Below are 279,040 nucleotides of genomic sequence, written 5' to 3'. Positions count from 1 at the left end.
GTGCCTGGCTGCTGCTCAGCAGCCACAGACATCATCAGGCAGCGGCAAAGCATCTGGTTTGCTACTAAGAGGGAAGCCCAGGCTGTCCCTCAGATGATCTGGAGGAGCTGGGGTCTCGGGGTGTGGGGGGGGAACTGTCTTGCTCTCAATGCCGTGTTGCAGCCCCCATCCCAGCTGGGAATCTTGGGGTTACCTGCCAGAACTAGCTCTGCATCACTCCGGGCAGCACTGTGCCACCCCATCCCTACATGGACGGAGCTGAGGATGTGGGGTGTCCAGAGCCTGCCCGCAGGGCTGGGGCACAGAGGTGCCCGGGGCTGGGCATCTGAAGCTGGTCCATCACCTGCTGCGAGGCAGGAGAGATGCAGAGCTCTGGGCTCTGCTGAGCCCAACCAGACATCCTTGTGGCTGCAGGAACAGCACCCCCTGAGCCAGCTGCTGCTCTGCAGCCTGGCAGAACTGCACACCCATCCCTGTTGCAGGAGTGCTAAAGACCCCTGCCCTGCCACCCATAGGCGCTGCCTTTCAGCCAGCAGCACAGATGAACCCAGTGAGGCTTTCAGGTGAAGCTCCTGCCCACCCCGCGCAGCGCACGGGGGGAACCAGGGGGCTCAGCCCACCCCGAGCCCCGCACCGGGGTCTCTTCGCACCGCTGTCCGTGCTCGGTGGGGCTCAGGACCGGGAGTGGGCAGCACAGCGGAGCCAGGAGCGAGTTGCCACAAGAGGGAACCCCTGGGCTGGAGAAGTGCTCCGTGAGAGGCTGTCCAGCCTTGCACCCACAGCTCTGCTCCCAGAGACCGGCTGGCCGGGGATCGCAGGACCACAGAGAATGCCTCGGCTGGGAAAGGACCCTCGCAGCTCATCTTGTCCAAACCCCTGCAGGCAGCAGGGACATCTCCAACCAGAGCAGGTTGCTCAGAGCCACATCAAGTTTGAATGACTGCAGGGATGGAGCCTCAACCACTTCTCTGGGCAACCTGTTCCAGGATTTCACCACCCTCATTGTGAAGAACTTTCTCCTGATGTCCAACTTAAATCTCCCCTGCTCCAGTTTCAAACCACTGCCCCTCATCCTATCCCCACAGGCCCTTCTGAACAGTCCCTCCCCAGCCTTCCTCCAGGTCCCCTTCAGATATTGAAATGCTGCTCTAAGGTCTCCCTGGAGCCTTCTCTTCTCCAGGCTGAACAGCCCCAACTCTCTCAGCCTGTCCCCATAGGAGAGATGCTCCAGCCCTCTGATCATCTTTTTTTTTTTTTTGCCTCCTTCTTGTGTTGAGGACTCCAGAGCTGGACACAGCACTGTAGGTGAGGTCTTACCAGACCAGAGTGGCTGAATCATCTCTCTCATCCTGCTTCTTTTGATGCAGCCCAGGCTGCCATTGGCCTTCTGAGCTGCAAGAGCACACTGGATGCTCTTCTCTCTCTCTCAGCTGATTAGCAAAGTCCCTGGACCCTTTCTCTTGCCCCAACCTACCTGCAAGCACCTCCTGTTGTTCCATAACTCACCCTGCCCCAAAGAAGGTGCAGCCCCATGCCCTGACATGGTTTTTGTTCTATTGGCTTCCCATCCCCAACCTCTTTCTCCCTTGGACCTGAGAGTTGAGGGTCAGGCAGGACACAGCTCCCACTCAGGTTGTGGGGGAGTGCAGGACAAGGTTCTGCACCACAAGGAAAAGCCACACATTCTGTGTAGGTGGATCACTCAGGCAAGGACAGCTGGGACACTCAGATCATCATGTGAAGGAAAGCCAACAGGATTTCCAGGGAAATGTGACTCCAGCTGCCATCCTGTAGCACCCAAACAGGCAGATCAGGAGCAGCCTTTGCATCCCAGCAGGACTTGCAGCACTCAGGGAGGAGCCCAAGTTCTTCAGTGGGGCAGAGATAAGAGCTACCAGAGCTGAGCATGGGTATCCAGTCCTATCATACAGCTTTATACCCCCAATGGCTCTTGGAAGCCAGGTCAAGCTTTGTGACCATTGAAACACTTCCACCTCCCCAACAGCTCTTGGAAGCCAGGTCAAGTTTTGTGACCATCGAAACATCTTCCCTTCCACCTCCCCAATGACTCTTGGAAGCCAGGCCAACCTTTGTGACCATCGAAACATCTTCCCTTCCACCTCCCCAATGGCTCTTGGAAGCCAGGCCAACCTTTGTGACCATTGAAACACTTCCCTTCCACCTCCCCAATGACTCTTGGAAGCCAGGCCAACCTTTGTGACCATTGAAACATCTTCCCTTCCACCTCCCCAATGGCTCTTGGAAGTCAGGCCAAGCTTTGTGACCATTGAAACACTTCCCTTCCACCTCCCCAATGATTCTTGGAAGGCAGGCCAAGCTTTGTGACCATTGAAACACTTCCCTTCCACCTCCCCAATGGCTCTTGGAAGCCAGGCCAACCTTTGTGACCATTGAAACATCTTCCCTTCCACCTCCCCAATGACTCTTGGAAGCCAGGCCAACCTTTGTGACCATTGAAACATCTTCCCTTCCACCTCCCCAATGGCTCTTGGAAGGCAGGCCAAGCTTTGTGGCCATTCCACTCCCCAGAGGCTCCAAGCCCCCACAGAAGGTATTTAGGTTGGCTGAGTGGCTCCCCAAACAGTGGGGTGGTTCCAGGCTAAAGCTCCCCATGGTGCTGTTAGGAAGAAGTCCATGGGAGTGTCTGTTTAGGTAAAAATACCAAAATAAACTCCAGGCTGGGCAGGCTCCAACACTGAGCTCAGCTAAGCAGAACCTGGGCCAGCAGCTCAGCACCTGAAAAGTCCTTCGACTTGTCTGACTCCCCAAGCCTACACCTGGCAGGAGGATCACTGGACACTGGTGACAGGGATCTAAGCACACCAGGCAATGCTGCATCAAATGGAGCAGGAGTACCAAGGGGTGCAGACAAACAACAAGAGCTACAACGGGGTTGGGAAGTTGTCTATCCTGGGATCACAAGATTTCCATGGGGCTTTTAGGGGCTTTTAGGAGCTCTTCCAGCTCAAAGCCATTGCTCCCCATCCTGTCATCATAAGCCCTTGGAAAAAGTCCCTCCCCAGCTCTCCTGTAGCCCCCTACAGGTACAGAAAGGCTGCTCTAAGGTCTCCCTGGAGCCTTCTCTTCTCCAGGCTGAACAGCCCCAACTCTCATCCTGTCCAAATAGGAGAGAGGCTCCAGCCCTCTGATCATCTTTGTGGCCTCCTCTGGACCCTCTCCAGAAGTTCCAGGCCCTTTTTGTCTTGGAGACTCCAGAACTGGATGCAGTGCTCCAGGTGGGGTCTCAGCAGAGCAGAGCAGAGCAGAGCAGAGGGGCAGAATCACCTCCCTCATCCTACCAGGCCCAGAGTGAGGGAGAGAAAGGCAGAGCAGGGAAAGGGGGAGAAAGATGCCAGGAGGATGGAGAAGAGAGGCAGGGAGCAGCAGGATTAGCATTGATAAACTCACAGCTAAAGTGGGCTTATGTCAGCACACATTACCCAGGAGTGACAGGAGTGATGGCCTTGCTCATCTGCCATTTATAAGTGGCAAATTCTCCCTCCATCCTGTTTACTCTGAATTAGCTGGCATATGTCTAATCGTCTTTGCCAGCACAACTCAACTGGCAGAGATTAAAGCCTTGCTCCTCCTCCTCCTCCTCCAAACCAAGCACTGCACTGTGCTGCAAGGCAGGACAGTGCCTTCACCTGGCTGCTCCAGGGCAGTAGGGAGGGAGGGGATGAAGGGTGGCACTCAGCTACTGGCAGCAAGTCCCCCCTGTCCCCACTGGCATCCAGAAGCCCAAAGCTCCAATGCAGCCAAGGCTCAGACCAAGAATAAATCTGATGAAGAGCAACTGAAGGAGCTGGGGATGGTTAGGTTGGAAAAGAGGAGGCTGAGGGGAGACCTCATTGCTGTCTGCAACTACCTGAAAGGAGGTTGTGGAGAGGTTGGTGCTGGTCTCTTCTCCCAGGTAATTAGTGACAGAACAAGAGGGAATGGACTCAAGCTGTGACTGGGTAGGTTTAGACTGGACAGTAGGAAACATTTTTTTCCCATCAAGAGCGGTCAGGGATTGGGATGTGCTGCCCAGGGAGGTTGGTGGAGTCACCAAGCCTGGATGTGTTTCAAGGTGGTTTGGCTGTGGTGCTTGGGGATCTGGTTTAGGGGTGAACTTTGTAGAGCAGGGTTCTGGGTTGGACTTGGTGGTCCTGAGGCTCATTTCCAACCTGAATATTTCTGTTGTTCTGTGAAATCCCTGTTCTGACCAAACTCCAAGGGACCCTGGGCAGCTCACAGCATAGAATCATAGAATCATGGAATAGTTTTGGTTGGAAAAAGTCTTTAAGATCACCACAGAGTGATAGAATCAAAGACTCATTCAAAGAATCAATCTTTTCAGCTGGAAAAGACTTTTAAGATCAAGTCCAACCATCATAAAATGATAGGAATCATGGAAGTCATAGAGGTTACAGAATCATAGAACCATTTTGGTTGGAAAAGACCTTTAAGATCACCAGAGAATCATTTCACTTGGAAAAGGCCTCTAAGATCATCACATTCAACTGTTGATCTAACACCACCATGGCCACTAAACTATGTCCCAAAGTGCCATGGCTACAAGTTTCTTGGACACCTCCAGGGATGAAGACTACCACCACCAACCTGAGCAGCCTTGGCTTGGTAAAGAAATTCTCCCTAACAGCCAATCTAAGAGAAGCCCTCTTCTCTGACTGCTTTAGATCTCACACCACAGGATGCCCACCACCTGACTGACTCATCAAGCAGGGAAGGATAAGTAAACAACACCAAGAGGCACCTGAGAGATCCAGAAGAACCAAATTCTTGACTCCGTTCCAAGCAACCTGATGTCCTTGAGCACAGCTGCCAGCCCTGAGCCCAACACAGTGCTGATTCCCATGGGAGCCATCCAGAACCATTAATACCTTCCACATGAGGAAAGGTTGAGAGAGCTGGGGTTGTCCAGCCTTGAGAAGGCTGAGGGAAGACCTTATCACCATGGACCAGGACAGAAAGGGTGGCTAGCAGGAGGATGGAGACTCCCTTTGTACAAGGAGTCCCAGGGAAAAGGCAAGGGGTGATGGGGACAGGTTACTGCTGGGGAGATTCCCATTGGACTCCAGAAGAAGATTTTCCCCATGAGAGCAGTCAGACATTGGAATCATCTCCCAAGGGGAGCAGTGGATTCCCCTACACTGAATAGAAATAAGCCTCAGCTTGCCAGGGTGCTGGGCCAGCTCATTTCAACTCTACTGTCACCTAGAAAGGTGGCAACAGATGATCCTTGGGGTCCCTTCCAGCCTGGCATGCTGTGAACTGGATTTAACTGGGCAGCCTGGTGCTGTCTGCTGGAGGCACATGGAGCAGAGCCAGGCTGGTGAAACCCAAGGCTCTCACTAAACACTCCCAGAGCATGGGGGCTGTTTGCATGGCTAACTGCTCACCCCACAGGGCATGTGTTGTTTGGAGAGCAGCAAGGTGCTGCCTGGGTGGTGGGAGACCCTTGGCTGACACCTTCACTGCTAGTCAAGTGTGTCAAAACAATCCTGGAGAGGCTGGAAAAGTCAGCTCCTGGACAAGGCTGCTCCACCACAGCAGCAGCAAGAGCACTCAGAGCCAGAATCAACAGTGGCTCAGGAAGAGATGGAGCAAAGATGGTAAGAGGGACATAGGTTTGCTGGGAGGCACTGCAAAAGGGATTCTTCTGACCTGCTCAGTGAGGATTCTTCACAGTGAGGGTGTTGAGGCACTGCAACATTGTGGATGCCTCCTCCCTGGAGGTGTTCAAGGCCAGGTTGGATGAGGCCTTGAGCAACCTGGGCTGGTGGGAGGTGTCCCTGCCCATGGCAGGGGGATGGAACTGGATGAGCTTTAAGGTGACTTCCAACCCAATCCAATCAATGAATCTACAGTTTGAAGACCTGACTGCCTTCCTGCTATGACATTGAGGAACCAGAATAGGTCCTTCAGCCCCAGGGCATCAGCAGCCCAAGTGTAAGATCAGGGCCATGGGAGTTCCAAGCTTTGCAAGACATCCAAACTCTCCTTAAGCAAACATTTTCCCCTCTCTACCCCTTGTCTTCTTTCCAAACCAGAGCTAAATTCAACAGAGCATTGGCTCCAGCATTTAGTATGATTGTGAACCAGTGCTAGGCGGGATCAGAAGGGAGAGGAAGCATCAGGCAGGAGGAATTGCAGGCACTGGAACAGGCTGCCCAGGGAGGTGGTGCAGTCCCCATCCCTGGAGGTGTTCATAAAACATGTGGCCATGGCACTCTTGTGGCCATGGTGGTCTCAATTTGATGGCTGGACTCAATGAGGTCTTTCCAACCACAACAATTCTATGTTCCTATGAATCTATGACTCTATGATCTCCTTCCCACTGAGGGTCAGACCTCACTCCCCCACCCCAGGCAGGGGATAAAGGAGCAGTATCCATCCCCTCCACTCAGCCCCATCCCAGGGAAAGTGCCACTTGCCACTGTCAGCATCCAGTAGCATCAAGTCCTGAGCAGGGTCAGCAGCCTGAGCGCCCAACCTGCTGCTCTGCGAGTTGGTGCCATCTCCCAGGCTTCCCTTGGCACGGGAGGAGGGCAGTGTAACGTGCTAATGACCAGCTGGCCTCGTAATCTGCAGCTCTGCTTTGCCGGGGGATGGGGGCAGGAGGGAGAGGAGTTGGCTGTGAACCGAGCGAGAGCAAATCTGCAGCACGGCGGCGGCAGCCCGAGGGGTGCTCACTGCCTGATGGGGCAGCCAGATGCTGCTTGTTCAGCGAGGGGAGAAAAGGATGGTGAGCACCAGCCCCACGCAACAGCTCCCTCACACCTCCGTGCTGCACCGGGGCTGCTGGCAGGATCCCAGCTTCTCTCCCAGCTGCAGCTCAGGGGGGATGCTGAGAGCCAGGTAGGCAGCGTGGTGCTGGGAAGCCAGGGAGCCCAGGTTCCCGATCTCTAATTAGTATCACTCTCTTCTCCACCCCCTGGACCAGCGCAGGGTGAGTGAGCTCGACTCAGGGCTCCCCAGGGATGCAGACTCCTCCAGGTCATGAGCAGCTTGGAGACAGCTGCAGGCAGCCCGGAGCAGCCATCAGCAGTGGCTGCAGGAGCAGAAGGCAGCTGTGCCCAGATCTCAGGGGGGGAGCTGTTACCCCAGCACGCTGCTGCAGACAGTCCCCCGAGGAATGAAAACTTTCCCCCACCCCGCTCCCTCTGCAAACCTGCTGCTGGGAGCTGAAGGGCAGGGTATTTATTTAGCAGGGAAGGTTTTGTGCAGGGCCTGCTGACCACAGGCCTGAGAGCCCTGGTGCAGAAAACATCCCCAGAAAAACTGCCTCTAATTAGAGGGTGGAGTTAAAAATATCCCTGGTCCATAAACAGAGGGAGGCAGACAGGGAAAAGGCAGATGCCAGTGTGACTGACGCCCCGGGAGGGAACTGAGATTAGGAGAGACTCAGCCTCACACATAGAGATGACTCAAAATAGCCCAGCATATGCCTGAGCAATGAACTGGGAAGAAGGATGGGACTGGAGGAGGAGTAGGGTCATGGAATCAACAACTTGTCTAGACTCCAGCAGACAAAAAAAGAGATGCTAAGCTAGGCGTGAGAGGCACTGCAGCAGGAGTGCAGCTGTGGAAAGCTGCCCCAGCAGCAGCCATAGAATGGTAGGGGTTGGAAGGGAGCTATGGAGCAGCACTCAGGAGAGAGGGAAGCAGGCCAGGTACCTGTGTCTGTTCCCAGAGCTGCTGAGAATGGCCTGGGGTGAGTGGCCTCTCTGCAGAGTGCTTTGAGATCCTCAGATCAGAAGTGATGTGGATAAATCAGAGTCTTTCCATCTACAAAGCCTAAAGTCACTCTAGAAATTCTGCAAGGCAAGGCAGGTCTTTGCTTCCAAATGGTCCTGTCCAGCCCCTGCAAAGGGACTTCTTACAAGGGCTTATAGTGATAGGATGAAGGGGAATGAACTGAAGCTGGAAGAGGAGAGATTTAGACTGGAGATTAGGAAGACATTCTTTACAGTGAGAGTGGGGAGACACTGGAAGAGGTTGCCCAGGGAGGCTGTGGATGTTCCCTCCCTGGAGGTGTTCAAGGCCAGGTTGGATGAGGCTTTAAGCAAGCTGTGCTGGTGGGAGGTGTCCCTGCCCATGGCAGGGGGGTTGGAACTGGCTGATCTTTAAGGTTCATTCCAATCCAAACCATTCTGTGTTATCTATGAATTTATGAAACAGCCTGGTTCAGCCAGGGCTGGGCTACAGCTCCTCCTGAATGTGTTGGCTTCCTGCTCACCTGAGGGAGTTTCTCTCTAACATTAACCAAAGCAGGTTACCTCCAGGTCTGCTGTCCTCTCAACAGGGCTGCACAACCACCTCCTACCCCTGACAGCAGCCAAACTCTTGGCACTGGTGTCTGCCAGGACCTCCTTCTTCACAGGAGAGGGGACCAGCTTGCCACAATCACAGCTTCAAAGTGAAAAGAGGTCTGGAGCAAAGCTCCTGGCTGGGGAAGGTCCAGATGGACAGCCCTGAGGACTCAGACAGGCTGCTCCTCCACACGCAAGGTATGTCACAGCTCATTGGAGAGCCCTTGGATAATAACAGCTCTGTCTGCCATGTGTGCTGCTGCTGAAAGCTCATCGTGACAGGCACAGCCTGCTAATACAGGTTTGAGCAGCTTCTTCCCAGCAGGGCTTCAACCTCAGGTTGGTCCTCCAGGCAATACAAGCATCAAAAAGAGATCCTTTTCTTCCTGAGTTGCCTTCGTCTGCTTTCAGATCCCAAGCACTCAGTGTACGACATGCTCCATGCAACCTTGAGAAATCCCTAAGGTGACTTTTGTTTCCAGTTTAGTCCTTGGTCACTTTCCTTCTGTTCTTACAAGAGCCAGGAGTGAGGCCCCACTGCCGTCTCTCCACTGCCACCACCCCTGCTTGTGCTTGGGTCGACTCATCCATACTGGGCACCATACTGGTGAGGCTACACCTTGGATCCTGGGTTCAGTTTTGGGCCCCTCACTGCAAGAAGGACATTGAGGGGCTGGAGAAGGGCAGCAAAGCTAGGGAAGGGTCTGGAGAACAGGGCTGGTGAGGAGCAGCTGAGGGAACTGGGGGTGTTCAGTCTGAGGAAGAGGAGGCTGAGGAGAGACCTCATTGCTCTCTACAGCTCCCTGCAAGTGAGGTGGGGGTTGGTCTCTTATCCCTAGTATCAGGTGATAGGATGAAAGGAAATGGCCTGAAATTGTGCCAGGAGAGGTTTAGATTGGAGATGAGGAAGAATTTATTTGCTGCAAGAGTGGTCAGGGGTTGGAACAGACTGCCCAGGGAGGTGGTGGAGTCACTGTCCCTGGAAGTGTTCAAGAAATGTGTGGCTATGGCACTGTGGGACATGGTTTCATGGCCATGGTGGTCGTAGGTTGATGGTTGGACTGGATGATCTCAGAGATCTGTTCCAGCTGAAACAATTCTATGACTCTATGATGCTGTGATACTGTGATGTCCATGGTTGTTATCCTCCACTCCTTACCACAGGCCTTCACTGGAGCTCAGGAGGGCTGCTTGGGGCAGGATGAGTGCTGCATCCCTCTCAGCTTTCAGATTCCTCTTCTCCGCTTGAGCACAGATGGGAAGCTCTTCAGAGAAGGAAGAAATGATAGGAAGAGGCAGGTTTATGCTGCTCCTCCTTCATGCCTGCGCTGCACAGGGCTGCTCTAAGCTCATCTCTTATTCTGGCTGCTTGTTTCAACATTAAATAATGAAATGGGAGCTCCATTTGTGTGTGAAAATCAATGTTCAACACCACAGCACTCTGCCGTCCGGCTTTGATGGGCGCTAGGCTGCTCGTAGAATATTTATCGTGACTCCTTTTGCTTGGTGGGCTTCACATCTCAGATGGCTCCTCAGTGGCAATGGCAGATTAAAAAGCAGAACCCTTGGTGTAATAAAATCAGCATAAAGAGAAGAGCTGGCTCTGGTCCTCTCTGCCCCAGGTAGGTGGTTGGCAGGCACGTCCCGTGCGGGGATGCGCACCCAAGGTGCATCCTCAAGGATTCCTCTCCTGGTGCGATCTGCTCAGGTCAGAGCTGCTTTGCCAGCTGACTTCAAACCCAGCCTCTGTCTGCATTGATTATTCACAAACACACTCTCCATGCACACCTAGGCTAAGCTCCAGCAGCCTGGAGAGGCAAATCTAATGCTTAGAGGAGCTTCTCAACACAGCTCCAGCTCCCCATTGCGTGGCCCAGATGGCCGGGGGGAGCTGGTGCACTGCAGGGCTGTCCACCTCCCACTCTCCCAGCATGGCTCTTCCCCAGTCCAGCATGGACAGGCTGAGCTTGCTTGTTAGTGGGGTTGATGAGCAGCAGTAGATGGAAAGTCCCACAGTGGAGGGTGCTGCAGAGCATTTGCAGGTCCATGTGCAATACAGGTTAGGAGGCCAGAATCATAGAATTGTTTAGATTAGAAAACACCTCCAAGGCCACCAAGTCCAACCATCAGCCTGGAGATATTCAAAGTGAGGCTCGACAGGGCTCTGGGCAACCTGATCTAGTTGAGGATGCCCCTGCTGACTGCAGAGAGAGTTGAACTGGATGACCTTTGGAGGTCCCTTCTGTGGTTCTATGATTCTAACCTAACACCACCAGGGCCACCAAATCATGTCCCAAAGTGCCATGGCCATGTATTTCTTGAACACCCCCAGGGATGGGGACTCTACCACCTCCCTGGGCAGCCTGTTTCAATCCCTGACCACCCTTGCAAACTAAACCTCCCCTGGCACAATTTCAGGCCATTTCACCTTCTTCTGTTACCTGATTCTAGGGAGAAAAGACCAACTCCCAGTTGGTTCCCACTTCCTTTCAGGGAGCTGTAGAGAGCAATGAGGTTTCTCCCTCTCTGGAGATGTTCAGGACCTGTCTGAATGTGTTCCAGTGTGATCTGCTCTAGGTGATTCTGCTCTGGCATGGGGCTGGACTGGATGATCTTTTGAGGTCCCTTCTAGCCCCTAACATTCTGTGCTCTGTGATTCTGTGATGATTCTCCTCATTGGAGAGGTCTTCCTCAGAAGGAGTGCAGGTGCTAGAAACCCTCCCATCCTTTGTTTCCTCCTTTCTCAGTTCTCCTCTGCCCTGATCACGCTGCTGTGGGAAGCAAAAGGCAGCTGACACCTCAGTGATCACATTTTATCACTGACTACACTCTGTGTTATCATATTTTATACCTCCTGTCACTTCAGCCCGGATAGACTGCACTAAAACGACTCCTTCCTCAACAGGGACCGAGCCCCAGAGATTGATGGAGTCAGCTTTTAAGCCGCCCAGACTTATTAGGCGATTCCTTCCCCTTCATCCTCAGGGAGTTGTCCCATCTGGCCATTTGCATTGATGAGAATCTCTGTATTCATTTCATCCAGGCTCAGATCAGCCCTTTAAATCTACTCATTAGAGTCCTGAGGTAGATTTGCTGCATTATCAAGTTAAAGACCTTTATTTATTTATTTATCTATCTATTTATTTCTCCATCCCTTAATTTCTAGCAGCCCTGCCGAGCTGGTTTGTGGAGCTGAGGGGAGCTTGGCTTTCGTTCCAGCTGCTTGATCTTCAGCAGCATCTTAATTACATCCCCATCCCAGGCTGGTGACAAGTGGTGACGCAGGATCCAGCATTAACCCAGCCTGACTCGCTGGCCCCCCAGCCCATTGGACACTGCTGATTAATTTGGTTTCTTTCTGCTAATCAAAGCCAAAAAAAAGAAAAAAATAGTTAGTTCTAGGAACACCTCTGAGGAGCAAACAGCAGCCCCGAGGATGCTGTGTTCCAGAGCAGAATCATAGAATCATAGAATCAGTCAGGGTTGGAAGGGACCACAAGGATCATCTAGTTCCAACCTCCCTGCCCTGGGCAGGGACACCAGGGACATCCCTGAATTAGGATCACAGAATGCCAGGTTGGAAGGGACCCCAAGGATCACCTGGTCCAACCTTTCTAGGTGATGGTGGAGTTGAAATGAGCTGGCCCAGGACCCTGGCAATCAAGCCAAAGCAGGTACAGAGCAAAGGTTGAGGGAAGCTCCTCCAGAGCAGAACTTTCTCCACAGTTTGAGTTTCTTGCTTCCTTTGAGTTGGTGAAAAGTCGATGGTGAAGTGCACAGGTAGCTGTTTTCAGGGAAAGTTCTCACCAAGAAATCGTTGTTTTTAGCAGTTTCTCACCAAACACAAGGGAAACAAACGCCCGTTCTAGAGCCAACCTTGGATGTGTTTTGACAACCAAAAGGCTGCCTTCAAGATAACTTCCAGCTTTTCCTGGCTCAAAACCGTTTAAAGTCTTCCCAGCCCCTCACCTCGGGCGAATTTCCACTTTGCGGCGCCGGAGCGTTTCGGGAGCGTCTCCTCCCACCCGCGGGGCGAACTTTCCCCGGCCAGGACCCGCGGGATGTGCACGGTTTGGGGGGCTGCGGGTGGGTATCCCCCGCCCCTCTCCCTCCCCCTCCCCGAGGACTATCCGCACTTTGGGCCAGCCCCGCTGCCGGCCCCCTCCTCCCTCCCTCCCCGCGGTGCCAGGCTCCGCGCTCCGCGCCTCCCCGCCCGGTTTCCGCGGCAACGGGAGCGCGGCACCCCCCGCCCCCGGGCCGCCCCCGCACCGCTGCCGCCGCCGCCGCCCGGGAGTGCGCAGGCTCGGCGCGGCGGGCTCGGCTCCGCACACCCCATCATGGCGCTGCGGCGGCCGGCGCTGCTCCTGCTGCTCCTGCCCCTGCTCGGTGAGTCCCGCACACCGGAGCCGGCCCGCTGCTAAAGCGCCGGCGGGGCCGCTTCTCCTCATCCCACCCGCACTCGCGTCCCGGAGCGGCGGAACCCGCCGGGCACCGGGGAAAAGGGGGGGATGCGCTGTCCCGATTCGCGATCCCGGGGAACGGGGGGGATGCGCTGCCCCGGTCGCCGTCCCGGAGAAGAAGGGGATGCGCTGCTCCGGCTCCGTACCGAGAAGGATGCGCGGCCCCGAGCCGCGGTCCCGGGGAGAGTAGGGATGCGCTGCCCCGGGGGGATGCAGGGACGGGACACCGGGCGGGACGGGGGGACCGGGACCAGCTCTGCTGCCCGCAGAGAGGATCCGCCGGCTCCCCGGGCAGGAGCGCGGTGCTGCAGGGAGTGTTTTGGGGGGGGGGTGGGGGGGGTGGGGGGAACGGACGGAAACAAGAGTGGGGGGAAACAGCCCAAACCCAGCTGAGCAAGGAGCGGGTCCAGGGCTGGGGGTGCCAGGAATGTGCAGGCTCGGCAGCAGGACACTGGTGCCTATTCAGGAGCAGGCACAGGCACCCATTGTTCCGGGGGCCCCGCATGAGTGTTTGCAGTTTTAATTGCAAAAACATTTGCTAATTCCGCTCGGGAATGAATTTGGGCTCATTTGTTGTCTGGCTATTAATAGTGGGAGGGGGGAATGAGGAGGGGGGACAGCAGCCGGTGGGCTTGCAACCACCCTCCCCCCTGCTGCCTCGGCCAGGTGGCAGGAGGAGAGCTGGGATGGAGTGGGGTTGAGGGGGACAGCAGCGACTGATGGCCGCAATACACAGGGCTGCAGACACCTTCACAGCAGGACAGGCACACACCTGACTGCTGTGAGTCAACCCAAGACTTTCAGTACGCTTCAAACAGTTTATTTAAGGACACAGCAAATTCTCTAAGGACTCCCAAATAACTTGCAGAGCCTCTTGGGCCTCAAATAAAGCGAGATTTGGGCACTTTTTACCCAAAGAAGTGAGCGGAGGGGTGAGAAGATGACTCTGATGCTCAGCTGCAAGGAGGAGGTGGCTGTCACGCGCTCTGGGGTCTGTTGTTCACTTGCTGCTTGCTGTGGTTTGTAGCAGAAACAGTTTCAGCAGGAGAAATGGGTGGGGAGTGCTTGATCTGGAGCATCCCAGAGGCTTCTTTCAGGTGCTAACTCTGGATTGGGATGCTCGCTTTGAAGGAAGAACAGACTTAGCACAACTTTTCCCCACAGCCGGGCTGCCAGGTGGAAAGGTGTCCCATTTCCTTCCCCATTTCCTTCCCCGTTTCCTTCCCCGTTTCCTTCCCCATTTCCTTCCCCATTTCCTTCCCCTGTGGCGTGAGCAGTGCTGAAGTGTCCTGCTGAATCTGGCCACAAAGGTAGCAAGACTGGGAGTGAGCTGCAGACACTTCTGCACTTCCTTAAGCAGACAAAAGTTGCCAAACACCACTGGTTGCACACCTCTGCCTGAGAACATTTATCTGGTGAGTAAACCCAAGTGGTACAGGGTTTGCTCTCCATTTAAACACAAAGGGTGATGGGCAACTCCAAGTGCCTTATCCTGTACTGATTTCCAGCTGTTCTCAGATTTGGGGTCATAAGCCCAGAAGAGTGAGCAGAGGTGAGGTTGAGACTACAAAAGGTTGCTCCAACACACTTGGACTTTACATCCTGAGAGGCATCCCACTCCATTGGGGGTACATGAAATTAAACATGTACTGAAGTATTCTTCAGGCTTGGTGCTGGATAGTGAGATAGGAGTGAGACTATGAGAGTGTGTTTGATGACAGCTGACTGCTTGGAAAAAAAAAAGCGAGGCACAAAACTGGAGCTGGCAAAGCCAATGAGATGCTGGGATCTCAAGCTGCAAAATTAGAATCAGAATGGTAGGGGTTGGAGGGGACCTCTGGAGATTCATAAAATGGTTTGGGTTGGAAGGGACCTTAAAGCTCAGCCAGTTCCAACCCTCTGCCATGGGCAGGGACACCTCCCACCAGCCCAGGTTGCTCAAGGCCTCATCCAGCCTGGCCTTGAACACCTCCAGGGAGGGAACATCCTCCCTGGGCAACCTGTTCCAGTGTCTCTCCACCCTCACTCTAAAGAATTTCTTCCTCATCTCCAGTCTCAGTCTCCCCTCATCCAGCTCAAAGCCATTCTCCATTGTCCTTTCAGTGCAAACCCTTGTAAAAAGTTCCTCCCCAGCTTTCTTGTAGCTCCCTTCAGGTGCTGGAAGCCTGCTCTAAGGTCTCTGCAGACCCTTCTCCAGATCATCCAGTCCAGCCCCCCTGCCAAAGCAGGGTCACCCAGGGCAGCTCACACAAGAACACAGCCAGATGTGTCTTGAAAGTCTCCAGAGAAGGAGGCTTCACAACCTCTCTGGGTAGCCAGCTCCAGGGCTCCAGCACCTTCACACCAAAGAAGTTTCTGCTCGTGTTGGACTCTAAGCATGCTTTGAACTAAGATGCTGTTGAGAATGTAAGTCTAAGGGATTGCCTCCTCCTGCAGTGTTACTGCCAGGATGGACCCTGCTCTGGGTCACAGCCTTAAAACATTGCCACAGAGCAAGAGGCAGTGAAGCATGGAGCACTCTGCATGCCCTGCTCTAGGCACTAGAAGCATCTGAAGATTCTGCACATCAGGGAAATGCCATGGCCATAATTATACCACTGGAAGCTGTTGGCATCAGGGATGGATAGAGGGGCTTGCAACTGGCATCAGTGTTAGGTCCTGCTTTGAGGTCTCTGCTAAATTCCTGCTGTGGAAAGAGACATTTGGATGTTGAGGGCTTCACATGCAGAGCTGTGGAGACCTTCCCAAAACTCTCAAGTATTTCCTGTTGGGAGTGAAAATGTTGATGTGGGGAGATAGGGCAAGCTGCTGGCAGGTCCCAGTTTTAGAGCTGAGTATCAAATCTCCCTTTGATTTCATCCTGAGGTTTTGCTAATGTGCTGGATTTTGCAAAAAAGGCTTTTTCAGCTCTTCAGAGCAGAAGTTCTCATTTCCCCCCTTTTTTTCTCTTTTTTTTTCCTCAATTGTTTCTTTTCTTTTCTCTTTTGTTTTCTCTCTTCTCTCTTCTCTTCTCTTCTCTTCTCTTCTCTTCTCTTCTCTTCTCTTCTCTTCTCTTCTCTTCTCTTCTCTTCTCTTCTCTTCTCTTCTCTCCTCTCTTTTCGCCCCTCTTTTCTCTTTTCTCTTCTCTTTTCTCTTCTCTTTTCTCTTCTCTTTTCTCTTCTCTTTTCTCTTCTCTTTTCTCTCTTCTCTTCTCTTTTCTCTCTTCTCTTCTCTTTTCTCTTTTCTCCTCTCCTTTCTCCTCTCTTTTCTCCTCTCCTTTCTCCTCTCTTTTCTCCTCTCCTTTCTCCTCTCTTTTCTCCTCTCTTTTCTCTTTTCTCTTTTTTCTCTTCTCTTTTCTCTTCTCTTTTCTCTCTTCTCTTCTCTTTTCTCTTTTCTCCTCTCCTTTCTCCTCTCTTTTCTCCTCTCTTTTCTCCTCTCTTTTCTCCTCTCTTTTCTCCTCTCTTTTCTCCTCTCTTTTCTCCTCTCTTTTCTCCTCTCCTTTCTCCTCTCCTTTCTCCTCTCCTTTCTCCTCTCCTTTCTCCTCTCTTTTCTCTTCTCTTTTCTCTTCTCTTTTCTCTTCTCTTTTCTCTTCTCTTTTCTCTTCTCTTTTCTCTTCTCTTTTCTCTTCTCTTTTCTCTTCTCTTTTCTCTTCTCTTTTCTCTTCTCTTTTCTCTTCTCTCTTCTCTTCTCTCTTCTCTTTTCTCCTCTCTTTTTTCTTCTCTTTTCTCTTTTCTTGTTATTTTCTTTTTTTTTTTTTTTTAATTATTTCATATGTGAAGTCCATCTGTCCCAGCCACCAACAACTGTTCTGAGGCAGCTGCCAGTGCCAAAAATCACTGGGTGGAAATGTTGTCAGCCTAGCTCCACTTATGATGAGTTGCTTGTTGAGATTTTCTGAGGGGAAGTATTTGCAGGATTGCTTTTCTTTTCAGCAGGCAAGGTGGGGGGAAGGAAAAAAAAATATAAACGAAATGAAAGTGGGATAAACAGCTTTGAGAGCTTTGCCAAACAACAAATTCTTAGGAAGGGCTTGGTGTTCCTATTTGGGTCAGCAAGATCTGGCATCACCACCAAAGCGTGGTTGGATGCACATCTACTTTACAGCTGTTGACAAAGAAAGTGACACCAGCACATTCCCTCTTGCTCTGAGTGCTTCTGAGGGTGACTTGGGCACTGGAGCAGGAGCAGAGTCCAAGAGGAAAATGTGTTTTGTTTTAGTGAGGAGAGGGAGCTGTGGGTTGAGGTGTTGCTTAGCTGCTTTCACTGACCTGTTTGTTTTCCTCTACAAGTTGAATCCTGGGTCTCTTGGTCCCCTGCAGCTGTTGTTCAGTTATCTGTCCTCACACTGAGGACTCACAGTCACAGATTGCATTGGGTTGGAAGGGACCCACAGAGGTCATGTTCAACCCCCCTGCAGCCAGCAGGATGCCTCCAACTAGATCAGGCTGCCCAGGGCCACATCGAGGCTGATCTTGAATGTCTCCAGGGATGGGGCCTCAACCACATACATCCCTGGGCAACCTGTTCCAGCATCTCACCACCCTCACTGGAAAGAATTTCTTCCTCATCTCCAGTCTAAATCTCCCTTCTTCCAGCTCAAAGCCAGTGTCCCTCATTTTATCACTCCCAGCCCTTGTCAAAAGTTGCTGTCCAGCTCTCCTTTAGCCCTCTTCAGGTACTGGAAGGCTGCTCTAAGGTCTCCCTCAAGTCTTCTCTTCACCAGGCTGAACAGCCTCAGCTCTCTCAGCCTGTCCCCATAGGGCAGGTTCTCCAACCCTCTGATCATCTTCATGGCAGATTCTTCTTGTATTGGGACCCCCAGGGCTGGACACAGAACTGCAGGTGAGGTCCCACCAGAGCAGAGGGGCAGAATCCCCTCTCTCCCATGGGGAGTTGCTAAAAATCACCTGAACAAGTAGATAAAGTGGAGTGAGCTTCTGCACTTAGCTTCACAAAGTAGGACCAAAGCTGCTCTGCTGTGGCTGGGTCTGGCTTCTGTCCTCCCAGGCAGTCTGCCCCTAGCTTGAGGGTCTCCAACACTGCTCAGCCCTGACTCACTTTCCTTGCAGCTCACTTGGGTTATTATTTCAGTTCCTCTTGCAAATTGGTGCTGGCTGCTTTATCAGCCCCAGTGATGAGTGTTTGTGTGCTGGAGCAGAACTGGCCTCCCAGTTGTATATTTAGAGCTAATGCTTCACAGTTGATTGCTCCAAGCCCTGATGATCCGGAGAAGGTTCGTGAACTCCTTGCAGAGCAGGCCTGGAGTGGTGGAAGGGAGTTAAAGCAAAGCAAGGGGAAAAGATTTCAAAGGACCAAGGGGCTCCTCAAGAGTCCTGTCCTGCAAACCCAGGAGCCTGTCTTGCTGACCTGCCCCTCAACCAGATGAAACAACAGCTCTGTGCCTACAAGCTGGTGGCCTGCTGGGAGGCTGCTGTTTACAGCAAAAGAGATGAATTCAAGATAGAAAATTAATTAGGATAATTACATTCTCAATCTGGCTTCTCCATCAGCTGGGGTGTGAGCTCCACCATCTTTTTCCAATTGATAAGGGCTGTTTGCCTTCCCTCTGAACCCCCCAGGGAGTATCATGTGTTCAGGAGACACAGGATCAAAACCCAACCCAACCTCTAAAATTCAGCTCCTTGTGGAGGAGGAGTAAAGGGTGTGTGCCCTGCAACAAAACCCATCCCTGGGCTGAGTCAGGACATGGCCTAAGAACCACTTAATGGCTTTAATTGCATTAATGAACGTTCTGGACACAGGCTTAGTTTTCACCCAGAGGGGCTGGATGCTGCTTGGGTGTAGTTGTGTCAATAGCTGTGCCTGGGGCAGAGGAAATAATCTGCTGGGTTGCAGTTCTCCAGCTCTCATGCTGGAAACCAGAGTGTTCAGTTTCAGAACAAATAAACAATCACAGCAAATCTGGACTCTTTTTTTTTTTTTTTTTTTTTTTTTTTGGCTGGAAAGCTCAGGTCTCTGTTTGCTCGTGGCTCTTCAGAGTGCTGACACCCTCACTATTGACTCCAGAGGGATTGTTTGGAGAGTGGAATTCTTCTTCTAGAGCCATACCAGCAAAACTGTGCATCTGGGGGGAACAGCACAGCAAGGCACCCTGTGGACTTCCCCAGAGCACTGGTCTGAAGGATTACCAACTCCTCATGAACCTCTGCTTTAGACAAGCAGAGGCCATGCAGGCTTCCCCTGGGGAGGAGCACTGAGGGAGGTGTATGTTAAAGATCATAGCACCCTGGGACGTGGTTTAATGGCCACAGTGCTGTTAGGTCAATGGTTGGACTTGATCACAGAATCACAGAAGCATTCAGGTTGGAAAAGAGCCTCAGGATCACCAAGTCCAACCCAGAACCCTACTCTACAAGGTTCATCCCTGAACCATACCCCCAAGCACCACATCCAAACCACCTTTAAACACAGCCAGGCTTGGTGACTCCACCACCTCCCTAGGCAGCACATCCCAATCCCTGACTGCTCTTGCTAAGAAAAAATTCTTCCTAATGTCCAGTCTGAGCCTACCCAGTGGCAGCTTGAGTCCATTCCCTCCTGTTCTATCACTAATTACCTGGGAGAAGAGACCAGCACCAACCTCTCCACAACCTCCTTTCAGGTAGCTGTAGAGAGCTATGAGGTCTCCCCTCAGCCTCCTCTTTTCCAACCTAACCATCCCCAGCTCCTTCAGTTACTCTTAATCAGATTTATTCTCCAGGCCTTTCACAGCTTCCTTGCCCTCCTCTGCACTTGCTTGATCTTGGAGGTCTTCTCCAACCACAACAGCTCTGTGTGACTCTCTGGTGTTTCCTGCACAGCAATGGCCAGCTCAGGATCTGTCATCCCTCCTTCCTCAGCACCCCTTGCTGCACTTGTAAGGAAGCTTTTGTGTGGCTCCTGTGCCCCAGCTCAGCTGTCTAACACACAGCTTGGAAGTGCAAAACCAGGACAGCTGCAGCACTGAGCTGGAGCCCAGTTCTCATTAGAGCAGCATCCTAAGCCTGGCCTTCAAATTTCCTTTCAAACCCACTAATATGCAAGAGGAGAGGTAAAGAGAGAGAGAGTTCCCCTGCAGCTCTTTAAGTGTCTTGTCAAAGCTCCTTCTCTGCTGCCTTGGGTATTGAAGGATATTGCTTTTGGTGTCTGCTCCAAACCAGACAAGTGGCAGAGAGAGAAAATAAGGAAAAAAAGAAAAAGAGGAGCAGATGCAGAAGCAAAATTTATAAATGAGAGCTGGCAAAAAAAAAAAAAAAGGCAAAAAATAAAAATCAAAATCATCTCTGCAATTTCCCCTGGCTCCTGAGAGCACAGCTGGGGAGGATTCCCAGGGACTCACCTGCAAACTGCTGAGTGCTGTCAAATGGAGTCCAGGCAACACTGGGCTGGCATAGGCCAATTAAAAAGAGCAAGCAGCCATGGACATGCTGTAACCTGACAGCCCACAGGTACCTGAGATAGGCTCCAAAAAGTTCCTGGGAATTGTTCTGTCATGCAAGAATCAGTTGTCAGTACCAATAAACAGAAAGTGATTGGGTTATGGAGTGCTCCTGGTGGGATGGAGCACAGGGCTCAGCACAGAGTCAGACACAAGGGGAAATGAAGGATTCAGCCCAGCAGTAGATGAAGGAGATGAAATTAAATTGTGTTCAGATAATGCTCAAGGTTTTTTCTTTTTTTGTTGTTTGTTTATTTTAAAGTCATAAATCCCAGGGATTTGAGAGTTAAAGCCAGAACAGGCTCAAACCTCCTCCCATCAATGTACCTGATTATCATGCCACAAATGTAAGACCAGGGGGGGTTTGAGGAGTCCTCTTGGTTCATCTGGGCACAGCTGGCTCATCTGAAGGCACTGAGCTTGAACCCTGCAGCGTGCTGGGGCTGGGGCACGTGGCTAGGAGGAAGCAGTTGACAATGCTCAGCAGCATTGCAAGGGTTTAGCTGAGGGAGTTGGGGTTGTTCAGCATGGAGAAGACTCCAGGGGGACCTTAGGGCTGCCTGCAGGGATCCTACAGGAAGGCTGCAGAGGGACTTTTCATGAGGGTGTCTAGAGACAGGCCAAGGGGGAATGGTTTGAAGCTGAGGGAGAGCAGGGTTAGACTGGATGTGAGGATGAAGCTCTTCAGTATGAAGGTGGTGAGACTCTAGAACAGGTTGCCCAGGGAAGTTGTGGATGCCTGCTCCCTGGAGGTGTTTAAGGTCAGGCTGGATGAGGCCTTGAGCAGCCAGGTCTAGCTGAGAGGTGTCCCTGCTCATGGCAGGGGCATCAACCCAACACCACCATGGACACCAAAGTGCCATGGCCACACATTCCTTGAACACCACCAGGGATGGGGACTCCACCACCTGCCTGGACAGCCTGTTCCAGTGTCTGACCACTCCTGCAGCAAAGAATTTGTTCCTAATCTCCAACCTAATGGTTCCTAATCTCCTAACCCTCCCCTGGCACAATTTCAGGCCATTTCTTCTTATTCTTCTATCACCTGATTCTAGGGAGCCAGTTCCCATCTGGCTCCTTGCAGGGAGCTGTAGGGAGCAATGAGGTCTCCCCTCAGCCTCCTCTTCTCCAGGCTGAACACCCCCAGCTCCCTCAGCTGCTCCTCCCCAGCCCTCTTCTCCAGACCCTTCCCCAGCTCTGTTGCTCTTCTCTGGAGAGGCTCCAGCCCCTCATGATGAGAATGAACCTGAATTGCAGCACTGGAAGGAACCAAATGCATCCATGGGCAAGACAGCTTCTACCCTGGACCTTGAGGGTCCATTAAGGAGATTGCTGCCTGCTAATGGACTTCCTCCTGAGGGCTCTGGCTGCTAACACTCCCCTGAATGATTTCCGGGAGCTTCCACCGTTGCCAGCAGGGAAGGTGTTGCAAAGTCCTGCAGTTCCTGCTGCTTCTGCAAAAGAGCTTTTATCCCCCTCAAAGGATCTTATCAACAGCTATTTTTAATGCACACTTAAATCCTTGCTTTAATCTTGTCCTTTTTTTTTTTTTCTTTTTTTTAAATTTTTTTTCCTCCCTTCTGCATTGATCCCTGCAAAAGCCCAAAGAGAAACATTTCTTTAGACCCACCACAGGGTTTGGAGTTTGGCTATTTTTAGAAGCCTGCAAAACATCCGCCAGGTCCTCTGCATCCCTCAGGAAGGGAAGTCCCAGCCCTGTGGACAGCAGTGACTTGCACCTCCACACCAGCCCTGACTTCCAGGGTTCACAGAATCACAGAATGTCAGGGGCTAGAAGGGATCTCAAGAGATCATCCAGTCCAAACCCCCCCTGCCAGAGTAGGATCACTTATACCACATCACACAGGAACTCATCCAGATGGGTCTTGAATATCACCAGAGAGGGAGACTCCACAACCCCCCTGGGCAGCCTGTTGCAATGTTCTGGGTTGGAATCTAGACACTTCAAGATGGAATGCTTCTCCATGGAACAGCAATGTGCTCTTGTGGCCAAGAGAGCCAATGGGATCCTGGGGTGCAGCAAGAAAGGTTTGTCCAGCAGGGCTGGAGAAGTTCTTTTACCTCTCTGCTCTGCCCTGCTGAGACCACAGCTGCAATCCTGTGTCCAGTTTGGGGCTCCCCAGTTCAAGAGAGACAGAGACCTGCTGGAGAGAGTCCAAGGGAGAGCCAGGAGGATGATTTGGGGACTTGAGCATCTCCCCTGTGAAGAGAGACTGAGAGCCCTGGGGCTGTTTAGTCTGGAGAAGAGAAGGCTGAGAGGGATCTGATCAATGTCTATCAATAGCTGAGGGGTGGGGGGGCAAGGGGAGGGGGCCAGGCTCTTTTGGGTGGTTCCCAGTGATAGGACAAGGAACAAGAGGTTCAAGCTTGAACATAGAAGATTTCAGCTCAACATGAGGAGAAACTTCTTTACAGTGAGGAGCACTGGAACAGGCTGCCTGGGAGGGTTGTGGAGTCTCCTTCTCTGGAGACTTTCAAACCCCACCTGGATGCCTTCCTGTGTGCACTACCCTAAGTGATGCTGCTCTGGCAGGGGGGTTGGACCTGATGATCTCTGGAGGTCCCTTCCAACCTCTGAGATACTGTGAGACTGTGATACTGTGAACAAAAAAACCACAAACAAACCAAACACTTTTCCAGGACAGAGGTGTCCCACCAACCCTAAAGGGCATAGTACAGAGTCAGTTAAAAGCTCCTAGGGGCTGGTGGGACACCCCTGTCCTCCAAAAGTGGCTTGTTTTCTTGCTGACATGTTTGGAGTCCAACAACCAAGGTGGAAAGAGTAACATACCATCCCCTATCAGTGTGAATGGTCTGTGCTTTGCTCTCAGGGCTGGATGCACATCACAGGCTCACAGGATGTTAGGGGTTGGAAGAGACCTCAGGAGATCTTCAAGTCCAACCCCCTGCCAGAGCAGGACCAGAGAACCCAGCACAGGTCACACAGGAACACATCCAGATGGGGCTGGAAAGGCTCCAGAGCAGGAGACTCCACAACCTCTCTGGGCAGCCTGCTCCAGGGCTCTGGCACCCTCCCAGTGCAGAAGTTCCTCCTCCTGTTGAGGTGGAACCTCGTGGGCTGTATCCACTGCCCCTTGGCCTATCCCAGGGTGCAACTGAGCAGAGCCTGTCCCTGTCCCCTCCCTCCTGACCCCCAGCCCTCACATATTTGTAAACATGTACTAAATCCCCTCTCAGCCTTCTCCTCTCCAGACTGAACAGCCCCAGAGCTCTCAGCTTCTCCTCCCCAAGCAGTGCTCCAGTCCCTTCAGCATCCTGGTAGCCCTCCCTTGGACTCTCTTGAGTAGATCTCTGAAACATGCCATGAAACAGGCTAGCTTCAGCCACTGTGGTTGTCCTTGATCTAGAAGCTCCTGCAGCAGAGGAGGTGCTGGTTTGTCCCAGAATCATAGACTTGTTTGGGTTGGAACAGACCTCTAAGATCATCAAGTCCAACCATCAACCTTAGACCACCCTAGCCATGAAACCATGTCCCAGAATGCCATGGCCAGCTGTTCCTTGGACACCTCCAGGGATGGCTTGTCCCCCTCTTTGCTGAGGCTGTAGTGTCCACATAGAATCATAGAATGGTCTGGGCTGGAAGGGACCTCCAAAGGTCACCCAGTCTGACCTCCATGCAGTCAGCAGGGACATCCCCAACTAGATCAGGCTGCCCAGAGCCTTGCTGAGCCTCACCTTGAATATCTCCTCAACCACCTCCCTGGGCAACCTGTTCCAGTGTTCCAGCACCCTCATAGTGAAGAGCTTGGCTAGGGCAGGTCTGATTTGTCAGGCAGCAAGGAGCCGAAGGCTTAGCTCATTTCTTCTGCATGAGCAAATAGCTCTTAGCTGGTCAGCGCTGATGGAGTCATCTTTGAACTGGTGATCTGGAGATGAAAGGCCTTGGAAGTGCCTGCTGAGTCTCATGGGCTCTCCCTGAAGCAGAACTGGCTGTTTGAGGTGGGAACATCCCTCAGTATCTGGTGTTTTCCCTTTGTTTTGGCCGGATCTCAGCATCCCATAAATCACAGGGCAGCACGGAGCTCTGCCTGCCAAAGCTGCCTCGTGCGTGCTGGATGGGAGGTTAAACCAGGTACTAACTCCTCTCTTCTTCCATCAAAAATCCTCTGGTGGGCCTGGCCAACACACAGCTGTCCTCACCCCCAGGCCCTGCGTGCTCTCCCACACAACAGGGCAAGAGAAGCCCTTTGAAGTCTGCCTTTGGGCTGGCAGCAGCTTCTAAGGCGCTCCAGTGCCCTCCCTCTCCCAGTTGCCGACCATGCCTTGAGTTCTCCAAGTCAACAGCTGATCAAGGCTGATAAATCTGCAGGGCTGGCTGGCTGGGGCTCTGCCAGCAGACAGAGGAGACTCCAGATTCCTGTCATTTGTGGTGCTCTGTGAGCATGGGAGGACTCGGGGGCTCTGTCCCTGGCATTGTGCTGAGGCTCGCTGGTCACCCACAGCAGCTTGCTGTCGGCCAACAATAGAGGTTGTTCTCCTGGCCTGGGGAGGCTCCTGGTCTTCTGCTGCAGGCTCCATGGTCCTCCTCTTGCTGCAAATATTTGGAACAGATCCTGTTTGGCTGTTCTGACAGTTTGACTCAGCTATTAAATGACAAAGGCAAGCTGGCCCCAGGTTCATCGTGATAACAAGTTGCTCTACAAAGAGGGGAGACCAGGGTCAGGCTCAGAGGTGAGGCAGCAGGGGCTGTGGGAGAGGCTCAGGAGATGAGGGTCAGGCTCAGAGGTGAGGCAGCAGGGGCTGTGGGAGAGGCTCAGATGAGGGTCAGGCTCAGAAGTGAGGCAGCAGGGGCTGTGGGAGAGGCTCAGGAGATGAGGGAGAGGCTCAGGAGATGAGGGTCAGGCTCAGAAGTGAGGCAGCAGGGGCTGTGGGAGAGGCTCAGGAGATGAGGGAGAGGCTCAGGAGATGAGGGTCAGGCTCAGAAGTGAGGCAGCAGGGGCTGTGGGAGAGGCTCAGGAGATGAGGCAGTGACCTGGCCTCACTCTTCGAGCTGGAGCTGGGTTGCCTGGAGCATGTAAGGGGATCCCTGACCTTCCTGGCTGTGACACTGAGCAGCCTCCAGAAGAGCACATTTTGGAGCTCCATTCTGGCATCGTTCTGGCTGCTTAGATGCTTCCCAAGAGCTTTTCAATTCCTGGCTCCTCCTGGGTCACTCCTGAGACACACATCTCACATCTGTCACTCAGCTTCACGTTCTGGATGCGAGGCAAAGTGTTTCTTCACTACAAAGGCTTCCCCCTTCTCCTCCCTCTCTCCCTCCCTCGTTTCTGTGTCCCTCATTGAGAAGCAGGAGCTCCTTCAAAAGAAATGTGAGGGAACCCATTTGCAGAATTTACAGCTGCTTCCCCAGGCTCCAGTGGCCTCCTCTTTAGCAGCAAGCTGTTAAGCATGTTCTTAAGTGGGAAGATAAGTGGTGTTAGGATCCTTTCATCTTCTGGCACAGAGCAGGCTGGAGATAACTGATAAAGGGATGACAGCAAGGAAGATGCATAGGCACCTTTGGATTTAATTCCTGCTTTGCAAGGCAGTCTTGAAAGCACATCTCTGGTGGGAACACAGCCTGGTAAAATAAAGCTGGTCCTTCCTTTCTCAGCATATGTCTTTTCCTCATGTCTCTGAGGCAGATCCTCTGTCTGTGCCAGCAGAGCTGGTGCAGACTGAGCTGGGTTCTGCATTTCAGAGCCCTCCTTCTGGTGCTGACATTCGAGGGACTTGGCTGCAGTTGTCTCTAGACACTGTTTGGGCTGCTGATTTCATTTCCACATTGCTTTTTGATTTTGATTTCTTTTCTTTTCTTTTTTTTTGGTTTTTTTTTTTCCCCCCCCTCTTCTCCCCAGCAGTCCTTTGTGGGCTGGAGCTGTGCTTTGAACAGGAATGCATGTGCAGCATGGGAGGAGCAGCCTGGCACTTGGTGGGCAGGGATGCATTCCTCTGCAGGGCTCTGGGAGCACAGGTTGGCAACAGCTTCACGTGGCTGGGAATCTTCAGGCCACTCTTCAACAGAGTCTCCATTCAGTTCCAGAATTCCTGCTTTAGCCCCTGGGCTGCTGGCTGAAACAGGTGGCAAGCACATGCCTGTGAGGGTCTTTATTGGGGGTGGTCTTCAAGGTCAGCTGTATCCACAGCCCACATTCCAGCAATCCCACTACCTCATCTTCTGGCCTAGCTGGCTCTGGGCCATCCAGCCCAGGGGTTCCTAACTGTGATGCTCACACTGCTTGTGGAAAGCAAACCACTTGAAAGCTGTGTCTCCCTGGGCACAGCCTCCTGCATTTTTTCCTTCCTCCAAAGAAATGGGGAAGAGTAGTTGGGGCAGAATGTCTCAAAAGCTCAACATCACCTCGGGCCATGCACACTGAGAGGGGAGGCAGCACCTGCAGGGTTCCAGGATGTGGCAGGAGGGGCTGCCTGCAGGAGACATGCCCCAGTCTGGGTTGGGGGCAGATGAAGCTGGGCAGCTGCTGGGCATGCTGGGCCTGGGAACATAAGGAAGAACTTAGTCAGGGAGATAAAGCCTTTGGCAAAGTTTTGGCACAGTTTCCATGTGCATCATAGAACCACTAAGGCTGGAAAAGACCTCTAAGATCAAGTCCAACCTTCAGCCCAACACCACTAAACCATGTTCCACAGTGCCATGGCCACACATTTCTTCAACACCTCCAGGGATGGGGACTCCACCACCTCCCTGGGCAGCCTGTTCCAATCCCTGACCACTCTTGCAGCAAAGAAATTGTGCCTGATCTCCAACACAAACCTCCCCTGGCATAATTTCAGGCCATTTCCTCTTGTCCTGTTGTTAGCTCCTTGGGAGAAGAGGCCAACACCAGCCTCACTCCAACCTCCTTGCAGGGAGCTGTAGAGAGCAATGAGGTCTCCCCTCAGCCTCCTCTTCTCCAGACTGAACAACCCCAGCTCCCTCAGCCTCTCCTCATCAGACATGATCCAGAGGGGACAGTGCCTACAGCACTGAGAAGCCCACATCCAGCTGCTGCTCTTGAGGGGGCTTCAAAGGAGCCCTGGCTAGTGCCAGGCTGCTCCCAAGTGCCTACTCCTGTCTCTACTGCTCTGTTAAACACAGACTCTTGCTCCCAGCCCTTGGCATGCTCTGTGTGGTGGCAACTCTTTGACAGATGAGGCTAAACCCTCCCCAGAGCACACCTCTGTTTGATGTGCCTGGCAAGCCTCCCCCCAGCTTTGTCTGGGGAGCTGCTGCACAGCTAACAGCCCTGCTTGGCTTTTCCACCCTCCAGCTCTTGCATCCCAGCCTGCAGTGTGAACAGAGCCTGCATCCCCCCTCTCAAATCAGTCCCCAGAGCCTCTGCACCTCGCTGTTACTCAGCACTTTTCACTGACAGGGAATTAAGGAGGATTTCTAGGTCATTGTGGGCCTGTCAGGAGGGATCGTCTCCTGCAGACCTCATTATCAAGGCTCTTTCTGCAATGCCAGACTTCAGAACAATTGCAGCCTGGTTCCCTAAACACTGCCTAATGAGACAGAGCTGTTAGCAGCAGTTTGCTAAATAAAGGCTGCTTCTGCCCCAGACAGAACAAAGCCAGACTGGATTTCCTTAGCTGTCTCTTCACACAGAAGGTATTTCAAAGGACCCTTATTAAAATAATGAGCTGGATGCTGCCCTCGTGGTGGCTGCAGAGGGTCAGTGCTTGGTGCTAGTGCCAGGTGCTTCCCCAAGGCACTGGCTTCAAGTAACTTGTGCTCAAGTCACCTAAAAACCTCCCCAGCTCCCTGGGTTTGAAGGGACCTTGAGCATTTACCTGAGCTGCTCTGGCTTTGCCCTGCTCTGATAGCCACTTGCTGCCTCGTGGTGAACAAGCTGCTTGTAGCTCTTGGTGACCTCCATTGCCTTGGGTGCCACAAGGAAGATAATCTTTCATCTCTGGGTTGTAGTGAAGCTTGCCCAGCATCCACACAGATGGCTGTGGAAAGGTGAGGGCTCCAGCATCTGAGCAGGTGGGACAAGCTGCTTTGGAAAGGAGCTGGAGATCTGCAGGTTCGTAGAGTCACAGAATGGGTTGGGTTGGAAGGGACCTCAAAGCTCCTCCAGTTCCAACCCCCTGCTATGGGCAGGGATGCCTCCTATCAGCCCAGCTTGCTCAAGGTCTCATCCAGCCTGGCCTTGAACACCTCCAATAACATCCATAACAACAGGGGACATCCATAACCTCCCTGGGCAACCTGTTCCAGTGTCTCACCAAAGATTTCTGCTTGTACCTGGATGCTGAGCAGAAAGGACACAGCCCCCACTTGAGTAGTCTGAGGCCAGGTCACCTGCTGATGTTCCTGGGATGAGATTTTTCATCCCCTCCTGCTGCCAGAAGGGCCTGGATTGCAGATGAACTCTGAAGCATGGTGGGATGGGTCTGAATGCCTCAGGCTGGAGCAGGCACAGGAGAGCTGGGGATTATTACCTGGCCAGTTAGTAGGCTTGTTTGAAATGGTGCTTTGATGTGGCAATGGGAGTCCATGGAAGGTAAATGGTGTCTAGACAGGTTTTCCTCACTCTCTGTTGTTGTCTCTGAGGCAGCAGAAACAGTGCCAAACAGGCTGAGTGGCTCCAGGATGTGAGAAGCAGAGCTGTTCCTAGAGAGATGGGACAAGGGCTCTGCAGGAGAACCCAAGCCAGATCTTGCTGAACCCTTGTCAAACCTCCTTGTGGTGGGTTGAAAATCCCACCCTCCCCATCCCCCCCCCCCAGCATGAGCTTTGCCAGAGCAGCTCAGTTTGGAAGCAAATGAGAGCTGTATTTACAAGCCCAACAACTACAATCTACAGTGGCGTGCAATGAACAGGTACAAATAGACAGCATTTACAATATCCACAGGGATTTACAATTAAAACAGCACAAGGACCCCTTTCCCTGGCCAAAAGACCAAGGAAAGCTGCCTCCTGCCTCCCTCCACCCCCTGCACAGAAAAGGGAAGAAAGAAAAGCAGAGAAGGTTAATACCAGACCAAATGCAAAGCCTGCTACTATCTTCCCAAGAAGAGAAGAACAGAACAGAACTAAAGATTGTTTTGGGAACCAAATCTTATGGGAGATATCCCTCCAATGAAATGGTTTAGAATAATCATTCTTCCCCTTTTTACACCCAGTGGTGATTTATTTACATTTTTGCTACTTTCTGCTCGAAATCTGTGAAATATCTTAAAGGCAGAGCCCTACACTGCCACACTGCTGCAGGTGGAACTGCTCCTCTGTGCCCCAGGCACTGCCTGGATTGGTTAACTGCAGCTAGAGGCTATTAAGAGTGAGTCCAAGAGGTGGCTGTGGTGTTCCCAGGTGAGCTGGCATGGTGGAGAGGTCTGGGAGAGGTCCAGGAACCAGTGCTCTGTTCAGTGGGGTTGGGAGTCCAGGGTGGCAGAATGTTGGCAGCACTGGCAGAGGGATCAGGCTGGCTGCAGCAGTAGTGTGCTGAGAGGATTCCTCCTCCTTACTCTGTTCTTGTGAGACCCCACCTGGAGCACTGCATCCAATTCTGATGTCCCTCAGACCCCACCTGGAGCACTGCATCCAATTCTGATGTCCCTTAGACCCCACCTGGAGCACTGCATCCAATTCTGATGTCCCTCAGACCCCACCTGGAGCACTGTGTCCAATTCTGATGTCCCTCAGACCCCACCTGGAGCACTGTGTCTAATTCTGATGTCCCTCAGACCCCACCTGGAGCACTGTGTCCAGTTCTGATGTTCCTGTCATAAGAAGCACATAGAACTGTTGGAGCAGGTCCAGAGGAGGATCACAAAGATGATCCAAGGGCTGGAGCACCTCTGCTGTGAGGATAGGCTGAGAGAGCTTGGGGTGTTCAGCCTGCAGAAGATTGGAGGGACCCTAGAACCGCTTTCCAATGCCTGCAGGAACCTACAGGAAGGCTGCAGGGGGATGGAAGAGTGTCTAGAGACAGGACAAGGAGGAATGGTTTGAAGCTGAGCAGGGTTAGACTGGAGCTGAGGAAGAAGCTCTTCAGTATGAGGGTGATGAGACACTGGAACAGGTTGCCCAGGGAGGTTGTGGATGCCTCCTCCCTGGAGGTGTTCAAGGCCAGGCTGGATGAAGCCTTGAGCAAGCTGTGCTGGTGGGAGGTGTCCCTGCCCATGGCAGGGGGGGTTGGAACCAGATGATCTCTAAGGTCCCTTCCAACTGAAGCCATTCTATAGTTCCTCATCCTGGCTAGCTGGATGCTGCCAGGGCTTGCCCAGCAGAGCTGGCCTGTGTGCCCAGTGACAACTGCAGCCAGTGGCTCAGCCACACTGGGAAGGAGAGAAAAGGCAGGGCAGGGTCTGGAGAGACTTGTCGCTGGCTGGCAAGCTGTGCTGTCAGCGCTGCCTTGGCTCTGATCTGCCATCTCCCCCAGGCTGCTGGGGAGGGGAAGTGGAGCCTGGATTCAAATGCCTATTGTCTGTCCTTCAGCTGGGAGCTGAGCCAGGAGAGAGAGAGAGAGGCTCTGGCAGCATCTGGTCCAGGAGGCAGATGTTAGGGGAAGCAGCCGCAGCCGTGGAGCGCCGGCGTTCCAGAGGAGCCCCAAAGGTTAAGTGCCCATGTGTTGGATTGTGTACATGGGGGTCAAGAGAGGAATCCTGGGCTCCTGGGATTCCTGCTGGGCTTGGGGAAGCTTTTGGAAGGTAGCTCTTGCCGCTGGGACGAGCCCCTGTGCAGCATCTGTGGGTTGGCCAGGTGAGTGCTGTTCCAGGCCCCATGTGTTAGAGCCTAGCTGGGGAGGAGGTGAAGCCACAGGGTGCCAGAGCTGATCTCCTGGGGGGACCTTCAGAGGTGTGCAGTTGAGCTCAGCCTGGCTCTGCTCTCCTCCAGCCAGCTGCCAGCTGCTGCAAGCAGGAGCTGAAGGCAGAGTATTCCCTGACCCTCCTGTGCTCTCCCTTCACCCCTGCCAGAGCAGGGCTTGGCCACAGGTTTGGAGCAGAGCTGGAAACTTGGCACTGAGGCGAGGAGCAGCAGAGAGCCCAGCTTGCTCCTCTGTGTCTGGGTTGGCTTCTGTACTGCTGTGGGGAGTGCAAATATGTTCCCAATCTGTTTGCTTCACTGACACGACTCCAAGGCACACAGACAACAGCTACCCTGCCCAAGAAGGGGCCATTGTTAGAGGGACCTTCTCTGCTGGACCCAGCCTTGTCTGTGCTCCATTCACTGCATCCAGAGCTTCATCCTCCTGCATCCCCCAGCTGCAGCTGCACAGCAGCACAGAGGAGCCAGGGCTTCATTCCTGGTTTACTCAATTTGTCCATCCCTGTGCCCTGCTCTGGCCTTTTGATTGCCATGCCCATCTCTGGGAACTTCTGCACTGGGAGGGTGACAGAGCCCTGGAGCAGGCTGCCCAGAGAGGTTGTGGAGTCTCCTGCTCTGGAGCCTTTCCAGCCCCATCTGGATGTGTTCCTGTGTGACCTGTGCTGGATTCTATGTTCCTGCTCTGGCAGGGGGGTTGGACTTGAAGATCTCCTGAGGTCCCTTCCAACCCCTAACATCCTAGGATCCTGTGATCTCTCCAGGAAGACACTTAAGGAAGCTGTAGATAGAAGTGAGGAGAGCCTGGCTTCCCTGAGCAGCATCCCAGAGCTTCAGTGACACATGGCTGGAGGCTGAGCAGTGAGGAGCCAGGGGAGGGGAGTGATGGACTGACAGACAGGTGACCCATTTGGGCTAAGGAGGAATGAGGGCCCCAAGAAAAGCAAAGGAGAGGAAGGGAGTTAGCTCATTCAGTTCCAGCAGCCAAGGCAGGGTTGTCCTCTCAGAGGTATTTCCTCAAGCTTTATCCAAGCTGATTTTAGTTGCAACTCTTATGAACAATAAAGGCTTCCATGGTTTCCCTTGGAGGAACTGGAATGGATCCAAGCAGATTTTAGTGCTGAGAAGCAGACCTTGTTATTAATGTCAGCTTCATCTATCTCCTGCCCACCTCTTTTGCCATTCACACTCCTAAAACCCCACAGGCAGCTATCAAGACCAGTCCATTCCCCTTCTTCAGCTCCTCCTTGCAGCCTCCCCTGCCTTTTAGGGTCTGTGAGAGCATTCAGTATGGTAGGAGGGCTCCTGTGGTAGGAGACTCCCCCATGCCTGAGGAGAAGCATGGCAGTGTGACATGTACAGCCCAAAGCCAGCAGTGAAACAGAGCTAAGCAGAACTGGGGACCAGGACATGCTGCTGTGTCACTCTGGGAAAAGGGCCTCTGACCAGGACTCAACTGGGAGCATTCAGCTGAGAAAATTCTCTGCTAAAAATAGCAGCAGGAGATGTTTGAGGAGAAAAACAAGTCAGGGGCTGGGAGAAGTTAGTTCCCAGATACTCATCTAATTCAAATCCCCCAGGACAAGTCATCTTTTAACCCCTCCAATGCCAAGGCTCCTTTCTGCCCTATGAAACAAGTTTGCCTTGGTTAGGAATCCAGGTTGGGATTAGGCACAGTGGCTTTGTCCCCACTTCTTCCTCTGGCATGGCATGGTGAGAACTCACCTGCAGTGCTGTGTCCACCTAAGGGGTCCCCAACATAAGAGGGATATGGACCTGCTGGAGAGGGTCCAGAGGAGACCACAAAGGTGGTCAGAGGCTGGAGAACCTCTGCTATGGGGACAGGCTGAGAGAGTTGGGGCTGTTCAGCCTGGAGAAGAGAAGGCTCCAGGGAGACCTTAGAGCTACATTTCAGTATCTGAAGGGGGCCCACAGGAAGGCTAGAGAGGGGCTGTTTAGAAGGGCTTGGAGTGATAGGACAAGGGCCAATGGTTTGGAACTGGAGCAGGGCAGATTTAGGTTGGGCATTAGGAAGAAGCTCTTCACAATGAGGGTGGTGAAATCCTGGAACAAGTTGCCCAGAGATGTGGTTGAGGCTCCATCCCTGGAGACATTCAAGATCAGACTTGATGTGGCCTGATCGAGTTGGAGATGTCCCTGCTGACTTTTGAGGATCCCTTCCAACCTGATGCAATCTGTGAATTACTTTCCCTCTTCCTGCTCCTTTATGCCAGCATCTTCCTAAGATGCTCTGTGTCAGGCTTTCCATCTTTATCTGACTGGAACTTCATTTGGGCTCCCTTTAATTCCCCATCTACTTCCTAAGAAAATGATTTCCCTTGCAGCCTGCAGCACAGCTGCCTCTGCAGGCTGTGCTCAGCCTGATGCTAACCAGGTAAGTCTCAGATCTGGCTGTGCTGTGTCAGGGCTGCCCCTGGAACAACCTTCCCCCAGCTCACATCTTCAGCACATGGCTCCCACAGCTTCCTGCTGAAAGCCTTTTTCTCCCTTGTAGATCCTCATCCTTTGTTCTGCCAGAGTCACTGCAAGGCTTCAAAGCTGCCTTCCAAGAGGATGGCCTCAGCTCCCCAGCCTGGAGTGACAGCAGTGGTTCCACAGGCTCTGGGTCTCAGGCTCAGGGGCAGATGGGAAGCTTCCCCTGGTGCCTGCAGCGTTCATTGGTACATGTTTTGTACAACACATTAGCCAGACAATTGTGCTCCAGACCCCAGGCTAGGATTAAACACAGAAGAAAAGGACAAAAATGATACTGTGCAATTGGGGAAAAAAAAAAAAACACAAAAAACAACAAACCAAAAAAGGTTCTTAAAAGGCAAGCTGCTTCCAGTCTTGTCAGAAATGATTTCTCTGTCTGCTTGCTCACGCCCTCTCCTGTTCCCTTCTCTAGCTTGCTCTTAGCTCTGATTCATAGAATCACAGAATGAGTTGGGTTGGAAGGGACCTTAAGGATCATCCAGTGCCAACCCCTTCAGGGACACCTCAGAGGCAGGGACACCTCCCACCAGCCCAAATTGCTCAAAGCCTCATCCAGCCTGGCCTTGAACACCTCCAGGCACAGGGAGTCCACAACCTCCCTGGGCAATCTGTTCCAGTGTCTCCCCTCCCTCACTGGAAGGAATTTCTTCCTCATCTCCAGTCTCAGTCTCCCCTCTCCCAGCTCAAAGCCATTGTCCCTCATCCTGTCACTTTCAGCCCATGCCAAAAGTCCCTCCCCAGCTCTCTTTTAGTCCTCTTCAGGTACTGGAAGGCTGCTCTAAGCTCTCCCTGGAGCCTTCTCTTCTCAGGCTGAACAACCCCAGCTCTCCCAGCCTGTCCCCATAGGGGAGGTCCTCCACTGCTGCCTCCTGCCTTCCCAACTGCCATTTTCCACAGGAAGATGACATGGCTGTTCTCTGATAAGCAGAACTTTGGCTCTGTGTTTTGTCGGTCAAGCTAGAGGCTGGGGGAGAAGGGAGGATCAAGTGATTAGAGTCACAGACAGAGGAATAGAGGATTATAGGCTCAAACCCTGTGAGTCTCTGTATTGATGGTTGGGACCCAGCCAGACTCTAAGGAGCACTGCAAAGCCTGGTGCTGATAGCATATCCTCTTATTTCCTGTCTTTGCAGTTCAGGCAGCTTTTGATATGTGTGTCCTCATCAGAAAGCAGGGTCAGGCAGGTACCAAGCATCCTAGCTCCTGCAGAAGTCAAATACCTGCTGAGATCAAGTCTGTGCCTTGGCTGGCGCTCAGCCTGGAAAATGTCACTTTGGCTTATGAGCTCCTCAGCAATCCTTGAGTCAAATTCCCACACAAGACAAAAATAAAGGAACTTGCCCCCTTTTCCCATTGCTGTTCAGTCTGTCTCCCTGATCCTGGCCAGAGATGCCTGCCATGTCTCACCAACCTGGCTCTGCCCTGGAGACTTCCCTTAGCATCTGCCTGCTGCAATGAGAGCCCTGCCAAGAGGAAGGGAGAGGGCAGGAGGAAGACCATTGCCCCCAGCTCTTATCACAGTTATCTTCTGCTTCCCTCCTACTTGGCACTAATTTGGTATCAGCATCTGCCACTTTGGGGAGGAAAGGGACTTGCTGAAGTGAGAAGTAATGTGGGATGTGCCTGTGTGGCAGTTCTTTGGGGGAACAATGGAAGGCAAGTGGGAATAGGCAGGAAGGGTTGGTGTCAAACCTACCCTGTGCAAATATTCCCACTTCTCTGCAGTGCTCACCATTTCTGTTCCTGGCCTTTCCTTTTGCTGTTGGAAGGCAAAGAGGTCACAGAGTGCTCCATCTCCTGCCAGCTGAGTGTGGTCTTTACCCTTCCTGTGACTTCCCATGCCTCAGTTTGTTTGGTTGTTTTTTTTTTTTTTCCTTCAATGAACTGGAACTGTGCATCCTGACTGAACTGGAGGAGACACTGAATTCAAAGGGCCTGAGGCTTCTCTACAGCACTTTAACACAGATGAAAATGATCATGGGGAAACACTGCCTGGAAGAACCTCAGCAGTTGTATTCCTTGGGGTTTCAGCTGACCACCTGAGATCCCCTCCTGCCCCACTGTGAGTGCAGTGATTTTCGTGGTCCCTTTTGGCTGTGAGCCAGACCAGTCTGAAGCTATAATTCCCCCGTCCATTTTTTAGGGAAAATGGCAAGCCCAGCACTCAGTACAGGCTGCATCCCTAGCCAAGGGATCTGTGACTGTTTCCTTCTTGCCTTACTTCTGGCTCCTGCCAAAGACTTGGTGCAGATGTCAGTAGAAGCTCTCCTGCTTCATGGCCTCCCCTCAGAGCCAAGCAGCACAGCCACCTGCCCCTGTTTTTCCCTCCTGGAGAGTCCAGGTCTCAGTGCAAGCCCAGAGCATCTGTGCAAGGGGCTTGACCTCACAGGCCAGAAGCAAGGCAAAATAAATGTTCTGGGCAGGACTTAATCCCCTGGTCAGTGGGATCTAATGCAATGCAGAACCCTCAGGTCCTATTCCCTGATGCTTACCCAAGTTAAAATGAGACTTTCAGTTCAGTCTCACTTTTTTTTTGGGGGGGGAAAGGGAGAAGCAATTCAGGAGTGCAGGGGCTGGCCATAACAGCCTCTTCCATGCACAGCTTTCCTATTCCTGTTCCCTCCCCATTCCTCTTCATCCCAGATTCTGAGGGGCTAATTCTAACTCTTGCCATGTTTTCTTGGAGCTGAAATGTATTAGAGAAAGAGTTGCAGTCTGACAAGCTGGAAGCTCTCTAGCCCCTAATCTCTCTCAAATATTAGGTATTAGTCATCCACCCAAGTATTGCTTCCTTCCCATCCTGCATGTACAGGCAGTCTTTTCCAGGAGGAGAGCCAGGGCCTGAGCCTGGCAAAACAGGAGAGCTGGGAGGAGATGATGCACAGATTAAGGGGCTGGGCAAGGCATGGACAGCCACATCTGCAAAGCATTATCTGCCCATCTTCCCCTTGATGGCAGCAGCAGTTAGATACCTCTGCAGAGCTGGCTCCTGGGCTCCTGAGCTATGTCTGTCTGACAGATTCACAGATTATATTGGGTTGGAAGGGATCCTCAGAGGTTATCTTTGCAGTCAGCAGGGACACCTCCAACTAGATCAGGTTACTCAGGGCCCCAGCAAGTCTGATCTTGAATGTTTCCAGGGACAGGACCTCAACTACATCCCTGTTGCAGTATTTCACTACCCTCACTGTGCAGAACTTCTTTCTGACGTCCAACCTAAATCTCCCCTGCTCCAATTTCAAACCATTGCCCCTCAGCCTATCACTACAAGCTCTTGGAAACAGTCCCTCCCCAGCTCTCCTGTAGATCCCCTTCACATCTTGAAATGATACTCCCAGGGGTCTTCTCCATGCTGAACAGCCCCAGCTCTCTCAGCCTGTCCCCACAGGAGAGGTTCTCCAGCCCTCTGATCATCTTTGTGGCCTCCTCTGGACCCAGTCCAGCACGTCCATGTCCCTTTTGTGTTGGGGGGTCCCATAGGTGGGCTGCAGGTGAGGGCTCACCAGAGCAGAGTAGAAGGCCTGTCATGCATCTCACCAAGATGGGCTAAGGGTGCTAAGTTCTTCAACCTGGGAGCTTTCTCTCCAGGTTGCCAGCCATCAGCTCAGCTCTGGCTCTCTCTGTGCCCCCTTAGGGAGAGCAGAGCATGAGAACCTGCTAGTGGACTAGGTTCAAGCTCAACATGTCCAGCCAAGAGCTCAGACTTATGCTAAGACCATGTGTAATCTTGAACTCTTCCTGTTCAGACAGCTCTGCAGCATGGCTCATGATGCCTCCTCCTCACATGAACCTGAGTGGGTGGTGGTGCAGATCTGATCCTGCCTTGGTTTTGTGAAGGTGCAGATAGGCAGAGCCTTAACATCTCATCTCTAAACACCCTGCAATGCCATGAGCAAAACAGCAACGAATGGTTGTGAAATTCTGACCTGCAGAGCCCTTGTCAGATGGGTGTTTGGGGCAGTGTGTCTGCAGCTGCAGCTCCCAAGTGATGAAACCAAGCTTTGGGAACCCATCAGAGAGCACTGTGTGGTCTTCACCAGGCAACTCCCTGCATGGGAGAGAGGAGGAACATCTGTCTGCAGGAGGCTGCTCTGCAGAAAGGCTTTTGGCTTCAGAGGGCTCCAGGTCTCCTTGATAGCAACCTGTTCCACTGCTGAGTGGGGCTGTGCAGGCTCTGTGTGCTGTGCTGGCTGGCGAGGAGGTGGAACAGTAAATCCTCCTGTCCAAAATGGAGAGGAAAAAGGAGACGGAAAAGAAAAAAAAAGAATGTAAAAAAGACTTTGTGCATGGCCTGGATGCTAATGGCCTTCTCTGCAGCAAGCACAGGCTAGGTCTTCAAGGTGCCAGTTTAAATCAGGAGATTTAAGCAGGTTAAGATTTCGTTCCAGAGCTGTACGTGCTCTGCTCACAGACAGGCATCTCCTTGCCTTCTCTGGTGGGGAGCAGGAAGAGAGGGAAGGAAGAGCCAAATCCCAAATTCTTACATCTTCACATGAACACAAAGAGAATCTGAGAATTGTTTTGGTTGGAAAAGACCTCCAAGATCATTGAGACCAACCATTGACCCCACCATGGCCATTAAACCATGGCCACAGGTTCCTTGAACACCTCCAGGCATGGGGACTTCACTACCTCCCTGGGCAGCCTCTTCCATTCCCTGACCACTCTTGCAGCAAAGAAATTGTTCCTCATCTCCAAACTAAGACTCTCCTAGCACAACTTGAGGCCATTTCCTCTCTTTCTATCACCTGAGACTAGGGAGAAGACACCAACCCCCACCTCCCTGCAACCTCTTTTCAGGGAGCTGTGGAGAGCAGTGAGGTTTGCCCTCAGCCTCCTCTCCAGACTGAACACCCCCAGTTCCCTCAGCTGCTCCTCCCTAGCTTTGTTCTCCAGGCTCTTCACCAGCTTGGTTGCCCTGCTCTGAACAAATACTCAATGGTTTTCCACAAGGCTTGGTCCTGTGGGGTCCTGGTCCTGCAGAGAGCTCCAGAAACTCCCTTACTCCCAGCATTTCAGAAGAAACCAATGCCATCAGCCAGCTGCCTAAAAGAGAAGCCAAAGCCAGCACCTTGTGGGCTGCCAACCACTGCTCTGTAATGTTGGGTTTGCCTTCTCTAGGTTAATTCTGCTTCCTGTTCCCTGCCCAGGCAGGCACCTCTCCTCTGTTTGTAGGTGTCTACCAGAGAGCTGGCACCCTGCTCACTGAGCAGTGCAAGCCATGCATCTAAAATAAGTCCTGCTGGTTTAGAAGAGCTGGTAAAAATAAAGCCTCACTAGCACAAGCAGCTATAACAGCCCAGAGGATTTATGACTGAGTGTTTTTTTTTTTTTCCAGGGTGGGCTGGTCACAGTCTGGTGATGGCCTTTTTATAACCCTTATCAGCTCCCACACAGACCAGGTCCATCTGTTCCTTAATTTGAGCAGAGGCACTCCTCAGCTTTTGTTCACTAATCTCTGGCTGCACATCTACATTGTTCTCCAGGAGGGCAGCCCACCCCTGAGTCAGCCTTGGCTTGCTGGTCTCTGGGGAGGGGCCATGGAAAACTGGAATGAAAGCAAAGCACACAGCTCCCTCTGGTTCCTTGACCAGTGTGGTCCTCCTGCCTGCTCCCTTCTGTCAGCCCAAAGGGGCATCTCACCTGCAGCTTGGATGCCAGAGCAAACATGCAGCCAGCCCCTTGGACTGGAGGCAAGGGTTGGAAGTTTTGCTCTCTTCAGCTCCCTGAAGGGAGGTTGGAACCAACTGGGAGTTGGTCTTTTCTCCCTAGAATCAGGTAACAGAAGAAGAGGAAATGGCCTGAAATTGCACCAGGGGAGGGTTAGGTTGGAGATGAGGAACAATTTCTTTGCTCCAAGAGTGGTCAGGCATTGGAACAGGCTGCCCAGGGAGGTGGTGGAATCCCCATCCCAAGAAACCTGCGGCCATAGCACTCTGGGACATGGTTTCATGGCCATGGTGGTGTTGGGTTGGAGGTTGAACTCAATGACCTTAGAGGTCTTTTCCAGCTAAAACAATTCTATGATTCTATTTATGCACCCTTTATAAATCCAGTCTTTATATATCACAGGTACACTTAAGTCCCCAAAACTATCCCCAAAACTCCAGGCAAAAGACAGTTGGACAAAACAAACCCAAAAAAAACCTTAGCAGTGGGTTAGGCATTTTCTGGCACCTGATTCCTATGCCATGTTGCCTGTCCTCCACCACCTTGCCTACACTGGCACCAGTTGCATCATGGATTTGCAGTGGGGATAGAGAGGAGGGAGGGTAGAGAGGCTGAAGCACAGAGAGACAACAGGCTGGGTATTGGGAGGTGCAGATGGTCAGATGCTTCTGGAAGTTAGGGCTTATGGTGATTTCCTCTGAGTAAGCCAAGGGCAGAAACCTGGCCTCCCTTTTCCTTGTCTGACCCAGTCCCCAGCACTGAGTGGCTTCCTCTGGAGGCTTCTCACACGTTTAGCAGTCAGCTTCCTCCCTGCTGCATACACAACACTTCTAAGGCAGGGAGGCAGTGCTGGGGTCAGCCAAGCTGCCCTTCAAACAAAGCTCCTCTCCTGCCTGCCGCTGTGATCCTCTCAGCTGCACTGTCCTTGTCACCAAGTCCTTTAGCTGCCACTCGCAGTCCTGAGGAGGGATGCTCTTGGGAGCCTCTCCCAAATGGGCAGCCAGGGACGTGCTGGCATGCAGAGGGTTCAGCTGGTGTGCTTCCAACACCCAACAGCAGCTCCCTCTCTGCACAGAGCAACCACCCAGCGAGCCGAGGCGCCCAACAAGGCGTGCGGGTTCCAGCAGCAGTCCCACGTGCCTTGGAGGCTTGCTTTTTTTTTTCTGTTGGGGTTTGGGTTTTGTTTTTTGTTTTTTTTTTTTGAATTGCAAATCAAGCAAAGGCTTAGTGCTGATGGACACCTCGAGCAAGGCACATTTTGGTTGCTTTAGTGGGCAGGTGTTTAAATACAGCTGCATGTTTCTGTACTGCTTGTGCCTGACAGTGCATTAATTACGATCAGCGTGCCGGGGAACCGCCGGAGCGGCAGCGCTGAAGGCACTGCAGCAGAGTGCTGGCACCAGCTCAACTTGCCCTGTTTCCTGCTGACCCTTTTTACCTTACCCTTACAACCCCAGGGTGATGTAGAGACCATACAGAATCACGGAATGGTAGCGGGGGGTTGGAAGGGATCCTGCAGTCCAAGCCCCATGCCAAAGCAGGAGCACCCAGGGCAGGTGGCACAGGAATGCATCCAGGCAGGAAGAACTTCACCTCCTCTTCAAATTTCTGCTTAGAGGTTTTAAAGAGAGCCTGGGAAAGAAGGAGATGGAAGGTCAGGCTTGGCTTTAAACCCAGCACAGAGAGGAGGTTTAGCACAGTAGAGTTGTCTATAAAGCTGCAAATTTCTTTCTGAAGCTACAGTTGGGAGTGTAGCATTTGAAAATGATTCAGCTAACCATGAGTCACAGTGACAAGCATGGGCTGGAGCTCTTTAGCTAAAAGAAGTGCCATAAGAAGCATGCTTGAGACTTCACTGCCTTGTCCTGGATTCTATTTTGGAGAACTGATGGCATTTGGGATTCAACCATATGTCTGGCTGAGCCTGCAGCACATACAGAGCTGGTAGGAGCCTCTGTGGTGGCATGGGGGACATGGCATGGTGACATCTCTCTGGTGAGGGAAGACTGAAAATTGGGGCTTTGGGGTTTTTGTTAGAGGAGGGGATCTCAGCAATGCTGATCAATACTTCAAGGGTGGGTGTCAGGAGGATGGGACCAGGCTTTTGGCAGTAGTGCCCAGTGGCAGCACAAACAGGTAGTGGGCACAAACTTGGGCATAAGAAGTTCCATCTGGGCACAAACTTGGGCATAAGAAGGAGGAGGAGGAGGAACTTCTTTAATTTAAGGGTGATGGAGACTTGGAGCAGGCTTCCCAGAGAGGTGGTAGAGTCTCCATCTCTGGAGTCATTCAAACCTCCCTTGGATTTGTTCATAGATTCATAGAACGGTTTGAATTGGAAGGGACCTTAAAGGTCATCCAGATCCAACCCCCTGCCATGGGCAGGGACACCTCCCACCAGCCCAGGCTGCTCAAGACCTCATCCAGCCTGGTTCCTGTGTGACCTTCTCTAAGTAATCCTTTCTTGGCAGGGGCAGGTTGAGCTCAATGATCTGCAGAGGTCCCTTCCAACCCCTAGGAACATGCTGTGATGGGTGCTGCTCTGGGAAGGAATCCATGTCTGTGCCAGGCAGCTCTCCAGCTCCTGGGTGCTGAGACCTTTGAAGTGGGATTTACTTCATCACACAAAACCTTTTGCTGCTTATTTGTACAGGGCTGAAGCCTAAAGGAACATCTTTGCAATACTCATTTTAGAAAGTGGTTGTGGTTGCCACTAATGATGATTTAGGAGGCAAAACAAAGCCACCCCTAAGTGTGGTCACCAAAGAAACAACACTTGCCAAGAGCAGAGAAATGTCTCATAGCAGGGCTGCCCTGGCTCCTGGAACAGGAGAATGCTAACAGCAGGGGCTGGGTGCTGATTCCCCCAGCCCCAGGCAGAATGATGAACAAAGGAAGCCCCAAAGTAATGTTAACAAGGCTGGAAAGGTGTCCTGCTCCTGCTCTACACCCTCCATGGTCACTTGAGGTTCTTGGTTTGGTTTGCTCCCTCCAGAGCTTTAACCTTCTTGTAATTTAGAACATGGTACTTGCAGCATCCTTCTGCCACAGACAGCATACATCTGGCACAGCAGTGAGTCAAGCAGCCACATTGATCTCTGCCCACACTCAATAGATGGAGTAATGTCAGAACCTCTCACACAGTCTCCAAGGACTTGGCTTCTGCCTCAGATTTTATTGACATTCTGCTTTGTGCCTGAGGGACAGAGCTAAACCTCTTGTGTTTAGTGGCTGGGGAAGAGCCTGCTGTGAGAAATGAGTTGGGGCTGGGGTGAGATGGAGCCCCAGTGCCCTGGGGTGAGTGCTCCTGCAGTCATAACTCCTTCACAGCAACACAGTGCTGGGGGATCACTACCTCCTCCTTCAGCTGAATTGATCCTGCAGCTGCAGTAGATGTACTTCAGAAGAGCCATATCAGCATGCTGGCTCCTTGAGGGGACAACCATTTTTCTGAAGAAAGATCTTCTGTAAGCACAACAAAATGCACAACAAAACCCAAACTGCTGCAGCAAGCCTCATGTAAGGAACAAGGAACCCTTGCCCTCCCCATCTTCCTCTAAGTTTTCCAAAAGGAACATTTCTAGGGTAGTACAGACCAGGTAGATGCTCTTCCAGCTGCCTTCTGTGGCTCTTCTGGTGCTGTACAGCTCTCCAGAGTCATCTGCTAGTTAAGGGCTTAGAAGAAAGCTCTCATTTGTAGAAGTGTCTGTGAGGCAGGTCCCTGCTGGAGGAGGGTGCTCTCTGAAGAAGGCAGAGCCTACAACTTCCCCCTTCATGAGATCTCCTTATCAGAGCCACCTGTCCCAAGCAGAAAGCCAATCAGGGTCTCCATAGTTAGCTGAGTGGTCAGAGCTGAGCTCTCAAGAGAAGTCCTCTTAGTTCCAGAAGCAGGGACCTCACAGCACAGGCAGTTAAATGCCTTCTCTGTATGAAGTCTGCATTGAACTGCTGGTCCAGAGGAGGCCAAAAAGATGATCAGATAGCTGGAGAACCTCTGAGAGAGTTGGGGTTGTTCAGCCTGGAGAAGAGAAGGCTCCAGAGAGACCTTAGAGCAGCCTTCCAGTACCTGAAAGGTGCTGCAGGAGAGCTGGGGAGGGAGTTTTGACAAGGGCTTGGAGTGACAGGATGAGAAGCAATGACTTTGAGCTGGGAGAGGGGAGATTGAGACTGGAGATTGGGAAGAAATTGTTTAGAGTGAGGGTGGGGAGACACTGGAACAGGTTGCCCAGGGAGGCTGTGGATGTCCCCTCCCTGGAGGTGTTCAAGACCAAGCTGGATGAGACCTTGAGCAACCTGGGCTGGTGGGAGGTGTCCCTGCCCAGGGCAGAGGGCTTGGAACTGGATGATCCTTAAGGTCCCTTCCAACCCAAAGCATTCTATGAAGCTGTGAATCTGAAGTGTCCAGCGTTGGTACTGAAAACATGTCCAGAGATGTCAAGAGGATTTCCCCAAGGCTGTTTCTTGCCTCTGCTGAGTGGCTCCTTCTAATGCCCTGGGGTTGTGCTAGGATCAGTGAAATCTCTGCTCAGCAAGGATCACAACCCCAGACAGATGACCTGAGAGGATCAAAGAGGATGGGCAGAGGAAGAGGAACATGTCAGTGTCTCATGGCATAATTACCTTTTTTCTTAGGTCTGGAGGCACCAGGCCTGTTTCATAGCTGACTACAACAAGTTATTTGTGGGGACTGGAGGATCTCTTTGAGGAGGGAAGTCTGAGAGACCTGAGGCTGTTCAGCCTGGAGAAGAGCAGCCTGGGAAGGGTCTTCTCAGTGCTGAGCAAGAGCTAAAGGTGTAGGGCAAAAGGATGGGGCTGGGCTTTTTTCAGTGACAGGTCCAGGGGCAGTGGGTACAAAATGGGACCCAGGAGGTTTCACTTGAACTTAAGAAGAATCTTCTTTACTGTGAGGGTGCTGGAGCCTGTGAGGCTGCCCAGAGAGGTTGTGGAGTCTTCTTCTCTGGGGACTTTCAAAACCCATCTGGATGCTTTCCTGTGCAACCTGCTCTGGGTGAACCTTTCTTGGCAAGGGGTTGGACTGGATGATCTCCAGAGGTCCCTTCCAACCCCTCCCATTCTGTGTTTCTGTGGATGCTTACACCACCTCCTGACTGAAACAAACCAAGATTAAAGCACCTGCCTCCACCAGCTCTGGAAATGGCATTCTCCTGCCTCTCCAAAGTAAAGCAGAAGCAGGGTGAGCTCACTGCTCTGCCCCATTACTCCTTTCAGCTCAGGACTTCTCCCAGACAGCTCCATTCTAGGCCAGTTCAGTGTTGGATCCCTCCCAAATGCTGCATGAATATCTCCCGTGCAGAAGGGGAAGGGTGGAAAGGTCCTGCTAAGCAGTTGTAGCTGGGCCAACTATTAGTTTGCATCAGCTGGTGGCTTTTTTTGGTGAGCAGCAATTGTTTTGTACACAAAAGGCAGCTTCTGAACCTTGCCAGACTCCAGCTCTCTCCTCTCTCTCTTCTGCTCTCTTTGGGGCAGAAGCGCTGGGAGCCGAGGCGCTGAGGCAGACCTCAGCATTCAGCAAACAATGAGGGGTAAGAGTTGGCAGGGAACATTTCCTAAGTGCTGAAAGGATTTTAGGTGGTCCAGGCCCTTCAGCTTTCAGTGGGAGAAGCTTTGCAGCTCTTGGGTAGTTCTCAGACTGCTGCCCTGCAGTCTGATCCACTCCACCAGAGGCATTTCTGCCCCTGCGTTGTCAGATTCTCTCTGTCCAAAAGCTTCCCAGCCTGAAGGGCAGCAGAGAGGAATTTCCAGCTGTCTCTCAGGATGCTGGAGAGCCTTTCCTTCCCCATAGCTCCCTTCAGCTGCCTTCTCTGCTTTTAATTCATAGAATCATAGAATTGTTTCAGTTGGAAAAGCTCTCTAAGATCATCCAGTCCAACCAGCAACCCAACACCACCAGGGACATTAAACCATGTCCCAAAGTGCCGTGGCCATGGGGACAGTGACTCCACCACCTCCCTAGGCAGCCTGTTCCAATGCCTGACCACTCTTGCAGCAGAGAAATTGTTCCTCATATCCAACCTGACCCTCCCCTGGCACAATTTCAGGCCATTCAGGTTTGTTAGGAGTTTTTTTTTTTTGCTCTGAGTAAGACAGTCTGAACCTCCAGATACATCTCTGCTCAAGCCTCTAAGGCACTGCTTTCCATCAGCTTTACCTTGCTGTTTGATGGGATGCCCAAGGAAATCAGTGGGCATCCTCCCTTGGATTTGAGCAAACTTCTGTTTGCACAGCAGAAGAGACAGAGATTTTTCAAACCAAACTAATATGTGACAGAGAGAATCATAGAATGGTCCAGGCTGGAAGGGTCTTCCAAAGGTCATCCAGTCCAAGCCCCCTGCAGTCAGCAGGGACATCCTCTACTGGATCAGGTTGCCCAGAGCCTTGTTGAACCTCACCTTGAATATCTCCAGGGATGGAGCCTCAACCACCTCCCTGGGCAACTTGTTCCAGTGTTCCACCACCCTCATAGTGAAGAACTTCTTCCTGATATCCAATCCAAATCTGCCCTTCTCCAGCTTGAAGAAAATGCAACATTTTGGTGCTCAGAGCAAGGAGGACAGTGAAGGGACATAGCTTGTCATGTAAGGATGTTTTGCAGCACTGCATGGCTGAGCTTTTGTTTCCAATCTCCATCTCTGGAGACAGTCCAAACCCACCTGGATGTGTTCCTGTGTGACTTTCTCTAGGTGACCCTGCCTTGGCAGGGGGGTTGGTCTTGATGATCTCCAGAGGTCCTTCCCAGCTCCTGCCATTGATTCTGTGTGATTCTGTGCCAGTGTCAGTCTGGCTGGGACTCTACCCAAAGAACTGAACTCCAGGTTCCTCCTGAATCACAGTCCTCTCCAGATTTACTACCTCCCATTTTACATTACCATGCTGAGTCTTAAAATACTTGAGGATGTAGTCAGCATGGCACATTTCATCTGGGAAGGGACTGGAACTCTGGAGGCTGCTCTGCTTCCTGTCTTCTCCTGACCATCAAATTAATTTACAAAATAACACATTCACTCCTGCACTGTCAGGGGTCACAGATTGACAGATTGCATCAGGTTGGGAGGGATCCTCAAAAGCCATCTTGTCCAACCCCCCCCCTGCAGTCAGCAGGGACACTTCCAACTAGATCAAGCTGCCCATGGCCACATTGAGTCTTGAATATCTCCAGGGATGGAGCCTCAACCTCCTCTCTGGGCAATCTGTTCCAGGGTTCCACCACCTTCATTGTGCAGAACTTCCTCCTGATGTCCAACTTAAATCTCCCCTGCTCCAGTTTCAAACCACTGCTCCTCACCCTATCCCCACAGGCCCTTCTGAATAGTCCCTCCCCAGCCTGCCTGTAGGTCCCCTTCAGATATTGAAATGCAGCTCTAAGGTCTCCCAGGAGTCTTCTCCAGGCTGAACATCCCCAACTCTCTCAGCCTGTCCTCACAGGAGAGGTTCAGCTCTCTGATCATCTTGGTGGCTTTCTCTGGACTCTCTCCATCAGGTCCCTGTCTCTCTTGTGTTGGGACTCCAGAGCTGGACACAGCCCTGCAGGTGAGTTCTCACCAGAGCTGTTCCTTTACCATGAGCACAAGGCACACACAGGCAGCTCCTGCTGGCACTGGGCTTTGTGTTAAGCTCCCTCTTTAATTGCCACTTCTAACAACTCTGTTTTCCTGTATTTCCACCAGAACTCCTAAATAAACTCAGGGCTGCTGGACTGGGTGCATTAGGGAGAGGTTTTTATCTGGGGAAGGCAATTCCTGGTGGCTGACTGAGAAGATTTCTCAGCAGGCAGCATGTTCCTAGCTGGGTGACTTATGAGCTGTGCTATTTCTTATTACCTTCTGTTTGTTTTTGCAGGCTGCAGACTCTTGGCTGTGGAGCTGACATCCAGCAACACCAAACCCGTGGTGCAGGAATTCCAGAGTGAGTGCTGTGGGAGCTTGCTGGCTGCACTGCCCTCTGCCTGGGGAAAAAAATGAAAAAAGGAAAAAAAAAAAAGAGAAGTTTTTTGTGCCCAAGCTGGGAAAAAAAATCATGTTTATTGTGCCCCAAGTGGGAAAAATCTTGCTTATTGTGCCCTAACTGGGAAAAAATCATGCTTATTGGACCAAAAGTGGGAAAAAAATCATGCTTATTGTGCCCTAACTGGGAAAAAAATCATGCTTATTGTACCCTAACTGGGAAAAAAACATGCTTATTGTGCCCAAAGTGGGAAAAAAATCATGCTTATTGTACCCAAAGTGGGAAAAGATCAGGCTCATTGTGCCCTAACTGGGAAAAAAATCATGCTTATTGTACCCAAAGTGGGAAAAAATTATGTTTATTATGCCCTAACTGGGAAAAACCCATGCTTATTGTGCCCTAACTGGGAAAAAAATCATGCTTATTGTTCCCAGAGTGGGAAAAAAATCCTGATTATTGTACCCAAAGTGGGAAAAAAATGATGTTTCTTATGCCCTAACTGTGAAAAAATCATGCTTATTGTACCCTAACTGGGAAAAAAATCATGTTTATTGTGCCCAAAGTGGGAAAAATCTTGCTCATTGTGCCCTAACTGGGAAAAAAAAAATCATGCTTATTTGTACCCAGAGTGGGAAAATTCATGCTTCTTGTGCCCTAGCTGGGAAAAGCCATGCTTCTTGTGCATGCTGTCTGGTTTCTTGGAAGAGGCAGGGCTACCCAGAGCCCACAATCTGGAAAAGCACTTAGGAACGTGCCTGTGTGTCTCCCTGTTTAGCACAGCACTGGATGGAAATGGTTTATTGAAGTCCCCTGCAAGCCCCTGGCACTGCAGAGTGTCTGCCTAAGTGCTTTTTTGAACTGGATCCCAAAAGGAGGAAAAGCAGTGGCCTTGCAGTTAATACCCTGAAAAGGGAGTTGGGCTGTTTCTGCTTTCTCTTGGCCTCACTGCAGAGCTGCAGTGTGATGCTGGGAAGGCCACTTCTCAGCCCTGCTGGGATGCCCTCTTCTGTGGAGGAGGTGGAAGATGCCACACTTCAAAGGGGGAGTGGGTTTGCTGCATTTAGCCCCAGGCAGCCCAGTCCTCAGTCCATTACCAGACGCCACCCAGGGAGATTCTGCATCCCTGACTCACGTTGCAGGCTGTGATTAGCAGCAAGACAGTGCTGTGGACTCACCCTGTCAGAAGGTCTTGTTTGTCATAAGTTAGAGCCTGTAGAGAACAGTGTGTTCATTTCTCTTCATGGTTGATATCTGCTGGGCCATTATTTTTGCTGGCCCAAATCCATCTTTCCCCTTCCCTCCCCCCCCCCCCCGCCTAGCTCCTAGAACCCAGCAGTGTTTCTGGTTTTGAGGCAGATGAAAGAGAAGGTTTGGCTCTGTGGGCAGCATCTCCTCATAAAACACTGTGCAAAGCAGCTTAAAGCAGAGCAAAAGTACAGCTGCTTCCTATTGACCTGGACCTCCTTGGTTTCTCCTGCTAGGTGTTGAGCTGTCCTGCATCATTAAATCCACTGTAACACCAGATCCCAGGATTGAGTGGAAGAAGATCCAAGATGGAGAAACCTCTTATGTGTTCTTTGACAATAAAATGCAGGGTATGAAGATTTCTTGTTCTCAAACTCCCAAAACAGCCTCAGAGAAAATACAGCAGAGGGCAGACAAGTCTGTAGGAGGCAGGACCTCCTGCTGCCTTGCTGCTTTGTTGATCATAGTCATGGAATGGGTTGGGTTGGAAGGGACCTTAAAGATCATCCAGTTCCACCCCCCGTGCTATGGGGCAGGGACACCTCCCACCAGCCCAGGTTGCTCAAGGCCTCATCCAGCCTGACCTTGAACACCTCCAGGGAGGGGACATCCACAGCCTCCCTGGGCAACCTGTTCCAGTGTCTCCCCACCCTCACTCTAAAGAATTTCTTCCCAATCTTCAGTCTCAACCTCCCCTCTCCCAGCTCAAAGTCATTGCCTCTCATCCTGTCACTCCAACCTGGTCTTGAACACCTCCAAGGAGAGGACATCCACAAACCCCCAGGGCAACCTGTTCCAGTGTCTCCCCACCCTCACTGTCAAAATTTTCTTCCTCCTCTCCACTCTCAATCTCCCCTCTCCCAGCTCATTTTATCACTCCAAGCCCTTGCCAAAAGTCCCTCCCTTGTTCTCCTGTAGCCCCCCTGGCCTTGATCCATGATCAGCTGCTTAATTCAGATGCCTAAAATTAACCTGACTACCCTGATTTTTTTTTTTTTCCTCTCTCTTTCTCTCTCTCTCCCCTCTCAGGAGACTTTGCAACTCGTGCAGAAATCCTGAGCAGGACCTCGCTGGTGATTAAGAACACCACCAGGATGGACACTGCCACTTACCGCTGCGAGGTGGCTGCCCCTGCAGATACGAAAACCATCGATGAGATAAACATCCAGCTGACAGTCCAAGGTACTGCTGGAAAGCCAGAGAGCTCTGCAAGCACTGCTAGCTAACAGGAGAATCTCTAGGGCTCTCCACAGTTGGCCACAAACTGGTGAAGGAGCTGGAGAACAGGGCTGGGGAGGAGCAGCTGAGGGAGCTGGGAGCGTTTAGTGGGGAAAAGAGGCTGAAGGGAGACCTCATTGCTCTCTATAGCTCCCTGAAAGGAGGTTGCAGTGAGGTGGGGGTTGGTGTCTTCTCCCTAGTCTCAGGTGATAGAAGGAGAGGAAATGGCCTGAAGAGTTAGGTTGGAGATGAGGAACAATTTCTATGCTGCAAGAGCAGTCAGGGATTGGAACAGGCTGCCCAGGGAGATGGTGGAGTCCCCATCCCTGGAGGTATTCAAGAAACCTGTGGGCATGGCACATGGTTTAATGGCCATGGTGGTGCTAGGTTGATGGTTGGACTGGGTGATCCTGGGGGTCTTTTCCAACCAAAACAATTCTGTGGTCCTGTGAGACAGTGGCACTCTTGGAAATTGTTTAAAACCAGCTAGAAACAGGGGGAGGTTCTGCCACCTCAGAAAGCACATCAGGAATGGTTTAGCTCTGCTCAGCAGTGTCACTTACATGGTTTGCCTCTTCCCCACAGTGAAGCCAATGACTCCTAGATGCACTGTGCCTAAAGCTGTACCTGTTGGCAAGACAGCCTCTCTTCACTGCCATGAGAATGAAGGATACCCCAAGTCCACTTACAGCTGGTACCGCAACAGTGAACCTTTGTCCCCGGACACCAAAGCCAACGCCAAACACCACAACTCCTCCTACACCTTGAACCCCACCACAGGCACTCTGGTAATGCCCTGGCAGGCATAAGCAAGACTTGTTGAAAAGGTTGTTTATGAGGTTGCTTTAGAAAGACAAAAGTCATTGCATGGCCTTCAAGGAAGGTGTAGGTGTGGTAGGATCCAGGTGAGTTGGGAAAGGGAAGGTTCAAGATGGAAGATCTACCACAGGCACTCTGGTAATGCCCTGGCAGGCATAAGCAAGACTTGTTTTGTTGAAAAGGTTGTTTCTGAGGTTGCTTTAAAAGGACAAAAAAGTCATTGCATGGCCTTCAAGGAAGGTGTAGGTGTGGTAAGATCCAGGTGAGTTGGGAAAGGGAAGGTTCAAGATGGAAGATCCTAGCTGGTGGGGTTTGATCACTGCTAATACCACTTGGCTTTTTAGGAGGGAAGGAAGATATCTCACAGCCCACTGTGAAGCTTATTAGAGTTGGAAATGCATGGTGATAGGCTCCCAGAGTGCCTCCTTTCTCTCATGCCCTGCTGCCCTCCCTTTTCTCCTGCCCAGGTGTTCCATGCTGTGCACAAAGGGGACACAGGTCGGTACTCCTGCATAGCCACCAACGATGCTGGCTTTGCCAAGTGTGAGGAGCAGGAGATGGAAGTCTGTGAGTACCTCTACATGCTTCTGTTTGTCAACCCTGATGAATAGATTCAGAGAATCACAGAATGGTTTGGGTTGGAAGGGACCTGAAAGCTCAGCCAGTTCCAACCCCCTGCCATGGGCAGGGACACCTCCCACCAGCAAAGGTTGCTCAAGGCCTCATCCAACCTGGCCTTGAACACCTCCAGGGAGGGGACATCCACAGCCTCCCTGGGCAACCTGTTCCAGTGTCTCCCCACTCTCACTGTAAAGAATTTCTTCCAGTCTAAATCTCTCCTCTTCCAGCTTCAATTCATTCCCCTTCACCCTATCAGTACAAGCCCCTGTAAAAAGTCCCTTTGCAGGGGCTGGACAGGAACATTTGGAAGCAAAGACCTGCCTTGCCTTGCAGAATTTCTAGAGTGACTTTAGGCTTTGTAGATGGAAAGACTCTGATTTATCCACATCACTTCTGATCTGAGGATCTCAAAGCACTCTGCAGAGAGGCCACTCACCCCAGGCCATTCTCAGCAGGTCCAAGACCATTGAGACCAACCATTGACCTAACCATGGCCTCAAGTGCCATGGCCACAGGTTCCTTGAACACCTGCAGGGATGGGGACTCCACCACCTCCTTGGGCAGCCTGTGCCAATCCCTGACCACTTTTGCTGCAAAGAAATTGTTCCTAATCTCCAACCTACACTTCCCCTGGCACAATTTCAGGCCTTTTATTGCTACTTCCTTAAAAGAAATATGGGATGATGTTTTCTCTCTTTGCCAGATGACCTCAATATTGGTGGGATAATTGGTGGAGTCCTGGTGGTTCTAGCAGTTTTGGTGCTCATCACTCTTGGGATCTGCTGTGCCTACAGGAGAGGATACTTTGCAAACAGCAAAGAGAGTGGGGAAAGGTAAGCTGGGATTGAAAGTGTTCTTGCACAAGCTCCTGAAGAAGCTGGTGGCTAAAATACCTTCCAGTGCCTGGCTTGGACATTCCTTGTTAGTTCCCTACCAAAGACTACAGGCAAACCCAGTACCTGAAGTATCCAATTCACCACTCTCAACCCTGCACCACGGCCAAGGTTGATTTGCTTAAGGGAGAACGTGGTGGTAGCTACCCAGAGCAGTCAGAGGGGTGAAAGCTGTGCTCTAATGTAGAGTCCTAGAATAGTTTTGGTTGGAAGGGACCTCCAAAGGTCATCCAGTCCAAACCCCCTGCAATCAGCAGGGATATCCTCTGCTGGAGCAGGCTGCTCAGAGCCTTGTTGAGCCTGACCTTGAATATCACCAGGGATGGGGTCTCAACTACCTCCCTGGGCAACCTGTTGCAGTGTTCCACCACCCTCATGGTGCAGAACTTGTTCCTCACATCCAATCTAAATCTATTCTCTTGTCCCTCATCCTGTCACTCCAAGCCCTTGTCAAAAGTCCCTCCCCAGCTCTGCTGGAGCCCCCTTCAGGTAGTGGAAGGCTGCTTTAAGGTCTGCCTGGAGCCTTCTCTTCTCCAGGCTGCACAACTGCAGCTCCTTCATCCTGTCCTTATAGGAGAGGTGATCCAGTCCCCTGATCATTTTTGTGTCCCTCCTCTGGACTTGTTCCATCAGGTCCCTGACCTTCCTGTATTGAGGGCTCCAAAGCTGGATGCAGTGTTCCAGGTGAGGTCTCACCAGAGCAGAGGGGCTCCTAGGATCCCCTCTCTCCATCTCTGGCCCCACTGCGTTGGATGCAGCTCAGGCTGCCACTGGCTGCCAGTGCCCATTGCTGGCTCACATCCAGCTTCTTCCCCACCAGGACCTCCAAAGTCCTTTTTCACAGGGCTGCTTTCTATCCTCATTCCCCAGCCTGCATTAATAATGAGGATTGTTCTGACTCAGGACCCTATACTTGGTCTTGTTGAACGTTCACCTTGAACCTTCACCTGGGCCCACCACTCCAGCTTGGCTAGGTCCTTCTGGATGACATCACATCCTTCTAGCACATCAACATATCCTCCTATTTGCATGGAAAGAGGGGAGCAGCCCAAGTAAAAGCCTGCAGGTGTTTCTCCAGCAGCTGATGTGCTGCTGGCATGATGAGATCTACGCTGAACAGAGCTCACTGCTCAATTAGTGGAAAGCATCAGGACATGCATCGAAAATATATGCAGAAGATTTGGCTCTCTGCAGGAAATCTCATGAGCTGTGAGAACCTAAATTTGGGATTCAATGCAGCCAGTGCAGAATGCACAGGAAAACATTAAACCCAGCAGCATTAGCATTAGAAACAGGCCCTGATGTCCTTACAGAACCTGGAGAAGAGATAATGTATGGAAGCCCAAGCTGCTCGCCAGAGAGATTTGTTCTATAGCAAATGTTGTTTGTCAGAAGCCCTTTTCTGTGTTTTTTGGTTGGTTGTTTTTTTTTTTTTAAGTTTTGTTTTGGTTTTTTTTTAATTTTATTTTAGCTTTGGTTTGGTTTTCAACAAGAGCTCCAAATGTCCTATTGAAATGCAGCTGAGGGTTGGCACACGCTGGACTCGACAGCAGTATATAAATTCTGCATCCCAATGGGACTGCAAACAGAGTGGTGCTTCCTTGGAGCCAAAGGGAAACACAGTGAAGGTTTCAAATGAACTTTCTAAGGGCCACAGGAACCTGTGCTCACAGGGAGCAGGGCAGGAGAGTCCAGAAAAGAATCCCTATGCAGAGCTGGGCTTGTGGAAGCATCCAGCAAGCTTTCTACCTTCTGCTGGATGCTGGAATAAGCACAGCTCTATCCTTTGAGAAAGGAGCTGCTTTTCAATCTGCTTTCTTTTCAACTGTTCCTCCTCCTTGTCATCTTTTGAGCACCTCCCCTCCAAAATCCTGCAGTCTCTTTTGTCCCAGAAATGAAATCTTTTCCTTTATTTCAGCTACAAGACTCCAGCAAAGCCTGATGGTGTTAACTATATCCGGACAGATGATGAGGTAACAAATGATTTGCATTTAACATCTCTCTGCTTAGGAGAAGAAGAGGGTGGGCAGAGGACTTCCAGCTTTTTTAGGGCCTGCAGACTTTCTTAGAGTGGGCATCACTCAGAAGGATGTAGAAGAGAGAGAAGAAAACAGAAGGGAGAAAGCTGAATCATTTCCTTAGAAATGATAAAGAGTTTAAGTTGCCTTAAGTGACTGATGCCAAGAGCTATCAAAGACAGCTCTGCTCTGTCTGTTAGCTGATGGCTTGACCCCCTTAGGATGAGTTTCATTGGATTAAGTGGGCAGGCCATGATGCTTTTACAAGAGAATTTGCATTTTGGGATTTGAGAAGGATCACTAAGCTGAAGATCAGAAAAAAAAAAAAAAAAGCCTCTCCCTCTTAGCAGAGCTACTGAAGAGGGAATGAGAAAGTCCCCTGCTAGGCTTTGGTAAGAAAGGACAGTGGCAGAAAGAGCATCTGACCAGTCTGACTGGTGGCTCCCAGTCCTTACCAGCTGGAAGAGGGTGCTACATAGAGTGCTGGAAGTCATGCAGAAGGGACCTACCTTTGGGGATAGCAGGAATACAGAGGTGCCTGAGAGACACTGGCACAGGTTGCCCAGGGAGGCTGTGGCTGCCCCCTCTCTGGAGGTGTTCCAGGCCAGGCTGGATGAGCCCTTGAGCAAGCTGTGCTGGTGGGAGGTGTCCCTGCCCATGGCAGGGGGGTTGGAACTGGCTGAGCTTTAAGATCCCTTCCAACCCAAAGCACTCTGAATCTGTGAACTCTTTTGTTGCAGGGTGACTTCAGACACAAGTCTTCGTTTGTCATCTAAGACTCCGAAAGAATCCTGCAAACCAGCAAAAGCAAGTGTGAAAATACCTCCTCCAGGAACTCAAAGCAAGAGCAAAGGATGATTTAAGTGCGCTTGGAAGAGTTTGGGACACACCAGAACTCGATAGCTCTCTGTATCTCTCTTTATTTTTCTTTGCCAAAGTTTCAAGTAACTCCTCACTGCCCGACTTGCGTCTCCCCTGCCTCCAGAGGTACCAACAGGATCACCTAAACCTCTCCCTTGGACTAAAGAAGCATTTTAATACTTCCCAAGAGGCTGGGCTGTGGAAGTTTGTGGATTTGCCTTCTATTTGTGCTGCAGGGACACAGCCACAAGGTGCAAAGCAACCAGGGGAACAGCGTTAGGTAAAGGTGTAGCAGACAGGACTGGCAGATGTTACAAAGTAGAGAAAAAAAAAAAAAACAAACCCAAAAGGTGCTGATAGAGCAATAGATGGACTGCAAAGAATGAGATTGATCTGTGCAAGGGGGGGAGGGAGTCTTCCTCTCAGCACCTTGTTGCCCAGGCCTGGCTGGTGACTTTCACCCATTTGTGATTGTCTTGCTCTTTTGACTCCGCTCCTGTGCAGAGAAAGGGGGATCTGGGTGGCCTCCAGAAGGGGTAAACACAACTAACCCTTCTCAGCCCCTTTTTGTTAGCTCCCTGAAACCTGGCTGCTGCTGCTGCTCCAACTAACCTGAGGCATGGGCAGCAGCAGGCCAGAAGGATGGCTCCTGGCCACTGCTTTCTTGCACGCAGGTAACCCCACTCTAATCTGCACAAAGCATCACTCAGGCTTTGAAAGAGGCTTAGAGGGGGGAGGCAGAGAACCTAGTGCTGAGACATCCTCTGCAGGAAAATTCAAGCCAAATACTTTCCTGGGCTGAGATTGCCAGAAAAGGTACTGAGATAGCTTCAAGTTTGTTTGTTTGTTTGTTAACCTTCTCCATTTATTTTATAAAAACCTCTCCTCCCCCGCCCCCCCCCTTCTAAATTTTTTGCAAAGATCTATTTTGATTACTTCAGAAAAAAAAAAAAAGTTACATTTCTATTTAAAGTGTAAATAGGTGATGCCAGCAGGGTTTGAAGTAATGTAGGTATTTTTTTACTGTTTTTTTTCTTTCCTTCTTCTCTCCCCTCTCTCAAGCTACAGGGAGGAGCTCAAAATGTTGTTATAGAATGGCACTGCCAGAGCATATCAGTATTATTGCCAAGTGGCATAGAAAACTGCAGGTGGAACAGCATCTCTTGCCTCTGAAGCTAGCTTCAGCCATCTCCTTGTCACAAGAGGTCTTACCAGACACAGAACAGAGTCACTCAGGGATAGTTTTTGTAAATTTATGGCAGGAGCTATCAACTGTTTTTTATATATACATAAAAAAAAAATTGTACTTTTCTTGCCAGTGACCAACACTTTGTATTTTGTTGTTGCAAGAAACATCCAGGAATGGTTTTCTTTTTTTTGGATTCAGTTCCAACAAGGTTGACAGAGTGACTTTAATGTGTGCTAGCCCTCTGCAAGTTCCCTAAAGCACTAACAGGGTGTGAGAGCTATGGCAACCTTAACAGGTTTAAACTGCATAGCCAAGGCAACTGCTTCTGGAGCTGGGGAAGCAAAAGCTCAATACAAAAAGCACTTTTGTAGTGTCAGCTGCAACTTCTTCTCTAGCTGGTAAAAGGAAAAAAAAAAAAAAAAAAAAGAGAAACCAAATCTCTTGTCTTTAATCATTGCCCAGAGGGGTTGTGGAGTCTCCTACTCTGGTGAGATTCCAAACCCACCTGGACACTGTGCTCTTGTGCAACCTGATCTAGGTGACTAGATGACCTCCAGAGGTTTCTTCCAAGCCCTTACCATGCTGGGATTCTATGATTGGAAAGCCTTGTTTCCCAGGAACAGACAAGCTGGTAGTGTTGAACAGCATTGGGTGATCTCAGACTGCAAGCTGTGGATGCAACACTAGGACTGTGCTGTGGTTTAAGAAATGTTTTTTAATGTAGCAGAAGTTAGTGTTCTTGTATTTCCAATATGAATTGAGTTGTCTTAACTTTTCCTGTATACAGTATTTTGGATACTTGATGATTTGGACTGTCAGTGGTGGTTTTTTTTCCTCCCCCCTCTTTCTAGTGGTCTGCATTAATCTGCTTCCTTCCCTCGGGGCCTCGCTGGACCTGCCAGTGCTGCATTTCTTTTGCCTAAACAAAGTGTTACCCCTTCTCCTTTTGCTAATCAAAGTAAAAACCAAGGATGGGGCAGCAATAACCATATGTTCTCTGTGTAACTTGGACATCACCACTGCTACATGATGGTTACCTCTTTAAGACATGCTCCCCAAGCAAGCCACCCAAGTGCTGCTCGCTGGCTGCACGCTGCCTCTGCTCATCCTGGCAGGAGGGAGCTAATATTCCTCTGCACCTTCTCTGTAGCCACTACTCCTTTTCTATGCTGCTGTGGGATACCTGTAAGAAGGGAGAGAAAGGGTTTGAACCAGGGTAGCTCTGGGCACTATGGGGTCACAATCTACAGTCTCACCATGAGCACCAAAGGCAACCTTCCTGTGGGAAACCAGCAGGCTAAGAATCCACTTCATTTGGAGGGCTAAAAACGTGACAGTGGCATCCCTAAGGAGAGGAGGGGAGATGAGCCCCCTGACACAGCTCATGAGCTCTGATGGATGAATTCATTGTATCATAGCATCCAGGTTTGTATTAAGGTCTGATGTTTTAACTTTTGCCAAGAATGTTTTCCAATAACACCAAGCTCCAAAGGCATTCTTGCCAGGGCTTGGTGTTTGGTTTGGGGTTTTTAAACAGCCCTCACGTTGGAGGCTTCTCTTCTCACTTCAGTGAAATAAGGGAAAGCCTTTTGTGGCAGAGCACTCACTCACCTGCTTTGTGCTGAAGGTAACAGGAAGTCCATGTGGCTGTTAATCAGTTCATTCTTGGACATCAGTCTACCCCTGGTTCTTCTCTAGAGGAGACAGATTAATGTTCACAGGGCTCATCTCAGTGCTGCTGGAGGACAGAAGGAAAACTAGAAAGGCACAAGTTAGGAAATAAACTATTCCAGTGTACCATTCCAAGTGGTTAAGCCAAGTCTGTTTCCTCTGGGCTTCATTGGAATTGCTCAGGCATTGGAAGAGGCTGCCCAGGGAGGTGGTGGAGTCCCCATCCCTGGAGCATTCCAGAAATGGGTGGCCATGGCACTGTGGCACATGGTTTGATGGCCATGGTGATGGTGGCTTTTAGGCTAGACTCAGTCTTAGAGGTATTTTCCAACCAAAACTATGATTTTAAGGCAGGAGATTAGGTACATAACAAATGGATGTGGCCACAGTCAGCCATGGTTGAAACCAAAGCCATTCCATACATCCCCTGTGCCCCAGGTTTTGCCTTTGATTTGGAGAATAAAGCTTAATCTCACTTGAAGCTTTCTCCAGTCTTCAAACAGTAGAGGCAAAGTGAGGGCAGCTTTGAGATTCCAGTGCAGGAGGTAAGTGCCTCTGGGAGGGCTGTGGCAAAAAGCACATTCAGCCCCTTTGTTCTCACTTGTGCAAAAAAAAAAAAAAAAAACCAACCAAAAAAAAACCCCAAAAAACTGCTCAGGCCAGAGTAGGACAAACCAGCACGGAAAAAAAAAAACTAAACCCAGATCCCAGTTTCAATGAAATCTAGGACAAGAGCTCTGTAATAGAAGCTAACAATGGGAAAACTTCAGTGAGGTTCACATGGCATCAGAGACACCCAGGAATGGTCACATTCCACCCCTTACACAGCCCATTAGGTGTTCAAGGAATGTGTGGGCATTTGGGGACATGGTTTAATGGCCATGGGGGTGTTGGGTTGAAGGTTGGACTCAATGCTCTTAGAGGCCTTTTCCAACCCAAACAATTCTGTGATTTGTGCTAAAGAAGTTAGCTGCAGAGCACAAAGCTGTGATATGACTTACCAACCTTGATTTTAGTGAGTTAATCACATCCTCCTTGCAGTCAAATAAGAGTTTAGATTTAAAAGCTGCTGTGCCCAACATAAAGTGAACTTAGTGCCCAAGTGACCAGTGACCTAGCAGAAGAAACCTCAGAGGCTGCAGAATCATAGAATCAACCAGATTGAAAGAGACCTCCAAGATCATCCAGTCCAACCTATCACCCAGTCCTATCCAATCAACCAGACCATGGCAGTCTCCTCTTGAACATCTCCAGGGATGGTGTCTCCACCACCTCCCTGGGCAGCACATTCCAATGGCAAATCTCTCTGGGAATAACTTCCTCCTAATCTCCAGCCCATACCTCCTCTGGCACAACTTGAGACTGTGTCCCCTCATTCTGATGCTGGTTGCCTGGGAGGAGACTGACCCCCACCTGGCTACAATCTCCCTTCAGGTAGCTGTAAACAGCAATGAGGTCATCCCTGACCCTCCTCTTCTCCAGGCTAAACAACCCCAGAAATCCACAGAGGACAAAATAAATAAATAAATAAAAAGAAATAATTGCTCTGTCAGATCAAGAAAAAAAAAAAAAAAGGATGGGGGGAGGAAGAAGCTGTAGGTGGAATTAATTCTGTAACCATTTATTTTCATAAAATGTTAATAGTTGGAAATAACACAGCTGAAGAAGGGAAATATCCCATATAAAAGAACCTGAAGGCTGCTCACACACACAGGAGCCTGCACAACAAATAAGAGGTGATGTAGTGTGCAATTAGCAGATTTAGGGGTGTGGCAGTGCCAAGCTGCTTTACCTTTGTTGAAATGAAAGCAACTCCAGAATATAACCAAGAGGGACAATGAGGGATGGAGTGAATAAGTGAAACCACTCACTCCCCTGCCAAGCTAAGTTGCATTTATTGCTGAGCTCGTGGCAACATTCTGCTCTTTCCTTTTCCAAATGGACAAATTATACATCCTGGGAGTGAAGTGCAAGGCTCCCTTTCTATTGCAGCTTTATACTCCAGAGAGCTTGGCCAGCAGCAGCAGTAGCAATTCATAATTCACACACGTGCTAATACAGGCTTTGTGTGGCCAGATTCTGGACACTCTCAGCTGAGAACTAACTTCAGAATAGATAAGGAGGGAAGGATGTGTGGCTGCAGTGATTTCTGATTACAGAGGCAAAGATTTCAGGCAGCATGATGGTTCTGTACAGAAGTCCAACAAAAGGATCAGTTCTCTGGTTTCAGTGGAGTCCTCCTCTGGGACCGTCTCAAAGGGCCACGGTGGTTGCTGCTTTTCCTCACTGAGGATTCCACCTTCCACTCCCGGAGCTGGGCCAGGCTAAAAGAAAGAAGAACCATTTGTTTTGAAGCACTTCACCAGTCTTCCATAGAATGGTTTGGGTTGGAAAGGACCTTAAAGAGCATCCAGTTCCAAACCCTCTGCCATGAGCCAGGACACCTCCCACCAGCCCAGGTAGCTCAAGGCCTCATCCAACCTGGCCTCAAACATCTCTTTGAGCAACCTGTTCCAGTGTCTCCCTACCCTCACTCTAAAGAACTTCTTCCTCATCTCCAGTCTCAATCTCCCCTCTTCCAGCTCAAAGCCATTTCCTCTCATCCTGTCACTCCAAGCCCTTGCCAAAAGTCCCTCCCCAGCTTTCTTGTAGGGCTTCCCAGGTGCTGTGAGGGCAGCTGCAGACCCACGTTGAACTCACGGTTTCTCTGGTGACATGAAACAGATAATGTCTCTCTGCTCATCCTCCTTATTCCCTGCAAATAATGCAGATATTTTCATATTTAAAAAATGCTAGACATGATCATTTGGGAATTTTTTTCCTTTTCTTTGCCCCCTTCCTCCTCTCAAATTAGAACCACAAAAATAACTTGCCTGGAGGAGCTGAACCCGGTGTGTGCGTCAAGCTGATGTAACTGACCCCAGCACCAAAAGTCAAGTCATGAACGGTCTCTGAAAGAACAAGCACATATTAGCAGTCAGCTTGTGACATGGCCAGAGGGCAAGGCATGCTGTCTTAGAGCACTTCAGTGTCACAGAGGAAGAACATCCAGTTAATTGCAAGCACACACACAGCTCTCTTTTTCAGCACAGCAAGCCACAGATTCATAGAATGGGTTGGGTTGGAAGGGTCCTTAAATGCCATCAATTTCCAACCCTCACCCCTGCCATGGGCAGGGACACCTCCCACTAGCCCAGGTTGCTCAAGGCCTCATCCAACCTGGCCTTGAACACCTCCAGGGAGGTGTCAGCCACAACATCCCTGGACAACCTGTTCCGACGTTTCCCCATCCTCACTTCCTCATCTCCAGTCTCAGTCTCTCCTCTTCCAGCTCAAAGCCATTGCCCCTCATCCTGGCACTCCCAGCTCTTGTCAAAAGTCCCTCCCCAGCTCTCCTGTAGCTCCCTTCAGGTACAGGAAGGATGCTCTAAGGTCTCTCAGAGCCTTCCCTCCAGCAGTTTGAGCAGACCCAACTCTTTCAGCCTCTCCCCATAGGGGAGATCCTCAGTGTGTCCCACCCAGCCTCAACACTCTGCTGAACTTGCTGTGCCCATCAGCTTCCTACTCCAGATTTACAACCTGCTCTGTATATGACCTCAGTCAGGCAGCTCCTTGTGCTGCCTAGGTGGGAGAACCACAGCTTCTACTGATGCTTTGCCATCTTGAGGCTCTGGCCAGCCTGATCTAGTGTGAGGTGTCCCTGCCCACAGCAGGGGGGTTGGAACTAGATGATCCTTGTGGTCCCTTCCAATCCTGACTGATTCTATGATTCTATGATCTTTCCCAACAGCAGGTTAGTCTCAGACCAGTTGCTTTGCCCAGTCAGAACTGGGGGCCCCTGCAGACTGACACAGGACCTGAGCAGCCTTTCTGTGAGGAGCTGCTTGCAGCCAGACAAGAGGCATCACTTGACAAGGAAGCCTGATAAAATTTAGCTTGCCTGAATAGGCCATAGTTGTCAGCTGTCTCTTCCCTGTCATTTATCTCAGGAAAGATGTCACAATATTCAGATTTTACTTTATTCAAAGCTCTGTTTTATGCTCATGTTTCCCAGAAGCTTTCAGAAGGAATTAAGGTAAAAAGTGCTTTATAGGGCAGGAGTTGGAAACTCTGCTGAAAGGACTTCTCTCTACAGACTAACTGGGTCTGCTTTTTAATTGCTTCCCTGTGCTGGAAAGGAATCACTGAAGCTTGTAGTGGAAATCCAACTTGATCTATCTCCTTAGTTGGCTTCTGCCATCTCTTAGGACTGTCCTGTAGGTGTCCTGGCTTTGTGCAGGGTGCATGAAGAAGCACCAGACCCACCCAGCCCTTCTCAAAGGAAGCAGCAGGAGCTGAGAAGGAGACCCAAAGACAGCAGGGGAGGGAGTGACAGCCAGAAGAGTCAAGATAGAGGAGAGACAGCTGTTCTTAACTCCTCGAGTACAAAGTGGTTTACAAAGAACTGCATCTGTGATAGCTTTGGAATGCTGGAGCAGAGGAGTCAGGATGGTTTATTTTGATTGCCTGTCAGCCTGCAAGGCCCAGCACCACCACGCAGATGGCTCAACACACGCTCGCTCAAGTGATGGAGCTGCTCTGTACAGTTTGTCTCCCTGCTGAAGGACACATGCTGCCTCCAAGAGAAGCAGCAATTCAGCCCTAGTAGCACTGCAGATTAACGTTCCTCTGCCTCCTTCTCCACCATATGGTGCTTAAGAGAAACAGCCGTGCAAGCTTCCAGCCAGAGATGTGGTGCTTCAAGATTCCTGCTCTCAAAAACCAAAAAACCATGACACACCCCCCCCACTTATTTTTTTTTTTTTTTGGCACAGAGATCACAAAATCATAGCATTGTTTTGGTTGGAAGAGACTTTTAAGATCCAACCATCAACCCAGCACCACCATGGCCCCTAAACCCTGTCCCAGACTGCCATGGCCACAAGTTTCTTCAACACCTCCAGGTATGGGCACTCCACCACCTCCTTGGGCAGCCTCACACTTGCAGCAAAAAAAATTGTTCCTGATGTCCAACTTAAACCTTCCCTGGCACAATTTCAGACCTGATACTAGGGAGAAGAAACTGAGTCCCACCTCACTGCAACCTCCTTTCAGGGAGCTGTAGAGAGCAATGAGGTCTCCCTCAGCCTCCTCTTCTCCACACTAAACACACCCAGCTCCCTCAGCTGCTCCTCATCAGCTTTGTTCTCCAGACCCTTCAGCACTGCTTGTTGCTCAGGCAGCAAAGAGAAACACTGAGCAGACAAATCTGGCTGAACAGCAGAGCAGAGAGAAGAGCAGGGTCAGATTTTCCAGTGGATGCACACCACTGCCGCTGGTTTGCTGCTGCCTGCCCGCCGCTGTCAGGTCTTTGCAGAGCGCTGCACAGCTGACTGCCTTATCTCTGCCTGTTTGCACAGGCAGCCCCAGAGCACAGGCAGGCAGCCCTGCTTCTGCAACACCCACCCCTCCCCAAACATCTCACCCCTGCCTTAAGGACAGCTGGCCCCTCAGACACTGACCTGTGCTCCCAGCTTAGCTAGCTGGAGCTTTCTCCAGAGTGTGCGAGGGAGACCTTAGGGCTGCGTTTCAGTATCTGAAGGGGACCTAAAGGAAGGCTGGGGAGGGACTGTTTGGAAGGCTGGGAGTGTTAGGACAAGGGCAATGATATGAAACCAGAGCAGGGCAGTTTTAGGTTGGACATCAGAAGGAAGTTCAGCACAATGAGAGGGGTGGAACAGGTTGCCCAGAGATGTGGTTGAGTCCCAGTCCCTGGAAACACTGATGATCACACTTGATGTGGCCCTAGGCACCCGGAGATGTTCCTGATGACTGCAGGGGGGTTGGACAAGATGACCTCTGAGGGTCCCTTCCAACCCAATGCAATCTGTGAATCTGTGTTCATCACTCTCACAATTCACATTACAACAGAGATGCCCTAAAGGAGCTGAGCAACAAACTGATGTAAAGGACAGGAATCTACTCCTGAACTCAGCTCCACTTGTGTTTGACTATATCTGCCTCTTGCACCTCAGAAAGGGACACTGCAGAGTGCTGCAGGTCTGTCATAGAATCAAGCAGGTTGGAAGAGACCTCCAAGCTCATCCAGTCCAACCTATCAGCCAGCCCTATCCAATCAACCAGACCATGGCACTAAGTGCCTCATCCAGGCTTCTCTTGAACATCTCCAGGGACAGCAACTCCACCACCTCCCTGGGCAGCACATTCCAATGGCAAATCTCTCTCTCTGTGAAGAACTTCCTCCTAATCTCCAGCCTATACTTCCCCTGGCACAGCTTGAGACTGTGTCCCCTTGTTCTGCTGCTGGGTGCCTGGGAGAAGAGACTGACCCCCACCTGGCTACAACCATGGGTCAGAAAGCACCCATGGAATCAAAGAGTGGTGGAGGAGTGGTGGAGTTGGAAGGGACCTCTAACGATCACCAAGTTCAACCCCCCTGCCAAAGCAGGATCACCTAGGGCAGGTCACACAGGAACACATCCAGATGGGTCTTGAAAGTCTCCAGAGAAGGAGACTCCACAACCTCTCCAGGCAGCCTGCTCCAGCACCCTCACACCAAAGAAATATCTCCTCATGTTGAGGCAGAACTTCCTGTTTCCCAACTTACATCCATTGCTCCTTGTCCTATCACTGAGCACCACCAAAAAGAGCCTGGCACCTTCCTGACACACACCCCTCAGATATTGATAGACACCAATAAGATCCCCTCTCAGTTCTATGGTTCTGCCACAGCCATTTAGAGAGATCAAGAATCCACAGCAATCAATGACTGACTTTCTCTGCTCTTCAGCAGAGCCACGCAGTGCTGCCTCTCTGAGGGAACAAGTGCTCAGCCCAGTGTGGCCAGGCAGGGCTGCTCTGGGGGACACTTACGTTCTGGTGTGCTGACTGCTCTGCCCGTCACCAGCACATTTCCTCCAGAAGACTGCTGGCTTTGAAAGGATGCTAGGAATGACAAGGAAATGATTAGGAACAGGACTGTACTCACTTAGAGACCTCAAGGGTCTAACAATCAGGCTGTGACAAATGGACTGAAGTCAAGCTCTTACCTTGCTTGCTGCCAGCTGTGCTGGATGGAAGGGATGCGGCCAATAAACGTCCTCCAATGCTCTTGCTGCGCTGCCTGTTTTGGGATTCCATGACTTTCCTGGCAGAGTTCAGGATAGCAAAGGTGCTCAAGGATACTGGCCTGCAAGGCAAAGAAGGGGACAGAAACAATCAGGTGACTTCCTTCTGCAAAGCCAGATGAGATGCAGATCAAGAGAGAGCTGTCCCCTCTCAATCCCTTATGATCTTAAACATCAGAGGGAGAAGGTTATGCTGCAACTCCGCTGACTTTCATGTCAATAAATAAGGACTTGCATCAAAAAGAGGGTGGCCAGTGGCTCAAGGGAGGTTCTTCTCCCCTTCTGCTCTGCCCTGGTGAGGCCTCATCTGGAATACTGAGTCCAGTTCAAGGAGGACAAAGACTTGTCAGAGAGAGGACAGAAAAGGGCTCCAAAGATACTGAGGGGACTGAAACATCTCTGTGAGAAGGAAAGGCTGAGAGAGTTGGGGCTGTTTAGTCTGGAGAGGAGTGGCCTGAGGGGGATCTGATCAATGCTTCAAGGGTGGGTATCAGGAGGATGGGAGCAGGCTTTGTTCAGTGGTGCCCAGTGGCAGGAGAAAGGGTAATGGACACAAACTTGAAAATAAGAAATTCCATTTAAATATGAGGAGGAACTCCTTTCATTGAAGGGTGAGGGAGCCCTGGAACAGGCTGCCCAGACAGAGGGTGGAGTCTCATCTCTGGTGACATTCCAAACCCACCTGGATGAGTTCCTGTGTGACATTTAGGTATACCTACCTTAGCAGGGGGGTTGGACTGGATGATCTTCAGAGGTACCTTCTAACTCCTACCACTCTGTGAGGGGATAAGCAGAGCAACAGCCCTGCAGGAGATCCCAACTGGTAATACAAAGAGAAACCCATACCTGTGTCTGAGCAATGGCTGCTTCGGAGAGTTAGGTGTAGCAAACTCCAAAGGCACAGAGGAAGGCCTGGATCCAGCTGGCAGGGACTGCCTCCCACTTACAGGAGACTGAGCATTGTCACTGCAGCCACCAGAAGGTACAGCTGCCTCCAAAGATGGGGGTTGCTACAGAAAACAGGAGAAGAGATGGTGTGACTAACAATGGGTACAAGATGCTGCGTGCTGGAGAAGTGGCCTTTGTGTGATGGATGTAAAGGGGTGCTAGGGAGAAAGGAGTTGCTGGACAAAATGTTAACAAGGAGGGAACAGGGAGCCTTGATGGGGTACAAATGTCCTAGTTTAGAGGTTTATATATAGGTGCTCTTTTAAAAAAAGAGTCAGCAGAGAGAAAAAGGTACTTCCAGGGTAGAAGTCATCTCATCTTAAGGTAGGTACCTAAAATAGCTCAGGACAATTGCCCCAAGCACATAACTCATTTCTTTACACTGCCTTCAAAAGAGGATCTGCCTGACTAAGAGAGATGCAAGTTTCCACTCAGTATACCCCTAAAATCAGGCAAAATAAACAGGTCAAGAAGAAAGAGTTCATCTTCTTTACCTCTCTGGGAACAGAGAGCAACACAACATGCAAGCACAGCTTGTGGTGATTTTGACTTAGCTTTCCCTCTAAATTCAATCCTCCTCCCATTAATTGTTTGCTGCTCCTCTTAACATGTGGTGTTTGTTGTCATTCTAGAGCATATTAAATGACTCTGGAAAGCAAAGCTTCTGTCAGCAAACACCAAGAGGAATGAGAACATTACACAAGCACTCTGTTCACAGTGCTATAACAGACACACAAGGGTCTGGCTGTGACATGCACACCAACTTCAGCAGAGACAGGACATGGAGGGAGTTAATGGCACCACCACCACCAACCTCTGCCTGAGCTGCTGAGACCTGCTCCTGCTCTGACTCCTTCTCACTGGCCAGCTGCTCTTCATACCTCTTCATGTCATACTCCAGCTCGGCTGCCAGCTGCTTGTCCACAGCAAAGAAGTCTTTGATTTCATTTCTGTAATCTTGCATCATTTCCTGGAGCAAGAAGGAATGGTGAAACTCTTTCAGACACCTCTCCTGTCTACTGCTTCAATATCTCCATTCAGATCACAGCTGCTTAAGTGCAAAAGGAAATACCAGTTGGTAGAGCAGAGGTGTTTTTAACAGACTAAGAGTTTGGATTCCAATTGGTACTTCAGAACATGGAGAAAGCTTTCCAGCTTTCCTTCTGCCCACATTCCACTGAGGAGGTTCACACCTAACACACTGTGAGATCCTTATCTAAAATCCCCTCCACCTCCTACATTATTTAACACAGTGGCAGTATCACAACATCATATGCCTTCTCAATTTCCTTCTAAGAAGGCTGCTTGTTCCATTGCTGCTTGCACATCTAACATTAGCTGGAGAGAGGGAAGGAAAAAACCAAGTCCCAACAAGGAAACACCTCCCCTTACCCGGAGGTAGTTCATAAGGTCCTTAAGAGCTGGGATCCTCTTCTGCTCCATCAAAGACTTCAGGGATGTGATTATTGGGATGACATTCTCCACAAAGTTCTTCTTTTGAACCTTAGTTTGAAGAAGGCATGAGCAGTTAGAAGATGAAGCCAAGGAGAAGGCACTCTGTGGTCAGCTGAATGGCTTAAAGTGAGCAGAGCTCCCACAGCACAGAAGGGGAATTACTGCAATTAAGCTGCTCTTAGGCTGCACCCAGAGCTGGGCTTTTAACATAAGTGGAGACTTTTAAGATCCATCACTAATTCACTGCCTTCTTACACCCAAGGCAAACAGCCAAAAGATGCACCAAAAGAAAAAAAAAAACACGCAACATTGTTCCACTCAAATGCTTCACAACTGAGAAAGCTGCAGAACAAATGGAGCCTGGCACAGCTTCAGAGCCTGCAGAGGAAATGCATCTCTGATCAGACTGACCCCAATCTAGCCAGAAGGTTGTGTTTGGACAACACCCAGAGCTTCCACAGGTGCCCTTGGATCAGGGTGGACCTACAGACTCTGAGTAACAGCCTACAGGCACAGCAGGTCACTGGCATTCCTGTGTATGCTACCTGGGCCATTTTCATAGAATCATTATGGTTGGACAAGAACTCTAAGATCAAGTCCAATCTTCTACCCAACACCTCCATGACCATGAGTGAACTGCCATGTTTACTTGCTTCCCAAACACCTGCAGGGACAGTGACTCCACCACATCCCTGGGCAGCCTGTTCCAAAGCCTGACCACTCTTGCAGCAAAGAAATTGTTCCATATTCCCAACCCAAACCTCCCCTGGTGCAGCTTGAGGTCAACTCTTGTCCTGTCATTAATTACTTTGGAGAAGAGTCCAACACTGCTTTCACTCCAACCTCCTTGCAGGCAGCTGTAGAGAGCAATGAGTTCTCCTCTCAGCCTCTTCTTCTTCAGGCTAAACAACCCCAGCTCCCTCAGACCTCTCCTCACAAGCCATGCTCTCCAAACCCCTCACCACCTTCACTGCCTTTCTCTGTAGCCACTCCAGCCCCTCAATGTCTTCCTTAGACTGCAGTGCCCCAAACTGGACACTGTACTCAAGGCATGGCCTCACCAGTGCTGGTCACTACCTTACTCCTGCTGGCTGGCTTGCTCAAGCTTCTCTGTCACAGAAAGCCTCCCAAGTATGGTGGCCAGCCCTCTTCCCACACCAGATCAAGCGCCACTCACCTGTGAGATGAGCTTCTTTTGTGCCACCTGCATGACAGCATTGGCCATTGCCATCTCATCTTCATCAGGCTGCACATCTTCATCAGGCTTTGATCTCATAGTTGATAGCTTAATTTCTTTGCAGCTAAGGACTTCAAATGTGTCTGAAAGCAGCTCACTGGCTTCCAAGTCCAATGGAAGGACCATATCCACAAAGCATGCTGGAACACACAGGGAAGAAGGAAGTCTTTTACTGGGATGAGCAGTGCCAGGAAAAGCAGGATGATAACAGAGCTGGATCGAGAGCCTAATGACACAGAGTCCATTTGGAGATCTGAAACCAAAGAAATTCCACCTCAACATGAGGAGAAACTTCTTTGGTATGAGAGTGGTGGAGCCCTGGAGCAGGCTGCCCAGAGAAGTTGTGAAGTCTCCTTCTCTAGAGATTTTCAAGACCCATCTGGATGCATTCCTGTGTGACCTGCCCTGGGTGAGCCTGCTTTGGCAGGGGGGTTAGACTCGATCTCTAGAGGTCCCTCCCAACCCCTGCCATTCTGTGATCCTGTGATGTATAGACACCAATTCTTTGTTTGCCAGAGTTTCAGTGCCAGACCCTTACCTAGGATGCTGTGGCTGATATTTGTTGTAATGTTGAACCTCTGCTCATCTGTGAAGTGCTCTAGCAGGAACCTGTAGATGTGCATCCTCTTCTCTCTATTATCTTTTCCCTTCAGAGAGAAGAGATTCTTCGCCCTGTAGCAGAGCAAGAACATTTCACAAGGGCTAAGTCACATTATGACAGCTCACAGAAATAATAAGACTTGAAAAAAAAAAAAAAGAAAGAAAAATCAGCAAGGAATAGTTGAATGTCACTTTCAACACCCAGAAACCTTTTAAGGCACAGCAAGTGCCCAGAGATCGTGTACCCCTCCTGTGCCAGGGGAGGTTTAGGTTGGAGATGAGGAACAATTTCTTTGCTGCAAGAGTGGTCAGGCATTGGAACAGGCTGCCCAGGGAGGTGGTGGAGTCCCAGTCCCTGGAGGTGTTCAAGAAATGTGTGGCCATGGCACTTGGGGACATGGTTTAGTGACCATGGTGGTGCTGGGCTGATGGTTGGACTCAGTGATCTTAAAGGTCTCTTCCAACCAAAACAATCCTGTGTGTGATAGAATCACAGAAGTCCTCCCAGCAGTGTCACAGTCTCACAGTATATCAGAGGTTGGAACCAGAGATCATCAGGTCCAACCCCCCTGCCAGAGCAGGATCACTTAGGGTAGTCTGCACAGGAATGCATCCAGGTGGGGTTTGAAAGTCTCCAGAGAAGGAGACTCCACAACCCCCCTGGGCAGCCTGCTCCAGGGCTCTGTCACCCTCACTGTAAAGAAGTTTCTCCTCATGGGGAAGGCAGCAGCCAACTGAACCCTGTTTCTCCCCCACTGCATACCACCAGCACTTTCTGCATGGCCAGACAGCCCATCAGGTGGCACTGAGGAGATACAAACCTTGCACTCTGGGGGAACCTGTTGTACTTCTCATGCTTCTCATAGCTATTGAAATGGAAGATGCACTCAATGAAGTGTTGGGAGAACATGGCTGGATTCCTCTTCAGCAAGAGATGCACCAAGCAGAACTCTGCAAACCTGGAAAGGAGGGAAAGGAAGAACTCATCAGCTGGTAGCTTCCAAAAGCCACCCCTGAGATACAGTGCAGGGTCAGGAGCTGTAAAGCCAGGGGATGGGCTGTCCTCTGCTACATCTCCCTCACCACATTTAATTCTTGCCTAGCTCCATCTGGGCTTGAGCAAGGATCTCAGCTTATTGACATGAAGACTTTTTTCTCCATCCAGAAGGAGAGAGATGTTTTCAGCAGCCACAACACTGCTTTAACTTTTTGCCATTGAACAGAGAGAGAGAAATCAATTTGAACTCGAATTCAGGCACCAAACTTTCATTATTTGAATAAGTTAAGTTGCACTGTGGCCAAGACACTTCAAGTACTTTGCACAAAGTTAATCAGCAAAACCCTGCAAGAGGTGGAAGTCAATCCCAGACCTGAAGAATGTGTTCTCCTGTGGAAGCAGGCACTGAATGCAGATGCAAAAGAAAAAAGGCTCCCAAAGAAACAGCACCATGTTCCTTAGCTAAAGCCCTAGGAACATGATGCTGCAATGTCACCATCTACTGGAAAGACATTTTTAGATGTTTGAAAACTCCCTGAAGAGCAAAGAGTGGGACTCTGCCTAGGAAGCAATGACAGGATGGTGGCTTTGGAAACACCAATCTTCAGATGAACTGTTCCAGGTAGGAACAAGTAGCAAGGGGTCCAAGCCTGCCCTACATCCAGGCTGGGGGATGATGAGATTGAGAGCAGAAGGATTTGGGGGTGCTGGTGGATGAAAAGCTGGACAGGAGCCAGCAATGAGCACTTGCAGCCCAGAAGGCCAATGGCAGCCTGGGCTGCATCCAAAGCAGCATGGACAGAGATGGAGAGAGGGATCCTGCCCCTCTGCTCTACTCTGGGGAGACCTCACCTGGAGCCCTGCAGCCACCCCTGGAGCCCTGCAGCCACCCCTGGAGCCCTGCAGCCACCCCAAGCATGGACCTGATGGAGGGGATTCCACCCTTTGGGCTGCAAGTGCCCACTGCTGGCTCATGTCCAGCTTCTCATCTACCAGTACCCCCAAGTCTTTTTCTGCAGGGCTGCTCTTGATCTCATCATCCCCCAGCCTGGATTGATATCTAGGATCACCTAGGTCCAGGCACAATCTGCTCTGTCACTGCAATTTTTTCTTTGCATGCTGAAGGTGGAAGATAGAGTGGTTTGAGTACTTCTCTGATCTTCAATTCCTTGGTTGTTTCACAGGTGAGTATCTTACCTAGCAATATCTGGATCTGGATCCACCAAGACACTGACAAAACGGAAGAAGAGAGAATCTTTCCATTTCACAAACTCCTCCTGTAAGAAATGGTAGACAAGATTCAACCTGAAGCAGGCAAAACCCAGCATGTGAGCCTTCAGACTAGAGTCAGGATCTGACAACTGCAGCTGGAGATACACAAAATAAACCCTCAGCAGCCAGACTTCTGGAGGATGCTTTAAACACCACGAATGCCACAGCAGCAAGCAGTTAGGTTTACCACAGATATGAATTAAAAAGAAAATAGAAACATGAAAAATCTGTTCTCCCATCTTGAGACACATGTGCTCTTCAACACCCTTCTCAGAGCAAAATGCACTCCAAATCTGCCTTGGTTAGCTTCACGTGAACATCAGGAGGGTAAACATCTTGGGCAGGTTGCCCAGGGAGGTGGCAAAGTCACCATCCCTGAAGGTGTTCAAGAAAGGTATGGCCATGGCACCTGGGGACATGGTTAATGACCATGGTAGTGTTGGGTTGATGCTTGGTCTGGATGATCTTAGAGGCCTTTTCCAACCTAAACAATTCTGTGATTCTATCATTTACATCTTCACAACAATAAGCAGAGAGAGTGGGAGAAAAAGGTGCTGTGATGCTCATTATCTTCATTCATACAGGAGTGAAATTGAAGAGAATTCAAAGAAACAAAGAAAAGACAGAAGAGAGGTGAGGGAGTCTCCATCTCTGGAGTAATTCAAAACCTGCCTGGATGCTGTTCAGTGCACCCTGCTCTAGAAGAACCTGATTTTGGAGTAGATGAACTGGTACCTGAAGGGGGACTAGAAGAAAGCCAGGAGGGAACTTTTGACAAAGGCTTGTAGTAACAGGACAAGGGGCAGTGGCTTTCAGCTAGAATAGGGAAGATGGAGACTGGAGATGGGAAGAAATTCTTTCCAGTGAGGGTGGGGAGACACTGGAACAGGTTGCCCAGGGAGGCTGTGGATGTCCCCTCCCTGGAGGTGTTCAAGGCCAGGCTGGATGAGGCCTTCAGCAATCTGGGCTGGTGGGAGGTATCCCTGCCCATGGCAGGGGGGTTGGAACTGGATGCTCTTTAAGGTCCCTTCCAACCCAAATCATTCTATGAACCTATGGATCTCCAGAGGTTCCCTCCAACCCCTTCCACTCTGTGTGAGATGAAGGATCACCCTCACTGCTCAGGCTGCCAGTACTCAGCACAGGCTGTCAGATACATGCCTGAGGCCTCCATTACCCACTTGCAGCCCTTAAGTCAATCACATCCTGGGCTGCATCAAGACAAGCATAGCCAGCAACGCCAGGGAGGTGATTCTGCCCCTCTGCTCTTCTCTGGTGAGACCCCACCTGGGGCACTGTGTCCAGTTCTGGAGCCTCTATTACAAGAAGGATCTGGAGGTGCTAGAAGGTGTCCAGAGAAGGGCCATGAGAATGAGCAGAGGGCTGGAGCTGCTCTCCTATGAGGACAGACTGAGAGAGTTGGGGTTGTTCAGTCTGGAGAAGAACAGGCTCCAAGGAGACCTTATTCCAGTATCATAAGGGGGGTACAAGAAAGCTGGGGAGGGACATTTTAGGGTGTCAGGGAATGACAGGACTGGGGGGAATGGAACAAAAATAGAAATGGGTAGATTGAGATTGGATGTTAGAGAGAAATTCTTCCCCATGAGGGTGGTGAGAGACTGGCACAGGTTGCTCAGGGAGGTGGTGGAAGCCTCATCCCTGGAGGGTTTTGCAGCCAGGCTGAATGTGGCTGTGAGCAACCTGCTGTGGTGTGAGGTGTCCCTGCCCATGGCAGGGGGGTTAGGACTGGCTGAGCCTTGAGGTCCCTTCCCACCCTGACTGATTCTACGATTACCTGCAGAAGGTTGGTGAGCAGGATCAGAGTCTGCTTGCGGATGAAGGGCTCGGGGTCCTTGAGGCAGAGGGAGACGTTGGGGATGTACCTGTCCCCCATGGAGGTGTAGCGGATGCAGAGGTCGCAGAGGACGATGACGACGTTGTTGCGGACGGCCACCTCCTGGGACACCTCCAGCTCCCGAGCCAGAGCTGCGATGCATTTCTTTGCCAGGTCCTCGTGCTGCAAACACAATTTACCTGCGAAGCACAGCCCAGGCTGTCAGTGCTGGGAACAGGAATAAATCATACAAGCAATCGAGCCCCACGTTGGGCGCCAAAAATAAAAATGTGTCAGTGTGAGCTGAAATTCCCCCCCTCCACTGACAATAACCAGGCTAGCTCAGTCTGGAAGCAAATGAAAGCTGCATTTACAAGCAGAATCTACAATCTACGATGAAATGCAATGAATATGTACAAATATACAAAATTCACAACATTTACAAATATATACAATCAACAGAAAAGCACAACCAAGCTCCCCCTTTGCTTCCCCCCAAAGGGGACCCTTCCCAAAGGGGCCTCTCTCTCTCCCAGGAGCTTCCCCCCCCAGGCCTCCCTGGACAGAAAGCAGAGTTAGTTAAAGCAGAAAGTTGTTAACTTAGCTGCCAAGGTCAGTGTGTGTTATCTTCAGCCAGAAGAGAAGAAGAAACAGCAGCCAGACAGCCCAGCAACTGCCCCCACTGCAGAATGTGCAGGGTGCCCACTTTGTTTTGGGTAATAGTTCTTAAACATTTCTATCTATCCAATGGAAGTGTTTAGAACAATCAGTATTTTGCTTTCTTACACCCAATAGTGACTTATTTACACTCTTTCATTTTCTCTGTTTGAACTTTGCAAGGAAAAAATTAAAAAGACAGCTTCAAACCATCACACCTAAGCACCACAGCCCAGCTTCCTGCCTCCCCTGAGGCCAACACGAGGCAGGAAAGGAAGTGGGACACAAGCAGGGGAATAAGCAAGAAACAAATGCTGAAGCTTGATGAGCAATCTGCAGCATCCCTCAAAGAAATGATTCTTCAAGGAGTTCTTCCAAACTCCTCTCAGACCTATAGTGTGGGTCTCTATGTCAAATTCCCTCCCTCACAGGGAACTATTTCTGTGCACAGGGTATTATTCAAGGCAGCTAAAAAGAACAGCCCCAGCTGTCATAAGCATAGCAGGGAGACACCCACCTTGAGGAGCATCACTAACCCAGCTCTATATAAAACAGCCTCCCTTCTAACATCACTGCTCCAGCACTATTGCTAAGCTCTCAACAGCAGCATTCAGCTCCCCAAAGCAGTTAAGGAAAGAATGATGCTGTCTATCTGCAAGAGATTTGTTCCTAACCACAGAGGCACCACAAAACCAGAACTTTCAGTGCTTTCCCTAAAACTGGAGATGGAGATCTGACCAGGCTCCTATCACAAAGGAGCTCTTAGCTCATGCTGGGAACAAGGAACTGCTGGCAGTCAATCTGCTCTAAACTGCACCAAAAAGCAGAAAGTTTTCCTCATCCTCTGTGGAGCACATGTGAGGTGATAGATTTGGTGATAGAAGGCCAGGAAATGGCCTGAAATTGTAAAAGGGGAGGTTTAAGTAGGATGAGGAACAATTTCTTTGCTGCAAGAGCGGTCAGGGATTGGAAGAGGCTGCCCAGGGAGGTAGTGGAGTCCCCATCCCTGGAGGTGTTCAAGAAACCTGTGGCCACGGCACTGTGGGACATGGTTTAGTGACCATGGTGGTGCTGGGCTGATGGTTGGACTCAGTGATCTTAAAGGTCTCTTCCAACCAAAACAATTCCATGACTATGATCCTTCAGCCAGACACCAACCAGCCCCAAATACAAGGAGAGCACAGTTGTGAAGGACATTGCTAAAAACATTGATCACCATTAGTGCAGTACCCACCCAGAGCAGCAGGGACATAGGTGGCAGAGTTCCTGTGGTGTGTGCAACTTGTTACCATGGATATTTGCACTGCTGGAAGCTGTGAGCTGAGGCAGTGCAAGCTCTAAGCACTGTGGCTGCTGCAGCTGCCACTGATACTAGGAAAAAATTCTTTCCAGCAAGGGTGGGGAGACACTGAAACAGGTTGTCCAGGGAGGCTGTGGATGTCCCCTCCCTGGAGGTGTTCAAGGCCAGGCTGTATGAGGCCTTGAGCAAGCTGTGCTGGTGGGAGGTGTCTCTGCCAACAGCAGGGGGTTGGAACTGGATGCTCTTTAAGGTCCCTTCCAACCCAAACCACTCTGTGAATCTAAGACAGCTTTCCAGCAGAACCTCCACCAGAAGGGCTGAGAATTGGATCCTCCAGGGCAGGCTTCTGCTGCAGCATGGCACTTACCTAGAGTCATGAAGGCATGAGCTCTGATCACTGGAGGCATGGCTGATCCTCTGAACTGAGACAGGGGCTGAGAAGCTGGAATTTCCTCCCCATCTGCACAACTAGAAGCTAGCAAAGAACAGGTGAGGAATGAAATCATGCTGTTCTGCTAAAGAGTGTTGCCTGCAAATGCAAAACTGAAGGCAGGAAGGGGAGAGCCTCACCTTGGTCCTCACTGCCAGCAGCCAGGATGGACTGAATTAAAAGGAAGACTCTTTTCTCCACTTTGGCTGGACACAGCTGTGCAGCTTCACCCAAGATGAAGAGGTGTTTCACCTACAGAGAAAGAACAACACTGCAGTCAAAAGGCAATGGCTGAGCTGCAAATTAAGTCAGCAGGAGTTGGTGAGGTGCTCCTCCAATAGCAACCTGAAATTCCCTCAGTCCTTTCAAGGTGGCAGTGGTTAAGGAACAGAAGGTGAAACTTTGAAAGAGAAATGGAGGGGGGGAGGGGGGATATGTGTGTGTTTAACAGGCTAGAACCTGCCCCCAGCAACTAACAGCATTGAAACAGACCTCAAAGCACTCCATGAGTTTCACAGGATGATTTCCCCAACAGCTCCTCTAAGAAGTGTTAGAAAAGCAAAGGAAAAAAAAGCCATTTTGCTAGAAATACAGAGGGTATCACATCCTCAAAGCCACTGTTGTGTGGAACGACAGCAGCCTGGCCTGGATCAGCAACAGTGTGGCCAGCAGGAGGGGGAATGTGATGGTGCCCCTGTACTGGGCACTGCTGAGGCCTCACCTCAATCTTGGGTTCAGTTTTGGGCCTCTCAGGACACTGAGGGGCTGAAGCAGGTCCAGAGAATGAAAACAAAGATGGGGAAGGTCTGGAGAACAGGAATGGTAAAGAGCACCTGAAGGAACTGGAGGTGTTCAGCCTGGGGCAAAGGAGGCTGAGGGGAGACCTCATTGCTCTCTAAGCTCCCTGAGAGGAGGTTGCAGGGAGGTGGGGGCTGGTCTCTTCTCCTTAGTCTCAGGTGACAGGAAGAGAGGAAATGGCCTAAAATTGTGTCAGGGGAGGGTTAGGTTGGAGATTAGGAACAATTTCTTCGCTGAAGGAGTGGTCAGGGATTGGCAGAGGCTGCCCAGGGAGGTGGTGGAGTCCCCATCCCTGGAGGTGTTCAAGAAACCTGTGGCCATGGCACTGGGGGCCATGGTTTGGTGGCCTTGGTGGGGTTGGGTTGCTGGTTGTACTCAACGATCTTAGAGGTCTTTTCCAACCAATTCTATGGTTCTGGAAAGCTGGTTTATTGCTCCCCCATATAGCAGCTTCCATCAGGAGCTGACACACAAGGTGTTCACATCAGCTGCTGCTGTGAACTTTCAGAAACACCAACTTCCAGTACCCCTACAGCAAGCAGTGCAGGGGGAACCACACTTACCAAGAGACCTTCCTGCAGCTGCTCTGCTCCATCCTCTTTGAGGACTATATTGGAAATGTAGCTTGCACAGGTGGATACCAAATCTCCACACACCTGATTGAGCAGCTCCTGTTCCATAATTAAACAAAATTAAGTCGGCACTCTATTAATTAAACAAAATGTAGCTTTAAAAACCTATCCACACATAACTGCCTAATCTCAAAGTCCTTTTCATAATCTGGGGCCCATTGAAATCAATCAGACAGTGCCTCAGAGCTTGAAAGTTCTTTCTGCACATCAAAGCATGCATGCAAGTGTCAAAACACCTTGGAGAAGCTGGCTTTTTAATGAGCCACAGCCCAAAGTTTACTCCATTACAAGAAATCACAGACTCCAACAAAAAGGATCTAGGTGACTGTTTCATGTCTGTCCAACACATTTGAGGCTGGCTGTGTGAATTTTTAAGTGTCGGGGTGGAAAATGTACTTCCATCCTGATGAAAAGAAATTCTAAAGGGTGGAGAGGAATCAAACAAACAAACAAAAGCTAATTCTCTACCAGCTCATGATGACAATAAAACATCATTTCTCTTGTGCTACCATCTAAAGCACTGTGGCTACCTGTTGGAACTGACACAGCTTTCCAGCAGAACCACCACCAGCAGGTCAAGAGAGGTTCTCCTCTACTCCTGCTCTGGTGAGGCCACATTTGGAGTACTCTGTCCAGTTCTAAGCTCCCCAGTTCAAGAAGCACAGGGACTTGCTGGAGATGGGACAGCAAAGGGCTACAAAGATGCTGAAGGGGCTGGAACATATCTGTGAGGAGGAAAGGCTGAGAGAGTTAGGGCTGTTCAGTGTGGAGAAGAGCAGCCTGAGGGGGATCTCATCAATGCTGATCAATACTTCAGGCATGGGTGTCAGGAGGATGGGACCAGGCTTTGCTCAGTGGTGCCCAGAGACAGGACAAGGGGCAATGGGCACAGACTTGAAAATAAGTTCCATTTAAAGATGAGAAGGAATTCCTTTAATTGAAGGGTGATAACGCCCTGGAACAGGTCTCCATCTCTGGAAACATTCCAAACCCACCTGGATGTGTTCCTGTGTGACCTTCTCTAGGTGAACCTGCCTTGGCAGGTAGGCAGGCTGGACTTGATCTCCAGAGGTCTTTTCCAATCCCCAACATTCTGTGATATGGCAGCTAAGGTGTCAGAACTGCTGAGGTGCCCAATGTACAGGCACACCTACATCCTGGCTGTAAGCCAACACACTGTGGTGATCATACCTGACTAATTAAAGCACCCAGAAACCACCAATCCATCCTGCCTTCCAAGGCACAAGGTGACTCAAGTTGCCAGGGTCAAATCTTTTTCTTCTTGGGGCCTCATCCCTGGAGATATTCAAGGTGAGGCTATCATAGGGCTCTGGGCAACCTGGTCTAGCTGAGAATGCCCCTGCTGACTGCAGAGGAGGTTGGACTGGATGACCTTTGGAGGTCCCTTCCAACCCAGACCATTCTGTGATTCTTTGTTTAGAGTGTTAACCAAGCTGCAGACTGGAGACAGAAGCTGCCTTCAAGACACAGCTCTCCTAAGTGTGAAAGAACCCATATTTGTGCTTTAAAAAAGTGCTTTAAAACCCATATTTGAAGTCCTACCTGTGCCTCCTCAGGTACCTCTGCACATGCATGGCACAGCTTCTGCAGAGTCTCCACAGCTGGGCTGATCACCTCCAAGGGACACCCAGACCCCTTCAGCCACCACTTGATACTACCTGAAAATGAGACCACATAAATCAAGTGAGAATTTTCAGAGCTGGTCAACTTCTTAGAGAGAAGAAATAACTGTGAAGGGGTTGTTTGTCTTGCAACCTACTGCTGGAGCAGTGCCCTAAGGGAAACCCAGCTTGTGCCAAGAGGGTTTGATCTGAATTGGCAAAGGCTGAAGAGGGCTGGAGTCAATGGGATGGATGTCTCTGGGATTATTCAAAGCCAGGTTGGACCCGGGCTGGTAGAGGTGTCCCTGCCCATGGCAGGGGGTTGGAACTAGATGATCTTCAATGTCCCTTCCAACCCAACCCATTCCATGACTCTATGATTCTCTAAAGATGGGAGGCATGAACCCTGCCTTCCCCTCTGCAGTTTCTCAGGGCCACTCACCAATCAGCCTCTCAGAGGTGCTTTTAGGAAGGTGCTTTGCAACATGACCAATGACAGAGAGTATGTGTCCTGTAGTATCAGTGCTGGTGTTCTGCTGCCTGGAAAACAGCAGAGCAGACAAACATTAACACAGAGGAACACCACCAAATTACAGGAGAAAAATTCCTTCCAGCTGGGGTATGCATTTTTAAGGCAGAGCTGTCCAAGCAAATGAGAACTCAAAAAGCTTAAGGCAAGAGTTGGTTACTGCACAAAAAAATAAAATCTGTGGGCCATTCATTGTTTGCCTCCTAGCTGCAGAGCTGCCTGCCTGAATCAAGAGCCCTGATCCAAGCAGCTGCACAGCAATCTGCCTGTGGAAGGACAGAAAGTGCTCACTTGCTTTGTTCCTCCTCTTCACCCCCACCTCCTCCCTGCAGAAGGCAGGATGGAGCTCCAAGCACACACACGTACCTGCTGATGTCATCCCAGCACTCAATGACCTTGGAATAATCCAGCTTGGGTGAAGAACCTGCCACCTTAGCTAGTAACATCCAAGCTGGTGCAGCATGCTCTGTTGCCACATGAGACATGACATTGCTGATGAAAGTGGAGGTGAACTTCTTCTGACTGGACCACAACTGAAAAGCTTTGTTCAAGAAACGGCTGCGAGGAAGGAAAAAAAAAAAAACAACAAACCACCAAACAAACAAAAATAAAGGAAGTTCAAGGAGGAGCAAGCAAAACACTTGGTCTTGAGGCTGGTATCACAGTCTCACAGTATATCAGAGGTTGGAAGGGACCTCAAGAGATCATCAGGTCCAACTCCCCTGCCAGAGCAGCATCACTTAGGGTAGTCTGCACAGGAATGCATCCAGGTGGGGTTGGAAAGTCTCCAGAGAAGGAAACTCCACAACCCCCCTGGGTTCCATCATCCCCACTGTAAATAAGTTTCTCCTCATGTTGAGGTGAAATCTTCTATGTTCAAGTTTGAACCTCTTGTTCCTTGTCTTATCACTGTGCACCACCCAAAAGAGCCTGGCCCCCTCCCCTTGCCCCCTACCCCTCAGCTATTGATAGACATTGATCAGATCCCCTCTCAGTCTTCTCTTCTCAAGACTAAACAGCCCCAGGGATTTCAGCCTCTCTGGTAGTAAAATCCACCCTTGCTGTCCAGGGTTAACTGGGCAACAGCACAAAGCTGCCCTTGCTTGGCACTGCCACTACTCAGAGCATAAGATGGGTTTTACCAGCAGCACTTTCAATCTTTCAGTTCATAATCCTGACACAAATTGCATCGGGTTGGAAGGGACCCTCAAAGGTCATCTTGTCCAACCCCCCTGCAGTCAGCAGGGACACCCCCAACTAGATCAGATTGCTCAGGGCCACATCAAGTTGGACCATGAATGTGTCCAGGGATGGAACCTCAACCACCTCCCTGGGCAACCTGTTCCAGGATTTCCCCACCCTCACTGTGCAGGACTTCCTCCTGATGTCCAACCTCAATCTGCCCTGCTCCAGTTTCAAACCACTGCTCCTCATCCTATCACTGCCAGCTCTTGCAAACAGCTCCTCCCCAGCCTTCCTGCAGGTCCCCTTCAGATATTGGAATGCAGCTCTAAGGTCTCCCTGGAGCCTTCTCTTCTCCAGAGCACTACACCACAGACCTGCCACAGAAGCCATGGCTTGGTGCTGTGTGTCAGGTTAAGGCAGAAGGTCCAACTGCCACCATGACACAGCAAGAAAAGAGCATTTCAGCAACCTGCAGCAAAGCCTCTCCAGCAGCTGCCACTGAATCTCCTGATGGCAGAGGACACAGCAACATTAAGGCACCAGAAACTGCTCATTTTTCCCCCCATTTAGCCCTGAAAGAGTGGTGAGGTTCATCGAGCTGCAAGGCACTCTGAGGTCAAAAAGAAGGTGTCATGAAGCTGCAAACTGTTATAGGATAGCCCAAATTAGAACACTGACAGCTTCCCAGATTGGTGAGGCAGCACAACCAGTAGCTCATTTTCTATTCCTGAGCAATTATGCCCTGTTGACTAATAAACATACAGCTGTCTTTAATCAATGTTGTGTCCTTGTCATACTGTGTGTCATCTCACTGCTTCTGCTCCTTCCCACAGCATTCTGCAAAAGGCAGAATAATTCTATTTGTCATAAGACAAGGAACATATTGTAGAGCAGAATTAATCAAAGGTGATGTTCTCCTTTCTTTAGATATCTTCTCTTACTCCTGCCATTAGAACACCTCCAGTTGACTTAAATATTCCTGCTGCTATCAACACCTCAAGAACAGCATGCCAAACACTCCTGAATAGAATCAGAGAATCATGAAAGTTGGAAGAGGCCTCTGGGATCATGTTCAACCTTCCACCCAACACCTCCATGACCATTAGACCACGTCCCAAAGTGCCACATTTACTCATTTGTTGAACACCTCCAGAGATGATGACTCTACCACCTCCATGGACAACCTGTTCCAACACAGGAACACTCCAGCTCAGGCAGAGAGCTGGAAGTGAAAGTACTTCACACCAAGGAAAACTGCACTCTTCTCACCACAGTATGATAGAAGGGTAGGGATTGGAAGAGACCTCCAGAGACTGAGTCCAATTCAGCCTGCCAGAGAGCAGGTCACACAGGAACACATCCAGATGGATCTTGAAAGTCTCCAGAGGAGACTCCACAACCTCTCTGGACAGCCTGCTCCTGGGCTTCAGCACCCTCACGCTGAAGAAGTTTCTCCTCATGTTGAGATAGAGCTTCCTGGGTTCCTGTTTGTGTCCATTGCCCCTTGTCCTATCACAGGACACCACTGAGAAGATCCTGGCCCCTGCTTCTTGACACTCACCCTTCAGATATTTATAAACATTCCTAAGATCTCCTCTCAGCCTTTTCTTCTCCAGGCTAAACAGCCCCAGGGCTCTCAGCCTTTCCTCATCACTCAGAAGTTCAAGTCCCTTCATCACCCCCATAGCCTCTGTTGGACACTCCCCAGCATTTCCCTGTCCCTCCTGAACTGGGGAGCCCAGAACTGGACAAAATACTCCAGATGTGGTCTCAGCAGGGCAGAGTAGAGGGAGAGAAGAACTACTCTTGACCAGCTGACCACACTCTTCTCAATGTACCCCAGGAGACCCTTGGCCTTCTTAGCCACAAGAGCACACTGCTGTCCACCAGGACTCCAAGGTCCTTCTCCATGGAGCTGCTTTCCAGCAGGTCAATCCCTAACCTGTACTGCTGCATGGTGTTGTTCCTCCCCAGGTGCAAGACTCTACACTTATCCTTGTTGAACCTCACAAGCTTCCTCTCCATCAACAACCCAGCCTGTCCAGGTTTGGCTGACTGGCAGCAGAGCCTTCCAGTGTATCAGCCACTTCTCCCAGTTTCAGCTCATCAGCAAACTGCCTGAGTTTGCTGCACCCTCACATCCAGATTGTTGATGACAATATTGAATAAGACTGGACCCAGCACTGCCAGCTTGTCCATGCTCAACAGCTCCTCTGTCCTAGGACCTGGCAGAGCCACAGAAGCCCCTCACAGCATGAGAGCTCCCACCTCCAGCAGTGATGTGCATTTATTAGTGATGGTTTCAAGCAGGGAACTGAAAGAGCTGAAAACCCCAACCCAGCAAGTGCAGTCTGCTGCCCTTGCACAGTGGGCAGCACGTGCATTGCACCAGGGTGTAAACTCTGATAGCTAATGGCCTGTGGCCACAGAGGGAATGAGAGCACTCCAAGTACCAACTCACAGCCTTATCTTACTCCTCCAGTCAAGAGGCAATTTCCTTCTGCAAACCGTAACTTGCATATTCTAACAGGACTAAAAGTGACAGAAATGGAAGGATTTTGTCCCTGCATACTAACATGGCAAAGGTGAGAAAGCATGGGAGGCAGGGGACAAAGGGTTGCTACAGAAGAGCCAGCAGAGCCCCAAGAAAAGAAGGAAGAAATGCACTTACTTCAGCTCCTGCTCTTCTGAAACCAAGAGGGTAAGGAGATCCCATGCTAGAGTCTGCTCCTTGTCCTCACTCCTGAATTTATTATAGCTTTTTATGTGCTGCAACAGGAGCTGATCAAGGCACTCCAAGGCCTTTTCTTGGACAGAGGTTTCACAGTCCATCACAACAGGCACCACTCCATTCAACCAGGCCTTCTGCACTAGGACGTTATAGTGCTGAGCCTGAGGGAAACACAGCTTGGGTTAGAAACCTCTGTAAAGCATTGGAGAATCCCAGAGGCACAGAGGGAGACCAGCAAAGGACTGCAGACAAAGAATCACAGAATGCATTGGGTTGGAAGGGACCCTCCAAGGCTGTCATCCCCAAACCCCCTGCACTGGGCAGAGAGATCTCCCAAACAGAGCAGGTTGCTCAGGGCCACATCCAGTTTGACCTTGAACATCTCCAGGGATGGAACATCCACTACCACTTTGGGCAACCTGTTCCAGGATTTCACCAGCCTCTTTATGCAGAACTTCCTCCTGATGTCCAACTTAAATCTCCCCTGCTCCAGTTTCAAACCATTGCCTCTCATCCTATCCCCACAGCCCTTTTGAACAGTCCCTCCCCAGCCTGCCTGTAGGTCCCCTTCAGATATTGAAATGCTGCTCTAAGGTCTCCCTGGAGCCTTCTCTTCTCCAGGCTGAACAGCCCCAACTCTCTCAGCCTGTCTTCATATCAGAGATGCTCCAGCCCTCTGATCATCTTTGTGGCCTCCTCTGGCTGCTGGCTGCTCCAGCAGCTCCATATCCTTCTTGTGTTGAGGACTCCAGAGCAGGACACAGTACTGCAGGTGAGTTCCTACCAGAGCAGATCAGAGTGGCACAATCCCCTCTCTTCAGCTACAGAAACATCCAGGTTCAGCTGCTAAGTTTGAAACCCTGTTTTAACAAATCCCAGCATGCTGCTCAAGCAGCACTGCAAGGTGGAAGCACAATGGAACAAGACAACTTTGCATCTCCTTGACACCAGAAGGGGATTTGATCATATGTGTGATCAAGATACCTGCTGCTTCTGCTAAAGCCCTGCTAATACTTTGGGTTGAAACCCTATAAATAGTTACAACAGACCCTGGGGGTGCTGGTTGACAGCAGCTAACCAGGAGCCAGCAGTGTGCCCAGGTGGCCAAGAAGGCCAATGGCATCCTGGCCTGCATCAGCAAGAGTGTGGCCAGCAGGAGCAGGGAAGTCATCCTGCCCTGTGCTCAGCACTGGTTAGGCCACACCTTGAGTCCTGTTCTGGGCTCCTCAGTTTAAGAAGGATGTTGAGATGCTGGAATGTGTCCAGAGAAGGGCAAGGAGGCTGGGGAGGGGTCTGGAGCACAGCCCTGTGAGGAGAGGCTGAGGGAGCTGGGGGTGTTCAGCCTGGAGAAGAGGAGGCTCAGGGCAGACCTCATTGCTCTCTACAACTACCTGCAGGGAGGTTGGAGCCAGGTGGGGGTTGGTCTCCTCTCCCACGCAAGCAGTGACAGAACAAGAAGACAGAGTCTCAAGCTGTGCCAGGGGAGGTTGAGGCTGGAAGTTAGGAAGAAATTCTTCACAGAAGGAGAGATTGGCCATTGGAATGTGCTGCCCTGGGAAGTGGTGGAGTCACCATCCCTGGAAATGTTTAAAATAAGCCTGGATGAGGCACTTGGTGCCATGGTTTGGTTGATCAGATGGTGTTGGGTGATAGGCTGGACTTGATGATCTCGAAGGTCTTTTCCAGCCTGGTTAATTCTGTGATCTGTGATCCTGTGATTTGTAAACAGTACTGCAATAAAGCTGTAGAGCAGATGATTTAACAGCAAAAAAAAAAAAAAAAAAATCCAGAAAGGAAAAAAAAAAAAAAAAGAAAGAGTTTTGCTTAATATAAACCTCATGCTCCAAGCCTCAGTTCCTCACCCTTTGTGAATAAATAGGAAAAAAAAAAAAAAAGGAAAAATATTACAGTGCTATCATCTCCACATTACATCTTACTGAAGTGATTCAGAGGGATTTGGGTTTTTTTTTTTTTTTTTTTTAGGCTCAAGAAGGCCAGCAACATAAACATTTTCTCCATGACACATAAATCAAGAGTCAGTAAAAGGAAACGTTTCCAACAGTTGGAAGCATTTGACATAAATCACAAGTCTGGAGAAGGATGACTCATGGCTTCCAAGTCAAAAGGTAATAAAGAAATAAAAAAAAAAAAGAAAGAAAGGACAACCCAAATTTAAACACAGCCATAAAATGCAATTCCCTGAATGAGCAGCTGACATGGACCAGATCTCTCTGTTTCCTCCCTCCTTTAACCCACAGCTCACTCATCTCAGGTCTGTAGAAGATCTCAAGATGCAGTCTCAAGATTGCAGCACACAAGACTGCATCCAAAGCAGGGAGGAGCAGCAGGAAAGGGAAGGGATTCTGCTCCTCTGCTCTGCTGAGAGCCCACCTGCAGCACTGCATCCAGCTCTGGGGCCCCCAGCACAAGAGGGACATGGAACTGTTGGAGGTGGTCCAGAGGAGGCCACAGACAATCAGAGAGCTGCAGAACTGCCCTTGGGGGGACAGGCTGAGAGAGTTGGGGCTGCTCAGCCTTAACAAGAGAAGGCTCCAGTGACACCTTAGAGCAGCCTTCCAGTACCTGTAGGGGCTACAGGAGAGCTGGGAAGGGACTTTTGACAAGGGCTTGGAGTGACAGGATGAGAGACAATGGCTTTGAGCTGGGAGAGGGGAGATTGAGACTGGAGATTTGGAAGAAAATCTTCAGAGTGAGGGCTGGGAGACATTGGCACAGGTTGCCCGGGGAGGCTGTGGATGCTCCCTCCCTGGAGGTGTTCAAGGCCAGGTTGGTTGAGCAACCTGGGCTGGTGGGAGGTGCTCCTGCCCATGGCAGGGGGCTTAGAACTAGGTGATTTTCAAAGTCCTTTCCAACCAAAGCATTCTATGGATCTGTGGTTTTGCTCACCAGGAGGAGCTCTGTCAGAGACTGCAAGGCCTGCTTCCTGACAGAGACAGCTGGGTCCCGGCAGTGATCCTGAAGAGCAGACAAGTCTTCTGCAGTGCAGAGGATCACTTTGTGCTTCAGGATGCTCGTAAAGACCTGCAAGTGAAACAGCAGCACAATTCTGATGGGAATATAGGCAGTGGGTAGCAAATCAGAAATACAATCTACCCCCTACCAACTTTAACTAGAGATTAATTTATCTTGCTGAGAGCAAAACATCACATTAACAATTTATGAGCACTGGGCACAGCCAAGGGATGCAGAATGAAACAGAAAACATCTCTGCAGTTGTTCTGATCTTATAACAGCATTTAGACAGGGTGAATGTCACAATTTCCCCTTGAAAACAAGGTGTATCTTGCATTACAGAAGGTTTGGAGAACACTTTTCATGAGGAGGAGCTGAGGGAACTGGGGGTGTTTAGTCTGGAGAAGAGGAGGCTGAAGGGAGACCTCATTGCTCTCTACAACTCCCTGAAAGGAGGTTGCAGTGAGGTGGGGGTTGGGCTCTCCTCCCTAGAATCAGGTGATAGAAGGAGAGGAAATGGTCTCAAGCTGTGCCAGGGGAGGGTTAGGTTGGAGCTTAGGAACAATTTCTTTGCTGAAAGAGTGGTCTGGCATTGGCACAGGCTGCCCAGGGAGGTGGAGCCTCCATCCCTGGAGCTGATCAAGAAACCTGTGGCCATGGCACTTGGGGACAGGGTTTAATGCCTGTGGAGGGGTGGACTCAATGGTCTTAAGGGTCTTTTCCAACCAAAACAGTTCTATTATTAAAACAACTGTAAAGCCTTAACTGGGAAGCTCAAATCAATGTGTGAACTGAGGAGGAAGAGCTGGGCTGAAGAGGACTGGCTGGTAAGAGGGTGAAATTTCTCCTGTAGTTGTGTCTCTTGAAAAGCTAATGGCTTCCTTTAGAAGAACTGAGCAAGGAGCAAAGCCAAGCATACCTCCAAAAAGAGGCTGGAGAGATCCTACTCTCTTTGTTAACAAGGTCAAAACAAACTGAGCAGCTAATATGCTTCAGTTTATAAGGAAGTCACTTAATTGAAATGCCTATTGACATTTGAAAAGAGCCTCTCCTCCAAATGACAGAATAAGAGAATGCCAGCAAGAGTACTAGAAAAATTTTCCATCATCATGCTTGCATTATTGCCCCTGTAGGCACTCTGCAGGGATAGCAGGAAGCTACAACACAGCTCCCTGCAGGACTGTGGCCTCTGTATTTGTGATCTGAGTACCTGAAGGGTACAAGACAGCTGGGGAGGGACTTTGTAGAAGGGCTTGTGGTGAAAAGTTGAGGGGCAATGGATTGAAGCTGGAAGAGGGGAGATTGAGAAATTCTTGGGAGACACTGGCATAGACTGCCCAGGGAGGTTGTGAATGCTCCCTCCCTGGAGGTGTTCAAGGCCAGGCTGGATGAGGCCTTGAGCAACCTGGGCTGGTGGGAGGTGTCCCTGCCCATGACAGGGGGTTGGCACTGGATGATCTTGAAGGTCCCTTCCAACCCAACCCATTCTGTGAATCTCTGATGAGGGAAACATGCAGAAAACAACCTACCTGGAGAGCAGACCTCCTCACACTGGTTTTCTCATCCCCAGCTCTCAACCTCAGCATGGCCAGAAGTTCTTTTCCTATCCAAAACCATGAGAAAAAGGAATCAGCCTCACCACCACCTAGCAGCACTATCACCCAAGGAGGTAAACAGCTCTGAACTCCCCTGAGCAACAATCTGTTGCCTGAGCCTTTCAAGAGTGTGAATCAAACACAGCATAAAAAAACCCACCCCAAAAAAATTCAGAATGAGATATCAGCCAGGAAAGAAAAACAACAAACCAACCCCATTTTTCCAAGTTCTTTCATTTGACAATAGATCTTAGACCATATCACAAAAGCAAGTGAGACACCAAATCATTTTGATCCACGCAGCAAAAAGCAAAAGCCATCTGTAGTTGCTGCTGTATTTATTTGTCTTCAGAAAAGATGTGAAGCTACCTTCCTGGTTTGAAAGCTTATCAGATAGATCCTGCTCTCTAACAAAAGCCTGCAGCACAGCCAGCTGTGGGAAAAGCATCTTGAGGGCAGAGCACAGGCAGATCTCTCAGTTCAAGAACAACCTCAGGGGACTGCTTGAAAGAGTCCAGTGCAGAGCCATAAAGCTGCTGCAGGCAGTGGAACATCTCCCTGGGAGGCCAGGCTGAGGGAGCTGGGGCTTGGAGCTGAGAGCAGAGGAGCCTGAGGGCTGCCCTCACTGCTGGGGATAAAGCTGTGCAGGGCAGTGTGGGGAGGATGGAGCCAGGATCTGCACAGGGATGTCCACTGACAGGACAAGGGGCAGTGAGGGCAAGCTGAGGGAGGTTTAGGTTGGAGATTAGGAACAATTTCTTTGCTGCAAGAGTGGTCAGGCAATGGAACAGGCTGCCCAGGGAGGTGGTGGAGTCCCCATCCCTGGAGGTGTTGAAGAAATGTGTGGCCATGGCACTTGGGGACATGGTTTAGTGACCAAGGTGGTGTTGGGTTGATGGCTGGACTTGAGGGCTTTTCCAACCCAAACAATTCCACAATCCTACAGCTTGTCCTGCAGGTTATCCCCACCCTTCTCACCTTTGCCCTTGTGCACTTAGCACCTTCTCACTACCCTCAGCTAAGATGGATTTTGCTTCTAAAACACAAGCTGTTCAGTCTTCAGAGAAGTGCAGAATTAGCACAGGCTTAAGCCAAACACAAGTGTGTGCCAGGCAGCATTGCTAATGCACCCTGAGTGACTCTGAGAGCCCTGCATTCCAGCTATCCTCCTGAGCTCCAGACAGTCCTTTTTCATCCAACCCTTTTCTTCATTTATTTTGCCCAGCGCCAAGTGTATGCTCAGCTGGGTATCGGATATAAACCCAGGCATCCTCTGCCACAAGCAGCCTGCAACTAAACAGGGAATACACAATAGCTCAAGTGGCCTGGAGGACTTCTCTATCTGAGAGAGCAGATTAAGGAAATTTATCAGTGAAATGTTTTAAAAGCAAGCTTTCAATGGAGGAGATTGGAGCCTGGCTCATGGAGATAGGAAGAGAGATCCCATGTGAAGAGCAGCATGAGCTGTGGAACAAAGACACAACTGCAGGATGTGAACCAAGCAGTGAATGGAATTGTCAGCAGTTCAAGAGAGGTGAACAGCAACAACCGAGAGCAAAGATACTGGCAGAGGCCTAAAGGTTAGGAAGAAAAGCTTTCACATGCAAAAGAAAGGAAGAGACTCAGAGAAGGAGCATCATGGCCACAAAAGCCAATGTAGGTGCTGAGTTCAGGTTGTCAACAAGTCAGCTGCTTGTCATTCCCCAGCAGTCCATTGAACCTCACACTTGGCTTTTAACTCCAGCCAATCCTTGATGCTGCAGAGAAGGGAAATCCTTCCCCCCACCACAGTGGCAGCCTGCTGGGGGAAGGGAAATCCTTCCCCCCACCACAGTGGCAGCCTGCTGGGGGAAGGGAAATCCTTCCCCCCACCACAGTGGCAGCCTGCTGGGGGAAGGGAAATCCTTCCCCCCACCACAGTGGCAGCCTGCTGGGGGAAGGGAAATCCTTCCCCCCACCACAGTGGCAGCCTGCTGGGGGAAGGGAAATCCTTCCCCCCACCACAGTGGCAGCCTGCTGGGGGAAGGGAAATCCTTCCCCCCACCACAGTGGCAGCCTGCTGGGGGAAGGGAAATCCTTCCCCCCACCACAGTGGCAGGCAATGGTGCTGTGTTTTATGTAGCAAAACTACATTAGTTCTCTGTGCACTGGAGCAAGAGATTTAATTACCCTGAAATTTATGGAGTTACAAGTATTATATCCCACATCAATTACCATCCTTTTTTTTTGGAGGGAATAAGTTACCTGCTTCTCAACAAGTGTTGCCACCATATTAATAGAGATGAACATGGGTATTTTAAGATTAAATGTATTTATCAGACTCAAGGAGGTAGAGTTTTTCTTTATGCCTGGCACTTCCACCCCCTTCATCATTCCCTAAGTGGTTTTTTTTTTGTTTGTCTTTTTTTTTTTAACAGCTCTACAGAAAGCTCCCTCTGCTTTCTTTGAAGAATGGACACTGAGTACAGTTCAGAAAAATCTAGAAAGCCTCTATTACAAGAAGGATGTGGAGGTGCTGGAAGGTGTCCAGAGAAGGGCCATGAGGATGAGCAGAGGGCTGCAGCTCCTCTGCTATGAGGACAGACAGAGTTGGGACTGTTCACTCTGGAGAAGAGAAGGCTCCAAGGAGACCTTCTTGTGGCCTCACAATATCATTTTGGGACTACAAGAAAGCTGTGGAGGGATGTTTTAGGGTGTCAGGGAATGACAGGACTGGGGAGAATGGAACAAAAATAGAAATGGGTAGATTCAGATTGGATGTTAGAGAGAAATTCTTCACCATGAGGGTGGTGAGATACTGGCACAGGTTGCCCAGGGAGGTGATGGAAGCCTCATCCCTGGAGGTTTTTGCATCCAGGCTGGATGTGGCTGTGAGCAACCTGCTGTGGTGTGAGGTGTCCCTGCCCACGGCAGGGGGGTTGGAACTGGATGGTCCTTGAGGTCCCTTCCAACCCTAATGATTCTAAGATTTCAATTAAGGGTTGGAAAAGTGATCTGAAAAAGCCTGGTGTCACCTTGCCATACCATTGTGCACAGTGGTGTCACTGCTGTCAGTCAGCTCCACGGTTTTGAAAGTCGGTAAAGTCTTCAGGGGATGGTCGGACGCAGCTGAAAAGGAAAAGTGAAAAGCTTCAGAATGAAAAGGATCAAAAAAAAGGCAAATGTTCATTTGGTTCACTGTTAAACAGAGAGCCTCCTGCATGCCCCAGGTTTTACAGGGAGGTGTATTTTTAGAAGTGGCATGCCAAGAACAGCCTGAGACTTGCTACAAGGGAAAAACTCTGTACCTTCTGCACCGACTATCGTGCTGGCAGTGTTTGTGTTTGCATCCGAGGCTGTGTGGTCAGAGGCTGCCAAAAAAAGAAATTAAAAAAAAAAAGATATTAAATGAAGTATTTTAATCCTGGATATTTTGTCATTCCTGTGTTTTGTTTTGTTTTTTTTCTCTCCAGGCAAGCAAGCTATGTGCAGGCTCCTGAATTGTGCCATCTGGCCCTTAGCACACCTGAGGGAGTTCTGAATGCCAATCACGAACAGAACAACTTAGCAGAAGCAAAAGGCAACTCAAGATTTAATCAACTGTCAGGCAAGAATCCACCTTTTTTTTTTTTTTTTCTCTCCTCTCTTCAATGAGCAATTTCAGTCATCTGTAAATATCCTTCAAAGGTATCTCACGGAGGAATCTCTATTTAGAACTTCTAGACCAGAATAAATTCCTTCCAAAAATAAGACTTCATAAGTAACAAGACTCATCTATTACTTTCTTAAACTGCAAGAAGGGAGATTGAGACTGGAGATTAGGAAGAAATTCTTTCCAGTGAGGGTGGGGAGACACTGGAACCTGGAACAGGTTGCCCAGGGAGGTCATGGATGCCCCTTCCCTGGAGGTGTTCAAGGTCAAGGTGGATGAGGCCTTGAGCAACCTGGGCTAGTGGCAGGGGGGTTGGAACTGGATGATCTTTAAGGTCCCTTCCAACCCAAACCATTTTAGGATTCTCATCACGATACAGCACACAAGGACAGATTCTCATGTTCCTGCCAACTAACTCTCCTGTCTCCCAGCACTTATTCTCAAGAAGGTTCAAGAAATACTTTCCCTCTTTAATTTGTCCCCAACACTTACAGCTTTGCAACAAGACCTGTATGCTCTCCAAGGCAGGAGCACCTTTCATTTCCAGGCAGTGAGCAAAGCTGCTCAAAGCCTTGCTACGGACCACAGGTGCTCTGTCTGAACAGCGCCCAAACACCATGGCCTGCACCAAAAACTGATGCTTCAGAAGCTTCTGCTGATCCAGGGACAAGGAGCTGTCCATATTCCTTTCAGGCACCTCCAACAAAGCCAACACTACATCAAGAGCAAATACTCTGTAGGCAATCTATTGGAAGAAAAAGCACATGAGGTACTCTGTTAGGAAGAGGTTCTTTCCAATGAGGGTGGTCGAGCACAGGAACAGGTTGCCCAGGGAGGTGGTCAAGGTTCCATCCCTGGAGATGGAGGTGAGGCTTGACAGGGCTCTGGGCAACCTGATCTAGTTGAGGATGTCCCTGCTGACTGCAGGGGGGTTGGACTAGATAACTTTTAGAGGTCCCTTCCAACCCAGGTGATTGTATGATTGTGTTAATGCAAGCAAAGGCACAGGCACTGCCTGCTCCTGTTCCCCATTTTCTGGTACCAGCAGTAACAACACTATTCAATAGTGCTGCTGAACCCTTCCTCTTCACCACATTGCTGTCTCTGAGCCCTGGAAGCCCCAGGAGATGCACTTACTTTAGTGTGCCTTGAGTATTTATACAGCCAGGAGATGAAGTCAGCAAACTCAGCAGAAGGCAGTTGGGTCAGCAAAGTCACCAAGGCCTGTGCAGCATATGTGCGATAATCAGCCTTGTCTGGGACCTGAAAAGCAAGGGCAGGTGCAGGGTAGGATATTTCCATGCTCTGCTCCAGATTCAGAAAGGCTTTTCAGGGCTTAAAAGAAGTATTTTTTTTATTTAATGAGTGAGAGGGTCCCATTCAACATGGACTTGGGCCTAGGGCACAAGTCCTATAAGGAGCAGCTGAGGGATCTGAGGTTGTTCAGTCTGGAGAAAAGGAGGCTGAGGAGAGACCTCATTGCTCTCTACAGCTCCCTGAAAGGAGGTTGGAGTGAGAGAAGCACAACAACTTCTCCCTGGTGGCAAGGAAACTTTTTTTTTCCACTGCAACAGCAGTCAGGCACTGGAACAGGCTGCCCAAGGAGGTGGTGGAGTCACCTCTGGAGGTGTTTCAAGGTCATTTAGATGTGGCACTTAACATATGGTGAACTTGGTAGAGTTAGTGGTTGGACCTGATGATCTCAAGGGTCTTTTCCAACCTGAATGATTCTATGACAAGAGGAAATGACACAAGCTGTGTAGGGGAGGTTTAGGCTGGATATTAGAAATCCTTCTCTGAAAGAATTCCGAAACATTGGAAAAAGCTACCCAGGGCAGTGGTGGAATTGCCATCCCTGGAGGTATTTAAATGGTGTGTGGACCCAGCACTTGGGGACATGGCTTAGGGGTGACCTTGCAGTGCTGAGTCAAAGGTTGGACCAGATGATCTAAAAGGTCTCTTCCAACCAAAGATATTCTGTGATTCTGTGACTGGGAGGAACAATCACAGCTTCCTTGGTCACCACTTCACCCTTGTTCACATAGCAGGTTCCCCAAGGCAAAGCTGCAGCTTGGATTAAATCCAGAGGCAGTATTTCCACATGGCTACTATTTCAGGTAGTTAGTCAGGGAAAGAGCTCTCAGAATTCCCATTTTCCTCTACCAAATCAGTGGTAAAAGCAACAGCAGATTTAGGAGGGGTCACAAGCAGGGCACAATCAGCTGTGAATGAGGAAATGTTCACCCACAGTGTTCTCTGACAAAGATCAAAACACAATCAGGCTGTCGAGAAATTTGCCAAGGATGAAAAACCTTTTCACTCCTTACAAAATATTGTGAAAATGGATTTCCTAACTGCTCCAGACACTGCAAATGTACCCACACATGAGTTCTTCAGCTCAAGGTGCCACAAAGCTCAGCATACCTTGGTGCAGATGTACTGCAGGAAGATTCGGAGAACAGGAAAAACAGCTTCCTTCAGCTCATCCACAACAGAGCTGCACACAACCAAAACAAACAGAGTTTAAGGAGGCTGTGTTGAGAACAGAGACCAAAAAAAAAAAAAAAAATCAGATCAAATCAAGGCCATTGCTTTGGGAATGAGTTTCAGAAGTTCTGGAATCAGAAGCACTAGTCCAACAGGATACAGGCAGGGAGCAGACCTGCTTCCTTTCTACACAAACCTGGCTTGGCAGGCAGAAAAATGTTTCTTCCAATCCCTTTCTACAAGAAAAGGCAGGCAGAAAAATGTTTCTTCTTCCAATCCCTTTCCACAAGCAGAAGGACAATATGAAAAGCTCCTTCATTCTCAACCTACACACTGTCTGTTGTCTAGGGACCTCTGCACAAAAAATGCTTTCTAACAACATGGATCCCCAGGCAGAGGATATAATAAAGATCTCTTTTGCGATGTTTAAGCAAGAGAAAGCAAAGAAGCAAGTAGTGAGCTCCATACTAATCTTTTATCTCCTTTACATTACTTTGTAGTAAACTACAAAACCTAAAAGCCTGACACCAAGCAAAGTACAGAAGGTAGGTCCTGCTTTTCTGTCAAACAGAACCTTTTTCTTTTTTCCCCCCTCCACCAGCAAGTTCAGTAAATTCCCATTACAGACACTTTAATTAAACCTCATTTGCACAAACAACTTCAAAAGTCAGTGCCAGTTTGTCTCATCCCTTTATCAGCTAAAGGGTAAAGCCAAGGCATGCCAGAAGAAAGAGCAGGCATTCCCAGGAAGGGTAGTGCCAGAGCTCTGTGCTTCACCTGATGAATTTTATAGCCTGATTCCTGGCAGAGATCACAGCTGATGTGATGGCAAGGGTTGTGCACCTGGAACCCACTCCACTTTCCTGCATGAGGACGACATTGAGGATGCGTTGGAAGACCTGGCGAAGGGTCTGGAAAGGAAAAGTTATTTGCAGGTTGAGTTCATGGAACCCCTGCACAAAGCATTCTGACCAGGCTTATAAAATAAATTCTCAGCCAAACAAGTAGTAGCACCTGTCAAAATACAACTCCTAGCAGTCTGATTCAAAGAGGAGCCACTCCTAATGCACACATCTCTTCTACTTGTGTTCTCATACAAGACCCCTAAGGAAGCCTGTGCACAGAACACTCCTAAACTGAATGCATTTTTTCATCACCACATGCATTTGAACCTTTGGGCTTTCCTCTTCTTTCTGCCATACTGTTGGGATCACAGCATGCCAGCAGGAACAGGGAAGTGATGGTGCCACTGTACTGGGCACTGGTGAGGCTGCACCGTCAATACTGGGGTCAGTTTTGGGCCACTCAATCCATGAAGATGCTGCAGCATGTCCAGAGAAGGGAAACAAAGGTGGGGAAGGGTCTGGGGAGGAGCAGTTCAGGGAATTGGAGGTGTTTAGTGTGGAGAAGAAGAGGCTGAGAGGAGACCTCATTGCTCTCTACAGCTCCCTGAAAGGAGGCTGCAGTGAGGTGGGGGTTGGTCTCTTCTCCCTACTATCAAATGATAGAAAGAGAAGAAATGGCCTGAAATTGGACCAGGGGAGGTTTAGGTTGAGAGATGAGGAACAATTTCTTTGCTGCAAGCGTGGCCAGGGATTGGAACAGGCTGCCCATGGAGGTGGTGGAGGTGTCCAAGAAACCTGTGGACATGGTTTCACAGCCATGGTGGTGTTGGGTTGCTGGTTGGGCTCAATGATCTTAAAGGGATTTTCCAAACAAAACAATTCTATGAATCTGTGCCTCACTGAGCAGTCAAACAGAGGCAGGGAAGATGAGGCAGGTCTGAGAAGCAGAGCTGCTACACCTTCCTGACACCAGCAGTCTGAGGAGCTTGTGCTGTGCTAAGACACCAGGGAGGCTGAAACACACTGGTCTAAGGCTGCTAAAGCTGGGCAAGCACTCAAGTAGGTGTCAGGTTAGCATGCACTGAGCTCCAGGCTTTCCTGACTAGACAGCTGCTGATGCCCTGAGATGCTCAGGTGGTGTACAGACTTAAAGACAGCAGCAGGGTCACACCCAGCATTCAAAACCCCATGCACAGGAGCAGCACACAGGTAAGTGGGAGATGACAGAGTATGCTTGACACTTTAACAAAATAAATGTAAAGCTACAGACACATTTCTGGTAGAACTGGATGCTCCATGACGACAGAGTGCTCTCTGAATGAGAATCAGCCTTGCTTCCCATCATCTGCACAGAACACTGCCCCATCATGCTCCACTGCTACACAATGGCACAGCAGGCTGCCAAGCAGTGCTGCAGCTCCATCTAGCAGGGAAGAAGAAAACTCCAGGCAAGCACAGCAAAGCTGGAATTCCCTTTTTTTTAAGGTACAGAGACCTAATATCACTGTAGCTGTCCTGTCCTCTGGTTTTGATTCATCTGCCACAGGAGTCACTAGAGCAGATGATTCAATGAGCATGAAATGCATCACTGTGCAAGTCAAGGGAAATAAGGAGTGAGGTAGGGGAAAAAAAACCCTAATCTTGCCTCTGATTTGAAAGATTTGGTCCAACTTTTACCTTATCTTCTGCACCATGCAGAGGGGAACACAGCAACCTCAGTCCATAATAGGCCAGCTCAGGAATGTACTTGGCTTTATTCACATCCCTAAGGAAAAGAAGGCAAAGGGATGTCTTCATCTCTCATCAGAGGAACATTTACTACAACTGTTAAAACCAAACATGCTCACTGACTGGAAAGTATTCAATATTCACTAAATGTTGTTTACTGTGAGCTAGGTGGAACAGGTTCTAATTATCTTTAGTGAAAGAAATCACTGCTTTCATTTGCACACAAACAGGATAATAACAACACAAGCAGCGGGTTCCAAATCACCACATAAACATCAACAGTTCTTTGCTTACATTGCTGCTGAGACCTTGAACTCATGCACAGCTGGCTCAAAGTTTGCCACTTCAACGAAGATCTGCAAGGCAAAAAGAGGCCAAGATTAGCTAATCCACATGAGGGCAAGGTGTGAGGTCTGCTTAGGCACAGAGAACTTAAGATAAGCTTTCAAACCACAGTGTGTCCCTTGAAGCACAACAGGAGCAAACCACAAAGTCCAGAGTCTCAATAACAAGCATCTTCCCCCTGGGGCAGGGAGGGTTAATCATAAGAAGGACACAGAACTGCTGGAGAAGGTCCAGAGGAGGCCATGAAGATGATCAAAGGGCTAGAAAAGTTCCCCTATGAAGACAGGTTGAGAGAGTTGGGGCTGCTCAGCCTGGAAAAGAGAAGGCTCTGGGGAGACCTTAGACCAGCCTTCCAGTACCTTGAAAAGGCTTACCAGAAAGCTGAGGAGGGACTTTTTGCAAGGGCTTGGAGTGACAGGATGAGGGGCAACGCACTGAAGCTGGAGGAGGGGAGACAAACTGGAGATGAGGAAGAAATTCTTTCCAGTGAGGGCAGTGAGGCACTGGAACAGGTTGCCCAGGGAGGTTGTGGATTCACCCTCCCTGGAGGTGTTCAAGGCCAGGTTGGATGAGACCTTGAGCAACCTGGGCTGGTGGGAGGTTGGAGCTGGATGAGCAACCAGGGCAGGGGGTTGGAGCTGGATGAGCTTTAAGGTCCCTTCCAACCCAACCCATTCATTGAATCTATGAATTCATTACCTGCAAGCAGTTCTGTATAGACTGAGGTTTTTCTTTTAGGGAGAACTTAGGTAGAAGCCTCAAGAAGCTCTTCAGAAGAAAGAAGACCGAGTTGCGAATTTGCAGCAGATCATCCGTTGAGAAGTAAACATTTTCACAGCCCTCTTCCTCCTCCTCTTCCAGTATCTCTTCCCTCTGCATTGGCAGAAAAGAGAAACAGCATTGTCCTATCTCACTGCCCTGGCTAATCTCTTTTGCACATTTCACACAGTTCTCAGGCTAGGGCCTGCAGGATTTCACATCCAAACATCTAATCTGTGCTTTCAGATTAGTTAATGCACTTAACAGGGAGGAAAAAACCCCAAACCAGACAGAAAGACGAAACTTGGATAAAAAAAAAAAGAAAACTCCACACTGCTTGTTCTTGTTTTTAAGGAGAAGATGGAACACAAGAGGTTCCACCTCAACATGAGGAGAAACTTCTTTACTGTGAGGGTGTTGGAGCTCTGGAGCAGGCTGCCCAGAGAAGGTTGTGGAGTCTCCTTCTCTGGAGATTTTCGAGACCCATATGGCTGTGTGACCTGCCCTAGGTCATTCTGATTTGGCCTCTAGAGGCCCCTTCCAACCCTTCCCATTCTATGATTCTGTGAGAAAGTCCATCAGAGCAGCAGGCAATTATCTGAGTTCTAATCTGACACTTGGAGAGGCCTCTCAACCAATTCCCATCATGCCTATGACCTTCTTCCCTTGCTTGCCATGACCCTGCAGCGCTGATGTTCTCTCAGGATTTCTGAATATGTAATCCTCAATTCCTTTTGAATAACAACATGTAAATGTCAGAAGGAGCAGCTGAGTGCAGCTAACCACAGCATTCAGCCCTTCAACTCTCCATCAGTCAGCTGGCAGGGAAACACAAAGACCATTTGCAAGCTGGTCACATACTGACTTGAAGAAGCTGATATAGATTAGTTTCCCCCTTCTGCTACTGAGCTTTCTAACAACATGGCAGAGAGAAATAAGCTGCAGTTTTTAGATTAGTCAGCAGCCAGGGAACTGCTCCTAATGTTGAATCATCAGACCTTTGAAATTCCTAATAATAGGTAAAGGATCAAGAGCACAGCTGAAGTGCTGAATAAAAGGTGGAGAATTAAAACGGGTAGGAAAAAAGAGAGGAGTATAACACTGACCTAGAAGTGAAGCAGCTTGCCAACAATTTGTGTATTAATAGAGGTTTCTAAGCAGAGAGTACACAAACATCTTACATTGCCATTCCTGCAGGGTTTTCCTTTCTTTGTGTTCCTCCCCACAGTGCTCTGAGTGTGGTTGTTCTTCCTTTTCCTCATCACCTCTCCAGGCCAACATTTTGTCAGGGTGTAAAGACACTTATCAAACATCACTTGATGGAAGAGCTGGTTAACTATGCTGCCTGCCAGAGAAGACAACATCAGACACCTCCCACACAAAATACACTCATTAAATCATCTGGCCATTGCTCCAGCCAAGGAGACAGGCAGGACAAAGGCACTGTCCTGGGAGCCTAGGAAAGTTCAGGGCAAGACAAAAGAGAATTGCTTGAACAAAGCCCAACTGCATCAGCAATGACATTCTCCAGTAGCAGCACCAGTTTGTGTGCCACACCACTCACATCAGCAAAACCAGAACTTTGAATATCAAGGGATATTGCAGTGAATGACCCTGAGAGAATTCCAAGAACTTGTTATTTGCAACAATGCTTCAGTTTTCACAACTCAGCCTGACCAGGGAAGTGGTGGTGCCCCCCTGCTCAGCACTGGTGAGGCCACACCTTGAACAGTGGGGTCAGTTTTGGGCTCCTTAATCCAAGGACACTGCAGGGCTGGAGCATGTCCAGAGAAAGGCACCAAAGCTGGGGAAAGGTCTGGAGAACAGGGCTGGTGAGGAGCAGCTGAGTGAACTGAGGGTGTTTAGTCTAGAGAAGAGGAGGCTAAGGATAGACCTCATTGCTCTCTACAGGTCCCTGAAGGGAGGTTGCAGTGAGGTGGGGATTGGTCTCTTTTCCCTAGTCTCAGGTGACAGAAGGGAGGAAATGACCTGGAATTGTGCCAGGGGAGGGTTAGGTTGGAGATAAGGACCAATTTCTATGCTGAAGGAGTGGTCAGGCATTGGAACAGGCTGCCCAGAGAGGTGGTAGAATCCTCTTCCCTGGAGGTGTTCAAGAAACATTGTGGACATGGTTTTAATGGCCATGGTGGTGTTGGGTTGCTGATTGGACTCAATGGCACCAGAGGGCTTTACCAGCTGAAATAATTCGATGATTCTAAAAGCAGTGCACAGTGAAATGCTGTCTGGTTACAGAGCAGGAATCAGCTCTGCCTTCACTGAGTATTACTGTCAAAAGCAGAGAGTTTGAGCACTGTGTGCCTTGCTGACTCCTCTGTCGACCTTGTCAGAGCTCCTGAGAAAACAAACTGCAACACAGACCCCGGCTGAGGCCATCAAGCCACTTTCTGACAGGAGAACCAAGCTGCTATCAGACTGCAGCAGCTGTTCAGCACTCAACAACCTGCCTGAGCCTGGTCCCCAGGGACTGCAGGGACATCAAGTGGACAGTTCAAACACCATCACTTGCTCCACCTGGAATTCTTAGAAATGAAGGAAGGCTGATTCTGCCAGAGGAGTGTTTGATCCAGCAGCGAGGAGGCATAACCCTTTGCTCACCTGGGATCTCCAGCAGTACAAAGTACAACCCAGCTGCGTGCAGCGCATGGAGCCTCTGCTGCACATTAGCTGCTCGGTTCTGGCCAGTTTGGACAAAGTGGTGCAGCACAGCCACGAAGGTGTTAGGGCAGAAGTTGTGTTCAGCAAACAAGGTCCAGATATTCTGAAGGGAAAGACACAAATAGCAAGAAATCCTGGGAGAACACAGCTCTCTACAAGTAGCTTCTGTGCATTTCTTAGTAGTTGCCACTGCAACCAACCACCACAGAGGTATTTTTTGAAATATCTTTTTAAGAATTGACATTGAGGGGCTGGAGAGTGTCTAGAGAAGGCAACCAAGCCGGTGAATGGTCTGGAGAACAGGGCTGGTGAAGAGCAGCTGAGGGAACTGGGGGAGTTTAGGCTGGAGAAGGCTTAAGTGAGACCTTCTGGCTCTACAACTCTCTGAAAGGAAGTTGGAGCCATGTGCAGCTTGGTCTCTTATCAAATGTAACAAGGGACAGAACAAGAAAAAATAAACTCAAGTTGCCCCAGGGAATGTTTAGGTTGGACATGAGGAATGATTTCTTTTCCTAAAGGGATGAAAGAGGTTGTCTAAAGCAGTGGCAGAGTCCCCATCCCTGGACAGGTTTCAAAGCCATACAGATGTGGTGCCGAGGGACGTGGCTTAGTGGTGACTTGGCAGTGCTGGGTTAATGGTCAGACTCAATGATCTTAAAGGTCTCTTCCAACAAAAACTATTCCATCATTCTCTAATTACCATGCTATATACAATTTACATTACTTTATAGTCAGTCATGTGTTTCAGCCTTGGGAAAAGCCTTCCTCATAAGCATTGCAGCACACAAGACAAAAACCATTCTGGGCAGCCCTGCAATGCTTTGTGTCAAGGCAGGAGGGGCACAAACAACAGAGGAGCTCAGGGACTGTGTTAAGCAGTTCGTGACTCTGTGTGCTGACCTTACCTCTGTGCTGTCAGCTGTAAAGGGTGCCAGGGCCTGGAAAAAGCAGGTGAAAGCATCCAGGCCATCTCCCGCGATCCTCTCCGCTATCAGGGAATCCAGGGGATCCACCTCGGTAAAATCCAGATCCCAGACGGTACTCACCCAAGCTGAGAGGAAGAAACCAAGTTTCCTAATCACCTCCGAACACACACGGAACAACCCATGAAGCAGACCCCAGGCCCGGGGACGGTGGCTGACAGTCCCAGCCGCGACGCTACCCGCCGTTACCGCACCGGTGCGGGGACCCGCACCGGCTCCCCTTACGCTTACCCCTGCCTTTCATCGCCCCTTCCCCTACCTGTGCCCACGTCCTGCAGCTGCCATTCCTCCAAGGCACGCAACAACCGATCTACCGCCATCCTCCCTCCGCCGATCTCTTTGAACCGGCCAATCGCGCCTGTCCGCAGCCCGCAGCCAATCACCACGCGGAGCCCGCCCCGCTCCCGGAAGCAACCAGAGCGGCTGCCGCCATTGGCTCTGCCTACCCCTGGCCCCGCCTCCCCCTCCGGTCGGAGCGTCGCGCATGCGCGCCCGCCGGAAGGAGGGCCGGGGCGGGAGGCGGGTGGCGCCTGCGCGACCGTGGGTCCGGTGTCCGGCCCGGCGGCGCATGCGCGGTGCGCGGCTCCGCGGCCCGGGACGGCGGCAGCGTTCGGCGCGGCGAGACGGGGAGGCAGCGCTCGCAGGGCTGCGGAGCCGCGCCCGCTCCGGGCTCCCTCCAGCGGCAGCCGGGCCGCAGGGATCCGCCGCCGCCGCCGCCGCTGCCTCCCCGGCCCCGGCGTCCCTGCCGCATTGCGGCCCCCCAACTCCCTCCCTGCCGCCCTGGCCCTGCCCTGAGTGCCGGCCGCGGGGCCGCTGTCACCGCCGTGCTGCTCGCCGCCCTGCGCGGCAGCTCCGTATCCGAGGGGGCCGAGGCTGATCTGCCGCCCGCCGCCGCAGAGCTCTGTCCGTGGTGCCTGCGGGCAAGCCGGGATCCGCCGAGCTGCCAGCGGGGCCGCGGGGGCCCTGCTCTCCCGCTGCCATGAGTTTCTTCGGGTTCGGGCAGACCCCGGAGCTGGAGCTGGTGCTCAGCGACGCCGAGAGCCGGCGGCGTGTGGAGCACAAGACGGAGGAAGGCAAGAAGGAGAAATATTTCCTCTTCTACGACGGAGAGACCGTCTCTGGGCGGGTCGTCCTCACCCTCAAGAACCCCCACAGGCGGCTGGAACACCAGGGCATCAAAGTGGAGTTCATCGGGCAGATCGGTGAGAGGGGCACGGGGAGCCGGCCTGCTGCGGGGTGAGCCGGTCCCGGGGGTAGCCCGGGCTTGGGAGTGGCGCTTCGGTGCGTGACATCCCGTCCCGGGTGCCTTCCCAGCTCGGTCGCGTTGCGCGGGGGCTGGCAGATCCCTCTCGGCCTCTCAGCGCTGGTGGTTCGCACGCAGGGCGGTGAGAACCGGGCAGCATCGCCGTGCCCGGCGGCACGGAAAGCAGTGCTGCTGCCAAGTAGGTTACGCTCGCTCCCGAGCGGCACGGAGAATGCCCGGTAGCCCACCCTCCGTGCGAGCTGGCAACCCCTCTGGGCAACCCTTTCAGGGTCCAGCCCTGGCAGGAGGAAGGGATCTCCAGCCCGTTCCAGGTCACTTTTCTCTCGCCCTATTTCTCGGCCACTGATTTCAGCCCTGGAACGCACAGGCTCGGAGGGAGGTGGGATGAAACTGGGTTCCCATCCTGCACCTGCAGGTCTGAGTCTGGACATCCCGGCAGCACCAGCTCCCAGGTGGGGTTCCCAAGCTCTCCCTTCACAGCTGTACAAGCTGTGTGCATTGCTGGTGTGCCTGGGGATTCATAGAGTGGTTGGGGTTGGAAGGGACATTAGAGACCATCCAGTTCAGTTAGGGAAGCAGTGGCTCTGCTGAGGATGGTGGGGTTTGCCCCTACAGCTCAAATCAGCAGCTGCACCTCCCTAACCCCTGTCCCCCAACACAGAGATTGGTTTTCTGTGGGTCTAGGGCCTCAGCTGGGCTGATTCCTTCCTTTATTCACCTCTGAGTGAGTGCCCACACATCCCTGCATGGTTGGTTGGGTGAGTTCAAGCTGTGCACAACTTAGCATAGAGTCATTATGGTTGGAAAAGACCTCTGAGAGTTGAGTCCAAGCCAGCATCACCATGGCCATTAAACCATGTGCCACAGTGCCATGGCCACGTATTTCTTGAACACCTCCAGGGATGGGGACTCCTCCACCTCCCTGGGCAGCCTGTTCCAATGCCTGATCGCTCTTGCAGCAAAGAAATTGTTCCTGATTTCCAACTTAAACCTCCCCTGGTGCAGCTTGAAGCCTTTTCCTCTTGTCCTGTTGTTAGTTACTTGGGAGAAAAGACCAACACCAGCCTCACTCCAACCTCCTTTCAGGTAGCTGTAGAGAGCAATGAGGTCTTCTTGTGTCCATCTGTGTGTGCACCAATTGAGATTTGATATTTCCTGCTTCTTAGGGGAAGGGTAGCTGCACACCCAATCTTCCATCCAAGTGGAGATGTCCGTGTTTCATGGCCATGCCTGAGTCCCACAAACCAAACTGAGTTCAGGATGTTCCCAGCGGTGTGGCTGAGCTCAGCTCATGAGATACCTCATGTCTGGGGTCCTCTGGACTCAGGTTTCACCCTCAAAGTCACTGCCCAAGCTGTGGGCCACCAGCCTTTGCATTGCAGATCTTGGGGTGCAGGGAGGTGATCTCCAGGTTGTCCCACATGGCCCCCATGCTGCTGTGTAATGGTTTTGCTGGCCTCACTTTTGTGTGACACTGCTTGTGGGAAGAAAGGGGCAGAGCCTGTAAGCCATGGAGCAGAAGTGAGCCTGTGCTTCAGGAGCTAGCTTATGACCTTCTGCTGTTTGATGGTGCTTGTCAGGGGAAATTAAGCACAAACCTTTCTTTCTGCTCCATTCTGTATCCTCTGTGCTGCCTCAGCTGCCTCTCAGACCCATTTTGGAAGACTTTTCTGCCAGACATGTTTAGAACAACTGTTTTGAATTCACAGTATTGCCCAAGCAGGGTGTGTTAGGAGCTGCTGTGGTCACACATTAGCCTTTCCTTTTGCCCATCATAGATTTTTGGGTTGGAAGGGACCTTAAAGCTCATCCAGTCCTAACCCCCTGCTATGGGCAGGGACACCTCCCACCAGTCCAGGTTGCTCAAGGCCTCATCCAGCCTGGTCTTGAACACCTCCAGGGAGAGGGCATTCACCCTCACTCTAAAGAATTTCTTCCCAGTGGCTGTTCCAGACTGGGGAGCAGAATCCAGTCTGTGAGCCTGCAGGGCTCCCAGTGAGCACAGAACCATTGTCAGGTTGCAGTTTGCCTGTGGTTGCTGCATCCTGAGCATGCCACCAAAACGTTGCCAATTCCATTTTTTTCACCTGAAATCACAGCTTGTAGCTGTTTGACATTCTAGAGTGTGGGAACCATCAACAATCCTTCCTCTTCTAAAGGCTGCAGAGCTCCAATCTGTGCCCTTCCCAGGCAGCAGAGAACTCCAGCGCGGTGACATTTGCCTCCCCTTGCTTGCATTGTGTGGCAAGATGATCTGTTGCTCTTTTTTTTTTTTTTTTTTTTTTTTCCCCCTGTGACACGTGGCTTCTCCCTGTCACTTTCCTCTCAGTGGCCACATATTCAGTGCAGAGTGGGTTTATTTCTGTCACCTGCCTGCCCAGCCTGAAGGGCTGGATGGCCCTGGGCTGTTGTGCGTAAGCCAGGGGAGTTCTGCTGCCAGTACTTCCATTAGAGAGATAAGGTGAGCAGAGGGGGGTGAGGAGCAGCCATCACTTAAAAGCTGAAGCCTCATCTTGCATCTCAAGGAGAGCAGAGAACTGAGACTTCCTCCCAGCTCCTGCTAATTCCTCTCAGAAGCCTCCTCTGCAGCGTTTAGTGCTGACACTGAGCTGGTGTGGAGATGATTGCCTGATGACTTCAGGGTTTGTTGCCTCATCTAACCATATCAGATTGGCTAAGGCTTGGCCTCTGAGAAGGGCTGTGTGGGTGTCCTGTAGTCACACAGGCTTGGGAAGGGCAGGTTTCATTGATGGCTGTGTCCAACACTGAGCTGTTAAATGCAGATTGAGGAGTTTTAAGCTTCTGTTGCTTTGGCTTGGGGGAGAAAACTCTCTGGGAGTGCAGAGAGGTTTGCTGTCGTGAAGGGAGGAAACCTGCAATTGTTTCCTGCTGATGCAAGGAGCCTGTGGGGAAAGCTGAAGCAACATGACCATGTTGGGTACCTGAGCTGGTTTGAACAGTGCTCCCAGAGCTGAATGCTCTTCCCTCATGGTGTTCACATGGCTGTGAAGGTGCTGGTGGAACAGCTGACTCAGCTGCCTCCCCACACACTGGGGAGTCGTGCACTGAGCACTGGTGTTCTGCAGAGTTAGAATCACAGGATTGCTTCGGTTGGAAAAGGCCTCAGAGATCATTGAGTGCAACCAGCAACCCAACCCCACCATGGCCACCAAACCCTGGCCCCAAGTGCCATGGCCACAGGTTTCTTGAACACCTCCAGGAGTGGGGACTCCACCACCTCCCTGGGCAGCCTCTTTCAATCCCTGACCACTCTGGCAGCAAAGAAATTGTTCCTCATCTCCAGCCTTAACCTCCCCTGACACAATTTCAGGCCATTTCCTCTTCTTCTATCCTCTGATACTATGATGAAGAGACCAACCTCCACCTGACTCCAGCCTCCTTTCAGGGAGCTGTAGAGAGCAATGAGGTCTCCCTCAGCCTCCTCTTCTCCAGGCTGAACACCCCCAGTTCCCTCAGCTGCTTCTCCCCAGCCCTGTTCTCCAGACCCTTCCCCAGCTTTGTTGCTCCTCTCTCAACCTGCTCCAGCAGACACTGAGGGTCTCCACCATTACTTTTTCCCCCAGTCAATACCCCTGCAACTCTTTGTTGTCAAAGGATGAGCAGGAAGGGGAAGAAGGTTCTTAGGGCCTTGGTTTAGTGCTCTCACTGTTTGCTGTACTAGAGAGGCACTGAGGTGTTTCCCTCTCTTTGCAGTGGCAATCAGAGAATCACAGAACGGTCCAGGCCTGGAATGTTGTGTAGAAAAGCATTGGAAAGGGTTGGATGAGCTGCTGGCTCCTCTCCCCAGGCAGCCTGACCATAACTAATATTGATGATGGGTGACCTGTGTCCACTCTGAGGCAAGCCCAGTTCATGATTTGTTGTAATTCCTGTTCCAGGCAGGAAAGACCTGGCCTGCACCTGGCTCCGATGGAGAGCAGTGAACAAGTGCAGTGTGCTGCAGCCACAGGCTCCCCTGGTAGGTTCTCAGAAGAGTGGTGAAGGAAGCAGTGATCTGGAGAAGAGAGTTGCTCATAGCTGTGAATCCTCCTGCCTTTCCTCACTGTGTTGTGTGGGGTTAAGCATCACTGCTTACCCTGGGCTTCTCTTTTCCCAGAGCTCTACTATGACCGAGGGAACCACCACGAGTTCGTGTCTCTGGTGAAAGACCTGGCCAGGCCTGGGGAATTCACTCAGTCACAGACCTTTGACTTTGAGTTCACACACGTGGAGAAACCTTACGAGTCCTACACGGGGCAGAACGTGAAGTTGAGGTGAGTCCCCTCCCCGTGCTGACCCCAGCTGGGGCTCTGTGCAGTGAGCAAGTGCTGATGTGCAGCAGGGTGGTGCTGGAGTGCAGTGCAAGTGCTGATGTGCAGCAGGGTGGCACTGGAGTGCAGTGCAAGTGCTGATGTGCAGCAGGGTGGTACTGGAGTGCAGTGCAAGTGCTGATGTGCAGCAGGGTGGTGCTGGAGTGCAGTGCAAGTGCTGATGTGCAGCAGGGTGGTGCTGGAGTGCAGTGCAAGTGCTGATGTGCAGCAGGGTGGTGCTGGAGTGCAGTGCAAGTGCTGATGTGCAGCAGGGTGGTGCTGGAGTGCAGTGCAAGTGCTGATGTGCAGCAGGGTGGTACTGGAGTGCAGTGCAAGTGCTGATCCGCAGCAGGGTGGTACTGGAGTGCAGTGCAAGTGCTGATGTGCAGCAGGGTGGCACTGGAGTGCAGTGCAAGTGCTGATGTGCAGCAGGGTGGCACTGGAGTGCAGTGCAAGTGCTGATGTGCAGCAGGGTGGCACTGGAGTGCAGTGCAAGTGCTGATGTGCAGCAGGGTGGTACTGGAGTGCAGTGCAAGTGCTGATGTGCAGCAGGGTGGTATTGGAGTGCAGTGCAAGTGCTGATCCACAGCAGGGTGGTGCTGGAGTGCAGTGCAAGTGCTGATGTGCAGCAGGGTGGTGCTGGAGTGCAGTGCAAGTGCTGATGTGCAGCAGGGTGGTGCTGGAGTGCAGTGCAAGTGCTGATGTGCAGCAGGGTGGTGCTGGAGTGCAGTGCAAGTGCTGATGTGCAGCAGGGTGGTGCTGGAGTGCAGTGCAAGTGCTGATGTGCAGCAGGGTGGTGCTGGAGTGCAGTGCAAGTGCTGATGTGCAGCAGGGTGGTGCTGGAGTGCAGTGCAAGTGCTGATGTGCAGCAGGGTGGTGCTGGAGTGCAGTGCAAGTGCTGATGTGCAGCAGGGTGGTGCTGGAGTGCAGTGCAAGTGCTGATGTGCAGCAGGGTGGTGCTGGAGTGCAGTGCAAGTGCTGATGTGCAGCAGGGTGGTGCTGGAGTGCAGTGCAAGTGCTGATGTGCAGCAGGGTGGTGCTGGAGTGCAGTGCAAGTGCTGATGTGCAGCAGGGTGGTGCTGGAGTGCAGTGCAAGTGCTGATGTGCAGCAGGGTGGTGCTGGAGTGCAGTGCAAGTGCTGATGTGCAGCAGGGTGGTGCTGGAGTGCAGTGCAAGTGCTGATGTGCAGCAGGGTGGCACTTGAGTGCAGCATCTGTTCCCAGACATCCCTGCAAACTTATCACAGAATTGTTGGGGTTAGAAAACACCTCCAAGATCAAGTCCAGCCATCAACACCACCCACCATGGCCATTAAACCAGAGTGCCATGGCCACAGGTTTCTGAACACCTCCAGGCATGGGGACTCCACCACCTCCCTGGGCAGCCTGTGCCAATCCCTGACCACTCTCACAGCGAAGAAATTGTTCCTCATCTCCAACCTAAACCTCCCCTGGCATAAATGGAGACCTTTTTCCTCTCCTCCTATTTGCTGATACTAGGGAGAAGACAACAACCCCCACCTCACTTCAACCTCCTCTCAGGGAGCTGTAGAGAGCAATGAGGTCTCCCCTCAGCCTCCTCTTCTCCAGACTAAACACCTGCAGTTCCCTCAGCTGTTCCCCACCAGCCTTGTTGGTTTTGATTGTGGTGAGCTGAGCTGTCAAAGGCTGTCTTTGAAGGTTCTTACTTCCATAAGCATGCATCAGGCTTTCTGGAGCTTGGTTTGCCCCATCAAAGTGACAAGAGAAATCAGCCCCATCTGAATCAACCAAACCCTTTCTAATTTCTTTGAGAATTCACAAACCAAATGAGGTTGTTTGCTGTAGTCTCCAGCAGGGACGTTTTTGATGCTTTGTAATTAGTCTTGTCAACTGTAATTGTGCTCTGTGAGCAAAGAGATGCCCAGCTTGGATCTTGGTTGTCTGTTGGAGGCTGTGTTTCACATCTAGGTGCTGCAGCTGACTTGAAGTGCAGTCCCTGGCTTGGGGAGGGGGGAGGGGGTTGGAGAGTGCTGGGAGCTGCACAAGAGGTGTGTCTGTGAGGCTGAGCTAATCTCCTGCCAGAGGGCAGTGGTTTTTACATGTGCAGGCTGTTACTCACAGCCCCAAAATGGTGCTGAGGTAACTCAGGCTCACAAATGCTTGAGAGCTCAGAGTCTAAGTCTCAGTCTGCTTTTCCCTTTGAAAATGCCCCTCTGGCTTTGCCAGTGGGGGGGATTGGCTGCTCCAGAAGCTGTGGTACCAGTATCATAGAATCACAGAATGTTAGGGGTTGGAAGGGACCTCTGAAGATCATCCAGTCCAGCCCACCCCTGCACAGCAGGATCACCCAGGGCAGGTCGCACAGGAACATGTCCAGGCAGGTTTTGAAGCTCTCCAGAGAAGGAGCCTCCACCACCTCTTTGGGCAGCCTGCTCCAAGGCTCCAGCACCCTCACAGCAAAGAAGTTTTCTCTTGTGTTGAGTTGGAACTTCCTGGGATTGAGTTTATGTCCATTGCCCCTCATCCTATCACTGGGTATCACTGAAACGAGCCTGGCTCCATCCTCTTGACTGCCACCATTCAGATATTGATAGACATTGATCAAATCCCCTCTCAGCCTCCTCTTCTCCAGACTAAACAGCCCCAGGGCTCTCAGCCTGTCCTCCTGAGCTCCAGTCCCTTCACCATCCATTCATAGTCCTGTGTTGAACTCTCTCCAGTAGTTACCTGGAGCAGTAGGGCAGCTTGGCCAGCCCAGTGCCATCCTGTGGTAGTTTTTTAGGCTGTACCTTGCAAATTTTCAACCCGCCACACATCCTGTCAGCCCCTTGCCCCTCCCTGCTTGGTGCCAGCTGCTGCCTGTGCAGCCCTAAGAGGGGACTCTCCTTGCAGGTATTTCCTGCGAGCGACGGTCAGCCGGCGGCTGAACGATGTGGTGAAGGAGATGGACATTGTCGTGCACACTCTGAGCACCTACCCTGAGCTCAACTCCTCCATCAAGATGGAGGTGGGGATTGAGGACTGCCTGCACATCGAGTTTGAGTATAACAAGTCCAAGTAAGTTGCCTCAAGAGCAAGCCAGAGGCCGTGGGGAGTGATGCACTTACAGGGGCCAGCTTGGTTTGGAAGTCTGCCTGTGGTCCTCCAGGGGATTCCTGGTTGCTGTGCTCCAGCAAGGCTGGCAGCCAGGTCAGATGCTGGCTGAGGATCTGGGAGTTCCTCTCCTTGCCCCATTGATGTGTTCTCTGGACCAAAGAGCAGGAAGCAACAGCTGTGGCTTATTGTGGGAGGCTGTTGCAGGGACTGCACATTCCCTGTGTCCTCAGCTATTGCCAAGCATCTTCACAGTAGAACATTGGCTCTTTCCAAGACAACACAGCTCAAGGCTGACCTTAATTCAGGCCCAGAAGCTGGAAACAACTATTTTAGAATATTTCTAATGCTGATGCTAGCATATCTCTCTCTGCAGTGTAACATCTGGGTTAGTTTTAATTGACCTAAAAAATTGGGTTTGGAGGCTTTTGCTGTCTCAGGGGTTTCTTGCAGATCTTCAGCCTGAAATTCTGGTTTCATCTTGATCCTGCTACCTGCTCCTGTTGATTTGCAGAAGGCCAGAGGATGAAAGAGGAGGTGCTGTTTGCAGCAGCCTTAGTGGAGGTGGTTCCCACTGGAAATTTCCAGCTGGGGCCGCAGACAAAAGCCAAGTGCCTGAGAAAAGAAACAAAAGTCTTGAGTGCTGGCCTGCTGTGCAGTGTTTGATTGTGGTGCTTTCTTCTTCTCCTTGCTAGGTATCATTTAAAAGATGTGATTGTTGGGAAGATCTACTTCCTGCTGGTGCGGATCAAGATCAAACACATGGAGATAGACATCATCAAGAGAGAAACAACAGGGACTGGGCCCAACGTCTACCATGAGAATGACACAATAGCTAAATATGAGATCATGGATGGGGCACCTGTCAGAGGTGAGGAGGCAGAGGAACCCTTCAGAGTTCCTCTTCTGATGTCTTTTGGGGAGGGAATATGAGTCCTGCAGCATCTTCAGTCTGATTCTTGAACATCTCTCCTGTGAAGAAAGGCTGAGAGTCCTGGGGGTGTTTAGACTGGAGGAGAGAAGGCTGAGAGGGGATCTTATTAATGTCTATAAATATCTGAGGGGTGGGTGTCCAGAGGAAGGGGCCAGGCTCTTTTCAGTGGTGTCCTGTGACAGGACAAGGAGCAATGGACACAAACGGGAACCCAGGAAGTTCCACCTCAACATGAGGAGAAAATTCTTTAGCGTGAGGGTGCTGGAGCCCTGGAGCAGGCTGCCCAGAGAGGTTGTGGAGTCTCCTTCTCTGGAGACTTTCAAGAGACATCTGGCTGTGTTCCTGTGTGACCTGCCCTGAGTGACCCTGCTCTGGCAGGAGGCTTGGACTGGGTGATGTTCAGAGGTCCCTTCTGAGCCCTCCCATTCTGTGACTGTGATCTGTGTGCTCAGTAGCAGCACACAGCAGTTTTTCTAAGTGATTAAATGAGATCCCCTGCTCTGGTGTGCTGGGCGGAGGAGGAGGGGGGGATTGAGGCCAAATGAGTTGCAGTGATTTAATTCTTTTGATGAAGCAGTGGCAGAACCAGGAATAGATCTAAATTCCCTGTTGGCATGGGCCACCAGCTGGCATTGCTGCAACTTGGAGCAGAAAGATGGTGTTCTAGCTCTGTGCCAATCTCCTGTGCCACTTGTTTTGCAGTTCTGCTGCCCAGCAGAGTCACCTCCCAGAGAAAATGTCTCCTTACTCTTTTTTTTTTTTTCCTGCAGTGCTGTCTTGATGCAGGTCACAAATGAGTCCTGTGTTGATAAGTGATGGGTGAGACACTGGAACAGGTTGCCCAGGGAGGTTGTGGATGCCTCCTCCCTGGAGGTGTGCAAGGCCAGGCTGGATGAGGCCTTGAGCAACCTGGGCTGGTGGGAGGTGTCCCTGCCCATGGCAGGGGGTTGGGACTGGATGATCTTCAGGGTCTTTTCTAGCCTAGACCATTCTATGAATCTATGAATAAGTGGAGAGGGAACAGCTGTCAGCAAGAGCAGGATCTGGGTATGGACCATGCCTGCTGATTTCTGAAGGGTCTTGAGGTCTTTGTCTTACCTCCACTTGTGGAGACAGTCACAAAGTTTGTGGCCCAGTGAGATTTTTGATGCTGCTCTCCTAGTTTGCATCTGTGCTGATGGTTCTCTGCACCTTGCAGGGGAGTCCATTCCCATCAGGCTCTTTCTGGCTGGCTATGAGCTGACTCCAACGATGAGGGACATCAACAAGAAGTTCTCGGTGCGTTATTACCTCAACCTGGTGCTGATCGACGAGGAGGAGAGACGCTACTTTAAACAGCAGGTGAGAAGCAGCTCCCACTTCTTCCTGGGACACTGTGCCACGAGGATGTGGGGAATGGAGCAGAAGTAGAACTGGGTAGATTCAGATTGGATGTTAGGAAGAAGTTTTTCCCCATGAAGGTGGTGAGAGACTGGCACAGGTTGCCCAGGGAGGTGGTGGAAGCCTCATCCCTGGAGGGTTTTGCAGCCAGGCTGGATGTGGCTGTGAGCAACCTGCTGTGGTGTGAGGTGTCCCTGCCCATGGCAGAGGGGTTGGCACTGGCTGAGCCTTGAGGTCCCTTCCAACCCTGACAATTCTGTGGTTCTGAGATCCTGGGAAGTTGGGATTCCTAGGGGGGAGAATCATGTTTCTGATTGGCTGTAAGGATTAGATGGATGACAGAGTGTGCAGGTGGTCTGGTCCATGCAGGTCAGATGCAGGTGGTGCTGGGGATATATGTAGACAGTGCCCACCTGAGACTTCCTTTTTGCTCTGCTGCCCAGTGGTGGAGCTTCTGTGCTTCACAGATGGCTTCAGGTTGGAAGGGACCCTCAAAGGTCATCTTGCCCAACCCCCCTGCAGGCAAGTAGATCAGACTGCTCAGGGCCACACCAAGTGATCTTGAATGTCTTCAGGGATGGGGCCTCAACCACATTATCAGTTCCAGTGTGGTAGCCAACAGCAAGAGGACAGAGCTGTCCTAGAGGTCCAGTGGGTTGCCTCTGTGTGGTGGGTTGGAATTACCCCCTCTCCCCCCCAAAAAAATTGCCAGACCAGCTCAAATGGAAGCAAATGAAGCTCTCTTTACAAACAAGACTAAAATCTAGAAATATGAAATAAAATGAATATGTACAAAATATGCAATATGTATATGTGTTTATAAACAACAAAAGAACACCCCTGGACAAAACCAGGGGCTACCAATAGCTTCCCCCCTCCACTGGACAAGGGAAAAGGGAGAGAGAAGAGCCTAAAACTACCACAGATCCCATGGATCTACCCGGAATTTGGGCTCTACCCTGATTTTCAGGCAGGCTGCACTGCAAGACCTCTGCTTGCCACTGCAAGTGGCCTGATGTGCATGGCTGCGGGTGGAACCTGCCAGCGTGGGCCGAGTTCACTGGGTGCAGGCTGCTGCCCTGGCAGCCTCCTTCAGCCTGGGGGTCTGGGTGGGGCCAGGAGAAGGTCTCAACAAGCCCTGACGAGCCCCTGCCCCTGGCTGTGTTGCTACAGGAGGTGGTGCTGTGGAGGAAAGGAGACATAGTGAGGAAGAGCATGTCCCACCAAGCAGCCATCGCCTCGCAGCGCTTTGAGGGGACCTCCTCGCACCCCGAGGCCAAGACCCCCAGCCAGCCCCCAGAGAACAACGGCCGGCAGTGAGTGGCCACACAGAGGAAGGCTGCTGGGGAGCCGGTGGGGGACAGCAGCAAGGAGGAAGAAAGAAAACAAAACACAAACACTTCAGAGACTTGATGACAATAAATATCCGTTTTTGACTTAATTCCTTTCTTCAAAAGGACTCACAGGGTGGGGAGGGGAGGGGAGGGCCAGGTGAGCTGCAGAGCTGAAGGGACCTCAGTGCTTCCCGAGCCACCAGCTCTCTCTGGGCTGAGGGCCGGAGGCTGCGGAGCTGCCTGATCTCCTCCTTGCCCCGGGAGCCTTTCAGCGTGGCGATGGGGAGGGAGAGAGCAAGTGAAGGCCAAATCTGCTGCTCCTTTGCCAGCGCTGAGGAGGCTGCCTGGGGGCTCTCTAGGATGGAGACTTTTGGTTTTTTTCTTGCCTTTCTGAAATCTTTGTGAAGGAGAACGATGAAGTGATGGCTGGAAGGTAGAGGAGGGAGTCAGAGACTGAGGTGTGGCCTGCTTGAAGTGGCTCAGTGCTAGTCCCTCGCTGCCTGCCCTTCCTCCCCTTGCTGCTGTTGGCTTCCTTGTCACAAGCAGTGAGGTAGCACAGTTGGCTCAGTCCTGGGGTCCAGGCAGCCATGGAGCGTGGGCAGCAGGCGTGGTTGTGCCCTTTGCTGTGGCTGCATGTGAGTGGAGGAGGTGGAGGTGGCACAGGTAGGGCAGAGCAGTGAAGGTCCCAGTGCTACTGGGTGGGCAAGGAGCAGGGGCAGGAAGGCTCCTGGCCAAGAGCAGTGCCTTCCTTGTCTTGTCCTGGCAGCTGCCTGAGCGCCCCTGAGATCCGGACTGTGGCTGCAGCACTCCCCTGGGTGCCGGCTGCTGCTGCAGAGCAGGGGCAGACCAGCAGTGAGAGGTCTGGAGGAGAGTTTTGGGAGGTGAGAAATGGAAAGGAGACTGTCTGGGGAGTGGGCTTAGGCTGCACACGCTGCCCTGCTCATGTCTGTGTCCTTGTGATAGAGCAGGCTTTGGAGTGGGGACAGACAACAGCACAGAAACTGATGTGTGGTGTTCTGTGTGACACTCGTGCCTGTGGGGTGAGGGTCAGCAGGGACAGAGTGGATGCAGTTGTTCTAAGAAGCTCATGGCCTTGTGTGTGCTGCTAGATGAAGCCAAGAGGCGACTGGAAGAGCTCTCTGGTTGCAGAAACACATTCCTGAGGCCTGAGCTGAAGTCACCAGTGAGGTCTGAGGGTATGCCATGAACTGAGAACCTGAACAGCAGGTTTTTTTCTTTTCTAAAGTAAGCTTCTTTTAGTCTTCAGCTAAATAGAATCAGGAGAACATTCCCAGACAGGAGTCACTCTGTGAAAAATTAAAATGTGGCTTTTGTAGACCAGTTTGACTGAGTCTGGAGGATATCCATCCTGTGTAGATGTCCTTCAAGGAAGCAGGTGGTCAGTCCTCCTGCCAGGTGGTGAAACAAGCCTGTAATAAGTGCTGGGATATGAGCTCTGTCCAAGTGGGATTGCTCTGGACTTCCCTGGGAGTTTGTGGCTTGCTGGGGTTTTGCCCAGCTTCCTTTTGACTCCGGAATGAATGTCCTCAGCCTCTGTACTACAGCTGAATGTAGAATCCTTGTCTTGCAGCTGGGAAATGAAAGTATCTTCTGCTTTGTGCTGGTGGAGGGAGTGGGGCCTGGGTGGGGAAGGGAAGCTTTTTCTGTACTAAGACAGCTACTGTATTTCAGTGATAAATGTGTGTTTCTGCTTGCCAAAGTCAGTTATCTTTTACTCACCATGTGTAAGGTTGTGGTTGTTAGTAGAGCTGGCCAGTCTGTTGTAGAGGACACTAATGATCTCATCTCTGCTGAATGCTTGTGTCACACCCTGTTTCTGCTCTCTGACAGTGAAGATGTGGCTTTTCCTTGCCTGAGAAGTCTGTGCTGTAGGCTGCAGCCCTGTCTTCCTGAGGCTGAAGCAAAAGCTTGCTCTGGACAACTACCTTGGTAGGCCAGGGCAAGGGGTGGGTGGCCTGCTGCAGGTCTCAGGTGGCAAAGGAATCTGGGTGCTGCTTTTGACACTCACTCAACTCCCCCTCTGCCTGGGGGGAGCCACCCATGCTGTGGCAGCTCACAATCCTTCAGAGACAAGCAGAGCTCCCTTTGGGAGCCTCTGGGGACAGCAGACATCCATCATGGTGTCAGCTCAACCTGTGACATGTAGCTAAGCTGAGCACAGCAGCATCCCTAACCCTCCTCTAGCCTTCCCTCGACTCCCATCCCACCTACTTTTTGGGGCTATTCCTCTGGATTGGAGGCCATGTGGTGGTGGAGAAACCCCATGGATGAAGATGTCTTTGCATTCCAGGAGTGTTTTGTTTACTGGCCCAACAGGATCAGTCCTGGGTATAAGAAAATTGACTGTCAAGGCAATGTAAGGAGATTATTAAACATCTGGAGGGGCTACTTGGAAAAGGTGCATGAGCCTGGGGTTTTGGTTTGTTTTCCCCTATTTGTGCCCTTCTCTCCTGTGTCCCCTCCTTGTGAAACCAGAATTTAGGAGTGACCCCCATTTCTACTTCCTCTCCCTGGACCACTGCCACCTGTGAGCCAGCAGGGCCCTCTGTGTGTGTCTGGGGTGGAGCAGATGTGCTGAGCATCCTTAGAGAGCAGTTGAAGCCTGAGGTCACTCCAGGACAAGGTACTTCAGGAGAGCATTTCATTAGCATGGGGAGGGGCAGACACCACTCCAGCAGTCGTGTGTCCCCCAGCTGGGTGGTTTTCTCTTCACTACTTGGATCTTTTCCTCTCTCCCAGGCAGAGTCAGCCAGGGGGGGAGTGTGCAAGTACTAAACCAAGCAGTGCAACCTGTAATTAAGCCTCTGCTGTGTTTACATGTTTCTTAATTCGTTGTCTTTTCAATGGCTGTATTTTAAAACTCGGGGGGTTTTGTCCCTTCAATTAAAAAGAGCCAGCCCTGGCTGTCAAATGCTGTGCATGAGTTTGTCTGATATGGTTTATATTGCCTGGCCTGGGGTCTGGTTGTTGTTGCTTTGGGGTTGTTTTTTGTTTTTTTTTTTCACACTATGAAGGCATTTTTGTTTAGTGCCATACTGTGCAGCCCTCCGACCGTGCTGATGGAGTTTTGCCTTTTGTTCTCTTTTATAAATCCTTGGTCTTTCTTTTAAGTTATGTCACTGCTTAGAAAGTGGAAGACCCACATAGCTTAAAACTCAGCTTTATTTTCCCCATTTCCCTGATGGGAAGTTTTGTACCTGCAGGAAGGTAACTGTGATCTGCTTTGCAAGGTGTGCACATAGATTTGATAGCTTCATGGAATGCTTTAGGTTGGAAGGGACCTTAAAGGCCACCAGTTCCAACCCCCTTCCTATGGGCAGGGACACCTCCCACTAGGCCCAGGTTGCTCAAGGCTTCATCCAGCCTGGCCTTGAATACCTCCAGGGAAGGGACATCCATAACCTCCCTGGGCAACTTGTTCCAGTGGATTAGATCTCCATTTTCTTGCTCCAGGCAACAGCCTAGTGATACCTTTCTGTACAAAAACATCCCTCTGCAGCCCATGGATCCTGCAGTAAGTATCCTCAAGGAGAATGAACCTCTGTGGCTCTTCAGGAAGAGATAAAGTGCAGATCTTCCCCACTATGAAGAACTGGAAGCTGTAAGTGATTCCAAAAGGCTTTATTTAAAAATAAGCAGAACTAACAGTGTCAGGACAAGGGCTACAAGTTGTGTGCAGGCAGGTTCTGGTTGCTGTGTTTCAGCCAGGAGACTTGAGGGTTACACTAGGTTAGTGGCATCAGCAGGCTGGGGAGAAGCTGTGCTGCTGTCGGTTTCTTATTGTGGCTTTTCCTCTTCCAGGCTCAATACAAAATCAAATTCTTCTGCATTGAAAAGGTAAGGAAGAAAAAGCTGTAAGTGGAACTTCCAAGTTCAGCGATTCATAGAATCATAGAATGGTTTGGGTTGGAGGGGACCTTAAAGCTCATGCAGTTCCAACCCCCTGCCATGGGCAGGGACACCTCCCACCAGCCCAGGTCACTCAAGGATTTCATCCAGCCTGGCCTTGAACACCTCCAGGGAGGGGACATCCACAGCCTCCCTGGGCAACCTGTTCTTGTGTCTCACCACCTTTACTCTAAAGAATTTCTTCCTCATTTCCAGTCTTAATCTCCCCTCTCCCAGCTCAAAGCCATTTTCCCTCATCCTGGCACGCCCAGCCCTTGTTCAAAGTCCCTCCCCAGCTCTCCTGTAGTCCCCTTCAGGTACTGTAAGGCTGCTCTAAGTTCTCCCTGGAGCCTTCTCTTCTCCAGGCTGAACAGCCCCAACTCTCCCAGCCTGTCTTCACAGGGAAGGTTCTCCAGCCCTCTGATCATCTTTGTGGCCTCCTCTGGACCTTCTCCAAGAGTTCCATATCCCTCTTGTGCTGGGGGCCCCAGAACTGGAGGCAGTGTTGCAGGTGGGGTAAGCTCTCTGAGTGAGGGCTGCCTGAGAGACCTGGAGAGAATCCCACAGAGAGCCATGAGGATGCTTAGGGGACTTGAGCATCTCCCTATGAAGAGAGACTGAGAGCCCTGGGGCTGTTTAGTCTGGAGAAGAGAAGGCTGAGAGGGAATCTGATCAATGTTTATAAATATCTGAGGGTTGGGTGTCAAGTGGAGGGGGCCAGGCTCTTTTTGGTGGTTCACAGTGATCAGACAAGGAACACTGGGTTCAAACTTGAACATAGAAGATTTCACCTCAGCATGAGGAGAAACTTCTTTACAGTGAGGGTGACAGAGCACTGGAACAGGCTGCCCAGGGGGGTTGTGGAGTCTCCTTCTTTGGAGACTTTCAAACCCCACCTGGATGCATTCCTGTGCAGACTCCCCTAAGTGATGCTGCTCTGGCAGAGGGGTTGGACCTGATGATCTCTGGAGGTCCCTTCCAACCTCTGATCTCCTGTGAGACTGTCAGAGGGACTGGCACCAAGAAGAAGGTTCCTACCTTGTGTCAGTGGCTGGATGGACAGCCGCTGCCTTGTGAAGAGCATCATGTTCTTGAGGGGCCCTCCAGCTGCTTTGTGTGCCAGGTGGTGAGCCTTGATCTCAGACAGGGGGATGAAGCGTTTCGTCATCCGCACGAACTGCACGTCCACCTGGGAAGGGATGGGTGGCCAAGGAGCATGGTTGGAGAAGGATATTGCTTCCAAAAGATTTTTGGGGTTTTTTTGGTTGTTTTTTTGTTTTGTTTTGTTTTGTTTTGTTTTGTTTTGGTGAGGATAGAGAACATAAAGTGCAGCTGGTGGCTGACTTGCTCTGCCTCGGAATGGTGTGGAAGCTTTTGCTTGCTCCAGGCTAGAGGAACTTTCAGCTATGCTGGCAGGTGATTTGTTTACATGACTCCCTGCCCTGTGCACTAGCAACACACATTCCTCTTGGCACAGACAATGCAGAACTAAGCTGTGGGATGTAGCCAGCCTCTGAAGAGTCACTCCCCTATAATTTGATGTGCCTCAGAACTACAGCTTTGTTTGCTGTGAACTCTACAGTGGTAAAGATGTTTCTTCTCTTTCCTAACCTGCAATTCTGCCATGCATGGTGGGCAGCTCTGCACCTAAGTAAGATCTAAAAAGTTAGAGGAGATACATTTTGGCAGCCCTCTGGCAGAGAGAACAATCAGGACTGGATTTTCCCTTGAGAGAGAAAAGGGCAGGCAGGCCAGGACAGAAGCTTAAGATGTACAATATGATGGAAAGAGGCTTCTAGCTTCACTGGGCTTGCACACACAGCTTGAAACAGTGGTGTTTAGTTTACTACATTACCATGGACCATTTGGGGTTCTCTTTCCTGCTGGAGGAATCATAGTGAGGATCCTTCTGATCAAACTGTGTGTGGTCAGGGTAGGCCTCCTTTACAATCTGAAGCAGAAGGGGAGAAGAGAGACAATCAGTTAGAAACCACAGTCAGCAAAGGGCATGAAACATCCTTCAGCAAGCTGTGACTGGACACAAGGAACAGTCCTGCTGCAAACCCCAGCCTTGCTTTCCCTGAACTCCACTCTGATGGTGAGAGATTTCTCTCCTTCCTTTATGTTTCTTGGGTCAAAGCACTGCAGAGCAGCGTGGCTGCTAAAGAAGCATCATCACCTTTTTGGAGAGAGTGTGGAAGGAACACAGGCAGCACTGTCAAACTGGGCAGAAGCATGGAATTGTTTGGCTTGGAAAAGGCCTCTAAGATCACTGAGTCCAACCAGCAACCCAACACCACCATGGCCACTAAAACATGTCCCAGAGTGCCATGGCCACAGGTTTCTTGAACTCCTCCAGGGATGGAGACTCCACCACCTCCCTGGGCAGCCTGTCCCAATGCTGTCAGTCTCTGTGACACCTGAGTCTGCCTTGCTGTGATAGGCACCAATGGGCCCAGGCTCATTTGCTGCTCAGACTGGACAACTCTTGCACTCCTTTGGTGCTGAGACAGAAGTAGGGCTAATGAGCAATTTGGTAAATTATTCATTATCACTTCCCCTCTCTCCCCAAAACACAGAATGAGATGAAGGCACTCACCTTGACAATGGCAACAATGCCAGGCTCTTTACAGTTGCTGTGGTAGAAGAAGGCCTGCTGCCCCAGCTTCATGGCTCTCAGGAAATTCCTTGCCTGTCAGGTGTAAAAAGGAGACTTTGAGCTCTTTGTATCAAGCTCTTGGAGTTTCATTACCAGCAGCTAGGAACAAGAACTAACAAGCAAGGTGCTTAGAGCTACTCAGGTAAGGTTTCCTACAGCTGTCACAGAGATGTTTTGTGCTGCAATGACACAAATTAAAACAAGGCTAAAGAGCAAGATCCTGCTGAAGGTGTGTGGGAACTGAACAGCTTAACCACCCCCCTTCAGAGACAGCAGAAGACTTGACTTGGCTGTCAGCAACCAGGCAGCAGAGGAGATCATACACAGGGGATAAGCCCATGCAGATTGGGAGCGTGGAATGGAAAGCTGTACACTGACAGGGCTCAGTGCCTGGGTAAGTACAGACTTGCTAAAAGGTGCCAAGGGAAATAAAGGCTGGTGGCAGCTAAAGAACACCTGGGTGACTTGACCCAGCCTCAACCTAACTTGACCTAGACACAATTAAGCAGGAGATTTGACTCACAGAATCACAGAATTGTTAGGGTTGGAAGGGACCTCAAGGATCATCAAGTTCCAACCCCCCTGCCATGGGCAGGGACACCTCCCACTAGATCAGGTTGTCCAGAGCCACATGCAACCTGGCCTGGCTCTCTGACTCCCTTCCAAATGCACCTGTAAAACCAGGCTGAGTGCCTCAGAAGGAGATCCTCCAGGCAAAGGGAATGAGTTACCTGTGGGAACAGACACCTCTTGTTCTAGTTCAGTAACTCCCATCATTGACATGTGCTCCTTACCTGATAGTTCCTTACTCCATCCCAAAAGGTTGTCTGATTGGGCTGAGCTTTCAAGTCATCAATGCTGAACTGCCAAATGGAATGGAAATGCAGGAGAAGTTCAGGAGGTGGTTTGGTCTTTATTGTCTATATTGTGCCTAAGCATTTGTTCCTAGTAGCTCCTTCACAAAGGAGGAACAGTGCAGCAGTGTAAAGGCAGAGTCTGAAATAAATTCTGCCCCTGCTGTCAACAGCTGAGCATCCTCAGCACCTGATTCCCTCTCTTACTCAAGTATCAAAGCCCAAGGTTGTCCCCCTGGAAGAGAACAACATAATGGCTTTATGTTTTATAGGATCACAGAATGGAAGGGACCTCCAGAGATCAGCCAGTCCAACCCCCCTGCCAGAGCAGGGCACCCAGGGCAGGTCACACAGGAACACATCCAGGTGAGTTTGGAAAGTCTCCAGAGGAGGAGCCTGCTCCAGGGCTCTAGCACCCTCACAGGGACAAAGTTTCCCCTCCTGTTCCCATGGCACCTCCTCTGCTCCAGCTTGCCCCCAGTGCCCCTTGTGCTGTCCTTGGCCATCCCTGAGCAGAGCCTGGCTCCAGCCCTGCACATCTTTATCCCCAGCAGTGAGGGCAGCCCTCAGGCTCCTCTGCTCCCAGCTCCAAGCCCCAGCTCCCTCAACTGTCCTCACAGGCTGATGTTTCACTGCCTGCAGAAGCTCTGTGGCTGTGCTGGACTCTCTCAAGCAGTTCCCTGAGGTCCTTCTTGAACTGAGGGGCCCAGAACTGGACACAATATTCCAGATGCAGCCTCAACAGGGCAGAGTGGGAGGAGAACCTCTCTAGACCCACTCACCACACCCCTTCTACTCCACTCCAGGATGCCATCAGCCTTCCTGGCCACGGGGCAGGTTTCCCTGCAGACATGTGGGGTTTGAGAAGTAAAGTCACAACTGTGTTAACATTGCACACAGTCTGAGCTGTCAGACCCTGTAACTCAGCAGTCAGGCACTAATGCTCTGGGCAGTACAGAAACTGCTGCTGTACTTTGAGTGAGGAAAGTTTTGGTGCTTACTTTCACATCCACTCCCTTCTCCAGCCTGCTCTCTGGTTCTGACTTCAGAAGCCAGTGGCAATATGTTATCTTGCTTTCCTCTCCACCAGAGTCAGATTCCTTTGTCTTCTTCCAGTTCTTCCATCCTGACTTGGAACCTCCAGCTGGAGGCTTTGTGGACTTCTCTTCTTCCTCCTTATCTGAAGTCTCCTCCTCAGTTTTGGCAATTTTAGCATCAGGCTCCTTTTTATCTTAAAAGAAACAATTAAAAGACAACCACATTCAGCTAAACCACACTCTGTTCCTGCTAAGACCTGGTGCTGAAACACTTTCAGTTGTCCAGGCAGGTTTCACATATGGATATCTGACTGCAGACACCAAAGCTGGTGTAGGGGAATCTGGTGAATAACAGGAAAACTCATCAGCAAAGCAAGATATTTAAATCACTGCTGTAGCTGGAGAACTTAGATGAAGCCTCCACTGTGACACCTCTTCAGAGGAGCTTTAGATATGTATTTGTGCACCACTCAAGACAGCAAAAAACAGTTAATAAAAAGTGATTAAAGGGTAAGAAGGTGGTGATTTGCTGGAGTCAGTTAAGCAGATGAGTGGAATGGACACAGAATCATAGAATGGCTTAGGTTGGAAGGGGCCTCAGAGATCATCAACTCCAACCCCCCCTGCCATGGGCAGGGACACCTCTCAGCTGCTCGAGGCCTCATCCAGCCTGGCCTTGAACACCCACAGGGAGGAGGCATCCACAGCCTCCCTGGGAAACCCATTCTAGGGTCTCACCACCCTTGTACTGAAGATCCAGCCTAACACTGCTCTCCTTCAGTTTTAAACCATTCCCCCTTGTCCTATTGCCAGACACCCTTAGGAAAAGTCCCTCTGCAGCCTGCCTGTAGGATCCCTTCAGGCTGCTGTAAGGTCTCCCAGGAGTCTTCTCCAGGCTGAACAACCCCAAGCTCCCTCAGCCTATCCTCATAGCAGAGGTGCTCCAGCCCTTGGATTATCTTTATAACCCTCCTCTGGACTTGATATTCATCTCACACCTTGAACACCATGTAATGCTGCCTCAAGTGCAAGACTTTTTTGCTTTTTGGTGTTTTTTTTTTCTTACAGATGGTCCCACATCAGCTTCCTGCCTCTACACTGGGTGTACTTTGACCACCTCTAACAGACAGGATGTGAAAGCTCTTCTTGAGTCGCATTTCTTAACCACCTTGTGCTGAGAATACATCACTGCCCCTATGGTACAGCTGGCAGCCTTGTCTCAGCCACACATGGCTGCCCAGCCTGTTTGACAGAGGAAATGCTGTCTGTGAGACGTGTGGCTTTGAGAGACAGGCAGTTAAGATGACTGTCTGTACTTTCACTAGAGCTTGGATCCTCCAGTGAGTGATGCTAAATTAGTCAGGATGTCAGCACAGACCTGCTACTGCTCCTTTGTCTCTCTTCCTGCTCGGCCAAGGCATCTCTGGTCTCTTTGAATTATCTTCTCCTCCCCGACAAGCACCTGCTGAATGAGAGGAGAAGAGAGAAGTGCTGCTCGTTCAGGCAAGGTGACAAAAAGGGGAGCAGTAAAAGCTGTACAGTACGTGGAGAGTAAATCAGTGTCCTTCCTTCAGCTCAGCCATTTCCTCCATCAGTGCAAACGCTGGCATCGGCTGAGGACCACACCCGTGGTGAGTTGGAGGCAGCCGGCCCTCCACACCCCAGCTGCTGGACATCAGCGAGGGCTGCTCTGCTGCTCAGGGCTGCGGCTGCTGGGGAAGGAAAGGTCCCGAAGGTGCCTGGCCGAAGCCTGGCCCCTCTCTGCCGTGCCTTTCAAAACGGAGGCACCGCTCGCCTCAGAGCCCAGCCCAGCCTGGCACCGGGGGATCCGGCTCAGCTTGCCGCTGGCACGGCTTGGGCGTGCAGAGTCCCTTTGGGAAGGGCAGCAAGATGCCGGCCCAGCCCCTGCCCCTTTCAGCCAGCAGCTCTCTACAAGTTCTCTGGCTCGGAGCTGGCCTCCTCCGGCCGGAGCGGGTGGCATCAACTTTTCCAGCTCCCGTGCCATGCATCTCCCCTCCCTTCCTCCCTCCCATCCAGCCCCGACTCCCCCTCACCGGCTGTGGCGGCGGCAGAGCGGGCCCAGGAGCGGGGCCGTGCCGCGGGATGCTGTCGGCTGTGCCGGGGCCGGGCAGCGGCAGGAGGAAGCGCGGCGCCGCCGTCCCGCCCGCTCGGAAGCGGTGCCCGTTATGCAAAGCTGAGGCTCAGCCCTCGCCGCCTTCCCCGCAGCCACCGCGCCAGGCGGGACTACAGCTCCCAGCCTGCCCCACCGCCACCTGCCCGCCGCCCGCAGCTGCCGCCCGGCCCCGCCATGGCCTGGCGAGCGGCTCCCCGCGTCGCGGCCCGGCTGCTGCTGCCGCCGCCGCTGCGGGGGATCGCCTCCTGCATCGACCGTAAGGCTCCGCGGTCGCCGGGAGAACGGGGCGGCGAGCCTCGGCCCGGCCGCCTGCCTGCGGGCCCAGCCGGGGCCCAGCCGGCGCCCAGCCGGCGCCGAGCCGGCCGCGGGGCTCTGCTGCCAGCGCTGCCCGGGGTGGGGATGCGGCGGCACGGGTAGGCTGAGGGCAGGTGGGTGCCCGCGGGCCGCAGCGGGGGGGATGTCGCTGCTCCTGCTCCAGCTGCGGGCAGGGCGGCAGCCCCCGGCGGTCCCCACAGTGCCACCCGCACGGGGAGCGCCTTCCCGAGACCTCTGCCAGAGCATCAGGGGTCAGCAAGCCCGCGGGTGAGGCAGAGAGTATCTCCCAAAGACATGGCACTGCTTGCACGCCCCGGGGCTGTGTCCTGTGTGTGCAGCACTGACAGCTGCCACGGGCTGTGCTGACCCTCTCCTGGTCCTGGGCGTTGAGTGGAGACAGTTGGGACCTTGGGTTGGTTTGGTCCCAAGAAAGCCCCTCCCAGAGCCCACCACCCTCTGTCAGCACAGTTCGTGGTGACCCCAAGGAACAGAGAAATGCTCTCTGCAGCAGAGCCCTGAGCTGTTTGTGTGAGTGAAGGGACACTCCATCTCTGGAGACTTTCAAAACCTGCCTTGGCATGGGGGTTGGACTTGATGATCTCCAGAGGTCCCTTCCAACGCCTCTCATTCTGTGATTCAGCAGTTGTTTGGGGTACAGAAGATGTGGCAGTGCTTGCTTTGCCACAACAGATGTGCATTAAAGATCTCTTCCTGCTTTTCCAGCATCCATTGGCCTGACTGAGGAGCAGAAGGAGTTCCAAAAAGTTGCCTTTGATTTTGCTGCCAAGGAGATGGCTCCTCACATGGCTGAGTGGGACGAAAAGGTATGGCAGCCTCAGATGGGTGACACTGCCCTAGGATGTGAGGGGCCTTGGGTCTCATCAGAGGGGTTCCTGCGATAGCTCCTTGGTGCTGTGGTGGCTTCTGTGGAGACTGTCTTTCAAGCTGCTGCTGTGGCTGGGGTGGGAGCCACCAGCAATCCCTTGCAGCTTTCCAAGCCAGGCTGTTCACTCTGAAACCCTGAATTTACTCTTGAAGGTGGTAGGAACCTTGTCTAGGTAGCTGAGAGGTGTCCTGAGCACGAGCCCTATGAGGAGAGGTTGAGGGAGCTGGGGCTGTTTAGCTTGGAGAAGAGGAGGCTCAGGGGAGACCTTACTGCTCTCTACAACTGCCTGAAAGGATATTGTAGACAGGTTGGGGGTTAGTCTCTTCTCCCAGGCAAACACCAACAGAACAAGAGGACACAGTCTCAAGCTGTGCCAGGGGAAGTTTAGGCTGGAGGTGAGGAGAAAGCTCTTCCCAGAAAGAGGAATTGGCCATTGGAATGTGCTGCCCAGGGAGGTGGTGGAGTCACTGTCCCTGGAGGTGTCAAAAAGAGCTTGGATGTGGCATTTGGAGCCATGGTTTAGTTGTCAGGAGGTGTTAGGGATTAGGGAATAGGTTGGACTTGATGATCTCTGAGGTCTTTTCCAACCTGGTTGATTTTGTAAATTCTGTAAATGTTCCTCTTTAACCCACCCAGTTAACTTAAGCTCTCAGGTGCTTGGGACTGGAATTGGTGGCCCAGATAGACCAGAAAGGAGAGTTTGAATACCAAGATTGAATTCATCCTGAATGTTCCTTGTCCCCATAGGAGATATTCCCTGTGGAGACAATGCGGAAGGCAGCCCAGCTGGGATTCGGTGGGATCTACGTGAAACCAGACGTTGGTGGCTCTGGCTTGTCACGACTTGATACCTCCATAATCTTTGAAGCTTTATCAACAGGCTGTACCAGCACCACTGCTTACATGAGCATCCACAAGTGAGTGTGGCTGTGGAGCACTGGATGTGGCAGCCTGGCTGAGAAGCAGGGATGGTCTGAAGGCTCTAAATCCAGCTGGAGACAGCTCTCCTGGTGCTGCTCTTGGTCATAGTTGGGACTCTGAGCAGAACACATCCCTGTGAGCATCTCTTGATGACAGTAAGCAAACAGGCTACAAAATCTGAAGTGCCAACCAAGAAGTAACTTTAGCTTTGTGGCATGCATGGTGGGATTAAGTTCTGGGTTGTGTTCCCTGCTCTGCCACATAAGGTGGCCATAAATAGCAACCTGCTGGGAAAGCCTTTGTGCTTTAGTAATGCTGGGACAGCCAAAGGCAGCAGCTGATGGCTGTGCCCAGTCCTGCTTGCACAGACATGTTCAGTGCTGGGCTAGCTTTGCATGCAGGGATGCAGTGCCTCCATCTTCCAGGATGCCTCCTCTTGCAGGGGTGGTTTACTGAGGGCAGTAGGACTTAGTGCTGAGGGGAATGCTGAGGCTGGGAAGGAGGAACCTGCTGTTCCACGAGGCAGGGTGTCTGTACTGGGTGGAAGGGGAGCTTCTTCCTTCCAGCTTTGTTCTGGTTTGAGGTGGAGTACTGCATCCAGTTCTGGTGTCCCCAGCACAAGAGGGACATGGAACAGTTGGAGAGGGTCCAGAAGAGACCACGAAGATGATCAGAGGGCTGGAGAACCTCCTGTGGGGACAGGCTGGGAGAGTTGGAGCTGTTCAGAAGAGAAGGCTCCAGGGAAACCTTAGAGCAGCCTTCCAGGACCTGAAGGGGCTCCAGGAGAGCTGGGGATGGACTTTTCACAAGGCCTGGCAGTGACAGGATGAGGGACAATGGCTTTGAGCTGGAAAAGGACAGATTGAGATTGGAGATGAGGAAGAAATTCTTTAGAATGAGGGTGGGGAGACACTGAAACGGGTTGCCCAGGGAGACTGTGGGTACCTCCTGCCTGGAGGTGTTTAAGGTCAGGTTGGACAAAGCCTTGAGTAACATGGTCTAGTGAAAGTTGTCCCTGGCCATGGCTTGGAATGAGATGATTTTTAAGGTCCCTTCCAACCCAAACCTTTCAACAATTCTGTGATTTCAAGCCTCAATGTTTTTGACTGAACCCCATGGAGCTTTGTTCTGCTGAGCCAGGGATGTTCTTGTATGACCCAGCTTCCTCCCAGGGCTGTGTTCACACTGCTGCTCCTTCTCTCCTGCTCCAGCATGTGTGTTTGGATGATAGACACCTTTGGCAATGAGGAACAGAGGAACAAATTCTGCCCATCGCTCTGTAGCATGGAAAAATTTGCTTCTTACTGCCTGACTGAGCCAGGTGAGCATCCTCAACCAAGAAATCTCCTTTCCCTCAGTCCTAGCATGGCTTAACTGGGCAGGAACATTGCACAGAACTGAAGGTGAAAAGTTTCTTCTCATGTTCATTTGGGCAATCAGCAGGATGTTGGGAAGGGGCAGATGATGATTGCTGGGATGCTGAGCCTTGGATGTGAGCCCTGGGAGAGTTTGCAAGGTCTGGAGCTGCTGCTTCACTGGCTGCTTCCTTACCTTCCTACAGGAAGTGGGAGTGATGCAGCTTCCCTGCTGACCTCAGCTGAGAGGAAAGGGGACACCTACATCCTGAATGGCTCCAAGGTACATCTTTGCTTCTCCTAAATCTCTTGGATGGCACTGCATGCACAAAGGGGCCTTGGGGCTCACCACCCTTTCTGTTTCCTACTGTCTCCTTAGCTCGCTGCATTCTCCCAAGGCAGGACCTCAGAGCATTCACCAGAGCTTAGTACAGCTCAATATTTTCTGGCCATGGGGTCTTTGCTCCTCCATCTTTGTACCCCAGCTGCTGCTGCAGGCTCAGGGTTAGCAAACAAAAGCCTTCTCAGGTCCTTCTTCTCAGGTCCTTCTTCTCAGGTCCTTCTTCTCAGGTCCCTCTTCTCAGGTCCCTCTTCTCAGGTCCCTCTTCTCAGGTCCCTCTTCTCAGGTCCCTCTTCTCAGGTCCTTCTTCTCAGGTCCTTCTTCTCAGGTCCCTCTTCTCAGGTCCCTCTTCTCAGGTCCTTCTTCTCAGGTCCCTCTTCTCAGGTCCCTCTTCTCAGGTCCTCTTCTCAGGTCCCTTCTCAGGTCCCTCTTCTCAGGTCCCTCTTCTCAGGTCCCTCTTCTCAGGTCCCTCTTCTCAGGTCCTCTCTCGTTCTCAGGTCCCTCTTCTCAGGTCCTTCTTCTCAGGTCCCTCTTCTCAGGTCCCTCTTCTCAGGTCCTTCTTCTCAGGTCCCTCTTCTCAGGTCCCTCTTCTCAGGTCCCTCTTCTCAGGTCCCTCTTCTCAGGTCCTTCTTCTCAGGTCCTCTTCTCAGGTCCCTCTTCTCAGGTCCCTCTTCTCAGGTCCCTCTTCTCAGGTCCCTCTTCTCAGGTCCCTCTTCTCAGGTCCCTCTTCTCAGGTCCCTCTTCTCAGGTCCCTCTTCTCACGTCCCTCTTCTCAGGTCCTTCTTCTCAGGTCCTTCTTCTCATGTCCTTCTGCAGGCCTTCATCAGTGGAGGAGGTGACACTGATGTGTACGTGGTCATGTGTCGCACGGGAGGCTCAGGCCCCAAGGGCATCTCCTGCCTGGTGCTGGAGAAGGGGACACCAGGGCTCAGCTTTGGCAAGAAAGAGAAGAAGGTAAGAGGGTTGGTTTTTACTTTGTGTGTGCTTGAGGGAAGTACAGGACAGAGATGGGCTCATCTGTGCCTTCTTGATCTCATCTTGGATGGGACCAGAGTCCCAGTGTGGTGGTTTTCGTCCAATCCAAGTCCAGTTTTGGTGAAGTTGATCAATATCCATCCCTTTGGTAATTGAAGGATTTTCACCTCAGGAAAGGTTTGCTGGATTCCTCTTTTCAAATATATTCATTCCAATTTCCAGCTCAGCACACTCAGGCCAAACCACATTGACCACAGATGCTTTGGGACATCTTGGCAATGAGCCTGAGAGGCTGAGACCAGGCTGGGAAGTTCTCTGCTGAGAGTTGGCAGTGTGCTGCTCCTCAGGCCCTCTGCAAGGTGCCTACTGAGCTGGTGGTATGCTGCTCCTCAGGCATTCTGGAAGGTGCTCACTGAGCTGGAGGTGTGCTGCTCTCAGGCACTCTGGAAGGTGCTCACTGAGCTGGAGGTGTGCTGCTCTCAGGCACTCTGGAAGGTGCTCACTGAGCTGGAGATGTGCTGCTCCTCAGGCATTCTGGAAGGTGCTCACTGAGCTGGAGGTGTGCTGCTCCTTAGGCACTCTGGAAGGTGCTCACTGAGCTGGAGATGTGCTGCTCTCAGGCACTCAGGAAGGTGCTCACTGAGCTGGAGGTGTGCTGCTCTCAGGCACTCAGGAAGGTGCTCTTTCTCCCCAGGTGGGCTGGAATTCACAGCCAACTCGGGCTGTGATCTTTGAGGACTGCGCTGTTCCTGTTGGCAACCGGCTGGGAACTGAAGGGCAGGGCTTCAACATTGCCATGAAGGGACTGAATGGAGGCAGGATCAACATTGGTAAGGCAGGGCCAGGGGAGGAGAGCAGGATCATCTTGTTATCCATCCATCCATCTGCATTAGCTGTACATGCTGTGTCCTTGGCTTCTCCCACCAGCATCTTGTTCCTTGGGAGCCGCTCACGCCTGTGTTCTGCTGGCTCAGGAACATCTCACTGTGCGCAAACAGTTTGGAGAACCCCTCGCTAACAATCAGGTAACCTCTCCAGAGCTCCGCTCCTCCTGATGCTGGGGTGGGTGGGGCTGTGCTCCAGGCTTTCCAAGGACACTGACCTCACTTTCCCCTCCCTGTGCTGCCTGCTGGCAGTACCTGCAGTTCAGGCTGGCGGAGATGGCGACGCGGCTGGTGGCCGCGCGGCTGCTGGTGCGGCACGCGGCGAGGGCGCTGCAGGAGGGCAGGGAGGACGCCGCCGTGCTCTGCTCCATGGCCAAGCTCTTTGCTACTGATGAGTGCTTTGGGGTAGGTTCAGTGATTTGTGGATTCACAGAATGGGTTGGGTTGGAGGGAACCTGGATCGAGAGGATGTGGGACAGAGAGCTCTGGTATCAAAGACTGCTGTTGAGGGGAGGGTCTGTGTGTTGGTTCTGGGTGAAGATGGCATTTCCATCTTCTGAAGTGAAGCCCATGCCTCGATTCATAGGATGGTTTGGGTTGGAAGGGACCTTAAAGATCATTCAGTTTCAACCCCCTGCCATGGGCAGGGACACCTCCCACCAGCCCAGGTCACTCAAGGCCTCATCCAACCCAGCCTTGAACACCTCCAGGGAGGGGACATCCACAACCTCCCTGGGCAACCTGTTCCAGTGCCTCCTCACCCTCACTCTAAAGAATTTCTTCCTCATCTCCAGTCTCACTCTCCTCTCTTCCAGCTCAAAGCCATTGTCCCTCGTCTTGGTATTCCCAGCCCTTGTCAAAAGTCCCTCCCCAGCTCTCCTGTAGTCCCCTTCAGGTACTGGAAGGCTGCTCTGAGGTCTCCCTGGAGCCTTCTCTTCTCCAGGCTGAACAGTCCCAACTCTCCCAGCCTGTCCCCAAAGGGGAGGTTCTCCAGCCCACTGATCATCTTTGTGGCCTTCTCCTTTGTGGACCCACTCCAACTGTTCCATGTCCTTCTTGTGCTGAGGGCACCAGAACTGGATGCAGTACTGCAGGTTGGGTCTCACACAAGCAGCACAGATGGGCAGAATCACCTCCCCCTAGTCCTGCTGGTCACACATTCCTCAAAACTCAGCTTGTGCCATAAGCTTTGAAACCTCTCATAGTTTGAACTTGTAGCAATCCAGACTCAGAACCCTCATTTCAGTACCTCAAGTTGTTTTGTAACAGAGTTCTGCACTCTGTAGAGGCTGCAGGATCAGCCCCTTCACAGCTCAGGCCTCAGTGCTTTCTACACTGCTTTCTAGAGGACCATGCAAGGAGACAGGACAGGAGAGGGAGCAGAGCATTTTTATTTTCAAAGGATAATAGGCATATTACAGGCTGATCACTCCTAAGTAGCAGATGGGGACTTCCCTAGACCACTGAGAAATAGGTTCTAATAAAATGGCCCTGAAAAGGGAAAGCAAGAGGGGGGAAAAAGAAAGGAAAAGGAAAACTGCACTTTTGATGCTTCCTAGATCAGTGCCAGTTTGAAGCTGCTGTACTTTCTGAGCACTCTGCATTTTTTGCTGCTGATTATGTGTTTATGTCCCAAGCTGACAGATGATGGACACATGAAGTCCTCTTTCAGTAGAAGTCTTCTTTCAGATCCCTGAGCAGATTCTTGGCCATTCTGACCACTAGATGGTGATCTGGTGGTTTGGTTTTGCTGTCAGCAGCACCATAGAAATGCAGAAAAAATTGCTTTGATTAAGCAGAGTGTTTCCTGGGTACCTCTGTGTGTTTGTGTTCACATAAATGCAGCAGCAAGGTGAAACAGCCCTTGGGTGACAGCACTGAGAGCAGCACTGATGGGCACCCTGCTGTCACCCCATGCTTTGTTAAGAGGTGAATCACAGAATGGTAGAGGTTGGAAGAGACCTCCAGAGATCATCCAGTCCAACCCCCTTGCCAGAGCAGGATCACCCAGGGCAGGTCACACAGGAACACATCCAGATGGGTCTTGAAAGTCTCCAGAGAAGGAGACTCCACAACCTCTCTGGGCAGCCTGCTCCAGGGCTCCAGCACCCTCACAGTAAAGAAGTTTCTCCTCATGTTGTGGTGGAACTCCCTGGGTTACAGTTTGTGTCTGTTGCCCCTTGTCCTGTCATAGGACACCCACCAAAAAGAGCCTGGCTCCTTGTTGACACTCACCCTTCAGATATTTATAGACAGTAATAAGATCCTCTCTCAGTCTTCTCCAAGCTAAACAGCCCCAGGGCTCTCAGCCTTTCCTCACATACAGAGGTTCCAGTCCCTTCAGCATCCTCATAGCTTCCCTTGGACATTTTCCAGTATATCCCTGTCCCTCTTGAACTGGGGAGCCCAGAACTGGACACAATACTCCAGGTGTGGTCTCACCAGGGCAGAGTAGAAGGGAGGAGAACCTCCCTTGACCTGCTGGCCACCCTCTCTTAATGTACCTCAGGAGACCATTTACCTTCTTGGCTGCAAGGGTGCATTGCTGTCCCATGGAGAGCTTACTGTGCACCAGGCCCAGAACGTCCTTCTCCATGGAGCTGCTTCCCAGCAGCTCAGCCCCTAACCTGTACTGGTGCATGGAGATTAGATGACCAGAAAAAATAAAAACAGAGCCCAGGTTCTTACCAAGCTGCTGTCACTGACTTATCCTTGACACCATGCAAGTCCCTTCACCAGTGATGTTGTCTCCTCAGATCTGTAACCAGGCTCTACAGATGCATGGAGGCTATGGCTACCTGAAGGATTATGCTGTGCAGCAGTTTGTGAGAGACATCAGAGTGCACCAGATCCTGGAAGGTAAAAGACACTTTCACTGCTGATGACTTGGCACCGTAGCCAGGAGAGAGAATAGGTCCTCCAGAGGCCACCACCTCCTCACCTAACTCTGACTCTTGGGTTTCAGAATCCTGTTTTGCTCTGAGCACAGGGTGTCTCTGGATGCTGTGTGTGAATCCCCTGGCCCAGAGCTCTGAGTGTGTGGGAGCAGTGAGCCTTACAGCAGGGGCATATTTCCAGTTGCCATGTTAGTGGTGCCTCTGTCCGGTTTGATCTCACAGTGTCTGCCCTTTATTGATCTCAGTTCAGCCTCCTTTGTTTTCTCTCCTTTGAAATCCCTTCACCTACAACTGAGGTACCTGAGAAGGGAGAGACACTTTCCAATACCAAATGGCTCTACAGTCTTTCTGCCTCTGTGTTGTGCATGTGTTAAATGCTAAAGCAGAGCACTCAGGTGTTGGTCTCTATCCAGTTCTGCTTGACTTCTGGTGCCTGCATCTTCTCAATGGCCAAATAAAAAGCACCAACATCTACTTCTCTGAAGCTTTTCCTGAGCAATGTGCTGCCACTTGGCCCAACACCTCTTAAATGCCACCTCAAGTGGTGGGAAGAGCTTTTCTGTGCTCATCAGGGTAAAATTCTTTTTGCCTTTATTAGGGGTAGAATTGGACCATCTCTTAACTGTCTTTTGCTCTCTCATTCTGCTGCAGGTACAAACGAGGTGATGCGGATGATAGTGGCCAGGAACCTGCTGCAGGCCTGAAGCCAGGAGTTAGTCTCCAACCTTAAATTCACACTCTGTTACAGCCTGGTCTGTTTCCCTCCTCTTCCCGGGAGTGGAGGCAGGGATACCCCAGTGGAAACAGACTTTCTGCCTTACTGTGACTGGGATCACAGCTGGATGCCAACCACACGCTGCCACAGCTGCACGCTGTGCCTGGCAGAGCTGCTGTTCCTGGGCTCGTATTGTGCAGCCTGGAGATACAAATCTGAGTCATGAATACAAGCCTCTGTCTCCAAATCTTGATCATGGGCTGCTTGGCACCCATCCTTCTTGGAAAGAGAAACACTAGGCCTGTTCGTCACCTCTGCTGGGGCAGGACTGAAACAGGAGCTCCCAGCAGAGGTGCAGCCTAATGCTATAGGCCTCTTCTCTATCAGTGGAATCTTTTGGTCAAGAGAACTAATTGCTGTGCTTAGAAACCTGTCCTCCTGGGTGCTGAGTGCACCCCTGGGAACAAGTTAGCCAGCAGAACTGCAGCTCTAATCACTTGCAGAGCGCAATGGCTTTGTGACTGAGGAGCTGGCTGCCTCTTGGGGATCTAGGAGCACTTCTTTCCCCAGCACACCTCTCTTCATGCACCCACTGTTTCTTGTTCTCCCTGTTCCCACCACACACTGGTGCTTCACCTCAAAGAAGCCTTTGCAGTACAGAGGTACAGGTCAGGAGCTGAGGTTCAGCACAGAAACATTTAACTCTATTGCCTCAAATCACTCCTCCCTGCTGTGTGCAAGGAGGGAGTAAAACATTGCTATATTAAATTACTTTTTAAAAAAATATATTTTAAATCAGTAAAACAATGGTCACAACTGTACAGAGCGTCAGAAGCAGTGATTTTTCTGTGGGATTTCGGGAGCTCTTGGAAGTAGTGGGGTTGCAAAAGTCATCTTTTGAGGTTAGATTGGTTCTATTGACTTAGCTAACCTCTTCAAACGAGTCAGCTCCTCTTCTCCCGCAGCACACGCCCAGGACACAGCAGGGAAGGGCCACCACCGGGCGTTACCCGCAGGCATAGGTGTGCTTCGGCCTCGACACTTTGCTACCAGGCAGGAGGCTATTGCAGCAGGCCCTTGAGGCTGTTCCTTCGGCTTCCCGCACGCCTTGCGCAGGGAATTTCTCTTGCAGGGCAGTTTAAAGCGCTCAGGCCTCTCCCCGGAGCTCCGCGCCTACCAGCCGCCTTCCCCGGCTGCCCCCGGCCCCGAGGGCTGTCCGAGTGGTGCCGCTGCGGCCCTTAGTGGGCGCCCGGGGTCCCGCCCCGGCCCGCCCTGCAGCCAGGGGAGTCCCCCCGGTCCCGCCGCCTCACCCTGCGAGCGGGTGGGCGAGAGCCAATGGGAGCCGCTGGAGGGGTTAGTAGGCGGGGCGCAGCGGGCGCTGCAGCCAATGGCAGGTGAGCGGCGGGCGGAGCGGCCCAAGGCGCGGGCGGGTCGGGGGGGCGCGGCGGTGGTACCGGCGGGCAGGGGCCGTGGCCGGGGCTGTGAGACCGTGGCCGGTGGCCGCCATGTGGCCGTGCGGCGGGTGGCGGCAGCGCCGCCTCGGGGGCTTCGCGTTGGTCATCTTCATGCTGTGGCTGCTGCTGCGCAGGTGAGAGCCGTGCCGGCCCCGCCGCGCCTCCGGGGGTCGTACCTCGGTATTGACGGCGGCGGGGGGATGGGGGGACACACAGCTAGCAGCGGGGAGGCGTGCGGATCCCCCGGAGGGGTAGGAGCAGGGAGGGCAGCAGGTTCGCACGCTCCCGAGCGCAGGCCTGCCACCGCAACCGGAGCTTGAACGGGGTTCGGAGGCTCCTTTCTCGGGGAGTACGCGCCGCGGCAGAATTCGTGCGCGTCGAGCCAGGCTCGCTGCGATCCCTGCTCATTCCCAGGGAATTCCAAGCACATTCCCGTCGGGGAACGCACGGGCAGAGCAAGCGCTGCGCTCTGTTCCCCGGCTGTCGGTGCCGGGAGCAGCGGGGCGAGCGGAGCCGCCCCCGGCAGGGTCATCCCGAAGCCCTCAATTGGGGTCAGTCAATTTCGAGCCTCGAATCAGTTCAATCAGCGTCAGCCACAGTCAGTTTCCAGCCTTGAATCAGTTCAATCACTGCTAGCCGCACAACTTGTCCGTCACGAAAAGCCCTGGCTGGGGGAAGAGCTGCTGCTTGCGCTGTCACTCAGCCCATACCTGAGGCTAAGGCCACCCCAGCCGACCTCGGTTCTGTCACCGTGGCTCCGGTAGAGTGATGGACGTTCACAGATCAATCTCTCCCTCACGTCTGACCCACCTCTGAAGCTGCCGCTGCTGTCCCTAGCATGCTCACACCACAGCCTTATTTCCTTCTCGCTCCAGTCTGCTCCGGGAGCACGACCACTTCTCTCCGCTCTGTGTCCCCCCCAAGGAAGATGTGGTGGATTTAGAACTGCTCAGATCCGTTCAGAACTTGAGTGTTTTCTTGTAGCTCTCTCACAGGACAGGTGCTCCAGCCCTCTGATCATCTTCAGCTCCAGAGGAAGCTGGAACACCACCCCTATGGGGACAGGTCTGGGAGTGTTGGGGCTGTTCAGCCTGGAGAACCTTAGAGCAGCATTTTGATATCTGAAGGGGACCTACAGGAAGGCTGGGAAAGGGCTGTTTAGAAGGTCCTGTGGGGGTAGGACAAGAGGCAATGGTTTGAAACTAGACCGAGGTTGGATGTTAGGAAGAAGTTCCTCACAACGCAAGTGGTGAAATCCTGGAACAGGCTGCCCAGGGAGGTGGAAGTTCCATCCCTGTAGATGTTCAAGTTCCAACTTGATGTGGCCCTGATCAACCTGCTGTAGTTGGAGATGTCCCTGCTGACTGCAGATGACCCTGGAGGGTCCCTTCCCACCTGATGCATTCTGTGATTCTGAATTCATAGCAGGATGTTACGTGGTCCTCAGAGCTACAGAGAAGCCTTGGTAAATCTTTGCAGAACTGGAGGCCAAGTTCCTGTTTAGCTGGTGTTGGGTTTGTGTCATGGCTGTGCTTGGAAGATTACTGCAGAGCAATACCTGGTAACGTGTAGGAGCCTGGCTCTGGTACCAGTGCATCTAGAACATGCTGTGTCCCTTTCCCTCATGATTTTCTCCATGGCCCAGCTCACCTGAGAGTAAACTCTACTACAGTGTGCAGGAATTGTTGTCCCAGGCACCTCGAATGTGCTCCCAGGGCTTGTCTGACTGGCACAGTACCACATTGCTGCAGGGCAATGAGTTGTGAGTGAGGGCAACTCAAAGCTTTCACTTTTGCCTGGCCAGAGGAAGCCCAGAATAACCAGCAAAGCCCTCTGGGGGAGGTCTAAGTAGGGTTTAGGAATTAACTGTAAAGTCCCTCATCCTCTGGAGCATGTCCTTTAGTGCTGGCACAGCAAACTAATGTCCTCCATGCTTTTTGCTCTGGTTTGTCTTGCTTTGTCTTTTCCATTTGGTTCTTTGCCCAACTGTTCTTGGTCCACCACAGACCAATAGCAAACTAAATCTCTTGTCTGATGCAGAGAGGTCTTGTTCTATTGTGTCTGGTTCAGCAGCTAACTGGTACAGCACCTAACTGAGCCTTTCCTCTTCCACTTGCAGTGTCTTGCACTTCATCTTGCCTCCTAAAAAGCCAGATCATTTTGTTAAGAACGAAATTTTCCAACCCAAAAGCTTCTCTTCCGGGGGAACATTATCCTGCCCTGAGGTGGTGGAATCACCATCCCTGGAGGTGTTCAAAAGATACGTGGATATGGCACCAGATATGGGACATGATTTAGTGGGCATGGTAGTGTTGGGTTAATGGTTGGATTTGATGATCTCAAAGGTCATTTTTCAACCTTTATGATTCTATAACTTTGTAATCTAATGTTGTTTTCTTGTGGGGAAAAAAAAAAAGAAGAAAGAAACTTCCCTAAAGCAGGGAGGAGATGGCTACAGAGGGACCAAGCAGACCACTAAGCTTTAGTAACAACAACAACAACAAAACCTTCATTGCAACCTGTGCTGTTGTTATAGAAGTAAGAAAAATAATCTGCTGGGAGCTGTGTTGCTCTCAAGAGGAAGCACAGAGTCCAGGTGGACTTTGAGATGTGGAAATGTAGTTCAGGGTAACAGGATGAAGTTCTGCTGAGTCACGGAAGTGTTGGTGGTTTTGTTTTTTTTTTTTGTCACAAGCCCCTTGAACACATCCCAGTGAGAGATGTGGATTTCAGGATATCCAGGATAATCAGTAGGGAATAATAGGAGGCTGAGAGCTTCCTACCAGTTGTTCTAGGTGAGAAACCACTGGAACTGGAGAGTTTTAAGGTAGGAAATTTGCCAAGCAAGTTATGTCCAGGATTAAGAAGATGAGCTTAAGTGATTTGTTTATTTTTATCTCCCCTATGAAGAGAGACTGAGAGCCCTGGGGCTGTTTAGTCTGGAGAAGAGAAGGCTGAGAGGGATCTGATCAATGTCTATCAATATCTGAGGGGTGGATGTCAAGTGGAGGGGGGCAGGCTCTTTTGAGTGGTGCACAATAATAAGCTAAGGAACAAAAGGTACAAACTTGAACAGAGAAGGTTTCACCTCAACATGAGGAGAAACTTCTTTACAGTGAGGGTGACAGAGCCCTGGAGCAGGCTGCCCAGGGGGGTTTGGAGTCTCCTTCTCTGGACACATTCAAAACCCACCTGGGTGCATTCTGTGCAGACTCCCCTGGGTGATGCTGCTCTGGCAGGGGGGTTGGACCTGATGGTGTCTGGAAGTCCCTTCCAGCCTCCAGTGTTCTGTGATTCTGTGATCTGGCTGTCTGCACTTCCTGAGCACAGCCTGCATTCTGGCACCACTGGCAGTTGTAGGGCTTTACCTAGCTCAGGAAGAGGTTGGAAATTTATTTTTTTTCCCACTTTAATCTTTAAAAATTGGAGCTTTGTGTCTCCAGACCCCTTAGAGCTTTCTGCCTCCAGCTGGCCAATAGAAGTGGATATGGCTGCTGGTGTGGGATGTGATTTGCAAACAGTGTCTGGCCAAGATGTGGTTCTAGGAGAGTAGAGGGGCAGGTATCCGTAGGATATCCTGAGTGTGGATGGGCAACCATCTTCCCTGCTGGTAACAATGATAGTAACTTCTTGGGAGCAATGCTGCCATTTCCTAGCTCCTGTCATCATTCTCTGACTGAACCCAGGTTCTGCACATCAAATCCTGTTCCTATCAGAGGGCTGGAGAACCTCCCCTGTGGGGACAGGCTGAGAGAGTTGGGGCTGTTCAGGCTTGAGAAGAGAAGGCTCTGAGGAGCCCTTGGAGCAGCCTTCCAATGCCTGAAGGGGGCTCCAGGAGGGCTGGGGAGGGACTTTTTGCAAGGACGAGGGGCAGTGGCTTTGAGCTGGAAGAGAGGAGTTTGAGACTGGAGATTAGGAAGAAATTAGTGAGGGAGACACTGGAATAGGTTACCCAGGGAAGTTGTGGATGTCCCTTCCCTGGAGTTTCAAGGCCAGGTTGATTGGGGCCTCGAGTGACCTGATCATAGAATCAGGCAGGGTTGGAAGGGACCACAAGGCTCAGCCAGTTCCAACCCCCCTGCCATGGGCAGGGACACCTCACACTACATCAGGCTGGCCAGAGCCTCATCCAGCCTGGCCTTAAACACCTCCAGGGATGGAGCCTCAAACACCTCCCTGGACAACCCATTCCAGGCTCTCACCACTCTCATGGGGAAGAACTTCTTCCTCACATCCAGTCTGAATCTCCCCACTTCCAGCTTTGTTCCATTCCCCCCAATCCTGTCATTACCTGATATCCTAAAAAGTCCCTCCCCAGCTTTCTTGGAGCCCCCTTCAGATACTGGAAGGCCACAAGAAGGTCACCTTGGAGCCTTCTCTTCTCCAGACTGCACAACCCCAACTCTCTCAGGCTGTCCTCATAGCAGATCAGCTCCAGCCCTCTGCTCATCCTCCTGGCCCTTCTCTGGACACCTTCCAGCATGTCCAGATCCCTCTTGTAATAGAGGCTCCAGAACTGGACACAGAGCTCCAGCTGTGGTCTCAGCAGAGTGGAGCAGAGGGGCAGAATCCCCTCCCTGCCCTGCTGGCCACACTTCTGCTGCTGCAGCCCAGGCTCTGCTTGGCTCTCTGGGCTGCAAGTGCTCACTGCTGGCTCCTGTTGAGCTTCTCCTCCCCCAGCACCCCCAAGTGCCTCTCCTCAGGGCTGCTCTCCAGCCAGTCCCTGCCCAGCCTGCATTTGTGCTTGGCATTGCCCTGCCCCAGCTGCAGGACCTTGCCCTTGGTCTTGTTGACCCTCCTGAGGTTGGCTTGGTCCCAGCTCTGCAGCCTGTCCAGGTCCCTCTGGATGGATCCCTTCCCTCCAGCTGTCAGCTGCACCACACAGCTTGGTGCCAGCAGCAAACCTGCTGAGGCTGCACTCAATGCCTCTGTCCATGGCCCCAACAGAGATGTTGAACAAGCCTGGTCCCAGCACTGAGCCCTGAGGGACTCCACTTGTCCCTGGCCTCCACTGGGCCATGGACCATTGACAGCCACTCTTTGGGTGCAGCCATCAAGCCATGTGGTTGGAGGTGTCCCTACCTCTGGCAGGGGGTTTGGAACTGGATGATCTTTAGGGTCCTTTCCAACCCAACCCATTCTATGACTCTGAAGTATGGCAGTTAGGTATTTTTTTTGCTTATTTCTCCTACTCAGAGCTGTGCCACCTTCATGAGATCTCTGCTATTCCTGCTCCACCTTCTGAATAGGATGTGTTGCCATCCCCCTGCCCAGCACTTCCAGCAGTTTGGCCATAAATGCACATGATGCTTGTTGACTGAAGGCAGAGACTCTCTAATCCAGGCTTCCTTTTCCAGGTATTACCCATGCCAGCTGCCTGTTCTTTCAGAGCCCTGTGAGAATGCTGTGCTACACAGGTACCTCTGTGCTTGTCAGCCAGCCTGTGCAGTGTCCTGCAGCTCTTAGATGTAGTCCCTTTGTAGTCCTCCTTGTCTGGTGTCAGAGGGCAGATAGTTGCTGCAGGCTCCCAGTGAGCAATCCCTGTAAGCCCTGAGTTCTGAGAAGTCCTCACCCTCTGCTAATTCCTGCTGTAGTCTAGAAAACAGCCAGAGCCTGAGCTTTTGCTCCCTTCTCTCCAAATGTGGAATGAAAGTTTTGCTTTCCTGAGATGGGAATCCAGCCCTGGCATCTGGCTGTGCAACCCTCCCAGAACAAGTTGCTATTGTCTGACTCTTTTGTGTATTCAGAGCTGGGGAGCTGGGATGGTCTGATGGGGGCAGATGTAACAGCTTTGGATCTGGGCTAGCTGCTAATACGACTTCTTGGTTCAGGCAGAACAAGCTGGGCAGCCATGTAAGGCAGTAGGAGGTAGTTTCTTGCGTGCAGGAACCGACCCAGAGGGAGCTGGGATAGCAGGAATGCTGCAGCTGGTAAGTGCTGTGGAACCTGGAGTTGCCTTGCTCCAGCTCTCTGGGCAAATAACATGCTCAGGAATGATGTGGGCAGAGGTAAGTTTGTGGTGACAGCTGCCACTGTCTTTCCTGAGGGGTGGATATAACCCAGGGGCTTTCTTCAAATGAAGGAGGAGGTTTTCTCATCCCAAGGTAGTGATCCATGGAGCTGAGGAGCTGGAAATCAGCCAGCCTGTGTCACCCTGCTGCGGAACAAGGAGATTCTTGCATTTCATAAGTTTCTGAAAGGGCAGCAAGGCTGGGGAGGGGTCTGGAGCACAGCCCTGTGAGGAGAGGCTGAGGGAGCTGGGGGTGTTCAGCCTGGAGAAGAGGAGGCTCAGGGCAGACCTCATTGCTGTCTACAACTACCTGAAGGGAGGTTGGAGCCAGGTGGGGCTTGGGTTCTGCTCCCAGGCAAACAGTGACAGAACCAGAGGACAGAGTCTCAAGCTTCACCAGAGGAGGTTTGGGCTGGATATGACGAAGAAATTCATCCCAGAAAGAGAGATTGGCCATTGGAATGGGCTGCCTGGGATGGTGGTGGAGTCACTGTCCCTGGAAGTGTTTAAAAACAGCCTGAATGAGGCACTTAGTGCCATGGGTTAGTTGATTAGGTGGTGTTGGGTGATAGGTTGGACTTCTTGATCTCAAAAGGCTTTTCCAAGCTGGTTAATTCTGTGATTCTGTGAGAGGGTTTGCCAGTACTGAGTGCAAACCTGCCCATCTTGTGTTTTCAGCAAGTTAGTTTCACAGGCTCTGCCTTATTTCTGCTGTACTGTGGGGCAGAGTGGCTTGGGGCATTCAGGAGGGAAGCTGCTAGTGAAATTAATATTAAATACACTTCTTGGGCAAGAACTTCCATCTGTTCCTCTACATTCCTCCTCCTTCAATTAGTTCCCCTAGGACTACCTCAAAGAGAGGTTGGAGTGAGGTGGGGGTTGGTCTCTTCTCACATGCAGCAAGCAACAGGACAAAAAGAAACAGCCTCAAGTTGTACAAAGGGTTGGATATTAGGAAAAATTCCTTCCCAGAAAGGATTCTCAGACCCTGGAACAGGCTGCCCAGGGAGGTGGTGGAGTCACCATCCTTGGAGGTGTTTAACAGCTGCATGGATGTGGTGCTGAGGGATGTGGTTTAGTGGCAGTGGCTTAGCAGCAGTGGTGGGGTTGTGAGCTCTGGGTGAGTGCTTGGACTTGATGATCACAGGATGTCAGGGGTTGGAAGGGACCCAAACCGATCATTGAGTCCAACCCCCTGCCAGAGCAGGACCATAGAATCCAGCACAGGTCACACAGGAACACATCCAGATGGGTTTGGAATGTCTCCAGAGGTGGAGACTCCACCACCTCTCTGGGCAGCCTGCTCCAGGGCTCTGGCACCCTTGCAGTAAAGAAGTTCCCCCTTGTATTGAGGTGGAACCTCCTGTGCTGCAGGATGTCTCTTCCCTCCTCAACAGTTCTATGATTCTAGGATTCCATGATTCTGTGGTTTTTGATCTTCTGAAAAGTCTGTATATTTTTTATGAGAAATTGTTTGGGGTTTTTTTTGTTTGTTTGTTTTGTTTTGTTTTGTTTTTTTACTGTGAAGGTATTGGAGCCCTGGAGCAGACTGCCCAAAGAGGTTGTGGAGTCTCCTTCTCTGGAGAGATTCCAAACCCTCCTGGATGTGTTCCTGGGTGACCTGCCTTGGGTGACCCTGCTTCAGCAGAGGGGTTGGACTCAATGTTATCTGAAGGTCCTTTCCAACCCCTCCCATTCTATGTGTCAAAGATTCTGTTTGCTCTATATGACAAAGAGGGAGCTGGGGTTGTTTAGCCTGGAGAAGAGGAGGCTCAGGGGTGACCTCATTGCTGTCTACAACTACCTGAAGGGAGGTTGTAGCCAGGTGGGGGTTGAGCTCTTCCCCCAGGCAACCAGCAGCAGAACAAGAGGACACAGTCTCAAGCTGTGCCAGGGGAGGTTTAGGCTGGAGGTGAGGAGAAAGCTCTTCATGGAGAGAGTTGTTAGATGCTGGAATGTGCTGCCCAGGGAGGTGGTGGAGTCACCATCCCTGGAGGTGTTCAAGGGGGGATTGGATGTGGCACTTGGTGACATGGTTTAGTGGTGATGAGGTGTTGGGTGACAGGTTGGACTTTGATGATCCTTGAGGTCTTTTCCAACCTTATTGATTCTGTGATTCTTTAAGCAGTGGGAAGGGCAGAGCTCATCCTGCCAGGCAGGGTGAAAGGAGCAGCTTCTCCGAGGGGGAGGTTCCTTTAGCAGAGCCTCACATCTCTCCTTCTCTTCTAGGTTTAACTGGAGCGAGCTGATCCCTCTGCGGCTGCGGGGGAGGACCCTGGGCTTGCAGACAGGAGGCTCCCAGTTCCTGCTGGAGGGAATGCCCTTCCGCATCTTCGGAGGCTCTGTCCACTACTTCCGAGTGCCCAGGGAGTACTGGGAAGACAGAATGCTGAAGATGAAAGCCTGTGGCTTGAACACCCTCACCACGTGAGTGTCCTCACCCCCTGCTCGCTCACACCTGCCTTGCAGCCTCTCACAGACTCACAGGTTGGAAGGGACCCTCCCAGGATCACAGCTCACAGGGTGTTAGGGGTTGGAAGGGACCTCAGGAGATCATCAGGTCCAGCCACCTGCCAGAGCAGGACCAGAGAATCCAGCACAGGTCACACAGGAACACATCCAGATGGGGCTGCAAAGGCTCCAGAGAAGGAGACTCCACAACCTCTCTGGGCAGCCTGCTCCAGGGCTCTGGGACCCTCCCAGTGCAGAAGTTCCTCCTCCTGTTGAGGTGGAACCTCCTGGGCTGCAGTTTCCATCCACTGCCCCTTGTCCTATCCCAGGGTGCAAGTGAGCAGAGCCTGTCCCTGTCCCCTCCCTCCTGACCCCCACCCCTCAGCTATGGATAGACATTGATCAGATCCCTCTCAGCCTTCTCCTCTCCAGACAGAACACCCCCAGGGCTCTCAGCCTCTCCTCCCCAGGCAGTGCTGCAGTCCCTTCAGCATCCTTGTAGCCCTCCCTTGGACTCTCTCCAGTAGCTCCCTGTTCCTCTTCAACTGGGGAGCCCAGAGCTGGATGCAATATTGCAGGTGAGGTCTCACCAGGGGCAGAGTAGAGGGGGAGGAGAACCTCCCTCAATCTGTGCAACCCAGGGACATCTCCAACTAGATCAGGCTGCTCAGGGGCACATCAAGTCTGATCTTGAGTGTCTCCAGGGATGGGGCCTCCTCTCCTCTCCTCTCACTCACAGCACTTGGTGGGACTGTGCTGCACCAGTGCAGTGCCCTCACCTGCCCTGCCCTCACTCTTGTGTTTCAGGTACGTGCCATGGAACCTCCATGAACCAGAAAGAGGGAAGTTTGACTTCAGTCAAAACCTGGATCTAGAGTATGTGGGACAGAGAGCTCTGGTATCAAAGACTGCTGTTGAGGGGAGGGTCTGTGTGTTGGTTCTGGGTGAAGATGGCACTTCCATCTTCTGCAGTCAAGCCCATGCCTTGATTCATAGGATGGTTTGGGTTGGAAAGGACCTTAAAGCTCATCCAGTTCCAACCCCAACCTCCCACCAGCCCAGGTCACTCAAGGCCTCATCCAATCTGGCTTTGAACACCTCCAGGAAGGGGACATCCACAACCTCCCTGGGCAACCTGTTCCAGTGTCTCCTCACCCTCACTCTAAAGAATTTCTTCCTCATCTTCAGTCTCATTCTCCCCTCTCCCAGCTCAAAGCCATTGTCCCTCATCCTGTCACTCCCAACCCTTGTCACAATTCCCTCCCCAGCTCTCCTGGAGCCCCCTTCAGGTACTGGAAGGCTGCTTTAAGGTCTCCCTGGAGCCTTCTCTTCTCCAGGCTGAACACCCCAGCTCTCTCAGCCTGTCCCCATAGGGGAGGTGCTCCAGCCCTTATCTTGATCAAGCAGTAGAGACTCTAGTTCCTTCCCCTGCTTTCTGGAGTCCTGGAGACACAGAGGTTTGGTGCCAATCCAGTACAGCTGCTTCATCATGCAATCCCCTTCTGTTTCTGGTACCTAGGTCTGATGGTGATTGGTGTATTGGGAGTGCATGGAGTAGGGATCCTGTGGTCAGACAATAATTACTCTGTCTGGATCTCCAGGGCCTTCCTTTCACTGGCAGCTAAAAATGGACTCTGGGTGATTCTGCGTCCTGGACCTTACATCTGCTCTGAATGGGACCTTGGTGGTCTGCCCAGGTAAGTGTGGAGGTAGCTCAGTTCAGGCAGCTGCTTGGGAGTGTGGCAAAAGAAGCCAAGCCCCTGATCTCACAGTTGAGCCCCTAAGAAAGATGTAGAATAGCTGGCTCTTAGATCAGAGAATCATGGAATTGTTTGGGTTGGGAAAAGGCCTCTAAGATCATCAAGTCCACCTGCAGTACTGCATCCAGCTCTGGAGCCCTCAACACAGGAAGGACATGGACCTGATGGAGTGGTTCCAGAGGAGGCCACAAAGATGATCACAGGGCTGGAGCACCCCTCCTGTGAGGACAGGCTGAGGGGGCTGGGGTTGTTCAGCCTGGAGAAGAGGAGGCTCTGGGGAGACCCAACAGTAGCCTTCCAGTACCTGAGGAGGGCTTACAAGAAGGCTGCAGAGAGACTGTTCACAAAGGTCTGCAGTGAAAGGATGAGGAGCAGTGGTTTAAAATGAGAGCAGAGCAGATTTAGATTGGATGTGAGGAACAAGTTCAGCACCATGAGGGTGGTGGAACACTGCAACAGGTTGCCCAGGGAGGTGGTTGAGATATTCAAGGTGAGGCTCAACGAGGCCCTGGGCAACCTGATCTAGTGGAGGATGTCCCTGCTCAGTGCAGGGTGCTTGGACTTGATGACTTTTGGAGGTTTCTTCCAACCCAAGCCATTCTATGACCGTTTTGCAGCTAGAGAGGAGATGTTTTTGGAAGGCCACTGAGCTGTAGCATACAGGAGCTGTTGGTTAATGCCTCCCTTTGCAGGGACAAGGAAGGTACAAGCTCCCTCTGCTAAAACTCTGCCAGCACTACCTTGCTCTGCAATTAGACAAACTGCCTTTTACTTTGTTAATCCCAAAGCAGAGAAGTAACTCTTGTAAATGAGGAGTAGAAACTATGGGAACAATTCCTGGAATCTTTGTTTTGAGTGATGCTTGGGGTTTCAGGATGGAGCACTTGGTTGTAGAGTGCCCTTGGGGAGGCAGGGAATTCCAGAGTAACCTTTGGAGTGGCAAGTTCAGCTCCTGAGATTTTATTGGGAAAGCTTGGCCCCAAAATACAGAATGGAAAAGAGGAGAACAGTTTGGCAGCTGCAGCCTGGACTCAGGTGTGAGTGGTAGGTAGCCCCACGTGGTGTCATTCACTGCCTCAGGATGTTGTCCATCCCTGCACCCAAATGGGACTTGCTGTTTGGTGTTGCCTCTGGCAGCCTTGACTGGGCAGGGTGATAGATTCTGTTGGCTGATTTTTCTCCTAGTTGGCTACTGCAAGACCCAGAGATGCACCTGAGGACGACGTACAAGGGCTTCACAGAAGCTGTGGATGCCTATTTTGATCATCTCATGCCCATTGTTGCCCCTTTTCAGGCAAGTACAACCCATAACCCTCTCTGCCCCCAGGTGGGGACTGTCTCCACAGCTGAGTGGGAGCTGAAGCAGTTACAAACCTACCAGCTCCCCTTTGGGAGCCAGTCTGGACTGTAGCTGTCTGTGTCAGCTCTCCAGATCTAACCCTTTGGTTATGCATAGAATGGTCCAGGCTGGAAGGGACCTCCAAAGGTCATCCAGTCTGAGCTCCCCACAGTCAGCAGGGACATCCCCAGCTAGATCAGGTTGCCCAGGGCCTCCTCGAGCCTCATCTTGAATATCTCCAGGTATGAAGCCTCTACACCTCCCTGGGCAACCTGTTTCAGTGTCTCCCCACCCTCACTCTCAAGAATTTCTTCCTCCAGCCTCACTCTCCCCTCTCCCAGCTCAAAGCCATTGTCCCTCATCCTGGCACTCCCAGCCCTCGTCCAAAGTCCCTCCCAGCTCTCCTGGAGCCCCCTTCAGGTACTGGAAGGCTGCTCTAAGGTCTCCCTGGAGCCTTCTCTTCTCCAGGCTAAACAACCCCAACTCCCTCAGCCTGTCCTTGTAGCAGAGCTGCTCCAACCCCCTGAGCATTTTCATGGCCTTCCTCTGGACCTGCTCCATCAGGTCCATGTCCTTCCTATCTTGAGGGCTCCAGACCTGCACACAGTACTCCAGGTGAGGTCTCACCAGAGCAAAGTGGTAGAATCACACTGGGACATTGGGAGGATGAGAGGGTAGAGCTTTGCCTATCTGAGACTCCTGCATCTTTCCTGCAAGGCAAGTGCCAGTGTGAGCTTAGGAAAGCATGGTGACCAGCTTCTCCCTTTTGTTCCCACCAGTACAAGAGAGGAGGCCCCATCATTGCAGTCCAAGTGGAGAACGAGTATGGTTCCTACGCCAAAGACCCAAACTACATGGCCTATGTCAAAAGGGTAATGTTGCCACTTGTGCCTGGGGGGAATCTCTCTCCCAAACCACATTCCTTACACCATTTGCTCTCTTCTGAATAACTTCTGACCCTTGAAGGTGGAGGTGCATAGTCCAGAAGCGTTGCCCCCTGGGTGGTTCATCCTGCAGGGGAGGAGGTGGCCTGTGACCTCAGCACTGAGAAGTCTGTGTTCTTACTTCTTCCAGGGAAGAGGGTGATAGGGAAGTGGAGAAGGAGATGTGATGTGTGGCTGGCCTGCTGTTTCCTGCTGGTCCTGTTTTGCTTCTCTTAGATGGCACTAGAGAAAGGATTCTCTTTGTCCTTGCTGACTGTGCTAGGAGGAAGTTTTGTGTAACCAAGCCACCAGCATGCTCCTAATCTTGGTTTATTTGCCTAGTGCCTCCCTTATCCCTGTCAGACAGAGACCAGACTGTGCCCTGGCTCCTGCCTCCTGCCTCTGAACTGAAGAATAAAAGAGTTGGCCAGTGCCCAAGGAGGCCAGGTTCTCCTGCTGGATCTGACACCAGGCTGACCTGTTCCTTTGTCCCTGATACAGCTGCAGGGCAGCCAAGCTGACAAGATCTGCAGCGTGGCTCCCAAGGTTCATTGCTTCATTTCTCCTCACTGAGTGCTCTCACTGTTGCAGCACATGGGAGAGGTTACCCATCCTGGGGTGTGTGAGTAGGTGCTAGAAGTTAGAATCGTAGAAGCAATGGTCCAGGCCAGAAGGGACCTCCAAAGCTCATCCAGGCCAACCCCCCTGCAGTCAGCAGGGACATCCCCAACTAGATCAGGCTGCCCAGGGCCTCCTCGAGCCTCATCTTGAATATCTCCAGACAAGGGACCTCAACCACCTCCCTGGGCAACTTGTTCCAGTGTTCCACCACCCTCGTAGTGAAGAACTTCTTCCTGATATCCAATCCAAATCTGCTCTGCTCTAGTTTGAAGCCACTGTCCCTCCTCCTGTCCCTGCAGGCCTTTGCACACAGTCTCTCTCCATCCTTCCCATAGCCCCTTCAGGTACTAGCAGGCTGCTATTAGGTCTCCCTGAAGCCTCCTCTTCTCCAGGCTGAACACCCCCAGCCCCCTCAGCCTGTCCTTGTAGCAGAGGACAGTCCCTGCTCTTCTAATGGCCATGGTGGTGTTGGGTTGATGGTTGGACTCGGTGATCTTGGAGGTCTTTTCCAACCAAAACAATTCTGTGACTCCATGATCTTCTGAAACCCTTTGTGCACTCCAGGCTTGCCCTGAGCACCCTGAGGTTAGCTCTGGCTCAGGTTGTGCTATGGCTCAAGCTATACAGAAAGTCTTCAAGCAAATAATGGCATGGCAGGAGTCCTAATTTGCTTAGAGTGGTGCCTGCTCCTGCACTAACTCCATCTCATGGAGTGATTTAACATTGCTTAGAAGGTTAAATGTGAAGTGTTCACAGAATCACAGAATGCACTGGGTTGGAGGGAACCCTCAAAGGTCATCTTGTCCAATCAACAGGGACACCTCCAACTCTAGATCAGGTTGCTCAGGCCCCCAGGATCAAGTTGGATCTTGAATGTCTCCAGGGATGGGGCCTCAACCACAACCCTGGGCAACCTCTTCCATTGTCTCCCCACCCTCACTGTGAAGTTAAAGACTTAATTGCCCACCTGAGCTGATCCTGGTCAGAACTGTCTGGTTCCTCCCTGTGTCCCACCAGTGGCAAGCATCTGAGCAGGTGGCTTTCAGAGCCCTAAGTGGATGGGGCAGAGAGACTCCTGGGTCTGAACCAAGTGTTCACTCTGTGCTGCTTGCTGCTCCCCATCTCAGTGATGAAAGAGCTTGTGGTGGTTCCCAGACTTGTCAGAACAGAGTCCCATGCCAGGCCTGTAGCTGTGTTTTTTGCAGTGCTGTTTTTTCATCATTTTCTGGCATTGTGTGCAACTGACATCTGAGGAACTGTCTTAGAGTGGTTAAAGATGGAAATGAGGGAAAGCAGGATTTGCAGGGCTTCCTTTTGGCTTGGGGTGGGATCTGATGTGGGGTGGAGCTCCTAGGCTTTGTTCTGGTTTGGGCCTCAAGCTTTGAATGTGGCCAAGTGATGAATACACATCTAATCTAGATGACAATGTTGCAATCTTCCTGCAATTAATATACTCATGAAAAACTCTCCCAACTCACACAAACCATGGAATCCTCATCCTTATATGGAATGGCTTAGGTTGGAAGGAACCTCAGAGATACTCCAACCCCCTGCCATGGGCAGAGACACCTCCCACCAACCCAGGTTGCTCAAGGTCTCATCCAACCTGGTCTTGAACACCTCTAGGGAGGAGGCATCCACAACCTCCCTGGGCAACCTGTTCAAGAGTCTCACCACCCTGGTACTGCAGAACTTCTTCCTCAGATCCAGTCTCACTCTGCTCTCCCTCAGCTTCAAACCATTTCCCCTTGTCCTATCTCTAGCCACCCTCATGAAAAGTCCCTCTCCAGCCCTCCTGCAGGATGCCTTCAGGTATTGGAAGGCAGTTCTAAGGTCCCTCCAGAGTCTTCTCCAGGCTGAACACCCCCAGCTCCCTCAGCCTGGCCTCACAGCAGAGCTGCTCCAGCCCTTGGATCCTCTTTGTGGCCTCCTCTGAACTCTCTCCAACAGCTCTGTGTCCTTCTTCTGCTGGGGACACCAGGACTGGGCATGGTGTTCCAGGTGGGGTCACACAAGAGCAGAGTGAAGGGGAAGATTCTCCTCTCTTGATCTCTCTCTTTTGAGCACAGTGCCTTTGCCTTCCAGAAGGTGAAGGCCATGAAAGGGTGTGTTGGCCCCTCCCTGCCCACAGAGTAGATGAGCTGGGATTAGCTGAGCACACACCTGCATCTGCTTCAGACACTGTTTCTATTCCTGGGTCCTCTGCTGCACCCTGAAATCCTGTAATGCATCTCAATGTGTGTGTGGCAGCTGGTGGGGAAGGTATTGGTATTGATGTAGTGCTCCAAGAAACTTAATGAAACTTGTTAGAAATTCCACTTAGAATCCTAGAATCAGTCAGGGGTGGAAGGGACCACAAGGCTCATCCAGTTCCAACCCCCCTGCCATGGGCAGGGACACCTCACACCAGATCAGGCTGGCCAGAGCCTCATCCAGCCTGGCTGCAAACACCTCCAGGGATGGGACCTCAACCACCTCCCTGGACAACCCATTCCAGGCTCTCACCACTCTCATGGGGAAGAACTTCTTCCTCACTTCCAGTCTGAATCTCCCCACTTCCAGCTTTGTTCCATTCCCCCAGTCCTGTCGCTCCCTGACACCCTCAAAAGTCCCTCCCCAGCTTTCTTGGAGCCCCCTTCAGATCCTGGAAGGCCACAAGAAGGTCACCTCAGAGCCTTCTCCTCTCCAGCCTGCACAGCCCCAACTCTCTCAGTCTCTCCTCATAGCAGAGCAGCTCCAGCCCTCTGCTCATCCTTGTGGCTCTTCTCTGGACACCTTCCAGCATGTCCAGATCCCTCTTGTAATAGAGGCTCCAGAACTGGATGCAGTTCTCCAGGTGGAGTCTTACCAGAGCTGAGCAGAGGGGGAGAATCCCCTCCCTGGCCCTGCTGGCCACACTTCTGCTGCTGCAGCCCAGGCTCTGCTTGGCTCTCTGGGCTGCAAGTGCTCCCTGCTGGCTCCTGCTGAGCTTCTCCTCCCCCAGCACCCCCAAGTCCCTCTCCTCAGGGCTGCTCTCCAGCCAGTCCCTGCCCAGCCTGCATTTGTGCTTGGCATTGCCCTGCCCCAGCTGCAGGACCTTGCCCTTGGTCTTGTTGACCCTCCTGAGGTTGGCTTGGTCCCAGCTCTGCAGCCTGTCCAGGTCCCTCTGGATGGATCCCTCCCCTCCAGCTGTCAGCTGCACCACACAGCTTGGTGCCAGCAGCAAACCTGCTGAGGCTGCACTCAGTGCACTCAATGCACTCAATGCCACTTCCCTCAGCAGATGAATTTTGTCAGCTCAGGTGTCATAGAATCATCCCTGGCTCTACAGAACAAAACTCCACAGGGTTCAGTCAAAGGCACTGAGGCTTGAAATCACAGAATCATTGACTGGTTTGGGTTGGAAGGGACCTTAAAGATCACCACCATCCCCCAATGGGCAGGGACACCTTCCTCTACAAGTGTCTAATGTCTCTCTTCAGCTATCACCTGAGGGGTGAGAGGTTGATAAGCTAGCCAGGTTGTCTTAACTCTGACTTAGAACAGAATCACAGAATCATTAAGGCTGGGAAAGACCTCAGAGATGATCAAGTGCAACCATCCACCCCAGCACCACCAAACCATGGCCTGAAGTGCCATGTCTGCCCACCTCTTGGCTTTGTCTTTGCACACTGAGCTGTGAAGCTCCTCAGGTGCAGACTGCATGCAGTGCTGAAGCCTACTCCTTGTGCACAGGCAGAGCAGGCAGAGGTTTCTTCAGTCACACAGCAGACCCTAAGTGCTGGGTGCATATGGCACAGGTGACTTCCTCATGTGTTTTCATCCCCATTTTAATGAGTAATTTAGAATGAAGAGACTGAAGTCCTGTTTCCAAAGCCCCTGGAAGCTGAAGGAGTGACTTCCAGTGCAGCACAGTGGAAGGGTTTCCTAATCTCTCCTCCAAACATCAGCCACTCTTCTCCAAAAAGCATCTGGGAGAGCACAGCCCTGCTGGGATGAGCCTTGTCTGGGCATTTTAAACACCTTGCTGCTGTGATGTTGAAGAGCCAGGAAACTCATTCAGCACTGACTGCTGAGGACCATAGGTACCTGAGGGGTGCTGTGCTGCCATTCCCAGCTCCTTCCTCCTTTCAGCTCCCATTGTTAGACAGCCAGGAAGAGGGAGCTGCTTTGCTTTTTCTTCTTCCACCTGGAGCCCTCTTTTGATGGGAAGCAGTGAAGCTATTTATTGACCTGATCTCAGCAGAAGAAGATCAAATTCTGAAGTTTGATGCATCAGCAAGAAGCTAATCCAGCTTTCTAAAACAAAATCAGATCTTGCAGTTGTCTTTATGCTGGAGCAAAGAGGCAGGGAAGCTTTGGGAGGAATGGGAGATGTCAGAGGAGTAATATTTTTTGCTAAGCCACTGCTCTGGCTATCCTCAGAGAGGGTGATAATGTACTTTAATGCTTTAATATCCTACAGATACTAAGCTCAGGCTGCTGACAAAGTCTGTTTTTTTCTCCCTTTCATTTAGGCTCTGTTAAAGAGAGGGATTGTGGAGCTGTTAATGACCTCAGACAACAAGAATGGGCTGTCTCTTGGCTTGGTGAAAGGAGGTATGTGCTTGTAGGAGAGCAAGGTAAGGAGAAGGACTTTTGGGGGTGTCACTTGATGACAAACTCCCCAAGAGGCAGAAATGCTCAGGCAGAAATGCTGATCATTTTCTGATCTCAGGTTTGGAGATGGAGGTGATTCAAGGCAAAGGTTGTTCCTTCCTTTTCCCCCCCCCTCTTCTTTTCATATGCCAGTAGGAGAGGGACAGCTTGACTAACTCTGAACTCCACAGGGCTTCCACCAGTCTGATCTTAGCTGCCTTTGTCTGGTGCTGCTTTTGCAGCAGTTGCCAGCCTTGGCCACAGAGAGTCACTCTCTGCCTGCCAGCAGAAGGGCTGGTGTGGAAATGCCTTGTGTAGCCCTCACCACCTCCTCTGGGAATGTTTACTGCCTCAGAGCTCATCCCTGTTTGCAGTTCTCTTTTCCAGCATGTTGCAGGCTGGGAGCTCTTTGATACCAATTTGCCTCTTAGATGTCATAACAATCTGCTCATTAGAGTCAACATGTCAAGTAATCAGATGGGTGGAAGAGCTAGGGCTGAAAATGCTCTAGCAGCAAGGTGGTTATGAAAGCACTAAAGGAGGGAGGACCAAATCCACTGTAGAGATGAGTTAAAGAGATAGAAGGTTCCATCCTAAAGTGCAAAACTAAGGCAGTGATTCTGTGATTCTCTTCTCTTCATCAGTGCTGCACCAGCTCCTTTCCAAGAAGCTTTTGTAGGAGCCTGGTAATGCCAGGAGCAGTTGGTCTGCAGAGAAAACTGTTGTAGAAGGAGCTGATCAGAGGGCTGGAGCACCTCCCTTATGGGGACAGGCTGAGAGAGTTGGGGCTGTTCAGTCTGGAGAAGAGAAGGCTCCAGGGAGACCTTAGAGCAGCCTTGCAGTACCTGAAGGGGCCTCCAGGAGAGCTGGGGAGGGACTTTGGACAAGGGCTGGGAGTGCCAGGATGAGGGACAATGACTTTGAGCTGGGAGAGGGGAGATTGAGACTGGAAATGGGGAAGAAATGCTCTCCAGTGAAAGTGGAGAGACACTGGCACAGGTTGCCCAGGGAGGTTGTGGATGCCTCCTGCCTGGAAGTGTTCAAGGCCAGCCTGGGTGAGACCTTGAGCAAGCTGTGCTGGTGGGAGGTGTCCCTGCCCATGGCAGTGGGGTTGGAGCTGGATGAGCTTTAAGGTCCTTTTCCAACCCAACCCATTCTGTGACTCTATGAGTCTGCAGCATTGTAACTCTTATTCAGTGGTTCTAGCACATTTTCAGGGGGTAGGGGAAGCTTTTGTTGTTGTGGGTCCCCTCCTGCTCACAGGTACAGTGGGGTGTCCCATGCTGTAGGGACAACACCTTGGGCAGTCTCAGAGTACCTGTGCAGCCCCTGCAGCCCTCCTCCCTTCCCACTGTCACTAACAAGTCCCCCCTGGGGACTGGCTCCAGTCTGACCTGGTACAGCCCCTCTGGGAGCTGAGGGGTGACAAGATGAAAACTCTGGGTTCCCTCCAGAGCCTGCCTGAAGCAGCATGTGGAAAGCTGTGTCTGTAACATCCCTACCATGGACAGGATAAATAAGGGTTTGGGGACTGCTTCTCCACACCTTTACAGCAGTGTCAGAGGTGAGCTGTCAGTGTGCATGGAGAGCAGAACTGGGCATGTTTGCCTTCAGGATTGCCAGCTAACCTATTCCATCCATGCTATAAATCCATGTTTTACTTTGTCCTCCCACCTTGTTTGCCTGTGCCAGACTCTTCAGCTCAGTACTCCACATGGTTCATCCTGTTCCAGTCAAGGTATAAACAGTGAGAAGGGAGCTTTTGCTTCTGTACATATTCTGTTTGAAGTGCTCTGGCTGACACAACTGGGGCTGCATTTGATACCAGCTCTCTGGGAAGAAGTCAGGGTTTGATACAGAGGCTCCTGCCATTTCAGAGTTTCTTGGGGGAATATCATCATAGAATCACAGAATGGTAGGGGTTGGAAGAGACCTCTGGAGATCATCCAGTCCTACCCCCCTGCCAAAGAAGGATCACTTAGGGTAGGTCACACAGGAACATATTCAGATGGGTCTTGGAAGTCTCCAGAGCAGGAGACTCCACAACCTCTCCTGGCAGCCTGCTCCAGGGTTCCAGCACCCTCACACCAAAGAATTTTCTCCTTCTGCTGAGGATCCTAGCTTGTACCCATTGTTCCTTGTCCTGTCACTGGGCACCACTGAAAAGAGCCTGGCCCCTTTTCTGTGACACCCACTCCTCAGATATTGATAGACATTGATCAGATCCCCTCTCAGCCTTCTCTAGAGAGCCCCAGGGCTCTCACTCTTTCTTCATATCAGAGCTGTTCAAGTCCCTTCATCATCCTCATAGCCTCCATTGGACTCTCTCCAGCAGCTCCCTGTCTCTCTTGAATTGATTCAAACATGTAGCAGGGGCTGGAGCACTGACAGCAGGAGAGTGTCAGCTCCTGCAGAGAGATCTTCCCACCCCACTGCTGAAGAGCCTGCAGCACCTTTTGCTGCACAGGCAGCACACACAAAGTAGCTGCTGGTTCCCCTGTGCTGCACAGGGCAGAGGCACAATAACCTTCCAGTTGTAGTTTCTGTCTTCTTCACTTCTGCTGGGGTTTCTCTGCCCACCCTCACAGACATGACAAGCTGGAAGATACTGCCTGGGAAGTGATTCCTGCAGCTAAAGCCTGGGAGATCAGCATGGCATCCAGATAGGGCTTTCTAATAATACATTGGCCTTTATGTGGTTCCTTTCATCTGAGGGTCTCCAAGTGCTTTACAGCCTCTAATTAAAGCTTCTGACACCCCATGAGCTGCTCTGATGCTCTCTCTCTTTCTAGTATCTCTGAATGGTAGAGCTGCAGAGGTGGCCTGCAAGTGTTCCACGATGTGCTGTGATCCTGTGAGGTTCTGCATGCTTAGGTGGAGGCTTTGATGGGAGGTTTCTGAGGAGGCTGTGTTGGTGGTTCAGTGCTGTGTCCGCTTCTGGGGACAGTGCTTTAGTCATGCTGGGACAGCCAAAGGCAGCAGCTGATGGCTGTGCCCAGTCCTGCTTGCACAGACATGTTCAGTGCTGGGCTAGCTTTGCATGCAGGGATGCAGTGCCTCCATCTTCCAGGATGCCTCCTCTTGCAGGGGTGATTTACTGAGGGCAGTAGGACTTAGTGCTGAGGGGAATGCTGAGGCTGGGAAGGAGGAACCTCAACTGTTTCTCTGTACTGAGTGGAGGAGGAGCTTCTTCCTTCCAGCTTTGTTCTGGTTTGAATTGGAGCACTGCCTCTAGCTGTGATGCCCCCAAGACAAGCAGCATGGAACTGTGGGAGAAGGTCTAAAGGAGGCCGTGAAGATGATCAGAGGCTGGAGAACTTCCTGTTGGGACAGGCTGAGAGAGGTGGGGCTGTTCAGCCTGGAGAAGAGAAGGCTCCAGGAAGACCTCAGAGCAGCCTTCCAGTACCTGAAGGGGCTCCAGGAGAGCTGGGAAGGGACTTTGGACAAGGGCTGGGAGTGCCAGGATGAGGGACAATGGCTTTGAGCTGGAAAAGGGGAAATTTAGACTAGAGATGAGGAAGAAATTGTTTAGAGTGAGGCTGGGGAGACACTGGCACAGGTTGCCCAGGGAGGCTGTGGATGTCTCCTCCCTGGAGGTGTTCAAGGCCAGGCTGGATGAGACCTTGAGCAACCTGGGCTGGTGGGAGGTGTCCAGGTTGGAACTGGATGAGCTTTAAGGTCCCTTCCAACCCAACCCATTCTATAATTCCATGTTCCAGTTCCCCCTGAGCTGGTGCAGGTCTGATACCTAAGGAGATGGAGATGGTCCCTTAGCCATTTTGGATGTGTCTAAACTAACCTCCCCCTTTTCTTTCCCAATAGCACTGGCCACTATTAACTTTCAGAAACTGAACCCTGGGCTGCTGAAATACCTGGAGAGAATACAGGTAAGATGCAGAAAAGCTTTGTTCATCAGGATTTCCCAGGAAATGAAGCACTGATAGTCTGATTTGGTTTCGTGTGATGGTTTGGGCCAAATCCTCCTGCAATCAGTGAACATCCCTATGATGACTCCACTGGAGAGTGGAGGAGGTCTGGAGTGTGCTGTTATCCAGAACCTTCTTCAAGGCTTTCCATTCAGCAGTGCCCTGTGGCCTGTGTTTAGGGGGTTAGATTCCTTCTCACTGCCACGTGTTGATGCCCACTATCATCCCACTGTGCAATCATCAGATCTCTCTTTTGAAGCTCAATCATCTTTTCCTCAAAACTCTTTCCCCCTGGTGCTGTGGATGCCATCAAGAGCGTGCTGGGTGCTGATCTTTTGACCTTCTTTCAGGGCCCAGAGGGTGTTTCAGTCATCCCCACTACCTCATACTCAGTGTAGCTAAGTAAAGCTGCATTGATGGTGTGCTGTGCAGAACAGAGTGGTGCCTGCCCTGAGCGTTTGGTCCTGTTTCTGCCAGGACCTGCAGCAGAACTGAGCAGAGGAAAGCTTTGATTTCAGATATGTCATAAAACACCTTCCCCACAGCAGTCCCAAGCTCTTCCTGCCTTCTCCCTGGCATTCAGCAGTGCTGCCTGCAGAAAGGCATTGATCCAGTGTGGCACTTCAGTGCCTTTAACCCCCCTGTGCTGTCAGAGATGTGAATCAGGGGAAGGGAGCTGCCTAATGAACACTCAATGTGAAAAGCACCTGGGCTGTGTGGTGAGGCAGCAGTCAGGCAGTAACAAGTGTTGCTTTCTAATGACAAGTTCCCTCTCCCCCTCCCTTGGCCTTTTCTCTGCCTGTTGCTCTGCTTGCTCCAAATGCTAGCCTGGAGGAGTGTGAACAACCAACAGATGCTCCAGGCTGTGATCGATTCTTGTCTGATCTCCTCCCTTGGCTTTAGCCTGGCCTGTGAAAGGAGATCTTGCTGCTGGTGAATCCCATGCCTGTTTCCTTTTCCTCTACAGGCTAAAGAGGCTCTGCTGCCTATGCTTTTGCCTCCTTTAGGCCTTACAAATTTCCCCAAACAAATGAACAGAAGGAGGCACCTTTCCCCCCAGCTGAACACAGACATGCACCATGGCTGTAGAGAAGCAGCTCCTCCTTTGCCACACTCCCTAATTACAAGACAGGAAGCTGTCAGTCATGGCTGCAAGGATTATGAAGGATTATCTCTTTCTTCTTAGGGGCTTTCATTCCAGAGGGTGATCAAACTCTTTCTTTGACTGAGGGATGGATTGATTAAAGGTAATTCCATGGAGAAAGGCCTTGGAGTCCTGGTGGACAGCAAGTTCTCCGTGGGACAGCAATGTGCTCTCGTGGCCAAGAGGGCCAGTGGCATCCTGGAGTGCATCAAGAAGAGTGTGGCCAGCAGGGCTAGGGAGATTCTCCTCCTCCTCCTGTACTCTGCTCTGGTGAGGCCACTCCTGGAATACTGTGTCCAGTTCTGGGCTTCTCAGTTCAAGAGACACAGAGAGCTATTGGAGAGAGTCCAACAGAGGCTATGAGGATGATGAAGGGACTAGAACATCTCTCTTGTGAAGAGAGACTGAGAGCCCTGGGACTGTTTAGTCTGGAGAAGAGAAGGCTGAGAGGGGATCTGAGCAATGTCTATAAATCCCTGAGGGGTGGGTGTCAAGATAAAGGTGCCAGTGACAGGACAAGGAACAAGGGCTGGAACCCAGGAAGTGAGGAGAAACTTCTCTGGTGTGAGAGTGCTGGAGCCCTGGAGCAGGCTGCCAGGAGAGGTTGTGGAGTCTCCTTCTCTGGGGACTTTCAAGACCTACCTGGATGTGTTCCTGTGTGGCTTGTTCTAGGTGATCCTGCTCTGGCAGGGAAATTGGACTGGATTATCTCTGGAGGTCCCTCCCAACCCCTACCACTCTATTATTCCATAATTCCCAACAGCTGGTCTCCACCTGGCACCATTAGATTACTACAGGCACCCACAGTTGCTCTCTCCTAATGAAACATGAATTCCTTTAATGCCACTCACCTTGGCCAGTTCCAGTGGCATCATCTAAAACCCTCATCAAACAGAGGGCAACACTGCCTTGAGTAGAAACCAAGAGCAGGAGAAGGCAGTGCCTGGCAGGCTGAGCACACATTGTCCCATCTGGTGCCATGGGGCTGGGAGGAATTCTGCAGGAGCTGAGGGAGCTGGCACGTGGTGACAAATGGGAAGCAACTGCTCTGTGTGCAGAGCCTCTTTAATGAAGACCTAATTCCTGCAAAGGCTAATTCCTTCCTGCCAACACCATATGCAGCATTAAAAAGGCATTAAGCTGCTAAGGTCTGCTCTTCCTACCTTGGCAGGCAGTGGCTGCAGTGCACCTGCAAGCTCTCAGCTGGCAGCAGCATAGCTGATAAGCAGACACTTACAAATGGCAGTGCCTGGCAGAAGCTAAACACTGACAGTTGGGTTGTCTCTCTGCTACAGCTCTCCCAAAGAACAGCACCCACAGCTGTGTGCTGTCACCTGGTTGTTGCTTTGTGCCTAGCAGAGTACCACAGGGTCACTGGACATTAGAGGTTGGAAGGGACCTCCAGAGATCATTGGGTCCAAAGCAGGATCACTTAGGGTAGTCTGCACAGGAATGCATCCAGGTGGGGTTTGAAAGTCTCCAGAGAAGGAGACTCCACAACCTCTGTGGACAGCCTGCTCCAGGGCTCTGGCACCCTCACAGCAAAGAAGTTCCTCCTCAGGTTGAGGTGAAACCTTCTGTGTTCCAGCTTGTCCCTGTTGTTCCTTGTCTTATTACTGGTGCACCACCCAAAAGAGCCTGGCCCCCTCCCCTTGCCCCCACCCCTCAGCTATTGATAGACATTGATCAGATCCCTCTCAGTTTTCTCTTCTCCAGACTAAACAGCCCCAGGGCTCTCAGTCTCTCTTCACAGGGGAGATGCTCAAGTCCTCAAATCATCCTCCTGGCTGTCCCTTGGACTCTCTCCAGCAGGTCTCTGTCTCTCTTGAACTGGGGAGCCCCAAACTGGACACAGTAATTCTCTGCTTTGCTTGCCTGTTGTGGGCATTGTTGGTTTGCAGCACCTTGTTCCTGTTCTTCTTCCTCCTTAGCTGCTTCTTATTATGCCAAGTTGAGAAGAGGACACCCTTGTAAACCCTGCACTTGGACAATGCCTCCCCAGAAAACAGGGCTGAGCACTAGGCTGCCTTGTCTCCATTTTAACTCTCTGGTTTTGCTTTGATGCAGAAAAATCAGCCAAAGATGGTGATGGAGTACTGGACTGGATGGTTTGATAGCTGGGGAGGACCCCACTACGTCTTTGATGCAGATGGTGAGCACCATCTCCTGCTCTGCTGAACACTGGGGGTTTGGTGCTTGGCAATCAGTCAGGGCAAAAGGAGATACAACCCATCTGCTGTCCTGCTGTCACCTCTGCTTTGTGCCAGTCTCTGACTAATCTCTGGGTGAGGAGGGTCACATCCTGGGCCTTGGATTTTCTGGACTCCCCTCTGCTATGGGGGCAGGCTGAGGGAGCTGAGGGTTGTTCAGCCTGGAGAAGAGAAGACTCCAGGGGGACCTTAGAGCTGCCTTCTAGTACCTGAAGGGATCCTGCAGGAAGGCTGCAGAGGGACTTCTCATGAGGGTGTCTAGAGACAGGCCAAGGGGGAATGGTTTAAAGCTGAGGGGGAGCAGAGTTAGACTGGAGCTGAGGAAGTTCTCCAGTGTTGGGGTGGTGAGACTCTGGAATAGGCTGCCCAGGGAGGCTCTGAATGCCTCCTCCCTGGAGGTGTTCCAAGGCCAGGTTGGATGAGGCCTTGAGCAACCTGGGCTGGTGGGAGGTGTCCCTGCCCATAGTGGGGAGGTTGAAGTAGATGATTTCTGAGGTCCCTTCCAAGCTAAGCCATTCTGTGATTCCTTAGTAGTGCTAGCAAAAAGCAGCTCTTTTTAAAAATAAATAAATATTTTTCTATTTGTTCCTCAAAGAGGGACTCTCTGGGGTGTGCAGAGAACCAAACAGGAGGTGGTGGATTCCCCATCCCTGGAGGTGTTCAGGAAATGTGTGGATATGGCACTTGGGGCCATGGATTAATGGCCATTGGTGCTGTTGGGTTGATGCTTGGGCTCAGTGCTCTTGGAGGGCTTTTCTAACCCTAATTCTATGATTCTATGAACATTTGTGCCTCCTTGGAATTATTGTAAGAGTGTTAGCCCAGCTCCCTGCTCTGTGATCTTCCTGGCACTGCCCTTCTTCCTTCACAGTAATGGTGAATACTGTTGCAAGCATCCTCAAACTAGGAGCATCCATCAATCTCTACATGTTTCATGGAGGCACCAACTTTGGCTTCATGAATGGTGCTTTGCAGGCTGATGAATACAAAGCAGATGTCACAAGTTATGGTGAGTTTGCTTCTGCTGCCTTCTCCATGCACTTATTGGGAGGGTGCAGCTCAGACTACCCCTTTGGGCCAGTGACAGTTGACAGAAGCATTGAGGAATGATCAGTGCAGCCACTTTGTCATGGAGAGATGAGTAGGAGCATAACCATAAGGAGGACAGAAAACTGCTGGAGCAGGTCCAGAGAAGACCCAGGCTGCCCTGTCCCTGGTGACATTCAAGATCAGCCTGGATGTGGCCCTGGGCATCCTGATGTAGTTGGAGGTGTCCCTGCTCGGTGCAGGGGGTTGGACAAGATGACCTTTGAGGGTCTCTTCCAACCCAATGCAATCTGTGAATCTGTGAGGCCACAAGGATGATCAGAGGCTGGAGCACCTCCCCTATGGGGACAGGCTGGGAGAGTTGGGACTGTTCAGCCTGGAGAAGAGAAGGCTCCAGGGAGACCTCAGAGCAGCTTTCCAGTAGCTGAAGGGGCTACAGGAAAGCTGGGGAGGGACTTTGGACAAGGGCTTGGAGTGAGAGGATGAGGGATAATGGCTTTGAGCTGGAAGAGGGGAGATTGAGACTGGAGAGGAGGAAGAAATTGTTGAGAGTGAGGCTGGGGAGACACTGGCACAGGTTTCCCAGGGAGGCTGTGGATATCCCTTCCCTGGAGGTGTTCAAGGCCAGGTTGGATGAGGCCTTGAGCAAGCTGTGCTGGTTGGGAAGTGTCCCTGCCCATGGCATGGGGGTTGGAGCTGGATGAGCTTTGAGGTCCCTCCCAACCCATCCCATCCTAGGACTCTCTGCACATAGCTCTGAGGCAGATGCCTAACAAGAGACTTTACTTTGGTGCTTCCTATTTCCAGACCCTAGCTACATTCACCCTGGTAAAAGTGCCCAGGTGTCCATAACACAGACAGTGCCAAGGACACTGAGCCTTGGGCTTTTCCTTCTCTCTGAAGGCTGTTCCAGTGCTGCTGTCAGCTTTCAAACACCTGTGCTTCTCTTTCAGACTATGATGCTGTGCTGACAGAGGCTGGGGACTATACCTCCAAATTTTTCAAGCTGCGACAGCTCTTCAGCACCATCATTGGTAATTATCCACCCCAGATCCACAGTACTGTTCCACCTGCAGCCTTGAGGCTGAGACCTGTTTAAACTTCCCCTTCTGCTGCAGCAATCTGACTATGGTTGGTGCTTTTTCCAAAAGATGGGAGGGAAAACCAAGGGAGGTTTGGAGAGGGCCTTAAATCTGTGCTGGCTTTTTACATCTGAAATTGTTGTTCCATCTTTCTCCTTCTTTTTGCATCACAGACCAGCCTCTTCCTCTGCCTCCCATGATTGAGAGCAAGGCATCCTATGGTGCAATCCTGATGCATCAGTACATCTCCCTCTGGGATGTGTTACCAGCTCTTCTGCAGGTAGTACCACCACTTTCATAGATTATGTCATAGAGTGGATTGGGTTGGAAAGGACCTCAAAGCTCATCCAGTTCCAACCCCTTGCCATGGGCAGGGACACCTCCCACCAGCCCAGGTTGCTCAAGGCCTCATCCAGCCTGGCCTTGAACACCTCCAGGGATGAGGTATGCACAGCCTCCCTGGGCAACCTGTTCCAGTGTCTCCCCAGCCTCACTCTCAAGAATTTCTTCCTCCTCTCCAGTCTCAATCTCCCCTCTCCCAGCTCAAAGTCATTGTCCCTCATCCTGTCACTACAAGCCCCTGCCAGAAGTCCCTCCCCAGCTCTCCTGGAGCCCCCTTCAGGTACAGCAAACCTGCTCTAAGGTCTTCTTGGAGCCTTCTCTTCTCCAGGCTGAACAGCCCCAACTCCCTCAGCTTGCCCCCGTTGTCATGCATCTCAGCACTAAAAGGCATCACCTCTTAGGTGGTAAAAGTGATTTGTACTCTGGCTTGATATTCCATGAGGATGAGGCTGGGGAATGTTTTGTCAAGGATATGCAGAGAAGGCAAATTTCTATCTTAGCTCTTCTACTTCTCTTCTCTTGAGATGCCAGTTTGGCACATCCTTGGCTCCCTTCTCTGGGACCTTGTCTTCATTGCTGTAGCTTTCACAGAGTCATAAGGTAATCCAGGTTGGAACAGAGTTCTGGAGGCTTAGAGGGTAAAAATGTGACCTGTGGCAGAGTGGAACACCTGTCTTAAATGAATTCAGAGATTCACAGAATGGGTTGAGTCGGAAGGGATCTTAAAGCTCATCCAGTTCCAGCCCCTCTGCCATGGGCAGGGACACCTCCCACCAGCACAGCTTGCTCAAGGCCTCATCCAGCCTGGCCTGGAACACCTCCGGGGTGGTCTGGCAGTGCTGAGAGGCTACTTCTGCTGCTAACTTTGCTTCTGCTTTGCAGCCCATCAAGTCAGAGTTCCCCATTAACATGGAGAACCTGCATCTGAACAGGAGCAGTGGGCAGTCCTATGGCTATGTGCTCTATGAGACCATCATCTTCGGCGGGGGACAGCTGCAGTCACGGAACAATGTCCGAGACCGAGCGCAGGTAGGGAGCAGAGGGCACCTGGGACTCACTTCAGGCAGGTGGAACTGCTTTGGTTTGGGCAGCTGGACATGAAATGTGTTGAAGAAAGGGTAGATTAGAAGTGTGATTCACTCCTTGCAGTTCTCAGCCTAAGCCCCAAGCCTCATCGTTTGTAAATCAGCCTGAGGTCCGGGTCTGCTAAAACTCAGAGATGGATAGAAGCACAGAAAGGGTTGGGTTGGAAGGGACCTTAAAGCTCAGCCAGTCCCAACCCCTGCCATGGGCAGGGACACCTCCCACCAGCCCAGGTTGCTCAAGGCCTCATCCAGCCTGGCCTTGAACACCTCCAGAGAGGGGACATCCACAGCCTCCCTGGGCAACCTGTTCCAGTGTCTCCCCACCCTCACTCTAAACAATTTCTTCCTCATCTCCAGTCTCAATCTCCCCTCTCCCAGCTCAAAGCCATTGTCCCTCATCCTGGTACTCCCAGCCCTTGTCACATTCCCTCTCCAGCTCTCCTGGAGCTCCCTTCAGGTACTGGAAGGCTGCTCCCTGGAGCCTTCTCTTCTCCAGGCTGAACAGTCCCAACTCTCCCATAGGAGAGGTGCTGCAGCTTTTAAACATCAGAATGCTGAATCATTTGAGAGATGTTGTGAGTTTGGTTGTCCCCACCTAGACTGAGTCAATGACACAGCTACATGTGCTGAGTTCTGGTTTCAGAGGCAGTTCCCTCCCTGCATACAATGAGAGGAACCTGTGCAAGACAAGATTGTAACAGAATTGCTGAAGAGTTGCTCTCCTCTCTTCTGCTCTCCTCTGCAGGTGTTTGTTAACACTATGTATGTTGGGGTGCTGGACTACAACACAGTGGAGCTCACCCTTCCTGAAGGACAGGTAATTAAGTGCAGATTGCTCACAGCCATGCTCTGTGGAGAACAGAATGAGACCCCTGAAGAAGCACAGCCCTCAAGAACACCTCCCACCCAATCCATGTAACTAGCTGCTGCTGGCATAAGGAACAGTTGTTAGACCCTGACTGGGCACCATTTCACTGGGGAAATTCACAGAATCCTAGAATTGTTTGGGTTGGAAAAACCTTCTAAGGTCATTGAGTCCAACCAGCAACCCAACCCCACCATGGCCATCAACCCATGTCCCAAAGTGCCATGGCCACAGGTTTCCTGAGCGCCTCCAGCCAGACCAGTCTGTGATTGCATGCAAGTCAGCAGAGCTGAGCATGGCTCTGGGGAGCAGCTGAGGGGGTGGATACCCTTAGCTGTTGTTCTGGGTTGTGGGAGAGCTGCATGACATAAGCCTGTGCTCTGTCAAACTCCATTTCTGGCTCTGTGGGCGATCTCCACATGGAATTTAAAAACTCAAGAGGGAGGAAAGAAAGAAAACTGCTCTGGAAAGGCTGAGGGCTTCTCAGTGCAGAGCTGACTGCAGGGGCACTGCTCTGCCAGGTGATGCAGAGCTTTAAACAGGTCAACTGCAGCTGCCAAGGGTGTTGGTGCCACCTCCACTGCCCTCCGCATTGTGGCTGACACAGCAGATGCCTCTCTCTCTGGTCCAGCTGATGCTCTTCCTTCTGGTTTTCCACAGGGATTCAGGCAGCTCAGGCTGCTGGTAGAGAACCGTGGTCGTGTCAATTATGGCCTGGCACTGAACGAGCAGAGGAAAGGTCAGTGGTGTTCTCTGTGCTCAGACTGGCCTGGGGTGTTTTCAGAGCTGAAACACTGTGGAGCTGCCTCTCTGCTGTGCTTTACACAGAGCCAAACTGAAGCCCCAGGCCAGCTGTCCTAGTGCTATCCAGGACTGCTGGCTGGGGGTTGGTGGGAGATGGTGTGGCAGAGGGAATGTGTTAAATCCACAGTTCATCAGCCCCTGGCTGCAGGGATGGCAGATGACAAGCAGTGGCTGCTTGCTGGCTTGCATTGAGGCTTCTGATTTTCATAGATTCATAGAATGGGTTGGGTTGAAAGGGACATTAAAGCTCATCCAGTTCCAACCCCCTGCCATGGGCAGGGACACTTCCCACCAGCCCAGCTTGCTCAAGGATTCATCCAACCTGGCCTTGAACACCTCCAGGGAGGAGACATCCACAGCCTCCCTGGGCAACCTGTTCCAGTGTCTCCTCACCCTCACTCTAAAGAATTTCTTCCTCATCTCCACTCTCAGTCTCCCCTTTCCTAGCTCAAAGCCATTGTCCCTCATCCTGGCACTCCCAGCCCTTGACAAAGTCCCTCCCCAGCTCTCCTGGAGCCCCCTTCAGGTACTGCAAGGCTGCTCTAAGGTCTCCCTGGAGCCTTCTCTTCTCCAGGCTGAACAGCCACAACTGCCTCAGCCTGTCCCCATAGGACAGGTGCTCCAGCCCTCTGATCACCTCTGTGACCCCCCTCCAGACCCAGCTCACGCAGTATCAGGAGCAGTGACCTGCCCTGTGTTGAGCAGAACTCATTATTCAAATAATAAGTTGAGGAGCTGAAAGAGGTCAGAACCCCAGGAGTCTGTTTTAGTGGGGAACTGCCAGCAGAAGCTGTCCAAACCCAACTCCTGGAGTTCAGCCCATGCCTGTGCTAATTTGATTTCACTGCAGAAGATGTTCATAAAGCCTCTGTGCTGCTTAGGCAGTGTCAGCTGCAGTCCTGTAATTAGGAGGCTGGATTAGGACCTGGGCTTTGCTTGCTGTGTGGAGAATAACTTTAACAAGAGACTGCTAAAGGTAAATTACCTCTGAAGGTGTCTTAAGATCCTTGGATGAGAAGCACTGGGGGTCAGCACTGGACAATAGAATCATAGAATGGTCTGGGTTGGAAGGGACCTCTGAAGGTCCTCCAGTCCATTCCTTCTGCAGTAAGCAGGAGCAGCACTTTTCCATGTTCTGTTTTGCTGTGCCTGAGAGGGAAGGAACTGATCTCCTGCTTTGAAAAAAATCCATACATGGGCAGCTAACTAAAACCCACCAGTGACAACCAAGCCTCATCTGCTGCCTGTGCCAGCAATGTTTTCTGCTTGGTGAGTTGAAGCAAAGCAGAGAGTGTGGGGAGGCCAAAGTAATGTTCCCCACTCAAATCTGGATGAGCAATGGGACCATATGGACTCTAATGCCATTGCAGAGCGTGGCTGCTTTCCATCTCCTGCTGTTCCTCTCCTCCAGATAGGAAAAATCTATCAGCTTTAGCTGTTTTTCAACTCTTCATTACCCCCATTGCTCTTGCAGGCTTAATTGGTGATGTCTTCTTGAATAAAACCCCCTTGAGGAACTTCAAGATTTACAGCTTGGAGATGAAACCGAGCTTCCTGGAAAGGTTTGTGGCATTTAAATACTTTTTGCTTCCTCCTACCAAACCCAACTGCTTGGGGCAGCAGTGCAAAATCTCACAGGTAGCTTCTAAATGCACCAGAAGGGCAAGGCAAGGGAAAAGCAGGGAGGTGGGGGCTGAACTGCTGAGTTCCTTTGCCTGAAGCAGTGCAGACAGCAGTGTCCTCTTATCCCTGCCATTATTTAGGGTCACAAGGGTGATCCCAGGGCTGGAGCACCTCTGCTGTGAGGACAGGCTGAGGGAGCTGGGGTTGGTCAGCGTGGAGAAGAGAAAGCTCTGGGGGTGGACCTTAGAGCTGCCTTCCAATGCCTGAAGGGATCCTACAAGAAGGCTGGAGGGGGACTTTTCATAAGGCTGTGTGGCAATGGGGAGACACTGGCACAGGTTGCCCAGGGAGGCTGTGGCTGTCTCCTCCCTGGAGGTGTTCAAGGCCAGGCTGGATGAGGCCTTGAGCAGCCTGTGCTGGTGGGAGGTGTCCCTGCCCATGGGAGGGGATTGGATCTCAATGATCTTTGAGGTCCCTTCCAATCCAATCCATTCTATGAATCTATGAAGAGGACAAGAGAAAATGATTTGAAGCTGAGGGAGAATAGGTTTAGACTGGATCTTAGGAAGAAGTTCTTCAGTATGAGGGTGGTGAGATTCTGGAGCAGTTTGCCCAAGGAGGTTGTGGATGTCCCCTCCCTGGAGGTGTTCAAGGCCAGGCTGGATGAGGCCTTGAGCAACCTGGGCTGGTGGGAGCTGTCCCTGCCCATGGCAGGGGGGGTCAGAGCAGATGATCTCTGAGGTCCTTTCCAACCTAACCCATTCTACGAATCCATGAAATGTATTCCTCCTGTAGAGGATTTAAAGTCTTCCTCCCAGCCTGTACAGCAGGATCAGATCAGGTAAAAGGATGACTTAACCCAAAGGGGTGGGTCCCAACACCCCCACACCTTGGAGGAGTTTGTGTCTCTCTTGAAATTAGCAAGCTGGCTGATATCTTTAGTCAGTCAGACTCACAAGGGACAGATTAATTCTAGGAAGCTACTAATAGTACATTAACAAGCCCAGATGGCTTCCTCTCTTTTAAGTTGTTTTGCTTGAATTTAAGGAAGGCTTAAAAAGAAATGCAGCAGGGGTAAGCCAAGGAGCCTCTGGTAGGATAGAGAAAACCCTCAGCAACCTTTGAAGGCAGCAGATGCCCTCTGGACTCTGGCCAGGATCTGGAGAGAGTGTTTTCAGTTCTGTTGTTAACACCAGAAGGTAACCCATGTGCAGTCCCCCAGGATGTCACAGCTCCTGCATTTTGTGTAGGAAGGAGAGGGAGGCCATGTTCAACTGAAATAGCTTTTACAGGGGAAAAGTCTACCCTCAAGAGAGGTGATTCTGCCCCTTCACTTTGCTGCTGTAAGTCCTGCCCCTCCAGGTCTGATGTCCCCAGCAAAAACAGGACACAGAACTGTTGGAGTGAATCCAGAGGAGGCCACAAAGATGTTCCAAGGGCTGGAGCACCTCTGCTGTGGGGACAGGCTGAGGGACCTGAGGTTGTTCAGCTTGGAGAGAAGGCTGCAGGGGAACCTTAGAGCTGCAGGAAGGCTGCAGAGGGACTTTTCATGAAGGTGTCTAGAGACAGGACAAGAGGGAATGGTTTGAAGCTGAGGAAGAGCAGGGTTAGAGTGGAGTTGAGGAAGAAGTTCTTCAGTAGGAGGGTGGTGAGACTCTGGTTATGGAGATTAGAGCTGCAGAAGTCACTACTAATGAATAATCCTATCATTCTTCCAGTGTCTTTCTTAGAACAGTGGCACATCCAGGAGGCTTGACTCAAACACAGTCATTGCCAGACAGTGTGCAGCTCCTGGAATGACCTTCTGGGAGGGTTTGGAAGTATTTGGGGTTTGTTTGTCAGTTAGATAAACAGGATTTTTTTACCAGGGGAAAAAAAAAAACAAACCTGCAAGTGCCAAAAATTGGGAGCACTGCAAAGGTTGAGTGGAATCTGAGTGGTAAATGGGGATCAGGCCAAGTCTGGCTGCATGGGATGCTGGTGAGGTGTCTGTGAAGTGCTGCAGCTCTTCAGGCAGTGGGAAGGATGCTGCTGGATTTGTATGTGCTAGCCTGGCCTGAGCAGGAGAGGGTTAAGAACAGACACTGGAAGAGGTTGCCCAGGGAGGTTGTGGATGTCCCTTCCCTGGAGGTGTTCAGTGCCAGGTTGGGTGAGGCCTTGAGCAAGCTGGGCTGGTGGGAGGTGTCCCTGCCCATAGTGGGGAGGTTGGAGGAGATGATCTCTGAGATCCTTTCCAACCTAAACCATTCTGGGATTCTATGGCTCTGAAATTGCTAAGGGCAATCTGCACAGTAGCTGGGTCAGGGTGGGGGCTTCCTGAAGGATTCTTCCTGATGGGGGCTAACCTTTGGCTGCAGGGGTTTAGAAGCATGTTGCCAGTGAGGAAAGTGCAGTGCCAGGGCCAAACAAAAGCAAGATTAGTCACCACTCCAGTCAGTTCCTGGCAAATGACCAGTAGCAAGGGAGCACAATCAGCTTACAGCCCCTCTGTAGGAAGATGGAGCCTGCCACTGTGGAAGGCTTTTAGCTGAATAATTCAGCAGCAGCCAGGCTGCACTGGATCAATAACTCTGCTGAATCCAAGAGATGCTCTTTGTAAGGGTTGGGAGGAGAAGTTCTGACAGAAGCTCAAGGCTTTAGTGGCACTTCCACGCTCCTTATTTTCCTCTTCTGTTTGTCCCCTGCTCCCAAACTGTAGCACAGGGAAAAAAATAAAGCCAGAATTGCTCCTGATTGCAAGGATGTGTTCATGGACCTTGATAGGAACATGGGCAGGAAGGTCTGTTGGGAATCCTACCAGCTCTGCAGGTTTTCCCTTAGCCTGTGCAAGCCATATGCAGTTAGAGCTTACGCTATGATAGCTGAAGGAGGATGGGAAACTTCAGCAGCCAACACAAGGCAGAGATTCTTACATTGCTGTAAAGTACCACAAATGGTACCAGAAGGCCCCCAGCATCCTGGCCTGGATCAGCAATGGTGTGGCCAGAGGGAGCAGGGAAGTGATGGTGGCCCTGTACCAGGCACATCTTGAATCCTGGGGTCAGCTTTGGGTCCCTCGCTCCAAGAAGGACATTGAGAGGCTGGAGCAGGTCCAGAGAAGGGCAAGGAAGCTGGGGAAGGGTCTGGAGAAGAGGGCTGGGGAGGAGCAGCTGAGGGAGCTGGGGGTGTTGAGCCTGGAGAAGAGGAGGCTGAGGGGAGACCTCATTGCTCTCTGCAGCTCCCTGCAAGGAGGTCTCCCCTCAGCCTCATCTTCTCCCTGCAAGGAGGCTGCAGTGAGGTGGGTGTTGAGCTCTTCTCCCTTGGGTCAGTGCTGCCTGGTGCTTCCCTGCTGTCTGGTCCTTGTCTTGCAGCCTGAAGCACACTGCTGGATGGAGTTCAGTCCCAGATTACTTTGTGGGTCCAGCTTTCTTCCGTGGGAGGCTGTGGATAGAGCATCAGCCACAGGACACTTTCCTGAAGCTCCAGGCAAGGCTCATTTTTCATTCCCCTCCTGTTTCTCCTTTCTAGATGTGCCATGAGAGTTACTTTTCACATCTCCCTGCTGTGGGAGATTGCTGCTGTTGCACAGACCTTAAGATGAGATATTATTATTATTATTATTATTATTAAACTTCCTCCTCTGATTCCACTCCCTGAAAGGCAAGGTTCATGCCAAGCATTATTCTGGGGCTCACTTCTCCATTTATGCTTTGTTGTAAATTGTGCTAGGCAGCAGCAAGAGAGGATTCCTGTCACCTGGGGAATAGGTGAGGGGAGAGAGTTCTCTGTTTGGGAAGAACTGGAGACACCTCTGTTTCAAAAAGGATGAATTTCCTCTACAAGCATCAATCATGAATTGAAATCTCTCTCCTTTTAATTAGCACATGAAGGATAACTCCTCTTCAGCAGGGCTCACTTAAATGTTCCTGGCTTCAGGCAGCTGCAGAGGGAAAGCAAAGGGAATGTGGCCTGACAGGATGCAAGTGTGGCAGCAGGCTTGGTTTCCTGTGGGGATGCTAACAGCATCCAGCTGCTTGGGTGTTGGGAACTACCATGAGGGTAGTGGAACAGTGCCACAGGTTGCCCAGGGAGGTGGTTGAGGCTCCATCCCTGGAGATCTTCAAGGTGAGGCTGGACAGGGCTCTGGGCAGCCTGATCTAGTGGAGGATGTCCCTGCTGAGTGCAGAGGGGGTTGGACTGGATGAGCTTTGGAGATCCCTTCCAACCCAGGCCATTCTGTGATTCTGTGGTGATTCTCTGGTCAGTAACTCTGTGTCCTGTCTTGCTTCCAGGGCTGGGAAAAAGGAGTTGTGTTTGTCAATGGGCAGAACCTGGGCCGCTACTGGAAGATTGGACCTCAGGAAACTCTCTACCTTCCTGGCCCCTGGTTATGGAAAGGGAGCAATGAGGTGAGAGGCTTTGGGGGGCAGTTCTCTTTGCTTGCTTGTGTTATGAGAGATCCTGCTCTGAGACACATCCCAAAGAGGTGGATGAGGTTCTTGTCATAGACCCATAGAACTGTTTGGGTTGGAAAAGGCCTCTCAGATCTTCCAGTCCAACCAGCAACCCAACCCCACCATGGCCTCTAAACCATGGCCCCAAGTGCCACATCCACAGGTTTCTTGAACACCTCCAGGGGTGGGGACTCCACCACCTCCCTGGGCAGCCCCTTCCCATCCCTGACCACTCTTGCAGAACAGAAATGGTTCCTCATCTCCAACCTAACCCTCCCCTGGCACAATTTCAGGTCATTTCCTCTCCTTCTGTCATCTGATCCCAGGTAGAAGAGCTCAACCCCCACCTCTCTGCAACCTCCTTGCAGGGAGCTGTAGAGAGCAATGAGGTCTCCCTCAGCCTCCTCTTCTCCAGGCTCAACACCCCCAGCTCCCTCAGCTGCTCCTCCCCAGCCCTCTTCTCCAGACCCTTCCCCAGCTTTGTTGCCCTCCTCTGGACCTGCTCCAGCCTCTCAATGTCCTTCTGGGAGTGAGGAGCCCACACCTGAGCCCAGGATTCAAGGTGTGCCTGGTACAGGAGCACCATCACTGCCCTGCTCCTGCTGCCCACACCACTGCTGCTCCAGGCCAGGCTGCTGGTGCCCTTCTTGGCCACCTGGGCACCCCTTGGCTCATCTTCAGCTGCTGTCAACCAGCACCCCCCAGGTCCTTTGCTGCCAGGCAGTTTCCAGCCACTCTGCCCCCAGCCTGGAGTGCTCATGGGCTTGGTGTGCCCCGAGTGCAGCCAGCCCAGCAGAGAGGAAGCAGACTCTTATCTCCTGGCATCTGTGGAAGGCAGGGGAGGTGCTGCTCTGAAGCTGAGTGTGGCTCTGACAGCCATGGAGACCTGAGGAGGCTGGCAGCTGAACTTCCAAGCACTGCACCGCATTCAAAATCAAGACAAAGCTCCTCTGCTGCTGGTTGATTTTCTGCATCATGTGGTGCTGAAGAAGAATTTCAGTTACTGTTGAGGCTGATGTTGATTGATCTCCTGAAATGCTGCTTCCTTCCCCTGCTGTGCTCAGATGCCTTTTCCTTCTATAAATATTTAAAGTCGGCTCAGCCTGCGCAGGAAGGAACTTTCTGTGTCCCTCTCTTCCCTGCAGGTTGTTGTGTTTGAGGAGCACACTGCAGGGAGGATCATCCAGTCTGTGGACATCCCTTCCTTAGGAAGGAGCCAGTATGTGGACTGAGGACAGCTTCTTCCCCATGTTTGGTTCATCTTGAACACTCCTGGTTGCATGTCTGGGGACACGATGGCTCAGGCACTTGGGGCATGTTGATTTCCACCACACCCAGGTCAAGGATTTGCTCTCTGGCTGTTGAGTTCAGAAGAGGGAAAGGGCCCTGGAGGAACCCCCAGCTCATTGTTTCATAGGTGGATGTGGAAGCTGATCTCCCTGCACTGCTGAGGACCCCACAGCTGGGATGGGCTGTGCATGATGTTGTGGACCTTGGGTGAACGTGGGAGAGGAAAATGGTGCTGGAGGCAGGAGAGAGAGAGAGAAAGAAAGAACTGAAGCCATCTGAGCTGGAAGCTGAGCTCAGCTCCCCACTGACTTTAAAGCTGTTTATTCCTGGCCTCCTTGTTTTTATCATTAGACAGGGAGAAGATAGTTGGTGAAGATGTGAGTAACCAGGTGTGGAGAACCACTCTGTGGTGCTTCCAGGCAGCAGTAGCTACTCACTGCAAAGAGGCCACTACTTGTTCACTTGTTGGAAGCCAAGTTGGTTGTCAAAAGGACTTGAATTCAAGCTTTTTTTTTTTTTTTTTTTTTTTTTTTTTTTTTTTTTCTTCTTTCCTTTTTTTCCCCCACCAAGTTTTACTATGGAGGTTGTCTTTCTCTCTCTCAAAAAACAAAAAAGGTTTTAAAAAAGTGAAATGTGTTTTGTCTTCTGTCAAAACAGATCTGGCCAGGCAGGAAGGAGAACTTCCAAGGAGGAGGAAAGGGCAAGCTGGGCTTCCTGTCATCTCTCCAGCCCTGCTCTCACTGTGAAGCACTTCTAAAGATGGGAACTCCCCTTTGTAAAATGGGCAGGGATCAGGTTTTTGGTTGGGAAGTAAAAGGGTTGGATCCCTAGGGGAGAGCACATCCTTGCTTTCTGGTTAAACCTGCTGGGAAATCTTGGGATTTTGGGGTTCTGCTTTCTTTTTGATTGATTTATTTTCTCCCTCCAGACAGAAACCCAAGGGCTTAGGAAAAGAAGAGATGCTTTTTAAACTCACCAGCTCTGCAGTCACTCAGGAGCTGCCATCTCTTTGGGGAAAGGAGGAGACCAAATCCAAGCTGTGAATCTGTTGGGAATCTCCCAGAAGCTTCTCAGCCTCTGCTTTCTTTTCCAGTGAGCAGAGGGTCCAGGCTGTGAGAGAGCCCCCAGAGGTGTGCCCTGGCTCTGGGAATGGAGTTGCAGGGTATCCTGGCTCTTAGAAACCATCCTTTTATTTAACAAATTTAAATACAGTTTTGTTTAAAACTGAGAACAGACAGTGCAGCTGTAATCCCCTCCCTGCTGGCCAGAGCTGCTCTTACTGAACATCTCTCTGCATGCCCAGGACCACAGCAGCCTCTCTGCAAGCTGGAAGGAGCCAGGCTTGGGTGCCCAGCTCAGAGGAGAGTGGAGCAGGACTCCATCCCTTGCAGTTTTCTGCAAGTTATTTCCTCCCAGGCAGGGAAGGTTGCAACCCAGCAGGGACTGGAATTAAGATCAGGAAAGAATCAGAATCAGAGGATCATAAAATCATTCTGGTTGGAAGAGACCTCCAAGATCACTGAGTCCAAACCCTTAACCCAGCACTGCCAGGTCACCACCCAGCCAGGACCCTCAGCACCACATCTACACAGCTTTCAAAGCCCTGCAGCCATGGGGACTCCACCACTGCCCTGAGCAGCCTGGGCCAGGCCTTGACACCCCTCAAGGAGAAGAACTTGTTCCTCCTGTCCAACCTAAACCTCCTCTGGGGCAACCTGAGGCCATTTTTACAGTGAAGGTGGTGAGACCCTGGCCCGGGTTGCCCAGAGAGCTGGGAGATGCCCCATCCCTGGAAACATTCCAGGTCAGGTTGGATGGGGCTCTGAGCAACTTGGTCTAGCTAGAGATGTCCCTGCTGACTGCAGGAGGGTTGGACTAGATGAGCTTTAAAGGTCCCTTCCAACCCAAACCATTCCATGGTTCTCTGGTAGCCTCCTTCAAGACATTTTGAAGCCACCACAGCCATTTTCTTTGCCCACCCTGTGAAAGAAAACATGCAGCTAGGGAGCTGACATCAGCTGGAAACTCTTGGAAGGCTCTGAAAAGTTTGTAGTCCTTTAAAAATGTCTCTTTCCACTCTAGGGTTTGCAGACTGAAGTCAGCTTGGAAGGCTGACAGGAGAACAGAGTAAAGCTGGGTGCAGAGAGCTCTTTCAATACAAGAGAACAAGAATCCTGCTCCCAGAGAGCAGCAGCAGCAAATCCTTTTCTCTCCCAGTGCATCTAAAGGAACATTTTGGTAAAGGCTATACCCTAGCAAGGCTTCTGTGGCTGGGAACTAAAGAATGCAACTTTTTTTTTCCCCTGATGGTTTTGATGCACAGTGGGAGAAAATAACTTAGGGGGTGGGGAAATAATAATTAATCTTTTTTTTTTCTTTTTAAATATTAGGAAACAGACAATGGAATTAGTCCAGAAGGAGACTCCTGCACTGGGGAGGAGTCAATCAAATCTAACAATCAAATCTAGAGCATTTTAATAGTTCTAGGTGTTAGGGCTAAGAAAAGAACCAACTCTGTTTTCCAGGGTTTCAAAGGTTAAAATTGTGCTTCAGACCTTCTTGAAAGAATTGGGGCAGTGGGGGTTGATGGAAGGTTGGACACCAGCTGTGAAAGGGGAAGTCTGGGAGGGAGAAGGGTGTGTAAAGGGGCCTAGAGGTGAGGAGAAGGGGGGGTTGGTGTGCCTCAATTTCTTCTTCAGCAAGCTTGTCAAGCTCAGATACAGTCAGCCAAGGTGGGTGGGTGCAGCCAGGTGCTGCTGCTGCTGCATTGCTCACTCCTGTGTCTCACTGAGAAGCAAAACACAGTTCCAGCAAAGAAACCTTTCATCAGTGCTCCCTCAGGTGCTTTGATGTTACAGAAGAGGGAGGAGCTGGCTGCTGGTCTACTTAGAGAGCTTTTCAGCCTCCCTCCAGCCAGCTGCTGAAGAATTGAGCACAGGATCCCCTTTGCAAGGCTGCTGCTCTATATCCAGCAGAAGGTAACTCCCCAGCTGCTCCAGTGTGGCTTTTCACACCAGTAAGTCTACAGTAGCATGGCCTGGCCCTGCAAAAAGGGGCTTGAGAGAAGGCAAATGGACTAAAATCAGCTTTTAAAATTCACTCTCAACTTTTAAGCAGTTTCATTCTCTTTTTTTTTTCAGAGTGAAAATGTGGCTTCAGGTAGGAGCCACCCTACAGGGAACCTCACATGAGCCAAATCAGAGCAGAGCAGAACCAAGATCTGAGCTTGGATGAAGTGTTCTGGTGTGTGGCCACAGCACCCTCACTCCAACCCACTTCCCAGGATTTTAGCATGGATGGCTAGAGAGCCACATGCTGTAAACACAACTCCCTCCAGGAACAGTGGGCAGCTGGTAGTGGTCAACAGTTGGTGTCCAGAGGGAGAGAGGGGACAAGTGGTGTCCCTCAGGGGTTTGTATGTTTAGTATCTTCATCAGTGCCCCAAGTGGGACTGAGCTCACCCTCTGCTAGTTTGCAGATGACACCAAGCTGAGAGGTGTGGGTGGCACCCCTGAGGGATGGGACCCATCCAGATGGACCTGGACAAGCTTGAGAAATGGCTCTGTGTGATCCTCAACAAGGCCAAGTGCAAAGTCCTGCACCTGGCTCAGGGCAACCCTCAGGGTCAACACAGGCTGGGGATGAAGGGCTGGAGAGCAGCCCTGTGGAGAAGGATTTGGGGGTGCAGAGCTGGACAGGAGCTGGCACTGAGTGCTGCCAGCCCAGCCCCAGCCTGTCGTGGGCTGAGCCCCAGCAGTGTGGGCAGCAGGGGCAGGGAGGGGATTCTGCCCCTCTGCTGTGCTCTGCTCAGACCCCCCCTGCAGTGCTGGGGCAGCTCTGGAGCCCTCAGCACAGCACAGACAGGGAGCTGGGGGAGCAGGGCCAGAGGAGGCCACAGCAATGCTGGCAGGGCTGGAAGCCTCTGCTGGGAGCCAGGCTGAGAGAGTTGGGCTTGGGCAGCCTGCAGAGGAGAAGGCTCCAGGGACACCTTCTGGTGGCCTTGCAGGGCTTGGAGAAAGCTGGGGAGAGAGTTTGGAGCAGGGCCTGTTGTGACAGGAGAAGGGGGGGATGAGATTAAACTGAAAGAGAGAGATTCAGACAGGAGGGGAGAAGTATTTTTTACACTGAGGCTGGTGAGACCCTGGCCCAGGTTGCCCAGAGAGGTGGGAGGTTGCCCTATCCTTAAAAACACTCCAGGTCAGCTTGGATGGGGCTCTGAGCAACCTGCTCTAGCTAAAGCTGTCCCTGCTGCCTGCAGGAGGATGACTTTTGGAGGGTCCCATCCCCTGCCCCTGCTCACAGAGCTATGTCAGAGTGCTCTCCAAACCATGAAACCAGTGGTGGGAATGCAAAGAGAGAAACTCCATGGGTTTGTTCTAACCTGCCTGGCTTTTCACCCCCACCCAGAGCCCTTCCTGTCTTGTGCAGCATCACCAGCACTGGTTAAAGGAGGGTTAGGACTAAGGGCTAAGGTGCCATCTCAGAAGGCAGCTGTCCCCTCCCTCACCACAGAGCTGCTCAGGCAGTTGCACACACAGCCACCAGGGACCCGTGGCTCAGGGAGGACAAGTCCCCAGGGGCCAACACGCTCCCGTGGGCATTCCCAGCCTTGCTTCCAGGTCCTGTCCAAGTCCAGACTCCTATGCAGTGCAGCTGGGCCACAGCTCCAGGGCCCTGCCTGCCCTCCTCCCACGCTGGGCAGCTGGCTCTGTGCTGCAGCTGACGTCAGTCCTGGGTTTGCTGTGCTTTTTCTCCACCTCCAGAGCTTCTGCTTCTGCTCAGAGTCCAGGAGGAAGGGCAAGGGTGGGGGTGTGGATCCAGGGAGTTTATGTATGCAGTGTTGCTTGGTTTCAGTACACTAAAACTCTTGGAAGTCAGCAGAGGTCCTGGCTGCTGCAGGTCTGGCTGGGTGGATGCTGCTGAGAGGAACCTTGCAGGCTGTGCAGGAAGAAATCTGCAACAGAGACACAAGCAGCATGTGCATCACCCTGCTGCAGTTAGCTGCCACCCCTTGGAGCTATCCCAGAACCCAGCTGGGATTGCAGATCTGTGAGTCCTGCTGCTAGGCAACTGGGGCTTGGTGAAAAGCAGTTGTGACAGCCCCGAAGAGCTGCGGCCTCCCTGCAAAGCTGCTATAGATAGAGCAGTGCAGGCTTTCCTCTGCTGGCCTGCCAGGGGCTGCCCACTGCAGCAGGCAGGGCTCCAGCCACTTAGCCTGAGGGAATGTGCTCCAAAGGAGCTCATCCCTGCCCAAAATACACCACTGCTCAGCAAAGCAGCTCCCTTCCTTTGCTGCTCCTGCTTGAAGAGGACAAGAGAGGCAGCAGTGACCTTCTCTCCCCTCCAGGCCTGGTTCTACACTCCAGTGGAAGGGAGCTGGGCACTCATTTTAATCCCCATAATAATGAAGCAGAGCAGCACAGTCTGGGAGGAGATAGAGGCAAGCAGCCCACCCTGCACTCCAGCAAACCACCTGCAGAGTGCACTCTGGAAATAGAGAAGAAGAAATGCAGCAGGGTGGTGGAAGGTGAGCAGCCAGGGCATGGAGTCAGCCATCACTGTGCCTGTTCTTTCCTCCTTCCCTCTGCAGAAGTCACCACACCTTCCCCTAAGGCAAGCCAACACCTCAGGTGGGGTTTAATCCACACCTTCCCTTCCCTGTCACTGGCTTTGTGTGGCTTTGATGGGGATGCAAACCAAACTCTTCCCTGGGTGAAAGCCTCTGCCTGAAAACTGTCACTGATACTGCCTCAGAACTTGCAGGGGGATGAATCCACATCCCTCACCCTTCTGCTGCCTTGGTGCAGTTAATGGGGCAGCCTTCTTGTTTGGGCAGGGGCTTGGTTGCTAATAATGCAACTTCTGCCAAGCTCTCATTCACTGGAGGTCTCTTCTTGTCCCCAACCTCTCACCAGGTGTTTGCCCTTTAGCTGATTCTCTTAAAAAGAGAGAGAGAAGGAAAGGAGGGAAAGGAGGGGGGGAGAGAGAAGGAAAGGAGGGAAAGGAGGGGGGGAGAGAGAAGGAAAGGAGGGAAAGGAGGGGGAGAGAGAGAAGGAAAGGAGGGAAAGGAGGGGGGAGAGAGAAGGAGGGAAAGGAGGGGGAGAGAGAAGGAGGGAAAGGAGGGGGAGAGAGAAGGAGGGAAAGGAGGGGGAGAGAGAAGGAGGGAAAGGAAGGGGAGAGAGAAGGAGGGAAAGGAGGGGAGAGAGAAGGAGGGAAAGGAGGGGAGAGAGAGAAGGAGGGAAAGGAGGGGGAGAGAGAGAAGGAGGGAAAGGAGGGGGAGAGAGAGAAGGAGGGAAAGGAGGGGGAGAGAGAGAAGGAGGGAAAGGAGGGGGAGAGAGAGAAGGAGGGAAAGGAGGGGGAGAGAGAGAAGGAAAGGAGGGAAAGGAGGGGGAGAGAGAGAGAAGGAGGGAAAGGAGGGGGAGAGAGAGAAGGAAAGGAGGGAAAGGAGGGGGAGAGAGAGAAGGAAAGGAGGGAAAGGAGGGGGAGAGAGAGAAGGAAAGGAGGTAAAGGAGGGGGAGAGAGATTAGGAAAGGAGGGAAAGGAGGGGGGAGAGAGAGAAGAAGGGAAAGGAGGGGGGAGAGAGAGAAGGAGGGAAAGGAGGGGGGAGAGAGAGAAGGAGGGAAAGGAGGGGGGAGAGAGAGAAGGAGGAAGGGGGGGAGGGAGGGAAAAGAAGGAGTCAAGGAGTTTTGCAGTAAGGGAGGGTCAGAAATGTGAGAAATGGAAATTCAAAAGCACCTTCAAAAAGCTCTTTTCTTTTCCCCTCTCATTCTCCAGTATTTTCCTCCTGGCCTGTTGCTTGCCATTCCTGTTCAGTCCTATGAGCTCTTACCTGGTGTTGGTCTCCATTCAGCCATGCCCAGTCAGATTTCCACATTGGGATCTGTGAATCCTTTCTTCCCCTCATTCACCAGCACAGGCTTTTCTGTCCTTGTATGCCAGACTAAGATCTGAGGAAGCCAACAGAAGTCATTAGCTGCACCTCTTCACTGCACTAACAAATCTTCTTGCACATTAAACCAACAGCCCAATTTAACCAGCTAGCCTGGAGCCTAATGGTGCATTCAGAGCTGAGAGGAGGTTTGCATAAAGCTTCATTTAGGCAGGGCTGGGGCTACCCACCCTGCACAGTGCCCAGAAATTACCCAATTCACAGTGTACTGTCTTGGGACATTAACCTGCTCCTTCCATGTAGTTATCAACCACCTTCCTTGAAAGGCTCATCAGCTTTCCCAGGGAGGGAAGGTAGTTCCCTCATAACTGCAGAATCATAGAATCACAGAGCTGTTTGGGTTGGAAAAGCCCTCTGAGATCACCCAGCCCAACCAGCAACCCAACACCACCATGGCCATCAAACCACATCCCCACGTGCCGTGGCCACAGGTTTTGGGAACACCTCCAGGGATGGAGACTCCACCACCTCCCTGAGAAGTAAGCAAGGGAGTAAGAGTGGAGGTGGAGCAAGGATCTGACTTTCCCAGAACAGTGCTGCAGGTGGGGTCTGAGCAGAGCAGAGCAGAGGGGCAGAATCCCCTCCCTGTGCTGCTGCTCTCCCTGCTCTGGATGCAGCTCAGCACACAGCTGCCTGCTGGGCTGCCAGGGACCACTGCTGCCTCCTGGGGAGTTTGTCACCACCTGACACCCTCAAGGCCTTCTCCTCAAGGCTGCTCTTGAGCTACTCCTTGCCCAGCCTGGATTTGTGTTTGTATTGCCCTGACCCAGCTGCAGGAGCATGCACTTGGCTTTGTTGAACTTCATGAGGTAGGCTTGGGCCCACCTCTGAAGCCTGCCCAAGTCCCTCTGGATGGATCCCTTCCCTCCACTGTGTCACCTGGGTGACAATCAGCTTGGTGTCAGCTGCAGACTTGCTGAGGGTGCCTCCACCCCACTGTCCACATTGCTGACAGAGATGTTAAGATCACAGGTAAATAGTTTCTCCTAGCTGTGCTGTGCTGTGCTGCTGGCAGCTCCAGCTCTGGAAGCTGTTCAAAATCCTCTCTCCTCACTAGACTCAATTACAGTTATTGCTTTGCTCCTAGAGCCTGAATTGCTGGGAGCAGCTTTATCCTTTCAGAGCTACAGTTTGCTGCTTCCCTTCACCTGTTGGTGCTGACATTTCCTACCTGGCAGGGGTTCCCCTCTCGTTGCTATGACAATGCTCAGCACATTCCATCCAGGGAGCTGCAAACCATCCATACCCAGTCCCTGCTTTTCTGACAAACCAGGGCACATCCTCTTTCTAAAGGGAGAACAAAGCCCTTTTCAAACTCTTCTGCTTAAACAGGAGCTCCCCCAGCTTCCCAAGAAGCTGTTGGACCAAATTTGTCTCTGATGTGAGCAATCACCTCCTGAGCAGGGCTTAAATCTCCCCTGCTAACCCTAAGGCTGCCTGCAATGGGTCCAAAGAACCATTTTGTGGCTCCCCCCACAAGCACTTCAGAGCCTGCTGATCAAAGTTAGCCTTTATTAGAGCCCTGCTCACCCTCTGCAGCCATGCTGCTGCTGCTGCTGCACCTCACCTGCCTCTGCAAAAGCAACCCCCAGCTGCTCTGCACAAGTGGCTCTCAGGGCTGTGCAAGCACCAGTCATGGGCTCCTCATCCACCCAACTGAATCTATCAACCTTAATGCAGTGCAGGTGCTAGGAGAACCTTGGAGCTAATGCTGCTCCCAGCAATTCAGGTTCTAGGAGCAAAGCAATAACTGTAATTGAGTCTAGTGAGGAGAGAGGATTTTGAACAGCTTCCAGAGCTGGAGCTGCCAGCAGCACAGCAGAGCACAGCACAGCTAGGAGAAACTATTTACCTGTGATCTTAACATCTCTGTCAGCAATGTGGACAGTGGGGTGGAGGCACCCTCAGCAAGTCTGCAGCTGACACCAAGCTGATTGTCACCCAGGTGACACAGTGGAGGGAAGGGATCCATCCAGAGGGACTTGGGCAGGCTTCAGAGGTGGGCCCAAGCCTACCTCATGAAGTTCAACAAAGCCAAGTGCAATCCTCCTCTCCAGCAGGAGCAGGTAAGAGCTCTTTCTCCTCCTGACACATAAACACTCAACCTGCTGATGGGCTAGGGCTGCTCCCTCTGCCAGGAATGGGGCTCACACTTAACCAGCTTCCCCACAGGCTGCATGACCAAAGACCACAGCTAGGCACCAGCAGCTCTGCTTTTAAACCAGACCCCACTTTTGCCCCTGCCAGCACACTGCCAGCAGAGGCAGTTACATTCAATTCACTGCAGTGGCCTCGTTTGCAGAGCCTGCTACAGCAGCTTCTGCCACTTTCCATGCTGGCTTCTTTCATGTGGGAGGGAGATCACCATTTAGCACAACAACACCTGCTTTGCCTCTCAGCCAACTCCTGGATTTTTTTTTTGTTTTGTTTTGTTTTGTTGTGTTTTTTTTTTTCCCCACAAGCAGCACGTTTGGTTTACGCCTCAAGGAAGCTTTGGCTCCTACAAAAAGTACAGCCTGGAATCATGGAAGTGTTTGGGTTGGAAAAGGGCCTCTAAGATCATCAACCCAACACCACCGTGGCCATCAAAACACATCCCCAAGTGCCATGGTCACAGGTTTCTGGAACACCTCCAGGGATGGGGACTCCATCAGCTCCCTCAGGAGTGAGCAAGGGAGTAACAGCTGAGGTGGAGCAAGGATCTGACTCATCCAGAACAGTGGTTTCAAACAGGTCACCTTTAAAAATCTCTGGAAAACTCCAACCAGTTCCAGCAGTGCCATTCAGAATCACAGGATCCAAGAGAGTACAAGGACTCATCACCAGCTCTGGTGGCCCCAGCACAAGAAGGACACTGCTGGAGCAGGACCAGATGAGGGCTATGAAGATGATCAGAGGCTGGAGCACTTCTCCTATGGGGACAGGCTGGGAGAGTTGGGGCTGTTCAGCCTGGAGAAGAGAAGGCTCCAGGGAGACCTCAGAGCAGCCTTCCAGTACCTGAAGGGGCCTCCAGGAGAGCTGGGGAGGGACATTTGATAAGGACTGGGAGTGCCAGGATGAGGGACAATGGCTTTGAGCTGGGAAAGGGGAGATTGAGACTGAAGAAGAGGAAGAAATTCTTGAGAGTGAGGCTGGGGAGACATTGGAAGAGGTTGCCCGGGGAAGCTGTGGCTGTCTCCTCCCTGGAGGTGTTCCAGGCCAGGTTGGATGAGGTCTTGAGCAAGCTGTGCTGGTGGGAGGTGTCCCTGCCCATGGCATGGGGTTGGAACTGGCTGAGTTTTAAGGTCCCTTCCAATCCAAACCATTCTGCAAATCTCCACAGCACACTTCTTCCTTGTCTTCTAACAGGAAATTAAAAAGCAAGCAGGCAAATTGAGCTGCAGCTGGAGGGGTTGCCAGGATTTCAAGCACACAGATCCCCTGTGGAGCTTGTCAATAACTGTTATTGGAGATGGAGCCTACACAACATGAAAAGGTCTCCTCCAACCCAAAGCATTCTGTGGTTCTGTGACTCTGTAGCACTCTCTTTGTCTGTAGCAGGCACACAGAATCACAGAATTCACCAGGTTGGGAAAGACCTTCGAGATCATCAAGCCCAACCTATCCCCCAGTACCACCTAATCAACTAAACCATGGCACCAAGGGCCTCATCCAGGCTGTTTTAAAACACTTCCAGGGGCAGTGACTCCACCACTTCCCTGGGCAGCACATCCCAATGGCCAGTCTCTCCTTCTAGGAAGAATTTCTTCCTCACATCCAGCCTAAACCTCCCCTGGGGCAGCTTGAGACTCTGTCCTCTCCTTCTGTCATGATTGCCTGGGAGAAGAGACCAAACCCCACCTGGCTACAACTTCCTTTCAAGGAGTTGTAAAGAGCAATGAGGTCTCCCCTGAGCCTCCTCTTCTCCAGGCAGTCTGATTCATGGACTCTTTCTTGCTTATCTATCCCAAGAGGATTATTCCTGTTTTCTTGTTGCTACTGCCAGCAGACCCAGTTTGTTGGAGCCCCAGGTCTCCATCCATGTTTGGGACAGGGAAAAAAAAATGGAGTGACAGCCTTTGTGTCTGCTTTGCAGCTTTTTTTTCTTTGCAGGAGTGTGCATTTGTAGGCTGAATTTTGATAAACATCCCAAATCCCAGCCTTGCACAGATGCAAAGCAGCATTTTCAGGGAGCAGATGTCAGTGCTTATCTTGCACACTTCCCTGCCTCTACCCTCCCTCTGCCTGCACCCTCCTGCTGCCTCTATCTGAGCACATCATCATTTTTAATGTAAACCTCATACTGTTGAACAGCAGCAAACCACGAGGGCTGCTGGGAGCACGAAGAGAGAGGAGATCTGGGGCAAGAGCACCCCAGACCACAGCCTACTTTGAGCCTGGCTGGACTCTCCTCCTCCTCAAATGAGTGAGCAAAACATCAACTGGGAAATGGAGGCTGCTGGCACCACTGAAAAGCAGAAAGGCAAAGCTGAACCTGCAAAGCTGCACTCAGAGTTTGCCAGGAGCAGACAGCATTCAGTGCACAACAAGGACCCTTGTGAGAGAGGGATCCCTGCAGCCCAGCCAAAAAAAAAAAAAAAAAAAAGAGGTCACAGTCTGCTTCAGATCCTGGCCAGCAAGTCCTGCTTCCCCTCCAGCTCTGACCTGCAGCTCTGGTGTGACAGCACTGACACAGCAGCCTGTCTGACACCATCATTTTTTACCTCCTGCCTGCAAATAACCTTTTCCTTCCTCTCCATCCTCCATGTGTTCCTCCACAACCATCATTTCCTCTCCCCAGCACGTTGCCACAGATTGCTTCCAAGAGCTGCTTACAGCAGGGACAACACACCAGAGATTGCAAAAGTGGCCATGGAGTAAACAGCCTTCAGCTTGGAACCAGAGAATCAGAGGATCAGGGAATGGGTTGGGTTGGAAGGGACCCAGCAGCATGCAGCTCTCATCCAAAGGACATCTTTCATCAGCTGCCCCAGGCAGAGAACAGCTTCATAGATTCATAGATTCATAGAATGGTTTGGGTTGGAAAGGACCTCAAAGCTCATCCAGTTCCAACCCCCTGCCATGGCCAGGGACACCTCCCACCAGCCCAGGTTGCTCAAGGCCTCATCCAGCCTGGCCTTGAACACCTCCAGGGAGGGGACATCAACAGCCTCCCTGGGCAACCACCCTCCCCACCCTCATTGGAAAGAATTTCTTCCTAATCTCCAGTCTCAATCTCCCTTCTTCAAGCTTCAGTCCATTCCTTCTCATCTTGTCACTACAAGTCCCTGCCCACCTCTCCTCTAGCACCCTTGAGGTGCTGAATACAGAGGGGTCTGGGGTCTCAGAGGGCTTCTTTCTACACCTGAGGTGCTCAGTGGTCCTTCTCCCAAAGCTTTCAGGAGCTCATCCCAGGACCCCAGTTGCTGAAGTGCCCTGACTGATGCCTGTCACACTGACCAGCTCTGTCTCACTGAATCTCACACACTCCCCTGTCATGCCAGACAGACTTCCACCTGACTCTCCTTTTGCTCTTTAGGGCAAGAGCCATCACTGTGCTCTGAATCTCTCTGTTATTTGGCACACAGAGGTCCTGCTCCATGGCCTGCTGGCTCCTAGGCAATCTGTACAGTCAAATTATTAGCAGCCATTGGACAGCAGTAAAATTCCTCCCCAAATGAAGCCTCCTGGAAGTTTCCTAAAGCTGTGAGCAACATGCCAGGCATGAAAACTCTCTTTGGCACGGAAAGACCCAGGTTATTGTGGATAACTTGAGTGATATTGCAGAGATGTCAAGAGGGAGAAGGAAGGCAGTGATGCCACAATCACTGTGCAGGCTACCCCTGCAGCCAGGGAACCCTGTGGCTGTACCCTTGGCTGACAGCTCAGAAGGGTTCCAGAGGGCCAAATCTCACTCTGATGTTGGCTTCTCACAGGGACCACACCTTAGTGCAAGGGGCATGGGTGGAAGTTGAGGCACAGGAAGTTCCATGGAAACAGGAGGAAGAATTATTTCCCTGTGAGGGTGACAGAACAGTGGAACAGGCTGCCCAGGGGGGTTGTGGAGTCTCCCTCTCTGGAGATAGTCAAGACCTGCCTGGCTGTGTTCCTGTGTGACCTGCTCTAGGGGATCCTGCTCTGGCAGGGGGTTGGACTGGATGACCTCTCAAGGTCTCTCCCAGCCCCTAATATTCTCTGATTCTGTGAAGGAACACAACCAGTGCAGCTGGATGAAGGGACCCTACCTTAGCACCTCTGGATGAAGGGACCCTACCTTAGCACATCTGGATGAAGGGACCCTACCTTAGCACATCTGGATGAAGGGACCCTACCTTAGCACATCTGGATGAAGGGACCCTACCTTAGCACATCTGGAGGACAGGACCCTACCTTAGCACATCTGGAGAAAGAGACCCTACCTTAGCACCTCTGGATGAAGGGACCCTACCTTAGCACATCTGGATGAAGGGACCCTACCTTAGCACCTCTGGATGAAGGGACCCTACCTTAGCACATCTGGATGAAGGGACCCTACCTTAGCACATCTGGATGAAGGGACCCTACCTTAGCACATCTGGATGAAGGGACCCTACCTTAGCACCTCTGGATGAAGGGACCCTACCTTAGCACCTCTGGATGAAGGGACCCTACCTTAGCACATCTGGGTGAAGGAACTCTACCTTATCACATCTGGAGGATGGGACCCTACCTTAGCACCTCTGGCTGAAGGGACTCTACCTTAGTGCATCTGGAGGATGGGACCCTACCTTAGCACATCTGGATGAAGGGACCCTACCTTATCATATCTGGAGGATGGGACCCTACCTTAGCGCATCTGGATGAAGAGACCCTACCTTAGCACATCTGGATGAAGGGACCCTACCTTAGCACATCTGGAGGACAAGACCCTACCTTAGCACCTCTGGATGAAGGGACCCTACCTTAGCGCATCTGGAGGACAGGACCCTACCTTAGCGCATCTGGGTGAAGGCACTCTACCTTATCACATCTGGAGGATGGGACCCTACCTTAGCACATCTGGCTGAAGGGACTCTATCTTATCACATCTGGAGGATGAGACCCTACCTTAGCGCATCTGGATGAAGAGACCCTACCTTAGCACATCTGGAGGCCGGGACCCTACCTTGGTGCAGTTGGCAGCTTTCGGCTCGAGGTCATTCAGGGTGACGAGCTCCCGGAGCAGGCTGCTCTCCTGGTAGCCTCCCTTGACTCCTCGCAGTTTGAAGTAGGCCTGAGAGCGCTGGAGGATGAGCCTGAGGTTGACAGCGAAGCCTGCCATGTCGATGGCGAAGGGCCGGTGGGGGTCAAACACAGTTTTCCAGCCGTAGACCCTCCCGGCAGCGTTCACTTTGGGCGACTCGTAGCGCAGGCCCCCGACGAAGGCCACCGGCCACACCGACACCTTCCTGGTGCTGCGCATCTGGGGGCGAGGCAAGAGAAGGGCATGCTGGGGGGGACACAGAGGGATGGGCTGCAGCTGGCTTCCAACACACCAGCCAGCACCCCTGCAGGACTGCAGCTTGCTCGCTGTCCTGCAGGAGATGATCGAGTGGAAGATTGTCCTGAACTAGTGCAGGGTGTCCTGACCTAGTGGAGGATTGTCCTGACCTGGTGGAGGGTGTCCTGACCTAGTGGAGGATTGTCCTGACCTGGTGGAGGGTGTCCTGACCTAGTGGAGGATTGTCCTGACTTAGTGGAGGATTATCCTGAACTAGTGGAGGATTGTCCTGACCTGGTGGAGGGTGTCCTGATCTAGTGGAGGGTGTCCTGATCTAGTGGAGGGTGTCCTGACCTAGTGGAGGGTGTCCTGACCTAGTGGAGGGTGTCCTGATCTAGTGGAAGGTGTCCTGACCTAGTGGAAGGTGTCCTGATCTAGTGGAAGGTGTCCTGATCTAGTGGAGGGTGTCCTGATCTAGTGGAGGGTGTCCTGATCTAGTGGAGGGTGTCCTGACCTAGTGGAGGGTGTCCTGACCTAGTGGAGGGTGTCCTGATCTAGTGGAAGGTGTCCTGACCTAGTGGAAGGTGTCCTGACCTAGTGGAGGGTGTCCTGATCTAGTGGAGAGTGTCCTGATCTAGTGGAGGGTGTCCTGATCTAGTGGAGGGTGTCCTGATCTAGTGGAGAGTGTCCTGATCTAGTGGAGGGTGTCCTGACCTAGTGGAGGGTGTCCTGACCTAGTGGAGGGTGTCCTGACCTAGTGGAGAGTGTCCTGATCTAGTGGAGAGTGTCCTGATCTAGTGGAGGGTGTCCTGACCTAGTGGAGGGTGTCCTGATCTAGTGGAGGGTGTCCTGACCTGGTGGAGGATTGTCCTGACCTGGTGGAGGGTGTCCTGACCTAGTGGAGGATTGTCCTGACCTGGTGGAGGGTGTCCTGACCTAGTGGAGGATTGTCCTGACCTGGTGGAGGGTGTCCTGACCTAGTGGAGGATTGTCCTGACTTAGTGGAGGATTATCCTGAACTAGTGGAGGATTGTCCTGACCTGGTGGAGGGTGTCCTGATCTAGTGGAGGGTGTCCTGACCTAGTGAAGGATTGTCCTGACCTAGTGGAGGGTGTCCTGATCTAGTGGAGGGTGTCCTGACCTAGTGGAGGGTGTCCTGACCTAGTGGAGGGTGTCCTGACCTAGTGGAGGGTGTCCTGATCTAGTGGAGGGTGTCCTGACCTAGTGGAGGGTGTCCTGACCTAGTGGAGGGTGTCCTGATCTAGTGGAAGGTGTCCTGATCTAGTGGAGGGTGTCCTGATCTAGTGGAGGGTGTCCTGACCTAGTGGAGGGTGTCCTGACCTAGTGGAGGGTGTCCTGATCTAGTGGAGGGTGTCCTGACCTAGTGGAGGGTGTCCTGATCTAGTGGAGGGTGTCCTGACCTAGTGGAGGGTGTCCTGATCTAGTGGAGGGTGTCCTGACCTAGTGGAGAGTGTCCTGATCTAGTGGAGGGTGTCCTGATCTAGTGGAGGGTGCCCTGACCTAGTGGAGAGTGTCCTGATCTAGTGGAGGGTGTCCTGATCTAGTGGAGGGTGTCCTGACCTAGTGGAGGGTGTCCTGATCTAGTGGAGGGTGTCCTGACCTAGTGGAAGGTGTCCTGATCTAGTGGAGGGTGTCCCTGCTCACTACAGGAAGGTTGTACTAGGTGACCTTTGAAGTTCCCTTCCAACCTGGGCGATTCTGATTCTATAGTACCCCTGAGCATCAAAACAAATCCTAGAGCTAAGATCTTTGATCTCCAGAGGTCCCTTCCAATGCCTAACATCCTGTGAAGATCCTGGACCAGTTTCCCAGGCTTGGACCAAGCTGCAGAACTCATAACTCACCTGTACAAGGGTGGACATCCTAGAGCTGGAGAAGCAAAGTGCTCTGGAAAGTGGCAGCTAACAATAGCAATGGTAATGGACAGCCATGGAACCAAAGGGGAGCTCAGCACTAGAAACAAAGCTGCCAACAATAAACAGAACTGAGGCTGAGGAGTGGGTTTTCATCCAAAAGTCCTCAGAGCAAGGGCATCAGCCCTCCACATGGACAGCTGGGGAAGTCAGGACACAGTGGGGCACAGCACCTTGTCCAAAGCCACCTAGAAAGGCAGGAGTGGCCTATCTAGGTACTTTCATAGGATCATAGAATTGTTTGGGTTGGAAAACCCTTCTAAGATTATGGAGTCCAACCACCAACCCAGCACCACCATGGCCATTAAACACCATGGCCATTAAACCATGTCCCAGAGTGCCATGCCCACACATTTCTTGAACACCTCCAGGGATGATGACTCCAGTACCTCCCTAGAAAGCTTTTTCTGCGAGCCAGGGAGTGTGAGCTGCCACCTCAGCCACAGGAAGGCTCAAAGCATCCACAGATGGAGGCGCTGCAGCTCACAGCCTCATGTACATCCGAGGTGCAGCCTCTCCAGGAGCTCCCAGCAGGCAGGACAGAGCTTTGGAGCTGCTCCTGCTACCCAGTAGAACCATACTGGATGCTTCTGCTCCCTTTAGAGTCAACAGCAACGGATAGGAGCCACCAGGGGACACTTGAGATGCCCACACTTGCCAAGGCAGATGCTCCGAGCGCCGCTCAGCCCCCAGCGCCCTGCCCTGCTCTGCTGGCAGGCTCAGCCTCACGTTCTGCTCTCAGCCCGGTCTCTTAGATCAGGAATCTCCCAGAGCTAATCTCATCACTGCTAATTACTGCAAACGAGAGCAGAAGAGCTCTGGCAGATGCCCTTCTGCATTATCCAGAGGCTAACGGCAGCCTCTGTCCACGGGGAGCTATAGCGAGCACAGCTCAGTGGCTCCACCTGACCTTAACTGCAGCTGCAGCTCGGAGAGGAGAAGCCTCTGCGAGCAAAGCACACGAGTGAAGGAAGGAAGCCTTCCTGCTTTATTCATGTGCAATGTCTGTCTCAAGATGCTGCCAGAGCCAGCCTCGGAGGGGGCTGTGGAAAGCAGTCAGTCTGCATTTGCTTGCAGCTTCAAAAGCTCCTCTGTTCCTGTGGCTATCCAAGCCCAAGTGAGAGCCATCAGTGGAGGGAAAGGGGGAATGTATGGAGCAAATAAACAAAGTCCCTGGTAGGAAAACTGGCAGCTGATGGGGAAGGTATAATCCTCCTGCTTTATCCCTTGCTGCAAGAGCTCAGCCTCAGGAGAACAAGGGAGCAACAGATGTCTGAGCTGGGATCCAGGTAAGGCACAGTGTACCTGGCACTAAGACCATTACAAACCTGCAGACTGGGAGAGGATCAGGAGGTTGTTCCACTCTTCCTGGGGCTCTAAATAAACAGGCAAGGTGGAAAACTACATGGGAACCATTCCCTGTTCAAGCCTGTCAGGACATGCTGAAATTCCACCTGCCGCCACAGCTCCTGGAGCCACAAACTTCCAGGCTGAGATCTCAGCCCCAACACAGAGATGACCTCAGCCCTGGTGCTACGAGAGGAGGAGCTCTGGAGGGGAGTGCTGCACAGGACTGCTGGCAGAGAGACAACCCCCCCCTAAAGCTCTGGGGGCTCCCCACTGCTGGGAGGAGAAGCAAGCCCTGACAAACTCACACTCCTTGTGTGTGGGCAAGCCAGAGACAACTGCACAGAGCCTCTCTGAGCGTCCTGCAGGAGCAGTGCTGACACCATCCAGTCCTGCCTCTGAAAGGACACTGCCACCCCAGCTGGGCATCTCAGCAGAGCAGGTACCAAGCTCTGGACAGCTACAGAATGTAAGCAGTGGACACTCTGGGGGTAGGAACAAACAAATAAAAACAGCAAGGAAGAGACTCCCAGAGACTCCTCAAACAAGCACAGGAATTAACAGACAAGTGCAACACAGAGAGGTGGTGGAGAAGAAAGGTGAAGCAGGAACCAGCCAGAAGTCTCCTCTGGGGTGGGGCATGGAAGGAGGATGGCCAAGGTTTCTTTTGCTGGGCATGTCAGACTGCAGGTGATGTTCCAACCTGAAGAAGGCTGCCCACAGCGTAAGGCAGCTCCTCATTAGCCTTCTTCACAGTAAAACTCTCTGCCTCTGGTCACAGGATCAAGTGGGACTCCCAGCACCCAGCTCAGGGTGCCCCTGGCTCTGGGAAACGCAGAGCAGCAACCAAGCCCCAGAGAAAACCACAGCACAGATCTAGTAGGACAAGGCTGATGGAGAGGTCAGGAGAGGACACACAGAGCTCACCACACAGCATCTTTTTTTACAACTCCGGTGCTAATCTGCTGTGTTGAGCCAGCTGCCCCTCCTCCCAGCCCCCCGACAGTCTCTTACCTCCTCGAAGAGCTCCAGGCTGTAGGTGTTATCATCATCAGCAAAGTAAACGATGCCAGGCTGGCTGTTGTTTTTGTTAAAGGTCTCTCTCAGCCACCTCAGGGCCAGGTTCCTCTGCATGGTGCCCCGGGGGATGCGGGGATCCCTCATGTCCCCCCTCAGCTTGTAGTTGCGGGGGGTCTCCACGTTGAGGTGTGTGTAGTTGAGCCCCGTGTCCCGCAGCAGGCGGGTGATGAGCGGCGTGCGGCGCTGCGAGTCCTCCACCAGGATCCAGTGCAGGTTGGGCACATGCAGCAGGGTGTTGGCCAGCCGAGTCAGCTCCGCCTTCTGCACCGGCCGGCTGTAGGTGGGGGTCACCACGTGGATGGTGGGCAGGGTGTCTGACCACGGGGGCGGCCGGGTGTAAACGTACTCTGTCCTCACCACCTCCACAATGTCCCTCTCCGACAAGCAGTACTCCTTGGAGTCCAAGCCTGCAGCGAGATCACGCCGGGAGTCACCACCATCATCTGGGCAAGGGCATGAGAGAGAAGAACAAGCTTGGGTGGACTCGGTCCTCCAGCATCCCCTCCCCTTCCTCCTGCCCCAAGTGAGCCAGCAGGCTGCTGGCTAAGAGCAGGTCACCCTGCAGGATTCAGAGTCATCACCATCAGCTGGGCAAGGGCATGAGAGAGAAGAACAAGCTTGGGTGGACTTGGTCCTTCAGCACTCCCCCTCCCCCTGCCCCGAGTGAGCCAGCAGGTTGCTGGCTAAGAGCAGGTCACCCTCCTGGGTTCAGAGTCACCACCATCAGCTGGGCAAAGGCATGAGAACAAGCTTGGGTGGACTCAGTCCTCCAACATCCCCTCCCTCCCCCTGCTCAGAGTGAGACATCAGGCTGCTGGCTAAGAGCAGGTCACCCTCCTGGAGTCAGAGGAAAGGAAACAAACTTGGGTGGAGGCTTTCATAAATAAGTACAGAAATAAATAAAAAGAATCAGGGACAAACACAGATGAGAAAAGAAGTTGCTGCTGCTAGAAAACCAGCACCAAGCCCGGCCTGAGAGCCCAGGACAATGCTGCAGGTGAGTGCTTCAAAAAGCACCCAGAGGAGGCAGGCTGGGCCAGCAATTAGATCCAGAGAAAGAGAACAGCAGCAGGGATCGACGACCTGTCAATGGGTCCAGAAGAGGCCATGAAGATGATCAGAGGGCTGGAGAACCTCCTCTGTGGGGAGTTTGGGCTGTTCAGCCTGGAGAAGGGAAGGTTCTACGAAGATCTTACAGCAGCATTTCAATATCTGAAGGGGACCTACAGGCAGGCTGGGGGGGACTGTTTAGAAGGGCTTGCAGTGATAGGACAAAGGACAATGGTTTGAAACTGGAGCAGAGGAGATTTAGGTTGGACATCAGGAGGAAGTTCTGCACAATGAGGGTGGTGAAATACTGCAGGAGGTTGCCCAGAGAGGTGGTTGAGGCTCCATCCTTTGAGACATTCAAGTTCAAACATGATGTGGCCCTGTGCAGCCTGATCTAGTTGGAGATGTCCCTGCTGACTGCAGGGGGCTTGGGCAAGATGACCTTTGTGGGTCCCTTCCAACCTCTCCTTCTCTCACCTGACACAAGGGAGAAGAGCCCAACCCCCACCTCACTGCAACCTCCTTGCAGGAAGCTGCAGAGAGCAATGAGGTCTCCCTCAGCCTCCTCTTCTCCACACTAAACACCCCCAGCTCCCTCAGCTGCTCCTCCCCAGCCCTGTTCTCCAAACCCTTCCTTGCCCTTATGAGAGGTAGAGCACAGCAGCACCACACAGAGCTCTCTGTGAGCAGAGAACCCTGGAATGAATTCAGAAATAAATCTGCAAAATGCATTGGACACAGACACAAATGTAATTAGCCAGGATGGTGCTGGAGACAGTTTGCAGAGCCCTGCAGGTCAGCCCCTCAGCTGTTGAAGCCTGGCACGTGCCAGGGCTGCTGCTCCATGCCTGCTAGTGTGTGGATCCACATCTCCTCTTCAGCACCACCTCCCAAAGCATCTCAGAAAGGCAGGACCAAAACATTAGGAAGGATTTCTTCCCAGCAGGGGTTCTCAAGCACTGGAACAGGCTGCCCAGGGAGGTGGTGGAGTCACCATCCTTGGTGGAGGGATTTTAAAGCCACATGGATGTGGCAGTGGCTTAGCAGCAGGGGAGGGATTGTGAGCTCTGGGTGAGTGGTTGGGCTTGATGGCCTCAAAGGTCTCTTCCAACCTCAACAGTTCTGTGATTCTGTATCATGCTTCTGGGCTGGAAGATGCAATACAGGACCTGAGGCAACCTGTGACCTTTGGGAGCAGCTACTGGAAGCCAGAAAGGTGCCCAGTGGCATCTCAAATGACATCCATGTGAAGTTCTCCACAACGAGGCTGCTGAGATACTGGCACAGGTTGTCCCAGAGAGGTGGTGGAGGCCTCATTCCTGGAGACATTCAAGGTCAGGCTTGATGTGGACCTAAGCAACTAGACCTAGTCAGAGATGTCCCTGCTGACTGCAGGGGGTTGGACAAGCTGACCTTTGAGGGTCCCTTCCAACCTGATGCATTTTGTGATTCAGTTTCTCCCAAAGAGCTTTCAGGCTGGGCTCTAGCACCACTCATTTTCCACTGGGATTCATGGAAGCAGAGGCAGAGGAATTGTCTTATCAAGGTCATCAGTAAGCTCAGGACCCAGTCAGAGCAGAGCAATCTCTGTGCTTGACTTCAGTGTCTGTGGCCGTTCACAAAGAACAGCTCCCAGTTTTCAGGGCAGTCAATCAAAGTGGTGCAGAGTTCTTCTGGGTGATGCCCAAAGACAGGACAAGGGGCAATGGGTGGAAGCTGAAGCACAGGAAGTTCCATGGAAAGAGGAGGAAGAATTATTTCCCTGTGAGGGTGACAGGACAGTGGAACAGGCTGCCCAGGGGGGTGGTGGAGTCTCCCTCTCTGGAGATCTTCAAGACCCACCTGGATGAGTTCCTCTGTGACCTGGTATAGGTGACCCTGTTCTGGCAGGGGGGTGGAGTAGATGATCTCTCCAGGTCCCTTCCAGCCCCTAACATTCTCTGATTCTCTATTCCTAGCAGGCTTTCAAGTCCTGTTTCACAGCCCAGCAGAGCACTCATCCTCCAAGCTTCTGCCCAGCTTCCAGAGGGGATCAGAGCCATTCTTCCCTTAAGAACTGCCCAAAACAGTCACTGTCGTGGGGAAAGGTAAAGCTGCTTGGGACAGGCTCTGAACTTTGGACAACTCAAAGTGCAGATCAGACTGTTCAGCAAAGGGATAAGCACTTGTGGAGGACAGGTGTGAACACTGAAATGAAAAGGGAAGAGACTCTCCCAGAGAAAGAGGGCAAATGAGCTCAGCAGAAGGGCAGGACCAAGGCTGAAGGCAGAAGCAGGCACTGTAGCTTCTTCCAGCCCTCAAGAACTCTCACAGCCCTTGGCCACCACTGCTGTGCCAAGAGCAGGATAAAAACGAGGACCCTTCTAGCCAGAGATGATCCCTCAGAACTTCCTGCATCCATCTGACTTGGGCCAGGGCTCCATTAAATGTTTTGTGTGGCAGGTGGTGTGGGAGCTGACTGCCTCACAGCAGCAGAGCTCCACCAACAAACCAGGTGAGATGTAGGCTCTTGCCTTCCCCTTAGAGTTCAGGAACCCCAGCTTGCTGCTTTCTTGAGGACACTTAAAAACTGCTCTTTGCCTCCTGTCTCCCAGAGAAGCTGTCTCAAGTGGCAGCTTTGTTCCATCTGCCCTCTTGGGGTTTTTTTGCAGCTTTCATGTTGGACTCACTTGAGTGCAGAATGCTGCAAGGGCCAGCAGGAAGGAACTCCTCTCCTCTGGATCATCAGGGGACAAAGGAATATGTCAATATTCTGGATTTAGGCCATAAAGAGCTCTCCAAGTGCAGGAAGCATATCCCACAGCTTGGAGTTTGATGCCTCTGAAGAACTGTTCCCACAGCAGAAGTGGGGAGGCTTCTGCACGAGCACGGACCGGGGACTGAGATGAGCATGGCTGCTGTGGGGACATGAAATGAGAGAGGAGATGAGGGGGAGGGGGAGGGGGGGTAGGAATGCAGAGACTTGCATGGCATGGGCTGGTCTGATTTCTCTCACCCTTGTGCACTGCAAGCAGTGGAGCAATGGTGCTCTGGTGCCAGACGGTGATTAGCAGCGTCCAGGGCAGAACTATCAGCACGATAGCCAGGATGTCTCGTCTCTTCGGCATCTCCAAGACTGACTGGACCCACAGCTCCTCATTACCTGACAGTGAAAACCCCAGAGACAGAACAGCAGAGCACATGGAGAAGAGAAATAAATGGCCAAGAAGGAGCAAGGACAGAGAGAGAGAGAGAAAGAGAGCACCCGAGAGAGGCGGAGAGCAGCGCAGGCGACACGACTCGTGGGTCTTACCAGGGCTTACAACCCACCCATTGCAGAAGCAGGTTTGCAGGGGCCTTGTGCTGCTGAGAGCAGAACCTGGAGGGAACTTCTACAGCACGCTGCTGGAGCTGCCAGCAGGAACCTCAGGGACTCGTTTGGAAGGAAACCTGCAACACAGAGCAAAGGTGAATAGGCACAGAAAAGGACTAGGGAGGTGCTGCGTGGGGTTCACAAATCCTCCTCGAGGGGAGCAACTCAAACTGGGGCAGTGAGCAAGAGAAATCTCTCCCTGGCTAGGGAGAGATCACAGTATCACAGTGTATGAGAGGCTGGAAGGGACCTCCAGAGATCATCAGGTCCAACCCCCCTTCCAGAGCAGCATCACTTAGGGTAGTCTGCACAGGAATGCATCCAGGTGGGGTTTGAAAGGCTCCAGAGCAGGAGACTCCACAACCCCCCTGGGCAGCCTGCTCCAGGGCTCTGTCACCCTCACTGGAAAGAAGTTTCTCCTCATGTTGAGGTGAAATCTTCTGAGTTCAAGTCTGTCCCTGTTGTTCCTTGTCTTATTACTCTGAACCACCCAAAAGAGCCTGGCCCCTTCCCCTTGCCCCCCACCCCTCAGCTATTGATAGACATTGATCAGATCCCTCTCAGCCTTCTCTTCTCCAGACTAAACAGCCCCAGGGCTCTCAGTCTCTCTTCACAGGGGAGATGCTCAAGTCCCCTAAGCATCCTCGTGGCTCTCTGTTGGATTCTCTCCAGCAGGTCTCTCTCTCTGGAACTGGGAAGCCCCAAACTGGAAGCAGTGTTGCAGGTATGGACTCCCCAGGGCAGAGTAGAGAGGTAGAGAGAGAAAGATGCTTTCAGGGTGTCCAGAACCTTTTCACCCCCTTGTCAAATACATCCCTTTGCTTCAGCCAGGCAGAATCTGCTCAGTGCTGCAGTGAGTGAACCATGCCCCAGAGGAGAAGGAGCCTTCTTTCACCAGCCAGCCAAGACACACAGCACCAAGGAGCCTTGAGCAGGAAGCAGAGACCATACTGACCACCCACCAAGTCCACTCCCTCTGCCAGGCAGAGCACTCAGAATCACAGAATCATAGAACTGCTGGGGTTATCAGACCATTGGGATTCTTCAGACCTTATCATTATTTTCCCTTTTGCATCCAGTGGTAATTTATTTACATCCCACAAGTTTTCTACTCAGTCTGTGGAAAATTTTCCTAGGCACAGCCTAAAACTGCCACAATGGGTCTTGAAAGTTACAAGAGAAGGAGACTCCACAACCTCTCTGGGCAGCCTGCTCCAGAGATCCAGCACCCTCACAGTAAAAAAAAAAAAAAACCCTTGCTGGGAAGAATTTTTTTCCTAACATCCAACCTGAGCCTCCCTTGGCACAACTTGAGGCTGTTTCCTCTCCTCCTGTTGTTGCATGTGGGAAGAGACTGACCCCACCCCCTCCTGCCCCCCCAACTGGCTCCAACCTCCTTTAAGGGAATTGCAGAAGGTGATGAGGTCTCCCCTCAGCCTCCTCTTCTGAAGACTAAACTGCCCCAATTCCCTCAGCTGCTCCTCCCAGGCCTGTGTTCAAGGGTTCAGTGGGGAGCAGTGACCATGTCTATACTCCCTGAAACACAGCTGCAGTGAAGCTGGTGCCCCTCTGCCTGCCCATCAGTGAAACCTCCTCAGCTCAGACCCTCCTGCTGCCACCTCTGCTGCCATCCAGAGGGACCTGGACAGGCTGCAGAGCTGGGACCAAGCCAACCTCAGGAGGGTCAACAAGACCAAGGGCAAGGTCCTCAAGAAGGGTTGAGGCAATCCCAAGCATAAATGCAGGCTGGGCAGGGACTAGCTGGAGAGCAGCCCTGAGGAGAGGCACTTGGGGGTGCTGGGGGAGGAGAAGCTCAGCAGGAGCCAGCAGGGAGCACTTGCAGCCCAGAGAGCCAAGCAGAGCCTGGGCTGCAGCAGGAGAAGTGTGGCCAGCAGGGCCAGGGAGGGGATTCTGCCCCTCTGCTCCACTCTGCTGAGACCACAGCTGGAGCTCTGTGTCCAGTTCTGGAGCCTCTGTTCCAGGAAGGATCTGGAGGTGCTGGAAGGTGTCCAGAGAAGGGCCAGGAGGATGAGCAGAGGGCTGGAGCTGCTCTGCTCTGGAGACAACCTGAGAGAGTTGGGGTTGTGCAGGCTGGAGAAGAGAAGGCTCTGCGGAGACCTTCTTGTGGCCTTCCAGGATCTGAAGGGGGCTCCAAGAAAGCTGGGGAGGGACTTTTTAGGATATCAGGTAGTGACAGGACTGGGGGGGATGGAACAAAGCTGGAAGTGGGGAGATTCAGGCTGGACATGAGGAAGAAGTTCTTCCCCATGAGAGTGGTGAGAGCCTGGAATGGGTTGTCCAGGGAGGTGGTTGAGGTCCCATCCCTGGAGGTGTTTAAGGTCAGGCTGGATGAGGCTCTGGCCAGCCTGATCTGGTGTGAGGTGTCCCTGCCCATGGCAGGGGGGTTGGGACTGGCTGAGCCTTGTGGTCCCTTCCAACCCTGACTGATTCTAGGATTCTATGAGTCTGATTCTCTGTACCACAGCCACCTTCAACCCAGGCTCCCAACCTCGTGGCCAGGTTCATTTCCCCTCTCTGGGAGGTGCTGTGCCTGGAGCATACAGAGCTGCCACAATGGCTTAGTTTTGCTTCCATGCAGGCACATACAAGATTTAAGCAGGCTGCATTTTCCCTGAGTCTCTTGGCAAGCAAAGTACATCACTTAGCAGGGCCAGGCTGGCTGGGCAGTTTGCAAACACGAGCAGCAGTTTAGTGTCACTGCTCCCACGTGGGGGATGTGTTACCCGCTGCTAAAAGGGCTGCATTGCAGGCAGAGCCCAGGGAATACTGCAGCAGAAGGCAGGGGAAAGCACTGACCTCCCCCACTGCACAGCCCCTGGCTGCTCAGGCAGTGCCACTGCAGTGCCCTGGAGCTGTCAGATTCCCCTCCTGAAATCAGAGGGGAGCAGCTGACAGCTGGAGGGGAGGGATCCATCCAGAGGGACCTGGACAGGCTGCAGAGCTGGGACCAAGCCAACCTCAGGAGGGTCAACAAGATCAAGGGCAAGGTCCTGCAGCTGGGGCAGGGCAATGCCAAGCACAAATGCAGGCTGGGCAGGGACTGGCTGGAGAGCAGCCCTGAGGAGAGGCACTTGGGGGTGCTGGGGGAGGAGAAGCTCAGCAGGAGCCAGCAGGGAGCACTTGCAGCCCAGAGAGCCAAGCAGAGCCTGGGCTGCAGCAAGAGAAGTGTGGCCAGCAGGGCCAGGGAGGGGATTCTGCCCCTCTGCTCCACTCTGCTGAGACCACAGCTGGAGCTCTGTGTCCAGTTCTGGAGCCTCTGTTCCAGGAAGGATCTGGAGGGGCTGGAAGGTGTCCAGAGAAGGGCCAGGAGGATGAGCAGAGGGCTGGAGCTGCTCTGCTCTGGAGACAGCCTGAGAGAGTTGGGGTTGTGCAGGCTGGAGAGGAGAAGGCTCCCAGGAGACCTTCTTGTGGCCTTCCAGGATCTGAAGGGGGCTCCAAGAAAGCTGGGGAGGGACTTTTGAGGGTGTCAGGGAGTGATAGGACTGGGGGGGATGGATTAAAAATAGGCATGGGCAGATTCAGATTGGATGTTAGGAAGAAGTTGTTCCCCATGAGGGTGGTGAGAGCCTGGCAGAGGTTGCCCAGGGAGGTGGTGGAAGCCTCATCCCTGGAGGTTTTTGCAGCCAGGCTGGATGTGGCTGTGAGCAACCTGCTGTGGTGTGAGGTGTCCCTGCCCATGGCAGGGGGTTGGCACTGGCTGAGCCTTGAGGTCCCTTCCAACCCTGACAATTCTGTGATTCTATGATTCTCAAACCTAGGCTGTAGCTATGATGCTACCCTGCAAATGATTTTCCCAAGACCCTTGGAGTTTGTTTTGTTTTTTTTTTTTTTTTTCTTGGTTACATAGAATCCTAGAATCATAAAATCACAGAATCAGAGAATCATAAAAAAATAGAATTCTAGAACCATAGAATTGAGGTCAGAAGAGACCTTTGAGGTCATCAAGTCCAACCACTCACCTGGAGCTCACAACCTCAACACTGCCACTAAGCCATGTCCCCCACATCCAGGCATCCTTTAGGGATGGTGATTCCACCACCTCCCTGGGCATCCTGTTCCAGAGCCTGAGGACCCTTGTTGGGTCCTAATTTGTCCTAATATCCAACCCGAGCCTCCCCTGGCACAACTTGAGGCTGTTTCCTCTTGTCACTTGTTGCCTGTAAGAAGAGACCAACCCCCACCTGGCTCCAACCTCCTGTCAGGGAGTTGTAGAGGGCAATGAGGTCTCCCCTCAGAGTCTCCATGAGGTAGTCTTGGAGAGATCCAGGTTCCAATCCCTGATTAGCCCAGTTTGGACTGATCTGAATTTGCCTTGGCCATGCCTTCCCCACTGGGCTGTAGAGTCAGCCTGTGGCACAGAGCCCAGTGAAGAGCTGAAGCTTCAAGAACCAGCTGGGTTGTCCTTTCAAGGTGCAACCCTCTCAAGCTGCTGGGCAGAACCTGGTTCTTCCAAATTAGCACTTCAGCCACAGAGGTATTCATTTACCAGGGAAATCAGGGGTAGAGAAGACACAGGGTGGCCTTGGTCCTCAAAAGGGACATGCATGTGTCCCTCAAGGAAAGCCTCAGCAAAACAAGTTTTGTTTTCCACACACACAAAAACTCATCTTGTAGAAACCTTTCCAGCCAGCTCTGGCAAACAGGCAGCTCTCCAGCCAGAGGTCTCACCAGGGAGATCACCAGGGGAGGGGAAGGGACTTCTGACAAGGGTTGGGAGTGCCAGGATGAGGGACGATGGCTTTGAGCTGGGAGAGGGGAGATTGAGACTGGAGAGGAGGAAGAAATTGTTTAGAGTGAGGGTGGGGAGACACAGGAACAGGTTGCCCAGGGAGACATCCCTGGAGGTGTTCCAGGCCAGGCTGGATGAGACCTTGAGCAATCTGTGCTGGTGGGAGGTGTCCCTGCCCATGGCAGAGGGGTTGGATCTAGATGATCTTTAAGGTCCCTTCCAATCCAAACCATTCTGTGAATCTATGAGTCTGCCACCTCCCCCACACAAACCTGTGCCAGAGATCAGGGAGCTGGGACCCATCCTCCCCATGTGCACCCAGCCTTCTCCAGCACCATGCACCAAGGCAAAGACCTTCCTCAGAGGATGCAATGAGCAGATTTAGGAAATGCAAGGACCCAGAAGTACAGAAGGAGGCTGTGGGAGATCAGGGCAAGCTGCAGCTAGTAAGGGTGATGAGAGTGAGCTCATCCTCTGGAAAGGTCTCCAGAGGAAACAACAAACCTCTAAAGTGACCACCAAAGACACCTGGTTCTGTGGCAAGCAGGGCTTCCTGCAGCCAAGTTTGGGGAACCAGCAGGGAAAAGTTTTTCACAGCCCAAGGATGTGCTCTGTACACCTGGACACACTGCAGGCCTTTGAGGAAGCATCTCCCAACAAGGTGGATTTGTCCCTGTGTTTTTCAGGACTGAAGAAAGCAGCCTCAGTCAAACTAAATAAATCAGGGAGAGGGAGGAGAGGGAGGAGAGGGAGGAGAGGGAGGAGAGGGAGGAGAGGGAGGAGAGGGAGGAGAGGGAGGAGAGGGAGGAGAGGGAGGAGAGGGAGGAGAGGGAGGAGAGGGAGGAGAGAGAGGAGAGGGAGGAGAGGGAGGAGAGGGAGGAGAGGGAGGAGAGGGAGGAGAGGGAGGAGAGGGAGGAGAGGGAGGAGAGGGAGGAGAAGGAGGAGAAGGAGGAGGGGGAGGAGGAAGAGGAATTATTCCAGCAAACATCAGCCTTCTGGTGCATCCCTGTCCAGCTCTGAGAGCCAGAGAAATCCCACTGGCCCAGCACTGCCAAAACACACAGTGCCCTCAGGAAAGAGCATCTGGCCTCATCCTTGCTGTCCCTGCAGTTGCTGTCAGTGCCTGAATAGAGGATGCTGGGCACTGCCATCCTCTGGATCCTCTGACAAAGCCTGAACAAGTCCCTTGAGCATCCCTGGAGGGCAGAGCTGTAAGGGGCAGCTCTGAAGAGCCTGAACACCTTGCCTGGTAAAGTGCCCTCTCTGCAAATGTACCAAGGAAGGGACTCTGCCACTGGAGGGGTGGTGGTGGAAGGAAATGAGAGGCTAAAAGAGCCACTTGGAGTCAACTCACAGCATCTGGCAAGCTGCCACAGTGGGCTGGCACTCATCAAATGCCCCAATTGTCAAGGGCAGCTTCCTCCAAATCCAGGGCTCTTACCTTAAAGAAGCCTTGTCCCTGCCTCCTGCCCATCCAGCTTCCAACTGGCAGCATCCTCCCACTGGCACAGGCTGACCCTGGGCTTCCTCTGATGGGGAATGGGCACCCTGGGGCTGGGTGCTGCTCTGCTCCTCATCCCCTCAGCACTGGGGAAACCGAGCAGGCTCCAATGATTTGCGCATTGGTCTCTTCAGCATCGATTCCTTTTCATTTGCCACAGAGCATTCAGCAGCTCCCTGGTCAATCATCAGTCACTGTGGGGCTCCAGCACAGCCCTCTGGTGCTCCACCAGAGAGAGCTGTCAGCTTGGCTTTGCTGCTCTGGCAGCAGAGAGCAGCCAGGGTACTGGATGGAGCTCTCCCCATGGGAAGCTTCCTTCCTGTGCCCTCCTGGGCCTGGCTGAGTGCTGAGCTCCTTTGGCACTGTGGGCTGCAGATGGGGATCTGATACCCTGCATGCAGTGGCTGTAACTAATGTTCCCTCCCCTTCCAGCCTGCTCCTCTGGCCCAAAGGGACATGACCCCAGTATGGATCCATGGCACAGATGGTGATGGGTTGCTGGGGCAGACAGTGGAGCCACAGAACACAGCCTGAGCCCCAGTTGCTTGACCCCAAGCTGCCTGGCAGCACCCAGGGTGTGCCATGTACTCTGCCCTGCAGCAAAGACCTTGGCTGGCTGTTAATTCCTGGAGCCATCTGGTTTTATTGATGACCCTGAGAAGCTTGACTGAAGGACAGCTGAAGAATTCCCCAGGGGCTGCTGTGAGCACTGTGAAATCCAACTTTAGATGAAGCATTTCAAGCTTGCTCCCTCTCAATGTGCTAATGCAACTGAGGGCCCTGCTGGGGGGTGACACCAGCTCCCAGGGGGAAAAAGCCAATCTCCCACCTCACCAGCACAGCATCACAGATCACAGGATGTTAGGGGTTAGAAGAGACCTCCAAAGAACACTGAGTCCAAGCTCCCTGCCATAGAATCCAGCACAGGTCACACAGGAACACAGCCAGATGGGGCTGGAAAGGCTCCAGAGCAGGAGACTCCACAACCTCTCTGGGCAGCCTGCTCCAGGGCTCCAGCACTCTCACAGTGAAGACCCTCCTGTGATGTAGTTTCCATCCATTACCCCTTGTCCTATCCCAGGGTGCCACTGAACAGAGCCTGTCCCCTCCCTCCTGACCCCCAGCCCTCAGCTCTTGATAGACATTGATCAGATCCCTCTCAGCCTTCTCCTCTCCACACTGAACACCCCCAGGGCTCTCAGCCTCTCCTCCCCAGGCAGTGCTGCAGTCCCTTCAGCATCCTTGGAGCCCTCCCTTGGACTCTCTCCAGCAGATCCCTGTCCCTCCTGAGCTGGGGAGCCCAGAACTGGATGCAATACTCACATGTTAAAAGCTGCAAAAGCTGAAATCCATTTCCTCCTGCCTACAACAGCAGCTAGGAGGTGCAGAGTCAGCTGAGATTTGACACTGCTGGGGAGAGAAGTTACAGCTTCACAGCCCAGGACTCAGGGCTTGCCCTGCCTCCAAAACATCACCTGCTGCCAAAGCTGGAGGGTTTGGTGCTGTTCATGGCCAAAAAGGAGCCTAGGGAATGATGCTTCTCTTCAAAGCATTCACTCTACCCCTGCCCTGCCACAACACCACTCTCCCTTTCCCACTGAAAGCCACCCAGGGAGGTGCTGGAGTCACCATCCCTGGAGGTATTTAAAACAGTCATAGATTCATAGAATGGGTTGAGTTGGAAGGGACCTCAAAGCTCAGCCACTTCCAACCCCCTGCCATGGGCAGGGACACCTCCCACCAGCACAGCTTGCTCAAGGTCTCATCCAGCCTGACCCTGAGCACCTGCAGGCAGGAGACATTCACAGCCTCCCTGGGCAATCTGTTCCAGTGTCTCCCCAGCCTCACTCTACAGAATTTCTTCCTCACCTCCAGTCTCAATCTCCCCTTCTCAAGCATTCCCTCTCCTCCTATCACAACAAGCCCTTGACATGTGGATGTGATGCTGAGGGACATGGTTCAGTGGCAGTGGCTGAGCAGCAGGGGTGAAGTTGTGAGCTCCAGGTGAGTGGTTGGACCTGATGACCTCAGAGGTCTCTTCCAACCTCAACAGTTCTGTGGTTCTATAAAACCAAACCTGGCTTTGGTCAGATTGTCAGGTTTAGGCTTCTGCTGCCTCCTCCTTCATGGGGAAAGGAAGGAGAAGGAACTAATTTAAACATGAATTAACTGAAAAGATTCACAGAATGGTTTGATTTGGAAAGGACCTTAGAGACCATCCAGTTCCAACCCCCTGCCATGGGCAGGGACACCTCCCACCAGCACAGCTTGCTCAAGGCCTCATCCAGCCTGGCCTTGAACACCTCCAGGGAGGGGACATCCACAGCCTCCCTGGGCAACCTGTTCCAGTGTCTCCCCACCCTCACTCTCAAGCATCTCTTCCCAATCTCCATTCTGACATCCAGCCCAAACTCCCTTTCCCACCACAGACAGGGCACTTTCTTTTCTATTTCAGTTTTGCTGCCCCAAACCAAAGACCCAAATCACCAAGGCTCCAATGTAAGTAATTTGGGAGTTAAAATGCTTTGTTTTGCAGAGTCTGGAAAGAGTTGTTTTTGCTTTTGTTTTTTTTTTCTTTAGGGAGAATCTCTTTGGACTTGCTGGAAGCAGAAGGGCTGTGCCATGGGGTGCCAGAGCCTCAGCATCCTCCTGCAGAGGGCAATGGAGTCAAGGCTGTTATGATGCTATTAAAAGGACACTCAGCTCATCACAGAGCTCCAATAAATCCTGCAGCCATGTGTTAGGAATGTGTTGGATTAATAAATGCTGGAGGGTCTTTTTTTTTTTTTTTTTCCCCTCCAAATCAAATTAATTGGCATCAGCACTGACACTTCCCACAGGAAACACTGATTTGATCTGCTTTGTAGACACTTTCACCTTCTTCTTCCTCTGGGGGCTGATCAGACCCAGCCTCACTGCTCCTTGGGTTTCTCACATTCAACAGAAGTGACTTAAAACACAGGATTCAGAGAACAGTTTGGGAGGGACCTCAAAGCTCATCCAGTTCCAACCCCACTGCCATGGGCAGGGACACCTCCCACCAGCCCAGGTTGCTCAAGGCCTCATCCAGCCTGGGCTTGAGCACCTCCAGGCATCCACAGCCTCCCCGGGCAACCTGTTCCAGTGTCTCCCCCCCCTCACTGTCAAGAATTTCTTCCTCATCTCCAGTCTCAATCTGCCCTCTTCCAGCTCAAAGCCACTGTCCCTCATCCTGGCACGACAAGCCCTTGCCAAAAGTCTTTCTGTAGCCCCCTCCCTGTAAAGATTTTCTTCCTCATCTCCAGTTTAAACCTCCCCTCAGCTTCCTCACCTGAAGCATTGCTGGAGCTGAGCTTGTGTATAAACAGAAGTCACTGGAGTGAAAATGCTCTCTAGATGTAAGGAAAACAGATGCAAAAGAAACAAGAAGAAAAAAAAAACCCAACCCAAACAAACACAGCAACCACTTACTGGGGTTACAAACCTGCCAGGAAATAACAAACACACAGAGCCAAACCCTCCAGCAGAGGCTTTACAGAGAACAGCAACACTCTCACTTTCAGGACACAAAGTAGATTCTCACTAAGAGCTTTCCCCCCCTGGGCAAAGGGGCCTTTAAATCACAGAACGGGTTGGGGTGGAAGGGAACCTCCAAAGGTCATCCAGTCCCACCCCCTCCCTGCAGTCAGCAGGGACATCTTCCACTACAGCAGGTTCAGAGCCCTGTGGAGCCTGACTTTGAATATCTCCAGGGATGGGACCTCAACCACCTCCCTGGGCAACCTGCTGCAGTGTTCCAGCAGCCTCCTGGTGCAGAACTTGTTCCTCACATCCAATCTAAATCTCCTCTGCTCTCATTTCCAACCATTGCTCCTCGTCCTATCACTGCAGACCTTTGCAAACAGACCCTCTGCAGCCTTCTTGTAGCCCTCTTCATGTTCTGGAAGGCCACCATTGAGTCCCCCCAGAGCTTCTCTTCTCCAGGCTGAACAACCCCAGCTCCCTCAGCCTGTCCTCACAGCACAGCAGCCCCAGCCCTCTGCTCATCCTCCTGGCCCTTCTCTGGACACCTTCCAGCACCTCCAGATCCTTCCTGGAACAGAGGCTCCAGAACTGGACACAGAGCTCAGAATCACAGAATCACAGAATCAATAAGGTTGGAAAAGACCTCAAGGATCATCAAAGTCCAACCTGTCACCCAAGACCTCATGACCACTAAACCATGTCACCAAGTGCCACATCCAATCCCCTCTTGAACACCTCCAGGGATGGGGACTCCACCACCTCCCTGGGCAGCACATTCCAACATCTCCAACAACTCTCTCCATGAAGAGCTTTCTCCTCACCTCCAGCCTAAACCTCCTCTGTCCTCATAGGAGAGGTGCTCCAGTCCCCTGATCATCTTGTGGCATTCTCTGGACCCTCTCCATCAGGTCCACATCCTTCCTGTGGTGAGGAAGAAATTCTTCCTGTGTTTAGGAAGAAATTCTTCCTGTGGTGAGGAAGAAATTCTTCCTGTGGTGAGGAAGAAATTCTTTTCCTGTGGTGAAGAAGAAATTCTTCCCAGAAAGAGAGATTGGCCATTGGGATGTGCTGCCCAGGGAGGTGGTGGAGTCACCGTCCCTGGAAGTGCTTAAAACAAGACTGGATGAGGAACTTAGTGCCATGGGTTAGTTGACTAGGTGGTGTTGGGTGATAGGTTGGGCTTGATGATCTCAAAGGTCTTTGCCAACCTGCTCAATCCTGTGATTCTGTGATTGAGGACACTGTGCTCCATCTATCTAACCTAAGGTTTCTTTCACCTAGCAGCTGGTTCTGATTCCTGCTGGAAAAAAAAATGATGCAGGAAGGGTAGAGCTCTGCTCCTTTCCAGCCACCTGGCAGGGGATGGGCTCAACAAGCCTCTCTCTTAAGATTTTGGTGTTTGGCAGAGGAGGCTTGCAAAGCACAGGCTAAAAATAAAGGTAGTAATAAAAGCCTCATGCTCGTTAATTACTCTGCAAGCCATTACTGCCTCAAACCCCCATAACTTTAATGGGGGCTATTATAAGTGTAGTAGCAAAACTGTGGAGCTAATTACTGTTTAGTTATTAAGCAGAACATAGCCAGAACTGAGCAATGAGCATGCAGAATTCCTTGTCCTTCGAGGATTTAATCAGGGCTGCTAACCTCAACCTCAGATGCTCCTGGCAGGCAGGAGAAAGCAAGGGGCAGAAGCAGGAGAAAGGAAGGGGCAGAGGCAGGAGAAAGGAAGGGGCAGAGGCAGGAGAAAGGAAGGGGCAGAGGCAGGAGAAAGGAAGGGGCAGAGGCAGGAGAAAGGAAGGGGCAGAGGCAGGAGAAAGGAAAGGGGCAGAGTCTGTGCAGCCCAGACACAAAGGGCAATGCACCAGCCTTCAGCTGGAGCTGAACCCTACCAGGTGAGGCTGGAACTGCCAGTCAGCAATGGCAGAGAGAATAGGTCAGAAGTGCTTCAGACTGCTGTTACCAGCAGAGGAGAACCAGATTCCTCCACAGCAATCCAAAGAGTTCAGCCAGTGCAGGTTGGGTCTGTGGTGGAGGGTGAGGGTTTGCATCATCCCTTCAGCCAGCATTTGCTGCCTTCTTTTAGACAATTAAAATATTCCTGTGGCCAAACCCAAAGAAATAAGGTGGGGGTGCCTTTCCTTTCCTTTCCTTCCTTTCCCTTCCCTTCCCTTCCCTTCCCTTCCCTTCCCTTCCCTTCCCTTCCCTTCCCTTCCCTTCCCTTCCCTTCCCTTCCCTTCCCTTCCCTTCCCTTCCCTTCCCTTCCCTTCCCTTCCCTTCCCTTCCCTTCCCTTCCCTTCCCTTCCCTTCCCTTCCTTTCTCCCTTCCCTTCTCCCTTCCCTTCTCCCTTCCCTTCTCCCTTCCCTTCTCCCTTCCCTTCTCCCTTCCCTTCTCCCTTCCCTTCTCCCTTCCCTTCCTTTCTCCCTTCCCTTCCTTAACACCTCCCTACCCTTCTCCTTCCTCTTCCCCTTCCCTTTCCCCTTCCCTTTCTCCTTTCCCTTCCCCCTTCCCCATCTCCCCTTCCTTTCCTCATTCTCTTTCTCCCTTCCCTTCCTCCTCTCTCTCTTCCTCTCTTCCTTTTTTGTTTTCAAGACAAAAATTCAGCCATATTGGGGAAGCCTGGCAAGGAGAGGATGTTTGTAGGAGGCTGCCCCTCCACTCAATAGTTCTGTCCAGCTCCACCTGCACTCCCAGTGCTGTCACTACACCCACAGGGGCCACTCCTTGTGTCTTCCAAGCTCTTGGAGCAGCTGAGGCACAGACACTGCAGAATTTCCCCAGCCTTGCAACAGCTGAGACAAAGCCTGACCTGCTCTCTCCTTTTCAGGCCTGAGCCCTGTTGCAACCAATGGGATCAAGAGCACGGGGGGTTGGGGGGGGAATACTAACCAAGCTTCACAGAACACTTAAAATTTACAACAAGCATGAGCAAAGTGGATCAAGGGAGCTCAACACAAGCACAATTAGCTTCTGTAACTTATTGCCACAGGATGCTAAGAAGAACAAGAACTTAACAGGATTCCAGAAAGGATTAGTTGTGTTATGTGAATAAACTGCACAGCCAGAATTAGAATAAACCAACCCCCAGTTTGGAGAGCAGCTAAACCCTTGAGTTTCAGAGCTCCAGCCAAGTTTTAACAAGCATCACAAACTTGCCCTTCTCCGGATTCATCTTCCTCCCCACCCTGCTCCACCTCTGCAGATGCTGGTACTGGTGGCCAGGGCTAGCCACAAGATAGGAGATGTGATGGCACTGCCCTTACCCTGCCTAGTCCCAGGATCTCAGAATCACAGAATTGTCAGGGTTGGAAGGGACCTCAAGGCTCAGCCAGTCCCAACCCCCCTGCCATGGGCAGGGACACCTCACACCACAGCAGGTTGCTCACAGCCACATCCAGCCTGGCTGCAAAAACCTCCAGGGATGAGGCTTCCACCACCTCCCTGGGCAACCTCTGCCAGTCTCTCACCACCCTCCTGGGGAAGAATTTCTTCCTAACATCCAATCTGAATCTCCCCTCCTCTAGCTTAGATCCATCCCCCCCCAGTCCTATCACTCCCTGACTCCCTAAGAAGTCCCTCCCCAGCTTTCTTGCAGCCCCCTTCAGATACTCACTGCTCCCACCAGCAGGGCAGATCTGGTAACTCACTGCAAGTTTTAATGTGTTGTCCTAAATGTGTTTGCTGCCTTGTACAGGTTCTTAGACTGCAGTCATCACAGTGCCCAAGTGCTGTCCAGGGTTTCTTGAAGATCTTTAGCTTCCTCTGCACTTCCTCTCCTTGCTGCTCCAAAATCACACAGGGGAATGCCTTGGGAAGGGAACCCTTCCATTACAGTGCCTCTGAAGAGGGTGGAATCTGGGCTTTGCTATCTTCTGAGAAGACAGAAGGAAAAAACTGTGGGAGAACTTAGAGCAGCCTAAAGGGGGCTACAAGAAAGCCAGGAAGGGACTTTTGACAAGAGGTTGTAGTGCCAGGACAAGGGGCAATGGCTTTGAGCTGGGAGAGGGGAGATTTAGACTGGAGATGAGGAAGAAATTATTCAGAGTGAGGGTGGGGAGACACTGGCACAGGTGGCCCAGGGAGGCTGTGGATGTCCCCTCCCTGGAGGTGTTCAAGGCAAGGTTGGATGAGGTCTTGAGCAACCTGAGCTGGTGGGAGGTGTCCCTGCCCATGGCAGGGGGTTGGAACTGGATGATCTTTAAGGTCTCTTCCAACCCAAACCATTCTCTGAATCTCTGAAGTTGGCAACAGAAAGTGGCAAGGCTGATGTGGATCCTGGAAGAGTTTCATCATTCTTGGCTTGGCCACACTGCCCTTAATGCTTTCAGAGAATGCCCTGAGCAGGACTGGCAACACTTGGCCCAGGTCCTCTCTCATGCCAAGAAAGCTGTGGAGGTTGACTCAGGTCTTGGATGAGAAAGCATCTCCAGCACCCAGCCCCAGGGCTGCACTTCACAGATGGTTTCTCAAAAGCCTCTCTCTCAAGAGGAGGAAAACTCTTTGACTTACAACCCACTTCCAAAATAGACAACTGGGAGCTTGCTTTTGGGAGCTGCTGATGGCACTCAGGCAAAGTTGTTTGACTGACTTTGAGGCTGCTTGTGGGTGACTGCTGAGTGACTGCTGGGAAAAAGAGTGCTCCAACAATCATCTCATTTAAGGGTTTCTCCAGCAAGTCCTCTCAAAGAGGTGACACAACCATACCTTGAGGTACCCCTTTGCTCCTCTAAGACACCTCCAGCACTGGCAGGGACAGACACAGTCCCAGACTCTTTTCTTTCCACCCTCTGTGGTCTGCATTGCACTGAATGTTTGGTGCACTGCTGACTTTTGTAGATTTTAAGTGCAACTGACAAAGGATGGCCCAATTTGAACAGGAGTGGACTCAATTCCTCAGTTCCATAATAGGCTTTGCATATGCTTTGTCCCAAAGGGCTTGAAGGTGGGCTTCCATGTGATACCTCATCTAAGAGTGGTGGCAGACCATAATGACCACGACCAGCAGTGTGCCCAGGTGGCCAAGAAGGCCAAGGGCATCCTGGCCTGCATCAGCAAGAGTGTGGCCAGCAGGGGCAGGGAAGTCATCCTGCCCTGTGCTCAGCACTGCCTACACCACCCCTGGAGTGCTGTGTCCAGTTCTGGGCTCCTCAGCTGAAGAAGGACATTGAGAGACTTGAATGTGTCCAGAGAAGGGCAAGGAGGCTGGGGAGGGGTCTGGAGCACAGCCCTGTGAGGAGAGGCTGAGGGAGCTGGGGGTGTTCAGCCTGGAGAAGAGGAGGCTCAGGGCAGACCTCATTGCTCTCTACAACTCCCTGAAGGGAGGTTGGAGCCAGGGGGGGCTTGGGCTCTGCTCCCAGGCAAGCAGCAGCAGAGCAAGAGGACACAGTCTCAAGCTGTGCCAGGGGAAGTTTAGGCTGGAGGTGAGGAGAAAGTTCTTCCCAGAAAGAGGAGTTGGCCATTGGAATGTGCTGCATCTTCACACTATGCCACCTCCAGCACATGCTGCTCAGGAAGCAGCTGTGGATTTCACAGGCACTAAGAGCAGCCCTGCAGGTAATCGGAGCTGAAGAGCTTCCCAACTTTAAATTCCCATGCAAATTTTGTGCCTTATTGCAAACTACCTGCAGGAAAGCAGTTCCTTGGAGAAGGGCCTTGGAGTCCTGGTGGACATTAAGTTCTCCATGGGAGAGCAATGTGCCCTTGTGGCCAAGAAGGCAAATGAGATCCTGGGGTGCATTAGGAAGAGTGTGGCCAGAGGGTCAAGGGAGGTTCTCCTCCTCCTCTACTCTGCTCTGCTGAGATCACACCTGAAATATTGTGTCCAGTTCTGGGCTCCACAGTTCAAGAGGGACAGGGAACTGCTGGAGAGAGTCCCAGGCAGGCTATGAGGATGCTGAAAGGGCTGGAACCTCTGTCTGATGAGGAAAGGCTGAGAGCCCTGGGGCTGTTTAGCCTGGAGAAGAGAAGGCTGAGAGGGGATCTTATTAATGTTTATAAATATTTGAGGGGTGGGTGTCCAGAGGAAGGGGCCAGGCTCTTTGCAGTGGTGTCCTGTGATAGGACAAGGGGGAATGGACACAAACTGGAACCCAGGAAGTTCCACCTCAGCATGGAGAAAAACTTCTTTGCTGTGAGGGTGCTGGAGCCCTGGAGCAGGCTGCCCAGAGAGGTTGTGGAGTCTCCTTCTCTGGAGACTTTCAAGATGTGTTCCTGTGTGACCTTCTCTAGGTGACCCTGCTGTGGCAGGGGGGGTGGACTGGATGATCTCCAGAGGTCCCCTCCAACCCCTCCCATTCTGTGGTTCTGTGATTTTTCCCTGCAGCAGGACCAGGGCTCCCTGCACCCTACTCCAGCAACCCATTCAAGAGTCCTTGTTAGCTGCTGCCTGAGCAACAAACCCTCCAGCATCCCAGCACAGCCCTCTGCTGCAGAAATGGATTTACAGAGCAGCAGCAGTGCTTGGAGGGACAGGGACACAGAGCTGAGTCACAGAGGCATCTCTCACTGCTTTCCTCTCCCATGGCCTTGCTGGACAGACATAGCAGAGATACATCACAGCACTCAGAGCTCTCTCAGCTCCCTGCTTAGCTGTTGGTCAAAAAAAAAACCAAACCAAACCAACAAAACAAACCAATCAGAACCAAAACCACTACAGCATCCTAGAGAGAGAACTGCCAGCTCCCATCCCTTCTTCACAGAGAGGAGGCTCAAATCCTCAGCACTGCTCAGTGCTCAGGGGGCAAGCAGAGCAGAGAGAACCCCAAAGCCTGTGACCTCTGCAAAATCACTAATGGGACTGAAGGATTCACATTGATTCTTTCATGCTGTGGAGTGGAAAGGGAAAGGGGAAGGGGGGTGGGGGGCAGGAGGTGGATCTGGGATGATAAAGTAAACACCCAACTGTAATTCAGCAGCTTCAACACAATCAATTGCTGCTTGCAGTCCTGCAGTCCGTTAGTGCAGCCACAAACCTACACAACCTTCTCCTTGGAAACAGGAGGGTTGTTCTGAGATTGACTCCCTTCCACCTCTGGTCCCTGCCACCATTCAGCATGGTCTCCTAATCCTGCTGTGCCTGCTGAAAGCAAGAGCCCAGGGCTTCCTGTGATGCTCAGACTCCTTCTCTCCTTTCTCACAGAGGCACAGGCTGCATTGGGTGGGAAGGAACCCTCAGAGGTCATCTTGTGCACCCCCACTGCAGTCAGCAGGGACATCTCCAACTAGATCAGGCTGTCTAGGGTCACAGCAGGTCCAATCTTGCATGTCTCCAGGGATGGGGCCCCCACCACATCTCTAGTGTGTTCCACCACCCTGCCTGTGAAGAACTTCCTACTGATATCCAACCCAAACCTACCCTGCTCCAGTTTCAAACCATTGTCCCTCATCCTAGCACTACAACCCCCTGAAAACAGCCCCCCCTCCCCCCCAGCTTTCCTGTGGATAGTGAAATGCTGCTCCTGCAGCCTTCTCTTCTCCAGGCTGAACAGCCCCAACTCTCCCAGCCTGTCCCCACAGGGGAGGTTCTCCTACCCTCTGAGCCTCCTCTGGACCTGCTCCAAGAGTTCCTTGTGCTGGGGGCTCCTGATCTGGACAGAGCACTGCAGGTGAGGTCTCACCAGAGCAGAGTGGCAGAATCACCCCTCTGGACCTGCTGGCCACCCTGCTTTTGATGCTCCCCAGGATAGCATTGGCATCTCCACAGTGTGCTTGGTTCTCCACAGTGAACACAGGCTTCTGCCTGCTGGGAACCCCTGACCTGTCACAGCCCCACAGCCTCTCTTCTATGCAAGAGGCATTTGAAGGAAATGATTCCTTTCCCTCTAGAAGCATAAAGCCCCATGTGCCAATCCAATAAAACCCAGAGCTGTTCCAGCACTGCTCCAGGAGGGGGGATTTGGCTCTGGGTTTGGCTCTTAGTGGGAAAAACAAGGGCCAAATCTACCAGTTTGTCCCACTTCCAACCTCAGCTTGGTTCTGACTCTGCCTTAGTTCTTTTGGCTCACCTGCACCTCAGCTTGCTCTAGAGGTGAGATGAAAATAGCTGCTGCCTGCTTTTGGACAGGAATCACAAGGCTCAAGCAGCTCACAGGCTAAATACAGAAATGGCACAAGCACTGCTGCCTGAGGTGCTGGCAATCTGATGGCCTGGTCTGCATGCCTGGGGAAATGCATTCCTCCTAATTTTAGAATCACCCAGGGGCCAAACCCAGCTCAGATCTTCTCCATATGAACGAGAAATGAAGAAGGCAAACAAAAGCTGGGGACAGAATTAAGGCAACAGCTTCACAGCCCAGCCCAAAAGGGAGGTGAGTGAGAAGAACTCACAGGAAGACAGGCAGCTCTGAGTTCCTCTCTCTCCTGTCCAGCCCCCCAGCACCACTCACCAGCCTCTGCCATTTCCAGGAGCATCTTCATCGCTTGCAAAAGCTTCATCTGCTCAGCCAAGCACCATCCTGTCACCACTGCTCCTTACAGACACAGGGAAATGTTCCATGTGGTCCACAGTGTCTCAGGACCTGCAACACTGCCTCCACTTCTGGTGCCCCCAGGAATTGTTGGAGGGATCCAGAGGAGGCCACAAAGATGATCAGAGGGCTGGAGAACCTCCCCTGTGGGGACAGGCTGAAAGAGTTGGGGCTGTTCAGCTTGGAGAAGGCTCCAGGGAGACCTTAGAGCAGCCTTCCAGTACCTGAAGGGCTACAAGAGAGATGGGAAGGGACTTTTGACAAGGACTGGGAGTGCCAGGATGAGGGACAATGGCTTTGAGCTGGAAGAGAGGAGATTGAGACTGGAGGCTAGGAAGAAATTGTTGAGAGTGAGGGTGGTGAGACACTGGAACAGGTTGCCCAGGGAGGCTGTGGATGCTCCCTGGAGGTGTTCAAGGCCAGGCTGGATGAAGTCTTGAGCAACCTGAGCTGGTGGGAGGTGTCCCTGCCCATGGCAGGGGGGGTCAGAGTGGATGATCTCTGAGGTCCCTTCCAACCTAACCCATTCTATGATTCTATGCCCATGAAACTCTGATCCACAGGTGGCTGAATGCATGCCCAGGAAACCTGACAGAGAGACTCAGACAGACTGCTGGACAGACAGACTCCCCTGCAGGGTTTTGCTTGCAAGGTGAGGAGTGAGAGAAGCCCTTGGGGGAAGCTCTGAGAAACTGGAGGGTTTAGTACTGGCTGCTCTAAGAATATTGTAATCATGCAGTAATTATGGTGCCTCACAAATCAAGCAGGCAAATTGCAGCCTTATTATTACTACTGTCACCAACCTTGCGTGGCAGGGACAGAGAGGCAGGGACCCAGCCCCTGCCCAAGGAGGGAAGAGAGTGAGGAGAGAGCAGAGCTACAGCACAGCCCCACAACCCTTCACACCTTCCTAACCCATGCCAGGGCAGCCTGGCAGCTTCCTCAAGTGACTAGAAGCACATCTGTGCATTCCTGGGCTGTGTCTGCAGGCACAACACTTCATTTGTCAGGCTGATCTTTAACCATTTATTTTTAATTAAACAGATATATTTAAGCAGAAGAGCAGCCCTTGTCATTTGATTGGAACTGTCAGTCTCTCAAATGTCAGTGCTACAGATGACTAATCTTTTACAACTCTTTGAGTCAGCTGATAATGAGCCAGAGTGGTGAGGATGGCTGAGGCAAGGAGGGGGAAAGCAGCACTGCCTGCAGTCAGAAGGGCTCAGTGCTACACGTGGCCCTCAAGTCCTTTTGCAGCTCAAGGGTCACAGGATGTTAGGGGTTGGAAGGGACCCAAAGAGATCATCCAGTCCAACCCCCCTGCCAGAGCAGGGCCATAGAATCCAGCACAGGTCACACAGGAACACATCCAGATGGGGCTGGAAAGGCTCCAGAGCAGGAGACTCCACAACCTCTCTGGGCAGCCTGCTCCAGGGCTCTGGCACCTTCCCAGTGCAGAAGTTCCTCCTCCTGTTGAGGTGGAACCTCCTGGGCTGCAGTTTCCATCCATTGCCCCTTGGCCTATCCCAGGGTGCAAGTGAGCAGAGCCTGTCCCTGTCCCCTCCCTCCTGACCCCCAGCCCTCAGCTCTTGATAGACATTGATCAGATCCCTCTCAGCCTTCTCCTCTCCACACTGAACACCCCCAGGGCTCTCAGCCTCTCCTCCCCAGGCAGTGCTGCAGTCCCTTCAGCATCCTTGGAGCCCTCCCTTGGCCTCTCTCCAGCAGATCCCTGTCCCTGCTGACCTGGGGAGCCCAGAACTGCACTCAGGGCCTTCCTGACAAGAGCAGAAGAGGGGTGCAGTGTGTCTGTCAGGACCTCTCAGCACACTTGCTGTTGTTCCAAATTGCTGAAGAATTTCCTCTCTGGTTCTCTGCTTCTCTCAGCGCAGAGCAAAGACCTTGTTTCATTCTGCCTCCTCAGCAAGACAGACTCCCTGGACTCCCTCCTCCTCCGTTTTCCCTCCTCTATCCCATGCAGCACTGCTTTGGGATGCATCCCAACATTCCCAAGCCCAAGGTGCAGCACGGTGTTAGCAGTGGCGGAGTGCCTGCGCTGAACCCAACCTGAACGCCAACCCTTGCCTGCTCCATGAGTCCTTCTTCCCCCCACAGACCAGGGTCTCAGCCCTGGATCAGTGCACAGCTGACAGTTTGCTCTGTAACAAGAATGACTCAGGCTGTTGGAGAAGTTATTAACTTCAGCAGCCAGAGTCTCTTCCCATTAGAGCGTCGTGGTAGGAGATGCCTGGGTGAGACAAAAGGGACTGGCAGGCGGAGCAGAGAGCACACCAGCCAGAGATGAGAAATGATGTTGGCAGACTTATTAAAAGAGAAATTGGAAGAAGAAAGGAGGTGCATGGGTGGGGTGACAGCCTCAGAGGGTTGTAACTAATCTTTTGCCACCAGGGGCTTCACAGCTGTCACGTTGCCCAAAGCTAGGAGCCGGGGCAGAGGCAAGGGGGCAGCTCAGGTTCCCCTGCTCCACAGGTCAAAGCATCCCTTCCACACAGGTGTCCTGCTGGTGGCAAACCCCAAAAGCATTCAGCAGCAGTAGGTTTATGCCATGCAATTTATTCCCAGCCCCAGCATCTCCACACAGAGAATCATAGAATCAACCAGGTTGGAAAAGATCTCAGAGATCATCAAGTCCAACCTATCACCCAGCACCTCCTGACAACTAAGCCATGGCTCCAGGTGCCACATCCAATCCTTTTTTGAACACCTCCAAGGATGGGGACTCCACCACCTCCCTGGGTAGCACATCCCAATGGCCAATTCCTCTTTCTGGGAAGAACTTTCTCCTCACCTCCAGCCTAAACTTCCCTTGGCACAGCTTGAGACTGTGTCCTCTTGCTCTGCTGCTGCTTGCCTGGGAGCAGAGCCCAAGCCCCCCCTGGCTCCAACCTCCCTTCAGGCAGTTGTAGAGAGCAATGAGGTCTGCCCTGAGCCTCCTCTTCTCCAGGCTGAACACCCCCAGCTCCCTCAGCCTCTCCTCACAGGGCTGTGCTCCAGACCCCTCCCCAGCCTCCTTGCCCTTCTCTGGGCACATTCAAGTCTCTCAATGTCCTTCTTAAATTGAGGAGCAATAATCCCAGCACCCTCACGGTGCCATGGACAGTAACTCCTTCAAAAAAGGGCAGAAATGAGCAGCTACCTCCCCTGCCATCCTTTTTGGGCTTGTTTGATGAAAAGCTACATTTTATTGCAATTTTTTTGCTTCTTCCTGAGGCTAGTCTGCCAGTCCAGAGGCAGAGAGAGTATCCACACCTCCAGGATCCAGACAGCTCCACCTTGCTGCCAAGGGATTCATCCTGGAGTCATTTAATTCACAGTTATGCCTTCCAGGTGCTCTTCCCCATGCTCTTGGCTGAAGGCTGCACTTGGGAGAACTTCAGAGCTAACATAACCAATAACTTAAGAGTAACTAACTCTGTCTAGGCTGGATGTGACTTCAAGCTGAGCCACCCAAGAAGCATAGGATCATAGAAACATAGAATCATGAAGAGTGGAAAAGACCTCTAAGATCCTCCAGTCCAACCAGCAGCCCAACCCCACCATGGCCATCAAACCATGGCCCCAAGTGCCATGGCCACAGGTTTCCTGAACACCTCCAGGGATAGGGATCCCACCACCTCCTTTTCCAATCCCTGACCTTCAATGCTTCCTTGCAATCTTTGAGGAGGACCTTTGCTGCAGGTTGATATTTACTGTGCCAAACACACAACCAGATGGTCCTCCAGCGTTCTGCTCCAGGAGAGGATGACAAACATCCTCTGAACTCTCATCACACTGAGTCATAGATTCATGGAATGCTTTGGGTTGGAAAAGACTTTAAAGGTCACCCAGTTCCAACCCCCCTGCTATGGGCAGGGACACCTCCCACCAGCCCAGCTTGCTCAAGGCCTCACCCAACCTGGCACTGAACACCTCCAGGGAAGGGACATCCACAACCTCCCTGGGCAACCTCTTCCAGTGTCTGTTCTTAACCCTCTCCTGCTCAGGCCAGGCTAGCACATACAAATCCAGCAGCATCCTTCCCACTGCCTGAAGAGCTGCAGCACTTCACAGACACCTCACTAGCATCCCATGCAGCCAGACTTGGCCTGATCCCCATTTACCACTCAGATTCCACTCGATCTTTGCAGTGCTCCCAATTTTTGGCACTTGCAGGTTTGGGTTTTTTTTTTTTCCCTGGTAAAAAAATCCTGTTTATCTAACTGACAAACAACCCCCAAATACTTCCAAACCCTCCCAGAAGGTCATTCCAGGAGCTGCACACTGTCTGGCAATGACTGTGTTTGAGTCAAGCCTCCTGGATGTGCCACTGTTCTAAGAAAGACACTGGAAGAATGATAGGATTATTCATTAGTAGTGACTTCTGCAGCTCTAATCTCCATAACCAGCTGCTGCTCATCCATGTGGATCACAGCCCAGCTGAATAAACCTTTGAATGCCCTTAAAACCCTCTCACCCCCACCCCCCATCACACAGCCTCTCCTGGGCCACCACATCCCTGCAAGAGCTGAGGATGGGAAGGAGAAAAATGTTCCTGTGGCTCACCAAGGCTGTGGGGAGCATGCAGAGAGTGCCACAAAGTGGCTGGCAGCCTTTCAAGGGTGGCAGGCTTGTGCCAGATTCTGCTTCTCTCTCCTAAATTAGAAGCAAAACGTGCCACTAGGGAGTCAGGTGAAGGCTGCCTCTCAAGGAAGCAAGAGGCTGCCTCAGTAGCTCTGTGGTAGGCAGCATCCTAAAGCTTCCCTGCTAAGCTGAGCACAGCTGCTGCCTCCCCATGACACTCACAGCTCTCAGGGTTCAGCTTTGTGCTGTCCCAGACCTGCCTCCTTGTCCCAGCAGATGTATGCCAGGGGTTGCTGACACCCCCCTACACCTCCCACCCCTGAACTGTGGAAGGGTTTAGCCACAGCACCATTCACCTCCTGGGTCACACCAAGCTCTCCAGGGGGGCAGATAAATGAAATCCTTACCAATATTTCTGTCCTTCAGCCCCAGAGCCTGAGCTGGGCAGTGGAATGCGAAGCACAGGAGACAAGAAAAGAGCAAGAGGCATCCTCTCTGTCCCTGTCACCTAAACACCATTCCTGCACAGCCCTGCCAGGCTTCCAGCACCATTGAGAGCAGCCCTGCAGAGAAGGACATGGGGGTGCTGGTGGGGGAGAAGCTGGGCAGGAGCCAGCAATGGGCACTGGCAGCACAGAAGGCCAAGGGCAGCCTGGGCTGCAGCCAAAGCAGTGTGGCCAGAGCTGGAGAGAGAGGATCCTGCCCCTCTGCTCTGCTCTGGGGAGACCTCACCTGCAGGGCTGGGGCCAGATATGGAGTCCTCAACACAAGAAGGACATGGAGCTCCTGGATTGAGTCAGGAGGAGCTCATATCAAAGTGTTGGAGCACCTAGCCCATGAAGGCAGGCTGGGAGAGTTGGGGCTGTTCAGCCTGGAGAAGAGAAGGCTCTAAGGAGACCTTAGAGCAGCATTTCAGTGTCTGAAGGGGAACTACAGGAAGGCTGGGGAGGAACTATTTATAGAAGGGTTTGGGCTGATAGGAAGAGGGCAATGGTTTGAAACTGGAGCAGGGGAGATTTAGGTTGGACATGAGGAGGAAGTTCTGCACAGTGAGGGTGGTGAGACTGGAACAGTTTGCCCAGAGAGGTGATGGAGGCTCCATCCCTGGAGACATTCAATATCCTGAGCAACCTGATCTAGTTGGAGATGTCCCTGCTGACTGCAGGGGGGTTGGACAAGATGACCTTTGAGTGTCCCTTCCAACTCAAAGCATTCTGTGATCCACAAAACTCCCAGTTCAGAACAAGCTGCAGCTTCCTCCTTACGCCTCACTCCCTCCTTCAGAGATTCAGAGACACCCTCCCAGCTCTGCCTCTCAGCACCATCTATTATTCAGGAGAAATATCAACTTATTCATGAGCCCCAAAGAGGTTCCAGGTCCTGCACCCAGGCTCTAACACAATTCCTGCTGCTCTTTTCCCAACAGAGGGGAGCAGTGCTGCTGGTCCTGTGATCCCTCCAGAGGGTTTTACAGCTTTGTTGTAGTGAGGGACAGGAGTTAACAACCTTGTGAGGCTGCTCCCTCATCATCTGGTTAATGTAGCTCATTAATGGCATGGCACAGGGTGGGTCACCTCCTGTACACTCCATACACTCCAGCCTTTCCCTTGGGCTTGCAGTTCCAGCTCCCCTCTGGGGTGGAGGGCAAGGAGGGCATGGGAAGTGACATGGTGTCCAAAGGAGGACAATGACCTGGAGAGTCACAGAATTGTTTCAGATGGAAAAGACCTCAACTGGAAAAGATCCTTCAGTCCAAGCAGCAACCCAACCCCACCATGGCCACCAAACCATGGCCCCAAGTGCCACATCCACAGGTTTCCTGAACACCTCCAGGGGTGGGGACTCCACCACCTCCCTGGGCAGCCTCTTCCCATCCCTGACCACTCCTCCAGCAAAGAAATTGTTCCTCATCTCCAACCCAACCCTCCCCTGGCACAATTTCAGACCATTTCTTCTCCTTCTATCACCTGGGACTAGGGAGCAGAGCCCAACCCCCACCTCACTCCAACCTCCTTTCAGTAGAGCTGCAGAGAGCAATGAGGTCTCCCTCAGCCTCCTCTTCTCCAGGCTCAACACCCCCAGCTCCCTCAGCTGCTCCTCCCCAGCCCTCTTCTCCAGACCCTTTCCCAGCTTTGTTGCCCTTCTCTGGACCTGCCCCAGCCTCTCAATGTCCTTCCTGGAGTGAGTGGCCCTCAAGTGAACCCAGGATTCAAGAGTACCCAGCACAGGTCTCTCACCTCCAGGCACCACCAGCAGCCTCATTGCTCCCCTGTCCTGCAAGCACTGCTGTGTGGAAGGAGGCTTTTGTGGTGGCTCTTCTCTGGAGGTGTCCTGCACCTTGTCACAGGCCCCTGCAGAGTCATCCACACAGCAGGGAGGCAGTGATGCTTTTGTGGGGAAGACACAAGCTGAAGCTGGGGAAAATCTCAGCTGGATGCACGAGCCAGGAGCACTGCAGTGCTGCCAGGCTCTCAGCACAGCTCCAGTGTCACAGCCTGTGGGATTCAGAGGGAAGAAGCACAGAAGATCATCTCAGCTGCTCCCCTGTGGCCACAGCAATGTCACTCCCCAGCACTTGCTGGCTTTTGCTCCTTCCCCAGCAGCTGGACTGCCTGAGGACTTTCCCATGCAGCCTCCAGCCTCCAGTAAGTTGAGTTCTGGCCCTTCCAGGGCTTCCTGAGTGAAGAGCAAACATTTCTGCTCTAGCTTTAGAAGCTGCTAAACAGATGGAAAAGCAAAGGATGACATCTAAGGAGTTCAGCCAGGATGCTTCAGCACCAAGGTGGTATTTATAGGGGAGGCCAGGGGGAGGTACCCCAGCACCCACTCCACTGTCACACCACACTCCCTGCAGGAGGCCAGGGTGTGCTGCACCCACACACAACCACCAGAGCAGCACACAAGAGTGTCCTGGCCTTTGCTTTGTGCCAGCAGGATGAGAGGAGAGGATGAGATATGGAGAAACTCAGAATATGTGCACCAAGATGATCAGAGGCTGGAACATCTCTCCCTGTGATGCTGAGAGAGTTGGGGCTGTTCAGCCTGGAGAAGAGAAGGCTCCAGAGAGACCTCAAAGCAGCCTTCCAGTTCCTGAAGGGGCTCCAGGAGAGCTGGGGAGGGACTTTTGGCAGGGGCTGGGACTGACAGGATGAGGGACAATGGCTTTGAGCTGGGAGAGGGGAGATTGAGACTGGAGAGGAGGAAGAAATTGTTGAGAGTGAGGCTGGGGAGAGACTGGCACAGGTTGCCCAGGGAGGCTGTGGATGTCCCCTCCCTAGAGGTGTTCAGCTCCAGGCTGGATGAGGCCTTGAGCAACCTGTGCTGGTGGGAGGTGTGCATGGCAGGGAGGTTGGAACTGGGTGAGCTTTAAGGTCCCTTCCAAGCCAAACCATTCTCTATGAAGCTCATGAAGAGTTTGATGCCTCTCCCACTGCTGGGGGTAGGAGTTCAGCTTTTTAGTCCCTGGGAGCTGGATTGTGCCCTGAGTCACGCTGGCATTATGCTGTGATAATGCTGGAGGTATTATAAATGCTTTGCATGCCAGACAAATCCTGGAGCAGGCTTCCAAATCCCCTCCAAATCCCCACTTGCATCTCTACAGTCATCCATTCATGAAATCCAGAGCAGAGCCTCAGCATCCCTCCTTTTGCTCCTGGTCCCTTTCCAGCCGAGTGGAAGGTGAAGCAGAGTCAAGGCTTTGGGCTCAGCCTTCTTTTGTCTTCCAGGGGCTGCAATTGAGCAGGAAACTACTGGGGCATTTCCAAATGACTTCCAGCAAGGCAGCTGAGACAAATCCCAAGCCCCTTTCTCCTGTCACAAAGTGAAACCTGTCTCACTCTCCAGCAGCTCTTGGCCCCCAGGACCCCAATGAGCTGTGGTACTGCAGAAACTGAGGCTCTGCCACCCACACAGCAGAGTGAGTGGTGTGGAGGAGGCTGGTGGAGTCAGACCTTGCACTGCCTGGCAGGAGACCTTACAGCAATGTGCCCTGGTGGCCAAGAGGGCCAATGGGATCCTGGGGTGCATCCAGAGGAGTGTGTCCAGCAGATTGAGAGAGGTTCTCCCCCTCCACCCTGCCCTGCTGAGACCACACCTGGAGTATTGCACCCAGTTCTGGGCTCCCCAGTTGAAAAGGGACAGGGATCTGCTGGAGAGAGTCCAAGGGAGGGCTCCAAGGATGCTGAAGGGACTGCAGCACTGCCTGGGGAGGAGAGGCTGAGAGCCCTGGGGCTGTTCAGTGTGGAGAGGAAAAGACTGAGAGGGGATTTAATCAATGTTTATCAATATCTGAGGGCTGGGGGTCAGGAGGGAGGGGACAGGGACAGGCTCTGCTCACTTGCACCCTGGGATAGGCCAAGGGGCAGTGGATGGAAACTGCAGCCCAGGAGGTTCCACCTCAACAGGAGGAGGAACTTCTGCCCTGGGAGGGTGTCAGAGCCCTGGAGCAGGCTGCCCAGAGAGGTTGTGGAGTCTCCTGCTCTGGAGCCTTTCCAGCCCCATCTGGATGTGTTCCTGTGTGACCTGTGCTGGGTTCTATGGTCCTGCTCTGGCAGGGGGGTTGATCAATGATCTTTGAAGGTCCCTTCCAACCCCTAACATCCTGTGAGCTGCAGCAGCTGTCAATGGGGACAGCTGCCTCCAGATGAATTCCCACTCACAGGAGGTCAGATGAGATGAGCTGCACCCTGGCAGTGCTCTTTTTTCTTTGCTACACAGCCCAACATCTTCAGTATACTCAAGCAAAGGCCTTCCCACCTCCCTGGGGAGTAAGCAGACCTGGTTCTCTGAGCTACAGCTTTGAATTCCCTCTCCACTGGGCTTTGACAGAGCTCCCAGGTGGCAGACAGTGCAGAAGAGCAAATCTTTCTGACAAGCCATCCCACCAGTCCAGAGTGCACAAGGCAGGAGTGGAAGCAGACAGTCTGAACTCCACTTTGCACCTTGCATTAGGAGGCCACCAGGTGTTGTTATTGCAGGGAGGATAACCAGGCTCCAGCAGACACTGTGGAAGCAGCTGGAGGAGCAGTGAGCATCTCTGTCCTGTGAGACAGAGAAAGCCAAGAAGAGGAGGAGGACTAAACTGCCTCAGTTTGTGGGATAAAGCCATTAGGAGGGCAAGAGGCTGGGAGCTGTTCCCTAGCAGAGTGAATTCTTCTGTGATTTCCTCCAAGCTCTCAGTGCCTCAGCTCCCTGGAGGGGTGGAGTCCCCATTACAAGCTGTAGGAGGCTATATTCAATAGTGACTAACATGCTGCATTGCTTGGAGCACTTGGGGGTGGTCTAGATCAAGGTATGAAGATTAATTATTGCCCACACCCTGTGATCTCTCCTTATTAGCTTCTGAAGGTGATTCCAGCCCTGATGTCAACTTGCCAACACAAACACAAACACTTGGAGAAAGGAGGAGAATCTATTCTCAGCCTTCAGACCTTGTGCTCTGCAAAGATCACTTCCCTTGCCACCAGAGAACCCAAATATTGGTGAGTAATTGATTCAGGATCTCCATAAGCAAAGCACAAAAGACAAGATGTTAATCATGGAATCACAGAATTGTTCTGGTTGAAAAAGACCTCCAAGATCATTGCCCATCAACCCAGCCCCACCATGGCCACCAAACCATAGTCCCAAGTGCCACATCCACAGGTTTCCTGAACACCTCCAGGGGTGGGGACTCCACCACCTCCCTGGGCAGCCTCTTCCAATCCATGACCACTCTTGCAGCAAAGAAATTGTTCCTCATCTCCAACCTAACCCTCCCCTGGCACAATTTCAGGCTACTTCTTCTTCTACTACCTGATCCTAGGCAGAAGAGCCCAACCCCCACCTCACTGCAACCTCCTCTCAGGGAGCTGCAGAGAGCAATGAGGTCTCTCCTCAACCTCCTCTTCTCCAGGCTCAACACCCCCAGCTCCCTCAGCTGCTCCTCCCCAGCCTTGTTCTCCAGACCCTTTCCCAGACCCTTCCCCAGCTTTGTTGCCCTTCTCTGGACCTGCTCCAGCAAAAGAGCTCCTTGGAGAAGAAGGACTCATGAGACAGACCCTGCAGAGGGCCCCTCAGGTGAAATAGCTTCTGGAAGAGGCTTTGCCTTTGGGTGAGTTGAAACCACACCAGATGCATCTCCTGCCATGTCCCCACTTTACAGCTCCACCTCACCTAACTCTTCATGGCTACAGCATGCAAAGGATGGCTGCAAGCAAAACTGGAGGGTGAGAAAACCACAGAGGGCATCACCCAGAGAGAAAGGTGCTGACCAAGGCTTGCTGCACACCCAGAAGTCAGAGATCTCACTGCTAAACTCATGGAAGCCAGGCAGCCTCTGGCACTGCTCACCCCCTGCAAGACAAAGTGCAGTGATGCAAGACAGGACCATACCCTGCTCTCCTAGGGATTCAGATCTGCCCACTGGCTTTTGTTTGAAGGAGAAAACCTGCTTTTGCACAACTTTTGGGGTTTTTTGACCTAGTAGAAACAGAGAAAGGGCAGGAGAGGGCAAAAGCACTGCAAAAGGCAAGTCTCCATGAACTGCAGCATTTCCCCCTGGTGTCCCTCAGAAGCCTCTTCTTTTCTTTTCCCAAGGCTTGTGCTCCTGCACCATGAGGGTGCTGGAGAAGATTAAAAGGGCACCTGTGGTGTTTTTCTTTCAGAAAGCATTATCCTGCCCCTGAGCAGCCAGCTTCCCATGAGGGCAGAGCCTGTGCTCACACTTTGTCACTGGAAGCCTTTCTGGGCAGCTCAGACCAGCTGGCCCAGCTGCAGGTCAGAAAGATGCAGCACTTGTGAGCACCCAGGATTTTCACACTGGGCTGCTGGCTGCTCTTCCTGCCTCAGAAGGTGCACAGCTGCAGGGTGAGAGGCAGCAAGAGGCAGAAGAGCACTGTGGGTCCAGCAGCATTGTTCTGCCTCTTGCTGGTTTTCCACTACTCCTCCCAAGGGAAGTGGTGGATTCCAGCAGACAGGTTTCAGATTCAGCTTGCCAGGGTGCTGGGGCAGCTCATTTCCACTCTCCTCTCACTTAGAAAGGTTGGACAAGATGGTCCTTGGGGTCCCTTCTGGATGATCCTTGGGGTCCCTTCCAGCCTGGCATTCTGGGACTCTGGGAGGAAAGAGAGCAAAGCCAGGCATGGCTGGAGCTGGCTGGAGCTCTGTCAGACCCTGGCCCAACAAGGACAAAGCCACAGGAGAACAGAGCCCACAGGCACTGTGTCAGGCCTGTGCTGCACACAGGGTGCCAGACCCCTCCTAGGGCTGGGGCACTGTCTCCCCTTTGCATTCACTCTCCACTCTGAGCCTCCTCCATGCCTCTGGGAACTTTGGGATGCCAGCTAACAAGTGGGAAGACTCTCCCCCTCTCCTCTCTGCAGACACATCCAGCCCTGCATGGATGCCCTCTCACTTTGTTGTCCCAAAATGATCTGAGCCTTGGGTCCCCTCTTCTGCACCTTCAGCCTGGCTTGGAGGGAGGCAGCTCTCACTAAAGCTGTTCCTGTGTTGCTCTGTGACTCCCAAGTTCACAGTGCTGTGCAGAAGCTGACAGTGTTCCACCAGGACTGCCTAGGGGAGGGTGCCAGGAGGGATTTATAACTCAGCTGCATGAGCTGGGCAAGTACTCAGAGCTAACAACATTGATTTCATTTCTCTCCCTCTGTTTTTCACACCCCCATGCACATTCAACCAGGAAAACAAACCTGTTCATCAGCCACCTTCCCATTCTATCAGCATCCACTGGCCTGCTGGCTTTGGCTATTTCCAAAGCTCTTTGGCCCCATCACAGAATTAACCCTCCTGGGAGAAACATCCTTCTTTTCCCTGTCTAATTACTCAAGTCCTTCACCACAACATCTTCCATATTCCTCAGTGCTTTGAACCTGACACAGAAAATAGTGTGTTGCATGCAGAAAGAAGATATTTTTGCCCTCTTTTTCCAGCTGTCTCCATTTCCCTACATCTTTTTGATCCCAGCTCTGTCAGGTAAGCCAAGCAAGCTCAATCACTTCAATCTCCTAGCCAAATCTTGCCCTACTCTTCCCCACTGACGATCTGAGCACAGAGAAGGACTGACTACAGAACAAGGTAAGGAAGATGCATCTTAGGTGACTTAGGAGACTGTCCTCATATGAGCAGGCATTCCTGATGGAGCCAAAGAATGGCTTGAAGCTCCCCTGTGTGTTCATCCAGCCCTTCTCCCATATTTATGGGCACACAGACCCAACCTCACTCATTTGCACAAGCTGGTGACACCTCACTGTGGGTGTTCAGGGACACCTGCAGCTTAGACAAGTGCAAGCAGACCTATGCAACAGACTGCATGGTCCCTTCCAGCCCATAATACCTAGCCCTAAGCTCTTTAGTTGTGCACACAAACTCTTCCATCTATGATGGCACACTGGGGCTTGTGACTTCATGCACTGTGTGCCCACAAGTGGGGACTTTTGTGACTAGTCATTATCTAAGAACCCAAAGCCAGTGTTTCCTATACCCATGCCAGGACCCATCAAGAAGCTCCTGAAGGCAAGGGGAGAGGAGGGTATCTGATGGACAGCACAGAACAGATATTGTAGCAGCAAAGGGAGTGAGGGACACCCAGACAAGACCTCTGCTTGCTGGGATTAATTGGGTCTGTGCTCCACAGCAGAGAACATCAGCTTCTCCTCAGCTCTTTCCCAAACATCTGGGTTTATGTAGGCTCCACAGCAGAGAACATCAGGTTCTCCTCATCTCTCCCAAACATCTGGGCTAAGCCACCTTCCAGTACTATTTGAAGTTGTGCTTCCTAGTCTGACTGAGAGAAATTAGGACTTTCAGGGTCAGAGACCCAGGAATAGAGTCAGAGAGAGGCCCAGCAGAGAAAAGCAGAGCATCATTTATGGACAGTTTCATTGATTGCAATGGACTTTCTGCCCATAAACACCATTCCTTATCCCCACCCACTCCCACAACACAACATGACACAGAGATCACTCCTCAGATGGCAAAGCATGGCTCAGCCATCTCCTATTCCTCCAAAAGATAGCACTCAGAAAGCTTTTCCCTTTAAGCAGCCTCAAAGTTGGCTCTCAGTGCTGCTGGCACGAATGAAAGGGATTTCAGTTCCCCAGCCTCCTAAATCCCTTCCCTTTCTGCTCTGAAGAAAAGGCAGAGGATGACCAAGGGAAGAGCAAAGCAACTCTCTCGGCTGCTCTCCCCTCCCTCCTGCCTCTCTGCAGGGATGCAGGGTGGGCTGGAAGGGCTCGGGGCCATTGTAGTCCCCAGGCAGCCTCCCCGAGAGCCACGGCAAGCCCAGGAGCGGAGCCCAGGGCAGCTGCAGCTCTGGGAGGGCAAGGCTGGGAGCAGAGTGCTCCTGGAGGCGACCCACGGGCGGCTCTCCCCCTAACCCAGCCAGCCTTCCCCAGGCAAAGAGGCTTGGTGTCTGTCCTCAGGCACCCAGCCTGAAAAAGAAGGAGTGGGGGGGGGTGGGGAGGGGAAGGTGGTGGTGGTGAAATAAATTGATGCCCAATACAGCAGCCCCCGGGACCCATTCTGCATTCCTAACATCCACTGGGAGGGGTAGGAAACCCTCTCGCTTCCTCCCCCTGCCTGCTTGCCTGCACGCACACCACATCCCCACGCACATCACATCCCCACGCAGCCAGCCTGTGCAGAAAGGCTTCTGTCCTGCTGGGCTGAGCCATGCCATGGCTGCAAGAGGCAGAGGTTACCTTGTTCCCAGAGCCTGAGCCGCCCTCGCTCTCCATCGCGGCCGGGAAGCTGCTCCCATTCATGCTCTAATCCCTGGGAACAGAGGCACGATTCACAGCCGCTCTTCACCCACCGGCGTGAGCTCCCCGCAGCAACCTCCTCCTCTTCCTCCTCCTTCTCTCCTCCCTTTGCCCCTGGTCTGTTGGGTCCGGATTTCTTTCTTTTCTTTTTTCTTTTCCGTGTATTCTCCCTCAATCCCGACAGCAAACCAAGACACTCCTGCGCTGCCGCTGCCTCCTTGTTCCGCTCGCCAAGGAAAAACGTTGGAGAGCTCCTTCCTCCTCCGCTGCCTCTGTGGACCTCCGGATCCCCAGGTCTGCCTCTCTGCAGCGTGGCGATGAGGGAAAGAGAGAGAGTGAAAGAGGGAGGGAGTGTGCAAACAGGGAGGAGGAGGAGGAGGCCAAGGGGGTGCGGGAGGAAGACGCCAGAGCGTGGCTGGCTGCTTTGTATCCAGAGCGGTGCCGACAGCCCCTGCCCTCCCTCCCCCCTGCCAGAGGAGGACCTGCGCTGCTAATGGTCTGTACCAATTTATTCCACTCGGGCAGGGGCACTTCTCCCTGCGACGGGAGGAGAAGCCAGGGAAGGCTCTGCGATGAGCCCTCAAGGAATTGGTTCCTGCTCTCCTCACTCCGCGGCATCACCAGCCCCGGGCTCGGGGAGACGCTCTCCCAGCTCAGCAGGGAAGGGGAAGAGTGAGGCTGGGAAGGGCTGGGCGTGAGGGAAGAGTCTTGCTGGTGAGGAGGCTCAGCAGCTCCGAGAGAAAGCAGTGACCATATGCCAGGTGGAACACAGGGCTCCCCTCCAGCCCCTCGGGAAGGCAGGCTGGGCTCTGCTCCACTTTCTGCACCCACACTTCAGCAGAGGCACCCTCCACTCCTCATCCTGTGTGCCTCCATGTCTGGGCTGATGGCTCCCCAGCTGAGTCCCCTCGGGCTTTGCAAGCAGTGGGCAACACTCCTTGGATCTCATGCAGTTCCCCTTCTGTCTAGCACCATCTCTTTCCATGGCTCCGCTCAGCCAGCCATACCCAAACAGCAAGGCATTCCCACACCCACCCTGCCAGCTGCCTAAGGGTCCTGGCACTGGGTAAAGGCCAGCAGGAATGTACCTTCCTCATGGGAAGAATGCTCTGGATGTGACATGGGCTACCTCTAATGTAATCAATTGCACCAAGCCCAATGGGCAGACAGGACACCTCTGTGACCTCTAACAATGCAGCAGGACTCTAAGGATACTCCCGTCCTTCTGGGGACCACCTGGAGGTCAGAGGGCTGGAAGGGACTGAGGAACAAAGATCTTACCTCCTGATACTGCCCTTTAACAGTTAACCCAGGCGGGGCTGACTCATGCTCAGCAGCAGATCTCTCTGAGATGGCTGAACTCCACAGTACCTGTGTCTCTGAATGTCACACTCACAGCTGGACAGCGTAATGTGAGTCAAACCTCAGTCCTGAGGTGGGGGGCAAGCTGCCTTCTACTTGTCCTGCTCACCTGCCTCCACCCAGACCAGCTCCCTCCACAGAGCACCATCCCTTCCTGACTGCATGTTCCTCAGTGGACATGCACAGATCCACAGCTCCAGCTACTCCCCTGTTACACCTCCTCTTCCAGATCTGGTAAGGTTACAGTGCCATGGTAACCTGTAGGTATAGACAGATCTATTTATGCTTTACCAGAGGAGGAACAACAAAGGGAAAACACAACCTTCCAGATCCTGTGGAAAGGTTCAGCACTCTCAGGGAGCTGAGGTTTGCATTGTGGAGCAATCTCACCACTGATTCCCTTTTTGTTTCGAACCTAGAGCACTCAGACCTCAGGTCTGACCTGTGGGAGCAGGGATGTCTGCTGGAAGTCAAAACATCAGCCACAGGTCAGCATCAAGCCACACTGAAAAATCCCAACTGCACCATCCCAGTGCCTTCCCCCTGAAGTGAAACAAGCAGTGCCCAAGCTGCTGCCTCAGGTGGGATTTCAGACAAGAGGATCTTTGAGGGTCCCTTCCAACCCAATGCATCCTCTGTGATTCTGTGAACTGAGCTCTGTTGACACTGGCAAGGCCTGCACTGGACAAAGCAGAGAGATGATCACAGAATTAACCAGGTTGGGAAAGACCTTCAAGGTCATCAAGTCCTACCTGTAAATGATTCCTAGTCCAACCTATGATGCCTCCAGGCCAGTGCTGAAGGACTGTCCACAAAAGGTGGGGCTCAACAGGAGGTGTTCTGGAACAGCCTCTCCCCTCGAAGCTGCACCTACTTTGTGAATGAAGAAGGATTCATAGATTTGGGGTGGAAGAGACCTCAAAGATCATCCAGTTCCAAGCCCCCTGCCATGGGCAGGGACACCTCCCACCAGCACAGCTTGCTCAAAGCCTAACCCAACCTGGCCTAGAACACCTCCAGGGAAGGAGCATCCACAATCTCCCTGGGCAACCTGTTCCAGTGTCTTCCCTCTCTCATTCTAAATAATTTTATCCTGATCTCCAAGTCTCAATCTTCCCTCTCCCAGATCAAAGCCATGGCTTCTTGTCCTATCACTCCCAGCCCTTGTCCAAAGTCCCTCCCCAGCTCTCCTGGAGCCCCTTCAGGCACTGGAAGGCTGCTCTAAGGTCTTCCCTGGAGCCTTCTTTTCTCCAGGCTGAACAGCTCCAACTCTCTCAGTCTGTCCCCTTAGGAGAGGTTCTCCAGCTCTCTGATCATCTTCCTGGCCTCCTCTGCACCTACTCCAACAGTTCTATATGTTTCTTGTTCTGGGGGCACCAGAGCTGGACACAGTTGATGGTGATGATGATGAAGAAAGACTAGCAGTCCAGAATGCACAGCTAAAGAGCCAGCAGAGCTGGGCTGGGCTCTGCTCAGCCACCCCCTCTGCAGAACAAGGCACTTGTGCCATCAAATGCAGCATGGCCTTTTTTTTCCTGTCCTTACTCTTGTTTTCTGCAAGGCACCTAGGGAGAGCTCAGCTCCAAAGGCTACCTGCCTGGGAACATTGTGCCAGTTCAGCTGTGCTGAGGGCTTCACTGAAGCCTCACTCTATTAGAAATGGCTAATGCCCACTTACATCAAAAAGCTGCATTCAGACTCAGCACTCTTCCAGCACGGCCCAGGCCACCTCCTGGAGAGGCATTCAGGAGATGGATGGAAAGGAAGTGTCCCTGGAGCCCTCTAACAAGAGATAGGAAAGGGCACATCCATTGACTATTTCAGGGCTGGGCAAGAGGAGGGAAAACAAGGGGGAGAGACATAAAAATGCTCCTGCCACCAAATGGAAAGATAAAACCTCAGAGGGGAGGGGAAGGAGATGTGCTGCACCTGAGGTTTGTAAAACTGCTGGGTGAGCAGTAACATTTCAGGCTCAGCCTTGCATCGGCATCTCTGAGGACTCACAAAGGTGAATGGTGTTGGGACAAGGATCAAAGCAGCTCAGGAGGGACATAGGCACATACAGAGAGTCATTACTGCATCCTTGCTCTGCCCTCCTGACTAAAAATCACAGCCTGACTCACTCAGAGCTCCTCTCTGTGCTCAGAGCAGCAGAACAATGGTGCAGAGATGCTGCTCTGACATTTCCCAAGGTTGTCCCCTTGGACCTCAGCACAGCAACTTGTTTGCATGTTGGGTACCACATTTGCCAGAGCAAAATTCCAGGAGAGGGCAAACCTTCCAGCAAGAGGGGTATGGGAGGAGAGACTCAGGCAGTCATAAAAATCACAGAATCATAGAGCTGTCAGTGTTGGAAGAGAGCTTTGAGATCATCAAGTCCAAGTGCTCACCTAGAGCTCACGATCCCACCGCTGCTGCTATGCTACTACCACTAAACCACTTCCTTAAGCACCACACCTTCTAAATTATAGAATCACAGAATCATTTCAGTTGCAAAACCCCTCTAAGATCATCAAGTCCTTCAAACCAACACCACCATAGCCACTGAACCATGTCCCAAAGTGCCATGGCCACACATTTCTTGAACACCTCCAGGGATGGGGACTCCACCACTCCCTGGGCAGCCTGTGCCAATCCCTGACCACTCTCTCAGTCAAGAAACTGTTTCTTGTCTTCAGCCTAAGCCTCCTCTGGGACAATTTCAGGTCAATTCCTCTCCTATCACCTGATGATAGAAGAAACCAACCCCCACCTCACTGCAACCTCCTTTCAGGGAGCTGTAGAGAGCAATGAGGTCTTTTTCAGCCTCCTCCTCTCCAGGCTGAACACCTCCATGTCCCTCAGCTGCTCCTCCCCAGCCCTGTTCTCCAGACCCTTCCACCATTTCCCTGGGCATCCTGGACATAGAAGATTTCCCCTTAGCATGAGGAGAAACTTCTTTACAGCAAGGGTGACAGAGCCCTGGAGCAGGCTGCCCAGGAGGGTTGTGGAGGCTCCTTCTCTGGAGACTTTCAAACCCCACCTGGATGCATTCCTGTGTGGACTACCCTAAGTGATGCTGCTCTGGCAGGGGGGTTGGACCTGATGATCTCTGGAGGTCCCTTCCAGCCTCTGATATACTGTGAGACTGTGAGAGTGTGAGACTGTGTCCTTCTCCAATGCTCAATGATCCTCCTGAAGGATCTCAGGCTGATGTTTGCCTGGAATGCAGGGTGTGCTTCCCAGAGGAGGTGAGTCTGAAGCAGGCAGCACAGCAGTTGACAGCAGTGTATGTAAACAGAGCAGCATCACCCCCCCTCCCTCCCCCTGCTTGTTATGGCACAAACCACCCTGAGTAAAACACACACCACACACAACAAGGCACTGTCAAAGGAAAACAAAGCCCAGAGCGTGTGCTTGCACACACACACACGCACCACACACCCCACATACACCCCTACACCCCCCCCACACCCCCCCCCACATACACACAAACACCCCCCACCCCCACCCCAGACACACCCCTCAGACACATCCCCATCCCACCCCCACCCCACTCCCCCCACCCTACCCCCACCCCCCCATACCACATCCCCCCATACACCCCCCCACACACACCCCACCCCACAGACACCCCCACCCCCCCCACAACCCACCCCCACCCCTCACACACCCCCCCATCCCACACACACCCCCCACCCCACACCCCACACACACCCCTCACACACACCCCACCCCACAGACACCCCCACCCCCCCCACAACCCACCCCCACCCCTCACACACCCCCCCATCCCACACACACCCCCCACCCCCACCCCACACACACCCCCCACACACCCCACCCCACAGACACCCCCACCCCCCCACAACCCACCCCCACCCCACACACCCCCCATCCCACACACACCCCCCACCCCCCATCCCACACACACCCCCCACATGCACCCCACCCCACAGACACCCCCACCCCCCCACACACCCCACCCCCACCCCTCACACACCCCCCCATCCCACACACACCCCCCACCCCTCACCCCACACACACCCCTCACACACACACCCACCCCACCCCTATCCCACACCCCCCCATACACACCCCTCCCCCCCCCACCCCACCCTCTCCCCCCAGAGATCTTCAGCAGAGCCCAGCAGCCCCTGGATGCCTGCCAGTGTCCCTTGTTAGCTCTCCATGCCCTGCTCCCAGCTAGGTTTATGTAAGGTTTATTGCCACAGGACTGGAGGCACCCCAAGCCCTCAGCCTGATGCTCCCAGCCTGACATGCTCTGCCTGCCCCAGCCATCCCAGCACCTGCTCCTTGACTCCTTGACTGTGCTCTGCCTCCCAGTTCCAGACTCCCAAAGGCAGGCACAGCGGCAGAGCAGGGGCAGACACACTCCCACCAGGCTTTGTTTCTATTTATTTTTTTTTCCCTTTCCCAGGAGGTGGCAGGGCTGCAGCTCCCTTTTCCCCCCTCTTCCTTGTGCTTGCAGCTCACCATCTGGCACTGTCAGGGGGATCTCTCTGCTTGGAGCCTGCTGCAGCCAGGCACAGACACAGGTGATGCCTCCCTCCAGCTGAACAATAACCTCCTTAGCTGGGGCAGCACAGGGCAAAAGGGAGAGCAGGAGGGCAAATCCTCAGCAGACAGCAGGACAGGCACAGGCACAGTGCTGGGCTGCTGGCAGGGAGCAGTCCAAGGGCTGGAGCAGCCCAGGACTCCCCAGCTGGCTGCCTCCCCTGCTGCCCCAGTCACAGCTTCACTCCCTCACAGAACCACAGGGTGCAACAGGTTGGGAGGGACCCTCAAAGGTCATCTTGTCCAAGCCCCCCTGCACTCAGCAGGGACATCTCCAACTAGATCAGGGCCCCATCAAATTTGACCCTGAATGCCTCCAGGAATGGGGCCTCCAACACCTCTCTGGACAACCTGTTCCAGTATCTCACCACCCTTATGGTGCAGAACTTCCTCCTGATGTCCAACCTAAATCTCCCCTGCTCCAGCTTCAAACCTCTCATCCTATCCCCTTCTAGCCCCTCCCCAGCCTTCCTACAGATCCTCTTCAGATATTGAAATGCTGCTCTAAGGTCACCCCAGAGCCTTCTTTTCTCCAGGCCTTAACCACAACTCTGGGCAACCAGTTCCAGCCTTCCACCACTCCCATTGTAAAGAGCTCCCACCAGCAGCTGTCTTGTTTCTGGGTCCCAGGCAACCTTGGGCTTTCTGGAAGCTTCCTGAGTTTGGGCTCCAGATCACCAGAGCCTTGTGGAGCCAGACTTGAGACACAACTGTCTGCAAAACAGGACAAGGAAAGAGATGGACCAGTTTTTGAAAGGAGCTCTTCAGAGCCAACCCTGACACTAGGAAGGAAAATAATTTTGTTTGATAGTCCCTGCCACGCAGGTGAGAAGGATCCAAGGCTTTTGGAGAGGGCACAGAGAATAAAAAACAATCTCAGTCCTCTTTGCCAACATAAGACAACTGGATAATGGAAAACTGGAACAGGTTTCCCAGAGATGTGGCTGAAGCCCCATCCCTGGAGACACTCAAGGTCTTGCTGTGGCCCTGAGCAACCTGATCTAGTTGGAGGTATCCCTGCTGACTGCAGGGGGGTTGAACAAGACAACCTTTGAGGGTCCCTTCCAACCCGATGCAATCTGTGATTCCCCTTCTTCCCACAGGAGGGCTGAGCAGTAGCTGCTCATAGTCACAGACCAAACTAACTCTCATTAGGTCTCCATGCAACAAAACCTCTCAACTTATTTATGGTGCTCAGTTGAAGCTGTCCATCTCACTGCCCAGAACAGAACCTTGCTCCTGCTTTGGCCGGCATACAAGCACCCAGCAGCTCTGGTGTTATTGTCCAAGGGGCAAAGAGAAGCCAACAGGTTGGATATTAGGGAAAATTTCTTTAACAGAAGTAGTGGTCAGGCTGCCCAGGGAGGTGGTGGAGTCACCATCCCTGCAAGTGCTCAAGAAACCTGTGGCCATGGCACTTTGGGATGTGGAGTCATGGCAATGCTGGTCTTAGGTTGATGGTTGGACTCGATGATCCTAGAGGTCTTTTCCAACCAAACCAATTCTGTGATTCCCTGATCCAAGCAGAAGCCAAAAAGATGGAGATACTCTCCTCCCTGGCAGCACTGCCTGCCAGGAGCTGTTTCACCCCTCCAAGTCTCTGTGTGGGCACAGAGGGCATTTCTCCACCCTGAGGTGTGGGTTCAGCACGACCTCAGGGTGCTTCACAGATATGTGCAAAAACCACCTTCAGGAAGTGGTCAGGGCAAGCCTTGGGGAGACCAAAAGAAAAGCCCTGGTGATCTATCAGCAGGTGGTGCTCTCCCCTTCGAATCAGCAAACAAGTTAAGCCCCAGCCTGGCCTTTCACCACTGGAGCCTCCTCCAGTGAAGATACCTCAGCCCAGCACACCACCTCCCTGCACTGCTGAGATAAGCAGAGCCTGCCCCAGGTCAGAGCCCAGGAGAGGGGAGAGCCACAGAGCTCCCCTGCACAGTGGTGCTTCTTGACCTCTTGGAACAAACCCTTCATGGGCTAAAGACCCATTGCAGGTAAACCTTGCTCAGGGGAGCATCTAAAAGGAAATGGTTTAGCACATTGCTGGGAGTTGCCAGGCTGATTCAATAACCCCTGGGCTCCCTGTCCAGCTACAGCCTCTCTCCAATCACTCTCTTGGCCAGGGTCCAAGGCTGAGATTGTTCAGAGACCTGCACAACCCAGACAGTGCTAAATCACCCAGACCTAAACTGTTCTCTGGGGGAGGGGGGTGGAGGTAATTTATTGGGAAGCACCCTCTTAGCAAACAAACACAAACAGCCACCCAGCTCTCTCCACACTGCTTTGTCATGAAGCCACCCAACCCTCCACACACCCATCAGCCAGCGCAGAAACTTTGGTCTGTGCTCTAGGTGCCACAGTTTGAGACCAGAGCAGAGGAGAGGGAGCAAGAACGTGGAGGCACCACTGGAACTGGTGCTGGATGCCTTTGTGTGCTCAGTGAGACATCCCCAAATGGGGGTTTGGAGATGGCAGAGGTCACAGAGCCTTTTTTGGAGGGGTTAGGGCTGAGGAGACTTACCAACATGTCTGAGCCAAAGGCCTGAAGTTCACAGAACCATAGAATCATAGAATGGGAGGGGTTGGAAGGAGCCTCTGGAGATTGAGTCCAGCCTCCCTGCCAAAGCAGGGTCACCCAGGGCAGGTCAGAGAGATTTGCTCTTCTGCACTGTCTGCCACCTGGGAGCCCTGTCAAAGCCCAGTGGAGAGGGAGTTGAAAGCTGTAGCTCAGAGAACCAGGTCTGCTTACTCCCCAGGGAGGGAGGGAAGGACTTTGCTTAAGTGTACTGAAGGTGCTGGGCTGTGTAGCAAAGAAAAAAGAGCACTGCCAGGGTGCAGCTCATCTCATCTGACCTCCTGTGAGTGGGAATTCATCTGGAGGCAGCTGTCCCCATTGACAGCTGCTGCAGCTCACAGGATGTTAGGGGTTGGAAGGGACCTTCAAAGATCATTGATCAACCCCCCTGCCAGAGCAGGACCATAGAACCCAGCACAGGTCCCACAGGAACACATCCAGATGGGGCTGGAAAGTCTCCAGAGCAGGAGACTCCACAACCTCTCTGGGCAGCCTGCTCCAGGGCTCTGGGACCCTCACACCAAAGAAGCTTTTCCTCATGTTGAGGTAGAACTTCCTGAGTTCCAGTTTGTATCCACTGCCTCTGATCCTATCACACGACACCACTGAGAAGAGCCTGGCCCCTGCTTCTAGCCCCCCACCCTTCAGATATTTGTAGACATTAATAAGATCTCCTCCATGGCTTTTCTTCTCCAGGCTAACCACCCCCAGGGCTCTCAGCCTTTCCTCATCACTCAGAGGTTCCAGTCCCTTCAGCATCCTCACAGCCTCCATAGCACACATTTCTCTCTCCCTTAACACTTCAGCCACACACCAATGCATGCTCTGCCCTGTTTCCTTCTCTCTTGTCCCCACAATTTTTTTTTTTTTACTTCTGCTCTGCCAAGCACCTTTGGATCTCACAGAGAGAGAAGTTCCTTCCTGAGCAGCTTGTGACACTCTGGGATTGCAACACAACGAGCTGCCAAAGCAAGACACAGAAGTGCATAAATAATCATCATATCTCACATGTCCCAAGATCACACAAGCAATTTAGACTCTTTTTTTACCCCTGGTGTGCCCTGTTTATAAATATTCATTCCAGATCCCTTTTACACCAACAGAGCCTGATGCAGAACCCCTCCAGAAGCTCCAGCAGGCTGCCCATTCCCATGCAGTGTGCAGGCAAACTGCCTCTTGCCTCCTAAGATTCACAGACCATGAGAGGACAACATGAAAGGACCAGCAGCAAATATCTCAGCATCTCCAACCTCTTTCTGGGGCAGTCAAGGCCCTGCCATATGGCCATTCACAGGATCACAGGACCACAGGATGGTTGGGGTTGGAAGAGACCTCTGGAGAGCACCGAGTCCAACTCCCCTGCCAAGGCAGACCTAGAGAAGGTCACAGAGGAGCACATCCAGGTGGGTTTGGAATGTGTCCAGAGATGGAGTCTCCACCACCTCTCTGGGCAGCCTGTTTCAGGGCTCCATCACCCTTCAATTAAAGTTCCTCCTCATCTTTAGATGGAACTTCTTATTTTCAAGTTTGTGCCCATTGCCCCTTGTCCTCTCACTGGGCATCACTGAACAAAACCTGGCTCCATCCTCCTGACACCTACCCCTAAGTATTGATCAGCACTGATGAGATTCCCCTCATGCTGTTCTTCTTCAGACCAAAAACTCCAATTTTCTCAGAATTCCTCACAAGAGAGATGTTCCATTCCCTTCAGCATCTTTGTAGCCCTTTACCCTCCAGCAAGCCTCTGTTCTTCTTGAACTGGAGAGCCCAGAACTGGGCTCTATTCCAGATGTGGCCTCAGCAGGGCAGAGTAGAGGGGGATGAGAACCTCCTTTGACCTGCTGGCCACACTCTACTTGATGCACCCCAGGATGCCATTGGCCTTCTTGGCCACAAGGGCACATTGCTGGCTCATGGTCACCTCCTTCCCTCCTCTTAGCCTCCATCTCAAAACCATTACAGAATCACAGAGTCACCCAGGTTGGAAAAGACCTCAAAGATCATCAAGTCCAACCTATTACCTAATACCTAACACCTCCTGACAACTAAACCCTGGCTCCAAGTGCCACATCCAAGCTCTTTTTGAACACCTCCAGGGATGGTGAGTCCATCACCTTCCTGGGCAACACATTCCAATGGCCAATTCCTCTTTCTGGGAAGAACTTTCTCCTCACCTCCAGCCTAAACTCCCCCCTTGCATGACAAGATGGGAATCAACATCACCTCTCCTGGGATTTCCCAGCTGCTACTCCCCAGAATCACTTGGACCTATACAAAACCACTGTGCTCACAGTTGGAAAAGAGAAATTAGTATGCAAAGGCAGGGATAAATCCTCTGATGTGCACATTTGTGTTTTCATCATGTAGTTAATCAGGAAAGAGTATGTTCAGTTTAGCTCCAGCTCCCAGACTCTGCCTCTGTAATCCAAATCCCAGAAGGGCCTTATAAAACCATAATCTGCAATGCAAAAATGGCAAAGCATATGGGAGGGTCTATAGATTTTCCAAATCACCTGTGCCCTAATTTAATATGAATAACAATTAGTTTACTCTTATCAGCTAATTGTGCCCCCTGTGGATTCAGCCACGCTGCAGCTCGTCACCAAGAGCCCTTTGTCTGAGCAAACTTTAATTATGCTGCCTGGCTCTGCCCAGCCCTACCTGCAGCTCTGGCAACAAAGGTGAAATTGCTGTGCAGCACAGCCCCCAGCAGCACTGACAGCAAGGAGGGGGTGAAGCATGCTGCTGCCTGCTGGAATTGGGGAACTAAACCCAAGCAGTGTGGGGTTAATAGCAGGGAGTGTTCCTCCAGTCCCCCCCCAGTTCACAGAATCACAGAATCAATAAGGTTGGAAAACACCTCAAGGATCATCAAAGTCCAACCTGTCACCCAAGACCTCATGACTACAACTCAGCACCAGCAACAGAACTACTTGGGTTCCAGTTTGTGTTCCTTGCCCCTTGTCCTATGACAGGACACCACTGGAAAGAGCCTGGCCCCTTCTACTTGCCCTCCACCCTTCAGATATTTGTAGACATAAGATTCCCCTCTCAGCCTTCTTTTCTGCAGGCTAAACAGCCCCAGGTGTCTCAAGCTTTCCTCCTCACACAGAGGTTCCAGTCCCTTCATCGTCCTCCTAGCCTCCACTGGACACTCTCCAGTACATCCCCAGTTCAAGAGAGACAGAGAACTGCTGGAGAGAATCCAACAGAGAGCCATGAGGATGCTTAGGGGACTTAAGTACCTCCCCTATGGAAAGAGACTGGGAGCCCTGGGGCTGTTTAGTCTGGAGAAGAGAAGACTGAGAGGGGATCTGATCAATGTCTATCAAGCTGAGGGGTAGGTGTCAGGAGGAGGGGGCCAGGCTCTTTTGAGCAGTTCACAGTGATAAGACAAGGAACAACAGGTTCCAACTTGAACATAGAAGGTTTCACCTCAACATGAGGAGAAACTTCTTTACAGTGAGAGTGACAGAGCACTGGAACAGGCTGCCCAGGGGGGTTGTGGAGTCTCCTTCTCTGGAGACTTTCAAACCCCACCTGGATGCATTCCTGTGTGCACTACCCTAAGTGATGCTGCTTTGGCAGGGGGGTTGGTCCTGATGATCTCTGGAGGTCCCTTCCAGCCTCTGATATACTGTGATATCCCTGTCCCTCTTTGTCTGGGGAGGTGCAAAGGGAAAACTTCATAATCTGTGCTGATTCCTGCTCCTGCACTACTCTGAACACAGACAGAAAGGAGACTCCCCCTGCTCAAGCCAGGGAATCCATCACCTGCCACATCAAATATGCTGATCTTCCTGTAGCATGACCTCTGCTCCTCTCTTAAATGGGATTTCTCTACCCTTAGAAAGGGATGAGCTGCTGTGAATACTTAATTGCTTTTATCTCTCTCCTGTAATTGTTATCATGACCTTTCCAGGCACTCTTTTGGAGTACCTCTCACTAGGTCATTGTTCCTGAGCCATAGGCTCCAGCAGAACAGAAATATTAATTTCCTACAGACAGTAGATGCACAGCTCAGAGTGTTTGAGCTCTCCTGGTAGAAACAGTGATGCCACAAGCTAGACCAGGTTGAGCTTTGGCATCTTGGCAATGCCCTGAAAGATCTCTGACCTTTCCCAGGGCGATCCTCCTGCCTCTCTTTTTTGATCAGCTCATTAGCTCAGGAAGCAGGAAAAGGAAAGCAACCCCAATTACAAACTCTAAATAAGGCCAAGTGTTGTCCACTTGAGGAACTGGAACAATGTGAGTGAGGAGTCCAAGCTGCCACGACCAGGATGATCCTGCAGGCAGCATTAGGTGGTAGGGCAGCAGGTGGGGTCAATCCCCAAACACATTCTCAGCTGTCCTGTTTTTGGCTGGGATTGAGTTCATTTTCTTCCTAGGAGCTGCTAGAGAGGTGGGGTTGGGATTTAGTATTGGGATAACCTTAGTAACACACTGATGGTTTAGGTGTTGCTAAGCATTGGTCATACCAATTCCAAGATTTCTCAGTTTCCCATGCAGTGCCATGGAGAAGGCTGGAAGGGAAGAAGAAGCTTGGAGAGGACACAGCTAGGACAGCTGATTCAAAAGGTTGATGGAATCACAAAATTATTTCAGTTGGAAGGGGCCTCTGAGATCCTCCAGTCCAACCAGCAACCCAACCCCACCATGGCCACTAAACCATGGCCCTAAGTGCCATGGCCACAGGTTTCTTGAACACCTCCAGGGGTGGGGACTCCACCACCTCCCTGGGCATCCTGTGCCAATCCCTGACCACTCTTGCAGCACAGAAATTGTTCCTCATCTCCAACCTACATCTATCCAATCTATTCCATACCTTATGGCATGGCTGTCCATGTCCAGTTGGAGGGGAGGGCTGCACTGAGCATCATTTGCCTGTCTGGGGCTTTATTTTACTCTCTTGGTGCTGTTGTTGTTATTATTATTATTATGGGTATTATTATTGCAATAATAGCAACAACAACAATAATAATTTATCTTAATATTTATTAATAATATTCAATTATTTATAAGTTATTATTATTTCACTCAGTTGGTGGTGTTATTATTGTTGGCATTATTACTGCTGTAATAATAATTTCTATGAATATTTATTATTAATATTCAATAATTTATAAGTTATTAATATTGCTATTTCACTCTTTTGATGTTGGTGTTATTATTGTTGGTATCATTATTGCTGTAATAACAATTGCAATTTTTATTACTATTTATTAACAATATTTAATTATTTATGAGTTATGATTAATATTAATTCACTCTCCTGATGTTGTTGTCATTATTATTGTTGGTATTATTATTGCTGTATTAGTAACAATTTCTATTAATATTTATAAACAATACTTAATTATTTATAAGTTATTCATATTATTTCACTCTCTTGCTGTTGTTGTTATTATTATTATTTTTGGTGTTATTATTGTTGTTGGTATTATTATTGCTGTAATAATAACAATTTCTGTTACTATTTATTAACAATATTTAATCATTTATAAGTTATTAATATTATTTCACTCTTGCTGTTGTTGGTATGATTGTTGGTATTAGTATTGTTGTAATAATAACAATTTCTATGACTATTTATTAATAATTTTTAATTATTTATAAGTTATTAATATTATTTCACTCTTGCTGTTGTTGGTATGATTGTTGGTATTAGTATTGCTGTAATAATAACAATTTCTATGACTATTTATTAATAATTATATAATTATTTATAAGTTATTAATATTATTTCACTCTTGCTGTTGTTGGTATGATTGTTGGTATTAGTATTGCTGTAATAATAACAATTTCTATGACTATTTATTAATAATATTTAATTATTTATAAGTTATTAATATTATTTCACTCTTGCTGTTGTTGGTATGATTGTTGGTATTAGTATTGCTGTAATAATAACAATTTCTATGACTATGTATTAATAATATTTAATTATTTATAAGTTATTAATATTATTTCACTCTTGCTGTTGTTGGTATGATTGTTGGTATCAGTATTGGTGTAATAATAATAATTTCTATGACTATTTATTAATAATATTTTATTATTTTAATAACAATGATAATAATGAAATAATAATGAAGAAATAATAATGAAGAAATAATGACAATAATAATGATAATGATAATAATAATAATGATAATGATAATAATGATAATAATAATAATAATGATAATAATAATAATAATAATAATAATAATAATAATAATAATAATAATAATATATGTTCTTAGCTCTTCTCAGAAGCTTTACTCGTCTTTGATTCCCCTCCCCAGCCCACCAGGGTTGGGGGGAGTAGTGGACAAGCCACTGCCTGGTGCTTAGCTGGGATTGAACCACGACACCATCTAAGGAGAGAACTCATCAGGCTTGACCCCTCTGTGGAGGCTGAAGCAAAGCTACCTTTGCAGTGCTCATTTCTGCTCCAAGCCATCCCACACAGCACACTGCCAAACACGTGCAGCAGCAGTCAGGACTGGCTGGCAGGAGAGCACAGGATCTGTCTTTGGAGCATCCAACACCTCTCAGAACAAAGCTTGCAGCTCCAGCAGAGCCAAAGCTTGCAGCTCCAGCAGAGCCAAAGCTTGCAGCTCCAGCAGGGCCACTTTGGCTGGAGGAAGCAGCCAGAAATATGAACCAAGCAGAAGCTTAATTCTGCAGACCTGCCAGGTTTGGCAGTGTCCACGCAGGTCTGACCGCCTCACTCTGTAAATAAATTGTTTCTTGTGAAAGCAGAGGACAGGCCTCATCCATCTTGGATGCTGCAAATCCATGGATTGCACAGAGCCTTTTTGAGAGGCTGTATTTTATCAGAGTGCTCTTTGAATGCCTACAAACTCACCAAACAACCTTTTCTTAAGCAGAAAGTTTTAACCCTTGCTCAGTACTGACCCTTCTTTCCTCTTTCTCCCCTTGATTCATTCCCACCTGGAAACAGAGAGACAAACCTCTTGAAGCAGAGCTGCCAGAAGTGAGCTCAGGTCTTGCTCCGGCTGTCAACAGACTGCACTGCAAGTGAGGATCTGCTCAATGCTTCCAGGAAGAGCACAGCTCAAGCTCTGACTGAAACCTAAAGTACTCCAGTGTTCATCTCTCAAGCCCCCAGCACAAGAAGGACATGGATCTGTTGGAGGGGTCCAGAGGAGGTCACGAAGATGATCACAGGGCTGGAGAATCTCCCAGGCTGAGAGCTGGGGCTGTTCAGCCTGGAGAAGAGAAGGTTCCAAGAAGACTTTAGAGAAGCCTTCCAGTACCTGAAGGAGGGCCACAGGAGAGCTGGGGAGGGACTTTTGACAAGGGCTGGGAGTGGTAGGATGGCTTGAAACTAGAGCAGGGTAGATTTAAATTGGATATTAAGAAAAAGTTCTTTACAGTGAGGGTGGTGAGGCACTGGAACAGGTTGCCCAGAGAAGTTATGGACATCTCATCCCTGGAAGTGTTTAAGGCCAGGCTGGATGAGGCTTTGACCTACCTGCTCTAGTGAAAGCTGTCCCTGCCCATGGCAGGGGGGTTGGAACTGGATGATCTTTAAGGTGCCTTCCAACCCAAACCACTCTGTGATTCTATGACTCTGGTGCTCGCAGGAGCAGACAGACACAGAGCAATCTCTGGGACATCCACTGATGACATAGGCAGGGGCAGGAGAAGGCAGGGGGTTTGGACTCAAGCAGAGCAGCACTCAGCCTGAGGAGCACAGAGCAGAGCCTCGGGAGCTGGGCCAGCAACCTGCTCGCAAACCGCTTCTGTCCATGGTGCTGCGGACGTGCAGGCTGTGTGTAGCATCGGCACCCGGCAGCAGGCTCTGCCGAGGAGCGGAGCCCATCCTCTCAAAGGGACGCGCTGACAAAAACAACAAACATCTCACTTGTAAATAACCACTTTGTTGCTGACTCTCAAAGCCCTTTTGCGCAGCTGCTGCAATGTTTCTCTCAGACAGGCGTGAGGACAGAGACAGGAACAGGATCTGGACTCTTCCTGGGGCCACAGGGCTCCCCTTGCACAGAGGATGCTTGCAAAGGGGCCCAAAGTGGCCCCAGACCTAAATAAACTTGGGTCTGCATATGCCCAACCCCATGCAATACTAAAGGCTTGGGGCAGAGTGGCTGGAAACTACTCATCAGAGAAAGACCTGGGGGTGCTGGTTGGCAGCAGCTGAAGATCAGCCAGCAGTGTGCCCAGGTGGCCAAGAAGGGCACCAGCAGCCTGGCCTGGATCAGCAATAGTGTGGCCAGCAGGAGTAGGGAAGTGATGGTGCCCCTGAGCTGGGCACTGGTGAGGCCAAACTTCAAATTCTGGTTTCAGGTTTGGGCCCTTCATTCCAAGAAGGACATTGAGAGGCTGGAGCAGGTCCAGAGAAGGGCAACAATGCTGGGGAAAGGTCTGGAGAAGAGGGCTGGGGAGGAGCAGCTGAGGAGAAGAGGAGGCTGAGGAGAGACCTCATTGCTCTCTACAGCTCCCTGCAAGGAGGTTGGAGTCAGGTGGGGGTTGAGCTCTTCTCCCTACTATCAGGTGATAGAAGGAGAGGAAATTACCTGAAGTTGTGCCAGGGGAGGCTTAGGTTGGATACTAGAAACAATTTCTTTGCTGCAAGAGTGGCCAGGGACTGCAACAGGCTGCCCAGGGAGGTAGTGAAGTCCCCATTCCTGAAGGTGTTCAAGAAATGTGTGGTCATGGCACTTTGGGCCATGGTTTGGTGGCCATGGTGGTGTTGGATTGATTGCTGGACTCAATGACCTTAGAGGTCTTTTCCAGCCCAAACAATTCTCTGATTCTGTGTTTGACTCTGACCCAGTTTCTCCTCCCATCTTTGTTCCAACAAATGCAGCTGTTCAACGCCAGCCTAAGACAAGGAAATCAAACCAGCAGTGCTCAGAGGCTTGGTCGGTCACAATGCTTCACTTCAGGCCTGCAAAGCTGTAGCCTCCAGACACCACACTATGTTTTTGTTGCTTGTGAGAGTTCAGGAGCTCGTGACTGTTCAGGTAAATTAAATATTGCCCTGATTAGTTCTGATGCACGCAAACATTCTCCACCAGCAGCTGAGAAACAAACAGACAAGACAGGAATAACATTTCCCCTTGCAATGAAAGGAGGAAGCACAGAGCTCCACTGGGAAACAGCCCTGTGAAGAGAATCATTTCTGATCCAACTGATGTGCAGCACTGTTCCCACCAGGGAAGCTGATGCCATCAACACATCTGGATTACTGAAGGGGGCTTTTGCCCACAGCCACTCCTAGTCCATATCCTTCCTGTGAGCAAGCTCTGGATCACAGAATCACACAATGGTTTGGGTTGGAAAGGACCTTGTAGACGGGCCAGAAGAATTGGGGCTGTTCAGCCTAGGGAAGAGAAGGCTTCAGGGAGATCACAAAGCAGCATTTCAATATCTGAAGGGGGCCTAAAGGAGAGCTGGGGAAGGGCTGTTTCCAAGGGCTTGTAGTGATAGGGTGAGGGGCAGTGGTTTGAAACTGGAGCAGGGGAGACTGAGGCTGGACATCAGGAGGAAGCTCTGCACAATGAAGGTGGGGAGACACTGGAACAGGTTGCCCAGAGATGTGGTGGAGGCCTCAGCCCTGCAGAGATTCAAGGTCAGACTTGATGTGGCCCTGAGCAGCCTGATTGATTTGGAGGAGTCCCTGCTGCTTGCAGGGCAGTTGGGAAGATGACCTTCAAGTGTCCCTTCCAACCCAGTGCATTCTGTGATTCCCCTTCTTCCCACAGGACACCTCATCTTGCTCAAGGTCCTGTCCAACCTGGATTTGAAAATATTCAGGGCTGGACCCTTCACATCCTACCTGGGCAACCTGTTTTAATGCCTCAGCACCCTTCATGGTGAAGAGTTTCTTCATATATAAAACAAACAAACAAACAAACAAACAAAAAACAAACATCCAAACAGCTTCATAGAAACAAAGATCAAATTAGAATCATAGAATCAGTCAGGGTTGGAAGGGACCACAAGGCTCAGCCAGTTCCAACCCCCTTGCCATGGGCAGGGACACCTCACACAGGATCAGGCTGGCCAGAGCCTCATCCAGCCTGGCCTTAAACACCTCCAGGGATGAAGCCTCAAACACCTCCCTGGGCAACCCATTCTATCCTCTTAAATCTTCCTGCACACATCCAATTATTTCTTCCAGGAACTAATGTCTTCAGTGAGCATTTGGCCAAGAGCTCTCCCCTTTGTGTGGGGTCTACCCACAAAGCAGCACACACAGGGCAGCTGGTGCCCAGCTTGTCGATGGTGCTGCCCACACGCAGCCAAACCTTCCCCCCTCCCCCGTACACCGTGGCCTCCGGTGGGAATCCTGATGGACTCCCGCAGGCACCAGCTGATGGAGGGAGCAGCCACTGCCCGTCAGAACGCATCAGGCTCAGGAGCTGTCACCTGCGTTCAGCTCCACGCTGCCTGCTGCCTCCCTGCTCTGAGCAAACATTCTGAACTTCCCCTTCCAAGGGCGGGCCTGCCCTCGGGCGAGGCTGGCGGCGTTCCCCTTCTGAATGGCGTGGTGCCTAGTCCAGAGGAGCTGGCGGCATGCAAAGCCTTCGGAAGTGGACCTGCGACTCAGGGCACCCCCCACGCCAACGACATCCCGACAGATCTGTGAGGGAAGGAGGAGATTTGGAAGCACCCAAATACCTGGGACAGAGGATGCTCTTCCTTTCCTTCTCTCTCCCTCGCCTCTCACTTTCCCTCTCCCCCTCTCCCTTCCCTCTTTCCCTCTCCCCTCATTCTCCTCCTCATCCCTCCCTCTCACCCCCCTCCCCCCTTCCCTGCTTTCCTCCCTCTCTCCCTCCTCCCTCCTCCCCCTCCATCCTCCCCCTTTCCCCTTCCTCTCCTCCCTCTCTCCCTCCTCCCACTCCCTCTCCTCCCTCTCCCCCCTTTCCTCCCTCTCCCCCCTTTCATCCCTCTCTCCCTCTGCTCCCTTTCCTCCCCCTCTCTCCTCTCCTCCCTTTCCTCCCCTCCCTCCCCTCCTCCCTTTCCTCCCCCTCCCTCTCCTCCCTTTTCTCCCCTCCCTCCCCTCCTCCCTTTCCTCCCCCTCCCTCTCCTCCCTTTCCTCCCCTTCCCTCTCCTCCCTTTCCTTCCCCTCCCTCTCCTCCCTTTCCTCCCTCTCTCCCTCCTCCCCCCCCCCTTTCACTCTCCTCTCCCTCTCCCTTTCCCTCTCCCTTTCCCTCTCCCCCTGTCTCCCCTTCCCTCTCCCTTTCTCTCTCCCCCCACCCTCCTCTCCCCCTCCCTGGGGACAGAGCACTTTGGGTTTTTTTTCAGAGCAGAGCCTGTCCAAACACTGAGTGCTTGGCATGAAACTGATTTCATTGCCCACACCTATCTCTGTGAAACCAAGTGAGCAGCACAAGCTTTAGCTTTGCAATGTGCTCCCAGGGCAGGTCAGTCACCAAAGCCAAGCCTCCCAGTTGCCAGGCTTTGCCCTGCCCCCTCTCCTCCGAGGCTTGCACAGCTCTGGACAAGGAGCACACAAGTTTCAGCCCCCCAAAAAGCTTTCCCATGCTCCTTTTCTAAAACTAGAGGAGTTTTCTCATCCCTTCCCTGAGCCACACATGTGGAGGAGAGGCTGAATTTTGGAGGCAATGAGTCCATACTTAGAGCAAAGCATCTAACAGATGAATAATGGAGATGTCTGCAGCAGCTCTGTGTTTAAGTTTGCCCAGACATTTGCACTTAAAGCAGACTAAAATCCCTCTGCTTCACACTTCCCTGATTGAATCCAACATCCAAACTCAGCACAGTGACTCCAAGGGCAGGAAATATCCAGTAAAATATTAACTTCTATTTGCAGATGATTTCTTTATGAATCCCATGAAACTCCACTCCACTGTCCTGCATCTTTGAGCTCTCTCCTGGATCAAACCCCAGGCACACTCTGTCTCAGCTCTGGCTGCACCTAAATAGCAGAAGTCAACACAGAAATATTTTTCCTTTGTTCTTCCTGTTCCCTGCATAAGAAGGACATAGAACTGCTGGGAGAGGGTCCAGAGGAGGCCACAAAGATGATCAGAGGGCTGGAGAACCTCCCCTGTGGGGACAGGCTGAGAGAATTGGGGCTGTTCAGCCTGGAGAAGAGAAGGCTGCAGGGAGAGCTTAGAGCAGCCTTCCAGTACCTGAAGGGGTTCCAAGAGAGCTGGGAAGGGACTTTAGACAAGGGCTGGGAGTGCCTGGATGAGGGACAATGGCTTTGAGCTGGGAGAGGGGAGATGGAGACTGGAGATGAGGAAGAAATTCCTTATAGTGAGAATGGGGAACAGGTTGCTCAGGGAGGCTGTGGATGTCCTCTTCCTGGAGGTGTTCAAGACCAGGTTGGATGAGGCCTTGAGCAACCTGTGCTGGTGGGAGGTGTCCCTGCCCATGGCAGGGGGGTTTGGAACTGAATTATCTTTGGGGACCTTTCCAACCCAACCCATTCTCTGATTCTGTGAGTCTATGATTCCTTTCTCAGCTCAGGACACTGCTCCACGTCTGTGTGCACAACCCATCAGTCTATCTGGCAAGAGGAAGCCCTAAGCTCAGCTGTCCCTAATTGCCACTCTTTGCTCCACAGCAGTCTCCTTGAGCAGCCTGAAGTCCAGTTGCTATTCCATGTGGATTTCTTTCTTCTCTCCTCTGCTGACTTGCCAGTCCAGGGCAGCTCTGTCTGCAGGACCCTGGTGTCAGAGCTGTCAGTGGCTTGCTACAGCTGACAGGCAGCCTGCTCCTGCTTGGCACAGTTGGGTGAGCAGCCCCTTCCAGCACAGTTTGTTATACACATGCTCTGCCTGCTAATTGCTTCCTGAAATGGGGAAGAAACAGATGAGGAGCAGAATGCAGCTCCTGACAAATTCCCCAGCACTGTAAATAGGACTCACCTTGCTGTAAACAAGGAGATGCTAAGTGGAGGTGCCTGTGTGTGCTGCAGTTAAAAGAAAGAAAGAAGAGAAAAGAAAGAAAGACAAGAAAGAAAGAAGAGAAAGGAAGGAGAGAAAGGAAGGAGAGAAAGGAAGGAGAGAAAGGAAGGAGAGAAAGAAAAGGAGAGAAAGAAAGGGAGAGAAAGGAAGAGAGAAAGGAGGAAGAAAGAAAGAGAGAAAGAGAGGAAGAAGGAAGGAGAGAAAGAAGGAGAGAAAGGAAGGAGAGAAGGAAGGAGAGAAAGGAAGAGAGAAAGAGAGGAAGAGAGAAAGAAAGGAAGAGAGAAAGAAGGAAGGAGAGAAAGAAAGGAAGGAGAGAAAGAAAGGAGAGAAAGGAAGGAGAGAAAGGAAGGAGAGAAAGGAAGGAGAGAAAGGAAGAGAAAGAGAAAGAAAGAAAGAGAGGAAGAAAGAGAGGAAGAAAGAGAGGAAGAAAGAGAGGAAGAAAGAGAGGAAGAAAGAGAGGAAGAAAGAGAGGAAGAAAGAGAGGAAGAAAGAGAGGAAGAAAGAGAGGAAGAAGAGAGGAAGAGAGGAAGAGAGGAAGAGAGGAAGAGAGAAGAGAGGAAGAGAGGAAGAGAGGAAGAGAGGAAGAGAGGAAGAGAGGAAGAGAGGAAGAGAGGAAGAGAGGAAGAGAGGAAGAGAGGAAGGAAGAGAGGAAGGAAGAGAGAAGGAAGAGAGGAAGGAAAGAGGAAGGAAGAGAGGAAGAAGAGAGGAAGGAAGAGAGAAGGAAGAGAGGAAGGAAAGAGGAAGGAAGAGAGAAGGAAGAGAGGAAGAAGAGAGGAAGAGAGAAGGAAGAAAGGAAGAAAGGAAGAAAGAAGAAAGGAAGAAGGAAGAAAGGAAGAAAGGAAGAAAGGAAGAAGGAAGAAAGAAGAAGAAGAAAGGAAGAAAGGAAGAAAGGAAGAAAGGAAGAAGAAAGAAAGGAAGAAAGGAAGAAAGGAAGAAGAAAGAAAGGAAGAAAGGAAGAGAAAGGAAGAAGAAAGGAAGAAAGGAAGAAGAAAGGAAGAAGAAAGAAGAAAGAAGAAGAAAGAGAAGAAGAGAAAGAGAAGAAAGAGAAGAAAGAAGAAGAAAGAAGAAGAAAAGAAAGAAGAAGAAAGAAAGAAAGAAAGAAAGAAAGAAAGAAAGAAAGAAAGAAGAAAGAAAGAAAGAAAGAAAGAAGAAAGAAAGAAAGAAAGAAAGAAAGAAGAAAGAAGAAAGAAAGAAAAAGAAAGAAAGAAAGAAAGAAAGAAAGAAAGAAAGAAAGAAAGAAAGAAAGAAGAAAGAAAGAAAGAAAGAAAGAAGAAAGAAAGAAAAAAAAAAAAAGGGGGGGGGGGGGGGAAGAGTACAAAGAATCTCAAAGTCCTATGCTGCAAGACAGCCTGCACAGGGGTAAGAACCCCCATCTATTTTGTATGCTCCACCCTGAAGACAACTGTGAACCTCTGGAGAGCACAGGCTAATACCAGCAGCACTGGAAACTGTTTCACCAGTGCCCAGCAGTGCCCAGGAACCACTTAGTTTTGCTGGAGATGCCCAGAATCAAGCTCCCACAGGCAGGCTCTGTCCTTAGAACTACATCCACCAAAGAAAGACAGCAAGGAAAGGTTTAAAAACAAGGCAAAGAAACATAGGATCACAGAATGTTAGGGGTTGGAAGGGACCTCCAGAGGTCATCAGGTGCAATCCCTCTGCCAAACCAGGGTCACCCAGGGCAAGGCACACAAGAACACATCCAGGTTGGATTTCAAAGTCTCCAGGGAAGGAAACTCCACAACCTCTCTGGGCAGCCTGCTCCAGGGCTCTGTCATACTCACAACAGAGAAGTTTCTCCTCATGTTGAGCTGGAACCTCCTGGGTTCTACCTTATATCCATTATTTCTTGGCCTGTTACTGGATGCCACTGCAAAGAGCCTGGCCCTTTCCTCTTGGCACCCACCCCTCAGATAGAATCATAGAATTGTTAGGGTTGGAAGGGACCTCAAGGATCATCTAGTTCCAACCCCCTGCCATGGGCAGGGACACCTCACACTAGAGGTGTGATATTTACAGACATTAATTAATAAGATTCCTTCTCAGCCTTCTCCTGTCCAGACTGAACAGCCCCAGGTCTCTCAGCCTTTCTTCATAGGAGAGATGTTCAAGTCCCTTCATCATCTTCATAGCTCTTTGTTGGACTCTCTCTGGCAGATCCCTGCCTGTCTTGAACTGGGGAGCCCCAAACTGGATACAGTATTCCAGATGTGGTCTGCACCAGGGCAGAGTAGAGAGGAACATTATTGCATTTAGACTCTTAATCATCTCTGTATCATCTCCACCACAGAACCAAGGATGTACTGGCCCTTTGCAGGTATTATTGCCTCTGCTGTTTTAAGGGAAATCTAATTTACTCTTAAAAATAATGAGATTCAACCTGATTAAGCTTGGGGCTCTCAGCTTTCTGGATTATGAATCCTGGAGGATGTACTTGTAACACACTTGCAGATTTCTTCTCTACAGCCACAAAGCCTGGAAGCTTATTAAAAAAAAAAAAAAACCAACAAAAAAAAAAAACAAACAAAAAAAAAAATCCAACCCACCAAACACCAAAAACAAACAAAAAACCACAAACAAAACAAAACAAAAAAACCCAAACCCCAAAACCAAACCCACCACAAAACAAAGAGCCTGAGGTTCCTACGTTTCCAGGAACAGAGGCACTACAGAGAAACATCAAATACCATTAGATCCACAATCACACTGCAAAAATTGACAACAGCACTCCACAAGCACCCAGTATTACTACTTATTTTCTCATCTCAGCTATTGTGCAGTGATATGGTTCAACAGCATGAGTCACTTCACCCCACAGGCAACTGCATCTCAATAGGAGCTGGAGAAGCAATACAAAACCCAGGCACACGCTCCCTGATGTCATTCTGCCCAGACAGAAGGTGCTGGAAACCTTGAGATGAGAGAGGGGCTGCAAAAATAGGGGAACTCTGAGAGCAACAGATAAAGGAAAAAAAAAATCTACACCTTGTGTGGTAGTTTTAGGCTGATGCCCTGCTGAGACCACAGCTGCAATCCTGTGTCCAGTTTGGGGCTCCCCAGTTCAAGAGAGACAGAGACCTGCTGGAGAGAGTCCAAGGGAGAGCCAGGAGGATGATTTGGGGACTTGAGCATCTCCCCTGTGAAGAGAGCCTGAGAGCCCTGGGGGTGTTTAGTGTGGAGAAGAGAAGGCTGAGAGGGATCTGATCAATATCTATCAATAGCTGAGGAGGTGACTGTCAAGTGGAGGGGGCCAGGCTCTTTTGGGTGGTGCACAGTAATAAAACAAGGAACAATAGGTTCAAACTTGAACTGAGAAGATTTCACCTCAAGATGAGGAGAAACTTCTTTACAGTGAGGGTGGCAGAGCTCTGGAGCAGGCTGCCCAGAGAGGTTATGGTGAACTACTACCAAGGGAGATGGGGATCCCCTGGTTTTGTCCAGGGGGTGTTCTGGTGTGATTCATAAATTGTAAATACATGTAAATATTCTCTGTTTTGTACATATTCGTTGCATTTCATGTCTCATGTCATGTGAGGGTGATGGAGCCCTGGAGCAGGCTGCCCAGGGGGGTTGTGGAGTCTCCTTCTCTGCACACATTCAAACCCCACCTGGATGCATTCCTGTGCAGCCTGCCCTAGGTGACCCTGCTCTGGCAGGGGGGGTTGGGCTGGATGATCTCTGGAGGTCCCTTCCAACCTCTAATGTACTGTGGCACTGTGAGGTGACTCTGACTAGTTAGGGGATTCAATCCCAGGAAATTCCATCTCAACATGAGAAAGAATTGCTTTACTGTGAGGGTAGCAGAGCCCTGGAGCAGGCTGGCCAGAGAGGTTGTGGAGTCTCCACCTCTGGCTTCAAACCCCCCCTGGAAGTATCCCGGTGTGGCCTACCCGGGGTGGTCCTGATTTGCAGGGAGGGTGGGCTCAATGATCTGTGGAGGTCCCTTCCAACCCTTAACATTCTATGATCTGCTCCCCAGGCCAACATCAGCCAGCAATGTGCCTTTGTGGCCGAGAAGGCCAATGGTCTCCTGGGCTGCATTAGGAAGGGTGTGGCCAGCAGGTCAAGGGAGCTTCTCCTCCCCATCTGGATGGGGCCAGGCTTTTTTCTGTGGTTCACAGTAATCAGACAAGGAATAAGGTTCACATTTGAACGGAGAAGATTTCTCTTCAACATGAGGAGAAACTTCTTTACACTGAGGGTGACAGAGCCCTGGAGCAGGCTGCCCAGGGGGGTTGTGGAGTCTCCTGCTCTGGAGACTTTCAAACCCCACCTGGATGCATTCCTGTGCAGACTACCCTAAGTGATGCTGCTCTGGCAGGGGGGTTGGACCTGATGAGCTCTTGAGATCCCTTCCAGCCTCTGATATACTGTGAGACTGTGATCTACTCTGCCCTGCTGAAACCACACCTGGAGCATTGCATTCACTTCTGCACTTTCCACTTTCCTAATTCCCAGGCAGTTACTATGCAAACCTCCTGCCACCCTGCTGGCTGCTTTTTTGTTCTGGTTGTTGGTAATCTGGCAGCTTGTAAAGCTGGGCTCCCAGGTAGGAAGCTGCTGTGGCTGTCAGCTCCTCAGGCATGCAGATGTTTAAGCATATGTAGCCTATCGCTGGGGCCAGCCTTAATGCTGTGGGAAATGTATGAGATGGTAAAGCCCTTACATTATCTGGGATTTAGGATGTTTGCTTTGCAGAACAAGGGATTAGAGAATAGAAAGCAGAAATGACCATCTGTCTGCAGAGAAAGGGTCCTGGGAATTTCAGTTTCCATGCTCATTTCCCCTAATCTGCTTGACTTCAGTTGCTATCTTCTATCAGAGATGTTGCCCCTGGGCCCCAAACAGCATCAGAGGGCATTTGCCACACGTGGAAGCTGTCTTCTACTTAGTTCTTTCCACAAAGGAGTTGCAAGGTGTGGTGGGTTGAAATTAACCCCCTCAACTAATTTGGAGAATTACCCCCAAAATCAAATTCATAGAATCACAGAATTGTCAGGGCTGGAAGGGACCTCAAGGCTCAGCCAGTCCCAACCCCCCTGCCGTGGGCAGGGACACCTCACACCACAGCAGGTTGCTCACAGCCACATCCAGCCTGGCTGCAAAACCCTCCAGGGATGAGGCTTCCACCACCTCCCTGGGCAACCTCTGCCAGGCTCTCACCACCCTCATGGGGAAGAACTTCCTAATGTCTAATCTGAACCTCCCCACTTCTAGGTTTTTTTCCATTCCCCCCAGTCCTGTCACTACTTGACATCCTAAAAAGTCCCTCCCCAGCTTCTTGTGGAAGGCCACAAGAAGGTCTCCTGGGAGCCTTCTCCTCTCCAGACTGCACAACCCCAACTCTCTCAGGCTGCCTCCAGAGCAGAGCAGCTCCAGCCCTCTGCTCATCCTCCTGGCCCTTCTCTGGACACCTTCCAGCACCTCCAGATCCTTCCTGTAATAAAGGCTGCAGAACTGGACACAGAGCTCCAGGTGGGGTCTCAGCAGACCCTAATCCCCTCCCTGGCCCTGCTGGCCACACTTCTCTTGCTGTAGCCCAGGCCAGCTCCATTAGAAAGAAAAATGAATTTACAAGCAAAACTACAATCTAGAGACATGAAATGCAACGAATATGTACAAAACAGAGAATATTTACATGTATTTACAATTTATGAATCACACCAGAACCCCTTCTGGACAAAACCAGGGGGTTCCCAATAGGATCCCCCTCTCCCTTGTTAGTAGTTCACCACCACAAGGATGCAGTCAAGGTCAGCAACAGCCAAGCAAAAGCCATCAGCTGCTACCAGCTAGAGTGAAGAAGCCCAGAAAGGGACAGAAATAGTTTACAGAAATGATTTTATGTTAGTTCTCAGACTAAGGGGATTATTTAGACCTTATCATTATTTTCCACTTTCCATCCAATGGTCATTTATTTTTACATTCTACCACTTTCTGTTCAAGATCTGTGGAAAATTTCAGTCTCACAGCCTCACAGGGCATTAGAGGTTGGAAGGGACCTCAAGAGATCATCCAGTGCAGCCCCCATGCCAGAATAGCATCACTTAGGGTAGTCTGCACAGGAATGCAACCAGGGGGGGTTTGAATGTGTGCAGAGAAGGAGACTCCACAACCTCTGTGGGCAATCCTGCTCCAGGGCTCCAGCACCCTCACTGTCAAGAAGCAGCCTCTGCACATGGCAGGGTTTGCTGCACCCAACTCTCCAGCACAGAGCTGGTCACATCCTCTCTGATCTCCAAAGGCAGCTCAGCTCATCCTGGGCCTGTTGCTCCTGCCAGGCTCCCCTCAGCTCCCACACCTAACAGCTCATTGTTTGTATTCATGCACAAGGAGTAAATTCTTCATTATTGCAGAGCTCTGACATGCACAAAACAATTGGAGTAAATTGATTGTATTTTCCAAATCATCACACAGGCTCTAATTCTATCTACAAGGCACACTAATTTGCACTGGAATTACCTCCTAAATTAGGAATTAGAGCTTCTGACAGAAGAGCAATGACTGTCCTCCTGTTGCAAGGCTGGGGTAGGGAGGAATCATAGAATTACAGAATTGCTTGGGTTGGAAAAGGCCTCTGAGATCTTCCAGTCCAACCAGCAACCCAACCCCACCACGGCCACTAAACCATGGCCCCAAGTGCCACATCCACAGGTTTCTTGAACACCTCCAGGGATGGGGACTCCACCACCTCCCTGGGCATCCTGTTGCAATCCCTGACCACTCTTGCAGCAAAGAAATTGTTCCTCATCTCCAAACTAACCTTCCCCTTGCACAATTTCAGGTCATTTCCTCTCCTTTTATCACCTAAGACTAGGGAGAAGACACCAACCTCCACCACTCTGCAACCTCCTTGCAGGGAGCTGTAGAGAGCAATGAGGTCTCCCTCAGCCTCCTCTTCTCCAGACTGAACACCCCCAGCTCCCTCAGCTGCTCCTCCCCAGCCCTCTTCTCCAGACCCTTCCCCAGCTTTGTTGCCCTCCTCTGGACCTGCTCCAGCCCTCAATGTCCTTCTGGGAGTGAGGAGCCCACACCTGAGCCCAGGATTCAAGGTGTGCCTGGTACAGGAGCACCATCACTGCCCTGCTCCTGCTGCCCACACCACTGCTGCTCCAGGCCAGGCTGCTGGTGCCCTTCTTGGCCACCTGGGCACCCCTTGGCTCATCTTCAGCTGCTGTCAACCAGCACCCCCCAGGTCCTTTGCTGCCAGGCAGTTTCCAGCCACTCTGCCCCCAGCCTGGAGTGCTCATGGGCTTGGTGTGCCCCGAGTGCAGCCAGCCCAGCAGAGAGGAAGCAGACTCTTATCTCCTGGCATCTGTGGAAGGCAGGGGAGGTGCTGCTCTGAAGCTGAGTGTGGCTCTGACAGCCATGGAGACCTGAGGAGGCTGGCAGCTGAACTTCCAAGCACTGCACCGCATTCAAAATCAAGACAAAGCTCCTCTGCTGCTGGCCAGGGTGCAGGTCCCTTCCCAACTCACACCTCAGGAGGCCTTTTGTCTACCCTCATGGCTCAGTGCAACGTGGTGAAGGAGACAGCTGCTTAGAGCAGCCTCGATTCAGATGCACATTTGAAAGGCCCAGAGTGTTTTAATGCCATTGTTCTCTGCCCTGAGCCTGTCTTTTCCTTCATGCAGGAATCTGGGGCTCTCCTAATCCCTTGAAAACTGGAGGGAGAAGGCTCTGCACATCTTTGTTTTGTCCTGTGGGTTTTTCTTTTTCCTTCTTAAAGGAAGATGCTGAGCATCAGAGTATGCCTGAGGATCACATCTCCAAACATCCAGAAGGTGCCTCTGTCCCTGCTGGAAGCAGACAGGGTGCACTATCCTCTTCCAGACATGAGGTCATCTGAGCTAATCCCAGAGGGTGTGTGCTGCACCAGCTCATTTCCATGGAAAAGGGACTGAATCACAAAGTTCATGTGAAGAAGCCTCTCTGTCTGCAGGAAGGGAGGGGATCAGAGTGTTCAGCACTCTCCCCAACACCAGACACAGGATGTGCTCCTCAGACATTGCCCTTCTCTACCTGAAGCACAGCAGTGTGCATACAACTTCCAGCCTTCAGCTGCTCTTTCCTCAGGGCAAGGGAAAAGAAGTGAGGTGATGGATGTCACTCATGTGGCCCTAAACACTCAGAGGAACACCAGGTTCTAAAACATCCCAACCCCATCTTCTAAATATATAAACCTGTTAGCATTCAGGTCACTGTGAGCAGCAGAACCAGAGAACTCCTCATGTCCTGTGGAAATGGATGGAGGGTTAGCTGCTCTGCTTTAGTGAGGGGCATGCTCACAAAGCAGCTGCTCCTGGTCCTGGGACAGTGGCAAAGCCTCCCACACCCCTCCTGGTTTCTAATAAGTGTGACCACTCTCAGCAAGTTGGCACATGGCCCTCAGCAAGTTGGCACATGGCACCAAGGCGATAAGACTGAAGGACAGGAGGGCATCCGGAGGGACCCCAGAGAGGTGAGCTGAGGAGGAGCTCAGGATGCACAATAAGACAAAGTGCAAGGGTCTGCAGCTAGGTTGGGACAATCTTGGGTACCAATCCAGGCTGGGGGATGAGGAGATTGAGAGCAGCCCTGCAGAGAAGGACTTGGGGGTGCTGGTAGGGGAGAAGCTGGGCAGGAGCCAGCAATGGGCACTGGCAGCACAGAAGGCCAAGGGCAGCCTGGGCTGCAGCCAAAGCAGTGTGGCCAGAGCTGGAGAGAGAGGATCCTGCCCCTCTGCTCTGCTCTGGGGAGACCTCACCTGCAGGGCTGGGGCCAGATACAGAGCCCTCAACACAAGAAGGATGTGGAGCTGATGGAAAGGGTCCAGAGAAGGACACAAAAATGATCAGAGGGCTGGAGAACCTCTGTTGTGAGGTCAGGCTGAGAATGTTGGGGCTGTTTGGTCTGGAGAAGAGCAGGCTCCAGGGAGACCTTAGAGCAACATTTCAGTATCTGAAGAGCACCTACAGGAAGGCTGGGGAGGGACTGGTTCCAAGGAATTGTGGTGACAGGATGAGAGGCAGTGGTTTGAAACTGGAGCAGGGGAGATTCAGGTTGGACATCAGGAGGAAGTTCTGCACAATGAGAGTGGTGAAATACTGCAACAGGTTGCCCAAAGAGGTAATGGGGGCCCCATCCCTGGAGAGATTTAAGATCAGACTTGCTGGGTCCTTGAGCAACCTGGAGCTGTCCCTGCTCACTGCAGAGAGGTTGGACAAGATGTCCTTTGAGGGTGCCCCTTCCCACCTGATGCATTCTGGAATTCTATGATTTCAGTGATTCTGTGACCCCACAGTGCTGCAAGTGCTCATCATCCCCAGGTGTGGGTTTAGCAGAGCCCTTTCTCTGGGCACTGTGTTCCTGAAGCCTGCAGGAACAGAGGGCTCTGCCAGTCCCTCTGTGTAACACCAATAACACTGCCTTTGACTTCTCTGAGGGACTGACTTGGTCTGGAGCAATCTGTTTGTAACTTGCAAAGGGTTCAAAAGCTATCAGAGGGCCACAGGCTGCAGGATCTCAGAGGCCCTGCCTTGTTTGCAAAGCTTTCTGGAGGAATAAATACAATTATCACCACAGCCCAGGGGATGCTCCCAGCTTAAGCTGCACCTGACACAAAGGAATAGACAAATGATGAAGCAGGAAGGGAGAAGGCAGCTCCACCTCTCTTAGATATGCAAAAACACCCAACTAAACCCCGGGGAGATACAGAACTGACTTTGTAAAGGCATGATTAAAGACAAAACAAACACTGCAAGGCTTTTCCCTTTGCCTTTCAACTCCAGCAATTATAGAAACTTAACCTGAAGCACACATTCCATCTGCACCCAGCTGATCTACATAACTATGTGTGTTTTAATTTGAATGGCAAATGAGAGGTTCACAGGCTGGGAAACTGAAGATTTGTGGAGGGGGAGATCAAAAAAAAAAAAAAGAGGGAAAAAAAAAACAACTCCATGACTCCCTGCAAGGTTTGGTGAAACAAGAAGACTTGGAGTGGCAGGATGAAGGGCTGTGAGCTGGAAGAGGGGAGATTGAGACTGGAGAGGAGGAAGAAATTCTTCCCCAGGAGGGTGGTGAGAGACTGGAACAGGTTGCCCACGGAGGCTGTGGATGCTCCCTCCGTGGAGGTGTTCAAGGCCAGGCTGGATGTCACTCTGGGCAACCTGATTAGTGGGAGGTGTCCCTGCCCAGGGCAGGGGGGTTGGAACTGGCTGAACCCTGAGGTCCCTTCCAACCCAACCCATGCTGTGAAGCTATGAATGGGGAGGAGGGACAGTAATGTGAGTGCAGCAGCAAGACAAAGCCAGAGCTGGCTAGGTCAGGGGAGATCATTTACACTCAGCAGTCATTCCCTGGGCTCCCTGAGTGGCCTTTCTCTCCTGACCTCCTTGCCAGGGACTTGCCAGCTGTGGGTTTGCTGGAGGGTCTATTTCCAGCTGATTGTGTTGTGGCAGACCCATGCACAGCTGGGCTGAGGGTAGACAAAGTGCTTTATGACAGCCCAGGCCCCTTGCCCACCCCAGCTCTGGCCCTACTGGCTGCTGGAAACTGAGATGGGTATGGACATGGAGCTCCTGTGTGGATGCTGATGTGACAGGGCTCATGGTCTCTTTCTCTGCCCAGTAACACAAAGTTCCCAGGATGCATAACAGAAGCATGGAAGTAGCATCTGAGGTCACTCATAGTCATAGTCTCTAGAGGCATTCACCTCTAGAGGTGACCTCCATTGGACTCTCTCCAGTAATTCCCTGTCTCTGGGGAGCCCAAAAGTGGCCACAATATTCCATGTGACCTTGATCCTGTCCTGTGCAGCCTGCCCTAGGTGACCCTGCTCTGGCAGGGGGGTTGGACTGAGTGATCTCCAGAGGTCCCTTCCCATCTGTACCATCCTGTGATTCATAACTGCATAGAAGTGCACTCATAAAAACCCAAAACAAAACAACAAAAAAAAAAAAAACACCCACAAACCAAACCAAACCAAAATCCTTGAATTCTACTTTCTTTTTTTTTTTTTTTTAATTTATTTAATCTTTGGAGTGTGCTTTCCCAAGGTTCTGCCCCTCTGCCCACAACCATGAAGATGTGATGCTCACTACAGAGGGCAAAGGGGGGTGGGGGAGAGAAAGAAGCAGACTGAGATTCCATGAAAATGATGTCATAGCAGGAAGAAGGGAAAACAAACTGCCTGGGGGATGCAGATGAGGACCCACTGCTATGAATCAGACTTCAGCAAGCTGCTCTCAAGTAAAGATGCACCTGGAACAGTGGAGTGCCCTCAGGCAGGAGAGCAGCAGTGCATTCCCCCAGCCTTTGCTAGGACAGTTCCAATCCTCCTCTCCCAGAGTGCACAAGTCCATGGTGCTAACCAAAGAGACATCCCCAAGCAGAGCACTTGTGGAAAGGTAAAGGTAAGGCTCTGTACTGGGACCACTGCTGTTCAATATCTTCACTGATGCTATAGACAATGAGACTGAGGCACCCCCAGCAGGTTTGGTGCCAAGCTGAGTGGTGAGATTCAGAAGGCTGAGGGGTAGGATCCTTCTAGAGGGATCTGGACAGGCAGGAGAGGTGGCCAAGGAGAAGTTCGTGAGGTTCAGTAAGGCAAAGCACAAGGTTCATCCTCCACCTAGATTGGGGCAATCCTTGGTATCAGTCCAGGCTGGGGGATGATTGAGAGCAGCCCTGCAGAGAAGGACTTGGGGCTGCTGGTGGGGGAGAAGCTGGACAGGAGCCAGCAATGGGCACTGGCAGCACAGAAGGCCAAGGGCAGCCTGGGGTGCAGCCAAAGCAGTGTGGCCAGAGCTGGAGAGAGAGGATCCTGCCCCTCTGCTCTGCTCTGGGGAGACCTCACCTGCAGGGCTGGGGCCAGATATGGAGACAACAATGCAAGAGAGACATGGACCTGATGGAATGGGTCCAAAGGAAGCCACAAAAATGATCAGAGGGCTGGAGAACCTGTGTTGTGAGGTCAGGCTGAGAGAGCTGGGGCTGCTTAGTGTGGAGAAGGGAAGGCTCCAGGGGAACCTTAGAGCAGCATTTCAATATCTGAAGAGCACCTACAGGAAGGCTGGGGAGGGACTGGTTCCAAGGAATTGTGGTGATAGGATGAGAGGCAATAGGTTGAAACTGGAGCAGGGGAGATTCAGCTTGGACATGTGGAGGAAGTTCTGCACAGTGAGAGTGGTGAAATACTGCAACAGGTTGCCCAGAGAGATGGTTGAGGCCCCACCCCTGGAGACATTCAAGATCAGACTTGCTGGGGCCCTGAGCCACCTGCTCTAGTTGGAGATGTCCCTGTTGACTGCAGGGAGCTGTACAAGGGGACCTTTGAGGATCCCTTCCAACCTAATGCAATCTGTGATCTGTAACTGCTGAGGAGCTCAATGGGGTGAGCCTGTCAGTGCCCTGATTATTGCCCAGTAGCATTTGGGCTCTGTTGGGGCTCCTGCATCCCTCTGGTTCTGCAGATATAATCCATCACATTGTTCTGGAGAGCTGGGTAGAGCTGTGCTTGGGGAGACAGATGCAGCTGCAGCAGGCTGGGGGACACACACATCATTGCTCTCTTTTATGAGCAGCAAAATTGGCCATTGCTGCTCCTGAAAAAAAAAAAAAACAAAACAAAACAGCTGTTAGCTGTTGGTTTTGGGGTGGTTGTTGGTGTTGGGCTTTCTTATTCTGTTAGGAGGAGTTTGCCTTCTCTTCCCACTTCACTGAATTACACAGTGTTTATGTTTCCAGGCCTCTTGTGGAGATGCACAAAGCTGGCAGCCTGCTGAAGGCCAGGCAGGGTGATGCTTTCCTCTCCTCAAGCAGAAGCACACCATTGGCAGGAGGGATGAGCCTCTGGCTAAGGCTGGCAGCCTCAGCCAACCACCTTGACAGCTGCCCCAACCACCTTGACAGCTGCCCCAACCACCTTGACTGCTGCCCCAACCACCTTGACTGCTGCCCCAACCACCTTGACTGCTGCCCCAACCACCTTGACAGCTGCCCCAACCACCTTGACTGCTGCCCCAACCACCTTGACAGCTGCCCCAACCACCTTGACTGCTGCCCCAACCACCTTGACTGCTGCCCCAACCACCTTGACAGCTGCCCCAACCACCTTGACAGCTGCCCCAACCACCTTGACTGCTGCCCCAACCACCTTGACTGCTGCCCCAACCACCTTGACTGCTGCCCCAACCACCTTGACAGCTGCCCCAACCACCTTGACAGCTGCCCCAACCACCTTGACTGCTGCCCCAACCACCCCCTGGGCACCTCTCTCTTCCTCTGCAATAGCAGGAATAGCAAATCACCCCAGCTGAACTAAGAGCAGCCAGCTTCATGGCTCTTACAGGAGGAACCCAGTGCTGCTTTCATCACCAGGTAACTACCACCAATAAGATCCAACTTTTGTGGCTCAAGATCTGGGCCATCTTCCCTCTTCAAGGCTGATGCAAAGCCCTTCACTACCAGAACCAAAGACCTGATAATGATCTTAGTCATGGTGATGCAGAGAGATAGGGGGACCAAGAGCTTAGTGGAGATACATTTGACATTTGGTTGCCCCCTTCCTCACGCTGGAGGATTGGCTACTTGCTGTCACAGCAGCTTCTACACAGCAGAGGAGAAGAAGAATCATAGAGTCATAGAATGCAATGGCTTGGCAAGGACCCTCAAAGGTCATCTTGTCCAAAACTCCTGCAGCCAGCAGGAAGAACACCTCCAGCTAGATCAGGTGGCTCAGGGACCATCAAGTTTGGCTTTGAATGTCTGCAGGGATGGGACCTCCAACACCTCTTGGGGCAGCCTGATTTTGCCACCCTCACATTGTGCAGAACTTCCTTTTGATGTCCAATGTAAATCTCCCCTGCTCCAGTTTCAAACCATTGTCCCTCATCCTATCACCAAAGGATCTTGTCAACAGTCCCTCCCCAGCCTTCCTGTAGGTCCCCTTCAGATATTGAAATGCTGTTCTAAGGTCTCCCTGGAGCCTTCTCTTCTCCACACAGCAGCCCAAATTCTCTCAACCTGACTTCATAGCAGAGGTTCTTCATCCCTCTGATCGTTGTGGCCTCCTCTGGACCCACTCCAGCAGGTCCATGCCTCTCTTGTGTTGAGTTTGATACAGCCCTGCAGGTGAGGTCTCCCCAGAGCAGAGGAGCAGAATCACCTCTCTCCATCTCTGGCTGCACTGCTTTGGCTGCAGCCCAGGATGTTATTCATAGAATCATACAATCAGTCAGGGTTGGAAGGGATCACAAGGATTAGCCAGTTCCAACCCCCCTGCCATGGGCAGGGACACCTCATCCAGCCTGGCCTTAAACACCTCCAGGGATGGGACCTCAACCACCTCCCTGGACAACCCATTCCAGGCTCTCACCACTCTCATGGGGAAGAACTTCTTCCTTACATCCAGTCTGAATCTCCCCGCTTCCAGCTTTGTTCCATTCCCCCCCAGTCCTATCACTACCTGATAGCCTAAAAAATCCCTCCCCAATTCACAATGCTCCAAAATGCAAACTTTGCCTAGATGCAGTTCTCCACAAGGTCAGACCTTGTCTGGGCCAAAGGAACACCTCCCCTTTGTCCACAGCTAACAGCCAGACCCATCAGGTCAGCCTGCAGAGCATTGGTGTGTGCAGACAGAGCCCAAACCCTCTCCACTGAGAACCCAAATGGAAACCCAAGCCCTTGCTTTGCAAAATAATAATAATAATAATAATAATAATAATAATAATAATAATAATAATAATAATAATAATAATAATAATAATAAAAGGAGTGGGAGGAAAAGAAGCAAATTTGCCTTAGCCTGTAGGACAGAATGCAGCCACAGTTTTCCCTCCCAAATGGTCTCGTTCAATAAAACTCTCCTTACCTAGTGCCCAAAAGGAGCTCTTTTTAAACCAGTACTACTTCCACATTAAAAAAATAAATGTTTCCCCTCCCTAAACCACCACTGCTATATTTTTAATATCATAGCCATTCCTGCTGCCTAGACATATGCTCTGGCTTGGATTTGAAGGGATCCTGCCACTGTTTCCAAGACACAGTTGCTATTCAGGGGCATCCTTCCTCTTTTTTTTTTTTCTTCCCAACTCCCAAAATGGGTTTGAGAAGCTTCTAAAACCACCCCCAAAAATTAAGACAGGATGCTCTCATTTTACCCCAAAACTCTTACTGACTTTTCAAGCTGGATTAAACAAATCATCACCTTCAGAGCATAGAAAATGTGGAATCCAAGCTATGGAAAATTTGATTGAAAGGCATGTGCTGGTCTAGGGAGGTTCTCCTCCCTCTCTATTCTGCACTGCTGAGACCACACATGGAATATCGTGGTCACTTTTGGGCTCCCCAGAGACAGGGAACTACTGGAGAGAGTCCAATGGAGGCTACAAGGATGAAGAAGGATCTTGAACATCTCTCCTATGAAGAAAGACTGAGAGCCCTGGGGCTGTTTAGTCTTGAGAAGAGAAGGCTGAGAGGGGATCTGAGCAATGTCTGTCAATATCTGAGGGCTGGGTGGCAAGAAGGTGCCAGACTCTCTTCAGGGGTTCCCAGTGACAGGACAAGGAACAATGGACAGAAGCTGGAACCCAGGAAGTTCTACCTCAACACAAGGGGAAACTTCTTTGGTGTGAGGGTGCTGGAGCCCTGGAGCAGGCTGCCCAGAGAGGTTGTGGAGTCTCCTTCTCTGGGGACTTTCCAGCCCCATCTGGATGTGTTCCTGTGTGACCTATCCTGGGTGACCCTGGTCTGGCAAGCGGGTTGGACTGGATGACCTCTGGAGGTCCCTTCCAACCCCTCCCATTCTGTGATTTCTGCTCTGTGTGTCCCCAGTTCAGTTCCTGACATATTCAGAGAGATCACTGACAGCAATCAGCACTTTCACACATGTTGATAGAAAAGCCAGCAAGTAAGCCCTAAATTTGCAGTTCAGATCACACATGAAGAAGTCTAGACAAGAGTCTCAGGTCCTGATCTTGCAATCAGCTTCCTGCACCCAGATTCATGCCCAACTTTAAATGGGGCTGGCAAACACATACACAGTTGCCTGGAAATCAAGCTCTATTCTTTTTTTCCTCAAAAAGCAGGATGTATCATTAACTAAAAGCAAGTCATGAGGGAAACAACGAAGAGGGAAACAACGAAGAGGGAAACAACGAAGAGGGAAACAACGAAGAGGGAAACAACGAAGAGGGAAACAACGAAGAGGGAAACAACGAAGAGGGAAACAACGAAGAGGGAAACAACGAAGAGGGAAACAACGAAGAGGGAAACAACGAAGAGGGAAACAACGAAGAGGGAAACAACGAAGAGGGAAACAACGAAGAGGGAAACAACGAAGAGGGAAACAACGAAGAGGGAAACAACGAAGAGGGAAACAACGAAGAGGGAAACAACGAAGAGGGAAACAACGAAGAGGGAAACAACGAAGAGGGAAACAACGAAGAGGGAAACAACGAAGAGGGAAACAACGAAGAGGGAAACAACGAAGAGGGAAACAACGAAGAGGGAAACAACGAAGAGGGAAACAACGAAGAGGGAAACAACGAAGAGGGAAACAACGAAGAGGGAAACAACGAAGAGGGAAACAACGAAGAGGGAAACAACGAAGAGGGAAACAACGAAGAGGAAAACGAAAAATAGAAGAGGAGAAAGGAGAAAATAATATAAGAAATGGGGAAATCCAAAATAATTGTTTGTTTTCTGAATGGTGCTGCAATCAATCAGAGCCTCTGCAAAACACTGGCACCAAATAAATGGTAAAATAAGAGACTTACCCTCTGCTGCCAGCTGGCTGCCAACCTCCAGTCTGCTGACAGCAATGCCAGGAGCTGGTTGTATCTCTGCACTTGGTGAGGGTCAACCCACGTGGCCAAGACCATTCCAGATATTGTCACCAAGCTGCTGTTCCCTGTGAGCCTTGGGAGTCTTCACATCACATTTCTCATGCACACCTCAAATCCTGGGGTCAGTTTTGGGTCCCTCACTCCAAGAAGGACATTGAGGGGCTGGAGAGTATCCAGAGAAGGGCAATAAATCTGGGGAAGGGTCTGGAGAAGAGGGATGGGGAAGAGCAGCTGAGGGAACTGGGAGTGTTTAGTGTGGAGAAGAGAGGGCTGAGAGGAGACCTCATTGCTCTCTACAGCCTCTGAAAGGAGGCTGCAGTGGGTGGGGTTGGTCTCTTCTCCCTAGTCTCAGGTGATTTAATGAAAGGGAATGGCCAGAAATTGCTCCAGGTGAGGCTTAGGCTGGAGATTAGAAACAATTTCTTTGCTGCAAGAGTGGTCAGGGATTGGAGCAGGCTGCCCAGGGGGGTTATGGAGTCTTCTCTGGAGGCTTTCAAAACCCACCTGGATGCATTCCTGCGTGGACTACCCTAAGTGATTCCAGGGGCTGGATCCAATGACCTCTTCAGGTCCCTCCCAGCCTCTGATACCCTGTGAAAACAGCAGCAGGGTGCTTCAGATCCCATCTCAGCTGAAAGCCCAGCAATTGCCATATCTCCTGACCCAATGACAGTGCTCAAGAGACTAACAGATGTTCCTGTCTCTCTAGCGGAGACCCAAGAGTTGATTCTATCTAGCACTGCCCTTTCTGATGCTTCTGGGCCAAGGCTGAGGAGGATGGACCATGGGATGGATCTTGGGATGGATCATGGGAACAGGCAAGTATCAGGAGATAGGATGAGAGAAAATGCTCTCAAGTTGCACCAGGGGAGGCTGAGGTTGGAGATTAGGAACGATTTCTTTGCTGCAAGAGTGGTCAGGCACTGGGACAGGCTGCCCAGGGAGGTGGTGGAGCCCCCATCCCTGGAGGTGTTCGTGCATGTGATGCTATTTGATACATTGAACACCAGCCCCTGAGCCCAGGAGAGGCTGAGGGGCAGTGCTGCTGTCTGCACCACTCTCCAGCTCAGGGGAACCCAGTAAAGGGAACCAAAGAAAGGGTTTCCTTGGATAGAAAATACACAGACTCAACTGGAAAACAAAAGGAAAGCTGACTATGTTTGGCTGTTTGTGTTTGCATACTGCCCATTGTGTCCAAGGTGCTTTGCAGACGTGCACAAAGACACTGCTGCAAGCCTCAAAGGCTGTGGCAAACCAGGAGGCAAAGAAACCAAAGGCTCTGCTGCTTCTTTCATGCACCCCTGTGCCAGTCTGAAGGCTTTGGCTCCAGTGCTCCCTGGACACTAGGATTTCAGGGATGTGACTCTATCTATTCCCACCAGGGAGCTGATGAGTCTGAGAGTTTTCTCAGGCAGGCTGAGCAAACTGACAGTGGATTGGGGATAAATTGAAGAGGGAGCTACAGGTTAAAAAAGAATTGCTTGTTGCAGAGCACCTGGAACAAACCCAAGCTCAACAAAGAGACAGAGTTGCTGGGAAGCCACTCAGGTTTATTTGTCTTCCTATCATTCATCTTCCTCCTTGCTCTGCCTCCACCCATGTGTTTCTGCTGCTCCCTGAGCCAACAGAATGAATCAAAACCCCAGGCTGGGCCTTTATTAGTGTGTGTAATGCAAGTCAAGCTGCTCTGAATGTCCTCTTGTTGGGTATTAATGCAGCATGCCATTTGTTACAGGAGTATTTTGCTGTGGCAGACATAAAGTGACATTTATGGGTCTATCATGAGAATGAATTTCACCATCCATTAAAATGATGTACAGGTAAACACTTCATTCATTTTAAACCTAGGAGCTTTGGTTCTTTCTCTGCTCTAGTAGATGGCTCTATCAATACAGCTGCTATTAGCTGAACTCCTTGCTGGGAAGAGAGGACAATGGAAAAATGTTACAGGTCTGTAATTAAAGGGGTTGGAGCTGGAAGGGAGGCTACAGGAATTAATTGGTGCAGTCTCCTCTTACAGATCTGTGTGAGTGCAGCAGCTGGGATGCATCTTGAGCTTTGCTGTTGGCCCATTCAGTCAGAAGGAAACATTGCTCCTGGCTCAATCATCTACTAGAAGCAAAGCCAGGACCAGAAGATCTTCAAAATACTTATTCAGCACTCAGAGCTCTTAAAGGAAGCTACTAAAATGCTGCAGAGTCCTCTGCTAGGGAGGTTGATATTTAGTGTGGAGAAAACTGAGAGGAGATCTTGTTAATGTTGACAAATATCTGCAGGGTGGGAGGCAAGAAGAAGGGTCCAGGCTGTTGTCAGTGGTGTCCTGTGACAGAACAAGGGGCAATGGACACAAACTGGAACCCAGGGAGTTCCACCTCAACATGAGGAGAAACTTCTTTGGTGCGAGGGTGCTGGAGCCCTGGAGCAGGCTGCCCAGAGAGGTTGTGGAGTCTCCTTCTCTGGAGAGTTTCAAGCCCCATCTGGATGTGTTCCTGTGTGACCTGCCCTGTGTGGCCCTGCTCTGGCAGGGGGGTTGGACTGGATGATCTCTGAAGGTCCCTTTCCAACCCCTACCATTCTGTGATTTCTGCTCTGTGTGTCCCCAGTTCAGTTCCTGACATGTTCAGAGAGATCACTGACAGCAATCAGCACTTTCACACATGTTGATAGAAAAGCCAACAAGTAAGCCCTAAATTTGCAGTTCAGATCACACATGAAGAAGTCTAGACAAGGGTCTCAGGTCCTCATCTTGCAATCAGCTTCCAGAGGTCCCTTCCAACTCCTCCCATTCTGTGATTTCTATGACTCTGGAAGTTTTCTAGGGAAGTGCACGAGGTAGAAGGAAAAGGTGCTGGAAATGTGAGTTACCTCACCTGGAACACAAAGCACCATTGTTTATCCACTGTAATTGTAGGAATTAAGGTAATAGCAATTACAATTAAGTGACTCATATGTACTACTGTGCAATTAATTTCAGCTTAGAGGCAATGTTATTGTGTATTAAATAAACTACAAATGAGGATGTATCAAGTTGGCTTTGGGGTGCTTTGCTCATCTGAACCCAGAACCAAGCCAGCTGCTGTGCAATGTGATGTTCAGGGGTCCTCTATGTGTGGGAAAGGGTCCCCACACCTGGAGGTGGTCAAGAAATGTGTGGCCATGGCACTTTGGGACATGGTTTAGTGGCCATGGTGGGGTTGGGTTGGTGGTTGGACTCAATTGTCTTAAAGTCCTCTTCTAATTAATTGATTCTAAGAGGTCATGCTTACTGTGATGCAACATTAAACCATGTCTCTGACAAACCTTCAATGCTTTTTGGGAAGCCAGGCTGTTCACCCACCTCTCTTGGGCAAATGACAGCCTGAGAGAGTTGGATTTCATGCATTCATACATCCATAGAATGGGTTGGGTTGGAAGGGACCTTAAAGCTCACCCAGTTCCAATTCCCCTGCCATAGGCAGGGATACCTCCCACCAGCACAGCTTGCTCAAGGTCTTGAACATCTCCAGGGTGGGGACATCCACCACCTCCCTGGGCAACCTGTGCCAGTCTCTCCCCAGCCTCACTCTCAACAATTTCTTCCTCATCTCCACTCTCAATCTCTCCTCTCCCAGCTCAAAGCCATTTTCCCTCATCCTGGCACTCGCAGCCATTGTCCAAAGTCCCTCCCCAGCTCTCCTGCAGCCCCTTCAGGTACTGGAAGGCTGCTCAAAGCTCTTCCTGCATCCATCTCTTCTCCAGGCTGAACATCCCCAATTCTCTCAGCCTGTCTCCATAGGGGAGGTTCTCCAGCCCTCTTAAAAGAAGTGAAAAAGAGAATGCAGTAAAAAAACCCATGTTAAAAAAAAAATATACTTCCAAGCAGGATGTGTTACAGAATACTCCTAGAGGCATCAGCAGCTCTGCCAGCCCCATAAATATGTTTTCCATAATCAGCCAGTATTTAATTAACACCCAGAAACTGCCTGACAGAATCTAAATGGAATCTTTAAGACATCTAATTAGAAAGTGTGGCTGAGATGGATTGGTAGTGGTTCTCCTAGCCCTGGCCATCCACTTGTCCCACTCCCACAGATTCAAAAGCTTTATCTCCTGGGCTTCTTGTCCAAGTTTGGGGGAAGCTGCAGAGCTCTGATTCACTTTCAGAGTGGATTTGTTTAATTCATTCTCCTCTACCTTTCAATTACAGCCCCTTCCCTGAGGAAAGGAAACCAAAGAGAGCCTGAGAGCTGTGGCTGAGACAAGAAAGCAGGGAGGGAAAGGAAGAAAAAAAAAAAAGATTAAAAAAAGGTATTTCCAGAAAGAAAAAAAAAAGGCTTTAGGAATAATTACTACATCTGCACAGCTCTTGTTATGAATTATTGTCAGAGTTGTCCTCACTCTCCTTGCTAATTTCTGCTCAGCTTCACTTTGCCATGTATGTTTCCAACAGCCTTTGTACCTGCTAAGCTGCTTTTTTTTTTTTTCTCCCCTCCCTTTGATCTCTTTAGTAACAGAGGTCCTTGAAAATGCATTTTTTATTAAAAAAAAAAAAAAAACACAAACACAAAAAAACATGGCCCTGGCAAATGTTCTCTTGTAAAAAAAAAAAAAAATCAGTCCTGGGGTGGCAATCACTACCTTGCAGTTCTCTGAACAGAGGGTTGAGGTGTGATGCTTCTGCTGAAGAAGTGTCTGAAGGGGGCCTGCAAGAAAGCTGGGGAGGGACTTTTTAGGGTGCCAGGTAATGAGAGGACTGGGGAGGGACTTTTCAGGGTGTCAGGGAGTGACAGGACTGGGGAGGGACTTTTCAGGGTGTCAGGGAGTGACAGGACTGGGGAGGGACTTTTCAGGGTGTCAGAGAGTGATAGGACTGGGGGGTGGTTGAAAAAAATATATAGAAATGGGGAGATTCAGATTGCATGCGAGGAAGAAATTCCTCACCATGAGGGTGGTGAGAGCCTGGCAGAGGTTGCCCAGGGAGGTGGTGGAAGCCTTATCCCTGGAGGGTTTTGCAGCCAGGCTGGATGTGGCTGTGGTGTGAGGTGTCCCTGCCCATGGCAGGGGGGTTGGAACTGGCTGAGGTCCCTTCCAACCTTGACAATTCTATGATTCTATGATTCTATGAGCACTGGAGAAAGGCAGCTCCTGCCCTGACATGGAGGGCCCCTGCAGCAGGGTTAGCAGAGGCAGCTGAAATGCCAGCTGATGTGCATGCAGAGCCAGCCCAAAACAGAAGGCTTCTGAGAGCTGCCCCCTAGGCTGCCACAGCTCTTTAGGAGGAGGCACTGCAGAAGCCTTGGTGAACCGAGGAGTTCACCTCAGTGCTGTGCTCCAGGACTGTGGGCTTGCCCCTGACACACCAAAGCAGTGCAGCTGAAGTCACCCTTCCCCGAGCAATGCTCCAGCACAGGGCTTGGCACAAGTCAGGATTGAACCAGCGCCAGCCTCTTCCAAGCCTCCTTTCTCTCATTGCTTTCCCCCCATGCTAACACACAGTCTGGGCACCAGAAAGCATCCTGCTCTGGTGGGCACCTGAAACTCTGGATATTGAAACTTTGGCTGCTGCCTTTGGCTGATTCTTTGGCTGATTTCCAGCCTCAGCTTCAGCTCCCATTGCACAAACCCTGTGCATTCAAGTGTCCCTGCAGCAACCCAACAGATGAGCTACCAAGATCATGTAAGACACAAAAACACAGACTCCACAGAGCTGCAGAACAATTTTACCTCTTTGCTAAAGCTTCAGAGTAGCTCCTAAAGCTGCCTGGGCTTTTACATACCAAGTTCATAGATTCACAGAATGGGTTGGGTTGGAAAGGACCTTAAGGATCATCCAGTTCCAACTCCCCTGCCGTGGGCAGGGACACCTCCCAGCAGCCCAAGTTGCTCAAGGGCTTGAACACCTCCAGGGAGGGAGCATCCACAACCTCCCTGAGCAACCTGTTCCAGTCTCTCCCCCACCCTCATTCTAAAGAATTTCTTCCTCATCTCCAGTCTCAATCTCCCCTCTCCCAGCCTAAAGCCATTGCCTCTCATCCTGTCACTCCCAGCCCTTGTCAAAAGTCCCTCCCCAGATTTCTTGTAGCCCCTTCATGTACTGGAAGGCTGCTCTAAGGTCTCCCTTGAGCCTTCACTTCTCCCTCCACAACTCTCACAACAGGGGAGGTTCTCAGCCCTCTGATCATCTTGGTGGCCTCCTCTGGGCCCTCTCCAGCACCTCCATGTCCCTCTTATGCTGGGGGCTTCAGAACTGGAGGCAGTGCTGCAGGTGGGGTCTGAGCAGAGCAGAGCAGAGGGGCAGAATCCCCTCCCTGTGCTGCTGCTCTCCCTGCTCTGGATGCAGCTCAGCACACAGCTGCCTGCTGGGCTGCCAGGGACCATTGCTGGCTCATGTTGGCTTTTCAAGCAGAGGGCATTCTTCTGCCACAAAACCCCTCTGGGTGCCCTGCCACAGCACCTTCCCAGATGCCACCTCTCAGAAATGCAGGCATCCCAAAAGCTGCAGCTGGTGGCTGAGCTGTTTCCAGGCAGCTGTGCTCAGCCTATTGTTTCCTTTGCAGACAAGGGGAGGCTTGCAAATGTTTTTGAATTTCCCCAGCCACACTGGATGCATCTGTGCTAGATTTTGAGCTGATTGTAATGGCCACAAGAGAATTTGCATATTATCAAGGTTGGTCTGCAGTGATGAATGATTGCTTCTAGTCTTTGGAGTAAGGGTTTGAGGAACAGCCATTTGGGTTGGTTTGGGTTTTTTTTTGTGTGTGTCAAAGAAATGCATTCAATGCCCTTCAGAAAATGGCTACAAATAAGAAGGAGCCAGTGTCAGCTGAAAGAGAACTACCCCAGGGAAACTCATACTGGCCACGTGTGCTTTGGCCTGGTTTTGTTCTTGGCAGCAGGCTATGAGACACTCTGCTCCAAGCTCCAAGCATCTCCCTGCCCCTGGAAGCCAAGTCAAGCCTAATCTCAGCCTGTGGGCTCAGCTTGTCTGCAGATCTTGTTCACATGCTTAGCAAAGCACAGCACAACACAGGCTCAATATCCAAAGCAAGCTGGCTACAAGGAAGCTTTCCTGCTTAGGGACAGAAGGGGAATGTGTTGGCACAGCAGCAGGTGAGACCAAGGACACAGCTTGGCATGGCAATGCTGAGACCTGGGTCAGAGACTAAGAGAATGGTTTGAGTTGAAAAGGACCTTAAAGCTCATCCAGTTCCAACCCCCTGCCGTGAACAGGGACACCTCCCACCAGCCCAGCTTGCTCAAGGCTTCATCCAGCCTGGCCCTGAACACCTCCAGGGAGGGGACATCCACCCTGAGCAACCTGTTCCAATCTCTCCTCACCCTAAACAATTTCTTCCTCATCTCCACTCTCAATCTCCTCTCTCCCAGCTCAAAGCCATTGTCCCTCATCCTGGCACTCCAAACTCTTGCCAAAAATCCCTTCCCAGCTCTCCAGGAGCCCTTTCAGGTACTGGAAGGCTGCTCCAAGATCTCCTTGGAGCCTTCTCCAGGCTGAACTCTCTCAGCCTGTCCCCACAGGGGAGGTTCTCCAACCCTCTGATCATCTTCGTGGCCTCCTCTGGACCCTCTCCAGCAGCTCCAGGTCCCTCTTATACTGGAAGCATCAGAACTGGAGGCAGTGCTGCAGGTGGGGTCAGAGGAGAGCAGAGCAGAGCAGAGCAGAGCAGAGGGGCAGCCTGTTCCAATGTCTGAACACCCTTGCAGCAAAGAAATTGTTCCTCCCCAGCCCTGTTCTCCAGACCCTTCCCCAGCCTTGTTGCCCTTCTCTGAACACACTCCAGCCCCTCAAGTTCCTTCTTAGAGTGAAGGGCCCAAAACTAAACCCAGGATTCAAGGTGTGTTCTCACCTGTGCTCAGTACGGGGGCACCATTAGGGTTCCCTACCCCTGGCCACCCTATTGCTGATCCAGGCCACTATGCTGCTGTCCTTCTTGGCCATCTGGGCACAACATGCTGTGCCCAAGGCCATGAAAGGGTCACTCAGGGCTGAAGGAACTTGGCATGTGCCAGGGATGGGTCCAAATACCCTTTTTGAGGCACAAACAAAAAGCTGTGGTCCCAAAGGTGGCGTGGTCTTCCAGTGTCTAAAGGAGGGCTACAAGAAAGCTGGGGAGGGACTTTTTAGGATGTCAGGCAGTGGTAGGACTGGGGCGGATGGATCCAAGCTATAAGTGGGGAGATTCAGGTTGGATGTTAGGAAGAAATTCTTCCCCATTAGGGTGGTGAGAGACTGGCACAGGTTGCCCAGGAAGGTGGTGGAAGCCTCATCCCTGGAGGTTTTTGCAGCCAGGCTGGATGTGGCTGTGAGCAACCTGCTGTGGTGTGAGGTGTCCCTGCCCATGGCAGGGGGGTTGGAACTGGATGATCCTTGAGGTCCCTTCCAACCCTAACCCATTCTATGAAGCTGTGAACAGGGAGAAGGGGCAGCAATGTGAGTGCAGCAGCCACACAAAGCCAGAGCTGGCTAGGTCAGGGGAGATCATTTACAGTCAGCAGTCATTTCCTGGGCTCCCTGAGTGGCCTTTCTCTCCTGACCTCCTTGCCAGGGAATTGCCAGCTGGATGTGACTGTGAGCAACCTGCTCTAGTGTGAGGTGTCCCTGCCCAGTGAGGTGTCAGAGAGTGATAGGACTGGGGGGTGGTGGAAAAAATATATAGAAATGGGGAGATTCAGATTGGATGTGAGGAAGAAATTCCTCACCATGAGGGTGGTGAGAGACTGGCAGAGGTTGCCCAGGGAGGTGGTGGAAGCCTCATCCCTGGAGGTTTTTGCAGCCAGGCTGGACGTGGCTGTGAGCAACCTGCTGTGGTGTGAGGTGTCCCTGCCCATGGCAGGGGGGTTGGAACTGGCTGAGGTCCCTTCCAACCTTGACAATTCTGTGATTCAGTGAAAGGTGCCAAGATCCCCCACGCAACTTCCTCACTCCTCCATTCAGCTCTGCTGAGCGCTCCAAGCCTCTTACATAAAAGCAACCAAACAAATGCAAAGCATTAGCACCAAACCAGTAATAATAATACAAATATATATATATGCAACTTAATTAATTTGTGAGGTTCCCTTAATGAGAAATATTATTACCTAATGAAGCCAGCAGGCTGCATCAAACAGATGCAGCGCTACCCGACTGCTAATCCAGCCCAGGGGAGCAAGAGCCAAAGTGTCTTTGGGGTTGAGCAGGGGAATACCAAACAAGCAGGCAATCACATATGTTTCATTGCCTTTCATATCTGCTCTCTCTCTCTCTCTCTGTGAATAAACATTTCACATCACACCTTTTGCTGGCTGCCACAACAAGCTTGCAAAGAGAGAGCTCCTTCTTCGCCAGGATAGGGGAAGTTGCTCTTCTGTGAGAGGAGAGGGATGAAAGGCAGCTGTATAAGTGGAGCTCCAGCCTGGACCCAGACCTTTTGAACTGTTAGGTTTCATATGTCATTAGAGAATCATAGAATCAGAGAATTGTTAGGGTTGGATGGGACCTCAAGGCTCAGTCACTTCCAACCCCCTGCCATGGGCAGGGACACCTCACACCACAGCAGGTTGCTCACAGCCACATCCAGCCTGGCTGCAAAAACCTCCAGGGATGAGGCTTCCACCACCTTCCTGGGCAACCTCTTCCAGTCTCTCACCACCCTAATGGGGAAGAATTTCTTCCTAACATCCAACCTCAATCTACCTGGTTCTAGGTTGGGGTTTTTTCCATTCTTCAGTCCTATCACTCTCTGACACCTCAAAAGTCCCTCCCCAGCTTTCTTGGAGCTCCCTTCAGATACTGGAAGGCCACAAGAAGGTCTCCTGGGAGCCTTCTCTTCACCAGATTGAATAGTCCCAACTCTCTCAGGCTGTCTCCAGAGCAGAGCAGCTCCTGCCCTCTGCTCATCCTCCTGGCCCTTCTCTGGACACCTTCCAGCCCCTCCAGATCCTTCCTGCAACAGAGGCTCCAGAACTGGACACAGAGCTCCAGCTGTGGTCTCAGCAGAGTGGAGCAGAGGGGGAGAATCCCCTCCCTGGCCCTGCTGGCCACACTTCTGCTGCTGCAGCCCAGGCTCTGCTTGGCTCTCTGGGCTGCAAGTGCTCCCTGCTGGCTCCTGCTGAGCTTCTCCTCCCCCAGCACCCCCAAGTCCTTTTCTTCAGGGCTGCTCTCAAGCCCTCCCCAGCCCAGCCTATATCATTGCTTGGGATTGCCCTGACCCAGCTGCAGTTAAATAATTAACTCAGTGATACACGAGGGAAAGTGTTGTGAGTCTCTGTAAAAGCCCTCAATTAATTGCTTGTGTTCCAGCAGAGGCTGAGGCTTCCTCAGGAGCTGTAAGTGAGGTGAACTTTATTTTAGAGATTGTCTGATAAATGCAGTCAGAAAAATAAAATTAAAACAAAAACAAAAAACAGTGAAAAATTACTTGTCCAGATCTGACTTTTGCTTGCTGGAATGTTTTTTTGTTGTTGTTGTTGTTGCTGTGTGTGGCAGTGTCTCTGCTTTAAATTAACTGACATAATGAGATGCCAAAAAAAAGAGAAATAATAAAATGAAATAAATGCCAAAAAAAAAAAAAAAGAGAAATAATAAAATAAAATAAATGCCAAAAAAAGAGAAATAACAAAATAAAACAAATGTAAAAAAATTAGAAATAATAAATAAAATAAATGCAAGAAAAAAGAAATAATAAAATAAAATAAATGCCAAAAAAAAAAGAGAGAAATAACAAAATAAAATAAATGCCAAAAAAGAGAAATAATAAAATAAATGCCAAAAAAAGAGAAGTAACAAAATAAAATAAATGCCAAAAAAAGAGAAATAATAAAATAAATGCCAAAAAAGAGAAATAACAAAATAAAATAAATGCCAAAAAAAAGAGAAATAATAAAATAAAATAAATGCCAAAAAAAGAGAGAAATAATAAAATAAAATAAATGCAAAAAAAAGGAGAAATAATAAAATAAATGCCAAAAAAGGAGAAATAATAAAATAAATGTAAAAAAATTAGAAATAATAAATAAAATAAATGCAAGGAAAAAAATAATAAAATAAAATAAATGCCAAAAAAGAGAGAAATAACAAAATAAAATAAATGTCAAAAAAGAGAAATAATAAAATAAATGCCAAAAAAGGAGAAATAATAAAATAAATGTAAAAAAATTAGAAATAATAAATAAAATAAATGCAAGGAAAAAAAATAATAAAATAAAATAAATGCCAAAAAAGAGAGAAATAACAAAATAAAATAAATGTCAAAAAAGAGAAATAATAAAATAAATGCCAAAAAAGGAAAAATAATAAAATAAAATAAATGGCAAAAAAAAGAGAAATAATAAAATAAAATAAATGCCAACAGCCTTGCCCTTGTTCTTCTCTATTCACTTCATCTGTTCTCTCTCCTCATCAATTCCAGCCACAGTGAAGGCATCTCAAGGCATGGCTCAACTATGGGTTTGTAATTAATTTATCTGCTGCCTTTCATCTTTCAGTACTCACAAGCTGGCAGAAGCAGTTTGGTTTCAACTGCCTGTCGCATTCTGCCACCTCCCTTGGGATTATCCTGGAGCTTAATAGGATATAATTCCCCCTGGTGTAAACCCCTCTGTGCTGTATTTAATCCCCCTGGGTTTGTTCAGACTTCACTGCATCAGAGAGTCACAGAATTGTTCAGATTGGGAGAGACCTTTAAGATCAGCCAGTCCAGCCCTTAACCCAGCACTGCCAGGGCACCACTAAGCCATGGCCCTCAGCACCACAGCTAGAGGACTTCTCACTCCCTCCAGTCATGGCAACGCCATCACTTCCCTGGACAGGCTCTTTCAGGGCCTGACAACCCTTCTGGGGAAGGAATTTTTCCTCATATCCAACCTAAACCTGCCCTGGCATAACTTGGGGTCGTTTCCTCTTTTCCTATCAGACACAGAACATGAGGAAGGTATTTGCAGATGCAGGCAGTGAGGAGGGGGCAAAGAGAGTCATATGTGCCCTCATGTGACTCTCCATTCCTGTTTTCCTGTCTCTTCTCAGCTGTTCTAAATAAAAAAATACTTTGGGACAGGGGTTCCCTGTAGCCCTATGGCTGTGAAAGATGTGGGACTGACCCCCTGAGGCCAGACATGCAAACTCTGACTGAGTTACTTCATCTTGAAATCTGCAGAGGGAAAGACCCAGTTAATTCCTGAAGCTTTAGCAGCTCATTTCAGCTTTCTCCATCTCTCAGGGAAATCAGAGTCTCAGCAAGCCATAGGTGGTATCCTGCCAGGAAAAAAAAAAAAAAAAGTGAGAGCCATCTGATCTGCTCTATTTGCTGGCCAAAGGAGCCAGGCTAAATGCAGATCATTTTTCTGTGTGTTGCCCAGGAAAGCTGCAAACCCTGACATTCCAAGGCAAAAGGCTAGTAGGGTGAGCTAGTAACAAGCCTTAAGCCCCTTTCCTATCTTGGTACCCACAGCCTGGTCCTGCAGGGGCTGGAAGGAGGAAGAGGAAGGCTCAAGTTTTAGACTCAAGGTATTTCCCTGTAATTCATTAAGATTTTGGACCAGGCACTGAGTAGAAATAGAACTCTTTGGGCAGCAGGTTGAGAGAGGTTCCACTGCCCCTCTGCTCTGCCCTTCTGAGAACACATCTGGAATATTGTGCCCAGTTCTGGGCTCCCCAGTTCAAGAGGGACAGGGAACTGCTGGAGAGAGTCCAACAGAAGTTGTGAGGATGAGGAAGGGAGTGGAACATTATGTGATGAGGAAAGGCTGAGAGTCCTGGGGCTGTGTGGAGAAGAGAAGGCTGAGAGGAGATCTTATGAATGGTTTATAAATGTCTGAAGGGTGGGGGGCAAGAAGGGGACAGGATCATTTTGGTGGTGTCCTGTGACAGGACAAGGGG

The 279,040-nt window shown here is 51.4% G+C and overlaps 7 protein-coding genes across 8 annotated transcripts; 4 read left to right on the top strand and 3 right to left on the bottom strand.

Annotated features, from left to right (window-relative positions):
- Positions 1 to 46,991: 46,991 nt before the first annotated feature.
- Positions 46,992 to 54,777, top strand: JAM3 (junctional adhesion molecule 3). Its single transcript, XM_054395574.1, has 8 exons — positions 46,992 to 47,100; positions 48,621 to 48,734; positions 49,414 to 49,566; positions 50,188 to 50,390; positions 50,889 to 50,988; positions 51,746 to 51,875; positions 53,854 to 53,908; positions 54,694 to 54,777. The coding sequence occupies exons 1-8, from the start codon at positions 46,992 to 46,994 to the stop codon at positions 54,727 to 54,729; spliced, it is 900 nt and encodes a 299-aa protein (XP_054251549.1). The 3' UTR covers positions 54,730 to 54,777.
- A 5,109-nt stretch (positions 54,778 to 59,886) lies between these two features.
- On the bottom strand, positions 59,887 to 100,064 carry NCAPD3 (non-SMC condensin II complex subunit D3). The gene is made up of 33 exons (XM_054395572.1): positions 100,008 to 100,064; positions 98,562 to 98,736; positions 97,332 to 97,503; positions 96,582 to 96,643; positions 96,237 to 96,324; positions 94,492 to 94,625; positions 93,652 to 93,724; positions 92,365 to 92,490; positions 91,723 to 91,972; positions 90,884 to 90,946; positions 90,621 to 90,704; positions 87,531 to 87,604; positions 85,936 to 86,070; positions 82,969 to 83,189; positions 79,479 to 79,670; positions 79,026 to 79,123; positions 78,525 to 78,640; positions 76,893 to 77,000; positions 75,672 to 75,783; positions 75,469 to 75,576; positions 73,106 to 73,344; positions 71,236 to 71,315; positions 69,863 to 70,000; positions 68,980 to 69,113; positions 68,382 to 68,581; positions 67,142 to 67,252; positions 66,564 to 66,719; positions 65,648 to 65,811; positions 64,724 to 64,863; positions 64,548 to 64,619; positions 60,548 to 60,625; positions 60,375 to 60,429; positions 59,887 to 59,998 (listed from the first exon to the last, which is right to left on the bottom strand). The coding sequence occupies exons 2-33, from the start codon at positions 98,702 to 98,704 to the stop codon at positions 59,887 to 59,889; spliced, it is 4,038 nt and encodes a 1,345-aa protein (XP_054251547.1). The 5' UTR covers positions 98,705 to 98,736; positions 100,008 to 100,064.
- A 1,965-nt stretch (positions 100,065 to 102,029) lies between these two features.
- On the top strand, positions 102,030 to 113,435 carry VPS26B (VPS26 retromer complex component B). Of its 2 annotated transcripts, XM_054395604.1 has the most exons (7): positions 102,233 to 102,252; positions 106,214 to 106,293; positions 106,432 to 106,588; positions 109,498 to 109,662; positions 110,394 to 110,569; positions 111,831 to 111,973; positions 113,186 to 113,435. In XM_054395604.1, exons 2-7 carry the CDS (start codon positions 106,245 to 106,247, stop codon positions 113,330 to 113,332), a joined length of 837 nt encoding a protein of 278 aa, XP_054251579.1. In that variant the 5' UTR covers positions 102,233 to 102,252; positions 106,214 to 106,244; the 3' UTR covers positions 113,333 to 113,435. The 2 variants fall into 2 exon arrangements, with proteins under 2 accessions (XP_054251578.1, XP_054251579.1); XM_054395603.1 differs by lacking the exon at positions 106,214 to 106,293 and having other exon boundaries at positions 102,030 to 102,252.
- A 3,689-nt stretch (positions 113,436 to 117,124) lies between these two features.
- On the bottom strand, positions 117,125 to 123,226 carry THYN1 (thymocyte nuclear protein 1). Its single transcript, XM_054395676.1, has 7 exons — positions 123,184 to 123,226; positions 121,770 to 121,999; positions 120,709 to 120,777; positions 119,855 to 119,947; positions 119,111 to 119,206; positions 118,294 to 118,444; positions 117,125 to 117,191 (listed from the first exon to the last, which is right to left on the bottom strand). The coding sequence occupies exons 1-7, from the start codon at positions 123,224 to 123,226 to the stop codon at positions 117,145 to 117,147; spliced, it is 729 nt and encodes a 242-aa protein (XP_054251651.1). The 3' UTR covers positions 117,125 to 117,144.
- Positions 123,227 to 123,274: 48 nt separating this feature from the next.
- ACAD8 (acyl-CoA dehydrogenase family member 8) lies at positions 123,275 to 133,500 on the top strand. The gene is made up of 12 exons (XM_054395571.1): positions 123,275 to 123,663; positions 123,843 to 124,195; positions 124,978 to 125,078; positions 125,888 to 126,057; positions 127,273 to 127,382; positions 127,623 to 127,699; positions 128,573 to 128,710; positions 129,426 to 129,561; positions 129,659 to 129,756; positions 129,868 to 130,020; positions 132,372 to 132,474; positions 133,164 to 133,500. The coding sequence occupies exons 1-12, from the start codon at positions 123,275 to 123,277 to the stop codon at positions 133,214 to 133,216; spliced, it is 1,881 nt and encodes a 626-aa protein (XP_054251546.1). The 3' UTR covers positions 133,217 to 133,500.
- Positions 133,501 to 134,732: 1,232 nt separating this feature from the next.
- LOC128977946 (beta-galactosidase-1-like protein 2) lies at positions 134,733 to 172,195 on the top strand. The gene is made up of 20 exons (XM_054395662.1): positions 134,733 to 134,815; positions 140,039 to 140,098; positions 142,921 to 143,118; positions 143,950 to 144,018; positions 144,744 to 144,839; positions 146,088 to 146,196; positions 147,021 to 147,113; positions 152,282 to 152,363; positions 156,225 to 156,289; positions 159,540 to 159,624; positions 160,554 to 160,691; positions 161,683 to 161,763; positions 161,985 to 162,091; positions 163,036 to 163,182; positions 163,984 to 164,055; positions 164,764 to 164,842; positions 166,382 to 166,469; positions 169,881 to 169,995; positions 170,802 to 170,918; positions 172,109 to 172,195. The coding sequence occupies exons 1-20, from the start codon at positions 134,733 to 134,735 to the stop codon at positions 172,193 to 172,195; spliced, it is 1,971 nt and encodes a 656-aa protein (XP_054251637.1).
- A 6,918-nt stretch (positions 172,196 to 179,113) lies between these two features.
- On the bottom strand, positions 179,114 to 195,233 carry B3GAT1 (beta-1,3-glucuronyltransferase 1). The gene is made up of 4 exons (XM_054395640.1): positions 195,047 to 195,233; positions 190,936 to 191,444; positions 186,326 to 186,622; positions 179,114 to 179,200 (listed from the first exon to the last, which is right to left on the bottom strand). Exons 1-4 carry the CDS (start codon positions 195,231 to 195,233, stop codon positions 179,114 to 179,116), a joined length of 1,080 nt encoding a protein of 359 aa, XP_054251615.1.
- Between the last annotated feature and the right edge of the window lie 83,807 nt (positions 195,234 to 279,040).

The sequence above is a fragment of the Indicator indicator genome, chromosome 34, assembly GCF_027791375.1.
Source record: "Indicator indicator isolate 239-I01 chromosome 34, UM_Iind_1.1, whole genome shotgun sequence".
Taxonomy (NCBI): Eukaryota; Metazoa; Chordata; class Aves; order Piciformes; family Indicatoridae; genus Indicator; species Indicator indicator.
This window is presented reverse-complemented; position numbering and strand designations above follow the sequence as displayed.

What these genes read in the sequence shown, in the direction of transcription:
- THYN1 (XM_054395676.1), bottom strand. Translation starts at nt 123,226, where the DNA reads ATGCCTTGGCCGAGCAGGAAGAGAGACAAAGGAGCAGTAGCAG. An exon ending in AGACAAAGGAGCAGTAGCAG is followed by an intron (nt 122,000 to 123,183) that starts GTCTGTGCTGAC and finishes GTTTCTTTTAAG; the next exon opens with ATAAAAAGGAGCCTGATGCT. An exon ending in GCATTGTTGCCATTGTCAAG is followed by an intron (nt 119,207 to 119,854) that starts GTGAGTGCCTTC and finishes CTTCTGCTTCAG; the next exon opens with ATTGTAAAGGAGGCCTACCC.
- NCAPD3 (XM_054395572.1), bottom strand. Translation starts at nt 98,704, where the DNA reads ATGTTTGATAAGTGTCTTTACACCCTGACAAAATGTTGGCCTGGAGAG. An exon ending in CATACAGGTCTTGTTGCAAA is followed by an intron (nt 90,947 to 91,722) that starts GCTGTAAGTGTT and finishes TTTTTTTGGCAG; the next exon opens with CCTCTGACCACACAGCCTCG. An exon ending in TGCTGGGATGACATCAGCAG is followed by an intron (nt 79,124 to 79,478) that starts GTACGTGTGTGT and finishes GCTGTTTTCCAG; the next exon opens with GCAGCAGAACACCAGCACTG.
- ACAD8 (XM_054395571.1), top strand. Translation starts at nt 123,275, where the DNA reads ATGAGAGGAGAAGAGAGAAGTGCTGCTCGTTCAGGCAAGGTGACAAAA. An exon ending in TTGGCAAGAAAGAGAAGAAG is followed by an intron (nt 128,711 to 129,425) that starts GTAAGAGGGTTG and finishes CTTTCTCCCCAG; the next exon opens with GTGGGCTGGAATTCACAGCC. An exon ending in AGTGCACCAGATCCTGGAAG is followed by an intron (nt 132,475 to 133,163) that starts GTAAAAGACACT and finishes ATTCTGCTGCAG; the next exon opens with GTACAAACGAGGTGATGCGG.
- JAM3 (XM_054395574.1), top strand. Translation starts at nt 46,992, where the DNA reads ATGAGCTGTGCTATTTCTTATTACCTTCTGTTTGTTTTTGCAGGCTGC. An exon ending in GGAGCAGGAGATGGAAGTCT is followed by an intron (nt 50,989 to 51,745) that starts GTGAGTACCTCT and finishes TCTCTTTGCCAG; the next exon opens with ATGACCTCAATATTGGTGGG. An exon ending in ATATCCGGACAGATGATGAG is followed by an intron (nt 53,909 to 54,693) that starts GTAACAAATGAT and finishes CTTTTGTTGCAG; the next exon opens with GGTGACTTCAGACACAAGTC.
- VPS26B (XM_054395603.1), top strand. Translation starts at nt 102,030, where the DNA reads ATGAGTTTCTTCGGGTTCGGGCAGACCCCGGAGCTGGAGCTGGTGCTC. An exon ending in GGAGTTCATCGGGCAGATCG is followed by an intron (nt 102,253 to 106,431) that starts GTGAGAGGGGCA and finishes CTCTTTTCCCAG; the next exon opens with AGCTCTACTATGACCGAGGG. An exon ending in GGATGGGGCACCTGTCAGAG is followed by an intron (nt 110,570 to 111,830) that starts GTGAGGAGGCAG and finishes TGCACCTTGCAG; the next exon opens with GGGAGTCCATTCCCATCAGG.
- LOC128977946 (XM_054395662.1), top strand. Translation starts at nt 134,733, where the DNA reads ATGTGGCCGTGCGGCGGGTGGCGGCAGCGCCGCCTCGGGGGCTTCGCG. An exon ending in GAGAATGCTGTGCTACACAG is followed by an intron (nt 140,099 to 142,920) that starts GTACCTCTGTGC and finishes CTTCTCTTCTAG; the next exon opens with GTTTAACTGGAGCGAGCTGA. An exon ending in GGCTTGAACACCCTCACCAC is followed by an intron (nt 143,119 to 143,949) that starts GTGAGTGTCCTC and finishes CTTGTGTTTCAG; the next exon opens with GTACGTGCCATGGAACCTCC.
- B3GAT1 (XM_054395640.1), bottom strand. Translation starts at nt 195,233, where the DNA reads ATGTGCTCTGCTGTTCTGTCTCTGGGGTTTTCACTGTCAGGTAATGAG. An exon ending in ACTGCTTGCAGTGCACAAGG is followed by an intron (nt 191,445 to 195,046) that starts GTGAGAGAAATC and finishes GCCCTTGCCCAG; the next exon opens with ATGATGGTGGTGACTCCCGG. An exon ending in GCCTGGAGCTCTTCGAGGAG is followed by an intron (nt 186,623 to 190,935) that starts GTAAGAGACTGT and finishes CCTCGCCCCCAG; the next exon opens with ATGCGCAGCACCAGGAAGGT.